This window comes from Hyperolius riggenbachi, chromosome 7 (assembly GCF_040937935.1).
Source record: "Hyperolius riggenbachi isolate aHypRig1 chromosome 7, aHypRig1.pri, whole genome shotgun sequence".
Lineage (NCBI taxonomy): Eukaryota > Metazoa > Chordata > Amphibia > Anura > Hyperoliidae > Hyperolius > Hyperolius riggenbachi.
Window position 1 is genome coordinate 31141194 of NC_090652.1, and position 247956 is coordinate 31389149.

At 45.2% G+C, this 247956-nt stretch overlaps 3 protein-coding genes and 1 pseudogene across 5 annotated transcripts; 3 read left to right on the plus strand and 1 right to left on the minus strand.

Moving 5' to 3' along the window:
- Positions 1 to 858: 858 nt before the first annotated feature.
- Positions 859 to 44026, plus strand: LOC137524228 (sulfotransferase 1C1-like). Its single transcript, XM_068243847.1, has 8 exons — positions 859 to 1096; positions 10281 to 10461; positions 12712 to 12840; positions 12921 to 13018; positions 26153 to 26279; positions 30481 to 30575; positions 33615 to 33795; positions 42413 to 44026. Exons 1-8 carry the CDS (start codon positions 1022 to 1024, stop codon positions 42523 to 42525), a joined length of 999 nt encoding a protein of 332 aa, XP_068099948.1. The 5' UTR covers positions 859 to 1021; the 3' UTR covers positions 42526 to 44026.
- A 33971-nt stretch (positions 44027 to 77997) lies between these two features.
- Positions 77998 to 109804, minus strand: LOC137525963 (sulfotransferase 1C4-like; annotated as a pseudogene).
- A 2911-nt stretch (positions 109805 to 112715) lies between these two features.
- LOC137525461 (sulfotransferase 1C1-like) lies at positions 112716 to 184532 on the plus strand. Its single transcript, XM_068246559.1, has 8 exons — positions 112716 to 112801; positions 148471 to 148645; positions 150836 to 150964; positions 151037 to 151134; positions 162021 to 162147; positions 166492 to 166586; positions 175665 to 175845; positions 184133 to 184532. The coding sequence occupies exons 1-8, from the start codon at positions 112760 to 112762 to the stop codon at positions 184243 to 184245; spliced, it is 960 nt and encodes a 319-aa protein (XP_068102660.1). The 5' UTR covers positions 112716 to 112759; the 3' UTR covers positions 184246 to 184532.
- A 1528-nt stretch (positions 184533 to 186060) lies between these two features.
- LOC137524234 (sulfotransferase 1C1-like) lies at positions 186061 to 233659 on the plus strand. Of its 3 annotated transcripts, none has more exons than XM_068243857.1 (8): positions 186061 to 186627; positions 209017 to 209191; positions 210348 to 210476; positions 210549 to 210646; positions 221548 to 221674; positions 222908 to 223002; positions 227086 to 227266; positions 228578 to 228629. In XM_068243857.1, the coding sequence occupies exons 2-8, from the start codon at positions 209026 to 209028 to the stop codon at positions 228607 to 228609; spliced, it is 828 nt and encodes a 275-aa protein (XP_068099958.1). In that variant the 5' UTR covers positions 186061 to 186627; positions 209017 to 209025; the 3' UTR covers positions 228610 to 228629. The 3 variants fall into 3 exon arrangements, with proteins under 3 accessions (XP_068099958.1, XP_068099957.1, XP_068099956.1); XM_068243856.1 differs by lacking the exon at positions 228578 to 228629 and adding an exon at positions 228397 to 228474; XM_068243855.1 differs by lacking the exon at positions 228578 to 228629 and adding an exon at positions 230306 to 233659 and having other exon boundaries at positions 186063 to 186627.
- Positions 233660 to 247956: the final 14297 nt, after the last annotated feature.

Here is a 247956-nt window from a genome sequence, read left to right on the forward strand (position 1 = left end):
CGGCTACTGATTGGGATGAAGTTCAATCCTTGGTTACAGGTCCTCTTTAAAGTGGATCTGAGATAAACTTTTACTCATTGCATAATTGTGTTCCTTTCATATAGTTTATAGGGCATTCCTCAAGCCAAATACTTTTTTTGTTTTGTTTTAATACTCTAATTCCCAATTAACTAAACAAACCACGCCCACAGCTCCTTTTGTGCCTTGGCACTGTAGCAAGAGCTTATGGGAGCTCAGTCTGGGCAGGAGGAGGAGGTTACTAGCCAGAAATTTCAGAGGCAGAGGGGAGGAGTGAGGAGGAGAGGGGACTGAACTTATGACAGGCTGAGGGCGGGAGATGCTTTCAGCTTGCCTGTGTGTAATGTGACAAACAAAACATGGCTGCTGTCATTGTATCAAAGGAATAAATAATAATCATAAGCTGTTGAAGCTGTTTGCAGCTAGATTTGCTGTGTAAACTATCTAAACTTTAGATAAGATATATAGGCAAGTTACTTGTTATAGTTAGTTTTTCATCTCGGATCCACTTTAAGTATTTTACTCTCAGGAAAAGTGACTTTGGCTAAGCCCCTACAAGGGCCGTCTTATCTCTTGCCTGAACACCTTATCCAGGCTGCAGGCAGCACACAGTTGTTGCTCTGGGTTCTCAGAATTGGATATTAGGCCAGTTCAGATAAACTGCCACAGGAGGAGCAAAACAAGAAGAGTATAATTTCTTCCCAAACATGGTGATTGTGGGATAAGCAGTCTATGGGAAGAGGAAACGTTTATTAGTTTAAGTAATCCTGCCCTGGAATGTGTGGTAAAATATTATCCGCCCATTCTCCAATGACACATGAGAAGGGATAGGGCAAAGTGTGCGGCACGTTCCATTGTTAGCAGTGGAAGTAGTTGTAGCTGTCCTCATATTCACTCCACATGGAGGAACCACCCTCTGTGACGTAGCTGATATTTATGTTTAATTTGGACTCTTGTCAGCAGTCAGGAGGACACAGCAGGCTGAGGGGAGGCTGCACACACCATGCAGGAGTCAGACACCAGCGAAGCCAGAGCCGCTGCCTGGAGTGACATTGTTCGCACCATGGACCATCCAGATGTGAGTACACACAGCAGGGCGTGGGGTGCAGGGCAGGGTGGGGCAACAAGGTGCACTCCTGGACCGACTGCAGCAATACAACTGGATATAGCTGTTCCAGTGTGCAGTTATTGCACCATTGTAAGGGACTGTGCAGGGCCAGATCTAGACTTTCTGCTGCCTGAGGCAAACTTGTGAGGATGCCCCCCCCCCCCTCGTTTTGGAATGATCGCACAGCACCTGACAATTTACTCTGCTTCATTTAAAGAGAAACTCCGACCAAGAATTTAACTTTATCCCAATCAGTAGCTGATACTCCCTTTTACATGATAAATCTATTCTTTTACACAAACAGACCATCAGGGGGCGCTGTATGACTGATATTGTGGTAAAACCCCTCCCACAAGAAACTCTGAGGACCGTGGTACTCCTGGCAGTTTCCTGTCTGTGAACCTTATTGCATTGTGGGAAATAGCTGTTTCCAGCTGTTTACAACTGCCAAAAAAGCATGCAACAGCTACATCACCTGCCATCAACAGTAAAAATGTCACCATGTAATAAATGTCAGAATGTAAATCAGGGATTTAAAAGATTTTACAATGGGCAAACACTGACTAAATCATTTATACATAATTATTGTAAAAATTAAGCACTTTTTTTTATTACATTATTTTCACTGGAGTTCCTCTTTAATGTTCTCACATGACATGCTGCAGCTCAACACAACGCACAATAGCCTGGCTGGCTGTGAGTCTGTGACAAACACACTGCTCACCCTCAGCCACTCTATTCCTCTTCAGTCAGGTCAGCAGTGCCGCCTCCTCCCCTCTGCTGTGCAAGTCATATGAAACACGGCTGCTCTCCTGCTTCTCCTCTCCTCCTCACTCACTGTCAGACTCCTCACACAGCACAACAAGCTGCTTTTCCGCAATGATGACATCTTAACTGCACTTCTCCTACTCTGACTGCATGCTGTTAGTGTAAACACAGGACAAACATACCGCCCCTGTAATCTCTGCGCCTGATGCAAATGTTTCACCTTGCTTCATGAGAGAATCAAAACAGCAAAAGGATTAAGAAGAAACGGGACCCTAGCCAAGATGGCTGTTTTTGCCCAACGCTGATGGTCACTTGGCTTTTTAGTAAGTTTAATGGGGACTAGCACCCACCAGGCCCCTAGGTGCTAGGTAGCTGCCTAGGTTTGTCTTGTGCATAATCCGGCTGTGGGTATGTGTGTTTGCTGCAACAATCTCCCACCTGTAGGAATCCCGTAAACCTCACCAGTTTATAGAATGACTAGTAAAAAAGGCCCACCAGTTAAAAACGGGCGCTAGGTAAAAGCTGCTACCCCCCGCAATGCGCGCACATACGCGTCCCACTTGCTCGTTCCCCACCACTGCCTGAAGTATATGCACACAGGGAGCTGCTTGCTTGGCAGTTGGAAAAAGCTGTTATTTCCCACAATGCAATGAGAACCTCTGTGAACCACACACAGTAAACTGTCAGATCTGGCCCTGTGTCCTAACTGCCCTGGCTGCGCACATGCTCAGTACAAAAAAGCCAGGGACACACAACCATTCAGCTGATGACGCAGGGACACTTGCATTTCACTGTATAGGATGTCTTGTGTTATTCTATTAATGACATGTGTTAAAACTTTGTTGATAAGACTGCTTAAAGAACTACTGTCGCAAAAAATTGTAAAATTTAAAATACACGTAAATGCATACAAATAAGACGTACACTTCTTCCAGAGTAAAATGAGCCATAAATTACTTTTATCCTATGTTGCTGTCACTTACAGTAGTTAGTAGAAATCTGACCGAACTGACAGGTTTTGGACTAGCCCATCTCCTCATGAGGGATATTTTAGCATTTTATTTTTTACGAAAGCAATCCCTGGAAGGGATCTTTACAAAGATGCTGGCTGCCTCCCCTGCCTGTTTGCACACTATTTTGGACAGAAGGAATTATATGAGCTGCAACTGTACAGGCAGAACAGGGATTCAAAGTCATAAAGGTGTAGTGATGGAAAAGGGATTAAGTGCTGGGCAGGTAACTGTGCAGAGAAGTGCTTACATGCTGGGCAGGAAGGAAGGGTAGGTGCACACGCAGTGAAGGAATTATAGGCAATCCCTGCGTGTACAAGCAAAGGAGGGGTTAAGTGCTGGGCAGGTGTACAGGAAGAGAATGGCTTGCATGCGGAGTAGATACTGTATAAAGGAAGAAGGCATTATTACATGGTTGGTCAGTGTAAATGATGAGACTGGTGTACAGGCAGGGAGGGGTAACATGCTGGTAAGGTGTGCAGGTAGAGAAGGGTTTAAATGCTGGACAGATGTACACGCCGACAAGTGACTGCATGCTGGGTAGGTGTGCTGACAAGGACATACCTGCTGAGTAGGTGCGCCCAGCATGTCATTCTGGCTCCTATACCTGGCTACCTATACTGAGGGCACCCATACCTAGCTACCAATGCCTGGCTACCTATACTAGGGACACTTATACCAGGCTACCTATACTGGGACCACCTATACCAGGCTACCTATACTGGGACCACCTATATCTGGCTACCTATACCAGGCTACCTAAACTGGGGGCACCTATACCTGGCTACCTATACTGTGGGCACCTATACCAGGCTAGCTATATTGAGGACACATATATATATATACAATACAATACAATACAATAACATTTCTATAGCGCTTTTCTCCCATAGGACTCAAAGCGCTTAGGCTCTCTCAGATTCAGTAATTAGTAGGATGAAGTATTCACACAACAAAAGTTATATTTCTGCAAATGCCAGACTGAACAGGTGGGTTTTCAGTCTGGATTTAAACACGTCCAGGGATGGGGCTGTCCTGATCTGTTGAGGTAAGGAGTTCCAAAACGTAGGGGCAGCATGACAGAAGGCTCTGGGACCAAAAGTTTCTAAGTGGACTCTGGGTATGACTAGATTATTAGAACCTGTGGATCTAAGAATGCGGGGATTGCTACGCAGCTGTAACATATCTTTCATGTATCCAGGGCCTAGATTATTCAGGGATTTAAATGTCAGTAGGCCGATCTTGAATAGGACCCTCCATTCTATAGGTAGCCAGTGAAGGGAATGCAGGACTGGCGTTATGTGGCAGTGACGGGGTTGGTTGGTTAGCAGTCTGGCAGCAGTATTCTGTATCAGCTGTAGGCGGTACAAGGCCTTTTTTGGAAGGCCAGTGTAGAGAGCATTGCAGTAGTCCAGTCGGGATGTGATGAAGGCGTGGACTAAGGTTGGCAGATCTTCTGGGGGTATGAGGGGAAACAGTAAATTCGGGCGCCTGAGGCTAGTGGACAAATCGGGCGCCGCCATTCACTCCTATAATAAATATCGTTTAATGGGCGCCCGATAGGAAAAAAGGGCGCCGGAGAAAACTAACGTTTTAAAAGCGGCGCCCGGAGAATTAATGTTTTATTACTGTTTCTCATGATTACACATTATTTAATGATTTATACATTTTCAAATATTATTTTTTTACATTATTTTTAAACGAAAAAACCAACAGGGGGGTCTTAGGTTTAGGCACCAACAGGGGGGTCTTAGGTTTAGGCACCAACAGGGGGTTTTAGGTTTAGGCACCAACAGGGGGGTCTTAGGTTTAGGCACCAACAGGGGGGTCTTAGGTTTAGGCACCAACAGGGGGTTTTAGGTTTAGGCACCAACAGGGGGGTCTTAGGTTTAGGCACCAACAGGGGGGTCTTAGGTTTAGGCACTAACAGGGGGGTCTTAGGTTTAGGCACCAACAGGGGGGTCTTAGGTTTAGGCACTAACAGGGGGGTCTAGGGGTTAGGGGTAGGTACAGGGAGGGTTACTTAGTAAATTTTTTTTTAAACGTTATTATACGTTTCACTATTTAAACGAAAGATTAACGTTTTTACAATTGCCGATTTAATACACATTATTTAATGATTTATAACTTTAAAAAACATTAATTTTAAACGAAATACAGTACAATACAATTTTAAACGTTATCCATGCTTATCGTTAAAAACCCGGCGCCCTTTTTTCCCAGCGCCCCTTTTTAACGTACGCGGTATGAGGTGCTTGATTTTTGCAATGTTCTTCAGGTGAAAATAGGATGATTTCACCACAGCAGAGATTTGAGTTCTGAAGTTTAAATCCCCATCAATTAGAACTCCCAGGCTACGCACATGATCAGAGCTGCGTAGATCCGTGCCTCCTATTCCCAGTGGTGAAGACTGCAAGTTAAGTTGTTTTGTTATCATGCTCTGCCCTCCAATCAGAAGGACTTCAGTTTTGTCTGCATTTAGTTTCAGCCAGTTGTCATTCATCCATTGCTGTAGTTCACGTAAGCAGGCGTTTATAGTTAGAGTTGGGTCTGTCACACCAGGCTTGAAGGAAAGATATAGTTGGGTGTCGTCTGCATAGTAGTGGTATGTCAGGCCATGTTTTTGGATTAGTTTTCCCAACGGTAGCATGTAAATCGTGAAAAGCTAACTATGCTGGGGGCACCTATACCTGGCTACCTATACTGGGACCACCTATATCTGGCTACCTATACCAGGCTACCTAAACTGGGGGCACCGATACCTGGCTACCTATACTGTGGGTACCTATACCAGGCTAGCTATATTGAGGACACATATATATATATACCTGGCTACCTATACAGGGGGCACCTATACCTGGCTACCTATACTGGGGCACCTATACCAGGCTAGCTAAATTGAGGGCACCTATACCTGGCTAATTATACTGGGGCACCTATACCTGGCTACCTATACTGGGGACACCTATACCTGGCTACCTATACTGGGGGCAGCTATATCAGGCTACCTATAATGGGAGCTCCTATACCAGGCTACCTATACTGGGACCACCTATACCTGGCTACCTATACTGGGACCACCTATATTGAGAGCACCTATACCTGGCTACCTATTCTTGGTGCACACATTACCTGGCTACCTATACCGGGGGCAACTATACCAGGCTACCTATACCGGGGGCACCTATACCAAGCTACCTATACTGGGGGTGCCTATACTTGGCTCCCTATACTGGGGGCAAATATACCTGATACCTATACTGGGGGCACCTACATGAGGCTACCTATACTGGGGCACCTATACTACACTACCTATATTGAGGGCACCAATACCTGGCTACCTATACTAGGGGCAGCTATACCTGGCTACCTATACTGGAGGCACCTATACCAGGCTATCTATATTGAGGGCACCTATACTAGACTACCTATACTGGGGCACCTATACCAGGCTACCCATACTGGGGGCACCTATACCTGGCTACCTATGCTGTAAGTATATTTTTGTTTTAATATCCTGCCTTTCCAATTTCTGTTTTGTTTTTCTTTGGGGTTTTCGCAGGGGGCCCAGTGATTTCTAGTTACACCCCTGGATTACATGCTGGGCAGGTGTGCAGACAGAGAGAGGATTACATGAAATTTGATCCTCTAGTTCTCTAGAGTTGGAGGCCTGTCTAGGTAGAGTGTTTGAGGAACCTTTAAAATGTTGCCGCTGATAAACTTTTGAATCATTTTTGATAATTTTTCTTGTAAGGTATAAAGGACAAATGTTATTTTTATTTGGTGCTTTGTGAAAGTACAGTTTTACAGTGCAAGTGCTGAGTCTGAGGACTTTGCTATAGAATGCATTACTAAACCCGACAGCAGCTTTATCCAAAATAATCCGTGTGAGGGAGATGAACACTGAAGCACTGGACCAGCACTAACCAGTACAATATTCTGCTGGTCTTATTGCTCTGTCAGCCAGCAGTCTGAGAACAATCCTCGCCCCTCCCTGCTCCTATGTACACACACCAGCAGCCAGTACTCTGTGTCCTGTACAGCATCCAGATATTCACTGCAGCTGTGCAAGCAGCACAATTTCACAAGCAACTGGAGAGCACAGGGTGAGACTTGCAGTTCCACCACAGCTAGTGAGAACGTGTAAGGAGGTCACCTCCATAGATGTGTGCATGGTCACATCCATCTCCGGCAATACAGATGGCATCCAGACCACACACATCTCTCCCAACTTTTTGAGATGAGAAAGAGGGACACTTAAGCCACACCCATGTCACACCCCTGACCACGCCCCTATCATAACCCTGGTCACGCATACCATAAAGATTTCATAAGAAAAATATGTTGTTTTATAATTCAAACCACACATGGTCGGAAGAGCCCATTTCCGTTTCCGGGACAATTCCGCATACCGTCGTACCGAAATTCCGCATACCGGCACATTCCGGCGGTATTCCGCGGTATTCCGCATGTATTTTCCGTAATTTTAATCCGGACTTCAGTAATTTTCGAATGATTGTGCCTATGTTGTCTATTGTCAATAACGTTTTTGTATATTACAGAAACGTGATTGAAAAGTGTACTTTCGTAAATGTCAGCCTTTTTTTACAGAAATGCTGTATTTTTATATGCGCACTGTTTGGGGGGGGTGGAATTTTGCGTCCATGAGCTTGTTGTCATGATTGGTCAACTCATTCTGCATCTCCTGATTGGTCGATTCATTCCGATTCCGATTTTGTCGGAATTCCGCATTATTCCGCATTCCGGTTTGACGTTTCTGGATTCCGTGGAACAATGCGGAAACCCTAATTCCGGCGGAATATCGGAATTTTAGCTTCCATGGAATTCGGAAGCTCATGCCTAGTCCTTTCTATCCTGGTTCATTTTCCTTCATATTAACATTTTACAATTAGTAATATATCAATTTAAAGGATGGGAATAAAGTTTAGTGTCAATCAAAACACATTTTTTTTAGTAGAGAAATATATATATTTACATAGAAAGAGGGACAAAGTCCTGAAAGAGGGACAAATGATGAGGAAAGAGGGACAGAGGAACAGGACTCCCAAAGAGGGACTGTCCCTCCAAAAGTGGACTCTACCTGCATTACCACGCGTAGCGTGCGGCGCTGTATTTAGCAGGCGTTGGTGTCATTGAGCTCGCACTGCTTTAGCAGCGCAGTTTAATGAATATACCCCAATAGACTAATTGTTCGAGTTTCACCTGTATCTGAGAGCCCCAGAACTGATTTCTAACAACAAAAGCAGCATGCACACACCTGGACCATTGTCCTCAGCTCCGCCATTCAGAACTTCATCAGGGAGTGGCTTCAGCCCTGAGCAGGACAATGACCTATCATGGTAACTGCAGGATGTGGCTTTTGGTTTCACTGCAACTTTCTGGGGTAAGAAAGGACTTTTTTTATAAGTGAATTCAGTATTTCAAACAAATGGATTGAGTAATGTTTTCAGCAGCTATAATAACAGCCTATTGTGTTCTTTAGATTCTGTAGTTATTCTTTGCACACAAACACTGCTTCGCACGACAGCCGGGGGGCCCAGGTATCTCTCACTGGCTGGGGCCCCCAAACCACCATGCGATACCTAGAGGGACGTGCGGGTGGGCCCTGGACCTCTCACCTCCAGGGAACTCACCCCCACTGCCTCTAAACTGAATGCTAACTGCAACAAACACAATTACTAACTTCCAGCTAGAGCAATCTTCTGCCTTTATCTGGTCAGCAGACGCCAGTAATCAATTACGTCCAACCGAAGCCTCCCACCTGAATGCTAATTTATGCAATTCCTGCTAGATTTGGTACAGCAGGCAAAGGGTGTATGACCGTACACCTGATTGGCTGACTGGCGTCTGCTGACCAGATAAAGGCAGGAATTTGCTCTAGCTGGGAGTTAGCATTTGTGTTTGTTGCAATTATTCTTTGTACACTGAGCCTATAAGCGTAATTCTGCTTATGTTGCCAAGAAAAAAAAAACCATCCACACCAAAACGGTTATATTCCTTACATATTCTGTTATACAGAAATGCCTGCTGTGCTCTGGAGCTGATATGCCATGCACTAGCAGGAACTGGTGAGTTGGAGTAATTCATGTAAATAAAGGATTGGGGCATTCCTTAAAGCGGAACTGAAATATCTTTAAAAAAAAAAGATTTTCACTTACCTGAGGCTTCTGCCAGCCCCCTGCAGCCGACCTGTGCCCCCGCAGTTTCAAAACAATCCTCCGTTCCCTCGACACGGATCACTTTTCTTCACGCAGTGGAAGTCGACTTCTAAGTCGACGTCCACTGCGCCCTGGCCATGCGTATCCTCATACGCATTCCTGTGGCCTGGAGCGTCCTGCGCAGGCACAGTTAGAGGAAATCTCTACTGTGCCTACGCAGTACACTCTCGGTGATGGGAACGTGCGCGAGGACACACGCAGCCACTACCGTGCAGGTCCCGCGAAACTGAAAAGAAGAAGTGAAAGTGACCCTTGGCGGGGGAACAGAGGATCGTTTTGAAATGGCACGTGCACAGGTCGGCTGCAGGGGGCTGGCAGAAGCCCCAGGTAAGTGAAAATCTCTTTATTTTTTTAAATAGAACTCACTGAAGCAGAGACGATTACCTATGACTGACAGGAGCACAAGCCAATAGAAACAGCCCCTGTCTCCTGAAAGTCCCGATGATGCATTTCTGATAGGACCTGCAGGCTTCTCCGGTGGGTATAACTTTCCCACCTCCCAGGCAGCGAGCAGAGAGATCATGGAACAAAAGAGGCTTCCTCTGCCTCCCTTTGGCAGTTTAACCTCTTAGGTTCCTGTTTTAAGATGCAGAGGAGCTAGTAGGGAAGTCACCTAAGCATGGCACGTGTAATGTCTCTTGGAGTTCATCTAAGCTGTGGCAATTACATAAAATGTTAAGAAAGTCTAATGGACGGATTCAAAGTGAGCACAGGCAGTATAACAAACAGTATAACACAGTGATGGCTAACCTCGGCACTCCAGCTGTGGTGGAACTACTACCATGAGGCATTACAATACTCTGACAGCTCTAAGCATAACTCTGGAAGGCCAAGGCATGATGGGATTTGATTTTTTTCACAGCTGGAGTGCCAAGGTTAGCCATCACTGGTATAACAAAACATGTACATCTAAAGGGATATTGGGATACCTCTTGCTATTGTAATGCTGTCTCTGCACACACTCTTCTGCTTTTATCGACAATGGGCTTCGGTAAATTGACGAACTTCTACCGCACCTGTGAAAATATTGATGAATTAGCACATTCAAGTCTAAAATACCGAATGCGGTATTTTCCTTGTTTACCGGACAGCCTTGATGAATTGACGCCTATCTCTAATCTGATTTCTTCTATACAGATTACCAAGGATGATTATGGCACCATCCTCAACCAATTACCAAAAGAAATATTCTACAGATTCCCGCTACAGCCGGTACACGGAGTACCGCTGATGAAGCCTATTGCACATTTTTGGGAAAAGGTGGAAAATTTCCAGGCGAAACCGGACGATCTCCTGATAGCAACGTATCCCAAGGCAGGTAAATCAGGAGTGGCCTGTTCAGATGCCTGTTACGCACTGTCAAATATGATTGACCAATCACTGATCAATTTTACCACCTCCATGTAGCATTACCTACACAATCTGTCCATAGTATTTAAAATCTGTTTGGATGCGTGTATGCAACCTTAAAGGAGACACGGGGTGAAAAAAACTGAGGAGATGAACAATTTAGATGCCCCACAATTTTATTTTATTTTTAAATCTACTTTTAAAGTTTTTACCATTTAATTGCCTCTGCTCAATGGTACATACATTGAAGTATGCCAGAGCTAAAATCTATTAACTAATGATCCTTTTTTTTATCTCTTTCCTGCTCTCATAAGCTATTTTCTGCCAGGAAAGTGTTTTATGACTGTAATTTTTTATCAGTGAGGGCTACACTATAGTCCAACCCAGTTCCGACCTGGACAGAAACTGTCACTTGCATACCTGATTTTTAACTCTTTCAGGCAGAGAAAGAAAAAAAAAGGAACATCGCCTAGTTATTTGTGTGCTTGGCACTGTACATACACATGTCTATCTCATCATGTCACATGTCACCTCATGTATCCTTTAAAGAGACTCTGAAGTCTTCCTAAAATAATGTTTTTACCATGTTTCCCCTTTTATTAGACATCCCCGAAAATAAGGCCTAGGTTATATTTCAAGCATGCTTGAAAAATAAGACCTACCCCGAAAATAAGACCTAGCTGGGACGCTATGTGTATGGGGAGGTGTGTGGTCTCTTACCGTACCTCCCTTGTGGCTGCATCCCCCTCTGTTCCTAGCAATTTCTCTGGTGGTGGTGGCATATTATTCAAGCTGTGAGGGAACCCTTTGACCCTCTCGCTGACGCTACATGCAGTACGCTAGGTTGGCTGTGCGCTGGCGCTCCTCTCTTGTAATAATCAGTGTGCACCTGGGACGCATCAGCCGGGCGCACATGATTATGATAGGAAGGGAGCGCTAGCGTAGAGCTGGCAAAGCGTACTGCGTGCAGCGTGAGCGTCAAAGGGCGCCCTCACAGCTTGAATACTATGCCGCCACCACCGGAGAAATGACTTGGAACGAAAGGGGACGCACCTACAAGGGAATTGCAGTAATAGCCTCCCCATACACATAGCGTCTAGCCCCAAAATAAGCCCTAGCACATATTTCTCCCCATAAAAGAATATAAGACAGTCTCTTATATTTGGGGAAAGACAGTATTTTAATAACCTCTTTAGCATGATTGCAGCACCTAAATGCCGCATCGCTGCGGCTGAAAACTCAATCACCCCAAACTCCCTGGGGCTAATTGCGGGGAGCGCTTCCTAGTAAGGGCAGAGCTTTGGGCTGTAGCTCTGCCTCTACTCCATGATGAGGTGGCGCTCAGCGCAGATTGACGTGCATGGAGGCAGAGCTACAGCCCAAAGCTCTGCCTCCCCCAGGCAGCAAAATCCAAGACCAGGAAAGTCGTGGATGTTTGACCTGGGAGATAGGGGCAATTAATTGAGTTTTCAGCAGCGGGGATGCAATCATGCTAAAGAGGTATTTTAAAATAAAAACATGATTTTAGGGATGCTTCAGAGTCTCTTTAAGCCAGAGCCCAAACCCTGTCCTCAAGGCACACCAACAGTACATGTTTTGTAAGAAGTCTGCAAATCTGAAGTTGCTATTTGATGGCTTTTTAATGGAGTCTATCTTTTAATGTTGATCATAAGTAATTGTGTGTTTTTGGGGGCTTTATATGTTTTTTGTACAATTTTTTGTCTATAATTAAAAGTATTCTTGCATGCACCCAGGAGTCAGTTCATCTCTATACTATTTTGCTGTTTTGCAGTAAACCACAAAAATGCACAGGTGGGGTAATTAGTGTCTCAGTAGAGCTGATTAACTACCTCTGTGGATTTCCACAAAACATGCACTGATGGGCCTTGAGGACAGGTTTGGGGAACACTGCTTTAAGCCAATCTTCCAGAAAGAATAGGGGAAAAAGTACGAAGACAGAGGGGTGGCCAGCTAAGCTGAGATTTCCACCAAGGTTATGGGGGTAACGAAGAACCCCCAAGTATGGCCAGCTCTCATATTTTTATTCAGGTACCCTTTTTTTAATTGCCCCGTGCTGATTAAACATGGTAGCTGAACACCGTACATTCCCCGACCATCTATCAGCTGTGCTTTACTTTGAAAATAAAATGATTTGAAAGGTTTTTTTTAAAAAAACATTTCCTTATGAATGCCTCTGAATTCTCTGAGGTCCTTCTAGGTACCACGTGGATGCAGGAGATTGTGGATTGCATAATGAACGACGGCGACATAGAGAAGACCAAACGGGCCCCAACGCATGTCCGGTTTCCATTCCTAGAAATCACTTCCCCTCCCCCCGTCCCGTCCGGTAAGCACGTGCTGCCTAATGCTTGGGTTGGTCTGTTGAACCATTCTTCGTGTTGATGATGCAGATGCTCTTTCCTCCAGGTGTTGACATCCTGAACGTCACTCCATCTCCCCGGCTTGTGAAGACTCATCTACCGTATCAATTGGTGCCGAAGTCCTTCTGGGAGCAGAAGTGTAAGGTAGGGGGAGAAAGGTCCAAAAGAAAAGCATGATTAATAAAGTCACAGGTCAATCCCAGTTTAAGGGAATCTAAATTGAGAAGGATATGGATGTTTCCTTTTAAAACAATACCAGTTGCCTGGCTGTCCTGCTGCTCCTGTGTCTCTAATACTCTTAGCTAGAGATGAGCGTAATGACTTAATTACGATTTCGCGAAATTTCGCGTAATTAGTGTAATTACGATTATGGCCGTAAGTACATAATCGTAATGAAGAAGGATTTCGTAAAATTCCGCGTAAGCGTAATTTTCGCGTAATTTTCGCATTACAGTGGGTATCGCGAAAATACGTTTGCCTTGCATGCAACCGTTTGTAAGCGTAGTTACATAACGTAATTTCGCGATAGTTCATATTACTGTAAGCGTTAATTTTCGCGTCGTTTTCGCGTTACGGAATGCTATTTCGCATATAAAATTAGTCATGTAGTGATTTCGCATCAAAATTCGCCATGCAGACGAAAATGCCTTTGGCGAAAATTCGCGAGCAACCCTGCTTACAAGTAATTACGAAATTCGCGAAATTACGAAGAAATGCGAAATTACGTTATGGTTTAACGCAAAATTACGTTATGGTTTAACGCGAAATTACGTTATGAACGAAACGCGAAATTACGCGTTGAAAATTACGCTTACGGTATTTTCAATTACGATTTTAATGGCAATTACGCTACCATAATTTCGCACCGTAATAGCAAATTTCGCATGCGTAATTATAGTAACGCAAAATTTCGAAAATTTCGGCTCAACACTACTTTTAGCCACAGCGCCTGAACAAGCATGCAGATCAGGTGCTCTGACTGAAGTCAGACTGGATTAGCTGCATGGTTGTTTCAGGTGTGCGATTCAGACACTACTGCAGCCAAGGAAATCAGCAGGACTGCCAGGCAACTGGTATTGTTTAACAGGAAACATCCATATCCCCCTCCGTTAAGGTTCCCTTTAAGGGGTATCTTAGAATGGGCCTGAACTCTTGCACAGGACAGAAGGAAAACACAGAGAAATGCACCCTGTATGTATTTAGAGAGTTTAGCCTGTCTAATTCCCCCTCATCTGTGACTATCAGAAGTTGTAATTTGTTCTATCCCCTGTGTCACTTGACAGATAAGACAGATAAGCACATTTGAAAGCACAAGATGTTAACCCTATGTCTGCTCCCATGAAAGCAGGAAGAAGACACACTGCAGATTTATTGCTGGATATGTATCGGCTGTAACAAAGAAATGTGTTTATTTAAAGGTTATCATGCTGTTGCTTATCTTTTAGAGCAGAGAGGATTTTCAGTTCTGCTTTAAGTGACATGTAATATAAGAATCAATTAATTAGCCAATTAAGCTAATACCATATATACCCACGTATAATCTTTCCTGCCTATAGGCCCCCCACAACTTTTGCCACTCATAAAACGTCATAATGTGTGACCTGCTTATTAGTAGGGTTGGGCGAACACCTAGATGTTCGGGTGTTCGCGCCGAACTCCGAACATAATGGAAATCAAGGGGGACCCGAACTTTCGTGCTTTGTAAAGGTTCCTTATATGCTACATACCCCAAATTAGCAGGGTATGTGCACCTTGGGAGTGGGTACAAGAGGAAAAAAAATATTTGAAAAAGAGCTTATAGTTTTTGAGAAAATTGATTGTGAAGTTTCAAAGGAAAAACTGTCTTTTAAATGTGGAAAATGTCATGTTTCTTTGCACAGGTAATATGCTTTTTTTCGCCATGCAGTCATAAATGTAATACAGAGAAGAGGTTCCAGGAAAAGGGACCGGTAACGCTAACCCAGCACCAGCAGCAGCACACGTGATGGAACAGGAGGAGGCGCAGGAGGAGAAGGCCACGCTTTGAGACACAACAACCCAGGCCTTGCATGAGGACAAGAAGTGTGCGGATAGCATGCTTTGTACCGCCATGCAGTCATAAATGTAATAAAGATAAGTGGTTCAATAAACAGGGACCACGCGGCAACGCTAACCCAGCAGCAGCAGACGTGATGGAACAGGAGGAGGCGCAGGAGGAGAAGGCCACGCTTTTTGAGACACAACAACCCAGGCCTTGCATGAGGACAAGAAGCGTGCGGATAGCATGCTTTGTACCGCCATGCAGTCATAAATGTAATAAAGATAAGTGGTTCAATAAACAGGGACCACGCGGCAACGCTAACCCAGCAGCAGCAGACGTGATGGAACAGGAGGAGGCGCAGGAGGAGAAGGCCACGCTTTGTGAGACACAACAACCCAGGCCTTGCATGAGGACAAGAAGCGTGCGGATAGCATGCTTTGTACCGCCAGGCAGTCATAAATGTAATAAAGATAAGAGGTTCAATAAACAGGGACCGGTAACGATAACCCAGCACCAGCAGCAGCACACGTGATGGAACAGGAGGAGGCGCAGGAGGAGAAGGCCACGCTTTGAGACACAACAACCCAGGCCTTGCATGAGGACAAGAAGTGTGCGGATAGCATGCTTTGTACCGCCATGCAGTCATAAATGTAATAAAGATAAGTGGTTCAATAAACAGGGACCACGCGGCAACGCTAACCCAGCAGCAGCAGACGTGATGGAACAGGAGGAGGCGCAGGAGGAGAAGGCCACGCTTTGTGAGACACAACAACCCAGGCCTTGCATGAGGACAAGAAGCGTGCGGATAGCATGCTTTGTACCGCCATGCAGTCATAAATGTAATAAAGATAAGTGGTTCAATAAACAGGGACCACGCGGCAACGCTAACCCAGCAGCAGCAGACGTGATGGAACAGGAGGAGGCGCAGGAGGAGAAGGCCACGCTTTGTGAGACACAACAACCCAGGCCTTGCATGAGGACAAGAAGCGTGCGGATAGCATGCTTTGTACCGCCATGCAGTCATAAATGTAATAAAGATAAGTGGTTCAATAAACAGGGACCACGCGGCAACGCTAACCCAGCAGCAGCAGACGTGATGGAACAGGAGGAGGCGCAGGAGGAGAAGGCCACGCTTTGTGAGACACAACAACCCAGGCCTTGCATGAGGACAAGAAGCGTGCGGATAGCATGCTTTGTACCGCCATGCAGTCATAAATGTAATAAAGATAAGTGGTTCAATAAACAGGGACCACGCGGCAACGCTAACCCAGCAGCAGCAGACGTGATGGAACAGGAGGAGGCGCAGGAGGAGAAGGCCACGCTTTGTGAGACACAACAACCCAGGCCTTGCATGAGGACAAGAAGCGTGCGGATAGCATGCTTTGTACCGCCAGGCAGTCATAAATGTAATAAAGATAAGAGGTTCAATAAACAGGGACCGGTAACGCTAACCCAGCACCAGCAGCAGCACACGTGATGGAACAGGAGGAGGCGCAGGAGGAGAAGGCCACGCTTTGAGACACAACAACCCAGGCCTTGCATGAGGACAAGAAGTGTGCGGATAGCATGCTTTGTACCGCCATGCAGTCATAAATGTAATAAAGATAAGTGGTTCAATAAACAGGGACCACGCGGCAACGCTAACCCAGCAGCAGCAGACGTGATGGAACAGGAGGAGGCGCAGGAGGAGAAGGCCACGCTTTGTGAGACACAACAACCCAGGCCTTGCATGAGGACAAGAAGCGTGCGGATAGCATGCTTTGTACCGCCATGCAGTCATAAATGTAATAAAGATAAGTGGTTCAATAAACAGGGACCACGCGGCAACGCTAACCCAGCAGCAGCAGACGTGATGGAACAGGAGGAGGCGCAGGAGGAGAAGGCCACGCTTTGTGAGACACAACAACCCAGGCCTTGCATGAGGACAAGAAGCGTGCGGATAGCATGCTTTGTACCGCCATGCAGTCATAAATGTAATAAAGATAAGAGGTTCAATAAACAGGGACCACGCGGCAACGCTAACCCAGCAGCAGCAGACGTGATGGAACAGGAGGAGGCGCAGGAGGAGAAGGCCACGCTTTGTGAGACACAACAACCCAGGCCTTGCATGAGGACAAAAAGCGTGCGGATAGCATGCTTTGTACCGCCATGCAGTCATAAATGTAATAAAGATAAGTGGTTCAATAAACAGGGACCACGCGGCAACGCTAACCCAGCAGCAGCAGACGTGATGGAACAGGAGGAGGCGCAGGAGGAGAAGGCCATGCTTTTTGAGACACAACAACCCAGGCCTTGCATGAGGACAAAAAGCGTGTGGATATAGCAGCAATGCTTTTTGCCGCCATGCAGTCATAAATGTAATACAGATGAGAGGTTCAATAAACAGGGACCGGAAACGCTACACCATCCCAGATGTTCATTGGTCATGTTACTTGGTTGGGGTCCTGGAGTGTTGCGTAGTCATTTCCAATCCAGGATTGATTCATTTTAATTTGAGTCAGACGGTCTGCATTTTCTGTGGAGAGGCGGATACGCCGATCTGTGACGATGCCTCCGGCAGCACTGAAACAGCGTTCCGACATAACGCTGGCTGCCGGGCAAGCCAGCACCTCTATTGCGTACATTGCCAGTTCGTGCCAGGTGTCTAGCTTCGATACCCAATAGTTGAAGGGTGCAGATGGATTGTTCGACACAGCTACGTCATCTGACATGTAGTCCTTGACCATCTTCTCCAGGCGATCAGTGTTGGAGGTGGATCTGCACGCTTGCGGTTCAGTGGGCTGCTGCTGCATGGGTGTCAGAAAATTTTCCCACTCCAAGGACACTGCCGATACCATTCCCTTTTGGGCACTAGCTGCGGCTTGCGTTGTTTGCTGCCCTCCTGGTCGTCCTGGGTTTGCGGAAGTCAGTCTGTCGGCGTACAACTGGCTAGAGGAGGGGGAGGATGTCAATCTCCTCTCTAAAGTCTCCACAAGGGCCTGCTGGTATTCTTCCATTTTAACCTGTCTGACTCTTTCTTCTTTCTTGGCTGCTGTCATAAGCCTATACGCTATGCTACTATTGATAATGCTTTTAATAACTTTGTAATGCATCCTAACACTATATGCACTTAATGCACTGCACTTTTCCCTTGAGAAAGCTTCCAATTAGGAAGTGAAACATGTTGGGTTTTTCATGTATGGTGGGGTTTTTTTTGTAAACAGTTATTATCTGGTTGACAGTGGGAGGAGTATTTGACTCTTTATATTATTACCTACTGTGTCAACCTTCTATGTAGATACTAATATGACAGTAATCCTAGTTTTTTAATGTAATAATAAATGTTAAGTTTTATCCTTTTGTGAGGGAACTATTGTTATATGATGACTCTTTCTTCAAGCAGTTTTGGAACATTGTGTTTGTACCGGGGATCCAGAAGGGTATAAACCCAGTAATTGGTGTTGTCCAGAATGCGCACAATGCGTGGGTCACGTTCAATGCAGTCTAGCATGAATTGAGCCATGTGTGCCAGAGTCTTACCAGAATCCTCATCATCCTCTTGTGAGCGTTGTGATAGTTGTTGTGATGCATCATAGTCGTCACCTTCCTCCTGGTCTGCTTCTGCTGACCATTCGCGCTGAATTGTGGAAGTCCAACGTGCACCGCTCTGGCCCTCGTCAGTGGTGGCATGAAATTCCTGCTCCAACTCCAGCTGTTCCTCCTCCTCTTCTTCGTCATAGCTGCTGGGGCCAGCGTTTCCTGAGGCGGATGGCCTGATGTTGGTACCATCACGCTGATCGTTTTCTCCTTCAGATTCCCCCAGTTGCATCATGACAGCTGTTTCCTTGATTTTCAACATTGACCTCTTCAGTAAACACAGCAGTGGTATGGTAATGCTGACTGAAGAGTTGTCACTGCTCACAAGCAACGTGGATTGCTCAAAATTTTGGAGGACTTGGCAGAGGTCCAACATGTTGGCCCAATCGGATCCACAGAAGCTTGGCAGCTGTCCGGATGTGCCTTGGTACTGCGCCGCCATGTACTGGACCACTGCACTCTTCTGCTCACAAAAGCGGGCTAGCATGTGCAGCGTAGAATTCCAGCGCGTAGGGACATCACACAGCAAGCGATGGTGGGGGAGATTGAAGCGCTCCTGCATCTTGGCGAGTGCCCCCGAAGCAGTACTGGAATTTCTACAATGTTTGGCCACTCGACGCACCTTCAACAGAAGATCGGCCACGCCTGGGTATGTCCTCAGGAACCGCTGAACTACTAGGTTCATCACGTGCGCCAGGCAAGGGATGTGTGTCAGCTTAGCCAACCTTAAAGCGCGAATGAGATTACTCCCATTATCACACACAACCATGCCCGGTTTCAGGTCCAGCGGTGCCAGCCACAAATCCGTCTGTTCCTTTATTCCCTTCCAAATTTCCTCCCCTGTGTGCTGCTTATCCCCAAGGCAGATCAGCTTCAGCAACGCTTGCTGACGCATGCCAACAGCTGTGCTGCACTGCTTCCACGATCCTACTGCTGCTGGGTTAGCGTTTCCGGATGAGGTACAGCTTTGAGATGCGTTGGAGGAGAAGGAGTCAGAGAGGTAGGTGCTGCTGTTGTTATCCAGTGGGAGGGACGGCGGTGCAGCTGTTTGCGGCGTGGGCAACACCCGCGCCGTAGCAGGTGAGGAATCGCTGCCAGGCTCCACAAGGTTCACCCAGTGCGCGGTAAGGGAGATGTATCGACCCCGGCCGAACGCACTCGTCCAGGTGTCAGTGGTGAGGTGAACCTTGCAGGCAACGGCATTCTTCAAGCTTCGGGTTATTTTGCTGACCACGTGCTCATGCAACTCAGGCACTGCAGAGCGCACAAAGTGGTAGCGGCTGGGAACCACGTAACGTGGGATGGCCACTGACCTCATGCCCTTGAAGCTGTTTGTCTCCACCACTCGATATGGCAGCATTTCGCAGGCCAGAAGCTTGGCTATGCTGGCTGTTACTGCCACGGCCCGGGGGTCATTTGCTGGCAATTTCCTCTTGCGCTCAAACATCTCCGACACAGACAACTGAACCGTAGCGCTGCACACGGAAGGGCTGTTGGTTGTTGTGTTTGATGAACACTGGGAGACCTCAAGAGCACTACTCCGGAAAGTGACAGTGTCAGCGTCGTCTGATGTTTGTGAATGTTGTGAACCACGCAATGGCTGGGCTACTGCTGCTGCTGAGGCGGGTCTGGTGGTGAGTCTGGTGAACCCACGGGAGGCAGTGTTGCTGGTACCCTGTCCTGCCGCGTTTGCCCACAGAGTGGGATGTTTGGATAGCATGTGGCGGCTCATGCTGGTGGTGGACAGGTTGTTAATACTTTTCCCCCTGCTCAGGCGGGTCTTGCACACCTTGCAAATCGCCATGGTAACATCCTCAGTGCAGTCTTCAAAGAAAGCCCAGACTTTGGAGCACCTGCCTCCTTGCTGGCGATTTCTGTTTGCTCCTCTTTTGCCTCTCACTTGAACTTCCACGCTTGTGGTGCCTGAAATTGCGCGCCGCCTACCTTGTGGCACAAGGCGAACTCGTGCAGCAGTGGGTTCTTCAACAGACTTATCTGTGCTGCTGCTACGACGGCGATGTTCTCGTTCACAAACAAAATCTGGGTCTCTGTCCACATTGTCCATACCCTCCTCTTCCATCTCCTCAAACTCGTCATATGTCATTGTGGGGGGCCGCCGCCGTGGAGTAGAGCTCCCCAGAACAACCTCTGCGCAGCTCACTCCAACGTCGTCTTCCAGATCTTGTCGGCCGACCTCCTGCAATTGCAACCCCTCCTGCCCAACTTGCTCTGGGATTTGGGTTTCCGAGTCCTCCTCGGACTCGCCTTGTATTTCAGTGCGCGGTGCATTTCCCACAGTTAATGATTGTGAGTCCAGGCACAACATTTCTGGCTGTTCCTCCATTGACCTTTGAAAGGTGGAAGTTTGTTGGGCTGGGAATAGCTCCTGCGAATACTCCATTGTGTCCTGAGGTAATTCATCGGACTGGTTATCTGGCAGTTGTGTGCGTGGTGTCGCTGCCGGTTGTGTCAGCTTTGTGCCCACTGGCTCCTTGTAACTGGCTGAGGACTCGGACCTCGTGCGTGATGTGCTGGTGCTGCTTAACCCACTGCTGGACGCTTGAGAGGTCATCCAAGTAATTATCTGGTCCTGTTCTTTTGGATTTGTGAGGGTTGTTGTCCTGGACAACATGGGCGTTATTGAGTGGGTTTTCTTGGGTGCTCCCCTGTGGCCTGTACGTGAACCGTCAGGGGAAACACCTCTTCCCTTGCCCCTCCCTCTTTCACCGGATTTCTTCCTCATTTCACTTATCCTTACAGTACACGCTGACTGGCAGCAGTACAGTGGCAGTACAGAAATGCTATACAGTGGTGAGTGAGCGGTGTACCACTATTGCCAGCAGCGACACAGAGCACAATGATATACAGTGGCGGGTGAGCGGTGTACTACTGTTCCCAGCAGACACAGAGTGGCAGTACACACAATGCTATATAGTCTGGCTGAGCGGTGTACACAGAGTGGCAGTACACACAATGTGTACACCGCTCAGCCACACTATATAGCATTGTGTGTACTGCCACTCTGTGTACACCGCTCAGCCACACTATATAGCATTGTGTGTACTGCCACTCTGTGTACACCGCTCAGCCACACTATATAGCATTGTGTGTACTGCCACTCTGTGTACACCGCTCAGCCACACTATATAGCAGAGTGGCAGTACACACAATGCTATATAGTGTGGCTGAGCGGTGTACACAGAGTGGCAGTACACACAATGCTATATAGTGTGGCTGAGCGGTGTACACAGAGTGGCAGTACACACAATGCTATATAGTCTGGCTGAGCCGTGTACACAGAGTGGCAGTACACACAATGCTATATAGTCTGGCTGAGCCGTGTACACAGAGTGGCAGTACACACAATGCTATATAGTCTGCCTGAGCCGTGTACACAGAGTGGCAGTACACACAATGCTATATAGTCTGGCTGAGCGGTGTACACAGAGTGGCAGTACACACAATGCTATATAGTCTGGCTGAGCGGTGTACACAGAGTGGCAGTACACACAATGCTATATAGTCTGGCTGAGAGGTGTACACAGAGTGGCAGTACACACAATGCTATATAGTCTGGCTGAGCGGTGTACACAGAGTGGCAGTACACACAATGCTATATAGTCTGGCTGAGCGGTGTACACAGAGTGGCAGTACACACAATGCTATATAGTCTGGCTGAGCCGTGTACACAGAGTGGCAGTAAACAATGCTATATAGTCTGGCTGAGCGGTGTACACAGAGTGGCAGTAAACAATGCTATATAGTCTGGCTGAGCGGTGTACACAGAGTGGCAGTACACACAATGCTATATAGTCTGGCTGAGCGAGGTACACAGTGGCAGTACACACAATGCTATATAGTCTGGCTGAGCGGTGTACACAGAGTGGCAGTACACACAATGCTATATAGTCTGGCTGAGCGGTGTACACAGAGTGGCAGTACACACAATGCTATATAGTCTGGCTGAGCGGTGTACACAGAGTGGCAGTACACACAATGCTATATAGTCTGGCTGAGCAGTGTACACAGAGTGGCAGTACACACAATGCTATATAGTCTGGCTGAGCGGTGTACACATAGTGGCAGTACACACAATGCTATATAGTCTGGCTGAGTGGTGTACACAGAGTGGCAGTACACACAATGCTATATAGTCTGGCTGAGCCGTGTACACAGAGTGGCAGTACACACAATGCTATATAGTGTGGCTGAGCGGTGTACACAGAGTGGCAGTACACACAATGCTATATAGTCTGGCTGAGCGGTGTACACAGAGTGGCAGTACACACAATGCTATATAGTCTGGCTGAGCGGTGTACACAGAGTGGCAGTACACACAATGCTATATAGTCTGGCTGAGCGGTGTACACAGAGTGGCAGTACACACAATGCTATATAGTCTGGCTGAGCGGTGTACACAGAGTGGCAGTACACACAATGCTATATAGTCTGGCTGAGCGGTGTACACAGAGTGGCAGTACACACAATGCTATATAGTCTGGCTGAGCGGTGTACACAGAGTGGCAGTACACACAATGCTATATAGTCTGGCTGAGCGGTGTACACAGAGTGGCAGTACACACAATGCTATATAGTCTGGCTGAGTGAGGTACACAGTGGCAGTACACACAATGCTATATAGTCTGGCTGAGCGGTGTACACAGAGTGGCAGTACACACAATGCTATATAGTCTGGCTGAGCAGTGTACACAGAGTGGCAGTACACACAATGCTATATAGTCTGGCTGAGCGGTGTACACAGAGTGGCAGTACACACAATGCTATATAGTTTGGCTGAGCGGTGTACACAGAGTGGCAGTACACACAATGCTATATAGTCTGGCTGAGCGGTGTACACAGAGTGGCAGTACACACAATGCTATATAGGCTGGCTGAGCCGTGTACACAGAGTGGCAGTACACACAATGCTATATAGTGTGGCTGAGCGGTGTACACAGAGTGGCAGTAAACAATGCTATATAGTCTGGCTGAGCGGTGTACACAGAGTGGCAGTACACACAATGTTATATAGTCTGGCTGAGCGGTGTACACAGAGTGGCAGTACACACAATGCTATATAGTCTGGCTGAGCGGTGTACACAGAGTGGCAGTACACACAATGCTATATAGTCTGGCTGAGCGGTGTACACAGAGTGGCAGTACACACAATGCTATATAGTCTGGCTGAGCGGTGTAAACAGAGTGGCAGTACACACAATGCTATATAGTCTGGCTGAGCGGTGTACACAGAGTGGCAGTACACACAATGCTATATAGTCTGGCTGAGCGGTGTACACAGAGTGGCAGTACACACAATGCTATATAGTCTGGCTGAGCGGTGTACACAGAGTGGCAGTACACACAATGCTATATAGTCTGGCTGAGCGGTGTACACAGAGTGGCAGTAAACTATGCTATATAGTGTGGCTGAGCGAGGTACACAGAGTGGCAGTAAACAGAATGCTATATAGTCTGGCTGAGCGAGCGGTGTACTACTGTTCCCAGCAGCGACACACAATGACTGGGGGGGACCCTGGCTAGCGTGGCTGGAGAGAGAACTACCCTGCCTGCCTACCCAAAGCTAAACCCACAGAGAAATGGCGGAGATATGACGTGGTTCGGGTATTTATTTACCCGAACCACGTGACCGTTCGGCCAATCAGAGCGCGTTCGGGTCCGAACCACGTGACCCGTTCGGCCAATCACAGCGCTAGCCGAACGTTCGGGGAACGTTCGGCCATGCGCTCTTAGTTCGGCCATGCGGCCGAACGGTTTGGCCGAACACCATCAGGTGTTCGGCCGAACTCGAACATCACCCGAACAGGGTGATGTTCTGCAGAACCCGAACAGTGGCGAACACTGTTCGCCCAACACTACTTATTAGTGTTCGTCTTATAAGCAGGTTGCACACTATTAGGTTTTTCGAGGGGCAAAAATTTTTTTTTGGGGGGGGGGGTTATTGGCCTATAGTCGGGACAGCTTATACGTGAGTCTCTCCCTAGCCTCCCCATGTATGTGATGCAGAGCGCGCATTGGAAGCATGCTTGTATCTGTAGTTACCTCTCCTCGTTCCAGGCAGCCAGGCTTTACTGTCATCGTTCTGAGCAGCCGTCTTCCCATCCTTCCAGCTTTGGCCACTAGAGGTCCAGATCTTCACTGTTTTCTCGTTCTCACCACTGACCTCTAGCGGTAAACACAGAGCTGCACAGGAGACGGGAAGATGGCTGCCAAGAACAAAGACAGGTAACTATATATACATGCATTCTTCCAATGCTTGCACTGTATATGGGGTCCAGCACACCGACTCGCAAATAAGCCCATCCCATCCCAACACACACACTTTTGGGACACTTTTTGGTCCCAAAAATTCAACTTATATGCAAAAGTACTTAGTAATTGTTTGGGATGAGCAGAAACTACGCCAGTGCGAATTTACGCATCGTAGTTCGCATCTATGCACCGTAGTTCATAGGCGAAGTTTCAAAACTACGCTTATGAATTTACGCGTAGCGAAGAACCACTACGCGTAGCTTACGCTGACTGCGCGTAGTTAACATGTTTATTGCGTTGTGAACTACGATTGCGTTACTCGCGTCTATTTTTCCACCTACGATAGTATGCTTACAAATTTACACATTGGAAAGGGGATTGTACGTATAGAAGAGTTCCTGAAAATTTTACGCACAAGGGCATAAGCATCTACATACACTACGCTTCGCACTACGCGTAATTGCGTATTTTAACACGTAGTCTACAAAATGCATACGAAGCGAATATTTGATTTCGAAGCCGTAGTTTGGCGAAGCGTAATTGCGTAAAACTATGCGTAGTTCCAGGGTAGCGAAGTTGGTTGACTACGACCATCCCTGTTTTAGATTTTTCTTTCTTTGCTGTTTGTATCAACACCTCCTGATTCCTAAAATCGCACTGGATCAGGGGGCAGTACCAAGCAGGTAAAGTATAGTCTATGTTCCCCTGCCTGCGGTCTAGTGCTCTCCCACCACACACCACTATTCCCTACCCAGTGGCAGTGCCCACAGCTGGCCATATTTAGAGGTGATATGGGGAATCCTGGGGGGGGGGGGCTACAGGCTCTGGGACCCTGGGAAAATTGCCCCCTTTGCCCGGATTGTAGTGCCGGCCCTGTAGAGCAGATTACAGAAATTAAGCGGGGGAGGGAGGATTTCAGGGGCGTAGCAATAGGGGTTGCAGAGGTAGCGACCGCATCGGGGCCCTTGGGCCCCCAAAGGACCCTCCCTCAACTACAGTATTAGCTCTCTATTGGTCCTGTGCTCATAATAATGACTTCTATAGAAACTTTGAATAGTGGTAATCATTAAGAAACTGTTTCCCATCCCCTTCTTGCACCTCTGACACTGTAGTTGCCATTGGCAGGTTTTGGTGCGCCGTATCAATTGTTATGTATAGAGTGCTTTGGGGGGCCCCATTGTCAAACTTGCACCGGGGCCCACAGCTCCTTAGCTACGCCACTGGAGGATTTGGTAAAGTGGCATGCTGTCGCCGGTCCCAAACTCAAACAAACGGTGCTCCACAGATGCAAACTTAAATTGTGGTCTACAGTGTTACTGGGTGTAGCTTGTGCAGGTTGCGCAGAAGACTTCCAGAAATGACAACGTTTTAATAAATACCTTTGTGCTGATTGTTTATTGTGCTGCTTACAGGCCATTTATGTTGCTCGGAACGCCAAGGACAATGCAGTGTCCTATTATTACTTCGACCTGATGAATAAGACACAGCCGGACCCTGGAACCTGGGATCAGTATGTGGAGAAGTTCCTAAAGGGAGATGGTAGGCAGTGGCATAACTACAATTATGGGGGCCCACAGAAAAACTTTGATAGAGGCCCTCGAATGTTCACTCCCCTTCTCTTTCCTCCCTCTGGTGACCTTCATGGCCTGAGGGCCCATCTCACAAGGGTCATGTGTGGTCATCATGATCTTCACACCCATAATATGTGTAGCCCCAAAAACACCTGATCTGGAGGATGGACCCCTGTATCAGAGGGAGTGAAGGTTCGTAGTAGGAGGCCCCCCAGCTCCCCTATAGTTACTACACCCCTGATGGCATGTATTGCATTGTAGACCAAAAAATAGGCAAAATGCTGAGAGGTCTGACTGAAGAGGTCCTTCACCCTCAACCCATTGGTTACATTGCACAAGAACCATAAGGGCATGGTAATGGGTGGTGATGATCGCAATCTGCTAATTACGATTACGTGAAACTTCACGTACATGTTTACAATTACGGCCATACCTAATTAGGTTATGGACGTTCAACTGATTTTGTGTAGTCTATTCATAATTTTGCGTAATTTCACATAATTTTGTGCCGACTTTAGTGGTTAATAGCAAAGCCCCCATACATGCTATCCAGGGCTGTAGAGTTAGAGTTGGAGTCGGTGTCGAGGAGTTGGAGCTATTTTGGGTACCTGGAGTTGGAGTCGGTGGTTTCATAAACTGAGGAGTCAGAGTTGGATGATTTTTGTACCAAATCCATAGCTCTGGTAAGTATTAAACTAAGGAGTTGGAGCCGAGGAGTCTGAGCTATTTTGGGTACCTGGAATCGGAGTTGGAGTTGGATGATTTTTGTACCGACTCCACAGCCCTGGTGCTATCATTACCAAAATTGCTAGATATGTTAAAGGGACACTTAAGTCATCCCAAAAAAAATGAGTTTTACTCACCTGGGGCTTCCAATAGCCCCCTGCAGCTGTCCGGTGCCCACGCAGTCTCCCTCCAGGTCCTCCTCTCCCCGCCGGCAGCCACTTCCGGTTTCGGCGCCAGGAGCTGACAGGCTGGGAACGCGAGTGTTTGTTTGCGCTCCCGGCCACAATAGCGCCCTCTATGCTGCTATATAGTATATGTTATATGCTATAGCAGCATAGAGGGCGCTATTGTGGCCAGGAACGCGAATAATCACTCGCGTTCCCAGCCTGTCGGCTCCTGTCACCGAAACTGGAAGTGGCTGTCGGCGGGGACAGGAGGATCGGAGGGAGACTGCGTGGGCACCGGACAGCTGCAGGGGGCTATTGGAAGCCCCTGGTGAGTAAAACTCGTTTTTTTGGGATAACTTAACCACTTGAGGACCCACCCTTTACCCCCCCTTAAGGACCAGCGTTGAATTATGTGATCTGTGCTGGGTGGGCTCTACAGCCCCCAGCACAGATCAAACACCAGGCAGAGAGATCAGATCACCCCCCTTTTTTCCCCACTAGGGGGATGATGTGCTGGGAGGGTCCGATCTCTCCTGCCTGCGTGTGGCTGGCGGGGGGGGGGAACCTCAAAGCCCCCTTCCGCGGCGAAATTCCGCTTCCCCCTCTCCTACCTGGCCCCCTGGTGATCGGGGCTGCACAGGACGCTATCCGTCCTGTGCAGCCTGTGACAGGACGTCCCCTGTCACATGGCGGCGATCCCCGGCCGCTGATTGGCTGGGGATCGCCGATCTGCCTTACGGCGCTGCTGCGCAGCAGCGCCGGACAATGTAAACAAAGCGGATTATTTCCGCTTGTGTTTACATTTAGCCTGCGAGCCGCGATCAGCGGCCCGCAGGCTATTCACGGAGCCCCCCGCCGTGAATTGACAGGAAGCAGCCGCTCGCGCTCGCGCTGCAGCTGCCACTTTGCCGATGCGCGGTATGAGTGCGCGGTCGGCAAGTGGTTAAAGGGACACTGTAGGGGGGGGTCAGGGGAAAATGAGTTGAACTTACCCGGGGCTTCTAACGGTCCCCCACAGACATCCTGTGTTGGCGCAGCCACTCACCGATGCTCCGGCCCCGCCTCCGGTTCACTTCTGGAATTTCAGACTTTAAAGTCTGAAAACCACTGCGCCTGCATTGCCATGTGCTCAATCCCGTTGATGTCACCAGGAGCGTACTGCTCAGACACAGACCATACTGTGCCTGCGTAGGTACGCTCTTGGTGACATCAGCAGGATCGAGGACACGGCAACGCAGGCGCAGTGGTTTTCAGACTTTGAAGTCTGAAATTCCAGAAGTGAACCAGAGGTGGGGCCGGAGCATCGGTGAGTAGCTGCACGGGCACAGGATGTCTGCGGGGGACTATTAGAAGCCCCGGGTAAGTTCAACTCATTTTCCCCCGAACCCCCTACAGTGTCCCTTTAAGTGTCCCTTTAAGGGGAATAGAGGGAGCAAGGAGAAAAAAATATGTTTCAAAGAGACTTTTTAAAAATGCAAAGGAAAAATGTTTTTAAACTCAGAAAAACGACAGTTTAAACCCATTTTTCCTTTGCATTTTATACAATCGAGTTTCTTCAAAACTATAAGTTCTCTTTGAAACATATTTTTTTTTTTTACCTTGCTCCGACTATTCCCCTTAACATACCTAGCAATTTTGGTGATAATAGCACGTATGAGGGCTTTCCTGATAACCGCTAAATTCAGCACAAAATGATGTGAAAATTACGTGAAATCTGGAAATTACGGTTCCTGATTATGTTTTCGGTTGCGCCATCATTTTTAGACAGTGTTTAGATTATCTTCCTAAATGTTTCTTTTACCAAAATAAAAACTTAAAATTTGAACATCACTGTGCTAGATCCCAATTGATCAAGTTCTCATTGTATAGGTTTCTGTACGGCTGGGGTCACAGTGGGCGTGGCGTTCCTAGTAAAAGCAGGAATGCAGCGGCACACGCCATTAGACCAAATCGCTTCGGCTGCGCTGTGAACGTTGCACAGGTGGTGCATTGCAGTGCGATGGTCCAAGTTCTAATGCGGCCATTATGACGCAATGTACCACTGTGAATGTAGCCTAAGGGAGGGTTTATACTTATAATTTTAGAGTTATGTATTTTTTGCACAATCTTTCATGTGCAAATTTTAAATGTGTTTGTGAGTAAAAAAAAAACATGAAAAAAAAAAAGCAAACCTGTGATCCAAAATTTAAACGCCATAAAGTGTTGCACACTCAGATTCACACACAATCCGAAATAATATGCGATGCCACGGAAATGCATTTTTGCAAATTCTCACTTCTTTCAAGAAAAGCTTGGTGTAATTTGCCTTCTTAAAACAGAAGGAAATTTGCAATAATTCAGCTATAAGGCCTGGTGCACACCAGAGGAGTTTTTCTGAGCGTTTTGAGGTTTTAAATCTGCTGCTAATGTTATCCTATGTGTCTGTGCACACTGGAGCAATGAGGTTTTGTAAAAAACCCCATAGCATTACATTGGGAAGAGCTTTTAGAGGTTTCAAAAGCTCTTCCCAATGTAATGCTATGAGGTTTTTTACAAAACCTCATTGCTCCAGTGTGCACAGACACATAGGATAACATTAGCAGCAGATTTAAAAACTCAAAACGCTCAGAAAAACTCCTCTGGTGTGCACCAGGCCTAAGTGAACATTTGTGGTTACCCACAATGCTCTACTGAATATGCAAATTATCCCTTTTCGCCCTTGTTAAGCCAAGCAAGCATCCAGAACCGCTGGTGGATAGCAAGCTTTAAATTTTACACAGCCATATCAAACCCACATGTGACAGCCTGTTTCGTACTTTTGGTCCTCATCAGTACCTGGCAAGGATTGATATGGCTGTATGAGATACGGCTTGGACCAGTACAACCGAATAACCAAGCAGCTCAGGGTGACCGAAACCACTCGGAATGTATAGGGGGATAAAAGGGACCAAAAAGCCCTCCTACTAGAAAAAGCAAAGCTTGGTGTAAGTGATTGGACATGGTAAGGTTTTGTTCACATAACAAAGTGCACTTGCAGAGACAACCGGTAACGGTGAGAGACTTCTGACTGTACTATACAACAGACTTAACACATGAGAAAGCGTTTGGCAAGGAAAAACAGCTGTAGTGTGCGCCCCCCCTTTCCCTCTGCATCCCATCTCTTCCCTTTAAGCCTCACCAAGAATGTTTCCGTGTACACATGTCGATAATGGGACCAATAAGTATATGCGGAAGCCCTGACTCTTCATCTTCTGGCTCCAGACTTCTGATCGTCTCTGTTATTCCCTTTCGTGGCAGTGGCCTGGGGAAGTTGGTTTGATCATGTGATCGGCTGGTGGAACGCCAAAGACAAGCATCAAATCCTCTACATATTCTACGAAGACATGAAAGAGGTGAGGAACCGATCTGACAAGTGGAAGGGAAACTAAAGGGATTTCTTTTTTTTTAATTTTCTTTGTTTCACATTTCCCATTTGAAGCCAGCAGATGGAAGTATGGAGCACCTAAAGTGACTGATAACGCTGGCCTCATAGTTTGTAGTTGCTGTGAGATCACACTGACTGACAATGCAGCGTGATGACTATCTCTATAATCCCAGCATTCATTGCTTTCCCATGAAGTGTCTCTCCCAGGGCTACTTTGACCTATCACCGAGACACCCACCATATTTTCCATCACTATTAAAGGGGCACTACAGCGAAAAACTGTAGAATTTTAAATATGTGCAAACATATACAAATAAGAAGTACATTTTTTCCAGAGTAAAATGAGCCATAAATTACTTGTTGCTGTCACTTACAGTAGGTTGTAGAAATCTGACAGAAGTGACAGTTTTTGGACTAGTCCATCTCTTTATAGCGGATTCTCAGGGATATATTTATTTTCAAAAGCACTTAGTGAATGGCAGTTGCTCTGTCCAACTGCCAAAATAATGTACAGCGAGCAGGGAAGCTGGTCAGTATCATTGTTTAAATCCTTTTTAGGGAATATCTTTATAAAGAATAAAAGCCTTGCTGAGAATCCCCTATGAAGAGATGGTCTAGTTCAAAACCTGTCACTTCTGTCAGATTTCTACCGCCTACTGTAAGTGACAGCATTATAGGAGAAAAGTAATTTATGGCTCATTTTACTTTGGAAGAAACGTACTTGTTATCTGTATATGTTTGCACATATTTTAAATTTTACAGTTTTGCCCTTTTAATGATAACAAATGTTTTTTTTTCTAAATCCTATGTGACAATACAACATTAAACCTACTTTTTTAGCTTTTAAAAAGAAAATAAAACTCTTGACTTCTAAAAAAGATATTTTCAGGAGTAGGAGGATGGATACAATCTTTATCTCATCAGTTTATTTTCACCTCAGGTTACCTTTTGGCTACGTTTCCATTTGTGTGTTTTTTTTCCACAAAGTCCCATAATGAATATTTGCATTAGTATGAAAACCAATGTATCACGCTGGTGCGTGGTGAGATAGCGTACAGGTTATTTACAAACAATAGTACAGTAGTGTAGTCAAGATCAGGCTAAAGTTATTCACTAGTCAGAGATATCAACGTACAGAGTAGCTAGGCTAAATTGTAGTCAATAATCGAGCAGAGTCATACACATAGGTCACATGTCAGTCGTATTGTAAGGATTAGGCAATAACGAAGTCAGGGACAGGCCGAGTCGGTAACGAATATCAGATGGCAGCGGTACAGCAGGACTAGACAGTAGCGAGGTCAAGAGGCAGGCAAAAGTCGGCACACAGATAATATACAATGAGATGTTACAATAATAATATTACTAGAATATATACAAAAGTAATAAAGACTGACTAACTGGAGTACATATAAATTGTGCGTTTACACAATATATCAATGTAGCTCAGAGTAGCTAGATAGACCTAGAACCAGTGAAATGATTAGTATCAAGGCCAGAGAGTGACTGCAAGCTCTGGCCTTAAATACAGACCACAATTTGCCAGAAACCACTCCCATAGTGATGTCACTTCAGTGACATCACTGCTGACCTCAGCTAGATCCTCCTCCTAAGCCTATAAGGCTTATCGTTAGTTGCGCGCGTTTGGTCGCACTGCGCACGCCGGAACTCATCGCCATTTGACCGGACAATGCCATAGACACTGTGGAACCTGCCGCTGGAAGGTAAGAATGTTACACAATGATTGTGAATGGGTTAGTTTCCATTTTACATGAATTTTCGGATGCAAGAAAAAAACAGCTTGCTGAATCTTTTTCGCATTCTGTATGTGATTTTTCCCATCTAATGCAAAAAATTATATACAATGGCCCATATGCAATTCAGCTTTTTTTTCTGCTAGGCGATATTTTCAGACTTGTCAATAAAATACCTTTTACATCACCAGCAGACAAGAAAATACTTAAAATAGTTTTGACAGTACTTTTTAATTGCAAAGTGCTGAAATGTATTATAAATAGAAGATTATTTTATCTTCTATTTAGAATAACTTTCAGCACTTTGCAATTAAAAAGTACCAAAAACAGTAGGTGGAAAAGTTCTGTCAACGAAAACATCTCCTGGGTGAGAACTCCGGAGAAAAATGTAACTGCATATGGGCCAGTGTGTTTGTTGCACACGTTTCTTCCCGGAATGAGGAACTTGTTATCGTGCCACTAGTTAGAACATGTAAAAAAACAAAAAATGTGCATAAAACGCATTCAAAATACCATGTTTTTTTTACAATTTGCAAGTTATTTTCCCAATGCAAAAACACAACGCAACAATGGAAACTTAGCCTTAAGCACTTAAGTGCCAGCGGTCTCTGACCCCCTAAGGACCAGAGACCGCTGGTACCAGAAACGGCGGAACACTGACGAATAGCTGTACATACCCACTGCAACCGCCGTCCACGCCACAACCCTCAGTCAATCACTCTGCTGTCTCTATGATGGCAGAGTTCCTGTGAGCTGGTCAAGAGCTGCTTTCATTGGCTCCTGACGATGTTTATCAGTGTAAGCCAATGGGAGTTGCTTACATTGATAGACAGGGACAGGAGCCAATTGAAAACGGCTTCTGACCCACTCACAGGGCTCTGCCAGTATAGAGACGGCAGAGCGAGTGAACTGCGGTGGGGAGACATCGGTGAGATTGCCGGGAGTGACGAAAGCAGCGAGAGCACGCGGCGTCAGTGAATTGAAATCTACGCCCTGGCAGCCAGATCAGTATCAAAATGGCGTAGATTTCAATTAGCCTCGTCCTTAAATAGAGCATAGTAGAGAATCCGAGGCATCAAATTACCTAAAAAAAAACAAATACTTACCTAAGAAGAAAAAAGATTCTGCAATGCAAACTTGGAATCTGCGAAATTTGGGATTCATGTGGGATTCAATGCAAAACTTTGGAATTTTGGCAGGTTTGGAATTCGGCAATTCTATTTGTGCTCTAAGCTTTTTCTTTGTAACTTTGACAGGACCCAAAGCAGGAGATCAGGAAGGTGATGAAGTTTCTGGAGAAGGATCTATCAGAAGAAGTGGTAGAGAAGATCTACCAACATACCTCCTTCAAAGCCATGAAAGAGAACCCCATGGCCAACTATTCCACCTTCCCCACTGCCATATTTGACCAAGCCACCTCCCCCTTCATGAGAAAAGGTGGGGATCATTTCTGCTCTGACCAAAAACACTAAACCCTTATCTACAAAAGTAACCATAACTACCACTAAATTATAATGTATTTGATCATTATCATCACTTAATAGTCTTGAAATGACACTATCCCAAACAAAAAGTAGCTCAAAAAAGCACCAACCCAGTATGTATGAAAAAATATCAAAAAAGCATTATTGAACAATTACAGAACTAAATTAAAAGCAATTAAAACACCCACCAATAGGTGGAACCTGGGGGAAAAAGCATGTACAATCTGGCCAGTATCAATAATAAATCAATGACATTTAACGTATACAGTATAGTAAAAAAACATCCATAAGCACATACGGTCCCGTAGAACTAATTAACAGAGATGAACAGAGACCATAGATTTAGTATTGATACTGCCCAGATTGTACGTGCTTTTTCCCCCCAGGTGCCACGTATTGGTGCATGTTTTAATTGTTCTTAATTTTGTTCTGCAATTGTTCAATAAAGCTTTTTTGATATTTTTTCATACATGCTGGGTTGGTGCCTTTTTGAGCTACTTTGTGTGTGTGATAGTGTATCTATTATTAGAACTTAGCACATTCCAGTTTATATATTATATTGTAAAGAAAACTTTGGATAAGGTGTTGGTTTGTTTTTGTAGTACAATTGAAATGACACTTTCATTTTACAAACTCCAACTAAACCTTTGGATGATCTGGTAGATTTTAGGGCTGGATTTGTAAAGCACATAGAGGTAGTGATGTGAATGAATTTCGCTTAATCATAATTTCACCTAGTACTTTGCAATTATGATGCAAAATTATGTGTAAGAGTTTGCGGAAAAGCCGCCGCGCGGACTGACGGCGAGGCGGCTGGTTACGCGTCCAGCCCGGCGGTTTGCACGCAGCAGCGTGCATCTGAGGTGGTTGGGTCTGTTAGTGCACACAGATTGAGGAATACACACGTGCGCGCTGAGAGGCAGAACCTTTATGGCAAACGAGGAGGGATCAGCTGACCAGGTTGGTCAGCTGATCTCAGAGCGAGTAGCTATTGGTTGATCAGTGAGGGGTGGCGCTGGTGAGCGCCGCTCTATATATAGTTACTACTGATCAGTCTCAAGTTGTCTGCCGTTGCGAACACTTACATGAAAGCACTCAGACCATAGTCAGATCCCACAGTGTGTTTGAACCAGGAGGACCTGGGAATTCACACTGAGCCAGATTACTATTGTGTTACCATTGTGTTATACTTCAGACTAGTTCCAGGGTGTTGAGACCACGGACCTCACACCCAAGACTAGACATTGTTGATATATGTTATGACCTATTGCATCCCTGCCTATTCTTCTGCTTTCTGATTTGGTACCTTCACATATCTGATTACCTGTTGCCAACCCTGCCTGTCCCTGGATACCGAATCAGCCTTTTGCCTCTGTACCTTATCTGCCCATGTGTTGCCGACCCAGCCTGCCCGACCTTGCGAGCTATCCCTCTCCATTGAGAGATTAGTCTCCAGTCCTGCTTGTGACGCCCACCTTCTGGGTGTTACTCAGCCACAAGGCCTTACAGCTATTCAGCCTGGGGCTCCACCCCTTTGGAAGTCTCAGGCTGTTGGAAGGGCTTCACACTTTCCAGAGGGAGATATTTCCCATACGGCCAAGGACCACCTACTCCCCGGGTGGTCCCACTCAAAGTCATTACTGTTGCACCAAACACTCACACTACAGAGGTGTCCAGAGGTTAGTTATACTTGTATTATTGGTGATTCTGCAGATCAGCAATAATCGGGTATATATCTGTATTCTTGGTGATACTGCAGATCACCAATAATCAGATTCTCTCTGTGTGCTGACACCGATCGTTACAGAACGGCAGACCAACAAAACAAAATGGACGCACTGAACAGCCATCTCGAGGCACTCACCACCTCGGTGGAAAATTACATCCGAGTGCTGGACTGTCACCAGACCCAGATCAACGCTTTGTCTGGGTCAGTACAAGTCCTGCAGACGGCAGTGAATACAGTGCGATCTCCTCCAGGTACAGACTTACGTATGCCTGTGCCCGAAAGGTTTTCTGGTCACAGATGTGACTTTCAGAATTTTAGAAATCGAGAGTTGTCATACTTTGAGTTAAGGCCTAATTCATCAGGAACCGTGGCACAGAGAATTACTTTTATCAAAACTCTGTTGTCAGGGGATTCCCAGACCTGGGCATATAGTCTCCAGACAGGGCATGAGGCTCTAACTTCAGTAGAGGAAGCAATGGCTATAATTTATGATGATCTGGACATTGCCTCTACCGCTGAGCGGAAGCTCAAGACTTTGCGGCAAGGCAAGGATCCAGTTGAAATTTACGCAGCTGAGTTCAGGAAGTGGGCAGTTTCAGCTAGATGGGGGTCATTTGCACTTCTGGACTGTTTCTTGTCAGGATTGTCAGACGCGGTCTCTGATCTAATGTTGGGACATCCTGAGCCGAAGTCTATTGATGAGGCCATTTCATTAGCTGTCAGGGTTGATCGTCGTCTACGTTATCAGAGGCAGACTTGGGGTAGGAACAATGTGAGATATGTTTCCTACGCCTCTCCTCCACCTGCTTCACCTCCGCCGGAGCCAATGCAGATTGGTCGGTCAAAATTGTCCAAGGTGGAGCAGAATTGCAGAAAAACAGAGCAGCTCTGTTGTACTGTGCAGAGGAGGGTCACAGAGTGCAGAATTGTCCCAAGAAGTCGGGAAACGCTGCCGCCTAGGTGTAGTTGGAGGTAATACCCTAGGCGCGCAGTCTTTACCTCCTAACGACAAACGATTGCTCCTCCCTTGTTCTATATCATGGGAGGATCAAACAGTTGCTACTGAAGCTTTCCTAGACTCAGCAGCCAACTTTATGGATTACGAATTTGCGAAGAAATTGGGGATTCCTGTTTTCCCTTTTAAACAACAGATTCTGGTCACTGCAGTAGACGACTCTCCTCTGCAGAGTAAATACCCTCTGTCTCAGACCCCAGAGTTAAGGGTCACGGTGGGGGTATTACATAGAGAGAGTTTACAATTTCTGATTTTGAGGATGACAACTTCCACGATCATTCTTGGCATGCCATGGTTACAACTTCACTCTCCTCAGATCAATTGGGCTTCAGGTCAGCTAACGAGCTGGTCTACCCATTGCCATCATCATTGTTTAGCGAAGGTAACTTTGGGTAACACCAAGATTCAGGTGGAAGGTTTGCCAAGCCAGTACTTAGAATTTGCTGACGTGTTTTGTCCCAAATCAGCGGATAAACTTCCTCCCCACCGTCCCTTTGATTGTCCTATTGATCTCAGGTCTGGTTGTATGCCCCATAGAGGTCATCTCTATAATTTATCTGCAGGAATACATCAGATAAAATTTGGCTAAAGGTTTTATTCGTCCCTCTCGGTCACCAGCAGGGGCAGGATTCTTTTTCGTGAAAAAGAAGGATGGAAGCCTCCATCCCTGCATTGATTATTGGGGCTTAAATAAGATTACAGTAAAAAATCGCTATCCTTTGCCTTTAATAGACGATTTGTTTACTCAGGTCACCAATGCAAACATTTTCTCGAAACTGGATTTGAGGGGTGCATACAACCTTGTGCGTATCAGGGACGGTGATGAATGGAAGACGGCCTTCAACACACCCGACGGGCATTACGAGTACCTGGTGATGCCCTTCGGGTTGTGTAACGCCCCGGCCGTCTTCCAGGAGCTGATTAACGAAGTGTTCATGGAGGTGTTGGGCAGGTTCGTCTTGGTGTATCTAGACGATATACTGATTTTTTCATCAAACCTCTAAGAACACAGGAAACATGTTAAATTTGTGTTACGGAAATTGAGACAGAATCTGCTGTATGCCAAATTGGAGAAATGCATTTTCGAAGTGACCTCTGTCGCCTTTTTGGGGTACATTATCTCGACCTCTGGCCTCTCTATGGACCCTGGAAAGGTTTCTGCGGTCTTGGAATGGCCTCAGCCTGTGGGACTGAAGGCACTCCAAAGATTTCTGGGGTTCGCCAACTACTACAGGAGGTTCATAAAGGGGTACTCTACGGTGATCTCGCCCCTCACTAGTCTCACCAAGAAAGGGGCAGATACTCACCACTGGTCTGTAGAAGCCCATGCTGCGTTTTCCACTCTAAAGAAACCGTTCTGTTCTGCTCCCATATTGAGACATGTAGATGTCACTTTTCCCTTTATCGTGGAGGTTGATGCCTCAGAGGTAAGGGTGGGGGCTGTATTGCGTTCTGGTTTACAGGGAAAACTCCACCCATGTGCCTATTTTTCCCGCAGGTTTTCACCCGCAGAGAAAAACTACGATATCGGTAACCAGGAGCTTCTGGCCATCAAGTTGGCCTTTGAGGAATGGCGACATTGGCTGGAGGGCGCAGAACACACCATCACAGTTTACACGGACCACAAAAATTTAGAGTACATAGAGGGCGCTAAGAGACTTAGCCCCTGACAGGCCCGGTGGTCATTGTTCTTTTCGAGATTCAGATTTGTAATTACGTATACCCCTGGCAGTAAGAACATCAAAGCTGATGCCTTATCCAGGTGTTTTGAGCCCGAGACAGCACAGCCCTCAGCCCCTAAAACCATTCTACCACAGAATGTGGTCTTGTCGGCCACTGAGACCTGGAAAGACTGGATTGTCACTCTGAGTCCATTCCAACAGGATGTTCCAGAGGGGAAGCCTGAGGGAGTTCTATTTGTGCCATTGCCTTTTCGTCTACAACTATTGCAGCTGTTTCATTCCCACAAGAATGCTGGGCATCCTGGGGCCACCAGAACTCAGGACCTGCTTGCTAGATGTGCTTGGTGGCCATCATTGGCAACACACTGTAAGGAGTTTGTAAGGAAATGTGCAGTATGTGCTAGGAGCAACCCCTCCCATCAGGCACCTGCTGGAATGTTGCAACCGTTACCAGTTCCAAGTGAACCTTGGACCCATTTGTCCATGGATTTTGTGGGAGAACTCCCCAGGTCTGAGGGCATGACGGTCATTTGGGTGGTAGTTGATAGATTCAGTAAGATGGCTCATTTTGTCCCCCTGAAAGGACTCCCCTCTGCCCAGGAATTGGCTGATCTCTTCATCCAGCACATTTTCCGTCTGCATGGCATTCCGGAAAATGTAGTGTCAGATCGGGGAGTCCAATTCGTATCTAAGTTTTGGAGGACATTCTGCCATCAGTTAGACATGGATCTTTCTTTTTCATCAGGCTACCACCCACAGACCAATGGCCAGACCAGTCAATCAGTCCCTGGAACAGTTTCTTAGATGTTATGTTGCAGATGCACAAACCGACTGGGTAAAGTTCTTGCCGTTTGCAGAATTTGCGCACAACAATCTGAAAAGTTCCTCCTCAGAATTTTCCCCATTTCAGGTGGTGTCAGGAAGGTCACCCAAGTTTGCCCCATTGCCAGTGGCTTCCACTCCGTTTCCAGCCCTGGAGGATTGGCAGAGGGCCTTGAAACAGACTTGGGGAATGGTTAAGAGAAATTTGAGGAAAGCTTTTCAGAACCAGAGGAAACAGGCTGACAAGAGACGTTCCATAGAATGGGAATTCTCTCCAGGGGATTTGGTCTGGGTGTCCACACGACATTTGGCTCTGAAACAACTGTCACCCAAACTAGGCCCGAGATTCATAGGTCCTTTTCCAGTGACCAGAAGAATTAATAAGGTCACTTATGCTATTGATCTCCCTACCAGCATGCGTGGGGTAAGATCATTCCATGTGTCTTTGCTCAAGCCGGCAGTGCACGTGGATTCCGCTCCCCCCCACCCTGTGTTGATTGATGACCAACCTGAATATGAGATAGAAAAGATTCTAGACTCTCGGCTAGTGCAGAATTCCGTGCAGTATTTGGTTCACTGTAAGGGATATGGCATAGAGGAGAGAACTTGGGTGCCAGACTGTTGCATGCACACAGAAGAATTAAAGGAGTTCCATGACTCACATCCTGAAAAGCCTGGTGGGAAGTGTCCGAAGTCCACTCATCAGGGGGGGATACTGTAAGAGTTTGCGGAAAAGCTGCCACGCGGACTGAGGGCGAGGCGGCTGGTTCCGCGTCCAGCCCGGCGGTTTGCACGCAGCAGCGTGCGTCTGAGGTGGTTGGGTCTGTTAGTGCACACAGATTGAATATGCGTGACGCGTACCCTCGTATGCGTCATCACGTAGAGGACGTGAGGTCAGAGAAAGGGCGGAAGTACCACAAGGGTACTACCGCTGAACTGCCCGCTGCCCGGCCTCAACGCGTCCTACTCGGACTCCTCCTCCTCACTCACACCACTGCCAGCCAGCCACTGCAGCAGCCACCACCGGTACTATTTAACTGTACGCAAACTTTTTTATGGGGAAGCGGGCAGAGGGGGGAGCGCTAGCGGAGGGGGTGGGGGGAATTTCCGCCCCCCCCGCAATCGGGGCATGCTCCCCCCTTATGCCTGCGACCCCATAGGGGGGCCGTATTCGGCCGAACAGGGGCCCTGTTCGGCCGGGCATTGAGCAGTTCGGGCGAACCCGAACTAAAAGGCCGAACACCATCAGGTGTTCGGCCGAACTCGAACATCACACGAACAGGGTGATGTTCTGCAGAACCCGAACAGTGGCGAACACTGTTCGCCCAACACTAATGCTCAGTGACTAGCCACATGGCTAATTAATATTCACTGCACTGTGGTGACTGGTGGTGGGACTCGTAGAGTTGTCCGGATCATGAACGAATCGTTCATTTGATCCGGATCTTTTTTGTGAGTCAAATCATCCGGATCATCACAATGAAAGATTCGGTTCACAGTGGATGTCTGTCTGGAAGAAACAGGAACATACAGAATGTACAGTGCAGGGAAAGTCCTGTCCTGCTAGTCATTTCACCCAGTCTGCTTCCCTAGTAAAATGATTCGGTTCAAAGATCTGATTCGAATGATCCGAATCCTTAAAAAGATCTGGACTTCCTATCACTAACCTGGAGCGGCTGCTTTGAGAGATGCATAACGCAGCTCAATCTGACGTCCAACTTCAACACCACCACGCGTTGCGTTAGGGGCACGTTATGCGACCTTAACGTCCCCTAAAACGCAATGTCTTGGTGGGAAAGAGGCCTAAAGGGAACTATACATTTTCTTCAGAAGACTGCAGTTAATTTACTATAGCTCTGTGTAGTACAGGGATTACTGGCAATCATCATTTATAAACTTACTTATTTTGCTTTTGGCAGAGCATTAGAGTTTCCTGCCAGTCACTGGATTAGTGCAGGTGTTGAAAACGGGTAATAACGTCTCCTACACTGTGCAGATGGTTACTTCTACAGCATGGTTGGTCTGTACTCAAAACAGAATGTTATCACCATGGATGCAAAGAAATATCATTTCAGCTTGTTCTAGCTTATGGAAATTCTTACAGGGCTTCAAATGAAAATGAAAATGATTATTTTAAATTACATAAAGACTAGGGAAGGTCAATGAGATGCAAATATTTCTGACATTTGTTTATGCAAATTTGTGCAGCTTGAAATATGGACCAGTTGGATCCTGCTGAGATATAATTCAATTGGTCCATTTTGAAGCTGAATACATTTACATACATTTGCATAAACTCTGAATTATTTGCATCTTAATGCTGACATCCTTAAAGGTGGCCAAACATGATACAATAAAAATGTGATTTTTTAAAAAAAATAATGATCACTTGTACAGAAAAATGAAAAGTTTTTTTTTTTTTTCAAGCAAGAAAGATAATTTTCATTTTTTTTTTCAAAATCAGGAGTAGTGGAAAATTCTGATTATTTTTTTCAGAAAACTGAATGGTGTAGGATAGCTGTCAATTTCCCCAAGCAATTTCTTAAAAGCTTTCGATCATTTTTTTTTTCATAATTAGGGAAAAAGATTAACCCATGTATGATAGCCCAGCGCAGTGTAGTATGTTGGTGCTTCATAAATATAATAAATGATAATAATATAAATAATAATATAAAAAATAATAATTATACATTGGTCAGATGTTTCAAAAGTTGACATTTCTGAAATTGAAAAAAATATATATAGAAAAAAAAGAAAAATTGATTCTTATGGTTGGCCGCATATAATACATTATTTTATTTTTTTTGCATTTTTGAACAATTGGAGAATAACAATACATTTTTTCAGATTGATTGTAACTTTTGAAAAATCTTTAAATCATCACACACAACTTTTCCCCAGTTATTAAAAATGATCAAAAACTACAAAAAACATTTTTGGGGTCTGTAAATCAAAAAAAATTATAGTACAATTTATCCTACACCATTCAATTTCTAGATAAAATGATCATAATATTTCACCATGGCTAATCGAGATATATTTGCAAAAAAAACGGAAAATCAATCCCATTTCTTGATAAAAAATAAATAAAAACTTTACATTTTTGATACAACCGATTGTCTTTATAGAAATTAATGGAAATTTTAACTTTTTTATATTGTGTGTGGCCATTTTTAGGACAATTTTGCAAAGAAATTAAAATTTAACAGAGAGGGGCCTGCCTACAATTTTGAAGTCAATAGTGTTAGTGTTCCATTCTATAGATCATGTACAGTAATTTACTTGTTGGATAACCACAGTGTCTTTCCGTATGTTAATGCAGGAGAAGTTGCTGATTGGATGAATCATTTTACGGACTCCCAGAATAAGTTATTTGATGCGGAATATGAAAAGAGAATGAGTGAAACAGACCTGGCATTCCGCTGTAACATCTGAAGGGAATATATTGGACTCAGGGCTGGGAACGAATTATTGAACCGGAATGTAGACTTACGCACAACTTTGGAAAAAATAGACATTTTAAATTGTAGCTCCACTTTTGTGGACATTGTTTTTGTTTTGTTTTTTAATCTTCAAGACAAGAATATATATTGCAAAGCTTCCATCGCACATTTCTATACCTTGCCTACATTTTCATTCTCTGTGTTCCACATTGTACACTTGAAGTAAATTGGGTGTGGTTGCACATGGGCTGTGAGCTGACATTTAACACAATACCATCCATGCAGCTATGAGAACCTACATGAACGAACCACTCACTGCCTAGGCCAATAAAACTGCAGAAATCAAGATGTGGACTGCACACGACTGCACACGACCTCAAACAGTGGACTGTCGCCTGCGATTAAATGATCATGCATTAAAAAATCATCAAATCAACTAGTCATAAAATCAAAGGTGATTTAAAAATAGTCTGAATATTAATGCTGTATGCAAATTTATTTTAATGAAGTTGGAGTTACACTTTAAAGGGGAACTGAAGAGAGAGGTATATGGAGGCTGCCATGTTTATGTCCTTTTAACCTTCCTGGCGGTAAGCCCGAGCTGAGCTCGGGCTATGCCGCGCAGGAAGATATCTCAGCCCCTGGTGGGGCGATTTGCGCACTTCAAACTGCTGTACGCGCAGCTAGCACTTTGCTAGCCGCGCGTACAGCTCGATCGCCGCCGCTCTGCGGCGATCGCCCGCACGCAGCGGCGCAAGAGGGCCCCCCCCCGCCAGAGCCCTGTGCTGCCCGGACCAATGAGTTCCGGGCAGCGCTATGGGCTGGATCGGAGACGTCTGACGTCAGGACGTCGGCTGACGTCCATGACGTCATTCCGATCGTCGCCATGGCGACAGGAGAAGCCAAACAGGGGAGCGCGTTATATACGCGTTCCCCTGTTTGCTTTTGATGCCGGCGACGATCGCACTAGAGGGACACATGCGCCCTCTAGTGGTGTTTCATGTAGCTACCACTCTGGTAGCTTTACATGAAACAAAAAAAAAAAAATTTAAAAAAAAAGGATTTTTGCCTAAGTGGCAAAAAAAATTAACTGCCAGGAGGGTTAAGCAATACCAGTTGCCTGGCAGCCCTGCTGATCCTCTGCCTCTAATACTATTAGCCATAGCCCCTGAACAAGCATGCAGCAGATCTGGTGTTTCAGACTTTAAAGTCAGATCTGGCAAGACTAGCTGCATGCTTGTTTCTGGTGTTATTCAGATACTACTGCAGAGAAATAGACCAGCAGGGTTGCCAGGCAACTGGTATTGATTAAAAGGAATTAAATATGGTAGCCTCCGTATACCTCTTACTTCAGTTCCCCTTTAAAGACAAACGAAGAGCCAAAAGTCATCCCAGTGAAGACATGGGAAATCCTGCTTATATACAGAAAATGTACAGCTTCAAACACATCATCTTCCCTGAAATAAAGCTGGATGCTCTCCAGATATCATGAATTTTTTCTCTGCTCTGCTCTTATTAAAATGTGCTTCAGTTTTTAAAACCTATGTTTTTTATCTTGACACAATATGGAAAGGAATAGAATCTCTGCAGGCAAGGCTGTTTACAGGCATAGGCAAAGCAGGCAGAGTCCTAGCATAACACTCGAAGGAGGGGACACCACAGATCCATTCTTAGAACACCGTGCTTCATGGAATTTGTATACACAACTGCTAGTTCCTTTGAGGTACCATAGTGGCATGTGGTAGACTGTAGTAAATTATTCCACTTTGACATTAACGTTTCTTAAAGATATATATTGGTATATAATCCCGCCCTCCCAGTGATGTCCTAGCCTAGGCTGTTTAGCAATGCAGAATTCTCCTGAAACAGGGAAAATCGGTGCAGGTGAGCCAAGATTAGCAGCAAAGCAGGGATACTAGAGAGTTCGGAGGCTTCACGCCCGCTATGTAATGCCACAATTTGCATATCGGCATACCTTGCACCTGCGCTTTTACCGGGCACGTCTGGGTGTCCAAATTTACATTCTTTTTCACAAATTGTGGCTTTGCAGCAGTGCCTCCGGTTGTCCAAATTTACATTCTTTGCAGCAAACTGCGACTTTGCAGGGGGATAGGTTAAGGTTAGGAGGGGGGGGGGGGGTCAGGTGCTAGGTGTCTTGGGGGGGGTGTAGGGGTTAAATGTTATGCACCACCTGGGGATAAGTTAAGGGTTATGCATCGGTAGAGGGAGGTCTTAGGGTTAGACATTGGTAGACGGAGGCCTTAGGGTTAGGCATCGGTAGAGGGAGGTCTTAGGGTTAGGCATCAGTAGAGGGAGGTCATAGGTTTAGCCATCAGTAGAGGGTCGTCTTAGGGTTAGGCATCAGTAGAGGGAGGTCTTAGGGTTCGGCATCGGTAGAGGGAGGTCTTAGGGTTAGGCATCAGTAGAGGGAGGTCATAGGTTTAGCCATCGGTAGAGGGTCGTCTTAGGGTTAGGCATCAGTAGAGGGAGGTCTTAGGGTTAGGCATCAGTAGAGGGTGGTCATAGGTTTAGCCATCGGTAGAGGGTCGTCTTAGGGTTAGCCATCAGTAGAGGGAGGTCTTAGGGTTAGGCATCGGTAGAGGGAGGTCTTAGGGTTAGGCATCAGTAGAGGGAGGTCTTAGGGTTCGGCATCGGTAGAGGGAGGTCTTAGGGTTAGGCATCAGTAGAGGGAGGTCATAGGTTTAGCCATCGGTAGAGGGTCGTCTTAGGGTTAGGCATCGGTAGAGGGAGGTCTTAGGGTTAGGCATCAGTAGAAGGAGGTCTTAGGGTTAGGCATCAGTAGAGGGAGGTCTTACGGTTAGGCACTGGTAGAGGGAGGCCTTAAGGTTAGACATTGGTAGAGGGAGGCCTTAGGGTTAGACATCGGTAGAGGGAGCTCTTAGGGTTTGCATTTTTACTAATCTGGTACTGGGGATCACTGCGGAAGGGTGCACACACTGTTGGCAGAGGGGTGTGAGGAGCTGTGCACACACTTGCACATTAAGGAAGTATTGATTACGATATAATGTCTGTACTGGATTACCCTATGGTTTATCCCGCTTTTATTTGAGGAAAATATGAGAGGAAGCCTGGATGGTGGGAGCTGAGAGAGATCAAACTAAGCCTATTATGCTGATCTGTGGATAAATCAGCCATTGTATCTGGTGAGCGTGTATTCTATTTGATCATTAAGCACGTTATGCACTGTACACACGAAGGGCAGCACAAGGTGTTGGTGAATGGAACGTACCCTTAAGGAGAAACAGGATTATGCTATGTTGTGTTCCATCTGTCTCTTTTGAGTCATATATAGGAAGAAGTACAGACTAACCAGCAAGCTCATGGTGACCCAGAACTCATTGGAGTGTGTAAGAGACTACAATGGTCCTAAAAGCCCCATTATTAAAATGCTGAGAAAAACAAAAGTTTGCTTTCTTAAAACAGAAAGAAGGAAACAAAGCAAGCGCTCACCAATATGGGCCGCATCTGAATGACTCACCACCTCATATGCACCGCTTAAATAGCTCAAATACACACTCAGCAATCAGACAGATGCAAAACATATGCAAAACTAAACTAAATACTTACCATGCAAAACAGGATAGCAAATGGGTGCTGCTAGCCTGGTAGTTACAGAACTGTGGATACAAAATATAGGTAAAAGGCTGCGCATCCCTGACCCAATACTGTACAATTGAATGGTTAATCGCTGTGGCGCACACCGCCCCCCCCCCTGGACTAAAATGTACGCCCGCATCCAAACAATGCAATACTGGTCTATGGAGAAGTTTTAGCTTCCATCATAGTTTTGCATGCAAAAATATAGATATACTGGACATCTGCACCAACGTTGAGGTAAATCTCCAGAGCAGATGTCCTAACACTAAACTGACCTAAGTTAAAAGCAAATGTCTTTACCCTGGCAGCTGCTATGCTAAAATGTGTAACTTACATTCAATACAGACAGCAGGAAACAAAGCAAGCGCTCACCAATATGGGCCGCATCTGAATGACTCACCACCTCATATGCACCGCTTAAATAGCTCAAATACACACTCAGCAATCAGACAGATGCAAAACATATGCAAAACTAAACTAAATACTTACCATGCAAAACAGGATAGCAAATGGGTGCTGCTAGCCTGGTAGTTACAGAACTGTGGATACAAAATATAGGTAAAAGGCTGCGCATCCCTGACCCAATACTGTACAATTGAATGGTTAATCGCTGTGGCGCACACCGCCCCCCCTGGACTAAAATGTACGCCCGCATCCAAACAATGCAATACTGGTCTATGGAGAAGTTTTAGCTTCCATCATAGTTTTGCATGCAAAAATATAGATATACTGGACATCTGCACCAACGTTGAGGTAAATCTCCAGAGCAGATGTCCTAACACTAAACTGACCTAAGTTAAAAGCAAATGTCTTTACCCTGGCAGCTGCTATGCTAAAATGTGTAACTTACATTCAATACAGACAGCAGGAAACAAAGCAAGCGCTCACCAATATGGGCCGCATCTGAATGACTCACCACCTCATATGCACCGCTTAAATAGCTCAAATACACACTCAGCAATCAGACAGATGCAAAACATATGCAAAACTAAACTAAATACTTACCATGCAAAACAGGATAGCAAATGGGTGCTGCTAGCCTGGTAGTTACAGAACTGTGGATACAAAATATAGGTAAAAGGCTGCGCATCCCTGACCCAATACTGTACAATTGAATGGTTAATCGCTGTGGCGCACACCGCCCCCCCTGGACTAAAATGTACGCCCGCATCCAAACAATGCAATACTGGTCTATGGAGAAGTTTTAGCTTCCATCATAGTTTTGCATGCAAAAATATAGATATACTGGACATCTGCACCAACGTTGAGGTAAATCTCCAGAGCAGATGTCCTAACACTAAACTGACCTAAGTTAAAAGCAAATGTCTTTACCCTGGCAGCTGCTATGCTAAAATGTGTAACTTACATTCAATACAGACAGCAGGAAACAAAGCAAGCGCTCACCAATATGGGCCGCATCTGAATGACTCACCACCTCATATGCACCGCTTAAATAGCTCAAATACACACTCAGCAATCAGACAGATGCAAAACATATGCAAAACTAAACTAAATACTTACCATGCAAAACAGGATAGCAAATGGGTGCTGCTAGCCTGGTAGTTACAGAACTGTGGATACAAAATATAGGTAAAAGGCTGCGCATCCCTGACCCAATACTGTACAATTGAATGGTTAATCGCTGTGGCGCACACCGCCCCCCCTGGACTAAAATGTACGCCCGCATCCAAACAATGCAATACTGGTCTATGGAGAAGTTTTAGCTTCCATCATAGTTTTGCATGCAAAAATATAGATATACTGGACATCTGCACCAACGTTGAGGTAAATCTCCAGAGCCAGATTTCTGGCAAGGCCACATAGGCCATGGCCTAGGGCACCATAAATTTAGGGGCGGCTCAGTGAGGGGCAGTAAAGCTGTTTGAGGCTCCCTGCACACTGCAAATCCGTTTTCCGATTCCGATTCCGATTCCGTTTCCGATTCCGATTCCGATTCCGTTTCCGATTTTCCTTGAATACATTCAACAGAAAAACGGATCAAAAAACGCAGCATGCAGTTAAGATTAAAAATCTGAATCGGAATCGGATGTAAAAACAGATTAAAAATCTGAATCTGAATCTGATTTGCTTGCAGTGTGCAAGAGGCCTTATGCAGCCATCCCTTTATACAAGGACAGCTTTAACCTTTGAACTCTCTGTCCTGTACTTGTGTCATCCCTGCAAGTCCTGTAAGCGCTATCCTGCAGGTACACATCAGCATAACTCACATAGAGACACAATGGGTCCATCATTAATGAGATGGCAAACATAACATAAAAGTTCTTAAGGAAAACATAACTAATAATCTATACGCGTATTACTAAAATAGTTATTGTCTGTAACGTCCAATGATAGAAAGTAAGTAGATTTCTCATTGGGGCACACAGAGACAACAACCATACAGATGGTATACTGTAGTTGGCCTTGGGCGGTAAAAAGTACAAATCCGGCCCTGTCCAGAGCAGATGTCCTAACACTAAACTGACCTAAGTTAAAAGCAAATGTCTTTACCCTGGCAGCTGCTATGCTAAAATGTGTAACTTACATTCAATACAGACAGCAGGAAACAAAGCAAGCGCTCACCAATATGGGCCGCATCTGAATGACTCACCACCTCATATGCACCGCTTAAATAGCTCAAATACACACTCAGCAATCAGACAGATGCAAAACATATGCAAAACTAAACTAAATACTTACCATGCAAAACAGGATAGCAAATGGGTGCTGCTAGCCTGGTAGTTACAGAACTGTGGATACAAAATATAGGTAAAAGGCTGCGCATCCCTGACCCAATACTGTACAATTGAATGGTTAATCGCTGTGGCGCACACCGCCCCCCCTGGACTAAAATGTACGCCCGCATCCAAACAATGCAATACTGGTCTATGGAGAAGTTTTAGCTTCCATCATAGTTTTGCATGCAAAAATATAGATATACTGGACATCTGCACCAACGTTGAGGTAAATCTCCAGAGCAGATGTCCTAACACTAAACTGACCTAAGTTAAAAGCAAATGTCTTTACCCTGGCAGCTGCTATGCTAAAATGTGTAACTTACATTCAATACAGACAGCAGGAAACAAAGCAAGCGCTCACCAATATGGGCCGCATCTGAATGACTCACCACCCCATATGCACCGCTTAAATAGCTCAAATACACACTCAGCAATCAGACAGATGCAAAACATATGCAAAACTAAACTAAATACTTACCATGCAAAACAGGATAGCAAATGGGTGCTGCTAGCCTGGTAGTTACAGAACTGTGGATACAAAATATAGGTAAAAGGCTGCGCATCCCTGACCCAATACTGTACAATTGAATGGTTAATCGCTGTGGCGCACACCGCCCCCCCTGGACTAAAATGTACGCCCGCATCCAAACAATGCAATACTGGTCTATGGAGAAGTTTTAGCTTCCATCATAGTTTTGCATGCAAAAATATAGATATACTGGACATCTGCACCAACGTTGAGGTAAATCTCCAGAGCAGATGTCCTAACACTAAACTGACCTAAGTTAAAAGCAAATGTCTTTACCCTGGCAGCTGCTATGCTAAAATGTGTAACTTACATTCAATACAGACAGCAGGAAACAAAGCAAGCGCTCACCAATATGGGCCGCATCTGAATGACTCACCACCTCATATGCACCGCTTAAATAGCTCAAATACACACTCAGCAATCAGACAGATGCAAAACATATGCAAAACTAAACTAAATACTTACCATGCAAAACAGGATAGCAAATGGGTGCTGCTAGCCTGGTAGTTACAGAACTGTGGATACAAAATATAGGTAAAGGCTGCGCATCCCTGACCCAATACTGTACAATTGAATGGTTAATCGCTGTGGCGCACACCGCCCCCCCTGGACTAAAATGTACGCCCGCATCCAAACAATGCAATACTGGTCTATGGAGAAGTTTTAGCTTCCATCATAGTTTTGCATGCAAAAATATAGATATACTGGACATCTGCACCAACGTTGAGGTAAATCTCCAGAGCAGATGTCCTAACACTAAACTGACCTAAGTTAAAAGCAAATGTCTTTACCCTGGCAGCTGCTATGCTAAAATGTGTAACTTACATTAAATACAGACAGCAGGAAACAAAGCAAGCGCTCACCAATATGGGCCGCATCTGAATGACTCACCACCTCATATGCACCGCTTAAATAGCTCAAATACACACTCAGCAATCAGATAGATGCAAAACATATGCAAAACTAAACTAAATACTTACCATGCAAAACAGGATAGCAAATGGGTGCTGCTAGCCTGGTAGTTACAGAACTGTGGATACAAAATATAGGTAAAAGGCTGCGCATCCCTGACCCAATACTGTACAATTGAATGGTTAATCGCTGTGGCGCACACCGCCCCCCCTGGACTAAAATGTACGCCCGCATCCAAACAATGCAATACTGGTCTATGGAGAAGTTTTAGCTTCCATCATAGTTTTGCATGCAAAAATATAGATATACTGGACATCTGCACCAACGTTGAGGTAAATCTCCAGAGCAGATGTCCTAACACTAAACTGACCTAAGTTAAAAGCAAATGTCTTTACCCTGGCAGCTGCTATGCTAAAATGTGTAACTTACATTCAATACAGACAGCAGGAAACAAAGCAAGCGCTCACCAATATGGGCCGCATCTGAATGACTCACCACCTCATATGCACCGCTTAAATAGCTCAAATACACACTCAGCAATCAGACAGATGCAAAACATATGCAAAACTAAACTAAATACTTACCATGCAAAACAGGATAGCAAATGGGTGCTGCTAGCCTGGTAGTTACAGAACTGTGGATACAAAATATAGGTAAAAGGCTGCGCATCCCTGACCCAATACTGTACAATTGAATGGTTAATCGCTGTGGCGCACACCGCCCCCCCTGGACTAAAATGTACGCCCGCATCCAAACAATGCAATACTGGTCTATGGAGAAGTTTTAGCTTCCATCATAGTTTTGCATGCAAAAATATAGATATACTGGACATCTGCACCAACGTTGAGGTAAATCTCCAGAGCAGATGTCCTAACACTAAACTGACCTAAGTTAAAAGCAAATGTCTTTTTGCTTTAGTTTTGCATATGTTTTGCATCTGTCTGATTGCTGAGTGTGTATTTGAGCTATTTAAGCGGTGCATATGAGGTGGTGAGTCATTCAGATGCGGCCCATATTGGTGAGCGCTTGCTTTGTTTCCTGCTGTCTGTATTGAATGTAAGTTACACATTTTAGCATAGCAGCTGCCAGGGTAAAGACATTTGCTTTTAACTTAGGTCAGTTTAGTGTTAGGACATCTGCTCTGGAGATTTACCTCAACGTTGGTGCAGATGTCCAGTATATCTATATTTTTGCATGCAAAACTATGATGGAAGCTAAAACTTCTCCATAGACCAGTATTGCATTGTTTGGATGCGGGCGTACATTTTAGTCCAGGGGGGGGGGGCGGTGTGCGCCACATCGATTAACCATTCAATTGTACAGTATTGGGTCAGGGATGCGCAGCCTTTTACCTATATTTTGTATCCACAGTTCTGTAACTACCAGGCTAGCAGCACCCATTTGCTATCCTGTTTTGCATGGTAAGTATTTAGTTTAGTTTTGCATATGTTTTGCATCTGTCTGATTGCTGAGTGTGTATTTGAGCTATTTAAGCGGTGCATATGAGGTGGTGAGTCATTCAGATGCGGCCCATATTGGTGAGCGCTTGCTTTGTTTCCTGCTGTCTGTATTGAATGTAAGTTACACATTTTAGCATAGCAGCTGCCAGGGTAAAGACATTTGCTTTTAACTTAGGTCAGTTTAGTGTTAGGACATCTGCTCTGGAGATTTACCTCAACGTTGGTGCAGATGTCCAGTATATCTATATTTTTGCATGCAAAACTATGATGGAAGCTAAAACTTCTCCATAGACCAGTATTGCATTGTTTGGATGCGGGCGTACATTTTAGTCCAGGGGGGGCGGTGTGCGCCACAGCGATTAACCATTCAATTGTACAGTATTGGGTCAGGGATGCGCAGCCTTTTACCTATATTTTGTATCCACAGTTCTGTAACTACCAGGCTAGCAGCACCCATTTGCTATCCTGTTTTGCATGGTAAGTATTTAGTTTAGTTTTGCATATGTTTTGCATCTGTCTGATTGCTGAGTGTGTATTTGAGCTATTTAAGCGGTGCATATGAGGTGGTGAGTCATTCAGATGCGGCCCATATTGGTGAGCGCTTGCTTTGTTTCCTGCTGTCTGTATTGAATGTAAGTTACACATTTTAGCATAGCAGCTGCCAGGGTAAAGACATTTGCTTTTAACTTAGGTCAGTTTAGTGTTAGGACATCTGCTCTGGAGATTTACCTCAACGTTGGTGCAGATGTCCAGTATATCTATATTTTTGCATGCAAAACTATGATGGAAGCTAAAACTTCTCCATAGACCAGTATTGCATTGTTTGGATGCGGGCGTACATTTTAGTCCAGGGGGGGCGGTGTGCGCCACAGCGATTAACCATTCAATTGTACAGTATTGGGTCAGGGATGCGCAGCCTTTTACCTATATTTTGTATCCACAGTTCTGTAACTACCAGGCTAGCAGCACCCATTTGCTATCCTGTTTTGCATGGTAAGTATTTAGTTTAGTTTTGCATATGTTTTGCATCTGTCTGATTGCTGAGTGTGTATTTGAGCTATTTAAGCGGTGCATATGAGGTGGTGAGTCATTCAGATGCGGCCCATATTGGTGAGCGCTTGCTTTGTTTCCTGCTGTCTGTATTGAATGTAAGTTACACATTTTAGCATAGCAGCTGCCAGGGTAAAGACATTTGCTTTTAACTTAGGTCAGTTTAGTGTTAGGACATCTGCTCTGGAGATTTACCTCAACGTTGGTGCAGATGTCCAGTATATCTATATTTTTGCATGCAAAACTATGATGGAAGCTAAAACTTCTCCATAGACCAGTATTGCATTGTTTGGATGCGGGCGTACATTTTAGTCCAGGGGGGGCGGTGTGCGCCACAGCGATTAACCATTCAATTGTACAGTATTGGGTCAGGGATGCGCAGCCTTTTACCTATATTTTGTATCCACAGTTCTGTAACTACCAGGCTAGCAGCACCCATTTGCTATCCTGTTTTGCATGGTAAGTATTTAGTTTAGTTTTGCATATGTTTTGCATCTGTCTGATTGCTGAGTGTGTATTTGAGCTATTTAAGCGGTGCATATGAGGTGGTGAGTCATTCAGATGCGGCCCATATTGGTGAGCGCTTGCTTTGTTTCCTGCTGTCTGTATTGAATGTAAGTTACACATTTTAGCATAGCAGCTGCCAGGGTAAAGACATTTGCTTTTAACTTAGGTCAGTTTAGTGTTAGGACATCTGCTCTGGAGATTTACCTCAACGTTGGTGCAGATGTCCAGTATATCTATATTTTTGCATGCAAAACTATGATGGAAGCTAAAACTTCTCCATAGACCAGTATTGCATTGTTTGGATGCGGGCGTACATTTTAGTCCAGGGGGGGCGGTGTGCGCCACAGCGATTAACCATTCAATTGTACAGTATTGGGTCAGGGATGCGCAGCCTTTTACCTATATTTTGTATCCACAGTTCTGTAACTACCAGGCTAGCAGCACCCATTTGCTATCCTGTTTTGCATGGTAAGTATTTAGTTTAGTTTTGCATATGTTTTGCATCTGTCTGATTGCTGAGTGTGTATTTGAGCTATTTAAGCGGTGCATATGAGGTGGTGAGTCATTCAGATGCGGCCCATATTGGTGAGCGCTTGCTTTGTTTCCTGCTGTCTGTATTGAATGTAAGTTACACATTTTAGCATAGCAGCTGCCAGGGTAAAGACATTTGCTTTTAACTTAGGTCAGTTTAGTGTTAGGACATCTGCTCTGGAGATTTACCTCAACGTTGGTGCAGATGTCCAGTATATCTATATTTTTGCATGCAAAACTATGATGGAAGCTAAAACTTCTCCATAGACCAGTATTGCATTGTTTGGATGCGGGCGTACATTTTAGTCCAGGGGGGGGGGGCGGTGTGCGCCACATCGATTAACCATTCAATTGTACAGTATTGGGTCAGGGATGCGCAGCCTTTTACCTATATTTTGTATCCACAGTTCTGTAACTACCAGGCTAGCAGCACCCATTTGCTATCCTGTTTTGCATGGTAAGTATTTAGTTTAGTTTTGCATATGTTTTGCATCTGTCTGATTGCTGAGTGTGTATTTGAGCTATTTAAGCGGTGCATATGAGGTGGTGAGTCATTCAGATGCGGCCCATATTGGTGAGCGCTTGCTTTGTTTCCTGCTGTCTGTATTGAATGTAAGTTACACATTTTAGCATAGCAGCTGCCAGGGTAAAGACATTTGCTTTTAACTTAGGTCAGTTTAGTGTTAGGACATCTGCTCTGGAGATTTACCTCAACGTTGGTGCAGATGTCCAGTATATCTATATTTTTGCATGCAAAACTATGATGGAAGCTAAAACTTCTCCATAGACCAGTATTGCATTGTTTGGATGCGGGCGTACATTTTAGTCCAGGGGGGGCGGTGTGCGCCACAGCGATTAACCATTCAATTGTACAGTATTGGGTCAGGGATGCGCAGCCTTTTACCTATATTTTGTTAAAACAGAAAGAATTTGCGATAATTCAGGATGGAGTGAGCTTGAGATGTCTCCCAGAGCTGAATATATGCAAATTAACTATTGTTACCCTTAGAAGCTAAACACACCTCCAGAACCGCTGGATTGCAATAATGTGTCAGCTTGTTCATTTGTACAGAGCCATAATGTAATGATCTGCGGGCGATTTCCAGTCAGCGCACACCATGTGTGCTGAAGCACATGGAAATCGCCACAATCAAAGAAGCAAAGTACCCAGTATAGATGTGTAGAGGAAAATTCCAACATGCAGATGGAGCTGTGGAGTACAGAGGAATAAGTCCTCTGTACAGCCACAGATGCCAGATTGAAATTGCACGATTGAGCAACACTGAGCAATATAAAGTAACAACTCAGAAGAAAGCAAAAACAGGGACAGACAATATGAATGTCTACCAATCTAGTCGCCACCCCGCGACGGTAGACGTATCACATCATAGCAGGCCAGAGTGAGAAAGCTAATCGCAAGAAAGACGATTGCTATCAGCAACACAAGGCTGAGCAAAGACAGAACATGAATTGAGTAAGGAAGACATGGCAAATAACTACAATCTGAACGCCAAGAAAAATAACAAACAAACTAGCTACACGCGGTCACCACACGATATGCACAACAGCGACAAGCGCGTTCAACAGTACGGCCACCGCACATTAAGTGCAACAGTGACAAAACGTACCAACCCTGACTAACAGATGAACACAGAAAACAAAGACAAACAGACAACGCGAACGCTTGCTAATCAGTTACCTCACACCAGACAACAGCAAGCGTTCGTTCCAGACAAAACAGACTGAAGGAGTAACCAGTAGCAACCGCAGCTAAGGTTATACTCCAAGAGTCAGACAAGGGAGATCCACCGCCTCTACCGCTAGGGCGAATGCGATCTAGGAGCGAGACCAAACGATTCACTGTCAGCCACCGCAGGGAATCGCAACGACAGGACAAGACAGAACAGGAATAAACAGTACAAATAATACAGAACCTGACTGCACTATAGGGAGTGCAGGGTGCACTCCCCAAGAATTAACTACACTAGAATATTCGCAACAAGATACAAAAGAGGCTGAGACTCCAAGGTAAGTTTCCCTAATCAGGAACTATGTCGAGCGAGGAATTCTGGGAGGAAGTGACATTTATACTAGAAACCTTCAAAGGAAGCAGACAAGCAGATTTGCAAGATAAGTGGATGCAAATCAGTCAGCCTTGCAAACTGGCTGAGGAAACAAAGCAGTCCAGGGAATCAAGGCCAGCAGAGCGGATTCTGACACAGACTGTTTCGGATTGTTTGATCCTCATCAGTGCATGGCATGGATTCATTTGGCTCTATGGAGCAGGGCTTGTAACACCGAGAGGTACAGACTAACCAGCAAGCTCATGGTGACCCAGAACTCATTGGAGTGTGTAAGGGACTACAATGGTCCTAAAAGCCCCCTTATTAAAATGCTGAGAAAAACAAAAGTTTTCTTTCTTATAACAGAAATAATTTGCGATAATTCAGGTTGGAGTGGGCTTGAGATGTCTCCCAGTGCATCACTGCTGAATATATGCAAATTATATAGGAAGAAGGCAGACTGCCGGAGTGAGATTCATCTGAAAAACCAGTCTTGCCACAAACATTGGTGAGAGTACATTATATTATTTGTGACTGGATTCAATTGTTGAAGAATCAGTGGGACTGTTGATTCTAGGCATCAATTGGGACTGTTGAGGAGTGAGCGCTGTACGGACTATTGTACATGTGATTGAAAACGGAGGTGATACCCCCCATTCTGAATAGTGATCCATCCAAAAGTAAGAGAGGAAAATATTGAGAGTATAAGAAGGAGCGCTCATACCATTGTAGTAAATCAGTAGAGGTAGGTCTTAGGGTTAGGCATCGATAGAGGGAGGTCTTAGGGTTAGGCATTGATAGAAGGAGGTCTTAGGGTTAGGCATCGGTAGAGGGAGGTCATAGGGTTAGCCATCGGTAGAGGGTCATCTTAGGGTTCGGCACCGGTAGAGGGATGTCTTAGGGTTAGACATCAGTAGAGAGAAGAATTAGGATTAGGCATGAGTAGAGGGAGGTCTTAGGGTTAGGCACTGGTAGAGGGAGATATTAGGGTTAGGCATCGGTAAAGGGACGTCTTAGGGTTAGAAATCGGTAGAGGGAGGTCTTAGGGTTAGGCATCGGTAGAGGGAGGTCTTAGGGTTAGTCATCGGTAGAGGGGAGGTATTAGGGTTAGGCATCGGTAGAGGGAGGTCTTAGGGTTAGGCATCGGTAGAGGGATGTATTAGGGTTAGGCATCGATAGAGGGAGGTCTTAGGGTTAGGCATTAGTAGAGGGAAGTCATAGGGTTAGGCATCGGTAGAGGGAGGTCTTAGGGTTAGGCATTGATAGAGGGAGGTCATAGGGTTAGCCATCGGTAGAGGGTCATCTTATGGTTCGGCACCAGTAGAGGGATGTCTTACGGTTAGGCATCGGTAGAGAGAGGTCTTAGGTTTCGGCATCGGTAGAGGGAGGTCTTAGGGTTAGAAATCAGTAGAGGGAAGAATTAGGGTTAGGCATGAGTAGAGTGAGGTCTTAGGGTTAGGCACTGGTAGAGGGAGGTATTAGGGTTAGGCATCGATAGAGGGAGGTATTAGGGTTAGGAATCGGTAAAGGGACGTCTTATGGTTAGAAATCGGTAGAGGGAGGTCTTAGGGTTAGGCATCGGTAGAGGGGGGTTTTAGGGTTAGGCATGGTATTATGATTAGGCATCGCATCGGTAGAGGGAGGTATTAGTGTTAGGCATTGGTAGAGGGAGGTATTGGGGTTAGGCATCGGTAGAGGGAGGTCATAGGGTTAGGCATCGGTAGAGGGAGGCCTTAGGGTTAGGCATCGGTAGAGGGAGGTCTTAGGGTTAGCCATCGGTAGAGGGAGGTCTTAGGGTTAGGCATTGGTAGTAGTGTTGGGCGAACATCTAGATGTTCGGGTTCGGGCCGAACAGGCCGAACATGGCCGCGATGTTCGGGTGTTCGACCCGAACTCCGAACATAATGGAAGTCAATGGGGACCCGAACTTTTGTGCTTTGTAAAGCCTCCTTATATGCTACATACCCCAAATTTACAGGGTATGTGCACCTTGGGAGTGGGTACAAGAGGAAAAAAAAATTTAGCAAAAAGAGCTTATAGTTTTTGAGAAAATCGATTTTAAAGTTTCAAAGGGAAAACTGTCTTTTAAATGCGGGAAATGTCTGTTTTCTTTGCACAGGTAACATGCTTTTTGTCGGCATGCAGTCATAAATGTAATACATATAAGAGGTTCCAGGAAAAGGGACCGGTAATGCTAACCCAGCAGCAGCACACGTGATGGAACAGGAGGAGGGTGGCGCAGGAGGAGAAGGCCACGCTTTGAGACACAACAACCCAGGCCTTGCATGAGGACAAGAAGCGTGCGGATAGCATGCTTTGTACCACCATGCAGTCATAAATGTAATAAAGATAAGTGGTTCAATAAACAGGGACCACGCGGCAACGCTAACCCAGCAGCAGCACACGTGATGGAACAGGAGGAGGCGCAGGAGGAGAAGGCCACGCTTTGTGAGACACAACAACCCAGGCCTTGCATGAGGACAAAAAGCGTGCGGATAGCATGCTTTGTACCGCCATGTAGTCATAAATGTAATAAAGATAAGAGGTTCAATAAACAGGGACCACGCGGCAACGCTAACCCAGCAGCAGCAGCAGCAGCAGCACACGTGATGGAACAGGAGGAGGCGCAGGAGGAGAAGGCCACGCTTTGTGAGACACAACAACCCAGGCCTTGCATGAGGACAAAAAGCGTGCGGATATAGCAGCAATGCTTTTTGCCGCCATGCAGTCATAAATGTAATACAGATGAGAGGTTCAATAAACAGGGACCGGAAACGCTAAACCATCCCAGATGTTCATCGGTCATGTTACTTGGTTGGGGTCCAGGAGTGTTGCGTAGTCGTTTCCAATCCAGGATTGATTCATTTTAATTTGAGTCAGACGGTCTGCATTTTCTGTGGAGAGGCGGATACGCCGATCTGTGATGATGCCTCCGGCAGCACTGAAACAGCGTTCCGACATAACGCTGGCTGCCGGGCAAGCCAGCACCTCTATTGCGTACATTGCCAGTTCGTGCCAGGTGTCTAGCTTCATGCCCGGTTTCAGGTCCAGCGGTGCCAGCCACAAATCCGTCTGTTCCTTTATTCCCCTCCAAATTTCCTCCCCTGTGTGCTGCTTATCCCCAAGGCAGATCAGCTTCAGCAACGCTTGCTGACGCATGCCAACAGCTGTGCTGCACTGCTTCCACGATCCTACTGCTGCTGGTGCTGGGTTAGCATTTCCGGATGAGGTACAGCTTTGAGATGCGTTGGAGGAGAAGGAGTCAGAGAGGTAGGTGCTGCTGTTGTTATCCAGCTGTTTGCGGCGTGGGCAACACCCGCGCCGTAGCAGGTGAGGAATCGCTGCCAGGCTCCACAAGGTTCACCCAGTGCGCGGTAAGGGAGATGTATCGACCCTGGCCGAACGCACTCGTCCAGGTGTCAGTGGTGAGGTGAACCTTGCAGGCAACGGCATTCTTCAAGCTTCGGGTTATTTAGCTGACCACGTGCTCATGCAACTCAGGCACTGCAGAGCGCGCAAAGTGGTAGCGGCTGGGAACCACGTAACGTGGGATGGCCACTGACATCATGCCCTTGAAGCTGTTTGTCTCCACCACTCGATATGGCAGCATTTCGCAGGCCAGAAGCTTGGCTATGCTGGCTGGCTGTTACTGCCACGGCCCGGGGGTCATTTGCTGGCAATTTCCTCTTGTGCTCAAACATCTCAGAAACAGACAACTCAACCGTAGCGCTGCACACCGAAGGGCTGTTGGTTGTTGTGTTTGATGAACACTGGGAGACCTCAAGAGCACTAGTCCGGAAAGTGACAGTGTCAGCATCGTCTGATGTTTGTGAATGTTGTGAACCACGCAATGGCTGGGCTACTGCTGCTGCTGAGGCGGGTCTGGTGGTGAGTCTGGTGAACCCAAGGGAGGCAGTGTTGCTGGTGGTACCCTGTCCTGCCGCGTTTGCCCACAGAGTGGGATGTTTGGATAGAATGTGGCGGCTCATGCTGGTGGTGGAGAGGTTGTTAATACTTTTCCCCCTGCTCAGGCGGGTCTTGCACACCTTGCAAATCGCCATGGTAACATCCTCAGTGCAGTCTTCAAAGAAAGCCCAGACTTTAACTGGCTGAGGACTCGGACCTCGTGCGTGATGTGCTGGTGCTGCTTAACCCACTGCTGGACGCTTGAGAGGTCATCCAAGTAATTATCTGGTCCTGTTCTTTTGGATCTGTGAGGGTTGTTGTCCTGGACAACATGGGCAGTATTGAGTGGGTTTTCTTGGGTGCTCCCCTGTGGCCTGTACGTGAACCGTCAGGGGAAACACCTCTTCCCTTGCCCCTCCCTCTTTCACCGGATTTCTTCCTCATTTCACTTATCCTTAAAGTACACGCTGACTGGCAGCAGTACAGTGGCAGTACAGAAATGCTATACAGTGGTGGGTGAGCGGTGTACCACTATTGTCAGCAGTGACACAGAGCACAATGCTATACAGTGGCGGGTGAGCGGTGTACTACTGTTCCCAGCAGACACAGAGTGGAAGTAAACACAATGCTATATAGTGTGGCTGAGCCGTGTACACAGAGTGGCATTAAACACAATGCTATATAGTCTGCTATATAGTCACCCCGAACAGGGTGATGTTCTGCAGAACCCGAACAGTGGCAAACACTGTTCGCCCAACACTACTGGGAGGGAACGCAGATTTTAGTACCTAAACACACGATACAACATGTTTTCCGGGGTCGGACTCTGAGGCACATACAGATGGTCCCGATCATCATCCTCATCATACAACTCTTCTCCTGAGTCTGACCCACCCACCACCTCTGCCACCCCAACATCCCCAGACACAGACCCCTCATCGTCCTCAACATTAACTTGGGATGCTGGCCTGAGCCAGACCTCCTCCTCCACATCAGGCCCCATCATCTCCTCAATGGCAGCCCTCATTAATCGCTCTGGCGACGGACTGATGGACACAACGTTCTCCTCCGGGGAGGGCTGCTGCTGACCACTGGCTGCTGGGGTGGATGTTATAGCTTGCGTGGGGCGTTGGCTGTTGCTGTTGTTGGGAGTGCTGCTCACAGCGGAGGTCTCTGGGGAACTCATGTTGAGCTCATATAGTGGTTGACGGTGAGTGGAGTATTACTGATCCCAGCAATATACACACTGACTGGCAGAGTACGCAATGCTATATAGTGTGGCTGAGCGAGGTACACAGAGTGGCAGTAAACAGAATGCTATATAGTGTGGCTGAGCGAGCGGTGTACCACTATTCCCAGCAGACACAGAACAGTGAACAGAATGCTATATAGTGTGGCTGAGCGAGCGGTGTACCACTATTCCCAGCAGACACAGAACAGTGAACAGAATGCTATATAGTGTGGATGAGCGAGCGGTGTACCACTATTCCCAGCAGACACAGAACAGTAAACAGAATGCTATATAGTGTGGCTGAGCGAGCGGTGTACCACTATTCCCAGCAGACACAGAACAGTGAACAGAATGCTATATAGTGTGGCTGAGCGAGCGGTGTACCACTATTCCCAGCAGACACAGAACAGTGAACAGAATGCTATATAGTGTGGCTGAGCGAGCGGTGTACTACTGTTCCCAGCAGACACAGAACAGTACACAGAATGCTATATAGTGTGGCTGAACGAGCGGTGTACTACTGTTCCCAGCAGACACAGAACAGTACACAGAATGCTATATAGTGTGGCTGAACGAGCGGTGTACCACTATTCCAAGCAGACACAGAACAGTGAACAGAATGCTATATAGTGTGGCTGAGCGAGCGGTGTACCACTATTCCCAGCAGACACAGAGTGGCAGTAAACAGAATGCTATATAGTGTGGCTGAGCGAGGTACACAGAGTGGCAGTAAACAGAATGCTATATAGTGTGGCTGTGCAAGCGGTGTACTACTATTCCCAGCAGACACAGAGTGGCAGTAAACAGAATGCTATATAGTGTGGCTGAGCGAGGTACACAGAGTGGCAGTAAACAGAATGCTGAGCGAGCGGTGTACTACTATTCCCAGCAGCGACACACAATGACTGGGGGGGACCCTGGCTAGCGTGGCTGGAGCGCGAACTACCCTGCCTGCCTACCCAAAGCTAAACCCACAGACAAATGGCGGAGATATGACGTGGTTCGGGTATTTATTTACCCGAACCACGTGACAGTTCGGCCAATCAGAGCGCGTTCGGGTCCGAACCACGTGACCCGTTCGGCCAATCACAGCGCTAGCCGAACGTTCGGGGAACGTTCGGCCATGCGCTCTTAGTTCGGCCATATGGCCGAACGGTTTGGCCGAGCACCGTCAGGTGTTCGGCCGAACTCGAACATCACCCGAACAGGGTGATGTTCTGCAGAACCCGAACAGTGGCGAACACTGTTCGCCCAACACTAATTGGTAGAGAGAGGTCTTAAGGTTAGACACTGATAGAGGGAGGAATTAGGGTTAGACATCGGTAAAGGGACGTCTTAGGGTTAGAAATCGGTAAAGGGACGTCTTAGGGTTAGAAATCGGTAGAGGGAGGTCTTAGGGTTAGGCATCGGTAGAGGGAGGTCTTAGGGTTAGGCATCGGTAGAGGGAGGTCTTAGGGTTAGGCATCGGTAGAGGGAGGTCTCAGGGTTAGGCATCGGTAGAGGGAGGTATTAGGGTTAGGCCGATCCTCCAACGACCTTCGCCTCACCACCCCACGCATTTCACACTCCCATGCCCGCCTGCAGGATTTCTCAAGAGCTGCCCCCACCCTCTGGAACGCCCTTCCACCACCCTTCAGACTTGCTCCCTCTTTCAACTCATTCAAGCAAGCCCTCAAAACCCACCTCTTTATGATGGCCTACCCACCTCCTACCACACAGTAACTCTCTACTGAATATTTAACAGCCCCACCTAGTGTTCCCACCCCACCCTTTATATTGTAAGCCTCTGGCAGGGTCCTCCACTCCCTAGTGTAATCTACAGGATCGTGTGCTCCTGTCCTATGACAGCCTGTACTTGTATTACTGGGCCTACCTAACCAGCCCATATTGCATGATCATGTATTTTGTACAATTTGCATGTATAACTTTGCCATATGTTGTATAAGCTTGTTATGACTGTCATCCTTGTATTATTGTATATATTTATTGTCCAGCGCTGTGTAATATATTGGCGCTTTATAAATACAATAAATAATAATAATAATAGGCATAGGGAGGTATTAGGGTTAGGCATCGGTAGAGGGAGGTATTAGGGTTAGGCATCGGTAGAGGGCGGTATTAGGGTTAGGCATTGGTAGAGGGGAGGTATTAGGGTTCGGCATCGGTAGATGGAGGTATTAGGGTTAGGCATCAGTAGAGGGAGGTCTTACGGTTAGGCATCAGTAGAGGGAGGTCTTACGGTTAGGCACTGGTAGAGAGAGGCCTTAAGATTAGGCATTGGTAGAGGGAGGCCTTAGGGTTAGACATCGGTAGAGGGAGGTCTTAGGGTTTGCATTTTTACTAATCTGGTACTGGGGATGACTGCGGAAGGGTGCACACACTGTTGGCAGAGGGGTGTGTGGAGCTGTGCACACACTTGCACATTAAGGAAGTGGTGATTAGGATATAATGTCTGTAATGGATTACCCTATGGTTTATCCCGCTTTTATGTGAGGAAAATATGAGAGGAAGCCTGGATGGTGGGAGCTGAGAGAGATCAAACTAAGCCTATTATGCTGATCTGTGGATAAATCAGCCATTGTATCTGGTGAGCGTGTATTCTATTTGATCATTAAGCACGTTATGCACTGTACACACGAAGGGCAGCACAAGGTGTTGGTGAATGGAACGTACCCTTAAGGAGAAACAGGATTATGCTATGTTGTGTTCCATCTGTCTCTTTTGAGTCTTATATAGGAAGAAGGCAGACTGCCGGAGTGAGATTCATCTGAAAAACCTGTTTTGCTGATCTGTGATTAAATTAGCCACAAACGTTGGTGAAAGTACATTATATTATTTGTGACTGGATTCAGTTGTTGAAGAAGCTGTGGGACTGTTGATTCTAGGCATAATTTGGGACTGTTGAGGAGTGAGCACTGTACGGACTATTGTACATGAGATTGTAAACGGAGGTGATACTCCCCATTCTGTATAGCGATCCATCCAACAGTAAGAGAGGAACATATTGAGAGTATAAGAAGGAGCGCTCATACCATTCTATTACATCGGTAGAGGGAGTCTTAGGGTTAGGCATCGATGGAGGGATGACTTAGGGCTAGTGTAAAGATTGGTGTAGCAACACAGATGTCTGATTATGTGTGATCTGCAGAATCACCAATAATACAAGTATAGCTATAACCAATGAGGTATGTAGTGCTTGGTGCAACAGTAACTGAATAGTTTAACTAGACCTCACCAGAGGAGCTGGTGGGTACTATAAACACAGTAACTGATTAGATAAGTGAACCTCACCAGAGGAGCTGGTGGATCCTAAAGAACACAGTAACTGATAATTAGATATAATCTCACCAGAGGAGCTGGTGGGTAATATTAGAACACAATAACTGATAGTTTGACTTCACCTCACCAGAGGAGCTGGTGGGTACTATCAAGACACAATAACTGATAGTTTGGCTTCACCTCACCAGAGGAGCTGGTGGGTACTATCAGGACACAATAACTGATAGTTGGGCTTCACCTTGCCAGAGGAGCTGGTCGGTACTATCAGGACACAATAACTGATAGTTTGGCTTCACCTCACCAGAGGAGCTGGTGAGTACTATCAGTAGAGCACCTCACCAGTGACAAGGGCTCACTGGTGAGTAGAGAGGCCAGACAGGCTAGATCAGTAATGAGTGAGCAGGCACAGTACAGAATCATGGACACTAGATCCGTAAGGACAGTCCCTGTTAAAAAATGAGACAACAGTGTATGTTGTACTATTAAAATAAGACTACTTAGTCAAGGCAGAATGCCCGTTTGGACAGTTCTTAGTGTGGAGATATACGTATCTGTAGTAATAGATATTGTGGAGGTCCTTGCTTATCCCCCACTCAAACAGTTTTTCTGAGTGGTGTAGCTATTCCACTGAAAATAGTTCTCACACACCATACAATAGATGACAGCTGTGTTGACAGTGCTTAGTGAGCGCGTATATGCGCTATACCTGCATAGTATAAGTACGACACCAGCTGTTCACTATTAATAGCTGAGGTAGGAAATTGCTAAATAGAGGTGCTTATATACATAGTGATTGCATATGAAGTTTCTGACATGTTTCACCAAACGGCTTTATCAAAGAAGTGCTATACATAGTTACAAATGCAAAGAAATACACCCCACCACCAATATATCCCCCAGCAGCAAAGCCCCAGTCAGAGCTGTAGCACCCTGTCCGGTGCAGGTTTAAGTACTGTGAGGGTCAACGTTCCGCCCATAGGGGCGGGTCTCAAACATATATGCAGTATGCTATTTGCGTGGCATACCTGTATTCCATATAGTTACACTGGCTCCCAGGGTAAGCCCTGTGTCGAGCGCTTCGGCGTGTGGTGATAGGCTGGGCAGTGGCGAGCGTACACTTCCTCTAAGGGGTGTGACGTCATTTCCAGCCCTGCATCACGGCCGTTGCCAAGGACGCTCTCGTGCCTCACACTTCCGCCCCTTGATTACGCACGCAGGATGCGCTCACCATGGCAACCATAGACGCATCCCAGCCGCCAATCCGCCGGCTAACAGGGATGCGAACGCGCCCATAGAGAAAGTGCGCGTCCGCCACTGCTTGTCCAGAGCGTCAGCTGCTGTCATGGCAACCATGCAGAGACGTAGTGCTGAGGCATGCGCTCACATATATATAAAGGGGGGGGAGCTCGGTTTGGAAATTGGGTTGCCTGTTCATATATACCTGTGTATATCTGTATATAAGGATATAGGATGACCCAGAGAGTCGCACCTACATGTTTGTAAGAGGTGAAATAACACACGCTGTAATGCGTGTGTCGGTCTGATGAGGGATTTAATACTTAATCCCAAATGGTCAGTGGATTTTAATGGTCACCCTAGTATTAACCCTGTATCATACAATCCCAGTTGGTCATATAGGGATGGTCAGTGTGCACTAGCAGTATGCATCCTCATGCAGTATATACTGCTATTGTGCAGTGTTTTCCAAACAGCAATATGGGTGGGGGGGTGGTGATCTGAGGACGGTGTACACATATATACAAAATACATACACAAATCGTGTGTCATTAATTAGGGCCAATATACACAGTAATGAAAACTGTGCCCCCTTCAGGTGTACATATGTCATATAAGGACATGACCCCATATATATTTATGAGGTATACCAGAGTATGTGTACAGGTATATACATGTGTAACAAAGAATTTATTCCTTAGTCCCCAATATTAAGTAAATAACCATACCCAGACTAGTAACATCAATATCGCTGTGCCATAAACACCTAGTTGGTCAAATTCGAATAGTTAATGATACAATAGACCATATCTAACCTTATATGGTGCATATATTAATCGGTTAGGTGGTACACATATAGAGTCCCCAATCAAAAATCAGAAATGGGGGGAGACAGACACAATTGCTGGGTGATGAGGACATTGCTGGTGGTCTACAGGCAATACACACATACCTGCAGACAGATACTGTCAACATCATAATTGGTATGCGGGGCTTATAAAAAGCATGCTAAGTTAAAATCCTCATTTAATCCATTGGGTGCTATTGAGTCTAGACGATATATCCACTGTGACTCAATTTGTGTTAGTTTCCTATCCAGGTTACCTCCTCTCATACTTTTCTTCCAATGTTGGACCCCCCAGAAACGGATTTCAAATCTCGATTGGGGGTGTACCAAGTTCATGTGCCTCGCTATAGCCGTATCATTTTTATGTTTAATATCACCAATGTGCTCAAGCACTCTCTCTTTGAGTGCCCTCGTAGTCTTGCCCACATATAATAGATCGCATTTACAACTGGCAGCATATACTACCGCCTTCGTGTCACATGTTATAAATGATCTAATCTCAAATGATCTTCCGTTGTTAGGAGCCGTGAAGTTCTTTGTAGTCGGCATATATTTGCAGGCCTTACATTTCCCGCAGTGAAATGAGCCATTAGGCTTCGTGGGTAGCCAGGTGGTAGTGCGTACTGGTGTTCTAGAAAACGTACTGTGGACTAGGATGTCTCTTAGGTTGGATGCTCTTCTATATGTAACGGAGGGGTGTATTGGTAGAATCCTGGAGAGGTCCTTGTCTTTGGTGAGTATCGGCCAGTAATGTTTGACTATTTCAAAGACACTGTGAGAGTGTTCCGTAAATGTGCCCACCAGTCGAGGTGGTACCCGTTGTGCCACATTGGTACTGATTTCTCTAGTTGACACTTTGGCGGTGTTCTCCAATGTTTGTTGTCTGGGTGTGCCCTTGGCACGTCTGTATGCCTTTTCAATCACACTATCGGGAAATCCTCTCTGTCTGAATCTGTTGGTCAGTACCTCACACTCATGTTCAAATGATTCCTCACTCGAACAATTTCTCCGAGCCCGGAGAAATTGACCTATCGGAATGCTTGTCCTTAATGACCTGGGGTGGGAACTGTCCCATTTGAGCAAGGAATTCACAGCAGTAGGTTTACGAAAAATACGTGTTTCAATTTTGCCTTCATTGTCTTTACTTATAGTGAGGTCCAAGAAATTGATGTGTGTATTACTCATCTCATAGGTGAATCTCATACCCACTTGATTGTTATTCAATATGGACACAAAATCAATAAACAATTCACGGGGTCCCTCCCATAATATAACGATGTCATCTATAAATCTCCCCCAGTAGGCTATATGTGCTGTGTAGAACTCCAAATCTTCGCCAAAGACGATAGTATCCTCCCACCAGCCCAGGAATAGATTGGCGTAAGAAGGGGCGCAAGCCGTCCCCATAGCACTGCCCCTGAGCTGATGGTATGTATGGCCCCCAAACCAAAAGACATTATGTGTGAGTATAAAGGAGAGCAGACTAATGATGGTGAGATTGTGTTCTTTCATATGATTGCCTCTTGTTGACAGAAAATATTGTACGGCTTTAATGCCCAGGTCATGCTGGATGTTGCTATATAGAGCTTCTACATCAATACTAGCAAGTAGTGTATCTGGTTTGACCACTAGATCCTGCAATTTAATCAGGATATCTTTAGTGTCTTTCAAATAAGAGGGAAGTGTCTCAACAAATGGTCGAAGAAATTTGTCTACATATTGGCTACTCATATCTGTAAGGCTGTCTCTCCCTGACACGATCGGTCTCCCCGGTGGTGCAGTACAGAATCAACAGGCAAGAGAATAGTCAGATAACAGGCTGGGTTCAGTAGCTAAGACAGATGGGCAGAAGTACAGGAGCGATAAGCAAGAGCAGAGTCAAAGGGTAGCAAGAGTCTTTCACAGAATATCAAATAGCAATATACAATAATCCTAGTCTTGTGTGAAATCCCTGGTTTCCTCCCGGATCAAAGCACACTGGATACTATCTAAGGTCTGAGTGCTGGCACATAAGTATTCACAACAGCAGACGAGTTGCGAGTGAACAGAGAAGGCTTATGAAGCAGAGGAGACCCCATGACCACGCCCACAACAATCAGCCAATCCGGAGTGCCGTGAGTCTCCCCTGACGTCAGCTGACCAGCTGGTCAGCTGACGCGCCTCCTCCCTGCATAAAGGTCCTGTCTCCGCGCGCGTCTGCGCCACACGGAAACTCTATGTGCAAACGACAGACCCGTCCTCGGCGTACTAGACGCCAGAGGCACGGACGAAGTCCCTGAGCAGGCAGGCAAGGCGGCTGCGTAAACACCCTGCGTGTCCGCAGCCGCCATTACTGCGGATGTTACAGCTAGGCATTAGTAGAGGGAAGTCAAAGGGTTTGGCATTGGTAGAGGGAGATCTTAGGGTTAGACATCGATAGAGGGAGGTCTTAGGGTTAGGCATTAGTAGAGGGAAGTCATAGAGTTAGGCATCGGTAGAGGAAGGTCTTAGGGTTAGGCACCAGTAGAGGGAGGTCTTAGGGTTAGGCATCGGTAGAGGAAGGTGTTAGGGTTAGGCACCGGTAGAGGGAGGTCTTAGGGTTAGGCATTGGTAGAGGAAGGTCTTAGGGTTAGGCATCGGTAGAGGGAGGTCTTAGGGTTAGACATCAGTAGAGGGAAGAATTAAGGTTAGGCATGAGTAGACGGAGCTCTTAGGGTTAGGCACTGGTAGAGGGAGGTATTAGGGTTAGGCATCGGTAGAGAGAGGTCTTTAGGTTAGACATCGATATAGGGAGGTATTAGGGTTAGGCATCGGTAAAGGGACGTCTTAGGGTTAGAAATCGGTAGAGGGAGGTCTTAGCGTTAGACATCGGTAGAGGGAGGTCATAGGGTTAGGCAGGATATTAGGGTTAGGCATTGGTAGAGGGAGGTCTTAGGGTTAGGGATCGGTAGAGGGAGGTATTAGGGTTAGGCATAGAGATGAGCGTAATGACCTAATTACGATTTTGCGAAATTTCGCGTAATTAGTGTAATTACGATTATGGCCGTAAGTACATAATCGTAATGAAGAAGGATTTCGCAAAATTTCGCGTAAGCGTAATTTTCGCATTACAGTCGTATCATGCCGTAATTTCGCATTAAACCCTACCGTAATTTCGCGTTAAACCGTAACGCTCCGTATAATATAAAAAAGCCGCCGACTTTAAGGGTTAATAGCAAAGCCCCCTTAAATGCTAAGAGCCTCAAATTTGGAGAATATATTAAGGAGATCAGGAGGAATAAGAGGAAATTTTTTTTTTTCAAAAAAACCTTATAGTTTTTGAGAAAATCGATGTTAAAGTTTCAAAGGAAAAATGTAAACATTTAAAAACCCGCCGACTTTAACGGTTAATAGCAAAGCCTGCTTAAAGTTTAGGAACACCAAATTCCCAGGGTATATTAAGGGGATCAGTGGGAATAAGAGGAAAAAATTTTTTTTCAAAAAGACCTTATAGTTTTTGAGAAAATCGATTTTTAAGTTTCAAGGGCGAAAATGTCTTTTAAATGCGGAAAATGTCAGTTTTTTTTGCACAGGTAACAATAGTGTATTATTTTCATAGATTCCCCCAAGTGGGAAGAGTTTTATTTACTTCGTTCTGAGTGTGGGAAATATAAAAAAAAACGACGTGGGGTCCCCCCTCCCAGACCTCTTTAACCCCTTGTCCCCCATGCAGGCTGGGATAGCCAGAATACGGAGCACCGGCCGCGTGGGGCTCCGCACCCTGACTATACCAGCCCGCATGGTCCATGGATTGGGGGGTCTCGGAAGGGGAGGGGCAGCCAAGCTTTCCCCTCCCCCTCCGAGCCCTTGTCCAATCCAAGGACAAGGGGCTCTTCTCCACCTCCGATGGGCGGTGGAGGCCGCGATTTCCTGGGGGGGAGGTTCATGGTGGAATCTGGGAGTCCCCTTTAAAAAGGGGTCCCCCAGATGCCCACCCCCCCTCCCAGGAGAAATGAGTATAGAGGTACTTGTACCCCATACCCATTTCCTTTAAGAGTTAAAGTAAATAAACACACAGACACTTAGAAAAAGTATTTTAATTGAACAAAAAACATAACCACGAAAAAAGTCCTTTAATATTCTTAATTAACCATTAATACTTACCTGTCCCTTTAAATAAATGATCCCTCGCAATATCCTCGGAAATGTTCTATCAGTTACAATGTAACAAAGTTATTACAATGTAACAACTTTGTTACATTGTAACTACGCCGCACCCGACGCCACTCGCCGCTCAGCCGCCGCATACGCGTCCGTGCAGGACGCTAAGTCCCCGCAGCTCCCGCTGTCCACTCCGCCCACATCTGTCACCCACATGTCACCCACATGTGGGTGACATGTGGGTGACATGTGGGAGAGGCGGGGAGGGCAGCAGAGCCGGCGGGGACTTAGCGTCCTGCACGGACCCGACAGAGCTCTGAGCTATATAGCTCAGAGCTCTGAGAAGCATCTTTGTATTTGGGCTCCAAGGAGCCCCATTGGTCCTTAGCAGACCAATGGGGTTCCTTCAAATCAGAAGGAACCCCATTGGTCTGCTAAGGACCAATGGGGCTCCTTGGAGCCCAAATACAAAGATGCTTTCGAGAGCTCTGAGCTATAGCTCAGAGCTCTGTCGGGTCCTGCAGCGCAGACGCGGCGGCGGCGGCGGCGGCGGTGAGTGACGTCGGGTGCGGCGTAGTTACAATGTAACAAAGTTGTTATATTGTAATAACTTTGTTACATTGTAACTGATAGAACATTTCCGAGGATATTGCGTGGGATCATTTATTTAAAGGGACAGGTAAGTATTAATGGTTAATTAAGAATATTAAAGGACTTTTTTCGTGGTTATGTTTTTTGTTCAATTAAAATACTTTTTCTATGTGTTTGTGTGTTTATTTACTTTTAACTCTTAAAGGAAATGGGTAAGGGGTACTACAAGTACCTCTATACTCATTTCTCCTGGGAGGGGGGTGGGCATCTGGGGGACCCCTTTTTAAAGGGGACTCCCAGATTCCACCATGAACCCCCCACCCAGGAAATCGCGGCCTCCACCTCCACCGCCCATCGGAGGTGGAGAAGAGCCCCTTGTCCTTGGATTGGACAAGGGCTCGGAGGGGGAGGGGAAAGCTTGGCTGCCCCTCCCCTTCCGAGACCCCCCAATCCATGGACCATGCGGGCTGGTATAGTCAGGGTGCGGAGCCCCACGCGGCCGGTGCTCCGCATTCTGGCTATCCCAGCCTGCATGGGGGACAAGGGGTTAAAGAGGTCTGGGAGGGGGGACCCCACGTCGTTTTTTTTTTATATTTCCCACACTCAGAACGAAGTAAGTAAAACTCTTCCCACTTGGGGGAATCTATGAAAATAATACACTATTGTTACCTGTGCAAAAAAAACTGACATTTTCCGCAATTAAAAGACATTTTTGCCCTTGAAACTTAAAAATCGATTTTCTCAAAAACTATAAGGTGTTTTTGAAAAAAAATTTTTCCTCTTATTCCCACTGATCCCCTTAATATACCCTAGGAATTTGGTGTTCCTAAACTTTAAGCAGGCTTTGCTATTAACCGTTAAAGTCGGCGGGTTTTTAAATGTATACATTTTTACTTTGAAACTTTAACATCGATTTTCTCAAAAACTATAAGGTCTTTTTGAAAAAAAAGTTTTTCCTCTTATTCCTCCTGATCTCCTTAATATATTCTCCAAATTTGAGGCTCTTAGCATTTAAGGGGGCTTTGCTATTAACCCTTAAAGTCGGCGGCTTTTTTATATTATACGGAGCGTTACGGTTTAACGCGAAATTACGGTAGCGTTTAATGCGAAATTACGGCATGAACGAAACGCGAAATTTCGCATTGAAAATTACGCTTACGGTATTTTCAATTACGATTTTAATGGCAATTTCGCTACGCTAATTTCGCATCGTAATCGCAAATTTCGCATGCGTAATTATAGTAATGCGAAATTACGAAAATTTCAGCTCAACCCTAGTTAGGCATAGGCAGAGGGAGGTCTTAGGGTTCGGCATCGGTAGAGGGAGGTTTTAGGGTTAGGCATCGGTAGAGGGAGGTATTACGGTTAGGCATCGGTAGAGGGAGGTATTAGGGTTAGGCATCGGTAGAGGGAGGTATTAGGGTTAGGCATAGGTAGAGGGAGGTATTAGGGTTAGGCATCGGTAGAGGGAGGTCTTAGGCATCGGTAGAGGGAGGTCTTAGGGTTAGGCATCGGTAGAGGGAGGTCTTAGGGTTAGGCATCGGTAGAGGGAGGTCTTAGGGTTAGGCATCGGTAGAGGGAAGTCATAGGGTTAGGCAGGATATTAGGGTTAGGCATCGGTAGAGGGAGGTATTAGGGTTAGGCATCGGTAGAGGGAGGTACTGGGGTTAGGCATAGGTAGAGGGAGGTATTAGGGTTAGGCATCAGTAGAGGGAGGTCTTAGGGTTAGGCATCGGTAGAGGGAGGTCTTAGGGTTAGGCATTGGTAGAGGGACGTATTAGGGTTAGGCATAGGAAGAGGGAGGTCTTAGGGTTCAGTATCGGTAGAGGGAGGTTTTAGGGTTAGGCATCGGTAGAGGGAGGTATTAGGGTTAGGCATCGGTAGAGGGAGCTATTAGGGTTAGGCATTGGTAGAGGGAGGTCTTAGGCATCGGTAGAGGGAGGTCTTAGGGTTAGGCATAGGTAGAGGGAGGTACTAGGGTTAGGCATAGGTAGAGGGAGGTCTTAGGGTTAGGCATCGGTAGAGGGAGGTATTAGGGTTAGGCATCGGTAGAGGGAGGTATTAGGGTTAGGCAAAGGTAGCGGGAGGTCTTAGGGTTAGGCATAGTTAGCGGGAGTCTTAGGGTTAGGCATCGGTAGAGGGAGGGTTCTGTGTGAGAGTCAGGTTAGGTTAAGACAGTAAAATATTGGTAAAGTTACCAATATTGCACTATTGGAATTAGGTAGTAGAATGTCGGTAACTAATTTTATCAATATTCTACTAGCCGCAATCCCCTGCGCCCTTTTTTCATGTATGCAAATTCTCCTCCCAGAGCATTCTGGGAGACCAAGTGTTCCTACTGACATCTGCTGGTTTCAGAACACTCAGTAAACAAACATTCCACAGTGCTGCACCTGCCACCACTTGTGAAAAATGTCAGAATGTAAATCAGGGTGAGGAAAGATTTTACAGTGGGAAACACTAACTAGATAATTCTAAAATAATATTATAAAAGTAAGCAATTTTATTCATTATGCTATTTTCAGTAAAGCTCCTCTTTAAAGAGAACCCGAGGTGGGTTTGAAGAATATTATCTGCATACAGAGGCTGGATCTGCCTATACAGCCCAGCCTCTGTTGCTATCCCAAACCCCCCTAAGGTCCCCCTGCACTCTGCAATCCCTCATAAATCACAGCCACGCTGCTGACAAACAGCTTGTCAGAGCTGGCTGTGTTTATCTCTATAGTGTCAGTCTGCTGCTCTCCCCGCCTCCTGCAGAACTCCAGTCCCCGCCTGCATCCCTTCCCTCCCTGCTGATTGGAGGGAAGGGACGGGGGCAGGGACCGGAGCTATGCAGGAGGCGGGGGAGCAGCTGAGACTGACACTACAGATGTAAACACAGCCTCACAGCGCGGCTGTGATTTATGAGGGATTGCAGAGTGCAGGGGGACCTTAGTGGGGTTTGGGATAGCAACAGAGGCTGGGCTGTATAGGCAGATCCAGCCTCTGTATGCAGATAACATTCTTTAAACACCTCGGGTTCTCTTTAAGCACTTTGTATCCTAACTACAGTATATTCATGTCGTTATAAGTGGCTCTTAACAGCCACACGGCATGAATATAAGTAACTCCCCTTCAATGAGCACAGTGCGCATGCTATCACATGCCAGGGTTTATTAACCTCCCTCCCCCTTACCACACTGATCAATGATCCTCTCCCGGGGGTCCGATCCCCCCACCTGATCCCTGGTAAGTAACCACTTATGTGCAATTTTTACGATCTAACTGTCTAATTTATCTATTCGAAAAAAAAACCTGTACCTGTACCATTTATGGGCATCATTAGGGGACTTTATACTTTTGAGAGTGTAATAATTACATAGGAGATAATTAAACAAATTACTGTATGGCTGGCAATAGAATCTATTTCGAAAACATAAGGCTCTTTATGTTCTACCTGTTGTTGAGAAAAATACAAAGTCTATCTACCACTTATGAGCTGTATTTTGTAGGTGCAAATTTATCAGAACTATGAAAAGTGGAGTAAACTGAGTGCAAACAGATGGAAGACTGGAGCAGGTGCCCAGATCAAGGATTCGGATTGGTTGTTTCAAGGAACTGTTCCAGTTTTGCATCTGTTTTGGACTAAATTTGCTCCAGCTGTCCTCTCATCTTGATAACTATTCTCCAGAGACTATGCTATTAACTTTTTTTCCTTGGTTTTCGCCTGGGTGATATTTTGAAACTTGTCTATAAAAAGACTTTTGAAACACCAGCAATCAAGAAGATACTCAGAATAGATTTGGTAGTGCTTTTCACTTTTTGGTACTTTTTCAATTGCAAAGTGTTGAAAAGATTATTTTAAAGATTAGATGAATTTTTTTCTCCTAAAACTTAGGAGAAAAAGTGAACTGCATATGGGCCCAGCTGGTCCTCTTAGCATTAGAGTGTAACAAATGAAGGGTTTCTGAGAGGAACATAAAGAGACCACTGTATGAACAGCTGCATTCTGGTGAAGACTGTAGGGTTAGAAAAATTTATACAAATAAAAAAACAACATTAAATTAATAAACCAATTCTACGATTTGTAAAAACTGGAAGGACATGCTGGATCAGCCATGTGAAGAGAGAATATCTGATGGCAGAACAACAAAAGGTCCATATAGAAAGGATAGAAAGCCTATAAGTAGATGGACCAATGAAGTGTTACAGGGGTGTGGCTTAAAGTGTCCCCCTTTTTCTTATCTCAAAATGTTGGGAGGTATGTAAAATGCTGTTGGAAAGGAAAAAAGTCCATATCATGGACAGGCTCACACATGTGTAATATGGATGCGCCCATCTTCGGAAGCATTTGGGGATGCAAGGGCTTCTTGAAGCCTTCAGAGGAGTCCCAAAGACACAGCCGGGCACGTAAATACAATGGGGGACATCAGGTAGAACAAAGAGACGGAAAGAGACCTGGGAAGGATCTATGGCAGAGGTGTAAAACTCAAACACAAAGTGGGCCGAAATGAGCTCTGGGACCAAGTCACGGGCCAACCTCAATGTCTAGTCTAGTGGCTACCTCTAGCCTTTATAAAGTTCCCTGGTGTCTAATAGCCCCCCTCCATCCCCTAGACAGTTCCCTGGTGATTAGTGCCCCCCTCCTTTCCCTATACGGTTCCCTGGTGTCTAGTGGCCCTCCTCCCACATCTACACAGTTCCCTGACGTTTAGTGGTTCTCCCTCCCTCCCTTATACAGTTCACTGGTGTCTAGTGGCCCCTCCCTCTCCTATACAGTTCCCTGGTGTCTAGTGGCCCCTCCCTCTCCTATACAGTTCCCTGGTGTCTAGTGGCCCCTCCCTCTCCTATACAGTTCCCTGGTGTCTAGTGGCCCCTCCCTCTCCTATACAGTTCCCTGGTGTCTAGTGGTCCCTTCCCTCTCCTATACAGTTTCCTGGTACCTAGTGCTTTACCTCTCCCCATATGGCTTCCCTGGTGATCTACGGCTTACCCTCCAATATAGCTCCTGTGGTTGTCCTACGTGGGCCAAACATAATGTAAAGTGGGGAAACCTCCTGAGGGCCAAAACCAATGGCTCTGAGGGCCAGATTTACCCCACAGGCCGGAGTATGACATGTATGCTCCATGGTATCTAGAGTTTCCTCACTTCAGGTTCACTTTAGATGGCAAAGTTTAATAACACTAGCATTGGTCAGAAAAGACCACAGTGAGACTTCTAAAAGGTTGGCAGAACATCATGCATGCAGTAATAATTTATGTCAGTCAAAATTAAATACTGTATAATGTGAAAGAAAATAAAAGCCAGCTAAAGGCAAAAACTCAAAACAGAAAGCAGGGCTAGTGCTGTGCGTTCAGCACTGCCTAGCATGTGTGTTTTTCATCTTTGCCTTTGGTTAGTCTTTGCAGGGAATCTGAAGTGAGAGGAATACGTAGACTGCCATCTTCCTTTTCTAACAATGCCAGTAGACAGATTTCTGTGCTGATCCTCTCCCTCCAATACTTTAAAGTGAATGTTTACCGGTTTTAAAAACAAAAAGTCAGATACTCACCTAAGAAGAGGGAAGGCTTGGTCCTAATGAGCTTTCCCTCTCCTCTCCCGGTGCCCGGTCCCGCGCAGGATCCCCCGTGGCAGTATTCGACCAGTTCGGTCAAATACTGCCACTTCCGCATGCCGAAGGGAGCTTTCGGAAGGCTTCGGGAGCACTCGGGCTCCCGATGACGCGGCCGCTCCATACTACGCATGCGCGAGCGCCCTCTATGACGCGCTCACGCGTACGTAGAATGGAGCGGCCTGTCTTCGGAAGCCCGAGTGCTCCCGAAGACCTCCGAAGTCCCTGCGGCGGCGGACGCGAACGGGGGAGCCAGCGCAGCACCGAGGGCACCGGGAGAGGAGAGGGAAGGCTCATTAGGACAGAGCCTTCCCTCTCCTTAGGTGAGTATCTGACTTTTTGTTTTTAAAACCGGTACCCACTACCCATTGGCTTTAAAGAGAATCTGTAATGAAAAAAAAAAACCCTCCCGGGGATACTTACCTCGGAAGCTGGAAGCCTCTGGATCCTAACAAGACTCCCCCGTCCTCTGGTGTCCCAGAAATCCAGCGCTGCAGCCCCCCGCAATCCTGCACAGGCACATGAGCGGCTCTCAATTCGAGTTAAGGCGGAAATAGCCAAACCAGATCGGATCCGCTCTACTGCGCAGGCACGAGTCCTTTGCATCTGCGCATTAGAGCGGATATGATCGGGTTCGGCTATTTCTGGCTTACCCGAACGAAGAGCCGTTAGTGCACCTACGCAGGATTGTGGAGAGGTGAATAAATCAGCGCGTGTCAAGCTTGTCGGGTGAGGTTTTGGGGGAGCCCGCACTGGATTCCCTGCAGCTGCAGGGGAGGGGGAAGCCTCATTGACCTTGAGGCTTCCCCCTCCTGAGTTAAGTATCCCCCAGAGGGCTTTTTTTTAAGAACAGGTTCTCTTTAAGTCACTGGTCCAGAATAAGCATGCAGATCACATGTATGATCACCAGATCACTCTGGTCTCACTCCACTCTCTGCATGCTTGTTGCAGTCTGTGTGTGAGAACAACTAAAGCCAAAAGCTCAGCATGACAGCCAGGCAACTGGCAGTGTTTATATGGTAATGCAGATTGCAGCCTCCATATTCCTTACTTCAGGTTCTCACTAAGATTACTACCTTGTTCCTGACCTGATCCAGTAGTTATAATACACTGTCCCGGCCGTGCACCTCCATGATTGTGCTCCCAAAGCTGGGAGCATTCTGCACATGCGCAGTTACAAGTCTTTACAAACTGCGCATGCGCAGAAGACTCCCAGCCATGGGGACGTGTTCGAGGAATGACAAGGTAAGTGTTCACTATTTCCTTTCAAGGACCTCCTCAGACATCTCCTTATCCAAGAACTCTGCAACTTTTCTGATCTCTCTCTTTGGGTCCTACCAATGCAAACTTCAGCTCAAACTGGAGAAACATCTCATGAAAATGGAATAAAGTTAATTTTTAAATAAAAATACAGAGAAACCTAAGACCTACATCCTGTTCAGACAGTGGCCCATATGCAATTATTTTTTCCACCAGATAATTTTCATATTATTTTTTAAACTGACTTTTAAGTTTTTGAAAAAGTACCCAAAACTTGGTCAAAAAGTACTATCAAATTTATTTTGAGTATTGTCTTGCTTGCTGGGGATTTAAAAGGCATTTTATGACAAGGTGTGACAATGGCTTCAATTCACTAAGATCATGCTGGAGATAATAAGGCAAGAGAAAACCTACCTCCACACAGTAAGAGAGTTATCTTATCTCTTCATTCCTTACGCTACCTCTTCTGTAGTTAATTTACCTCCTCTGTAGTTAATTTACCTCCTCTGTAGTTAAGTTACCTCCTCTGTAGTTAATTTACCTCCTCTGTAGTTAAGTTACCTCCTCTGTAGTTAAGTTACCTCCTCTGTAGTTAAGTTACCTCCTCTGCAATAATTTGCACACGCAGTTAATGAACAGCCTGTCTTTAACTCAAGTTATTTTAAGGATTAAAGAGTTAACTTAAAGACAGAAGAGTTAACTTTAGGTTTGCCTGAGGTAAATTGTTTCCTGAATACGACATGCCTTATCACCATGGTAACAACTCTAGAAGGGTTATTAAAGACAGGAGATAAGCTTAGTGAATTGAGGCCATTCACCTATTAGAAAACTCAGGAGAAAAAGTGAATTGAATATGGACCTGTGAGTCTGATTTACTAGAGGTAGCCATATACTGGTCCATGTGGCCAACAGATAGATCCTTCTCCAATCATTATATGACATGAGAGGGATCTATCTGATCAGCATGAAATTGTCTATACGCACTGCCTGTTGAGTTTTCTAGTTTAACACCCCCACCCCAGGGCAGTGGAGCTACTCACACCTGTCCACGGGCGGGTGTCTTCTCTCCATCATCAGGGCCTCTTCATTCCCAGGGAGCTATGTGTCCCATAACTAAATACAAGAGGCCAAATACTACAGGCACCATGGCATACCTTACCTAACCACTAGAGGCCTCTAGTGTTCGGTCCTTAGAATTTCTGGCATAACACAGGCGTCTCAAGAAAGAAGAAACAGGGAAAAGCCCCGGTGGTGGACAGAAGACACAGTAAAAAGTGGCGGCAGACGGTAGCTCCAAACACAGCCGATGATCCCACAACAATTTACTTCCTCCGTGATCAACCAAATCTATTAATTTTGGTCGTAAATGAATTGGGCATCGATTTCTAGCAGATTTGAGCAAATGATCCAATTGGCTGGCTATCCGTGAAATTAATTACTTGATTCATGTATGGCCACCTTAAATTTGGAAAACAATGGGGAAACACTGGAGATGGTAACTAAACCAAAAGTTTGTAACTAGTCATTGTCAATGAGGCGCAAAAAATTACCAGCTGATGCAAACTGTATATTCATTGTAAGGCAATGTCTGCGGCTTAGAGTTGTGTAACACTGCCGTGTGCAGGCTGCAGACTACTGTGCGATGTGCAGTTAGCGCGACCCATGGTACATGGAGAAAGTGAGAATTGCTATGGTAACATGCATTTCCATAGAAACGCTCGCATTAGCCAGGTATCGCGGGTTTACTTGCCTTTCACCAACTTTTCATCAAGCATCTCTTTGCCCCTAGAAGTTTATATGGTATGGCTATCTTTGTTACACCCAATGTGAAATTTTGCTATGGTTCAGCTTTAGGGACTATGAGTATGCCTCTCACCAGGATCAGATCTTCGTAGAACACATAGAGAACATTGTGTTTGTCCCTTGCTTTCCACCAGCCGAGAATGTGGTCAAACCAGCTTCCCCAAGCCACTAAAAGAATAGAGATGCCTGAAATTGTCTGTAACAGAGGCTTTCAACAGTGTTTCTACTACTGTATAGCCCAATCCTCCAGTAGACGGACCTCTTTTAAAATACACCTCTTACAAGAGAAATATGGAGGCTGCCATTGCCTAACCCTAACCTCCCCCAAAATTAACCCCTTCCTGATGCCTAACCCTAACCTTACCCCAACATAAACCCCTCCCTGATACCTAACCCTAACCTTACCCCAACATAAACGTCTAATTGAAGACTGAACCCTACCCCCCATCCCTAATGTAAATTCCTTTCTCATGCCTATTTATTATTATTATTATTATAATTATTTATTGTATTTATAAAGCGCCAACATATTACGCAGCGCTGGACATTAATTTAGGTTACAGACAATATTTAGGGGTGACAAACAGCAATATGACAATACAGGAATACAAGAAAACCAGATCACACAGCACACTATGAGTATGAGGTAATGCTTAGTCAGTCACTGGATGGGAGCATGGAGATTAGGCAAGTTAGGTTCACTCAAATGCATAGCATGGGTGCACAGTAATGGAGGTGTGTGATCAGGTAGGACACAAAAAGGAGGAGGACCCTGGACAAAGGCTTACAATCTAGACATTTAGACAATCTAGACATGCCTAACATAAGTCTCCTCCCCAACATAAACTGCTTCCTGATCCCTAACTCTAAACACCCCAAATATTAAACTCTTCCTGATACCTATCCACCCCAAACATTACACCCATTCTGATACTTACCCATAGTCACTCCAAACATTAAACCCTTCCTGATACCTAATCCTAACCAACCCATACATTAAACCCTTCCTGATACCTAACCCTAACCATCCCACACATTAAACCCTTACTGATACCTAACCCTAATCACCCCAAACATGAAACCCTTACTGATACCTAACCCTTACCACCCCAAACATGAAACCCTTACTGATACCTAACCCTTACCACCCCAAACATGAAACCCTTACTGATACCTAACCCTTACCACCCCAAACATGAAACCCTTACTGATACCTAACCCTAACCACCCCAAACATGAAACCCTTACTGATAGCTAACCCTAATCACCCCAAACAGGGTTGCAGTTGTGGGGAAGGCCCTGTGGGTTTTGTGGAAATGCCTGTGTGGTGTGGGGTTTAAGAGGGCACAATGGTTTGAATGAAATCTGAGTTTCATCCTACCTTTATACATGTTTTTACATGTTTTACTGCACACATGTTCACTTCAGATAGCCCTGTTAAGATTTAAATAAGGAATGCCTTTAAATTTAGCCTGTCCTCTGTATCGGATATTCCCTCTTACTCACCCTCACCAGCCAGGAAGTTGCAGAAGTGTTGGTCCCAGGACTCTGACCTTGGCGGTCCCTTGACCATCTGGATGAAATAGAAGTACGACACCATGCAGTCCTTGGCATTCCCAGGCAATGTATATTGTCTGTCGGGAGAAGAACATTACCGCTTACAGCAAACCAGTGATAAATATTAGCCCCTTTCCTTGAAGTTACAAAAGTATGAAGAAACAGGAGCCTAAATAAACACGAGAATCAAAAGAACATGAACATTTTACATGCAGATAATGACCCAGGTGTGATTCAGGGCTTGGACTCTATTAACATTAACATAACCATAAGTGGTAATGATATTGAAGAGTTTTCTCCTCGGGGGTGGGATCTGATATGAAAACATTGTTTAGGACGTGATTAAAACATCTTCTTTTCTCAGTCTTATTCCCTTTTTAAGTTTCTCATCTTGGCTTTCTTCTCAAAGGAGGATGGAAGCATTAATTGTACTGGCATATGTGTTTTCAGTATACTAGGAGATGGCATAGTGTTGGCAGTCTCACTCTCCACCCCTAAAAGAGAACAGTAGGTACAACATTTTCAGATCTTTAAAAAACTGAAATTGTATCAATTGATGACATTTATGAAATCCCCGCAAAAACAGAGTGTCTAAAGAAGCATTTTAAAACCCTTTGATACATTCCTGGAACAAACAGGGACATTTGTGGTTTTCTACCCTTTGTGCTCCTGCAAAATACATGCAAATCTGGTTTCTATGCAGGTATTGGCCAAATGATAGTCATACTTGTGTGTTGTTTCACTAACACTTTTCTGAAACAATGTTTCTGGGGCATACAATAAAAAAATGAGAGATGTTTGGCCATAATGCATGGTTCCAAAAAACAAACTCAGCATATTAGCAGTAGCACAAACAATTCATACCAGCAATTAAACTGGGTGGTGGACAGGTGATTGTTTGGGCTTGCTTTGCAGCTGCAGGACCCAAGCACCTTGCAGTCATTGAGTTGACCATGACTTCCTCTGCACCCCAGAGTGTTCCAAAGTCAAATGTGAGGCCATCTATGTGTTGATGAAAGCTTGGCCAAAACTGAGTCTAGGAACAGGACAATGATCCCAAACACATCAGCAAATCAACAACAAAATGGCATGAACTGGTCATCCAAAAAGAGTTTTGCTTAGTCCAGAGCTGGGATAAGGTCCTCCAGCACCCAAGGCTGAGACACCAAAGTGCGCCCCTCCATCCCTCCCATCCCAACCATCACTACAGATTGCTATTAGACTGAGAGGCCCCCCAGGGTCTCCAAAACCTTAATCTCTAGTTATCTGGCTTGCAGTCACTGCCATGCATTGCCTTTTCTTTTTTACAATACAATAATAATACAATACAATAACATTTCTAAAGTGCTTTTCTCCCATAGGACTCAAACACAAGGGGCTCGATTCACAAAGCGGTGCTAACCCAGTTAGAGACTTTAGGCATGATAACCATTGCACCACGCTGGTGAAAAGCCAGTTTAGGTGTGATAAGTTTAGGCATGATAAGTTTAGGTGTGATAAGTTTAGGCATGATAAGTTTAGGTGTGATAAGTTTAGGCATGATAAGTTTAGATAAGTTTAGATCGCTTGCAAAGTCCCGCACGCAAAGCAGCGCCATTAAACTTTATACGAAGTGCACCAGACTTTGCTAGCGTAAAACTTTTGATCAGCTGTGAACTGCGGTGCTAATGCAGTTGGCGCTTAAACTTATCATGCCTAAACTTATCACACCTAAACTTATCATGCCTAAACTTATCACACCTAAACTTATCACACCTAAACTTATCATGCCTAAACTGAGTTTAGGCATGATAAAGGGCTTTTCACCAGCGTGCTAACTGTTAGCACCGCTTTGTGAATCAGGCCCAATAAGGGAATGACAGCTGAGTGAGTTGTGCCCCCCCCCCCTCCTACAATGTGCCCTGAGGCTGGAGCCTCTCTAGCCTCTGCCTCGGCCCAACCCTGGTTTAGTCAATACAAATGCGACTAGTCGACTACTGTTCGGACACTACTGTAACTGCACAGCAGTGATCAGGGAATTTTATTTAAAGTGTACCCGAAATAAGGCTCAGGAAAAAAAAATCAAATACTTACCTAAGTAGTGGGAAGCCTCTGGATCCTAATGAGGCTTCCCTCGGCATACTCTGGTCCCCCAACGCTGAGTGCAGACCCTATAAAGATTATCAACTAGGGAATTTTGGTAACTTGATTGGAACCGAGCTGCTCTTCAAGAACATGCGTGTCTGTACTACACATGAGCAAGTAAGGCCATGCCTGTGCAGTAAGCTGGAGCTGTGTGTGAACCGTGCTTGTGTCAGCATGGGTAAACGGCCCTAATCAGCAGGAGGGTCCCGGCGAGGGGTGGAAGATGCCCGATGGAAGCCTCAGTAGGATTGTGAGATCATCCATCCAACAAGAAAACTGCTGCCTCATTCAGTACCAGGGGAGCCACATGTCCTTGTTGTCCAGAAGATGCGAAAAGAAATCTCATTAGGATCCAGACGCTTCCCTCTCCTTAGGTCAGTATTTGTTTCTGAAATGTTACTTGGCCATGCAGTCAGGTGAGCAGTTCCCGTTGCATGTGGGTACTCATTGTTATAATTTAAGTAGGCCTCAGGGCTTGGTAGTTAGATGTAACGTAGTATAGACAGAAGACGACCTGATTACCCTTCAACAGGAAGGTAATCAAGAAGCTGTAACGCAATGGACTTACTACAGAAGAATCTGCTTTGCTAAGATGTAACGATCTGTATATCTGTTTACTGAATAAAGACTTTGGAACTTGGAAGACGCCTAAAGAAGTTCTATCTCCTATGCTGTTTTTCTGTGATGAGAGTCGTGTTTGCAGCTCTTACTAATGAGCTTCTGGTGCCGGAATAAAGGTGTGTTGCCAAAAGAAATATACTGTATAGTTTCTTCCACTCATAAATCTTTTTCACAGTGAAAAACTCTTTTTTAATATACATTGCAATTTTCTGTCAAGACTCTGGTGGTGACATCTCCGGCCTTCAGGGAGATCTTGATGTTTAGAAAGCTCATCACTAGAGACCACAAGAAAGCACCTGCAATAAAGAGGAAAAAGGGGGCTTTTCTAAGTGAAAAATCCCTCCCTGAGCTCCGTGTCTCCCAGCTTCCGGTGTGTAACCACGCCCCCTTGCAGAAAAGGGCCATGGCACTTTTCTGCAAGGGGTTGGGGCTATGCACTGGAAGCTGGGAGACACGGGGCTTAGGGAGTCATTTGGAAGGAAAAAACCCAGCAACATCTAATACTGCCAAGTTTTATCACTGTGGAATGTTTTATTATTATTACTATTTTTTCATATTTATATTGTGCCAACATCTTCTGCAGCTCTTTACAGAGTTTATATTGTCTTGTCACTAACTGTCCCTTAGAGGAGCTCACAATCTATTCCCTACTATAGGCATATGTCCATCATAGGCTAGGGCCAACTAATTCATCTGTATGCTTTTGGGATGTGGGAGGAAACTGGAGTGCCCAGAGGAAACCCACACACATGGAGAGAACATACAAACTCCATGCAGATAGTCTCCCAGAATGCTTTTGGAGAAGAATTCCGCATAGCTAAACAGCCTAGGCTAAATATAAATGGGAGGGTGGGGTTACATACCAATATACAGTACACCTAAAGGATTATTACATACCAATATACACTCACCTAAAGGATTATTAGGAACACTATACTTTTGACCCCCTTTCGCCTTCAGGACTGCCTTATTTCTACGTGGCATTGATTCAACAAGGTGCTGAAAGCATTCTTTAGAAATGTTGGCCCATATTGATAGGATAGATTCTTGCAGTTGATGGAGATTTGTGGGATGCACATCCAGGGCACGAAGCTCCCGTTCCATCACATCCCAAAGATGCTCTATTGGGTTGAGATCTGGTGACTGTGGGGCCATTTTAGTACAGTGAACTCATTGTCATGTTCAAGAAACCAATTAGAAATGATTTGAGCTTTGTGACATGGTGCATTATCCTGCTGGAAGTAGCCTTTAGAGCAGGGTTTCTCAACACGTGGTACGCGAACCCCAGGGGGTACGCGAGACCACTGCCGGGGGTACGCACAGTGAAGTTACCCGAGAGCAAATAGTGTGTTCCGCACCACTTTTACCAGCAAGGGGTGCAAAAATCACATAGCTGAAAAACTACATCTACTAGGATCAATGTATACTTCACTCCTGCTCAGTGCTGCTATTTATAGCACCCCCGCAGCTTCTTGCCCATGCCTACTGCTAAGCTAAGCTGATAATAGATAACGGCAGTGTTCTCAGAGGAGAGAGGAACTACTGCAGCACCCCTCTCCATGAGCGAAGTGAACACATCCAGAACTCCTCCCCCAAGAATGTGAGGAGGAGAAGAAGAGGAGAGATGCACACATCACCACGTGCTGCAAGCAACACGGGAGACAGACAGAGGAGGGTGGGTGTGTGTGTGTGTCTATGGGGGTGGTTTTGTGTGTAAATCTATGGGTGTGTGTGTGTGTGTGTGTGTGTGTGTGTGTGTGTGTGTGTGTGTGTGTGTGTGTGTGTGTGTGTGTGTGTGTGTGAATCTATGGGGGTGGTTGTGTGTGAGTGTAAATTGGTAAATTGCCTGTGTGTGATGTGTATCTTTTTAACATACACTTATAGATCTTCTGCCAGCCTCAGCCAGCACCATCACCTCTAACTCACCACCTATCACCCACTGCACTGCACAGCATCCTTACCTGTCTCTCCCACCCTTCACCCTCTGCCAGCCTCAGCCAGCAGCATCCTCACCTCTCTCCCACCCTTCACCCTCTGCCAGCCTCCGCCAGCAGCACCCTCCACTATCTCTCCTACCTTTAACCCTCTGCCAGCCTCAGCCAGCATTCTCACCTGTCCCTCACCACCCATCACCCTCTGCCAGCAGCATCCTTACCTGTCTCTCCCACCCTTCACCCTCTGCCAGCCTCAGCCAGCAGCATCCTCACCTGTCTCTCCCACCCTTCACCCTCTGCCAGCCTCAGCTAGCAGCACCCTCACCTGTCTCTCCCACCTTTCACCCTCTGCCAGCCTCAGCCAGCATTCTCACCTGTCCCTCACCACCCATCGCCCTCAGCCAACAGCGCCCTCACATGTCTCTCACCACCCATCACCCACTGCCAGCCTCAGCCAGCAGCACCCTCACCTGTCTCTCCAACCTTTCACCCTCTGCCAGCCTCAGCCAGCAGTCTCACCTGTCCCTCACCACCCATCACCCTCTTCCAGCAGCATCCTTACCTGTCTCTCCCACCCTTCACCCTCTGCCAGCCTCAGCCAGCAGCATCCTCACCTGTCTCTCCCACCCTTCACCCTCTGCCAACAGCATCCTCACCTGTCTCTACCACCTTTCACCCTCTGCCAGCCTCAGCCAGCATTCTCACCAGTCCCTCACCACCCATCACCCTCTGCCAGCAGCATCCTCACCTGTCTCTCCCAACCTTCACCCACTGCCAGCCTCAGCCAGCAGCACCCTCACCTGTCTCTCCAACCTTTCACCCTCAGCCAGCATTCTCACCTGTCCCTCACCACCCATCACCCTCTGCCAGCCTCAGCCAGCAGCATCCTCACCTGTCTCTCCCACCCTTTAACCTCTGCCAGCCTCAGCCAGCAGCATCCTCACCTGTCTCTCCCACCCTTCACCCTCTGCCAGCCTCAGCCAGCAGCATCCTCCTTTCGACCTCTGCCAGTCTCAGCCAACACAGTCACCTGTCCCTCACCACCCTTTAGCCTCTGCAAGCACCCTCACCAGTTTCTCCCCGCACAGCACCCTCATCTGCCTCTCTCCATCCAGCACCCTCATTCTCCCAAGCGTCTCGGTGCGCGAGTGTGCGCACACACTCAGCAGGGGTACTTTGCAGAGATGGAGTAGTAGTAAGGGGTACTTGGCTTAAAAAAGTTGAGAAACACTGCTTTAGAGGATGGGTACATGGTGGTCATGAAGGGATGGATATGGTCAGAAACAATGCTCAGGTAGCCCGTGGCATATAAACGATCCCCAATTGGCATTAAGAAGCCTAAAGCATGCCAAGAAAACATCCCCCACACCATTACACCACCACCACCAGCCTGCACAGTGGTAACAAGGCATTAAGGATCCATGTTCTCATTCTGTTTACGCCAAATTCTGACTCTAGTGAGACTCATCAGACCAGTAAACCTTTTTCCAGTCTTCACCTGTCCAATTTTGGTGAGCTCGTGCAAATTGTAGCCTCTTTTTCCTATTTGTAGTGGAGATGAGTGGTACCCTGTGGGGTCTTCTGCTGTTGTAGCTCATCCGCCTCAAGGTTGTGCATGTTGTGGCTTTACAAATGCTTTGCTGCATACCTCAGTTGTAATGAGCGGTTATTTCAGTCACCGTTGCTCTTCTATCAGCTTGGAACAGTTGGTCTATTCTCCTCTGACCTCTGTAACGATAGGTGTCAGCAACCAGAGAGAGAATCTGATCCTTGGCGATCTGCAGTATCCCCAAGAATACAGATATACCTGATTATTGGGGATCTGCAGAATCGCCAATAATCAAATATGTCTAACCTCTAGACACCTGAGTGTGTAAGTGTTTTGGTGCAACAGTAACCTTTGGACTACCGGGGTAGCAGGTGGTCCAATAAGTAGAGAAGACTCTACTGCAGTCAAGGACACCTGGAGAGGGAGTCCCTGACTGATAAGGAGCAGTGTCCCCTCTGAAGAGCAGGGGACCCCTGCGGAAAGGCTGGACACCCTGCGGGGGGTGACAGACAGAAGGTCAGACAGGCCGGGTCGGCAACAGAGTATCAGATATGCAAAGTACCAAATCAGAGATCAGAAGAATAGTCAGGAAAGCTACAGGTCATAACAGATATCAGAACAAGGCCTAGTCTGAGGTGTGAGGGCTGTGATCTCAACACCCTGGAACTATGCTAGAGAATAACACAGATGATATACAGTATTCCTAGTCTGGGGTGTGAGGGCCGTGATCTCAACACCCTGGAACTATGCTAGAGAATAACACAGATGATATACAGTATTCCTAGTCTGGGGTGTGAGGGCCGTAATCTCAACACCCTGGAACTATGCTAGAGAATAACACAGATGATATACAGTAACTGGCTAAGTGTGGATTCCCAGGTCCTCCTGGTTCCACCACACTGAAGGATCTGACTAAGGTCTGAGTGCTAACACATAAGCATTCGCAACGCCAGACAACCAGCAACTGAACAGCAGGAGATATATATAGTAAAGCGCTCCACAGCGCCGCCCAGCTCCCATCAACCAATCACTGACTGAGCAGGTATCAGCTGACCGCCCCGATCAGCTGATCTTCCTCCTATTGGTTTAAAGAGCCTGTCTTGCAGCGCGCGCGCGCGCGTAGCTCTCCATCTGTGTGCAGTACTAGGTCCAGACAGCCCAGACACATGTTGCTGCGGGGAAACCGCCGCACTGGACGCAGAATCCGCCGCCTTACCTTCAGAACACGCGGCGGCCCCCACGCCACTCCTCCCATGTGCACCACCAGTTCCAGACAACCCGCCGCATCAGACGCGGAATCAGCCGCCTTACTGTCAGAACATGCGGCGGCTTTTCTGCTATTCCTCACAACCTCTAGCATCCACAAGGCATTGTCGCCCACAGGACTGCCGCATACTGGATGTTTTCCCTTTTCACTCCATTCTTTGTAAACCCTAGAAATGGTTTTGCGTGAAAATCCCAGTACCTGAGCAGATTGTGAAATACTCAGACCGGCCCGTCTGGCACCAACATGCCACGCTCAAAATTGCTTAAATCACCTTTCTTTCCCATTCTGACATTCAGTTTGGAGTTCAGGAGATTGTCTTGAGCAAGACCACACCCCTAAATGCATTGAAGCAACTGCCATGGGATTGGTCGATTAGATAATTGCATTAATGAGAAATTGAACCGGTGCTCGTAATAATCCTTTAATTGAGCGTAGATATAGAAAGTGTTTGATCCTGACAGTGGCATAGCTGAGGAGCTTGGGGCCCCAGTGTGAGTATTACATGGGGCCCCAAGCACTCTATTGATATGAAGCCCCAAAACCTACCAAATACAGTTTCAGTGTCAGAGAGGTGTAATCTGAGTAAGGAAACAGTTAGATAAGGATTACTACTATCCAATGCACATATACAGGTGTTCATTTCCAGTATAACACTAATGAAAAGCCAATAAGTTGAATGAAGATGGGTCCCTCTGGTCCAGGGGCCCCGGGGCAGTTGCTAACTCTGCATCCCCTATTGCTAAGCCAATAATAATGAATGATGAATAATTTACTACATTCAACTATTTTTCACTACAGTGTCCCTTTAAAAAAATAATTGTATGCTAGCTATATATACACAAAAATTAGAGACACCCTTTAATAACGAGTTGTTCTACCTTTAGCTCTAATCACAGCCGATATTCTTGGCATGGACTCAACAAGATGCTGATACCATTGCTTAGGAATATAATGGCAGCTCTAAGTTGGGTCAGATTCAATGGTGCTTTGAAGTTTTGAAGTGATCTTTTGACTTCATCCCACAAATGCTCAATACGATTATCAAGGGATTGAACTGGCCATGGAAACAGGTTTAACTCTGACTGATGTTCCTCAGACCAATTTGATACTGATCGAGCATCGTGGCAAGGGCCCACAACAGGCGTCTTTTCCAGTTTTTCTGTGATATCTGTGATATCAAAGGCACTCTTGCTGGTCTTCTGCTGCTAAAGCCCATCCTTTGCAAAGACGGTCTTGTTGTGTGTTGGGCTATGCTTTAAGATGCACCTGCATTGAATTCAGCTGTAATTTGTTGTGTTGTTGCCCTTCTGTTGCTGCGGACTATGTGTGCTGCTCGCCTTTCACCTCTCTCACTCACCAACAGAATAGTCCCAATCACTTGATTTTTTTTTATCCACTGTCACTCTCTAAACACCCGAGATACTGTTGGGCGAGAAAATCCTAAAAGGTTTCAGAGATGCTAGCATCAGCTCTTCTTGCACCGACAATCATCCCTCATTCAAAGTCACTTAAAGAGGAACTCCAGTGAAAATAACGTAATGAGCAGAAGTGCTTAATTTTTTACAATAATGTATAAATGATTTAGTCAGTGTTTGCCCATTGTAAAATCTTTCCTCTCTCTGATTTACATTCTGACATTTATCACACGGCAACATTTTTACTGCTGGCAGGTGATGTCAGTGGAAGTAGCTGCTGCTTGCTTTTTTGGCAGTTGGAAACAGCTGTTATTTCCCACAATGCAACAAGGCTCCCTGTAATGATCGCTGCTGCAGCAGGTGTTGCTGGAAGTAGTAGTGCTGCAGCTCAGGCAGTTCTGATCTCTTTCCATGCAAGCTGCATAGCTTTGTCTGCCTTTCCCTGCTGTCAGCTTGTGACTGATTATCATTCACCTGTGTGGGAATCTGCATGTCTGCTCCCATTGGATGACCTCAGTATAAAGATCTGCTTCCTGCAGGACTCCTCGGGTTTTCATAGCTTCAGTTTAAGCCTGTCTTGCTGTCGCTTCGGCCCCCGATCGTGTTTCTTGTTCTAAAGATACTTTGCTGGTCTTTGCATCATATATTGGTTCATTGCCAATATATATGCATACCAGCACGTTTATTATTTTCCTTGTATTCGTGTTACGTTGATACATCAGTGTCGCTGATATATACGTACACGAACTGTTTATATCCTGTGTTCAGCTAGTCAGTTTTCCAGCACGTTTTGGTAGTTTGCGCGTACCGTGATCACCCGTGCTGAGGTAGTTACCCTGCTCCTGGTTCTGTTTGTGGATTGCGTTCATCTCTGCGAAGAGATAACGAATCCTTCTGAATCCTGTTCTGTTTGTGGATTGCGTTCATCTCTGCGAAGAGATATCGAATCCTTCTGAATCCTGTTCTGTTACCATTTGTGGATTGCGTTCATCTCTGCGAAGAGATAGCGAATACTTCTGAGTCCTGTTCCCTGTATTAGTCCTGTCCTAGTCAGAGTTCCTGCTTATGTCATATATCGGTTCATTGCCGATATATACATATGTTAGTTAGACGTTACAAATAGTTTCATTGATAGCTGTAATTGTAATACGCTAGGAAAACATACTTATTGTATATTTGTCTGTGTTACGTTCATCTATCTTGATCCTGCTATTTCCTGACTATCCTGTCCTGTCTTTGTGAGGCACGCCATCGCCGCAACGCATTGGCTGCCTCATTCCAGTCTGTGTTATTGTGGACGCTTGCTGTCACTAAGTAGTGGCTAGTTAAGCAAGCGTTCATTCTGTTTACCTGTCCTGATCTCCTCAGTTCTGGTTTATGCGCTCAGCGCTACTTTGCGCTGAGACGTTATAACGAAAGCATTGTTTGTGGCTGTCAGATCTGCACCAGCTCTGTGCGCCACAATCTCCTATTGGAGTCAGTCCTCCCCTCCACCATACTAGGGATAGCCTGTTTCCTTGTGCTAGTGTGTGTACCTCCTCCACGTCAGCTCATGCGTTGCATGCTGACTGTGGAGAATACACCACCAAGCCTTACACTCCCACAGTGTGATGCCAGTTCCATGGTCCTGACATCACACTGTAGGAGGGGTTTCACCACAATATCAGCCATACAGAGCCCACTGATGATCCGTTTGAGAAAAGGTAAAGATTTCTCATGGGAAAGGGGGTATCAGCTACTGATTTGGATGAAGTTCAATCCTTGGTTACGGTTTCTCTTTAAATCTTTCGTCTCACCCATTTTGACATCAACTTCCATGACAACGACATCATCCAAAGCTGAGTGTTCCTCATATAAGCAACTCTGCATGGTTACGTCACTCTGCATCACTAATGGACTGGTTTACTTTCAAAAAAAAATTTGGCCACTCAGTGTATTATGGGGAAAGCAACAGTTATGGACACCACAAGGTGGGCAGGAACACCAGACACGCCAAGGTGGTTAACAATACCTGAGCTGAGAAATATAGAGGGAGTAATCCCAAGCTGAGTGTGGTGATGGCACGAATAACGAAGACAGAGTAGGTTTATTACTTACCTGATGGGATCTGTAAGGGTTTAGCGTTCCCCTCTAGGAAGGGCACTTTAACAAAGCAAGGAGCTCTCGTGCTCTTCTCCACATCCCCCTGCAGCATGATAGCATGATGAGGTCCACAATCTCCTGCATCCACGTGGTACCTGGGAAGAGATGCATAACAGCAAACCTGAGTACAGCTGGGACTAGGACAGTGCATAGATCTCCAGCAGGAGGAGGGCTGCTAACACTTTTACAATACAAAAGTCACATCAGCATTCCTCCCAACTTTTTGAGATGAGAAAGAGGGACACTTAAGCCATGCCCCTGCCACACCTCTTACCACACCCCCGGAACTCTCCTAATCACGCACACCATAACGATTTAATAAGAAAAATATGTTCTTTTATAATTGAAACCACACTGGTCCTTTCTATCCTGGTTAATTTTCCTTCATAATAACATTTTAAAATTAGTAAAATTAGTAATATATCAATTTAAAGAATGGGAATAAAGTTTAGAGTCAAACACATTTTTAGAGAAATGTATATATTTAAATAGAAAGAGGGACAAAGTCCTGAAAGAGGGACAAATGAGGAGGAAAGAGGGACAGAGGGACAGGGCTCCAAAAGAGGGACTGTCCCTCCGAAAGAGGGACAGTTGGGAGCTATGCATCAGCAATAGAAATGAAACATCTGTCTCCAGACAGGACTGCAGCCTCTTGCCACTTAAGTCATATAGCAGTGGTAGAAGTATACAAGTGTTCTCCAATCCAAACCAGAAAAACTCATTCACATCCAACCAGGGCCCGTTCTAGATTGTTTGGTGTCTGAGGCATGTGCCCCCCCCCCCCTCTGATTTGGAATGATCGCACAACATGCGTCAATTTGCACGTTATAGCTGCGCTGCAACAACAAAAAAACACCCTCAGTACAGTACAGTAGGTAGGTAGACAGGTATAGGTGTCCCCTGTATAGGAAGCCAGGTATATGTGCCCCCAGTCTGGTATAGGTGCCCCCAGTATAGGTAGCCAGTATAAGTTCCCCCAGTACAGATAGCCTGGTATAGTTGCCTTCAGTATAGATAGCCAAGCATAGTTGCCCTCAGTATAGGTAGCCATGTATAGTTGCGCCCAGTATAGGTTAGCCAGGTAGGTTCCCCCAGTATAGGTAGCCAGCCTGTCCCCCCTCCCCCTCGCAGCCTCTAGATTACCTTCTCGAGTTGGCGGCCCCCTCCTCCATCACAGTCCCCGGTACCCCTCGCTAGACCTCAGATCAGTGGTGACCCAGCCGCAAGCAACAAAGGGATAGTTACTTTATAGTCTTTTAGATAACTATAAATTATTTTTGTTCTTTTTATTTAACAATTATGATTTAAAGTGAATCTGAAGGGAAAAAAGTGCTCCTATGGAGTATTTATCTCTGGAGGGGGAGACGAAAAACGCCACACACGTCACTCCAACCCGTAAACTTGCTATGCTAAGTACAGCAAGCCCAGGAGCATCTTTAAAATCCCCTACAGTAAAGACGTAGTGGGTAGTGGGTGTCAGGACACCTTCTGAAAAAAGGACACAGGGAACAAAAACGGGGAGCCCATTGGTGCAGTACATCAATACAATCGGGTAATTGTAGGAAGTGAAAATCTACTCACAAAGGTGGGTTGCAGAGGGGCAACCGACCGCAGGAAGCAGGTGGAGACAATAAACCCGACTCCACTCGGGGAGGTCACTGAGGACCTGGATGCAGTGGCACTCCTTGGGTAAAAGAAAGGGGACAGGTGTCCACCGTGTACACCACGCGTGGTCTGTCTCCACCCCTCAAACGGGACACGTATGGGGGTACAAGATGCACAAGACAATTGTAAAGAGGCGCCCTAATCGTAGATAAAAGCATCTAAAAACAGTTTAAATTGACAAAAACATGAGGTAGCTTACCTCAATGACGACAAATCTTTGTTTTGGAGTTACTAATAAATGTTAAATGGGTTTGAATAAAAGAGAGGACCATTTAAAATATATTAAAAAAAGATGATTCAATATACTTTCTCTAATTGTTCGTTTAGACCTTCGGGCGTTAGTGTTTTAAGAATTTGTATCCAGAACATTTCTTTATTCCTAAGGACCTCAAAAGCATTGTGCGGTGGGATGGATTCAATAAACGTGAATTTGAGTGTTTGTGGATTGCAGTTGTGGGTGGAGCCGAAATGACGGGAAATGCTGTGAAGTGGATAGTTTTTCAATATATTGCGCTTATGTTGTCCTATTCTGTTTCGGACAAGTTGAGTGGTTCGCCCCACATATTGCAGATTGCATGAACAAGAGATCAAATAAATGACATTTCTGGTTGAACAAGTAATGTATTGTTTGATAATATACTGAATTTGGGTGGTATTGGATGAAAAGGAATCAGTGGTGTTTATGAAGCGACAGGCAGTACATCTGGATTTCCCACAGGGAAATGACCCAGGGTTTGAGATGGGGGTGGTTTCAGTGGGATTAGGGATAGGTAGGCGTAGTTTACTAGGGGCCAAGAGACTTTTGAGGTTGGGGGCCCTTCTGAATGTGAGTAAGGGAGTTTCAGGTATGGTAGGTTTGAGGTGAGGATCCTGTGTCAGAATCTCCCATCTGTTTTGTATTATGGATCTGATCTGTTTGTGGTGTTTACTGAATCCAGTGATAAATCTGGGGAAAGGACTGGGGGTCGAGGACGAAACAGTATTGTTGGTATTGGTGATGGTGGCCTTCCATTTGGCGTCTTTGATCAGTTTTTTTGGGTAGCCACGTTCTGCAAACTTTTTGGTAAGGATATCTGATTGGGATTGGTAATCGGAGAAATCGGTGCAATTGCGGAAGATTCTGCGGTATTGACTATAGGGAGTATTGGTTGTCCAGGGTCGGTGATGATGGCTATTGAAATGAATGTAATTGTTAGAGTCAACTTTTTTGAAATGTGTCTTGGTTTTGATGTGATGGGTGTTAGTAAATAAAACTAGATCGAGAAAATCGATGGTGGTGGGATGATGTTGGTGGGTGAACGTCAGACCGGCCGGGTTATCGTTCAGGAAGGTGAGGAAGGTAGGAATGAGGGAATGGTCGCCCTTCCAAATGAAGATCAAGTCATCGATGTATCTTTTATATAGAACAATGTTTTTGCTAAATGTATGTGTCTGGGAGAATTTGAGATGTTCCAGGAGGCCCATGGAAAGATTGGCATATGAGGGTGCAAATGAGCTGCCCATAGCGGTACCGGAAATTTGATGGTAATGATTGTCAGCAAATGAAAACACATTGTGTTGTAAAATAAATTCTGCACATTGAGTAATGAATGATTGTTGGGTGGCTGGCATGTCGGGATGGGTGGAAAGGAAATATGTTAATGATCTGAGGCCAAAGGTGTGTGGAATATTGGTGTATAAGGAAGACACATCACATGTCAGCCAGCTGTATTCTGTATTCCAAGGAATAGTGTTTAATATCTGAATAAGATGTTCCGAATCTTTAAGATATGATGGTAGATTTTGTACAAGGGGTTGTAAATGATAGTCTACAAATTTAGATAAGTTGCTGGTGATGGATTCTATCCCTGCAATGATGGGTCTACCAGGTGGATTGGTGAGTGATTTATGAATTTTGGGGAGATAATAAAAGAACGGTGTTTTGGGATGGTGATTGATGATAAAGTTCCTTTCATTCTTGGTAATGATACCGTTACTTACTTTAAAAACGATACTCCTTTAAAAACAAAACCTTTCTCTGTTTCTCCCTGTTTTAAATTCATTTTTTTACTGTCTTATCATTTTACTAAGAGTGACTCATACTCTGCCTTTATATTATGGATATGTGCACTGTCACTTTATACATGCTATTTGCACACGTTCTCAGTCTATTTTGTATGCATATCTTGCTGTTAAATGCATATTGCACATTTTATTGCTGTAGACTTGTGGTGCACCTTTGGGTGCCTGGTATTTGCGTTCCTCTGGCAATCCCCTTTTTTTTCCTTTTGTTTCCCTTCCCCAGCACCCTCCAAATAATCGTTTGCCTGAAGAAGCGGGACTGTTACCCGTGAAACGCGTTGCACTTTTGGAGTTACTAATAAATGTTACTTTAGACTGTAAGTAACCTGTCCATTGTCCGGCCATTTTTTTCAGAAGGGAGGTGAGTCCACCCACTTCCCCCTTTTTAACAATTTTAACTAATTTTATTCTGCTTGGCGCCTCTGTTATCATATTTCAATATCATCTAGTCCACCCTTGGTGGAGGGGTGTATCCCCCTTTTTCTCCTATCTACAGAGAGCGACTTTTTAACCTGAGCGGGGTCAGGTTACAATTCTCCCCGCCGGCCTTTCCAGTGGTTGCCTTTGTGGCGACCCACCCTTGTGAGTATAATCATCTCATTTATTCACAACAGACCTCTCCATATTAACATACTGCACCATATTGGGCTCTCGGTTTCTCCCCCATTTTCTAGCTTTAGTTGCCTCATCGTCGCTGACGGAGTGTTCTACCGATTGCAGCCCACAACATGGACTTCATTGACAAACGAGCCGCCCATAGGGAATGTCTGCTGGCCCAGTTTAAGTCTACTCCCATACCACCACCTGAGATCAACACAGATTCTCCAGACCAAGCTCCAGCTCCAGACATTGATCTTAAACCCCTATTCATTCAGTTGGAGAATGCGCTTAAAGACGAATTCTTCAACATCGCCGACATAGCTATGCAAGAGACTTACATCCTAGAAAAAATCTCTCCAGATGGCATCAGAATTAAAACACTTACAGCTTTTCCTAAAGATACCGTTTTTTCGGATGACTGGTATACATATCTAGAAAGCTGTACGGGGGGAATGATGGAGAGAATCATTAGAAAACGTCAGTCCATCATTGTAGAGTTACAACCGTTAATCACAGCCTGTAGAGAACAATTATCCCTACACCTCAAAAACAAACAGTACCAACCACTCATGTCCAATCTGATCTCACGTTTAAAAAAATTCGAAACTGACACCATAGATGGTAAACTCAAGAAATTAAACAGAGACAGATTGGCCTATGCTGAACACAGGGAGAGGGAACGGAGGACCAGGTTCCCCCCCACCAATCCCAGACCAGCACTCCCCAACCCTACACCACCACCCCCACTCATGAGTCTCACGGTTCCACGCCCGTCACAGTATCCACCATACCCACCACCTATACTGGTTCCCCCCCCCGGGCTTCAAACCACCAGTCACTACCCAAGAGACTCCCATTAACAATTCCAACACTCCACTGGTTCCAACGGCACCCAAATTCTGTTTCGGACAAAATGTTACCAAATCTGTCCCCAATAAACACACCCATAAACATCCCCCTCAGGGTCCCAAAACTAAACCCACTACCAAAACCGTTATTGAAAAACCTCATCCTCCCTCAGATGTTCCCCACCCCAATCAGACTACTAATAACATCATGTCAACCTCTGGGAACAACCTCCACTCTACACCTTCCGCCATAAAAAATACCAGATTCACACCCAATTTCAGTCCAGCCTGCAACTTTTTTAATGGCTCCCCTCCAAAAACCCTGGCTATATCTATCACCAACACTTCTAAAATAGCCTCAACACATACAGTCAACACCACCCCTGTAGCTAATCCCACTGAGGAGGTTGATCTCAGACTCTCACAAATCAGTGTTTATGACACACATTCTTCTCCACCATCATCCACTATGCCCAAATCTCAGAGTCCTAAGATCATTCCAGGTACAAAAACTACTTTGATCAACAACTATTTCCCGTCTGCCACCAAAATATTCACCGAACCCCTCCCCAATGAAGACCACCCCAACAGTGCTATGTCATCATCTTTTTTAGACCTTCCCTCCAGCATCACCCAGAACACCTTACTAATACCACTACGGAGCCCCACCGCCTCTCGAGTAATCTTCCAACCGAAATTCAAATTAAAGAGACCCCTACCAGAATCAGAAAAAGAGGACACCGAGGGAAAAGAAAAAAGAAATCGATCAGAGCTACCAACCCCCCGACAACCAATCCCACTGAACAAACTCGCTGCATCTTCAATCTCTCCAGCCACATCCTAACCACTAAAGAAACCCAACTATTAGAAAAGGGTCTCTCATTCTGTCCCACCAACTCCTCACAAATGACTAGATTATTTGTCGAGCTCAATTCATATGTACGCAAACTAACCCTTAAAAGACATTTCGCAATAAAAAAACACGAAACTTCCCTAAGAGAAACAAACAATACACTCATCATCACAGCCGACGACCAATTACCCATTTGTACAATCAATGCAGAAGAAATTCAAACTGAGAAATACATCAATACACATCTCAAGGGCCGCTCTCGTTTTTACCCCACTTCCTCAAAGGGCAATTTTATTGACACTTTCTACACACTAGTGCTTAATGATCTCCAAAAATTGGACTTTGACGCACCATCTCCTTCATCCAATCTCACTCCATCAGAAAAGAAAGCTCTCTACACCCTCAAAAATAATCCAGACATAATCATCAAACCCGCTGATAAGGGCGGCGGTATAGTTTTACTCAATAAAAATGACTATCTACTAGAGGCCCATAGACTACTCGACAATCCACTACACTATAGACAATTGGACTCCGACCCCACCCCAAACTATAACGCTAATTTAAAACTCTTCATTAACCAAGCATTTTTAAACGGTATCATTACCAAGAATGAAAGGAACTTTATCATCAATCACCATCCCAAAACACCGTTCTTTTATTATCTCCCCAAAATTCATAAATCACTCACCAATCCACCTGGTAGACCCATCATTGCAGGGATAGAATCCATCACCAGCAACTTATCTAAATTTGTAGACTATCATTTACAACCCCTTGTACAAAATCTACCATCATATCTTAAAGATTCGGAACATCTTATTCAGATATTAAACACTATTCCTTGGAATACAGAATACAGCTGGCTGACATGTGATGTGTCTTCCTTATACACCAATATTCCACACACCTTTGGCCTCAGATCATTAACATATTTCCTTTCCACCCATCCCGACATGCCAGCCACCCAACAATCATTCATTACTCAATGTGCAGAATTTATTTTACAACACAATGTGTTTTCATTTGCTGACAATCATTACCATCAAATTTCCGGTACCGCTATGGGCAGCTCATTTGCACCCTCATATGCCAATCTTTCCATGGGCCTCCTGGAACATCTCAAATTCTCCCAGACACATACATTTAGCAAAAACATTGTTCTATATAAAAGATACATCGATGACTTGATCTTCATTTGGAAGGGCGACCATTCCCTCATTCCTACCTTCCTCACCTTCCTGAACGATAACCCGGCCGGTCTGACGTTCACCCACCAACATCATCCCACCACCATCGATTTTCTCGATCTAGTTTTATTTACTAACACCCATCACATCAAAACCAAGACACATTTCAAAAAAGTTGACTCTAACAATTACATTCATTTCAATAGCCATCATCACCGACCCTGGACAACCAATACTCCCTATAGTCAATACCGCAGAATCTTCCGCAATTGCACCGATTTCTCCGATTACCAATCCCAATCAGATATCCTTACCAAAAAGTTTGCAGAACGTGGCTACCCAAAAAAACTGATCAAAGACGCCAAATGGAAGGCCACCATCACCAATACCAACAATACTGTTTCGTCCTCGACCCCCAGTCCTTTCCCCAGATTTATCACTGGATTCAGTAAACACCACAAACAGATCAGATCCATAATACAAAACAGATGGGAGATTCTGACACAGGATCCTCACCTCAAACCTACCATACCTGAAACTCCCTTACTCACATTCAGAAGGGCCCCCAACCTCAAAAGTCTCCTGGCCCCTAGTAAACTATGCCTACCTATCCCTAATCCCACTGAAACCACCCCCATCTCAAACCCTGGGTCATTTCCCTGTGGGAAATCCAGATGTACTGCCTGTCGCTTCATAAACACCACTGATTCCTTTTCATCCAATACCACCCAAATTCAGTATATTATCAAACAATACATTACTTGTTCAACCAGAAATGTCATTTATTTGATCTCTTGTTCATGCAATCTGCAATATGTGGGGCGAACCACTCAACTTGTCCGAAACAGAATAGGACAACATAAGCGCAATATATTGAAAAACTATCCACTTCACAGCATTTCCCGTCATTTCGGCTCCACCCACAACTGCAATCCACAAACACTCAAATTCACGCTTATTGAATCCATCCCACCGCACAATGCTTTTGAGGTCCTTAGGAATAAAGAAATGTTCTGGATACAAATTCTTAAAACACTAACGCCCGAAGGTCTAAACGAACAATTAGAGAAAGTATATTGAATCATCTTTTTTTAATATATTTTAAATGGTCCTCTCTTTTATTCAAACCCATTATATTTGTCTTACACTTGTTTTGCTTTGATCATTTACTTATTTTATCATTTTTAATGTATTTTCGTCAAGTTTTATGCTTCATACAAATTTTTGCAACTATGCATAGTTTTGTATCCATACTCCTATTATTACAGCAGTTTTCTGTTTTTCACCCTGTACCATTAACCCTAGCTGGATTGAACCTCTCCAGTATATTTTGGATCCAACATTCGGCATAGTGTGGCATGAACAAATTTTTTTATGCATTTTCTTTACATGTACTTTTTATGTATTCCAAGTGCAACTTTTATTTAACCTTTCTACATTTCCTTTCTCCAGCCTCCGACCCTATAACAAACACCACATCTATTGGTTTTACTTAAGATTTAGGCCACCTCCAATCCTATGCGCTTTTCACAATCCACTACCAACCCATACAAGTTACACTATGGGAGTAAGCATGTTGTTACTTATGCATATCCCAGTCCCTTTGCCTATATCCCTCTCTTTCTCCCCCCCCCCCCTTCCCTTCCCATCCAGCATCATACACATAGGTTTGCATCCTATTCCCACATTGATCACAGTACTGCACCGCCCTACTACCATATGTCATCAGCATGCGACCTCTGTCGCTCCCACTTCCCATCCCCCATTCTGGGTGATTCCAGTCACTTATAAATTTAAGACAGAGCACCCCACACCTCACAGAGGCGCTCTACCTGGTTCATGACCTGATTTTGGTAAGTTGAGCATTTGCTCACCTTTAAACACTGCTGTTTCTTAGTATGCCTTTTTGTTTTATCATAATATACTGCTGCACTCACTCCTTCAAAAATGAAACCTTTCTCTGCTTCTCATAACTCTAGTAAGTTGAACATTTGCTCATCTTGAAACACTGCTTTTTTTTTTTTTTTTTTTTTTTTTTTTTTTATGCCTTTTTTGCCTTATCATAATATACTGCTGCACTCACTCCTTTAAAAACAAAACCTTTCTCTGTTTCTCCCTGTTTTAAATTCATTTTTTTACTGTCTTATCATTTTACTAAGAGTGACTCATACTCTGCCTTTATATTATGGATATGTGCACTGTCACTTTATACATGCTATTTGCACACGTTCTCAGTCTATTTTGTATGCATATCTTGCTGTTAAATGCATATTGCACATTTTATTGCTGTAGACTTGTGGTGCACCTTTGGGTGCCTGGTATTTGCGTTCCTCTGGCAATCCCCTTTTTTTTTCCTTTTGTTTCCCTTCCCCAGCACCCTCCAAATAATCGTTTGCCTGAAGAAGCGGGACTGTTACCCGTGAAACGCGTTGCACTTTTGGAGTTACTAATAAATGTTACTTTAGACTGTAAGTAACCTGTCCATTGTCCGGCCATTTTTTTCAGAAGGGAGGTGAGTCCACCCACTTCCCCCTTTTTAACAATTTTAACTAATTTTATTCTGCTTGGCGCCTCTGTTATCATATTTCAATAGGAAATACAATGAGCTCACCTGATCAAAAAGTAAACACACGCCATGCGGATTGACATCCGGGATCCTCCGCAACCAACCACCCCCACGGCGACTACCATCCGCGTCACGGGTCACATGATATCTAATTGGCAAATGGCACAAGCACATCCTGTATCCAATAGGATCGTGCTACGCCGCCTCCTAGAACAACCAGGCGCGTCACAGGCTACACTGGGCGATCCGCCCCAACCATCACGTGACTGCCCCGGCCGTAAACATTGTAACCATAGCAACCTCTACGCTGATCGCGGTATGGTGTCATCCGAGTGGGAGAGAAGGCTACCAAGGACCACGGGTGCCCCCCGCACGGCATATAAAGACAAATCCCTGGACAATTTAACATACCAGCCTCCACCTGTCTCCTCATCGCTGACCAGCAACCTGAAAATACAAATACACACAAGATTAAAAATAACCCATACCCACAAGTGAATGATACAGTACAATCCTAAATGCACCCTGACAGTTCATATTCCTTGTTCATCCCACCTCTGCCGAAAGTATTTAATTTTCTAATCCACATTGCCTCTTTCTTTAGCAACAATTTATGACGATCACCTCTTTTGATACTAAATGAAACCTGATCAATTACCTGCACCCTGAGTTGTGAAACAGCATGCCTATGTTCCTTAAAGTGACAAGCCACTGCATGCTCTGAACTCTCTACTCTAATGGCCGATTTGTGTGATGAAATGCGATCTCGTAATGGTTGAGTAGTTTTGCCCACGTACCCAAGGCCACAGGGGCACTTGAGTAGATAGACAACAAAGACTGAATCGCAACTAAAATAGCCCCTAATATGAAACTTTTTGCCACTAGTGGGATGAGTGAAAGTATCACCCTTCATTACACTGCTACACATGTGGCAGTGTAGACAGGGAAATGTACCATTCCTAGGCACCGTCACCCTCTCAACTGCACCCGTGTGTACCACCTTGTCCCTAATCCTCGGCGGCCGTCGAAAATTTGGTGTTTCAAGGACGTACGATGGCTTTGCTATTAACCGATAAAGTTGGTGGATTTTTACTGTAATGTAAAATGCAGAAAATCTGCATCTGCCTATTTTCTGCATTTTACATTACAGTAAAGTATAAGCCCATTTTAGCAGTTAATAGCAAAGCTCCCCTAAGTCCTAGAAACATCAAATTTTCAGGGTTTATTAAACAGAATCTTCTGAACAAGATGCAAAAAAAGTTTTCAAAAAGACCTTATCATTTTTGAGAAAATCGATGTTAAAGTCGGGCGGAATTTCCGCGATTTCCGGCGGAAATTCCGCATTGGAATGCGGAAATTGGTAGCAGAAAGCGGAATCGGTAATTGGCAATGGCGGAATGAGGATTTACCGCGGAATCGGAAATTGGCATTTCCGACCATCCCTAGTACAGCAAAGGAGGACATTAGCTTCAGTATAAATACTATTAGGGAATAATTTGTGCACATATTATTTATACTGAAGCTAACGTCCTCCTTTGCTGTACCTGTTTTGAATGCATGTTGTGTATTTTAGTCCACAATTGTGGAGCTCTGCACATCTATTGCAGGTAGTCAATTCGGGTGCAGCCTATGTTTGGAAGCGCTGCCAATGTCTCCTGCTGTACAAAACTCATGTAAGTATACTTATTGCTAGCTCAGCTGCATCCATGTGCATCAATTTGCATTCAAATTATAGATTAGCTCTAGTACATGATTTGCATCTGATTTGCATTCAAGGCATGTATTTAGCCCCTGTGGGGCTCTACATGACTCTGTTGGTCTACAATTCAGTTGCAGCCTATGAGCGCTGTCATTTGTTTGATGTCTGTTGGAGGGTTGATATTAGCATGACCTGCAGTACTTGAGTAGCATGACTGTTGCTATGGTAGCACACGTTACTCTACCACTAGTAATGCACTTTACCTTAGCAATGGTCACCCTAGTACCGTGGGTCAAGCTCAGGACTGGTTCTCTCATGAAGCAAGGTGAAACATTTGCATCAGGTGCAGAGATTACAGGGGCGGCATGTTTGTACTATGTTTACACTAACAGCATGCAGTCAGAGTAGGAGAAGAAGCGAGAGGAGAGCGAAGGGAAGAGGTCATCATTGGGGAAAAGCAGCTTGTTATGCTGTGTGAGGAGTTTGTCAGTGAGTGAGGAGGGGGAGGCAGGAGAGCAGTAGTGTTTCATTAGATTTGCACAGCAGAAGGGAGGAGGCGGCACTGCTGTCCTGACTGGGGAGGAATGGAGTGTCTGAAGGTGAGCAGTTTGTTTGTCACAGACTCACAGCCGGCCAGCAGGGCCGGTTTAAGCAACAATGGGGCCCCAGGGCAAAATAAACCTGGGGAACCCCTCCAACAGATACCCCGGAACAAAAATCGGCATTAAGAGACCTTTTTGGCAGCTGGTACAGTCAGGGTGAGAAGCCCCAATTGGTCGGAGCTCCACATTCTGGCTATCCCAGCCTGCATGGGGGACAAGGGGTTAAAAAGTTTCAGGAGGGGGGACTCCACATAATTTTTTTTTTTTAAATTCCCGCATAAAAAAATAATTGGGAAAATAGGAAAAAATGCCAGGGATCTTCATGCAGCCACATTGCGGCTGTATAGCGATCCCTGGCCAAAGCGCTGCGGCTGCGTATGGACCCCCTGGAAACCCCGTCAGGAAATGTATTGCTCTTTCTTTTGATACATGTAAAATTACACTACCGTTAGGTTTGCTACTAAAAGTGACATTTACCGCATTTAAAAGTATACTTTTTTCCTTTGAAACTTTAAAATCGATTTTCTCAAAAACTATAAGTTCTTTTTGAAAAATAGTTTTTTCCTCTTATTCCTAATGATCTCCTTAACATATCCTGCAAATTTAGGGGTTCTAGCATTTAAGGTGGATTTGCTATTACCCATTAAAGTCGGCAGGTTTTTAAATGTGTATTTTTTTTTTCCTTTGAAACTTTAAAATCAGTTTTCTCAAAAACTATAAGGTCGATTTGAAAATTTTTTTTCCCTCTTGTAGCTAATTGGTGCCCCTACAAGCTCTTGGGCCCTGGGGCAATTGCCCCCTTTGCCTCTATGGTAGCGCCGGCCCTGCCGGCCAGGGTGCTATTGTGTTGAGCTGCATGTCATGTGACAACATTAAATGAAGCAGAGTAAATTGTCAGGTGCTGTGCGATTATTTCAAATTCGTGGGGGCGCATCCTCACAAGTTTGCCTCATGTAGTAAAAAGTCTATAACAGGCCCTGGTCATGCTAATAGCGTAACTTGAGGTACTTCCTGCCGGAGTTGAGAGTAATATTTCTGGGTGTTGTCAAAGCTTTGAAAGTCAGCCCCAATGTCTGCTAACTACAGCAGAAAAGAAAGACGACTGTGCTAGCTACAATGTGCCCATCAAAAATTGAAATTTCATTTGATTCGTTTCATCGTTTTCTCATTTGAAGGACTTACGAGGCCAAAACCTGTAATAAAGTAAAGTACCTGCATGTTCTTTAAATGCACGGAGGACGCCATCCGCGCCCTCCGTGCAGTTCCGCCGTTTCGCCTTAGTGACATCGCCCCCCTGTGCGCTCGCGACCCCACAGGCCGGGTCGGGCTCTCCAGCCACTCCTAATATGACAGCCGGAGCCGCCGCGATGCGCAGTCCGCATTGCCGCGAGTGCGGCTGCGCAGCTCTAGGTCCAAACCCTCTGAACCACGCACTATCGCGTGTATCGGGTGGTTGGCCCTAGAGCTGCACAGCCGCACTTGCGGACTGCGCAGCCGCGGCCGGCTCCGGCGGCCATATTAGGAGTGGCTGGAGAGCCCGACCCAGCCTGTGGGGTTGCGAGCGCACGGGGGGGGGGGCGATGTCACTAAGGGGACCCGGCGGAACTGCAGATGGCGTCCTCCGTGCATTTAAAGAACATGCAGGTACTTTACTTTTTTACAGGTTTTGGCCTCGTAAGTCCTTTAAAAAGTCGAGTGTTTATTTTTAGCAATATGCAAAATAAACAAGAGGAGTGGCGAGAGTGTAAGGAATGAACTGGCTAGAAATATATTTTCAGAAAGCAGAAGAACTGCAGTGACCTCTCTGTGATATGAGGAGCTGTTTGTGGGTAATATGGGCAGGCTTGGCTATGCTGGAGATCAATATGTACAAAGTTCCCTGCTGAGTCATCATTACGTTCCTTTCACAGCCATAAACTCTGACGGCCTGGAATATACAAGATTCTGTTCTCATCAGATCGAATTGCACCTCATCCCTCCAAGTAAACGCAATCCTATCATTATAGTATTAACCCCTGTCACATTATCAGATACCTGGGGCTGGGACTGGCCAATCCCAGCATTGTTGGTAAAGATATTACCAGTCATGGAATTCCTTCTAAATGAATTTCAGGAAACTGAAGCTCAGTGTAAGGTTGAGCTCCTCAAAGACTTGTGGTCCATAAATGCATTGTTGGTGGCCCTACAGATAGTATTCTCTGACCAGCTGAAACGATTGATATTTGCTATATCAGCTGATCATATCCTGCAAGTAAAACTGAATGTACATGTAGGAGGACTGTCATCTCGATCCCTTGGGCAACAGTTCAAGACAAGATCTGTACAGACTCTGCTGCTATGGGGAAGGAGGGGGGAGGGGGAAGGCCCTGACAGAGGACAATGGTCTAGAGTGAGACAGGCCCTTGGCCTGTGCTCGGATGATACAATCCGCCAAGCTCATCTTACTTCAATGTCAATGTCAATGTCTGTCAAACTCTTCATTGGCTATCGATTAACCAGAGGATCCAGTTCAGACTCTTTAACCCTGACCTACAAAGCTCTCCAGAATCTCTCTCTCTCCTGTGTACATCTCCTCACTAATTTCTAGATACCAATCCAACCGCAATCTTAGATCTTCACATGACCTTATATTGTCCTTCTCTAGAATCACCTCCTCACATTCACGTTACAAGATTTTACATGTGCTTCAATCCTCCTCTGGAATGCCCTTCTACAACACATCAATCACTCTCCAACCTTTGATATTTTTAAACACTCCCCCAAAACTCACTTTTTCCAACAAGCATACGCTCTGCCGTAGACCATTCCCCTTTTGTCCTAAGGCCAAGTTGCACTCCTACTAGATATCCTAAAACACACAGCCTCTAGGTATGATTCTTGTATACTACGCCTCCTCTTGTTTCCCCTCATTCTTTTAGCTTGTAAGCTCACAAGGGCAGGGCTCTCTCACCCTTTTGTGTCTTGGGATTTGTTATACATTTTATTCATCATGTTACTTTTTTTACTGTAACTACCTGTTGGTATTTTGTACCAATTCTGTATTTTGTACCAATTTAGTATGTTGGTGTATACTGCTGTCTGTATTATTATGTACCCCATGTTTGTTCCTTACTTTGTACAGCGCCACGGAATATGTTGGCCCTACATAAATCAATAATAATAATGTTATGTTACTTGGAGAACATGCTGCCTAATTGTGTTATTTGGGGGGACATTTCTACATATTTTCTCTTTAATGGTATGCCCCATTGTAGAATTAGCACTTTACCGCAATGTCTCGGCAGTGTCACCGTGGTGGGTGTTGCTGTTGCCATTACCTTTTCAAGCAGTGGCCCTCAAACTAAGGCCCGGGGTCCGAATGTGGCCCCTTGAGGCTTTTTAACCGCCCCCCCCCCCCCCCCACACACACACACACAAAATGTATTACTTATAGATGCGGTCAGCTACATCTTTAAAGAGGAACTGTCGCGAAAATCTTAACATTTAAAACACATACAAAAAAGAAGTCCATTTCTCCCAGAGTAAAATGAGCCATAAATTACTTTTCTCTTATGTTGCTGTGACTTATAGTAGGTAGTAGAAATCTGACATTACCGACAGATTCTCATAGAGGGGTTCTCAGGGTTTTCTTTATTTTTAAAAGCACTTAGGGAATGGCAGTTGCTCCGTCCAACGGCCAAAATAGTGTGCAGCGAGCAGAGAAGCTGGCCAGCATCATTGTATTAATCATTTTCAGGTAATGTCTTTATAAAGAATAAAGGCCATGCTGAGAATCCCCCATGAAGAGATTTACTAGCCAAAACCACCCATCTACATGGTAGCCAGAAAGCAGTAATTCACTGGTTTCCAATCAAATTCCACATTAAGTGACACTGCTGTCCAATTGGACTGCAGGTTGTCACCAGAGTATGCTTCATGGTCTGGCACGCAAAGACTCCGACATCTTATGTATACTCCGGCCCCCCAACAGTCTGAAGTATGCTGACCCGGCCTCGACCTAAAACCTTTGCAGACCTCTGGTTTAAAGCTACTGTGACACTTGCTCAAAAGAAGTAGAGAAAATCAGACTTTTAGTGGAGAATGACTGTGCTGCCTAATTGTGTTATTTCTGGGGCTATTTCTACATATTTCCTGTCTGAGGACATGCAAGTTCTGGAGGTAAAGGAAGCAATTTGTTGGTGGCCCTTTGGCCAAAATTATGCTGGGAGGGCCCCTTTGTAGCGTTAGCGCTGCACCTCATGGCTCCGTAGTGACACCACTGTGGGTGACACTTACCCAAAAGAAATCTAAAGAAACCAAGCTTTCAGAGAATAAATTAACCAATACTGGCCAACTAGAGGACCATTGCTATGGATACTTCAAAGCACATTGTAACTAAACCAAAGACACAACAGACTGAAGAGCCCACCTTATCTTTAGAATCATCCAATTTATTGCCTTTTGGCAAAAACAACTGTATATCATTGAATATGAGTTGACTTCAATATTTGCCCCTCTTCAGCTGGAATTGTTTTATTGACTCAAGTATAAGTCTACCCAGCAAAGTTAATGGCTGCACTTGGGGACCAGGAGGGGCTAATGACTGCACTGCATGCAGTATTGCAGCCATTAACCCCTTCTGTCAACTCCTCCAGGTCCCCGAGTGCAGCAATTATTCACCCCCACCTCTTGCATCATAGTATTTCCCCCCTGCCCTTTTTCTTTGATATTTGTTGTGGCCAGGACTTTCAGACCTGCGTTTTCCTGGCATTTCCTTGATCAAGAAATGTACCTATGGGAAAATTTCTGCAAATGGGATGTCACAAATAGTACACACATTACTCAGTGTGCTCAGTGCTGCCTGTGACTCGTGTATAAGTGAACCTTATACTTTAACCTTATACTTTTATTTAGTGAGTCTGACCTACATTTCTAGATTTATAGTTGAGTATATATGGTACACACTTAGAGGTGGATTCACTAAAGTGTGATAACTGCTATCACAGCAGTTATCACACTAGCTGCCACGCGCAAAGCTTTGCACGCAAACAGCGTTACTTTGAGTGATAAGCTAAGGTTTGCGCGCGATCACTGGAGCATCCATAGACATTCCCACAATACATATACACTCACACACTTACCAGACTTGGGAAAGGGAGCAATGACAATATCATCTTCCCGTGCTTGGAAGTTGTAGAACTCCTCCCAGGTATCACAGGCGGAATGTGGCAGCAGCACCCCCTCAACGTGACCCAGATTTACTGGCATGTTCTTCAGTTTTTCTACATTTTCTCTAAACCATTCAGGGTTTAATCCAAACTGATTCATTCTAGAAATTGCAGGAGAAAAGAACACTTATACAGTGGCTTGCAAAAGTATTCAGCCCCCTTGAAGTTTTCCACATTTTGTCACATTACTGCCACAAACATGAATCAGTTTTATTGGAATTCCCCGTGACAGACCAACACAAAGTGGTGTACATGTGAGAAGTGGAATGAAAATCATACATGATTCCAACATTTTTTACAAATAAATAACTGCAAAGTGGGGTGTGCGTAATTATTCAGCCCCCTGAGTCAATACTTTGTAGAACCACCTTTTGCTGCAATTACAGCTGCCAGTCTTTTAGGGTATGTCTCTACCAGCTTTGCACATCTAGAGACTGAAATCCTTGCCCATTCTTCCTTGTAAAACAGCTCCAGCTCAGTCAGATTAGATGGACAGCGTTTGTGAACAGCAGTTTTCAGATCTTGCTACAGATTCTTGATTGGATTTAGATCTGGACTTTGACTAGGCCATTCTAACACATGGATATGTTTTGTTTTAAACCATTTCATGGTTGCCCTGGTTTTATGTTTAGAGTCGTTGTCCTGCTGGAAGGTGAACCTCCACCCCAGTCTCAAGTCTTTTGCAGTCTCCAAGAGGTTTTCTTCCAAGATTGCCCTGTATTTGACTCCATCCATCTTCCCATCAACTCTGAACAGCTTCCCTGTCCGTGCTGAAGAGATGCACCCCCCGAGCATGATGCTGCCACCACCATATTTGACAGTGGGGATGGTGTGTTCAGAGTGATGTGCAGTGTTAGTTTTCCGCCACACATAGCGTTTTGCATTTTAGCCAAAAAGTTCCATTTTGGTCTCATCTGACCAGAGCACCTTCTTCCACATGTTTGCTGTGTCCCCCACATGGCTTGTGGCAAACTGCAAACGGGAATTCTTATGCTTTTCTGTTAACAATGGCTTTCTTCTTGCCACTCTTCCATAAAGGCCAATTTTGTGCAGTGCAGGACTAATAGTTGTCCTATGGACAGATTCCCCACCTGAGCTGTAGATCTCTGTAGTTCATCCAGAGTCACCATGGGCCTCTTGACTGCATTTCTGATCAGCGCTCTCCTTGTACGGCCTGTGAGTTTAGGTGGACGGCCTTGTCTTGGTAGGTTTACAGTTGTGCCATACTCCTTCCATTTCTGAATGATCGCTTGAACAGTGCTCCGTGGGATGTTCATGGCTTTAGAAATATTTTTGTAGCCTGAGTGTGCTTTAAATTTCTCAATAACTTTATCCCTGACCTGTCTGGTGTGTTCTTTGGACTTCATGGTGTTGTTGCTCCCAATATTCTCTTAGACAACCTCTGAGGCCGTCACAGAGCAGCTGTATTTGTACTGACATTAGATTACACACAGGTGCACTCTATTTAGTCATTAGCACTCATCAGGCAATGTCTATGGGCAACTGACTGCACTCAGACCAAAGGGGGCCGAATAATTATGCACACCCCACTTTGCAGTTATTTATTTGTAAAAAATGTTTGGAATCATGTATGATTTTCGTTCCACTTCTCATGTGTACAGCACTTTGTGTTGGTCTTTCATGTGGAATTCCAATAAAACTGATTCATGTTTGTGGCAGTAATGTGACAAAATGTGGAAAACTTCAAGGGGGCTGAATACTTTTGCAAGCCACTATATAGTCAATGAAAAAGTCTGCTTCACTGTCACTATTAACCTGTGTGTTTTGCAGTAATGCCCAGCATGCATTGCGTTGGGATGCTGCACACCGTTGCACTGTAAACCTCGCATACAAGGCCGGATTTATACTTTTAGCGCCCCTAGGCCAACTTTCTTGTTGATCCCCTTCCATGAACAGCAGCCCCTCTCCTTCATGTACAACTCTTTTGGGCAGCACCACCCCTCTTCCATGTGTAGTTCCCCATTTGCCACCTCCTTCATATGCAGCAACCATTCTTCACTGTCCAGCCGCTCCTTGGGCTGCGTCCATCCAAGGCCCGAGTCATTGTGGCCCTCTGAGAAATCCGGCCTTGGTCACATAGCAATGCAACATTCCCAGTTACAGTGCGTCAATTGCATCGCACCGCAACTCTCCACTGTGAACGGTGCCTCACTCTCCCCTCCCCTTCTCTAAACTGTCATCTCGCACACGTACTCCCACAGCTTTTGAATGAACAGCTTTACATCAGAACAGAGACAGACGTCGAGCCATGGGAGGTGCGGTAAGCATATGCACGCCTCCCCACACACACACAGGGCGTCAATTACTGAAGTGATCTAAGACTAAAGGTATCCTTTAAAGCAGTATTGTCACCATAAAAATCAAATTTCAACAGCAACTGGTCTGAGTGTATTAAGTGATAAAGATGCTAATCCTGCATTCAAAACTTGCAAAACTTTTTCTGCTGTTATGGTTTGGAGTTATCACATACTTTAGGAGCACTGGCCCTAGTGCCAAACAGTGCCAAAGAGTTGAATGCTGGGAGTTCTTGTTATCTATAATATATTCCTCCTCTTCCATTTATTTCCCTGCCTAGCTGCTTATCAGAAACACCCTCTGATTACTTGTGTTTACAAGCAAGGCTGAGGTGACTCAGTGATTGGATGTGTAAACAAAAAAAAGACAGTGCAGTTGTTAGTATACACCCCAGTGGGAGTTTCTGAAGACTCTGGGAGGAGGGCAGCTAATGAATACACAATGAGCAAGAGAAGGGAGGGGGGGAAACAAGAGTCAGGGAGGATATGATGTCAGCATTAGCTTGGCAAGATGGCCACTGCGTAGAATAGGATTTTCTGCTTTTCCTTTAAAAAAAAATCACAGAAATCATTACATGGATAGCACAATACATCTGTTATGCAAGTAGAAGTAGTATTTATCTACTTATATGTGTGTTTTTTATTTCTAGGTTAGCATGGATGTCGCTTGTTCTTTAAAGAGGGCAGCTGTATGATGAGAAAATGTTCAACTCCACTCAATCGCAACACAATAATTTAAAATGAAGCAATCTGTAGCTGCTAGAGGAGCCTTTATCCACAAGGTAAACAGTACAAGTCAAATACTCCTCAGAGCTCCTTAGAGTAGCAATCTGCAGCTGCGCTCCTGTAGCCGGGAGCGTTCTGCGCAGGCGTAGAAGCTGGCGACCACGCCCGGTTGACCGGCTGCTACGGAGGGGATCCCGGAACAATAGCTGAGAGCAGAGCTACGGCGAGGGATATATGGGCTGTCAGGGGCTTGAGGAAGCCCCAGGTAAGTAGATCTGTTTTTTTTTAAATGCTTGGTGTTACCTTTAATAGGTTGGCAGGTATGTATTATGCACTAAGCACTTTATTGTGATTTGTGGTAAATGTAGCGTGATCTTTGTATTTATGATGCAATGGTTTTTCCTACCTATATTTAGTTATGGTTATTGTTATGATTGCATTGGTATTACATGCCATATTGGTTAGTTTTGATGCCATAATTTGATTAATGTTAGGGCCAGTTCACATTGTCACTAAAGGAAAACGGATCCGTGAAAATCGATCTGTTTCCACTACCGATTCGTTGGGCCTGTTCAGAATGACTTTCAGGTCGATCCGTTACTGAGTCTCCTCTTGTCGTCACCTCCCGGCTATCTCTGCGCACACTGGGGGAGACCATGCACTATTTCCAGACTTGGCTGCCTGCCGCTAGTCTCCACCCACAGCCGAGGGGAAAGGTTGAGCTTGCTGTGCAGGGCATGGCAGTGTCTTTCTAAATGCTGTATGGCCAGGTGAGGTCAGGTGCTGGGCGGCCACTCGGTGAGCACAGCGGGAATTAAGGGAGCTGAGCCATAGTGAAGGCTCCTCCTTGGATTTGTGGCAGCTACAATTGTCAGTTAGGGCTCTCCTCGAGAGAGATTAACTGACTGGCAGGGATGGCAGCTGATTGGTCGGCACTGGCCGGATTCAGTGCCGGCGAATCAGCTGCTATTTGAGGGCTATAAAAAGGAGGTTTTGGCCGGTAGCTTAGCAGTCGGTCCGGTGCAGCGATTAGCAAGCTTGAGCTTGTAGTACAGAGCTGTATTACTGCTTGCTCCGCTGCTATGGACTTGTCTCAGCAGATGGCTTCAAGAGCCAAAGAGCCTGGCGGAGAAGAATTGCTGGCTCGCTGTTGGCAGATGGCGGAGGAAGAATTTTGATACCGTACAAAGGAGGAAGAGGATCGTTTCCCTGCGACAGAGAGTGGCGGCGGAGAGCTTCAGGATTCCCCGGTGGTGTCGACGGAGGAGCGTCCGGCAAAAAGGATGAGGAAGATGCGGCGAATCTACTCACCGGAGATACGTGTGGAGAGGTCTGGGTCCAAAGGCGGTATCGCAGCAAGAGCTAGGAGAAGCGGATATTCTGTGGCGGTTCCTTGTGGAGCGGCAGAGGCGAAGAGGAAGAAGGTGGCTAAGAAGAAGAGGAGGGAGGACCCTGGCTTGGCTTGCTTCAATCGGTGGTCGGGGGTGGAGCCAGCTGAGAGTGATGCAGGCTTAGCAGCCAATCGGGCTGGATGTTACCATGGAGCCGTTGAGGTCCAGTACGGCTCCCCATGTGGTTCAAGCTCCCTTGGCAGCGACGTTCAGAGATGGAGGATCGTCGGGTGAGCAGATGGAGGTTTATAGCCCGGAGGGTGGGTGTTCACATGCCAGTGTCAGCAGGTCTGTGTCATCACTGCGTTCTGAGACACTTGTGACAGCTGATCAGCATGTGGCACCTGGTACTTCTGTGGCTGGCAGCAGCACCATCATTTCGGATGGCGGATCTGGACGCAATGTCGGGAAAGAATCTGTACAGTCAGCTGGTGAGTTTAAACAGCTGGCTCCGTTATTTTCTGCTATTTTATCTGCTTTTCAACAGCATGGTTTGGCCGTAAAAGAGCCATTATTGTCTAATAAAAGTGTGCAGGGTGTTTGGGAAGGGGCTAATGTTCATTTATTGAATAAGCAGTTTCTACCTAATAGCCCCCCATCAGTTCCCCAGCTTAGTTCATACGGTGTATCGGTTTCAATACCTATCAACAAGCCTGGGGTTTCTGAAAATTTGTACAAAGAACATTTATCATGTGATTTATCTCCTTTAGGCAGGGGCGTAGCAATAGGGGGTGCAGAGGTAGCAACCGCATCGGGGCCCTTGGGCCAGAGGGGCCCCGAAGGGTCCACCCTCTATCACAGTATTAGCTCTCTATTGGTCCTGTGCTGGTAATAATCACTTCTATAGATGCTTTGAATAGTAGTAATCCTTAACACACTGTTCCCCATACCCTTCTTGCACCTCTGACACTGGGGTTGTCCTTGGCAGGTTTTGGTGCACCGTATCAATTGTTATGTATAGAGTGCTTGGGGGGCCCCATGTAAAACTTGCACCGGGGCCCACAGCTCTTTAGCTACGCCACTGCCTTTAGGATTCCATCTTTCAATGTCTATAAAAGCAAAAATTTGGAAAGGGGAATTTTTGGATCTGTTATCTTTGTTACCTAGGGTGAAAGAATTTTTCAAAAAGAATGAGAGGAAGATTGTAGCGATCGGTGTAACACAGAGAGGATCTGATTACCGGTGATCTGCAGTATCACTGGGAATACAGATATATACCCGATTATTGATGATCTGCAGTATCACCGATAATCAGATATACAAGCTAACCTCTGGACACCAGAGTGGAGTGAGAGTGTTAGGTGCAGCTGTAATATTAGAGGACTAGGCCTCAGAGCAGTAAGGAGTACTGCACAAACTCCTTCCAAGACCTGAAATCTCCGCGAGGGAGGAGTCAGGCTGAACGTAGGAAGGACAAACCGAGAGTGACACTCAAGGGGGAGTGTCACTATCAGGACTGGGGAACCGCCTCTAACAGTAAGGTCGGTTCTCGAGGTCGGACAAGCCAGGTCGTAACCACACAAACAGATACAGTACAGATTCAGAAGGCGGATGCGGGATCTAATAGACAAGCAGGGTTCGGCAACAGGGTATCAGAAATATCGAGGTACAAAGTCAGGAGGCAGATGCGGAGTCTCAGGGCGAGCCGAGGTTCGGCAACAGAGTATCAGAAATATCGAGGTACAGGATCAGAGTTCAGAAGAAAGGTCAGACAAGCCAGAAGGTCATAACAGATAATCACAATCAAACTAGTACTTTAGACTATCAACAGAATCTAGCTAAGTGTAGGATTACAGCTCCAGCTGGTCCCGGCACACTTTAGGATCTGACTCTGGTCTGAGTGCTACCACGTAGTGATCACAACGGCAGACAACTTGAGACTGAACAGCCAGCAGTATATATACAAACCCATTCACCAGCCCCTCCCTAAGTGCTGGACCAATGAAATGAAGCAGGATTGTCAGCTGACCGGCCTGGTCAGCTGACCCTTTTCTGACTGCCATATAAGTTCTGCCTCCCTGCGCACACGCGCGTCATTCTGAATCTTGGTGGACTATCAGTTCCAGCCACACCAGTACTGTCCTGCAATGTGCCTGCCGACCTGGGCGCGGGGTTGGCCGCACCGCCCTCAGCACCGGCGGCGGCCTCCCCGCGCTGGGTCAGATTGCTTGCAACAGTTCCATGCACGGCAACCGCCGCGTCAGACGCGGCGTTTTTTTCGCGTTCAGCCATGCCATGCGCGAAAAGCGCCGCCTCCCGCTGACTTATAGCGGCGGCTCTTCCACGTTTCTTTACAAAGATCCAAGGTCTTTTAATAATTGGCTGCAATCTTTTTGTATTTATTCCAGTGTTATGGGTGAAAGGTATCCAGAACGGTGTCCAGCTATGTTTCAGTATCTGGACACGATTTTGGAAGCTTATAAATCTTTTGGAGGTTTAGCCTGGCATTTTTATGATGAGGCATTCAGGCAGAAAATGACGGTGTACCCGGGAATGAAGTGGGGTTCTAAGGATATTAGTTTATGGCTAAATCTAATGCTTCCTCAAAGAGCTGGATTTGTTAACCAGAATTCTACCGTTCCAAATCCAGTAGGTTATAAAAAAGGAGTATGTTTCTCCTTCAATGATAGTCAATGTAAATGGCCTGGCACGTGTAAATATAGACACAAATGTGGGTATTGTTCTGGGGCCCATCCAATTTCTCGCTGTTTTAAGAAAGCAAATGTACCTAACCAACCGAATGCAAAAGAGCTTTTTCTTAAAAGCAACAACGCCAGTGAAACTACAAAACATGCTTCCTTGGTTACAGGTTTACCCCGACAGAGCGAAAGCACGCTTATTAATTGAAGGATTTAGTGAAGGTTTTTATCTTCCTGAATTCAAAAGTGTAGGTTGTTCAGTGGTTAAAAATTTGCATTCGGTTGATTTACATACTAGGGTGGTAAAGGGAAAAATTCATAAGGAAATTGATGAAGGTAGAGTGGAAGGTCCTTTTGATTCACCGCCTTTTCCTGATTTCCGTTTATCTCCTTTAGGAATAGTTCCGAAAAAAGAATTGAATAGTTTTAGATTAATACATTATTTATCTTTTCCGAAAGGTAATTCATTGAATGATGATATTGCGGAAGATTTATCGTCCGTTTCTTATGCTTCGTTCGATGATGCATTGGAAATTCTTAGGCCACTAGGGAGACATTCGTTATTGTAAAAAACGGATGTTAAATCGGCATTTAGATTGCTACCGATTCATCCTTTAGCTTTTCCATCTTTAGGTTTTCATTTTCAAGGGAAATACTATTTTGACAAATGTTTACCAATGAGCTGCTCACTTTCATGCAATTATTTTGAAAGTTATTCTACATTTTTAGAATGGGTAGTTAAGTGCGTTACCGGGAAGGTTACCCTTTTACATTATTTAGACGATTTTTTATTTTTAAGTTCGGATGATTCACCAATTTGTTTTCAGCTATTGGTAACTTTTTGCTCAATGTGTTTTGGTATTCCTCTTGCAAATGAAAAGACTGTTTTGCCTTGTACAAGATTGGAATTTTTAGGAATTTCAATTGATACGGATGAAATGGCGTTCTTTTTGCAGGATGAAAAAATGTAAAAGTTAAAAAATTTTATTTTTGTTTTTTAGACGACAGAAAGTTTTATTAAAAGAGATGCAATCTTTATTGGGAAGTTTAAATTTTGCAACTCGCATTATGCCAATGGGCAGAATTTTTTCTAGACGTTTGTCAGATTCGATGAAAGGTTTGAAGTCGCCTTTCTCACACATTAGAGTTACCAAGGATTTACGTGAGGACCTTTTAGTATGGGCAAATTTTTTAAATATTTACACCGGTCGTTCAATTTGGCAGGATTGTTTTGTTTCCAATGATGAGCTATCTTTTTATACAGATGCGGCGGGTAGTTTGGGTTGTGGTGCAATTTTCAAGGGGCATTGGTTTTCAACGAGTTGGCCTATTAAATGGTATCAGAAAAAGGTGGTTGGTAATATAGTTTTGCTTGAATTATTTCCGGTGGTAGTGGCCTTGTACTTATGGGGGCATTATTTTGAGGGTAAAAGAATTGTGGTGTCATCAGATAATAAAGTTGTGTTTATCATGAAAGTCGCCATTAGTCGTTAAATTGTTAAGTTTTTTATTCATTAAAATTTAATATATGGCTCAAAGCGAAATATGTGCCAGGTAAGAAAGATGTAGTGGCTGATGCCTTGTCCCGATTACAGATGGACAAGTTCAGGAAGTTGGCACCGGAAGCCGACAGGATGGGAGAGGAAGTTCCAAGTTTTTTATGGGATCTGATTTGGAGTTAATGAGCAATATTATTCAGCATTCAATATCGGAAGCAACATGGAAATCATACTCTCTTTCTTGGAAAATTTGGTCGGATTTTGCAAACAAAATGGGTAGTTGTGAGTTAGATCTATCAGAAGGTTTAGTACAGAAATTCATAATGTCGTTTGTAAGAAAGGGCTATTCACATTCTCAAATCGTAAAAATGTTAGCCGGGCGTGTCTTTCTTTTTAAAATGTAATAATAGACCTTCCTGCATAAGTTTTTTTCTCAGTAAAGCAAATGTTGAAAGGTTATAGGCGTCGTACTTCAAATCCTGACAATAGCTCTCTGGTTTCACTTGATATTTTGAAGCAGCTTTGGGAAATAGTAGAACGGGTTTGTTCATTTATTTTCGAAGTTCAGCTTTTCTTCGCTGCACGATATCGCTTATGTTTTCTGCGGCTTTTCGTATTTCGGAGCAAAGTCAAAAAAGGATAGCGGCGGTTTAAAGTTTGAGAATGTAACTTTATTAGAGGACAAATTGAAGATCTTTTTAGGAAGTTCAAAAACTGACCAAATGGGAAAAGGGTCTTGGATTGAGCTAAATTCTTGGTTGGGTAGTGTGTTATGCCCTATTGTTAATTGTAAGAGCTATTTATTACTCTGAGGTGTGAGCCTTGGTAATTTTTTGCAACACAAGGATGGAAGTTCTTTGACAGTGTTTCAATTTAATGCAGTTTTGCGAGTGTGTTTAAAAATAGCAAATTTACAGGACGAGAGAATCACTTCTCATTCTTTTAGAATAGGAGCTGCTTCTGAAGCAGCTAGATTAGGTTGTAATATTGGAGTTATTAAGAAAATTCGTAGATGAAGTTCTAATTCATATAAACTATATATACGTACGTAAATGATGTTGTTTTTAATTTTAGGTACTAAGAAGATTATTTGGATAGTAGGACATTCTGCATCTATTGGGCTTACATCAGGGCATGCAGAAGAATTTATTAATCCAATCTGAATATGGACGTTAGCGAGTATAAGGTCTATTGGTGTGAAAACAGAGGAATGGTTTGGGATCAGTTGCATGACACTTTGTATAAATTGTTTAATGTCTTCCCTATGCCTGATATTCTTCTAGTTCATTTGGGAGGGAATGATATAGGAGCAGTTAAGTCGTTGGATTTATTTTTTAAGATAAGGGATTCGTTGTTAGCTTTCAAATCATTTTCTCCTCGTACTACAATTATATTTTCGGAAGTAGTTCCTAGATTAATAAATTATCCTTTGGAGAGGGTTAAAAGGCGTTTAAATCATCGTTTGGAGAAATTTATGCCCAAGATTGGGGGATTCTCATTTAGACATGTAGACTTAGAAGGAGGTGGTCAAGGACTGTATAGGCAGGATTTGATTCATCTATCCGATGTAGGTTTGGACATCTTTAATTTAGGACTCCAGAGTTGTATTGAGAAGGCCGTTGGTGGGGTGCCTGGCTTATTGCCTAGCTAGTAGTGTATTTTTTGGTTATTTAATTATAGTGAATTTTGTCTGGGAAAATTGTCAGGCAATTTTGTTATATGTTAAATTTTATTACCTAATTTATGTGTGATGTTATTGAGCTTGTTTAGCTCTAAATTTTTATACTCAGCTGTTTATAGTTTAAAACCAATAATAAACGCCACGGCCAATTGTGTCAAATTCTGGAGTTCTGTGTGGATGTCTTTCTTTTTTTACAAGGTTTAGTATTAGCAAGTTTTAGTGTTTTTAACCCATTCGCGTTCCGTCGTTTTCACTTGAGAAATGTTCACCTCCCATTCATTAGCCTATAACTTCATCACTACTTATCACAATGAACTGATCTATATCTTGTTTTTTCCGCCACCAATTAGGCTTTCTTTGGGGGGTACATTTTGCTAAGAGCCACTTTACTGTAAATGCATTTTAACAGGAAGAATAAGAAAAAAACGGAAAAAATTGATTATTTCTCAGTTTTTAGCCATTATAGTTTTAAAATAATACATGCCTCCATAATTAAAACTCACGTATTGTATTTGCCCATATGTCCCGGTTATTACACCGCTAAAATTATGTCTCTATCACAATGTATGGCGACAATATTTTATTTGGAAACAAAGGTGCATTTTTTCCGTTTTGCATCTATCACTATTTACAAGTTTAAAATAAAAAAAATATAGAAATATTTCATCTTTACATTGATATTTAAAAAGTTTAGACCCTTAGGTAAATATTTACATGTTTTTTTTTTATTGTAATGTTTTTTTTTTATAGTAAACATTTTATTTGGGTAGTTTTGGGAGGGTGGGAGGTAAACAATAGGTTTATAATGTAAATGTGTGTTAATTTTCATTTTTTTTTACTTTTAGTTGTAGTATTACTTTTTGGCCACAAGGTGGCGGCCATGCGTTTGTTTACATTACGTCACTCTAAGCATAACACACGCTTAGAGCGACGCATGGGGTACGTTACAGCCAGAAAAGGCGCAGCTTCCGAGAGAAGCTGTCGCTTTTTCAGCGGGGGAGAGCAATCAGTGATCGGGCACCATAGCCCGATTCACTGATTGCCTGGCTAATGAACCGCAGGCCGGGAGCACGCGTGCACGCGCGCGATCGGCATGGTTCCTGGACGTAGTTTCTACGTCCAGGAACCAAAATAGGTTAAGAAAAAGAATGCTGCCTACAATCCCAGTGATAGGTGCCGGGTTTTGCAAGTGACAGTACTGCAAGCAGAGTGATCTGCTGGCTGTATGTCAGCCAAAAAAAAATAAAAAATTTTGCTGTCAGAGCAAGAGAGCACATTGCTCTCATTTGTTGTTTTTCATACCAGATGTATATATAATGCTTTAACTTCCTTCTATTGCACTAGCAACCTTTACACTAAGCACTTTTTTCCCTGACGACGACTCCAATTAGGGAGTCGAAACATGTTGGATTGGTGGTGGGTATTGTCTTATATGTAGTTAGTTAATAGCAGATTAGTCAGAGTGTAGGGTTTGAGCATTACTATAAAATCCTGTTTATAGGTACATGTGCTCTTGAAAGTATCGTGAACCCTACTCTGTTATGTGTGTATAATTATAAACAAGAAAAACAAAAAGAATGATAGTGATTTTATATAAAGACTAATAAAAGTTATATTTTAATATACTTCTGAAAGGATCAATTATGTGTATTGTATGTCAGCCTGCCTGTGGTGGTGGCAGCAGACTTCCGATTTTAAAGGCAGTGTGTTGTTAAAGTTGGCTTGATTTATCCTCCCATGGATATCTGCTGTTTCACTTCAATCGCTGAAAGGTTGACTCCCAGATATTTAAAATGTTTTACCGATTCTAGATTATCGTCACCTATTATGTTCTGTGGTGGCCTTCTCTTTCTTTAAATTTTCAATGAACTCAAGCCAACAGAGCATACTCTGCCCTATCACACATCTTTCACTCACGGGATATCCAAAGGAACAACAAAAAACGGGAGTACAAGATCATAATCAGGCCTATACTTACCTATGGATGTGAACCATGGATACCCATGGATACCTTACCCAAAACCTAGCAAGCAAAATAGAAGCTTCTGAAAGGAAGATATTACGCAAAGTATATGCCCCACCCACGAGAATGGTGTATGAAGAATTAAATACAACCATGAACTATATAAAGATCTCCCAATATCAGACTTTATTATGATTCAATGGGCTGAGATGAGCAGGACATGTGGTTACAATGGATGAACATAGGATCCCAAAAAGAATCTTTACAAGGAGCATGGATGGACGAAGACCAACTGGAAGACCTAGAGCAGGACATGTGGTTACAATGAATGGCCATAGGATCCCAAAAAGAATCTTTACAAGGAGCATGGATGGACGAAGACCAACTGGAATACCTAGAAAGAGATGGGCAGATGAAGTTGACAAAGATGCCACATAACTTCTTAACCTGCTGGGCGGTATGGAGCTCAGCTCGTCCATTACCGCCGGAGGCTGCCGCTCAGGCCCTGCTGGGCCGATTCTCATCAAATAAAAAGGAGCACACGCAGCCGTCACTTTGCCAGCCGCGTGTGCTACCTGATCGCCGCCGCAGCTCGGCGATGCGCCGCGTGCAGCTGCGAAAGAGGGTCCCCCCAGCCGCCCGAGCCCAGCGCAGCCGGACCAAACAGGTCCGGCCAGCGCTAAGGGCTGGATCGGAGGCGGCTGACGTCAGGACGTTGGCTGACGACCATGACGTCACTCCGCTCGTCGCCATGGCAATGAGGAAAGCAAAACAAGAAGGGCCGCTAGTCATGTTCCTTCTTGTTACTTCTGATCACCGGAGGCGATCAGAAGTACGCATTAGGAGCGCCCTCTAGTGGGCTTTCATGCAGCCAACTTTCAGTTGACTGCATGCAATAGTTTTTTTTTTAATAAAAAAAAAATGTCTAGTCACCAGCCTGGCGATCTTAATAGAACGCCAGGCTGGTTAAGATACGCAACTGGAAACAGGCAGCGATAGACAGAGATGGATGGGGCAGAAAACTGAAGGAGGCCAAGGCTCAAATTGGGCTGTAGCGCCATCGGAGGAGGAAGGTGTTGTTAAAGGACTTACGAGGTGACCGTTGTAAAAAAAAAAAGTTCAGTACCTGCCTTTATTCTGTATGCACAGAGGACGCCATCCGCGCCCTCCGTTCACTTCCGCCGGGACCTTCGCTCTTTCCTTAACCCCTGGTCGGCTCCCCCCCCCCCCCCCCCCCCCGCCGGGGTCGGGCTCTAATGCCACAGGTAAAATGGCCACTGGAGCTTGCCACTGCTGTGCAGTCCGCATAGACGTGAGTGCGGCTGTGCAGCTCTAGGGCCTCACCCCCGATCCAAGCACAGGAGACAGCCTGTAACACCACTAGCAAGGACGCGGCAGGAGGAGCCATAGAGCTGTGCAGGTGTAATCGTGTATATGCAGACTGTGCAGCCACAGCAAGCTCCAGTGGCCATTTTACCTGTGGCATGAGAGCCCCACACGGGCAGTGGGATCGGGAGCCGACCAGGATCTGGGAAAGAGCGGGGGACAGGGCGGATGTGAACGGATAGCGCGGATGGCGTCCTTCATGCATACAGAATAAAGACAGGTACTGAACTTTTTTTGCAACGGTCACCTCAGAAGTCCTGTAAAGTTCCATTTCTCATTGCCTCCCATTCAGCCCTTCAGCGTCTGTTTCCAGTCCGCTGGGCTCCTTGGTCTGGAAAAATCGCCACAACACCAAGCTTGTGGTATATTCAGTGGAGAGTGCGTAACGGAGCAGTTTGAATAGGCCAATGTGAACGAAGATGGTTTTGATACTCCCTTTGTAGTTATACCATTTAATGAAGTTTGTTATTGATTGCACCATGGGTTGTTGATCTTGACTGAGCCTTATAAGTCTGACTATTGATTGGGGAGTTCCGTTTCTTTCTTTCTTTTTAATTAAATGTTCTGAAATGGGTCGATGACCCATTCCCCCACTGCTTGATACTTCCACAGGTGTACCAATTGGGATAATGACAGAAAACACGATGCTTCAGCCCTACAGACCTTCATCAGCCTTGACGAAGAGCTTGATGACGGAAACGTTGTGCTTGCTGTCACTGTGATATGAATGAAAAGCAAGTCAGCAATTCAAAAAGATGGCGAGCCAGTTATTTCTTTGGCAGAAGGATGAGAATATACTTTAGTGGGGAAAATATATATTTACTGGTTTATTAATCCTCAGGTGTATGTGTGTTAATATTATGTGTCCATGACCCAGTGACACATAAGAAGCAGGGTGTGCTTTGTGTGTCCCATAGCCAACAGTGAAAGCTCTGAATGTCCTCGGCTTAACTTTCAATGGTAATTCAGCCCTCTGTGACGTCTCAGATAATCAAGTATTTTTCTGGAATCAACTGTATTTCAATTCAGAAGAGGTAAGTACCAGCTGGAGAGAGGCTGCAGACACCATGCAAGAGCCAAATGTAAGTACATATCATGCAGACATGAGCAAACTCCATGCAGGAGACAGGTGTGGTTACAGATCATGCAGGAGCTACTTATGGGCGCATAGCTGCAGGAAACAGGTGTGGTTACAGACCATGCAGGAGTTACACATGGGTACATAGTATGCAGAAGACAGGTGTGGTTACAGATCATGCAGGAGATACATATGGGTAAAGATCATGCAGGAGCTACATACGGGTACATAGCATGCAGGAGACAGCTGAGGTTACAGATCATGCAGGATATACATATGGGTAAATAGTATGCAGGACACAGGTGTGGTTACAGATCATGCAGGAGCTACATATGGGTACATAGCATGCAGGAGACAGGTGTGGTTACAAATCATGCAGGAGCTACATATGGGTACATAGCATGCAGGAGACAGGTGTGGTTACAGATCATGCAGGAGCTACTTATGGGCGCATAGCTGCAGGAAACAGGTGTGGTTACAGACCATGCAGGAGTTACACATGGGTACATAGTATGCAGAAGACAGGTGTGGTTACAGATCATGCAGGAGATACATATGGGTAAAGATCATGCAGGAGCTACATACGGGTACATAGCATGCAGGAGACAGCTGAGGTTACAGATCATGCAGGATATACATATGGGTAAATAGTATGCAGGAAACAGGTGTGGTTACAGATCATGCAGGAGCTACATATGAGTACATAGCATGCAGGAGACAGGTGTGGTTAAAGAGCATGCAAGAGATACATATGGGTACAAAGCATGCAGGAGACAGGTGTGGTTACAGAGCATGCAGGAGATACATATGGGTACAGAGCATGCAGGAGACAGGTGTGGTTACAGAGCATGCAGGAGAAAGGTGTGGTTACAAGCATGCAAGAGATACATATGGGTACATAGCATGCAGGAGACAGGTGTGGTTACAGATCATGCAGGATCTGCATATGGGTACATAGCATGCAGGAGACAGGTGTGGTTACAGATCATGCAGGAGCTACATATGGGTACATAGCATGCAAGAGATACATATGGGTACAAAGCATGCAGGAGACAGGTGTGGTTACAGAGCATGCAAGAAATACATATGGGTACATAGTATGCAGGAGACAGGTGTGGTTACAGATCGTGCAGGAGCTACATATGGGTACATAGCATGCAGGAGACAGGTGTGGTTACAGATCGTGCAGGAGCTACATATGGGCACATAGCATGCAGGAGACAGGTGTGGTTACAGATCATGCAGGAGCTACATATGGGTACATAGTATGCAGGAGATAGGTGTGGTAACAGATCATGCAGGAGCTACATATGAGTACATAGCATGCAGGAGACAGGTGTGGTTACAGATCATGCAGGAGACAGGTGTGGTTACAGGTCATGCAGGAGATACATCTGGGTACTGAGCATGCAGGAGCTACATAAGGGTACATAGCATGCAGGAGACAGGTGTGGTTACAGATCATGCAGGAGCTACATATGGGTACATAGCATGCAGGAGACAGGTGTGGTTACAGAGCATGCAGAAGATACATATGGGTACATAGCATGCAGGAGACAGGTGTGGTTACAGATCATGCAGGAGTTACACATGGGTATATAGTATGCAGTAGACAGGTGTGGTTACAGATCATGCAGCAGCTACATATGAGTACATAGTATGCAGGAGACAGGTGTGGTTACAGATCGTGCAGGAGCTACATAAGTGTACATAGCATGCAGGAGACAGGTGTGGTTACAGATTATGCAGGAGCTACATATGGGTACATAGCATGCAGGAGACAGGTGTGGTTACAGATCATGCAGGAGCAACATATGAGTACATAGCATGCAGAAGACAGGTGTGGTTACAGATCATGCGGGAGCTACATATGGGTACATAGCATGCAGGAGACAGGTGTGGTTACAGATCATGCAGGAGCTACATATGGGTACATAGCATGCAGGAGACAGGTGTGGTTACAGATCATGCAGGAGATAGATTTGGGTACATAGCATGCAGGAGACAGTTGTGGTTACAGATCATGCAGGAGATAGATTTGGGTACATAGCATGCAGGAGACAGGTGTGGTTACAAATTGTGCTGGAGCTACATATGGGTACATAGCATGCAGGAAACAGGTGTGGTTACAGATCATGCAGGAGTTACACATGGGTACATAGTATGCAGTAGACAGGTGTGGTTACAGATCATGCAGGAGATACATATCTGTACAAATCATGCAGGAGCTGCATACGGGTACATAGCATGCAGGAGACAGCTGAGATTACAGATTATGCAGGATATACATATGGGCACATAGTATGCAGGAGACAGGTGTGGTTACAGATCATGCAGGAGCTACATATGAGTACATAGCATGCAGGAGACAGGTGTGGTTACAGAGCATGCAAGAGATACATATAGGGTACATAGCATGCAGTAGACAGGTGTGGTTACAGATCATGCAGGAGCTACATATGGGTACACAGCATGCAAGAGACAGGTGTGGTTACAGAGCATGCAGGAGCTACATATGGGTACATAGCATGCAGGAGACAGGTGTGGTTACAGATCATGCAGGAGCTACATATGGGTACAGAGCATGCAGGAGATACATATGGGTACAGAGCATGTAGGAGACAGGTGTGGTTACAAAGCATGTAGGAGATACATATGGGTACATAGCATGCAGGAGACAGGTGTGGTTACAGATCATGCAGGAGCTACATATGGGTACATACCATGCAGGAGACAGGTGTGGTTACAGATCGTGCAGGAGCTACATATGGGTACATAGCATGCAGGAGATAGGTGTGGTTACAGATCATGCAGGAGCTACATATGTGTACATAGTATGCAGGAGATAGGTGTGGTTACAGATCATGCAGGAGCTACATATGAGTACATAGTATGCAGGAGACAGGTGTGGTTAAAGATCATGCAGGAGCTACATATGGGTACATGGCATGCAGGAGACAGGTGTGGTTACAGATCATGCAGGAGATACATATGGGTACTGAGCATGCAGGAGCTACATATGGGTACATAGCATGCAGGAGACAGGTGTGGATACAGAGCATGCAGGAGATACGTATGGGTACATAGTATGCAGGATACAGGTGTGGTTACAGATCATGCAGGAGCTACATATGGGTACATAGCATGCAGGAGATACATATGGGTACATAGCATGCAGGAGACAGGTGTGGTTACAGAGCATGCAGGAGCTACATATGGGTACATAGCATGCAAGAGCTACATAAGTGTACATAGCATGCAGGAGACAGGTGTGGTTACAGGCCATGCAGGAGATACATATGGGTACTGAGCATGCAGGAGCTACATATGGGTACATAGCATGCAGGAGACAGGTGTGGTTACAGAGCATGCAGGAGATACATATGGGTACATAGCATGCAGGAGACAGTTGTGGTTACAGAGCATGCAGGAGATACATATGGGTACATAGTATGCAGAAGACAGGTGTGGTTACAGATAGTGCAGGAGCTACATAAGTGTACATAGCATGCAGGAGACAGGTGTGGTTACAGATAATGCAGGAGCTACATATGGGTACATAGCATGCAGGAGACAGGTGTGGTTACAGATCATGCAGGAGCTACATATGAGTACATAGTATGGAGGAGACAGGTGTGGTTACAGATCATGCAGGAGCTACATATGAGTACATAGTATGCAGGAGACAGGTGTGGTTACAGATAGTGCAGGCAGGGCCGGGCCGAGGCAGAGGCTGGAGAGGCTCCAGCCTCAGGGCGCAGTGTAGGAGGGGGCGCACAATTCATTCAGTTGTCATTCCCAATTGTGTTTGAAGCAGAAAGAAATAGGAAAAGGGGATACATAGCAGTGACTGCAAGTCAGATAACTAGAGATTAAGGTATTGGGGAGGTTGTGGGCCCTGTGGCGCCTCTTAGTGTAATAGCAATCAGTGTGTGACGGCTGGGGCGGAGGGATGGAGGGGCGCAATTTGGTGTCTCAGCCTTGGGTGCTGGAGGACCTTGTCCCAGCTCTGAGTGCAGGAGCTACATAAGTGTACATAGCATGCAGGAGACAGGTGTGGTTACAAATCGTGCAGGAGCTACATAAGGGTACATAGCATGCAGGAGACAGGTGTGGTTACAGAGCATGCAAGAGATACATATGGGTACATAGCATGCAGGAGACAGGTGTGGTTACAGATCATGCAGGAGTTACACATGGGTACATAGCATGCAGGAGACAGGTGTGGTTACAAATCGTGCAGGAGCTACATAAGGGTACATAGCATGAGGAGACAGGTGTGGTTACAGAGCATGCAAGAGATACATATGGGTACATAACATGCAGGAGACAGGCATGGTTACAGATCATGCAGGAGTTACACATGGGTACATAGCATGCAGGAGACAGGTGTAGTTACAAATCGTGCAGGAGCTACATGAGGGTACATAGCATGCAGGAGACAGGTGTGGTTACAGATCATGCAGGAGCTACATATGGGTACATAGCATGCAGGAGACAGGTGTGGTTACAGAACACACAGGAGGTAGATATGGGTACATAGCATGCAGGAGACAGGTGTGGTTACAGATAATGCAGGAGATAGATATGGGTACATAGCATACAGGAGACAGGTGTGGTTACAGATCATGCAGGAGCTACATATGGGTACATAGTATGCAGGAGACATGCAGGAGATACAAATGGGTATTTAGCATGCAGGAGACAGGTGTGGCTACAGATTATGCAGGAGCTACATATGGGTACATAGTATGCAGGAGACAGGTGTGGTTACAGATCATGCAGGAGCTACATATGGGTACATAGTATGCGGAGATACATATGGGTACATAGCATGCAGGAGACAGGTGTGGTTACAGATCATGCAGGAGATACATATGGGTACATAGTATGCAGGAGACAGGTGTGGTTACAGATCATGCAGGAGCTACATATGGGTACATAGTATGCAGGAGACAGGTGTGGTTACAGATCATGCAGAAGCTACATATGGGTACATAGCATGCAGGAGACAGATGTGTTTACAGAGCATGCAGGAGATACATATGGGTACAAAGCATGCAGGAGACAGGTGTGGTTACAGATCATGCAGGAACTACATATGGGTACATAGCATGCAGGAGACAGGTGTGGTTACAAGTCATGCAGGAGCTACATATGGGTACATAGCATGCAGGAGACATGTGTGGTTACAGATCATGCAGGAGCTACATATGGGTACATAGCATTTAGGAGACAGGTGTGGTTACAGAGCATGCAGGAGATACATATGGGTACATAGCATGCAGGAGACAGATGTGCAGATGTGGTTACAGATCATGCAGGAGCTAGATATGGGTATATAGCATGCAGGAGACAGGTGTGGTTACAGATCATGCAGGAGCTACATATGGGTACATAGCATGCAGAAAACAGGTGTGGTTACAGATCATGCAGGAGCTACATGTGGGTACACAGAATGCAGGAGATAGGTGTGGTTACAGATCATGCAGGAGCTACATATGGGTACATAGCATGCAGGAGACAGGTGTGGTTACAGAGCATGCAGGAGCTACATATGGGTACATAGCATGCAGGAGATACATATGGGTACATAGCATGCAGGAGACAGGTGTGGTTACAGATCATGCAGGAACTACATACGGGTACATAGCATGCAGGAGACAGGTGTGGTTACAGATCATGCAGGAGACAGATGAGGTTACAGAGCATGCAGGAACTACATATGGGTACATAGCATGCAGGAGACAGGTGTGGTTACAGATCATGCAGGAGCTACATATGGGTACATAGCATTTAGGAGACAGGTGTGGTTACAGAGCATGCAGGAGATACATATTTGTACATAGCATGCAGGAGACAGATCATACATAGTATGCAGGAGACAGATCATGCAGGAGATACATATGGGTACATAGCATGCAGGAGTCAGGTGTGGTTACAGATCGTGCAGGAGCTACATATGGGTACATAGTATGCAGGAGATAGGTGTGGTTACAGATCATGCAGGAGATACATATGGGTACATAGCATGCCGGAGACAGGTGTGGTTACAGATCATGCAGGAGCTACATATGGGTACATAGCATGCAGGACACAGGTGTGGTTACAGATCATGCAGGAGATAGATTTGGGTACATAGCATGCAGGAGACAGGTGTGGTTACAGATCATGCAGGAGCTGCATATGGGTACATAGCATGCAGGAGACAGGTGTGGTTACAGATCATGCAGGAGGTACATATGGGTACATAGCATGCAGGATACAGGTGTGGTAAAGATCATGCAGGAGCTACATATGGGTACATAGCATGCAGGAAACAGGTGTGGTTACAGATCATGCAGGAGCTACATGTGGGTACAGAGCATGCAGGAGACAGGTGTGGTTACAGATCATGCAGGAGCTACATATGGGTACATAGCATGCAGGAGATACATATGGGTACATAACATGCAGGACACAGGTGTGGTTACAGAGCATGCAGGAGCTACATATGGGTACATAGCATGCAGGAGATACATATGGGTACATAGCATGCAGGAGACAGGTGTGGTTACAGATCATGCAGGAACTACATATGGGTACATAGCATGCAGGAGACAGGTGTGGTTACAGATCATGCAGGAGACAGGTGTGGTTACAGATCATGCAGGAGCTACATATGGGTACATAGCATGCAGGAGACAGGTGTGGTTACAGAGCATGCAGGAGCTACATATGGGTACATAGCATTTAGGAGACAGGTGTGGTTACAGATCATGCAGGAGCTACATATGGATACATAGCATGCAGGAGACAGATCATACATAGTATGCAGGAGACAGATCATGCAGGAGATAGATATGGGTACATAGCAGGCAGGAGACAGGTGTGGTTACAGATCATGCAGGAGCTATATATGGGTACATAGCATGCAGGAGACAGGTATGGTTACAGATCATGCAGGAGCTACATATGGGTACATAGCATGCAGGACACAGGTGTGGTTACAGATCATGCAGGAGCTACATATGGGTACATAGCATGCAGGAGACAGGTGTGGTTACAGATCATGTAGGAGATAGATTTGTGTACATAGCATGCATGTGACAGGTGTGGTTACAGATCATGCAGGAGCTACATATGAGTACATAGTATGCAGGAGATAGGTGTGGTTACAGATCATGCAGGAGTTACATATGAGTACATAGCATGCAGGAGACAGGTGTGGTTACAGATCATGCAGGAGATAGATTTGGATACATAGCATGCAGGAGACAGGTGTGGTTACAGATCATGCAGGAGCTACATATGGGTACATAGTATGCAGGAGACAGGTGTGGTTACAGATCATGCAGGAGACAGGTGTGGTTACAGGTCATGCAGGAGATACATATGGGTACAGAGCATGCAGGCGATGCATACAGTATTGGTACACAGCATGCAGGAGACAGGTGTGGTTACAGATCATGCAGGAGCTACATATGGGTACTTAACATGCAGGAGACAGGTGTGGTTACAGATCATGCAGGAGATACAAATGGGTACATAGCATGCAGGAGACAGGTGTGGTTACAGATCATGCAGGAGATAGATTTGGGTACATAGTATGCAGGAGACAGGTGTGGTTACAGAGGATGCAGGAGATACATATGGGTACAGAGCATGCAGGAGACAGGTGTGGTTACAGAGCGTGCAAGAGATACATATGGATACATAGCATGCAGGAGACAGGTGTGGGTACAGATGATGCAGGAGCTACATATGGGTACATAGTATGCAGGAGACAGGTGTGGTTACAGAGCATGCAGGAGATACATATGGGTACATAGCATGCAGGAGACAGGTGTGGTTACAGATCATGCAGGAGCTACATATGGGTACATAGCATGCAGGAGACAGGTGTGGTTACAGATCATGCAGGAGCTACATATGGGTACATAGCATGCAGGAGACAGGTGTGGTTACAGAGCATGCAGGAGCTACATATGGGTACATAGCATGCAGGAGACAGGTGTGGTTACAGATCATGCAGGAGATAGATATGGGTACATAGCATGAAGTAGATAGGTGTGGTTACAGAGCATGCAGGAGATACATATGGGTACATAGCATGCAGGAGACAGGTGTGGTTACAGATCATGCAGGAGCTACATATGGGTACATAGCATGCAGGAGACAGGTGTGGTTACAGATCATGCAGGAGCTACATATGGGTACATAGCATGCAGGAGACAGGTGTGGTTACAGAGCATGCAGGAGCTACATATGGGTACATAGCATGCAGGAGACAGGTGTGGTTACAGATCATGCAGGAGATAGATATGGGTACATAGCATGCAGGAGACAAGTGTGGTTACAGAGCATGCAGGAGCTACATATGGGTACATAGCGTGCAGGAGACAGGTGTGGTTACAGAGCATGCAAGAGATACATATGAGTACATAGCATGCAGGAGACAGGTGTGATTACAGAGCATGCAGGAGCTACATATGGGTACATTGCATGCAGGAGACAGGTGTGGTTACAGAGCATGCAAGAGATACATATGAGTACATAGCATGCAGGAGACAGGTGTGGTTACAGGTCATGCAGGAGCTACATATGGGTACATAGCATGCAGGAGATACATATGGGTACAGAGCATGCAGGAGACAGGTGTGGTTACAGGTCATGCAGGAGCTACATATGGGTACATAGCATGCAGGAGATACATATGGGTACATAGCATGCAGGAGACAGGTGTGGTTACAGATCATGCAGGAGATACATATAGGTACATAGCATGCAGGAGACAGGTGTGGTTACAGATCATGCAGGAGCTACATATGGGTACAGATCATGCAGGAGATACATATGGGTACAGATCATGCAGGAGATACATATGGGTACAGATCATGCAGGAGATACATATGGGTACATAGCATGCAGGAGACAGGTGTGGTTACAGAAGACAGATATTAGATATTTTCTCTAATGTGTCCACTGATATATATAGTAAAACACATGAGGGTGCTTCATCTCTGGTTCACTTTAAGCACATTGAAAGATAAAAAAAAGAAAGAAAACTATTGTTTCTTCTTTATGCCCAAATATAGAGTAGGCTGAAGGTAAAGTATTTACACTAACCAGTATCTACAGTATACTACTTACTTACTGTACCAGGATTTACACTTGGAGCTTCCTCCAGCCCCCTTCAGGCCGTTCAGTCCCTCGGCATGTCCCCCGGGCGCTCCAGTGCCCCGCTGAATGGCCCGGTACATTGGCTCAGTCATTTTTCATTGCACATGTGCAGCCCGGCCACGCCCACTCCCCATCACGCTCCCATAGCCAGGAGCATTCTGTGCCTGCATGAGCGTGACAAAGAGTGGCTGAGCCCATTACTGGGTGATCCAGCGGGGGAGTGGAGCAGCCCGGGGAGACAGCAAGGGACCGAATGGCCTAAAGCCTGGTGCACACATAACAGAAATGCTAGCGTTGCATAAAATGCTGCGTTTTATGCAGCAATGTTAGTCAATGGGACGCAGAAAAAATACAGAGACCTGCGGTTTAAAGTATGCGTCTTCAGAACGCTGGTTTTGTTGCATATTATGCATGAACGCAGGTAAAACGCACATAATGAAAGTCAATGGAAACGCAATGGTATGCATTTTTCTATGCGTTTTTTGTGATGTATTTCCGCTTCCTGTTGTCTTCCTAGTAATTTGCATAAAATGCAAAAGAAAAACGCATACAAAACACATATGCATTTTTTATTTGCTAACCGCAATTGCATTAAAACACACGCAAAATGCTTGAAAAACGCATCTGCAGTAAAAAAAAATACAAATTCAAACGCACCAAAAACGCAGCAAAAATGCCATGACATAAAACACAGCTTTTTATGTTATGTGTGCACCCAACCTAAAGGGGGCTGGAGGAAGCATAAATCCTGGGACAGTGATTGTTTCAGGTTCCCTTTAAGCGAGGCTTCCATGTTTATTTCCTTTTCAGCAATACCAGTTGCTTGGCAGTCCTGCTGATCTATTTGGCTGCAGTACTGTCTGAATCACACACCTGACACAAGCATGCAGCTAATCCAGTCAGATATCAGTCAGAGCACCTGATCTGCCGCATGCTTGTTCAGGGTCTGTGGCTAAAAGTATTATAGGCAAAGTATCACCAGGACTACCAGGGAATGTGCACTGTTTAAAGGGAAATAAATATGGCAGCCTCCAAATATCATGCTCACTTTAGGTTGCCTTTAAAGGGAACCTAAACTGAGAGGGACATGGATGTTTCCTTTTAAACAATACCAGTTACAAGAGTCTTGCTGATCTCTTTGGCTGCAGTAGTGGCTGAATCACACATCTGAAACAAGCATGCAGCTAATCCAGCCTGACTTCAGTCTCCTGTTCTGCCTGCTTGTTGAGGGGCTGTGGCTAAAAGTAAGGGTGGACATACATGGTACAATTTTTCATTTTTTTCCGATTAGATAATTTAGTTTAATTATTCCGTTAGATCGAATATAAAGATTTTTCCAGCATGTCCGATCTGATTTTTCTCAAAAAAAACGGGATAATCGTTCGAATTTCTTGATCAAAAAAAAAAAATATTTTCAACTTTCATTCGATTCGATCATTTAGATCGAATAAACGGGATAATCAATTTTTTTTATTGTACCATGTATGGCCACCTTAGAGACACAGGACCAGCAGGAGAGTCAGGCAACTGGCTTCTCTCTTCAATGCAGCGCCACTGCCGGCTTCCTGCAGTGTTGCCCAGGGACGCTAACACCACAGACGGCCCAGTCTGTCCTCTCTCTGATGACAGCGGGCTGCAGCGTGACATGGAGGGTGCCGCTGTCGGGTCCTATCGGCAATGCAGCGCCATCGCCAGCTTCCTGCAGTGTTGCCCAGCGACGCTAACACCACAGACGGCCCAGTCTGTCCTCTCTTTGATGACAGCGGGCTGCAGTGTGACATGGAGGGTGCCGCTGTCGGGTCCTATCGGCAATGCAGCGCTAGCCTTGCGCTACAACAGGAAATGGAGCCGGGACTGTCACTTCAGGAAGCTGGGTGGGCGGACGCTCTGAGGGGAATACACTGCACCCTACGGCGCTGCTCAACTCCAGCCTCTGCTCACATCCCACAGAGCAAGGAAGACTGGGACACTCTCGGGCGACTAGTGACTCGCCCCTTACAAATGCCTCGCCTATAGGCACGTGCCTAGAGTGCCTAATGGTAAATCCGGCCCTGCATGTCGAGTTTTACGCTAATTTTATGCAGCTTGGAATTGGACCAATCTAATGCAGTAGCTGATTATCTAAAGAGTCCAAATCCAAGCTAGGTAAGTTTGCATAAATTTAATATCACATTTCCATGCAATTAACATTTTTATTATTGATTGATTGATCTCCATAAATACATTACATTTCATATGAATTAAAAAGAAACTGTAACCAAGAAATGAACTTCATCCCAATCAGTAGCTGATACCCCCTTTTACATGAGAAATCTATTCCTTTTCACAAACAGACCTTCAGGGGGCGCTGTATGACTGATATTGTGGTGAAACCCCTCCCACAGGGTGATGTCAGGACCATGGTACTGACATCACACTGTGGGAGCCTTGTTGCATTGTGGGAAATAACAGCTGTTTCTAACTGCCAAAAAAGCAAGCAGCATCTCCTGTCACTGACATCACCTGCCAGCAGTAAAAATGTCACCATGTGATAAATGTCAGAATGTAAATCAGGGAGAGGAAAGATTTTACAATAAGCAAACACTGACTAAATCATTTATACATAATTATTGTAAAAATTAAGCACTTTTTGAATACATGATTTAACTGATTTTAAAAGTTTCTACTCAAAAAAATTGTTTTCTATTATTGTGAATATACAGCTCCTGCAGCACCTCACAGAGTACATAGTCCTGTCACTGACTGTCCTCAGACAACTCACTGACTAATCCTACCATAGTCATAGTGTAATGTCCTACCATAATACTATTATGTATTTATATAGCATTGGCATCTTCTGCAGCACTGTACAGAGTACATAGTCATGTCAATGACTGTCCTCAGAAGAGCTCACACTCTAATCCTACCATAGTCATAGTCTAATGTCCTACCATATTATTATTATGTATTTATATAGCACTGACATCTTCTGCAGCACTTTACAGAGTACATAGACGTCACTGACTGTCCTCAGAGGAGTTCACAATCTAATCCTACCATAGTCATAGTGTAATGTCCTACCATATTATTATTATTATTATTATGTATTTATATAACAGTGGCATCTTCTGCAGCACTTTACAGAATGCATAGTCATGTCACTGACTGTCCTCAGAGGAGCTCACAATCTAATCCTACCATAGGAGGAGGACGTGTGTTAGGAGAGCTCCTGGACTTCCAGGGGAGGTCTTTGATCTGCAGAGCCGAGTCCAGCCTTGGAGTGCTTTTCTTGGGCACAGTTTTCACCTGAAGTCCCTGCTCCGGGCCTTGCCGGGCAGGAGCTTGGCCTAGGCTAACTGGCCGCTCCAGCCATGGAGCGGCCAGCTCATTCCCCCCCTACTGCTTCACCAACTCACCTGGGGGATGAGGAAGGCTCCTCGGGAGAGGACATCGTGAACAATGTCGTGGCCTGGGTCAAGGCTGTGAAAGCCTGTGAGGAGGCCTTAGGAGAGCTGAGATATAGCTTTGGGAGAGCAAGATTCCGTTACGGCATCAAATGGAAACCTGACCTGCTATGGCAGGACAAGGAGATGGTGGACCTAAGGAGAGAGATTATAAAACAGAAATTGAAGTTAGCAGAACTCGAGAGGGTTGGCGGTCCCTTTGCCGAGCAACTAAAATACAGAAAAAGGTTCAAGCAAATGCTTATGCCTGAACAGGATGTGGACGACAGCGACACAGAAGATGACTGTGTAATCATTGAGGATGAGTGCACCCCCCCGGAGAGGCCACCGTGGATGAAGGAGGAGGTGTCCCAGTCCCCCATCCCACCCGGGCAGAGGGTGCACGCTGAAGACCCCATGGAGGGAAAGAGTGGAAGTGAGGTACAGGGGATGCTGGTACCGGGCCCTGTGGCGAGCATCCAGGTGAGTGCTGATGGTGCTGGTGCCGCTGCCCCTGCTACTGGGGGTCCTGGTGGCGTGGGTGCTGCTGGGGTCCCCGGTGAGGCAGTGGGTGGCGGTGCTGGTGCTGTCTCCGCTGTGGCTGGCATGCTCCCCTCTGACTTACCTGGAGGTGGTGGTGTGGCCGCAGCTGCAGTGGCCTCCCTGGGCGTTCGCACGGTCTCTGCTTCTGGTGGACCCTTGGACCTGGCATCAGAGTCACCTATGGTGGCTGGTGTGGGGTCTGGGGTGAAGCTGGGAGCGGGGCTGTGCGCCCAGGATCAATGGGAAAGCTCCCTGCCTCAGAAGACGTCCCAGCAAGATGGCGCTGGCCTGCCGCGAGGTGCCCTGTCCACGCCAGGCCAGCTTCCGGTGAGCGGGGCGGAAGTGACGCTAGCGGCGCCCATTCCGCCTGAATGCGGAAACGCCATTGGTGGCAATGCGGGAGAAGGCGGAAACTCAGTCTCCATTGATGTAGCGGTAATTCCGCGTCAATGCGGAGGTTCTGAAGCGGTCAATGCGACCAAAGACCCGCAGGAAGGCGGAACTGCTAGCAATTCTGATGGTGGTGAAGGCGGAAACCTTTCTATTAAAACTGATGGCGGAATTCCTATAGAAGAGAGTGGAGGAGAAAACGGAATGCAGTATGGTGATGCAGGGGATGCATCCCCACTCTTGCTGGAGGCTGAGGATGCGGAAAATCAGTTACCACAGGGCAAGATGGCCGCTGAAGGCGGGGAATATGCAGATGAGGAGGATGGTGGAATCGGGGTCCAGAGAAGGCAACCTGGAGCTACACAAATCGCCGTGGCAACCACTGCTGCAATGTTGCAAGAAGATTTGGAAGGAAATGGGGCAGCTTTCCTGGGACTCGTGGATTCGTCTCTTAGCGAAGAACAAAGTAAGGAAATATTGTGTTTGGCCATGCAACCAAGCCTGGACATGGACTTATCTGTTGAAGAGTTCATAGATGGGAATGTTTCCCAAGGTAATGGGTCTGAGCAGTCTGAGCCTGCTAATCATATGGATGTCGTTGAAAGTGACGGTGACCAGCCAGCTCAGGAGTTCCTTCCATCTTCTGCTGAGGAAGGAAATACAAGTTCTCCTGAGGACCACAGTGGAGTAGAGGACGCTGAACACCTGAAGGGTGAGACTAAACGTGTATTTTCTGATAAATTGCCGAAAAAAAGAATTAAGAAAAAAGGGAAAAATAGAGAGAGCAAATTAAGAAAATTAAGTATTGATGTTGGTAAAAGACGGGGAAAGTGTGGAAAATTGTCTGTGGTGGAGGAGACGGACGTATCCTCTCAGGGTACTCAAGGTGGGGAGGGTGTCCAGGGTGAAGAGGGTCCCCCTGCCTTTGTACAGGAGTGTGAGGGAGGAGAGATCCTGATGGTACAAAAAGGGGGTGGAGGTGCCCCTGGGGGGGAGGGTAGAGGGTATAGAGACCTTGACCCTCTCTTTAAGAGAAACCTTCTCTCAGACTTCATAACTGAGGATAGAGAGGGGAGTAAAAAAGGGGGGAGGAAGAAGAAGAAAAAAGATAAACACCCAGAACCACCCCCATTGATAATTGACGATATCGTCACAGAATTTAAGACAATTGATCTTACATACAGGCTAGAAAAGACCAAATTAGTGGTTATAGATGAACACTCTGGTGAGGCTGTAGTGTTGGCAGTGGAGCCGGGGGGATATTATGGAGGCCTGCACCTGGTAGGCTCGGGTGACCCCGAATGTGGCCTCCAGCTCGAGTTTCGAGCAGACGGCAAGAAATTTACAGTACGTAATGAAACCATTACGAGATTTTCCTTTTCAGGAGAGACGGAGTGGATGGAGACCATATTCGGGCTCGGGCCGAATGCCCCCAGGTGTGGGCCTCCCCCTCCCCCCGCCTCCACTGCAGTCAGCCCCGACCAGACAGATGCTGTAATCTCTGCAGCTGGAATAGGTGCTGCCAGGGAAGGTGTGGGTACGAACACTAACACTGATGGTGGTGTTGTGGTGGGTACCAGTGGGAGCGCTGTGGAGGAGCCGAGGTTGCCAGAGTTAGAAAGTGTGATGAGAGTCGGTTTTCCCGAACTCGGTCCTGCCCGGAATCCCGGGGCCCTTGCTCCTCTGGCAGCCTCGGCCCAAAGTACTTCAGCGGCTCGTCCGGTAACTTACTCAAGAGTGGTTAAAGGCGCTGCTCCGGGTAGGAGGGTTGTAGCTCCCCTGGAGACAGGATTGGAAGACGGCACCCCAGGTCGGAGGAATGTCATTCGGCTCAAATGGGATCATGCCCACACTCCCGTTCCGAATAGAAAGCAATTTACTAAATACCTCCTTGACATGGGAATAAGGCCGGCGGACCTCTTTGCGATCCTGGCTCCAGGGGACCCTCCGCCGTATTATGATGTGTCCTTTCTCTCCCAGCACGGTATGGAGGCCTTTCTCGAGGAACGTTTAAGGCATTCGGTAAACGATGAATGGCACGGCTTTAAAGTCATTCCCTTGTCCAGGCAGACGCTGGAGAGAAAGGCACACATTGTAGTGCAAAACGAGAGTATCCCGGTGCGGGACCTGGTGACTTGGGTCCAACATTACTCGGACATAATGTCCCCGCCGCACAGGGTCCTGGACGAGCTCGGGATCTGGTGGGGGGAGTATGAGGTGGCGATCCGACTCCGGACAAAGGAGGGGGTCGTCACCCATATTCCCCGTTCCGCCCTCATAGGGCGGGACAAAGTTATCACCTATTACCCGGGCCAACCCAGGACCTGAAATAGGTGCGGCAAGAGGGGACACTTGGCCAGTGGCTGCCCAGATCCGAGGTGCAGTCGCTGCCAGGAGTTCGGGCACTCCGCGTCTTCCTGCAAAAGAATCAAGTGCAATTTTTGCTTCGAATTTGGCCATCCCTATACGGAGTGCCCGATCTCCTGGGCGACGATGCCCTCGGATCTGAGGGTCGCCCTGCTGACAACTATGGTAGAGGACCAGGATGTCTCTGTGGCTGACCCTAATGTGTGTGTTGAGTCTGTTCCAGCTCCTAACGTGTCAACGTCCAGCGTGAACCCGTCCTCTGTAGTACCCTCCTCTGGTTCTCTTCCAGTCAGCATGGCCTCTGATAGGCAGCCTGGGCCTGAGTCACTGGCTCCCGCTCGGGGTGCTGCTCGGGGCGGAGGTGGCCCTCCTCCCAAGGAGCAGCGACTCAAACCTGTTAGGAGTAGGGGTGGAGGTGGCCTTCGGCCCCTTACTGCCGCTCCTATAGGTCCACCTCTAGCCCCCAAGCCTCTTCCTAGGAAGACAAAGGCTTCCCCTGCCACCACTCCCCCTGCAGGTGGTCCTAACCTGCCCCCTCCTGTTCCTGTCTCCCCAGCCCCTGCAGTGTCCCTTCCCCCTCCCATCCTTTCTGCCCCGGAGATGTCCCTTCCACCTCCCACCTTCCCAGTCCCTGCAGTTTCCCCTTCCCTTCCCAGCCCTGTAGTTTCTAGTGCCCCCCCTGCACCTCCTGTCATTGTCCCGCCCCTTCCTTCTGCTTGCCCCACCGCGCCAGCTAGCGGTAGTGGGTTTGTTTTGTCTGGTTCCGTCCCTTCTGGCTATGCCTTCTCGGCCCCTTGCCCCACGGATGCAGCCCTTGCCCCTTGGAAGAGGGAGCATCTCTCGCAGGAGGACAATCCTACTTAGAGGAACGTTTCAAAACAAAGAAGAGGAGAGGTGTTAAGCCTTTGAGTAGGGGTCTTCCTGAGGACCCGAGGGTAGCAAGCAGGATGGCTGCCCACCAAAGGAGGCAGAAGGAGAAAGAGATAAATCTGACTAACAGATTTGAGGTTCTGGCCACATCTCCCCTTGTCTCTGAAGAGGAGGAGATGGTGGCAGAAAGTTCTGCTTCCATTGGGGAGGCATTGTGATTAGTGTTTTTGTCTGTTTACTTTTTGTAATGTTGTCTTTTGTTTTATCTTTTTGTCTTTGTCTGAAGAAAGATAAAGGGAAACCTTGAATCACCCTAATGGCGGTTCCCCCACCACTTATACTGGCTACGATCAACGTTGCCAGTATCAAAACGACCAAGGCTCGAAAATTGGCTTTTTCAATTTTGGCTACCCATGAGGCGGATGTTTTTTTTTCCTGCAGGAGACCAGACTCACCTCTGCAGCTGACCTTTGGTTGGCTGAAAGGGACTGGGTGTCCGGTCCGAGTTTTTGGTCCCTTGCGGGAGAGTCTGGTAGTGGTGTGGCGGTCCTTTTTAGGGCCGACATGGCAACTTGCCGGCGGGTTATTGAGGTGGAGATGGGTAGGTGTCTGGTCCTAGACGTCTGTGTGAGGGGGCAGGATCTCAGGCTTATTAACATCTATGCCAACCCCAGGTTTAAAGGGGAGAGAAAACGCCTTCTTACACGGATCAGGCCATACCTTTTTTCAGCCTATCCAGTGATCCTGGGCGGTGATTTTAACACCATCACTAGGGCCATGGACAGGGCAAGTGCCCAGGTCCGGATAGGTGTAGATAGCAGGTTTCTAGTTAGATTAGTTAATGAGTCCGACCTGGTAGATGTGCACGTTCGTCACTCCCCAGGTCTCACGGGTTTCACTTTTCAGAGAGGTAATAGTAGGTCCAGGATAGATAGATTTTTTGTTTCAGAGAGCCTCATCACTTCAACTCCTAAGTTGTTGGCGGTGGAGTTCTCGGATCACCTTATTCTGTCGGTAGGCTTAAATGCTTCGGATGCTCCTCCCAGAGGTCGGGGTATCTGGAGAATGAATTCGTCCCTGCTGCTGGAAGATAAGGTGAGACAATCCTTTGAGGAGTTTTTTCAAGCACAGGTCTCCATTCTGGACTGCTTTGACAATAGGTCTGAGTGGTGGGAGGAGGTCAAAAAACGTGTCGTTAGATTTTTCAAGGGTCTAGCTACCCGTAGAGGTGTTGATAGAAACTTGGCTTACCAGACTCTAAGGGAGAGATTGACTGTCCTTGTCTCTGAGGGCGGGGACCCGGGGGAGATCTCTGAGGTCAAACTTCGCCTTAAGCAGCAGCAATACGACCGGCTGGCTTCTTTGGCTCTGGAAAGGGATCATGGTAAGTACCACTCGCCTGACCCTTACCAGAGTTTCAAACAAAGCTCAGCGCTTAAGACGGTCATCGGTCTCAGGGATGGCTCGGGGTCTCTGGCAAAGTCCAGGTCGGAGATCCTAGCCATCGCTAGAGAGTTTTACGCTGATCTGCTTGGGGAGAAGCCACTTGACCAGACAAGGATGGAAGATTTCTTGGATTCCACGCCAGGTCTGGGAGATGTGGACATTTCTGCCATAGACTTGACAACGGAAATTACTGCGGACGAAGTAGTGAGAGCCATTGGTGGCCTTGCGCCTAAAAAGACCCCGGGTCCGGATGGACTGACGGCCGAGTTCTACAAGGCCTTCGTGTCCGTTCTGGCCCCTCAATTGGCTGGAGCTTTTAATGATTGCCTTGCTGAGGGTCAGTTACCACCCTCCATGAGGCAATCTGCGGTAATCCTGTTGTCAAAAGGTCGTGATCCTGAGATGATTGAGAATTGGCGTCCCATCAGCCTTCTCAATGTCGACAGGAAGATCTTGGCGAAAATTTTGTTCTGGCGGTTGTCCCAGGTGACAGATGTGCTTTCCTGCCATCAGCACTGCTCTGTTGTGGGAAGGAGCACGCTCTCAGCACTGTTAGCTGTCCGGGAGGTCCTGGAGCGGTGCAGGGCTGAGGGTTGGGGAAAGTACCTACTGACGTTGGATCAGTCCAAGGCTTTTGATCGGGTCAATCACAAGTACCTGTGGCGGCTACTTACTGTATACGGTTTGCAGGGGAGGTTTGTAGATTGGCTGCGAACTTTATACGAAGAGGCTGAGAGTTTTATGCTGATCAATGGATGGATAGGCCAGCCTTTTGAGGTGAGCTCGGGGGTCCGCCAGGGTTGTCCGCTGAGTTCTCTACTGTACGTGTTCGCCATCGACCCCTTTGTGAGAAGGCTAGATGGCGGCATGCTTGGTGGGGTTCCGGTGGGCATCTCTGGGAGCCCATCTCTGAAGGTGGTGGCATATGCCGACGATGTTACCGTGGTGGTCTCGGATGCAGAAGAGGCGTTGGTGGTTGCTGAAGAGATCACCCGGTACTCGTTGGCATCTGGTTCCAAGATCAATCCAGATAAGTGCGAAACTCTCTGGATGGGCAAAGATGGAGAGTCCTTTAGACTTCCCGGATCCTTTCCCGTGCCTCAAGACGAAATCAAAATTCTCGGCATCAAATTTGGCCCAGGCGATTATGGCCTGCGAAATTGGGTTAGCAAACTATCAGATGTCGACAGGAAAGTGGTCCGCTGGAAAGGTTGGAGTTTGACCTATAGAGAAAGGATTGACCTGATCAAGACTTACCTGATACCAATATTGTTGTATGTCAGTTACGTCACGATTTTGCCAGCATCCCTGTATACCAGGGTCAATGGCTTGTTTTTCCAGATGTTATGGGGAAACAAGCTAAACCATGTGCGTAGAAATATTACCTATAAAACTAGGCGGGAGGGTGGCCTAGGCATGGTCAACCCGATTGTTTTCTTCTCCTTAATTTTTATTAAGCACAATATTGGTAGTATGTTAATGGAGAACCCGCCTGGTTGGGTAGGGATCTTTCAGACTTGGTGTGAGCCTTACCTTGGGGAATGGAAGAGCGGTGGCCCAGTGAAGAATCTGAGGAGACGTCATGGCTACCTCCCGGCCTATGTCTTGCCGTGTTTGAAGAAACTGTTGCAGTGGGGATTGACAGTGGAGGACATCAAATCGGTCGACAGGAAAGCCCTGTCGGCATGGGTGGTGGACTCCTACTTTCCTGACTCACTGGCCTTGAGGGATTGCCCAGGCACAATTTTGGAGGAGGGATTGCGTTTGTTGAACTCGCCGCGGATTCCGAACAAATTGTGGGACATCGCCTGGCTTACCTTCCAGGGCAAGCTTTACGTTAGAGGGCTCATGAAGTGTCGGGATGTGGAGGAACGTGGTTGTCCTCGGCAGGGGTGTGCTGTTGAGGAGACCATGGACCACTTCTTGATGTCATGTCCCTTTAATGTAGAAGTGTATAATCAGGTGGGGAGGGTTCTGAATATCCCATTTCTGGCGCATCTTGGTTATGCCGAGTGGGCCTATGGAGCGTTTAATCAGCGCCAGGGGTATAATTTGTGCACTTTGTACATAGTTAGTCTAGTGGTTAGGAGACACTTATGGTTGGCACGGTGTGATCTAGCTATTAGAAAGAAAGACTTGCCCGTCCAGGTGGTGGTGAACACTATTCTTGGTGAGGTGGGGACCATTCGGTACTTGGAGAGGAAGAAGCTGGGGAGAGGAGCTTGGATTCTGGCTTGGCAGAATATCAAGCCTCCTTGACTTGGTGGAAGTCTCTCCTGGGTGCAGCTTACTATTTCTCTTCTTTTCACCCTAGATTTGATTTTTTTTCTTGATTTTTGAAGTATTGGCCGCAGGCACACAGAGAACATCCCTTTGTGCTTCTCTTTTATGTGTTGGTGAAGTGTCGTCCTGTCTTTGGGTATTATTTTTAGTTTTGTCTTGTCTTGTGTTATGTCCTCAGTCTTATGTTATTGGTACTTTCGGGCGTAAAAGTCCCGTGGTATGTGTGAGGTGTGCATGGTGTTATGTTGGTGCTGTCTATCACTTTTTGGGAGTGGGTTATGTTATGTATTTTTTTTTTTTTTTTTTTTCCTGTCAGTGTGAATGATGTGTTGTAGGTGCTGTCTTGTCTTTACCGGTGGTGGTTCATGTTATATGTATTTTAGTTTTTCTTTTTGTCTGGTTGTCTCGTTTTGGTATAAATGGTGGTGAATGGTGTCTCCCCAAACACGGTGCATTGCGGTTTCTTGATACAATAGATTGATTTTGTTGTTTATGGCGCGGTACGGGCGTTATTTTCTTTTCCCTTTTTGTATATATGCATATATGGGATAAAGCCTATGTTTGATTTTTGTGTGTTATTGCATTGTATGCATTGAAGATACCTTTCAGCCTTATGATGGCATACTTTTTAACTTTATTTATTATTTATGTATGCTATTATTCTGATTTTCTTTAATAAAAAAATCCACAATCTAATCCTACCATAGTCATAGTGTAATGTCCTACCATATTATTATTATTATTATTATGTATTTATATAACAGTGGCATCTTCTGCAGCACTTTACAGAATGCATAGTCATGTCACTGACTGTCCTCAGAGGAGCTCACAATCTAATCCTACCATAGTCATAGTCTAATGTCCTGCCATATTATTATTATTGTGTATTTATATAGCACTGACATCTTCTGCAGCACTTTACAGAGTACATAGTCATGTCACTGACTGTCCTCAGAGGAGCTCACACTCTAATCCCTACCATAGTCATAGCGTAATGTCCTACCATATTATTGTTATGTATTTATATAGTAGTGACCTCTTCTGCAGCACTGTACAGAGTACATAATCATGTCACTGACTGTCCTCAGAGGAGCTCACAATCTAATCCTACCATAGTCATAGTCCAATGTCCTACCATATTATCATTATGTATTTATATAGCATTGGCATCTTCTGCAGCACTTTACAGAGTAAGACAAGACGAGACAAATAACATTTATATTGCGCTTTTCTCCTTGCGGACTCAAAGCGCCAGAGCAGAGCAGCAGCCACTAGGGCGCGCTCTATTGGCAGTAGCAGTGTAAGGGAGACTTGCCAAAGGTCTCCTACTGAATTAGTGCTGGCTTACTGAACAGGCAGAGCCGAGATTCGAACCCTGGTCTCCTGTGTCAGAGACAGAGCCCTTAACCATTACACCATCAGCCACTGACTGTCCTCAGGAGCACATGATGTAATGCTACCATAGTCATAGTCTGATGTCCTTTTAACATTTACCAATATTTTACTATGGCCATTACCACTGTAAATATTTCTTAATTATATTTTGCGCCCAATTCATGACGGTATTTATAGTTTAGACTTATTTCAGCTTCACCCAGTGCCCATTTTACCTTGCGCCTGTATATCATGCACGTGTTCATACTGCTCAAAAGAAAAAAAAATGTTTTAGCATGGAACATGTATAACATATAAATATCCAATATATATGATCTTTAACCACTTTACCCCCGCGCGTACGCATTTCTCCGTCCCTTTTTCCATCCTTTAACCCCCAGGGACGGAGAAATACGTAAGTTCTGCGCTCCCGCCGCTGCCCGCGCTCCCGCTCGTAAACACGCCGCCCGCCGCTAGTAAACACGCCCCCGCCTGCTCGCCCGGAGATCAGTGAACGGGAAAATCCATTCCCGTTCGTTGATCTAAGCCCCGCAATGATCCGCTGCCGCTCGGCTGAGCAGCGCGACAATTGTGGGAAAAAAAAAGTTCTCAGCCTCTTTCTACTTCCTGCGAGCGTCCTTCCGGACGCTTGCAGGTCGCATAAACAAAATGTTACTGTGGCCATCTTGTGGCCAAATAGTAAGACTACATCCAAAGCATTTTTCACATAGAAATAAATTAGTTTAACACACAAAATTAACCCTTTACCTCCCACACTCCCCAATTTTTTTTTCTTGTAATTTAAAAAAAAAAAAAATTACAATTAAAAAAAAAATACATAAATAGTTACCTTAGGGACTGAACTTTTTAAATATTTATGTCAAGAGGGTATAACACTGTTACTTTATAAACTATGGGCTTGTAATTAGGGATGGACGCAAAACTGAAAAAAATGCACCTTTATTTCCAATTAAAATATTGGCGCCAAACATTGTGATAGGGACATAATTTAAATGGTTTTATAACCGGGACAAAAGGGCAAATACATTTCATGGGTTTTAAATACAGTAGCATGCATTATTTAAAAACTATAAAGGCCAAAAACTGAAAAACAATAATTTTTTCCCACGTTTTTTCCTATTTTCCCATTAAAACACATTTAGAATAAAATAATTCTTGGCATAATGTCCCACCTAAAGAAAGCCTAATTGGTGGCGAAAAAAACAAGATATAGTTCATTTCATTGCGAAAAGTAATGCTAAAGTTATAGACGAATAAATGGAAGGAGCGCTGAAAGGTGAAAATTGCTCTGGTGGTCAGGGGGTAAAACCCCTCAGTTGGGAAGTGGTTAAAGCAGCAGGGACAACCATACTATCCCAGGAAATAACACACATATAAGTACATATAAGTAGATGTTATGTACCCACATACTTGTTCTACTTACATAACAAATGTATTGTACTGTTTTCACGTTTTGATTTCAGTGAATTTTATAAAGTACATAAAGAGAAAACAGTTTCAGGCATTTTACATTTCGACTGCTTCTGACTGAAGCCAATCCTGATGTTATTTCCTCCCTTACTCTTTTTTTCTCCTAAAACTGCACTGTCATATGTAGCTTGCGTTGTAATCACATGTGAGCACAGCATAGGTTGTATTTCAGCACCTTCACACTGTACTTCCCTCAGCCAATCAGCGAGGAGTAGACATGTGGGAGGGGAGAAAACAAGCTTCCCTCTCGTCGGCAATGTACCAAACAGAGCCAGGCTGACTGAGTTAAAGGACAACTGTAGGGAGAGGTATAAGGAGGCTGCCATATTTCTTCCTCCTTAAGCAATACTAGTTTCCTGGCAGCCCTGCTAATGTCTTTGGATGCAATAGTGTCTGAATAACACCAGAAACAAGCATGCAGCTAATCTCGTCAGTTCTGACATTAATGTCGGAAACACCTGATATGCTGCATGCCTGTTCAGGCTCTATGGCTAAAAGTATTAGAGACAGAGGATCGGCAGGACAGCCAGGCAACTGGTATTGCACAAAAGGAAAAAAAACATGGCAGCCTCCTTACAGTTGTCCTTTAAGATTCATCATAGCAGAAACATTTATGATTATATTGGAATGCGTGCAATGCAGGGTCAGGTTGCAGGCTGCATAATAAACACAGAGCAACGACTAAATGGAATTTGATTTTATGGCTGACAATCCCGATTTAACTGGTGTTCCACCTGCAGATTGCACAGATGGATGATACCACCAGTCATGCACCAGAAGCTGTATTCCAGAGATTCACCCTGCTCTCAGTTCAAGGGGTGCCCCTTTTCAGGCCTATCGCTGAAGCATGGGAACCGGTGGTGGATTTCAAGGCCAAGCCAGACGATATTGTCATAGCAACGTATCCCAAGGCAGGTAAGTCAGGCTGCAGGCAACAGCGATATTGGGTTTATGTTTTCTATCTAAGGGTGCCCATACATTAATTGATATTGTAGCCCTATCCACCTTTCAATTGGCCACCCAATCGATCTTTCATTCAATTTCTGGCCAAAATTGGTTGAACAGAAATTGCAGAAAAGTCTTTGTTGCAAGAGCTCAATTGGGTGCCCGGCGCTGACAGGGGTGTCGCTAGCCCCAAAGATCAGTGGCACGTGTCCCGGATCTATTCTGGGGTGCCCCAGATGTCCCCCAGGCTGTCAGCTGTTGTCCCTCAATGGCGGGCATGCTGGGAGCTGTGGTGCATCAATTGGGGGTATGCTAGGTGCTGTGGTGCCTCTAAGTAGGCATACTGGGTGCTGTAGTGCTATGCTGGGCACTGTGATGCCTTTATGGGGGCATGCTGGGAGCTGTGGTTCTTCTATGGGGGCATGCTGGGAGCTGTGGTTCTTCTATGGGGCATGCTGGGAGTTGTGGTGCCTCAATGAGAGGCCAATGGGAGCATCGGAGAGGGTCCACTAGGGGAATGCTATGGGGAGGGGGGGCTGTCAGACAACCTAGCAGCAGGCCGGCCCGCCAAGCAGAAAGCCAGACCAGCCAGCACAGAAGCCAGGTAACTCTGCCTAGTTATGTTAAAGTAACACTACCTATTTATGTGACATGCTGCAATTTTGTTTTTGTATTAATGGAGAGGGGGGCTTCATCCAATATTTCCTGGGCAGGCCAACTTAGACAGCTGTTAAGTTCATGTAAATTTGGCTCCACCCATGACAACACCCACATTCTGGTGTGTGGCCACACCCACTTTCCATCTGGAGTGCCCAAAAGTGCCCGGATCTCTTAAGATCTTAGCAACGCCCGACGAATCCTTGATGCAGGTCTACCCAAGTGCATTAGTGTCCCCCCTGTACCCACGAAGCAGGTAACTCAGGCACACGGCACTCAGCGCCAAGTGCCGAAGCTGGGCTCCGACAAAGCTGCAATGCCATGATCCGCGCCCCACGCAAGAGTAATTCGGGGCTCCGGCGATCACCAGACCCCGAATTAACGCCACAGGGGAGTTTATTCATTGGGCTCACCCTGCACCCAACTCACCGGCGACACATAACACGTATGCCTGTGTCCATGCGCAGTGTAATGTCTCTCCTCTCTGCCGGTGTGACCTCTGGCCTCGTCTGGGTGTGTGACGTCACTACACATTCTGAGTCACGTGGTGCCTGCACTATCTGTGACACCAAACACTGCAGGAGGCCACGAGTCGCACAAATGGAGAGGTGAGAGTTCCCACCAGAGGCGTGGCTAGCCCCAAAGTTCAGTGGCACGTGCCCCGGATCTATTCTGGGGTGCCATCTCTTAGGATCCTGGCAACACCCCTGCTTTCCACACTGAGCATGGGGGCGGGGGGCATTTACACTTGAGAGACAGCCCTTCAGGCAGCAGCAGGGCGATTTCTAATAACAATTTCACGCTGAAATCAATTGGAAATCAGTGTGCAGTGTGTGGACAGGCAATAGAGTCTTCTATGATCAAAGTCGATCAGAGTGGGACCTATCAAATGCATCCTCTCTGCCCAGGGAAGTTCACTTACAAAGGATAATCCAGCCAAGGCCATACCCTCCCTGTTGTCCTGCTCCTCCCAAGTCGCGTCCGACCTCTGGCCCGCTAGCTCGTCGCTGGTCAACTTTTTGAAAAGATAGGCAAAAATGGCGGAAGTTTTACTATTCACCTGTTAAATCCCCTTTACTTTTATTTCATACTGTGATATTTTTTTGGACTCAGGAAAAACATGGACATGCCTGGTGTCTGCTGTCTATCTTTGTAATAATTCAGATTTTTAAACTTGTTTTTCAAATTTTCTGGCCTGTTATGGGTGAGAAGAACATGATGGCCACACTTGTTTTATCACCCTCGTGAGATGGGCCCCAAGGCTATGAAGGACACCAAGGGGAGGCAAGGGAAGGGGTGTGAACATTGGGGGGCGGAGGGGTGTGCTCCCATCAAAGTTTTGTTGGGGGGACCCATGAATTGTAGTTACGCCACCGTATGGCCTGCTGTACAGTAAGAGACTAGTGAATTGTTTGTAAATACTCAACGCTTAGAACTATTTTTACAGCTACACATCACACGTTGATTTTTTCTCTTATAAGTTTTCTTCTGAGATCCTTCTAGGCACCACGTGGACACAAGAGATTGTGGACTGTATACTGAATGGCGGGGATGTTGAGAAGACTAAACGCGCCCCGACCCACATCCGCTCTCCCTTCCTAGAGATCTGTGAGGTTCCCCCCATGCCGTCCGGTAAGGATGGGTCGACTTTACCCATTTATGGAATCTTTGTCTCCATGTTGATGAAATGATTCTTTCCTTCAGGTGTTGACCTCTTGGAGAACACTCCGTCTCCCCGGCTAGTGAAGACCCACCTGCCCTATCAGCTGATGCCAAAGTCTTTCTGGGAGCAGAAGTGTAAGGTAAGCGAGAGGGAACAAAATATGCCCTAGAGTTGCCAGTTACCCAGGAGAGGCGGAATGTGTGGACATGATACTGAATGCAAAGGTACCGAGAAAAGCCTACAAAGTGCATGAAGCAACTTTGAAGCAAGTATATAAAAAAAGTTCTATACTTACCCATGTAGAGGGAAGGCTATAGATCCCATGGAGACTTCTCTGTCCTTGCTATGTCTACTCCTTCCACCAATGTGCCCTAAAATTCTCACCTTTGGGACTCCTTGAGAGGCTTCAAAAGTACTCATGTCCCCGAGGACTTCCAAAGATGGGCACATCTGCAGTGGCGCAGCTACAGATGCAGAATTCGGACCCGTCACCCCTACATTAACATGCTCCCTCTCTCACCAGTATAGAGCCAGATGAGCTCCCCCCTGCCTCCCTAGTATGGTAGTTAGATGTGCCCCACTCCCTCACATCCCCTCCCCAGTATGGTAGCCAGGTATAGTTGCATCCATTTTAGATCGCCAGATAGCCAGGTATAGTTGCCTCCATTATATATCACCAGATAGCCAAGTATAGCTGCCCCATTACAGATAGTCAGATATAGGTGCCTGCAGTATAGCTAGCCAGGTATATGTGCCCCCAGTATAGCCAGCCAGATATAGGTGCCACCAGTATTGCTAGCCAGGTATAGGTGTCCCCAGAATAGGTGGCCAGGTTAGTATGCAGTAATCCCCATCTGGCCGGCCAAGCAGGAAGTGACTCTCACGGTAACATAGGTATTCACTCGCGTCGGGGATGCGGCAAAAATGTCATGGCACACGGCTTCTGTATAAAAGGCCCCATAGACTAACATTGCCCTAGCGGTAGGCTGCGGTAAAATGCAAAGTGTGATAGGGCCATAAAGGGATTCTGCTGTACCAGTAAGTTGTTCATATAACACAAGGGGCCAAATGCACTGCTACCTCGCTCTCGTGTAATCCGCCGCACCCCCGCTCTCTGCCGGTCTCTGCTGCTACAACCTCCGGCACCGGACACTCTCCCGAAGTCTGTGTATCTATGGATTGAAAATACTAAAAGAGGAACTTCAGCCTAAACAAACATACTGTCATTAAGTTTCATTAGTTATGTTAATTAAAATAGATCGATAATATAATCTCTAACCCACCCTGTTTTAAAAGAACAGGCAAATGTTTGTGATTTCAGAATCAGAATCAGAATCAATTTATTTCGCCAAGTAAGTTTGCACCTACAAGGAATTTGTCTTGGCAGTTGCTTAACAAACAAACAAAAACAATACAAGGACAGACAGTATGTATATTACAAGTCAAGGACAATATGTGAGTATAGTGGCAGTAAGCAATGTGAGAATTGTTCATGTTTAGTTCTGTGCTGATTACTTTCAGTCCTAGCAGCTCTAACGTGGTTCAGCATTAAGTATAGCTACTGCTTGAGGAAAAAAAAACTGTTCCTGTGTCTAGAGGTTTTGGTAGCGATTGACCGGAATCTTACTCCTGAAGGCATGCGCTGGAAGATGGAGTGAGCTGGGTGAGAGGGGTCAGAGGCAATTTTGGTTGCTCTCTTTCTGCACCTGCTAGCGTAAAGATCCTGCAGGGAAGGTAAGCTACAGTCAATTATCCTTTCCGCTGATCGGATGATGCGCTGCAGCCTCACCTTTTCTAATGCTGAGCAGGAGCTGAACCATACAGTCATAGATGATGTTATGGTGGATTCGATGATTGCAGTGTAGAACTGCACCATTAGATTTTGAGGTAGGCCAAACTTTTTCAGCTGCCGTAGATAGTACATCCTCTGTTGCGCTTTCTTGACAATAGTGGCAGTGTTGTTGTCCCATTTTAGGTTGTTTGAGATCACAGACCCAAGAAACTTGAATGACTCTACTTGGGTTATTGTGGATCCATTTATGGTTAAGGGGAGGTGGTGGAGGGGGGGAGGGGGAAATCTCCTAAAGTCTATTATCATCTCCATGGTTTTGAGAGCATTTAGTACTAAGTTGTTGCTGCTGCACCAGAAGAAAAGCTGTCCCACCACATGCCTGTATGCAGACTCGTCCCCGTTTTGTATGAGACCAACTACTGTTGTGTCATCTGCAAACTTCAGAACCTTAACAGATGGATCTGTGGAGATGCAGTCATTGGTATAAATTGAGTAGAGCAGTGGGGAAAGCACACAGCCCTGGGGTGCACCAGTACTGACTGTCAGAGAGAGGGCCGCCATCTTTTTGGTTGAAAGGAGGTGACAGAGAGCATGAGACACAGTTCCAACTGTCCTGTGTCCTGATCACCCCTCCCAGCTGCGCGCGCTAGGCTTCAAATCTCAAATTCAAAATTAAAAAAACAAATGCGCGCCAAAACAGCAGAACCAGAACATCAGGGAAAAAATGCCCGGGCAGATTTCTTTTGATGGGGTGGAACTTAGCTTATGTGCAGCTAAAAATGAGGCTTGGGTAAGAAAAACAAAGTTCTGATGCTGTGAAGCTTTTTCAGTGCTGCTGAGTAGATTTTTAGTCTGGAGGTTCCCTTTAAGGAAAAAGCCGCTCAATATTGTTATAAAATACCCATTAGGCTAAATTGAATGCACACATTTGTGCCCGCCCACAATAACTGTGATTGAATACAAAAGAAAGGGAAAAATGGGGAGGTGGGGCAGCAAAAAAGTGCTTATTAAAAAAACAAAAAATCCAGGCTCCTCACCTTGAGCTAGGACATTTAAACACTTATAGATTTAATTGGGAGGTGCTGAAAGGGGTGTGGCAAGCAAAACAGCAAAACATCAAAATGAACTTCCGCACACTCATGCAAATCCTCATTCAAATCCACTTACAATAATCATGCAGCAATCAATGCTGTCCCTACAGCTAAGTTAAAAGCTGGGATCTTCGTTACAAGAATAAAGTCTTTTGCGGAGTCACATACACCGCGTAGAGATAGCCAGTGCCGTATGTGTCTTAACTCTGGCCCTGCACACATTCAGTGCGTCAAAACCTATCTAGGGAATAGGAGAAAATATCCTTAATGTCCTCTCTGGGACAGATAGTGCATCTAACTAATTCTGCAAGGGAGTTTCTAGTACCTACATATGTACCATGCAAACACACCAGCAAGCTGTGTCACTAATAGGGGAAGAGGGAGAGCACTAGATAAAATCCTAGCCACAAAGGATGAAATACAATTACTGCGCAGGCGCAAGTCTCCAGCACCTGCGCAGTAGAGCGGATCAGACTGAGATCGGGTATTTCCGTATACTTCTGAGCCGAAAGCCGCCACAGCGCACCTGCTGGAGCCTGGAAAGTTAAATATTGAACAAGCTGTCAGATCTGTTGGGCGACTGTTCGGAGGGCTGCAGCGAGACCCCCGTGGTACCCTGAGGCTTCCCCCTCCAGAGGTGATTACCCCCCAGGGGAACTTTTTGATGTTACAGTTTCTCTTTAAGGATATGTGCTCCTATTCCCTAGATAGGTTTTGGTGCGCTGAATGTGTGCATGTTTGTGCTATGCATGTTACAGGTAGAGATGGCCCGAACGGTTCGCCGGCGAACGGTTCCAGGCGAGCTTTTGTGGAAGTTCGATTCGCCCCATAATGCTCCATTAGTCTCAACTTTGTCCCTCTACATCACAGTCAGCAGGCACATTGTAGCCAATCAGGCTACACTCAGCCCTGGAGCCACTCCCCCCCTTATATTAGGCAGGCTCCGCCGGCCATTACACTCACTCGTGTGCCTGCAATAGTCAGAGTAGGGCGAGCTGCTGCAGATTGTTTCTTCTAGGGAAAGATTAGTTAGGCTCTTGGCTTGTTAGCTTGCTCCTGGCTGAATCTTATTGCTATAATAGCATCCCACAACAGCTCTTTTGAGAGCTAATCCTGTTCCTATGATCTATTTTTTATGATCTATTTTTTTTTCTTCTGTGTGTCCAACTGACACTTGTGTTGCATAGACAGCCTTGATAATTCATACTGTGTGTGTGCCACTGCCAGCGGCCCAGCACATTCAGTGACTACCTGTGTGTGTGACAGGTGCACATTTAATACCCAGTACTGCATATACCTAGTACCTGTTGTGTTTCGTTAACCCACCTCATCACTGCATATACCTACCTTTGTGTTGAATGAACCCACTTCACTGCATATACCTACCTTTGTGTTCAGTGAACCCACCTCACTGCATCTACCTACCTTTGTGTTCTGTGAACCCACCTCACTGCATCTACCTACCTTTGTGTTGAGTGAACCCACCTCACTGCATATACCTACCTTTGTGTTGAGTGAACCCACCTCACTGAATCTACCTACCTTTGTGTTCAGTGAACCCACCTCACTGCATATACCTACCTTTGTGTTCAGTGAACCCACCTCACTGCATCTACCTACCTTTGTGTTCAGTGAATCCACCTCACTGCATCTACCTAGCTGTTGTGTTCAGTGAACCCACCTCACTGCATCTACCTAGCTGTTGTGTTGAGTGAACCCACCTCACTGCATATACCTACCTTTGTGTTCAGTGAACCCACCTCACTGCATCTACCTAGCTGTTGTGTTGAGTGAACCCACCTCACTGCATCTACCTAGCTGTTGTGTTGAGTGAACCCACCTCACTGCATCTACCTACCTTTGTGTTCAGTGAACCCACCTCACTGCATGTACGTACCTTTGTGTTCAGTGCACCCACCTCACTGCATATACCTACCTTTGTGTTGAGTGAACCCACCTCACTGCATATACCTACCTTTGTGTTCAGGGAACCCACCTCACTGCATCTACCTAGCTGTTGTGTTGAGTGAACCCACCTCACTGCATCTACCTACCTTTGTGTTCAGTGAACCCACCTCACTGCATCTACCTACCTTTGTGTTCAGTGAACCCACATCACTGAATATACCTACCTTTGTGTTCAGTGAACCCACCTCACTGCATCTACCTAGCTGTTGTGTTGAGTGAACCCACCTCACTGCATCTACCTACCTTTGTGTTCAGTGAACCCACCTCACTGCATCTACCTAGCTGTTGTGTTGAGTGAACCCACCTCACTGCATCTACCTACCTTTGTGTTCAGTGAACCCACCTCACTGCATCTACCTACCTTTGTGTTCAGTGAACCCACCTCACTGCATCTACCTACCTTTGTCTTCAGTGAACCCACCTCACTGCATATACCTACCTTTGTGTTCAGTGAACCCACCTCACTGCATCTACCTAGCTGTTGTGTTAAGTGAACCCACCTCACTGCATCTACCTATCTTTGTGTTCAGTGAACCCACCTCACTGCATCTACCTACCTTTGTGTTCAGTGAACCCACCTCACTGCATATACCTACCTTTGTGTTCAGTGAACCCACCTCACTGCATATACCTACCTTTGTGTTCAGTGAACCCACCACCCTGCATCTATCTAGCTGTTGTGTTCAGTGAACCCACCTCACTGCATCTACCTAGCTGTTGTGTTGAATGAACCCACCTCACTGCATATACCTACCTTTGTGTTGAGTGAACCCACCTCACTGCATCTACCTACCTTTGTGTTCAGTGTACCCACCTCACTGCATATACCTACCTTTGTGTTGAGTGAATACACCTCACTGCATCTACCTAGCTGTTGTGTTGAGTGAACCCACCTCACTGCATATATCTACCTTTTGTGTTGAGTGAACCCACCTCACTGCATCTATCTAGCTGTTGTGTTGAGTGAACCCACCTAACTGCATATGCCTACCTTTTGTGTTCAGTGAACCCACCTCACTGCATATACCTACCTTTGTGTTCAGTGAACCCACCTCACTGCATATACCTACCTTTGTGTTCAGTGAACCCACCTCACTGCATATACCTAGCATCCCCCCGAGATGGACAAAATGGACAAACCAGGTAGAGGAAGAGGTAGAGGCAGACCCAGAGGGAGGCCACCTGTCACCGGCAGGTCTGTGCAAGGTCGTGCTGATGTGATTTCGTGCGGGCCTGGCCCAAAGTACAGTGCTCAGTAGAAGGCACATGCCATCACTTTCCAAGATTGTCAGGACGTGCTTGACTATTTAACACAAAACACCTCATCTCCCGCAGCCAACAGCGCTACTACAAGCACCACATCCACTGCATTTGACACTTCGCAGGAGTTATTTGGTGGGGAAATCACTGATTCACAGCCAACACTGCTACAACAAGGTGAAGGCGCTAAGCAAGTTACGTCACCTCATACGTCTGAGTTTAGTGGCAATAGTATGGAGGGGGATGATGAAGTACCTGGTGTTGGTGCAGTTTTGGAGGTGTCTGAGGTAAGCGAAGCTGGGCAGGAGGATTATGATGATGATTATACGGATGCCACTTATGTTCCCAATAGAGGAGATGACCAGGGGGACAGTTCAGAGGGAGAGTCAGAGAGGAGTAGGAGGAGACGAGTCCATGAAAGAAGCAGAGGGAGCTCGTCCTCAGAAACAGCTGGGGGCAGTGTCCAGCACCATGTATCACTAGCTATGGACAGCCAGCCAACATGCCCTTCAACGTCAGCTGCTGATGCCACCATAGTGCCATCACCCCATGGGGGGCTCAGCTGTTTGGAAATGTTTTAACGTGTGTGCCTCAGATCGGAGCAAAGCCATCTGTGGTCTCTGCTTCCAAAAATTGAGCCGTGGAAAGGCCAACCCTCACGTAGGGACAAGTGCCTTATGAAGGCACCTGGAGAAAAGGCACAAACAGCAATGGCAAGAACACCTGAGGAAAAGCAGCACCCAAAAGACAAGCCACCCTCCGCCTCCTCTTCCTCCTTCAGGTGCATCGTCTTCATCCGCTTTCTCCCTTGCACCTTCACAGCTACCCTCCTCCACACCGCCTCTGCCCTTGAGCGGTTCCTGCTCCTCTGCCCACAGCAGCCAGGTGTCTGTGAAGGAAGTATTTGAGTGGAAGAAGCCAATTTCTGCCAGTCACCCTCTTGCCCGGCATCTGACAGCTGGCGTGGCGGAACTATTAGCTCGCCAGCTTTACCATACAAGCTGGTGGAGTCTGAGGCTTTCCGTAAATTTGTGGCCATTGGTACACCGCAGTGGAAGATACCAGGCCGCAATTATTTTTCAAAAAAGGCCATACCCAAACTGTACCGTGCAGTTGAGAGGCAAGTGGTGTCATCTCTGGCGAAGAGCGTTGGGTCAAGGGTCCACCTGACCACGGATGCCTGGTCTGCCAAGCACGGGCAGGGCCGCTACATTACATACACAGCCCATTGGGTCAACCTGGTGAGCGATGGCAAGCAGGGAGTACGTGGCTGCGCGGCGGATCAACTTGTGACACCTCCACGGCTTGCAGGCAGGCCTCCTGCCACCTCCTCTCGTTCTCCTCCTGCTACATCCTCTTCACTGTCATCCTCCTCCTCCTCCTTGGCTGAGTGGCAGTTCAACTCTAGTGGTGCTGCCATCTCCTCCTCTCCAGATACACAGCCCCATCTCCCCAGAGCCCACACTGCATGCCAGGTACGACGGTGTCACGTCATTTTAAACATGTCTTGCCTCAAAGCGGAGAGTCACACTGGACCAGCTCACCTGGCTGCTCTTAACAAAGAGGTGGAGCAATTGCTGACTCCGCACCAGCTGGAGATCGGCAACGTGGTGTGTGACAATGGCAGCAATCTCCTTTCCGCTTTGAATTTGGAAAAGCTGACACATGTACCCTGCATGGCACATGTGCTGAATCTGGTCGTTCAAAAATTTGTGTCAAAGTACCTAAGCTTAGAGGACGTCCTGAAGCAGGACAGGAAGTTGTGTGGGCATTTCAGGCGGTCTTACATGGCCATGGCACGCTTTGCGGGCATTCAGCGCAGAAACAACTTGCCGGTGAGACGTTTGGTATGCGATAGCCCGACTCGCTGGAATTCCACCCTGTTCATGTTCTCTCGCCTGCTAGACTAGGAGAAAGCCGTCACCCAGTACCTGTACAATTACAGTAGAAGGACACAATATGGGGATGTTGTGGCCCAACAACTGGACACTGATGCGAAATGCATGCAGGATCATGTGGCCATTCAAGGAGGTGACCAACGTGGTGAGTCGTGCTGAAGGAACCTTCAGCGACTTGATCCCCTACGCTTACTTCCTGGAGCATGCCGTGCGTAGAGTGGTGGATAAAGCTGTAGTGGAGCGTGAAGAAGAACAGTTACGGCAGGAGGAGTCGTGGGAGCAATTTTCATCCGAACCAGATGTTTCCTCAACACCTGCGGCAGCACAGAGGGAGGAGGAGGAGGAAGAAGAGGAGTCGTGTGGGGAAGAAGAGGAGTCAGACTCGGATGATGAGGAAGGTGTTTCTGTGGAGGAGGAAGAGGCGGCGGCAGAAGAACAACCGCAGCAGCCATCACAGGGGGCTTGTGCTGCTCCACGTTCCCATGGTACTGTTCGTGGCTGGGGAGGAAGAGGACTTACGTGACGTCACTCAGGAAGAGCAAGAGGAGATGGATAGTACGTCTGGATCCAACTTTGTGCAGATGACCTCTTTCATGTTGTCCAGCCGGTTGAGGGACCCCCGTATCAAAAAACTCAAGGGGAATGAGCTGTACTGGGTGGCCACGCTACTAGACCCTTGGTACAGGCACAAAGTGGCGGACCTGTTACCAACTCAACAGAAGGCGGAAAGGATGTAGCACTTGCAGAACAAGCTGGCAATGATGCTTTACAATGCGTTTAAGGGTGATGTGACAGCACAACACAGTAAAGGTACCACTGGCAGTAATCCTCCTCCTCCCATGTCCACGCAGGCAAGGACAGGACGCTCCAGCGATCTCATGATGATGTCGGACATGCAGACATTCTTTAGTCCTACGCCTCACCGTAGCCCTTCCGGATCCACCCTTCACCAATGCCTGGACCGGCAGGTAGCCGACTACCTGGCCTTAAATGTGGATGTAGACACTGCGAGCAGCGACGATGAACCCTTGGACTACTGGGTGCACAGGCTTGACCTGTGGCCAGAGCTGTCTCAATTTGCCATACAACTTCTCTCTTGCCCTGCCGCAAGCATCCTGTCAGAAAGGAACTTCAGTGCAGCTGGAGGCACTGTCACTGAGAAGAGAAGTCGCATAAGTCACAAAAGTGTTCAGTACCTTACCTTTATCAAAATGAATGAGGCATGGATCCCAGAGGGCTACTGCCCGCCCGAAGACTAAGTCAGTCCCCACACACAGCATCTCTGCCTGCAGGCTGCTTGCCTTTTCTGCCACCACCAACAGGGTCCAGGACTTAAGGGGGGGGGGGGATTATACATACCTGGGGATTCCTCCCACCCCCTACAGGCTTATCGCTTCCTCGCTGTCCTCCTTGTTCTTCTGCAATTGGCCTTGGCAACTGTGAATTAGGCCTGCAATTTATCATTCAATGTGATTTCTGCCCTTAAAACGCTGCTTTGCGCCAAATCCAGATTTTTCCCCGGGACTTTTGGTGTGTATGCCACTCCGCCATGCCCCCCTCCAGGTGTTAGACCCCTTGAAACATCTTTTCCATCACTTTTCTGGCCAGCATGAGTGTTTCCAGTTTTGAAAGTTCGCCTACCCATTGAAGTCTATTGTGGTTTGCGAAACTTCGCACAAACCGAACCTCCGAAAATCGGAGGTTCGCGACATCTCTAGTTACAGGGCCAGAGTTAGGACACATACGCCACTGGGCTACCTCTACGCGGTGTATGTGACTACGTAAGAGACTTTATTCTTGTAACGAAGATCTCAGCTTTTAAATTAGCTGTAGGGACAGCATTGATTGCTGCATGATTATTGTAAGTGGATTCGCATGAGGATTTGCATGAGTAAGCGGACGTTCATTTTGATGTTTTGTAAAAAAGTGCTTATGACACATAGATTATAAATGTAGAAAAATACTGTACATTTTAATGAAATATCCCCCCCAAAAAAGAAAAACATGTTTTAACCTCTTCACCACTAAGGGACCAGAGCAATTTTCACATTTCAGCTCTTCTCCTATTTATTTGCCAATAACTATTACTACTTATCACAACAAAATGATCAAAACCTTGTTTTTTTCACCCCCAATTAGGCTTTTCGTTGGGTGGTACATTTTGCTAGAAATTATTTTATTCTTTTTGCATTTTAATGGTATAATACACAAAAAATCATTATTTCTAAATTTTGAGCCATTATAGTTTTAAAATAAAACATGCTATCCTAATAAAAACCACACATTTTATTTGCCCATGTTTCCTGGTTATTACACCATATAAATTATGTCCCTATCACAATGTATGATGTATGGCCGCAATATATTATTTGGCAATATAGGTGTAATTTTTCTGTTTTTTTTACTTGTGTCTGGTCCATAATGACAAGCCTTTATGTAGTAGAACAGTAGTATACACTCATAAAATACATATTTAAAAAAAAAACCCTAAGGCAACTATTTATGTATTTTTTAAAATATTTATTTTTGCGCTGGAGCCGGGAAGGTAAATATTTACATCCTCGTCATTCGGGGAGCTCTATCGCTGCCACCGTGGGAAGGAGGAGGATGGGGGGAGCCTCGATATGATCCAGAGGCTTAGCCCTTCTGAGGTGAGAACCCCCAAGGTCATTTTTTTATCAATACAGATCCTCTTTAATAAGTACTTTGGAGCACTTATTAAAACTTTTTTGATGATTATATCTTACTGACTCTTCAATGGGGAGGAAAGTGTTACTTCCCCTTATTTTTATCTTTTTTAATATACTTATTGTATGTTTTATCCTTTTGGTGCCTCTGTTTTTACGGAGTGGGAAGCCTCTTTAGGATTCAGAGGCTTCCCTCTTTTTAGGTAATTGAAACATTCTGATAAAGTCTGGGATACAATTTTGATTTAGAAATAATTTCAGAGCAGAAAAGTCTTCAGAATGATGTCTAGCTGACCTAAAAACTTGATAGAACCTTCTGATGCTTACAGATCATTTACGTTGCCCGGAATGCCAAGGACAGCCTGGTGTCCTACTATTTCTTCGAGCTGATGAATAGGGCCCAGCCGGAACCCGGAACCTGGGAGCAGTATTTGGAGAAGTTCATGAAGGGTGAATGTGAGTTCTGTTAAATTGTTTTACCATCCATGCAAAGCATGCTTCTCTTTGCCTAGTGTTGTTACACCTAGTGCACAAAAGGTGGATCAGCACATCACCAGGCCGCCTCCGAATGGCCTCCTATCAGAGGTGTGCTGAGCCTCCCTAGAAACTGCAAACGCACCTTGAACCCAAACAGAAGCTCTGCAGATACAGGTCCTTCTAAAAAAAATAGCATATTGTGATAAAGTTCATTATTTTCTGTAATGTACTGATAAACATTAGACTTTCATATATTTTAGATTCATTACACACAACATTGATGATTTTGGCATACAGCTCATGAAAACCCAAAATTCCTATCTCAAACAATTAGCATATCCTGAAAAGGTTCTCTAAACGAGCTATTAACCTAATCACCTGAATCAACTAATTAACTCTAAACACCTGCAAAAGATTCCTGAGGCCTTTAAAAACTCCCAGCCTGGTTCATTACTCAAAACCGCAATCATAGGTAAGACTGCCGACCTGACTGCTGTTCAGAAGACCATCATTGACACCCTCAAGCAAGAGGGTAAGACACAGAAAGAAATTTCTAAATGAATAGGCTGTTCCCAGAGTGCTGTATTAAGGCCCCTCAGTGCAAAGTATGTGGGAAGGAAAAAGTGTGGCAGAAATGCTGCACAACGAGAAGAGGTGACCGGACCCTGAGGAAGATTGTGGAGAAAGACCGATTCCAGACCTTGGGGAAACTGCAGAAGCAGTGGACTGAGTCTGGAGTAGAAACATCCAGAGCCACCGTGTACAGGCGTGTGCAGGAAATGGGCTACAGGTGCCGCATTCCCCAGGTCAAGCCACTTTTGAAACCAGAAACAGCGGCAGAAGCGCCTGACCTGGGCTACAGAGAAGCAGCACTGGACTGTTGCTCAGTGGTCCAAAGTACTTTTTTCGGATGAAAGCAACTTTTGCATGTCATTCGGAAATCAAGGTACCAGAGTCTGGAGGAAGACTGGGGAGAGGGAAATGCTAAAATGCCTGAAGTCCAGTGTCAAGTACCCACAGTCAGTGATGGTTTGGGGTGCCATGTCAGCTGCAGGTGTTGGTCCACTGTGTTTTATCAAGGGCAGGGTCAATGCAGCTAGCTATCAGGAGATTTTGAAGCACTTCATGCTTCCATCTGCTGAAAAGCTTTATGGAGATGAAGAGTTCATTTTTCAGCAAGACCTGGCACCTGCTCACAGTGCCAAAACTAAATGGTTAACTGACCATGGTATTACTGTGCTCAATTGGCCTGCCAACTCTCCTGATCTGAACCCCATAGAGAATCTGTGGGATATTGTGAAGAGAGAGTTGAGAGACGCAAGACCCAACACTCTAGATCAGCGTTTTTCAACCGCTGTTCCGCGGCACACTAGTGTGCCGCGGGATGTTGCCTGGTGTGCCGTACAGGTCTGGCCTCTCGCTCCTCCCCTCCCCGTGGCCGCCGCTCCTGTCACCTTCTCAAAAAATTAGCATATTGTGATAAAGTTCATTATTTTCTGTAATGTACTGATAAACATTAGACTTTCATATATTTTAGAGGAAATATGCTTATTTCTTGAGAAAGGAAATTTGGGTTTTCATAAGCTGTATGCCAAAATCATCAATATTAAAACAATAAAAGGCTTGAACTACTTCAGTTGTGTGTAATGAATCTAAAATATATGAAAGTCTAATGTTTATCAGTACATTACAGAAAATAATGAACTTTATAACAATATGCTATTTTTTTTAGAAGGACCTGTACACCAAAAGCAAGGCTGTTAAGTGGGAGCAGCTGAAAAACCAACATCCTCCAGTAGTAGACAGGTTATGTGTATGCTCGGTGTGTATTTTATCCCACAAGTGGGGCTTGCACTCTTTTGCAGGTAGGCACTTATCTGTTTTTAAGTAGTGCTGTTCATTTCTTTGCCATGTACTAATTTAATTCATTTTTGGTCAGCTGCTCCCACTTAGCAGCCTTGCTTTTGGTGTATATGCAGAGCTTCTGTTTGGGTTCAAGGTGTGTTTGCAGTTTCTGGGGGAGCTCAGCGCACCTCTGATTGGAGGCCATTCGGAGGCGGCCTGGTGATGCGCTGATCCACCTTTTGCGCAATTTTCAATTTTCGATTTTATTTGATTAGCCGCACCCAGGCTATGCATATACATAGGTTAGGATTTAGTTAGTGTTAGGTCCCCTCCCATCGAGGATGACTTATCCGCAGTGGGAGGGACGAGTACTTAACAAGTTGCATGCAAGCTGTTACAGGAGGCCAACATCCTCCAGTGGTAGACAGGTCATGTGTATGCTAGGTGTGTATTTTATCCCACAAGTGGGGCTTGCACTCTCTTGCAGGTAGGCATTTATCTGTTTTTAAATAGCGCTGTTCATTTCCTTGCCTTGTTACACCTAGTGTTAGTTAGCAACTAATTAAGCTAACATTAAAGGATACATCCGGGGATAAAAATAAAAAAAAATCCACTTACCTGGGGCTTCCTCCAGCCCCTGGTAGCTGTCCTGTGCCCTCGCCGCAGCTCTACTCCCTGCCGGTGGCCCGGAGTCCCTTCCGGTACCAGAAGCCTGCTTGCATTCCATCGTGTGTCTCACGTAGTCGCGCTGATGTCATCCATACTGTACTGCGCAGGCACAGTAGCTCTGCACATTACAGTCCGATTGACATCAGTGCGACTAAGTGAGCCGCACGCTGGAGCACATGAGAAGTCGACCTGGATGCCAACCTGGCGAGGTCCGCTTTTCCACCTGAGGGGATCGGGAGACACCAGAGCTGCGGCGAGGGCACAGGACAGCTGCCAGGGGCTGGAGGAAGCCCCGGGTAAGTGGATTTTTTATTTTTATCCTCCTAGGACCTTCCCTTTAATCAACTAAGTTTATTAACTACGTTAATTAAAATTAATGAATTAAAACATGTTAAATTAAATTTCAGTTGTAATTGAAAATGTATTAATTAACATTTATTAACATTAAGTAAGTTAACTAAGAGTTAGTGTTAGTTAGGACTAGTGTTGGCTTACCCCTAGTACAGTAATGCCAAATACACAACAGTGAACTTGGAGTTAAGAGGTCCTGTCTGATGTTACTCCCATTTTACGTAGAGGCTGCAGGTGCCATCATGTAATAGGAGGAAGAGAGGAGCAACGTTAGTCCCTCCCCCTTCTTCCTGTCATTAGCCTCCCTCACTTTAGAGATCCCAGGTAGGGATTCTCAATAAGATGCAAATAATTTTGAGTTGATGCAGGATTATGCAAATTTTGTATGCAAATTTGTGCAGCATGAAAATGGAGCAATTGAATTTTACCTCAGCAGGATTTGTTTGGTTCATTTTCAAGTTGCATACATTTGCATACAAAATGTTCATAATGCAGCATCAAATCAAAATGATTTGCATCTCATTGACTATCACAGGTTTGTTCATAGTGAAGCGCCCTCTAGCAACACAATGGCTATTTTTTCCCAGTGGTCTTTGCAGTGGCCAGAAGAAGCATATCCGCACAATTATTACTAAAAAAAGGTGGGGAGATTTATACATACATTGATTACACAGACATATATTTAGTATTTTTATTTTATAAAGATGTTTTTGAAGGCCCCATTTATATATTTTTTTTACTACTTAGTATCCTTTAAGACTCAAGGAACAATCAGGTATTGATATTAAAGGAACACTATCAAACCAAGTGTTCTAAAATGACAATGTACAAATAATGTATAAGTAGCCGTGTAAACATTTTCCTACTTTTCATGTTAAATATCGGAGGCAAAAGCTTTAATTCATTGTGTGTGGGAATTAGCACTATTGGAACAAATCATTTGCAAAAGAAGTGTCTGCTTCAATGCACAGCCAGTGTTGTTTTTTGCATATCAGACTACAGAGTGTTTTTCTCTGAAAGCAAAAAAAAGTATGAAAAGCTGTGGTGTCACAGACAATTACAAATGTTTATAAAAAGTAACTCTGCTCTCTTCAGACATTTCAGTCAGAGATACAGGACACAGGACTTTCTCTCACACACACAGGGTTAACAGAGGCACTGTGAGGGAATTCCCTCTCCCCTCATGGCTCATTCTGCCATCAGATTAGAGCAGACTGCCGTCAGTTTAGAGTGAAAGAATCGTGTTACAGTAAACAAAAGAGATAAGCAAGTGAAATGTATAAATCATTATTTACCAGCACTTCAGGAACTCTCTCAATCCCAGGTTAAAAAAACATGTTAATCAATAGTATTCCTTTAAATGCAGGTTTTTTTTTCAAACAATACAAATAAATGAAATTTCTCTTTGGAGTGATAATGATTCTGGTTACTACTGACTCCTGTTCCTGCCTTTTATAGTGGCCTGGGGAAGCTGGTTTGATCATGTGATTGGTTGGTGGAATGCTAAAGACAAACATAAAATCCTGTACTTATTTTTTGAGGACATGAAGGAGGTAAGATAATAAAGAACATCTGCGCCAGGTGTAAATAAAAATTATGAAATTATGCAACCCATCTAGAAAAACTCAGAATGGTCCTCTTCAGTGTTCCACGTGCCCCCCCCCCCCCCCCCAACATTGACACCCTTTTCCCCTATGGTGGCACCATGCCCCTGAGCTTGCCCTTTATCAGAAAACAAGCATGGCCACCATAAGTCCCTCCAGGTACATTATTATTACTAAATTAGTGTGAACATAACAGCATCTGCTATGAAAGGTGTTGGGGTCAAATTCAATAGTTGAGGAAAGGTGAGTAAGTAGTGGATGAAGAGTGAGTAAGAAGTGGAGGAAGGGTGCATAAGTAGTTGGAGCTGTCCTGCATCTCATTTCCCCATAGTTATGCCTTTGTCCGCCTTGTGTCAGCAGTCAGTTGTTGAGCTCATTAATGATAATGATTAATTGGCCACAATTCACTAAGCTTATCTCCTGTCTTTAATAATGTTTCTGATCTGTTTTTACCTCAGGCAAACCTTAAATAAGGATTCTGTCCTTAAAGTTATGCATAGATTCCTAAAGTTAATGACTAAATCCTTAAGTTAACAACTTAATCCTAAACTTAAAGACAGGATGTTAATTCACAGAGAGGAATGCAAGTGATTTAACAACTGTAAAGAGTGTAAGGAATTATCACCTGGCCAGAGCTGTCGAAAGAAATGCAAACTGCAGGATTCTGAGCGGTCTGCTTCATTTTTGTAGTACAGTGTTCTCCCCGGGCTCTTTTAAAACATTGCCCATTGCTTGCTGTCTTTTAAAAAGTAGCTGGGTGGGGCACGACGGGGGGAATTAAAGGACAGCTGTAGTTAGAGGTATATGGAGGCTGCCAAATGTATTTCCTTTTAAGCAATACCAGTTGCTTGCCTGTCCTGCTGATCCTCTGCCGCTAATACTTTTAGAACCTGAACAAGCATGCAGTAGCTCAGGTGTGTCTAACATAATTGTCAGATCTGACAAGATTAGCTGCATGCTTGCTTCTGGTGTAACTCCGACACTCCTGCAGCCAAATAGATCAGCAGGGCAGCCAGGCAACTGGTATTGTTTAAATAGAAAGAAATATGGCAGCCTCCATATTCTTCTCACTTCGGTTGTCCTTTAAGGACTCTGCCTACAGCATAGGGGGAGAATGAGGAGATGAGCTGATGACAGCCGGGTGCTCAACAAAATTAGCCTGGTGGAGCACCCGGCTAATTTTGGTGAGCGCCCTGCTGTCATCAGTTCACCTCCTCATTCTCCCCCTATGCTGTAGGCAGCGTCCTTCTTTCCCCCATCACGCCCCACCCAGCTACTTTTTCATGCCACTCGGCTAGAAAAAAGTTCTGGAGAGTTCTGGAGAGAACACTGTAGTATTCTATACAGAAGGGGACTGTGTACATAGATAGAGAAATACGCAGCAGGCACACAGGGAGGGAGGACAATAGAGACATCAAGCCTATGCATACACACAGACATACACACACACACACACACACACACACACAGGCAGAGCCTTCTCTCTCTCTCTCTCTCTCTCTCACTCGTCTTCCCTGGCTGCCATTCACAAGCTGAAAGCTGGCTGTAATCATGTGGGGCAGAGCTACATCCTACCTTCGTGTGCTCCTCCCCTCCCTATCTACTGCATGTAAGAATAACTACAGAGAGGCAATAACTTTACAACTGGAGTAATAAGATAACACTCTCACTGTGAAAACTGATCACTACATGTTAACCCAATGGGTGACAAGCCTCGTACTTGTACCGTACATATAGAAGGTTTTCAGATGTATACAAATCAGAATCTAAGGACAGTACAAATGTCTATCTTGTTGCCTTTCTATAGTGGGTGGAGGGTGATAGAGTTTCCAGTGTTCCGAAACATTGTGACATGTTACATAGGGCTTTCTATCTATCTGTCTTGTATGCAGTAGAATCCCTTTATAGTAAACTCCATGGGACCTGGAAAAATGGGTGCATATTATTTCAGCACCGCTAAGTTCGGCGCGGCAAGAGACAAATGACGGCTCTCACTGCTGCTACTAAACTCAGAGGCGGCATTAAATACTATTCCCCCTCCAAGTTGTCTAAACTCAGAGGGAGATGTAATTCATGGTCTGACAGCCACCATGTAATGGATAGCAGAGATACTGCCGCAACAGCAAGCGGCATGGCGGCTATCTCTGCGTCTCAGCCGGCGGTTTCCGCCGCGCAGTTACACGCTGGTGCTTTGCCGGGTCCTTCTATTGCTCATAGACTAAGGGCTATGCGCGCGCGCCAGCCGACAGGACCTTTATGCAACTAGAAGGGGAGTCAGCTGATCAGGCGATCAGCTGACTCCAGCTATGCTCCGAATTGGTTGAATGACTGGGGCGGCGCTGTGGAGCGCTTGCAGTATATATAGGACAGGTCATTCAGTTGTTCCGCGTCTGCTGTTGCAAATGCTACGTGTTAGCACTCAGACCTAGTCAGATCTCAAAGTGTGCTAGAACCAGCAGGAGCTGAGGATTGAATTGTATTATCTGTTATGACCTTCTGCTAGCTTGACTACTCTTCTGTTTACTGATCCTGTACCTTTGCCTATCTGATATAATTGCCGACTCTGCCTGAAACGCTACTCTGATCTAGCTTTCTGTCTCTGTACCGTATCTGTCCGCTCGTTGCCAAACCTGCTTGTCTGACTCTCCTGTCCTCGCCAGTGAGCCTAGTCACTGGTGAGGGATCCTCTGCTAGCATCACCTGCTTCACAGGTGAATACTGGCTGCAGTACTATCTGAATCACCTGCCCCTCAGGTGGTCAGTAGCTGCAGTACAGTCTGAATTATCTGCTCCTCAGGAGATTACTAACTGCAGTACAGTCTGAATCACCTGCTCCTCAGGTGGTCAGTAGCTGCAGTACAGTCTGAATCACCTGCTCTTCAGGTGAATAGTCACTACAGTACTATCCTTTCTACCTGCCCCTCAGGTGATAGTGGCTACACTACAGTCTGAGTCACCCGTCCCTCGGGTGACCAGTACGGTTGTTAATTATAGTTCTACCCGCGCCTCGGGTGAACTATCTCATAATTGTCTGTATATCCAGCTTGCTGGAGTTTGTATTCCTGTGTTATACAGAGATATTCCTATCTCTGGGAAAGCGGGTATCTGTTGCACCAAACACCTACCCTTACATTGGTTGTCGTGTTTCTGGCTATACCAGTATTATTGGTGATTCTGCAGATCACACATAATCAGGTATAGCATCTGTATTATTGGTGATACTGCAGATCACCAATAATCAGAGAAATCTGTTCTCGCTGACACCAATCGTTACCGAACAGCAGACCAAACATTATGGATGCACTGCGTAGTCATGTTGAAGTCCTGACCACCGCGGTAAACAACCTTTCCGGGGTGATCATTAACCATCAAACCCAGATTACACAACTGTCTGGGGCTGTTCAGGTACTTCAAATGACTATTGATACAGTTTTCTGGGCATAGATCTGACTTTCAGAATTTCAGGAATCTTGTGTTGTCTTATTTTGAGTTGAGGCCCAATCTGTCAGGATCTGAGAACCAGAGGGTAACATTTATAAAGACCCTACTGTCAGGAGATTCACAAACATGGGCATATAGTCTGCAGGCTGAGCATAAGGCCTTATCTTCAGTTCAGGAGTTTTTTAAGGCCATGTCCATTATATACGATGATCCGGATATTGCTATCACTGCTGAAAGGAAACTAAAGACTCTCAGGCAGGGCCGTAATCCGGTGGAGGTTTATGCCGCAGAGTTTAGGAGGTGGGCTGTATCAGCTAGATGGGGAACGTATGCATTGTTAGACTGTTTCCTGTCAGGATTGTCTGATGCAGTTTCTGATTTGATGTTAGGGCATCCTGAACCTAAATCCCTAGACGAAGCAATTTCGTTGGCGGTACGGGTTGATCACCGCCTTCATTATCAAAGACAGGCTCGTGGGATAAACGCTGTTTCCTACGCCTCCTCTCCACCCTCGTCACCTCAAGACGAACCGATGCAGTTCGGTCACTCTAGGTTTACGCAAGTGGAAAAGAATCGCAGAAGGTCAGAAAGACTCTGTCTATACTGTTCCGAGGAGGGTCATATTGTCCAGAATTGTCCTAAGAAATAGGGAAACACTGCCGCCTAGGTGTAGTCAGAGGTAATACCCTAGGCGAGCCGTTTTTACCTCTAAACAATAACCGTTTGCTCCCCCCTTGCTCCATTACCTGGGAGGGTCGGGCCATGGCCACTGAGGCATTAGTGGACTCGGGCTCTGCAGCTAATTTTATAGACTATGACTTTGTGAAAAAATTGGGTATTCCTTTACTCCCGGTGCATCGTCAGATTCTGGTCACAGCGGTAGATGATTCTCCATTACAGTGTGGACAGACTCTTTCCCAGACTCCCTTGTTGTTATCTACTATAGGGGTGCTACATAAGGAGAAACTACAGTTCTTTGTTCTGCAAATGGCAACCTCTACCATTATCCTCGGTATGCCCTGGTTGCAACTACACTCCCCTCAGATTGACTGGGCATCCGGTCAGCTACAGAGCTGGTCAACCCATTGTCATCATCATTGTTTGGAGAGAGTTGCTGTTTGTGCCACGAAGGTTCAGGTGAAAGGGGTGCCAGTGCAGTACGCAGAGTTTTCTGACGTGTTTTGTCCCAAATCAGCAGACAAACTCCCACCCCATCAAAGTTTCGATTGTCCCATTGAGTTAAGATCAGGTTGTATGCCTCCTAGGGGTCATCTCTATAATTTGTCTGGGCCCGAGAAGCTGGCTATGCAGGAATACATTAAGGAAAATTTGGCCAAGGGCTTCATCCGTCCTTCCAGATCCCCAGCGGGAGCTGGGTTCTTTTTTGTGCAGAAGAAGGACGGTGGGCTCAGACCTTGTATTGACTATCGGGGGTTGAATAAGATCACAGTGAAAAATCGCTATCCACTGCCTTTGATAGATGATCTGTTTGCTCAGGTGACTAATGCCAGTATTTTCTGTAAACTGGACCTTCGAGGGGCATACAACCTGGTACGCATTAGGGACGGTGACAAATGGAAGACGGCGTTCAACATGCCTGACGGGCACTACGAGTATCTGGTCATGCCCTTCGGGTTGTGTAATGCGCCTGCCGTCTTCCAAGAATTGATTAATGAAGTTTTTAGGGAGGTTCTGGGAAGATTCATTCTTGTGTATTTGGACGATATACTGATCTTTTCTCCCAACCTAACGGAAATCGTAAACATGTGAAGTTTGTGTTACGTAAATTAAGGCAGAACTCGTTGTACGCCAAGTTGGAGAAGTGCCTCTTTGAGGTCACTCAAGTTCCTTTTCTGGGATATATTATTTCCACTTCAGGACTTTCCATGGATCCTAAAAAGGTTTCTGCTGTGTTGGAGTGGCCGCAACCTGTAGGTTTGAAGGCACTCCAGAGATTTCTTGGCTTCGCCAATTACTACAGGAAGTTCATCAAAGGGTTTTCCTCTGTAGTGTCGCCCCTAACCAACCTTACCAAAAAAAGGGCTGACACTTACCATTGGTCAGCAGAGGCACAGTCTGCCTTTGCGACGCTTGAAAAGCTATTTTGTTCTGCTCCCATTCTGAGACACGTGGATGTCACTTTCCCCTTCATCGTTGAGGTAGATGCATCAGAGATTGGGGTTGGGGCTGTACTGTCTCAGCGCTCTGGCTTACAAGGAAAACTTCATCCCTGTGCCTTCTTTTCTCGTAGGTTCTCTCCAGCTAAGAGGAACTACGATATTGGCAATCGGGAGCTTCTGGCCATTAAGTTAGCCTTTGAAGAGTGGCGTCATTGGCTTGAAGGGGCAGAACATACAATTACAGTTTATACTGATCAGAAAAAATTGGAGTACATTGAAGGGGCCAAAAGACTCAGTCCCCGACAGGCCCGCTGGTCCCTGTTCTTTTCAAGGTTCAGATTCGTGATAACGTACACCCCAGGAAGTAAGGATGTCAAAGCAGATGCATTGTCTAGGTGCTTTGAGCCTGAGACAGTTCTGCCTGCAACCTCTGAGACCATCTTACCTCAGAAACTGGTGGTAGCAGCCACGAAAACCTGGGAGGATTAGGCAGTTACTTTAGGGCCTTACCAATAGGATATCCCAGAAGGGAAGCCCGAGGGGGTTCTCTTTGTACCACTTCCCTTTCACTTACAACTCTTGCAACTATTCCATACCCATAAGAATGCAGGGCATCCCGGAGCTGCCCGAACTCAAGACCTTTTGGCTAGATGTGTATGGTGGCCATCTTTGGCACTTAAGTGCAAGGAGTTTGTAAGGGAATGCTCTGTGTGTGCCAGAAGTAAGCCATCTCGTCAGGCACCGGTGGGTACACTTCAGTCTCTACCAGTGCCAAATGAACCCTGGACTCATTTGTCTATGGATTTTGTGGGAGAACTCCCCAGCTCTGAAGGCAAGATGGTCATCTGGGTGGTAGTTGATAGGTTCAGTAAAATGGCTCATTTCGTGCCTCTGAAGGGACTCCCCTTGGCCCAGGAATTGGCTGATCTCTTCATCCAGCACATTTTCCGGCTGCATGGCATTCCGGAAAATGTAGTGTCAGATAGGGGAGTCCAGTTTGTGTCAAAATTCTGGAGAACCTTTTGCCATCAGCTCAATATGAACCTTTCATTTTCATCAGGCTACCACCCACAGACCAATGGACAGACCGAAAGGTTTAACCAGTCTTTGGAACAATTTCTTAGATGTTATGTGGCAGATGCGCAATCAGATTGGGTAAAGTTCCTGCCATTTGCGGAGTTTGCGCATAATAATCTGAAGAGTTCTTATTCAGGTTTTTCTCCATTTCAGGTGGTCTCGGGGAGATCTCCTAAGTTTTTTCCTTTGCCAGTGGCATCTTCTCCTTTTCCGGCCCTAGAAGATTGGCAAAGGGCTTTGAGGGAGATTTGGGTCTTAGTGAAGAGAAATCTGGGGAAAGCCTTCCAGACTCAGAAAAAACAGGTGGATAAGAGACGGTCTGAAGATTGGAAGTTTTCCCCAGGAGATAAAGTGTGGGTGTCTACTCGACATCTAGCGTTGAAGCAACCATCACCTAAGTTAGGACCTAGATTCATGGGCCCATACCCTGTGTCCAAAAAGATTAATGATGTGACATATGTGATTGATCTCCCAGCCAGCATGAGAGGTGTGAGATCATTCCATGTTTCCTTACTCAAGCCTGCTGTGCATGTGGATTCCTCACCCCCCCCCCCCCCCCCCCCCCCCCGTGAGGATTCAGACCAACCTGAGTATGAGATCGAGAAGATATTGGATTCTCGATTGGTGCAGAATTCTGTACAGTACCTGGTCCATTGGAGGGGGTATGGCCTAGAGGAGAGAACTTGGGTGCCGGATTGTCGCATGCATGCGGAGGAGTTAAAGAAAGAGTTTCATGAGTTACACCCGGAGAAACTGGGTAGGAAGTGTCCGGGGTCCACTCCTCAGGGGGAGGGGGGTACTGTAATGGATAGCGGAGATACGGCCGCAACAGCAAGCGGCATGGCGGCTATCTCCACGTCGCAGCCGGCGGTTTCCGTTGCGCAGTTACACGCTGGTGCTTTGCCTGGTCCTTCTATTGCTCATAGACTAAGGGCTACGTGCATGCGCACCAGGCGACAGGACCTTTATGCAACTAGAAGGGGAGTCAGCTGATCAGGCGATCAGCTGACTCTAGCTATGCTCCGGATTGGTTGAGTGACTGGGGCGGCACTGTGGAGCGCTCGCAGTATATATAGGACAGGTCATTCAGTTGTTCCGCGTCTGCTGTTGCATATGCTACGTGTTAGCACTCAGACCTAGTCAGATCCCAAAGTGTGCTAGAACCAGCTGGAGCTGGGGATCCACACTTAGCCAGATTCTGTTGATAGCTTAAAGTACTAATTGATTTGTATTATCTCTCATGAACTTCTGCTAGCTTGACTACTTTTCTGTTTACTGATCCTGTACCTTTGCCTATCTGATATAATTGCCGACTCTGCCTGAAACACTACTCTGATCTAGCTTTCTGTCTCTGTACCGTATCTGTCCGCTCGTTGCCAAACCTGCTTGTCTGACTCTCCTGTCCTCACCAGTGAGCCTAGTCACTGGTGAGGGATCCTCTGCTAGCATCACCTGCTTCACAGGTGAATACTGACTGCAGTACTATCTGAATCACCTGCCCCTCAGGTGGTCAGTAGCTGCAGTACAGTCTGAATCATCTGCTCCTCAGGAGATTACTAACTGCAGTACAGTCTGAATCACCTGCTCCTCAGGCGGTCAGTAGTTGCAGTACAGTCTAAATCACCTGCTCCTCAGGTGAATAGTCACTACAGTACTATCTTTTATACCTGCCCCTCAGGTGATAATGGCTACACTACAGTCTGAGTCACCCGCACCTCGGGTGACCAGTACGGTTGTTAATTATAGTTCTACCCTCGCCTCGGGTGAACTATCTCATTATTGTCTGTATCTCCAGCTTGCTGGAGTTTGTATTCCTGTGTTATATAGAGATATTCCTATCTCCCAGCTCCTCTGGGAAAGCGGGTATCTCTATCATTACTGTTGCACCAAACACCTACCCTTACATTGGTTGTCCTGTTTCTGCCAGTATTATACCAGTAATATTGGTGATTCTGCAGATCACACATAATCAGGTATAGCATCTGTATTATTGGTGATACTGCAGATCACCAATAATCAGAGAAATCTGTTCTCGCTGACACCAATCGTTACACACCAGAGCCCCAAATTTCCGGTACGCGCCCCGTGCAGCATAGCATTGCTACTATGAGGCGCCCAGTTTCGTTGCTCGGCTCTCAGAGCCATGCGCCAAAATCAGCTGATCCGTGGAAAAATAGTTTACTATATCAGACATTTACTATATCAGAATTGGTCATACATTGTAGATATATACAGATGCATTTGCTGGGACCTGAGGGCTGAGTTTACTATATCCAGAGGTTTACTATATCAGCGTTTACTATAACGAGATTCTACCGTAGTCTACTTATCAATCAGTCTCTTATTTATGTATTGTCTCTAAGCTTGTTTTTAAAACTTCGACAAACAGGATCCCAAACGGGAGATCAGAAAAGTGATGAAGTTTTTGGGGAAGGAGCTGTCGGAAGAAGTGCTGGAAAAGATCTGTCAACACACCACATTTGAAGCCATGAAAGATAATTCAATGGCCAATTACTCCAGTGTTCCAGATGGCTTGTTTGACCACAGTATCTCTTCATTCATGAGAAAAGGTGAGGGAGGGTGATTGACTAAGAGGTCTTTAAGTCTAGTGACACCTCTGTGCAGTACCTGGCCCTGAAATGTTGGCCTCAATGCCTGGGGACGGCAGTCCTCATACACGTGTCTACTAGAGTTTAATTTGTATGTTTAGTCTGGGAGTTTTTGAGACATGATGAACAATATTGTACTAAGTCATCATATCAGTTGTAACCAGGGCTGTGGAATCAGTACAAAATTATGAAACCACTGACTCTGAAAAAACAAAAAATTGTTCCGACTCCACAGCCCTAGCAGGGCTATGGAGTAGATACACAATCATCTGACTCCAACGCCTCAGTTTATGAAACCACTGACTCCAGGCATCCAAAAATTGCCTCGACTCCGATGCTACAGCCCAGGTTGTAACATACTGTTTTGTTTCTCATTTTTATGAAGACGTTTCACACAAGTAGTAAAACACTGGGGAGTAACTGTAGGATTAAGTGTAGGCTATTTCTAAAGAGACAAGTGGTGAAGTGTATGTACCATATACAAATCAGGCAATATGTCAGACAATGGGTTTCATGGGAATTTACAGCTTCATCAGGTCAACAGTAACCACAAAAAGTCAATTTCCGCCAGAGAGAGCCATGAGCTTTAGGTGCTTCCTGAGGTGCTCGAGTCTGATTTTCTCTCTGGCCAAAAGGGACGCTTTGAGGTTACTATTAACCAGATGGAGTGGGAAATGTCTGTGAAACATTTTGTCTGACCCTACTTTGTACACTAAGACCAAAATCAAATTATATTGTCTTTTTTGGCTACTGCGAAAACCACGGGAAAGTTATGTGAACTAATCCTTTTTAAACAGTTTTTAATACACACTTTGTGGGTACCTCCATCTAGCTATAGTAGCTTATCAGAATGATGACCGACATGTGAGGACAAAACAGTTTGTAGAGTGTTTACTAGATCAGAATCAATGTTATTCCCAGGATAACTGAGTCAGTCCAAAACATTGATTCTACAATAACGGAGGTGCAAGAAATATGTGGTTCTTTTATCAGGTGTACACCTTGGCGGAATTAACTTCCAATATTATAATTACGTGTGGCAGAGTGCAGTTGCCTCCTCCTAATTCCAATCCAGGACTGGAGAGGCAGCAAATTCCTTCTGATCTCTTGGGCAAAGTTCCTACAACGGTTGTTGCCAAAGTGTGAAGTTCCTCTTTTAACCTGGCAACTTTGAAGTGAGGGAGTCAGGGAGAAGCTCTTTCATCTGAATGGATTTATGGTTTGTTGGCACCCTTCTTCTACTTCTTTAATGAAACATTAATCGATTATCACAATTTTGTGATTGGTCCCCACTTTTAATTAAAAAATAAATAAATAACTATTTGTACACAGTATTACTGTAGAAGAGGTTTGGCATAAACCAAAACAGGATTCCTCTATAAGAACCTTCTACCAACTGTAAAACACGGTGGAGGAAGTTATTCAGTTTGAGATTGAGATTTGCGTTTGAGATTGCTTTGCTGCATTGGAGGCTGGACAATTTACCATCACAGAATCCACCATGAAGTCTTTAATGAGGCCCCTATCGGGTAAGGAGTCAACAACTGCTTCAGTTATTTGCTGAGTAAACAGTTAAACTCTTCTCTGGTCTGAGGTCTCCACAACTGTTGATCAATTTAAAAAAAAACACAGTGTCTGGTGCTAAACGGGCGCACGTGTTACTGAGCCGCTGGGACTACCTGCTGCTGCAAAACTACCCGGTAGCGTTAAATACTATTCCCCCTCCAAGTTGTCACAACTCAGAGGGAAATGTAATTCGGGGTCCAGCAACCCCCGGAGCCCCAAATTACACTTACATGCCCCACGAAGCATTACATTGCTGCTATGGCGCTAATCCGAAACCCCCTGTTTCGCTAAATGGAGGCTTTGACATCATCACTGAAGGTAGTGCCTCTTCTCGCAGGGTTGAAAAATGAAAACAACATGGCATGTTGTGGTGCTGAAGCCGAGAGCAGTATGCAGGGCCGGGCCGAGGCAGGACAGGCTACAGCCTCTGAGCGCAGCCACCAGAGGGCGCAATCCTCTGCACTATCCTCACCTGACACATTGCTGTGTGATCTTCCCCGTCCTCTGCAGCATCCCTCACCACTTCTTTCCGGCTGCTTTTGCAATCGCTCTGAGTCCTAGTCAGAGCACCAGCCTGTCCTCTGCATTAAACAGCCGCGCTGTCATCAAAGAGATGACAGGCACGGCTGAGGCATTGTATTGCTAGGCAACAGCAGGAGGCCGACATCTGCTCCAACGGAAGTGGCTTCCTGCAGCGTTGCCTTTGAAGAAGAGTGAACTGTGAACTAATATTTTCTGCGAGCAGTGGCTGGACTGGACGGGAAGGGTATGATACATTTTATTATAATGCATTGTAGTAGATTATAATAACTTCACAAATCCTATCTTACATTCCTGGAAAAACCTGCCTATCTTGCCTTAGTCATTGCTGATCTACTTCCTGATATCTTTTCAGTAGGACTGATCAATTTCCCGGACCCTGTTCTTTCAGACTAATGTAATTCCTAGTATCTTTTCTAAGAGACTAGTGTACTTTCTGGTGTCTTTTCTGAGAGACTAAGCCACTTCCTGTTTTATTTTCTGTACGGCTGATCAATTTCCTGATATCTGCTCGGTAAGACTGATCTACTTCCTAATATCTTCTCTTAAGGACTGATCTACTTCTTGGTATTTTCTCTGAAGGACTGATCTATTTTCTGATATCTTCTCTATAAGACTGATCTACTTCCTTTTATCTGCTCTTTAGGACTGATCTACTTCCTGATGTCTGCTCTATAATCTTTGATCTACTTCCTTGTATCTTCTATGACAGTCTGATCTACTTCCTAGTATCTTCTTTGAAGGACAGATCTACTTCCTGTTATCTTCTCTGTAAGACTAATCAATTTCCTGTTATCTCTCTGAGGGGCTGATTTACTTCCTGGTATTTTCTTTGAAGGACTGATCTACTTCTTGTTCGCTGCTCTGTAAGACCAGGGGCGTCTGCCCATAATGCCACGTGAATGACTTGCATCAGGTGGCGTCATGTGTCAGGCGTCATCCTGCTTGCTCCCCTCCCTGGCCGCTGCTCATTTACCATCTAAATGGCGGCTGCCTCCTCCAGGACAATTCCGGTTCCCCTCGTTACTACAAGACCTCAGTTCAGCAGCAAACTGCAGCACCGTAGTGAAGGGAGGAGAGCGGCGCATATACATAAAGTACTTACTTCCTGTACATGCACCATTACCAGAGGAACCAATCTCTTACCTTCACTGCGGCGCTGTGGGTCGCTGTTGATCTGAGGTCTTGTAGTAGCAAGGGAGAATGGGACTGTCATGGAGGAGGCGGCGGTCACTGTCATAAGCAGTGGCTGGGGAGGGAGGAGGACAGGCTGGCTACCTCCTGGGGGCACCAACCTGGCTAACCTTTACTGTGGGCAATAATACTTGCTACCTATACTCGGGCAACTATACTGGCTAACCTATACTGTGGGCAACTATACTTGCCACTTATACTCGGGGCCACTATAATTGGCTGACCTATACTTGAAGCAACTATACCTGGCTTCCTATACTGGGGGCAACTATGCCTGGCTACCTATACTGGGGCACCTATACCTGGCTTCCTTTACAGGGGGAAGCTCAGCAAAGTGAAAGGGAGATCGGGTCTCCACCTGGATTTGTGCAATTATAGCAGAATATTTATTGTACCATAACAGCTAGAAACACAACGTTTCGGCCGGAGGCCTTTATCAAGTGTTACCAAATACATTCAGTGCTCACATATATAAGACTCACATAATAGAAAAACACGCCCCAAATAGGGCGGGCACAAACTTAATGCAAAAAGGTTGAGAGAGAGTGGTCAATTTAAAGAGACGGTACATGAATTATTGCAAAAAGTTGCTACAAAAAACATCTCAAATTAAAGTCCTCATTAAGTCTATTCAGAGTTAGTGTACTTAGCTTGTCAATCCATCTGCTATCACGCCTCAATAGAGCAGTCTGTTCGTCCACACCAATACTGGTTAACACCTTCTCCAATACGCAGCATCGTAAGTCACACACTCTGTGGTTGCATTCAAAGAAGTGCTTACCTACAGGGGAATCAATTTTTTTATTAGGGTCGTTTTAATATTTTCCATACAGCCTGATGTCACTACGGTGCTCATTGATTCTAACAAGTACAGGTCTCGTAGTCTGTCCTACGTATCCCATGCCGCATGGACATTTTAACCACTTCGCATCCAGACCTTGTATCCCACTTATTGACCAGAGCAGTTTTGACACTTTAGCTATGTCCTTATTTAATCAGAAATAACTTTATCCATACTTATGACACAGAAATTAAATATATAATGTTTTTTTGTTTTTTTCAAGACAAACCAGGCTTTCATTGTATGCCATCTTTTCCCTCCAACAATTTTGTTTTCTATGAATTTTAATGGGAAAACAAAGAAAAAAATAGAAAAAAACATTTTTTCTCAGTTTTACCAATTCCAGTTTAAAAATAAAAAGTGCTACTGTAGATAAAAAAACACAAATTTTGTTTGGCTATTCTTACCACTTATCACAAAACTTAGATTATGTTCCGGTCACAATTTATGGTGAAGATATTTGATTCTGAAATAATGCTACAGAGTGTGTTTTTCACTATGAACTGAGAAAATAAAAGTATTTTTAATAGTAAAAATCAATCTCATTAGCTCAGGAAACATATATTCCCGTTCACCAATTAGTGCTGCAGCAGATAGTGCCAGAAATGTGCACAGGAGCAAGCCCAATCTTGCACAGCACTGCTTCTGGACAGGTCAGTAGATCTACTGACCTGTGGCTTAGATGAACTCACAGAGGACGTATATCTACTGATCTGTGGATGAAGTGGTTAATTCATAAATAACATTAGGCATCACACAGGCATTCACTTTAATTTTAGGAAATAGACAGAGGGTACCGCTTCACTGTACTGGGTGGGACAGTTCAGGAACTCGAGCAGCCAAGCCCAGTAAACAGACGTAGAAAAGGAAGGTCCGCACCAATGTCTCCACATCCAATAACTTTATTCAGGACGTATCCAGTTACAGGTGATAGCACTTGACTGACATGTTTCGGACTTCAGGTCCTTAATCATAGTCATTTCATGGCTCAGTGAGTGCAGGTTAAAAAGAGAGAGGGTAGTAGGAGGCGGGGCATGGCCCAACCCATCCTAGGGAGGGAGCAAATCACCTGTCACATCCCACCAAAAACTACCGACTCACTAGAAATATAAAAATATAAAACCAGACACTTACACATTTAAAATACAAGAAGCCAGCAAACAAAAAGATCAAAAGATTTTTACAGCTTAATGAATGAGGAGTAACACACCAGTCATTGATAGAAAACGACATGCACTAATGGGATCAAACAGATGGTTTGCTGTGAGTGTTGAGCACATTAATTACAATATGGAATAGTGTCCAGATTAATTGGAATATACCTCCCCTTAACCCGTGACCAAAGCCAAATCCCACCTGGCATTTAAACCCTTGGGTGACCTGGTACCGAGGCGGAAAATCCAGAGTGCCTCCCTCTTACGAATCAGGGCTTGAAGATCGCCTCCCCGTTTGGGCAAAAAAAAACCTCTTAATTCCATGGAAAGAGAAACCCGACATGTCACCACCATGTACTTGCCGGTAATGTTTGGCAACATTGGAGATATTCTGAGTGGACCAGCCTGCTCCCAAAAAGTGTTCAGATACTCTGGCTCTAAGTGGTCTGGTAGTGCAGCCTACATATTGAAGAGAGCATATCACCAAGTAAATAACATTTTTAGAACCACAGTTGATAAAGTGCTTGATAGTGGATTTGTAGCCATTGTGCACTGACTCCACAAATTGGGTCCTAGTATGTAGTGCACAATAGTTACAAGTTGGAATTGCACATTTATATGAGCCTCTAGTGGACAGCCAAGTAGAAGACTCCCCACGTGAACTAAAGAGGCTAGGGGACAGCATGCTACCCAGTGTCGGGGCCCGCCTGCTGGAGAAGCTGACGCCATTGCGAAGAAAGGGCCGCAAATCCTCATAACCCTCCAAAATGGGAAGATATTTGGTGATGATACGCTTCACCTCCTGATACTCGGAGCTAAACGTGGTTACAAAAGCGGACCTCTCTCCGAAATCGTGACCAGAAATATTGGCCCGTATTAACTGACTCCTGGGAATGGAAACTGCCCTCTGTTTGCCCTTTTCTATAGTCCATCTAGGGTAGCCTCTCTCCAACAAGCGTCCCTCAACAACCCCAAACTCCCGTCCAGTGGCCGCATGATCCGAGCAATTCCGGCGCGCCCATATGAATTCACCCACGGGAATCGCCCGGATCGTATGCGCAGGGTGACAGCTGGCTGCCTGTAATGTGGAATTGCCCGCACAGGGCTTCCGATACGTCCTAGTGCGAACAGCCCGTGAGGTGAAATCACCTTCCAGGCTCAAATCCAAATAATCAATGGAGCTGGGTTGCCACATATGAGTGAATTTTAAGTTACACTCATTACTGTTAAGACAACCCATGAATGGTCGCACCTGATCCCAATCACCCCTCCAGACAACCAAAATGTCGTCTATAAATTTCCCGTACCACGCAATCTGTTCCAGATGGCGCCCGCCACCCCCAAAGATGTAGAACTCCTCCCACCATCCAATGTAGAGATTGGCCAAAGAGGGGGAAAACTTGGCCCCCATGGAGGCCCCACACCTCTGGAGGTAGAAGGCGCCATCAAACATAAAATAATTGCGGGTCAGGAGATACTCGGTAGCGGCAGAAATAAAAATGCATAGATCAGAAGGGTAATCGGAGTATCTAGCCAGATGAAACTGTAGGGCAGTCAAAGCTAAATGATGGGGAATACAGGAGTATAGGGCCTTAACATCTATGGTGAGCCAACTATAATTCTCCTCCCACACAAAGCTCTCCATGCTAGCCAGCAGGTGCTTGGAGTCCCTAAGATATCCCGGCAACCTCCTGACTAGGGGCTGTAGCATGGAGTCCACCCACTCGCTGAGGCGCTCCCCCAGAGAGCCAATGCCCGCAACAATGGGCCTGCCCTCCGGGGGAGTCCCCAGCTTATGAATCTTACGAAGGTGGTGAAAAACTGGGACTGTAGGACAGTCCACTCCCAAGTAATCCGCAAGTTTGTGGTCCAGCACCCCCAAGCTCCTGCCATAGCTAAGAAGATCAAAAAGTTGCTTCTGATACTCCTGAGTCGGATTCCCAGGAAGCTTGAGATATGTCAGGGAGTCCTCGACCTGTCTCAAGGCCTCCGCCCTATAATCTGAACTATTGAGAATGAAGTGGTTAATTCATAAATAACATTAGGCATCACACAGGAAAAGTTCCCATTCACTTTAATTTTAGTTCCTTTCATTGGGTGTCTGATGTAATCACCTTTTATAATGCTAGAATAGTTCTGACAACTGTGACACGGGAATGTTCCCAATTTTTTAGGTATAAAAAGGAGCAGAGGGTTCCTTTACAGGGGGAACCTATGCCTGGCTACCTACCTACCCATACTGACGGTGTTTTCTTTTGGGGGGGGTCGTTACACTACAGCTATAACGTGCGGTTCAATTTGTCCGGTGCTGTGCGACCATTCCAAATCAGGGAGGGGGCTGCATCCTCACAAGTTTGCCTCAGGCAGCATAAAGTGAAGAACCGGCCCTGTGTAAGACTGATCTACTTCCTGATATCTTCTCTATAGGACTGATCTACTTCCCGATATCTTTTCTGTAGGACTGATCTACTTCCTGATATCTTCTCTATAGGACTGATCTACTTCCTGATATCTTCTCTATAGGACTGATCTACTTCCTGATATCTTCTCTATAGGACTGATCTACTTCCTGATATCTTCTCTATAGGACTGATCTACTTCCTGATATCTTCTCTATAGGACTGATCTACTTCCTGATATCTTCTCTATAGGACTGATCTACTTCCCGATATCTTTTCTGTAGGACTGATCTACTTCCTGATACCTTCTCTATAGGACTGATCTACTTCCTGATATCTTCTCTATAGGACTGATCTACTTCCCGATATCTTTTCTGTAGGAATGGTCTACCTGACCTTATCTACTGATATCCTTTCTGCAAGATGGATACATTTCCTGATATGTTCTCAGTAAGACTAATAATATACTGACTAATCAGGACTAATCTTTCTTCTCTATAAGAATTGAAATTTCTCTGAAATGTAATGATATTGCCTTTCCATTTTTAATGAAGGGGCTGTTGGGGACTGGATGAATTATTTCACAGTATCTCAGAACAAAATGTTTGATGAAGAATACGACAAGAAAATGATTGCAACCGACCTGAAATTCCGCTGCAGCATCTGAAGATAAAGCGTTGGACTCAAAACCTGAAAACATTCCTGGAAATGCAGTGCGTGAAAAAGTGGAACACAAAGCCTTATTTTAAAGAGTAAAGATTTTTACAGACCAAAATTGCAAATGACCTCCTTGTTGCAAAATGCAAAAGCCAATTTACTGTACTAATACTCCTTGACCTTTCCTCTGCCTGTGGATCACTCTTTGCTTCTCCACTCTCGTGACACTCTCGTCACTGGGTGTCAAGGGCCTAGCACATTCTTGGAATAACTCCTACCTGTCTGGAAGCTCTTTCACTGTCTCCTGTTCCAGCACTAACTCTTCTCCACACCCGCCATCTGTTGGTGAACCATAAAGGCCCATACACACGTCGGATTTCCACGAACGACGGGTCGTTTGAACGTCCCGTCGTTCCATCGTTTGCCCGCTAAATCGGGCGTGTGTACAGGCTGTCGTTCGCTTGATAAGAGTGAGTTTGAGCGATCCGCCCGGTGGATCGCTCAAACTCACTCTTATCAAGCGAACGACAGTCTGTACACATGCCCAATTTAGCGGACGAACGACGGAACGACGGGACGTTCAAACGACCCGTTGTTCACGGAAATCCGACGTGTGTATGGGCCTTAAGGCTCTGTTTTAAGACCTCTTCTCCCTCTATACTCATGAACTAGGACAATCGATATGCTCTTTTGGTTTCCAGTATCACTTCCCCGCTGATGACACTCAGATATATGTCTCAGCTCCTGACGGGCGTAGCTAGAAATCATGGGCCCCATAGCAAAATTTTGATTGGCCTCCCCACGGTAAAAAAAAGGTATAGGTAGCTAGATAGAGGTGCCCCCAGTATAGGTTAGCAAGGTATAAGTGCCCCCAGTATAGGTTAGCTAGGCATAGGTGCTCCCAGTATAGGTTAGCTAGGCATATGTGCCGCCAGTATAGGTTAGCTAGGCATAGGTGCTCCCAGTATAGATTAATAAGGCATAAGTGCCCCCAGTATACTGTATAGGTTAGCTAGGCAAAGGTGCTCCCAGTATAGGTTAGCAAGGCATAGGTGCCCCCAGTATAGGTTAGCTAGGCATAGGTGCCCCCAGTATAGGTTAGCTAGGCATAGGTGCCCCCAGTATAGGTTAGCTAGGCATAGGTGCCCCCAGTATAGGTTAGCTAGGCATAGGTACCCCCAGTATAGGTTGGCTAGGCATAGGTGCCCCCAGTATAGGTTAGCTAGGCATAGGTGCCCCAGTATAGGTTAGCTAGGCATAGGTGCCCCCAGTATAGGTTAGCAAGGTATAAGTGCCCCCAGTATAGGTTAGCTAGGCATAGGTGCCCCCAGTATAGGTTAGCTAGGCATAGGTGCCCCAGTATAGGTTAGCTAGGCATAGGTGCCCCCAGTATAGGTTAGCAAGGTATAAGTGCCCCCAGTATAGGAGCCCCCTATTTAGGCGATGGAGGGGGGAGCCGCAGACACATTGGGACTCAGCCGCGAGGAAAGGGGCCAACTTCTCCCTCCCTTGCTCTCCCCGGGCCCCCCCTCCATGCTCCTCCCTCCTCGGTAGGCCGAGTTAGCGCAGCAGAAGACTATAAGAACCGCTCACCTCCCTCCCCACTATAGAGCACCGATCACTTGCTAGTTGCCGCTGGTCTCCTGTCCACGTATCTGCTTATTTTCACTTTACTTCCTGCTAATCAGGAAGTAGAGCGTAGGAGGGAGACGTTGGGCCCCCCTCCCAGCGGCTGAGTCCCAATGTGGCCGTGGCTCCCCCCTCCATCACTGCTCCCCCCACCTGCCTGTGTAAACGGGGCTGAGCCCTGCCCTCCTCCAAGCTGTTGCTATGGCTATTCTTACGCCGCTGGCTCCTGACTTCTCTATGCTAGTATAGAGTCCCTGAATGACTATCTGCTGTTTCTGCATTCATGTCATCCCGTTGCTGCTCTGGGTTCTCAGAATTGGATGTTAGGCCTCTTCAGATAAACTGCCTCAGGAGGAGCAAAACAAGAAGAGTATTTTTCTCTTTTTTCAAACCTAGTGATCATGTGATAAGCAGTCTATGGGAAGAGGAAACGTTTATTAGTTTAAGTAATCCTGCCCTGGAATGTGTGGTAAAATATTATCCGCCCATTCTCCAATGACACATGAGAAGGGATAGGGCAAAGTGTGCGGCACGTTCCATTGTTAGCAGTGGAAGTAGTTGTAGCTGTCCTCATATTCACTCCACATGGAGGAACCACCCTCTGTGACGTAGTTGATATTTATGTTTAATTTGGACTCTAGTCAGCAGAGTCAGGAGGACACAGCAGGCTGAGGGAAGGCAGCACACATCAGGCAGGAATCAGACACCAGAGCCCAGAGCCTCTGCCTGGAGAGACACTGCTCGCACCACGGACCATCCAGATGTGAGTACACACAGGGCTTGTGGGAAAGGGGGGTGCAGAGCGGGGGGGCGCCAAGGTGGACTCCTGGACTGACTGCAGGAATACAACTGGATACAGCTGTGCTGGTGTGCCGTTATTGCATAACTGTAACGCTATGTGCAGAAAAGGATTAAGAAGAAATGGGGTCCTAGGCGAGATAGCAGTTTTTGCCCACCATTGATGGTCACCTGGCTTTTTTAGTAAGATTTTTTTAGCACCCACCAGGCCCCTAGACTCTCTCCAAGCCCTAGGCCAGGCATGGGCAAACTCGGCCCTCCAGCTGTTACTGAACTACAAGTCCCACAATGCATTTGCCTTTATGAGTCATGACTGTGGCTGTCAGACTACTGCAATGCATTGTGGGACTTGTAGTTCCTTAACAGCTGGAGGGCCAAGTTTGCCCATGCCTGCCCTAGGCAATGCCTAGGATTGCCTTGTGGATGATCCGACTCTGGGTATGTGTGGTTGCTGGAACAATCTCCCACCTGTAGGAATCCCGTAAACATCACCAATTTATAGAATGATGTCTCGTGTTACTCTATTAATGACGTGTGTTAAAACTTTGTTGATAAGACTACTTAACCCTCTAGCCGCCAAATACAGTAAAACTTTAACCACTTGCTGTCCCTAATGCTAGGCATACATGGTACGTTTCGTACCGTGTAATCGAGCCGCTGATGGCTCGATTGATAATTTCCGACTTGTCCGATGATCCTCCGGATCGATTCCGCGCTCGATACCGGTGGGCAGGACAAAAGAAAAAACGAACCGAAGATAAGGAAGTGCCCGTGGGGACAAGCGGGAATCGATCCTGGCACCCGCGGGGACGAGCGGGGACGTGCCGGAATCGAGACAGCAGCTCGATTACACGGGTAAAAACGTACCGTGTATGCCTGGCATAAGACATAAAAATAAGTCTCTGCACTCTCCTTCCCACAAAATCTTAGATAACACTGTTTATTTATCTCTAACCTGATAACATCACTACAGAGTTGTAAAGGAATGACTGCAAACCCCTCTCCTCCTCCCAGGGAATTCAATGGCAGAGTTAATTAGTAAACAAGTGTAAAATACACATTCCAGGAGCAGACAGTAGCAGATTGTATACATTACTTAATTGTTACATTTAATACATTATCAAAACAAATGAACTGTTTAAATAAACAGGAGGGATGACAAATAATATGTGTGGGTTTAATGTACAATAGAACTGTTTGCATTAAAGCTATAATGTATGAAAGTGGATACATTCTGTATTTTTTTCACTTTTTCCTTATTTTCCCTTTAAAATTCATAGAAAATAAGGTAATTACTAATAACAAATATCAGCCACAAAAAGCCTCAGCTGAGCTGAACTGTAAAAAATGACCAGGGTAGGGAAGTGGTTAAATGGCTGCAGGGCAGAATTTTTCCTGCCGCTGGGAAGTGTGCCTCCCCCAGCCTGGCAGGGTAAGCAGAGCGGGTGGCTGGGAGCTTTTATAATTTACCTGTCCAGACGGCTGGATCAGCTTCTTTTTACACCACCACGGCAGCGATGTAATCCCGACATGTCTTCTCTGTTCCGATCACATGATATGATGTGATCAGGTTCCAGGAGACTCTGTCAGCGTTACAGCGCCATCCTGTGGTGGAAGAGGGGTGATGGAAGGGTCTCTTCCCATCTCTTCCATCACCCCTCTTCTACCACCGTGTTGCGCTGTAATGCTGATATCATGTGATCGGATGGGATCGGGACCCAGAAGACATTTCAGAAGTTCAGAGCCGCTGGTGAAGGAAGAGAAGAATGGTAACTAACTGCTCCCTACCACCTGGTTAATTTGGCAGGGAGGCCGGCTGAAATCTATGTATGGATCCTTTCCAGGGAGTGCTTTTCTAAAGAATACAAGAGATACTGAGAATCCCCATCAAGGAGATGGACTTGTCCAAAACCTGTCAGATCTGTCAGATTTTAACTACCTACTGTAAGTGAGAGCAACATAGGAAAAAAGTAATGTATAATGCATCTCTGGGACAAATGTACTTCATATGTGTATCTATTTTAAATATTCTAATTTTTCACAATAGTGGTCCTTCAATAGGAGGAGGAGTTTAAAAGTAGGATAGCGGCGCAAGTAAGGGAAAAGCTGAATTTTATGCAAGCCGGAAAGAGATTAAATGCTGAGCAGGTGTGGCTATGGAAAAGGGGAGAAGGGACAACGTGCTAGACTAGGGAGTTGTAGAGAAGAGACTATATTCTGGGCAGATGTGAAAGTGGAGAAGGGATGAAGTGCTGGTCAGGTACAGAGAAGGCATAAAGCTGTGGTTGGGCACACCTCTGTGTAAGGTTGGGTGCTTGATATTGTGACCTAGGCAGTGTCACCAGCAAAGTCTTTCTCTAATATATCAGCACTAGAGATGTAGCGAACGGTTCCCAAACCGTTCGCCGGCAAACATCTCTGAATACATGGGGCTTTTACTACTTCCGGGTCGCTCTGACTCTCATGAACGTCATGAACGACGTCACACACATGCGCAGAGAGTGCCCGGCAACAGGAGCGCGATCTAGGACGTGCTTCGCCGGGCAGCGCAGGCGTACTACTCCGGGTCAGAGCGACCCGGAAGTAGTAAAAGCCCCAGAGATGTTCGCCGAGCGAACAGTTCGCAACATCTCTAATCAGCACACCAAGTTAGTTGGAATCAGGGCCGGCCTTAGGTTTCACAGCGCCCTGAGCGAAAACTGATTTTGGTGCCCCCCCTTCACACGTGTACACACAGGTCCATGTGCAACTCACCTTCTCTCCTGAGTTATCTCCTAGGACAGTGGTTCCCACTTCCCAACCTTTTTGAAGTCGTACATCACACCAAATGCTCAGATCTCCATGACACATCACATATATATAATAGAAAAATACTAATAACCACAATATGGATGGAAAGAGTGCATTATTCTGAATATACTTAAAAATTAAGGCTAGAAACTTTCAGGAATATTCATAAAATCAGTGGGACAGTCAACCCCCCCCCCCCAATTTGGAATGATAACACAGCACCAACAATTTTTAACCACGTGTTATAGCCGCAGAGTGTCCCCCCTCCCCCCCCCCAAAAAAAAGATGCCCTCAGACTCAGTATAGGTAGGTAGCCGGGTATAGGTGCCCCCAGTATAGGATCTCATGTGTTGGTGCCCTAAATATAAGTAGCCAGATATAGGTGTAGGTCTCCCCCCATAGGTAGCCAGGCATCAGTGCCTCCAGTATAGGCAGCCAGGTATTGGTGCCATCAGTATAGGTAGCCAGGAGTAGGTGTCCTCCCTCCATTAGATAGCCAGCTCTAGGTGCCCCCTTGGAAGCCAGCGCCCTGAGCGACCGCTCAGGTTGCTCAGGTCAAAGGCCGGCTATGGTTGGAATCACGCTCTTTATTGAACCATCTGTATCCACAAATAGTTAGCCTGATATATTGGAGAAAGAGAAGGGACCACATACTGGGTAGGTGTGCAGACAGAGAGAGGATTACATGCTGAGCAGGTGTGCAGACAGATAAAGGATTACATGCTGAGCAGGTGTGCAGACAGATAAAGGATTACATGCTGAGCAGGTGTGCAGACAGATAAAGGATTACATGCTGAGCAGGTGTGCAGACAGATAAAGGATTACATGCTGGGCAGGTGTGCAGACAGAGAGAGGATTACATGCTGAGCAGGTGTGCAGACAGATAAAGGATTACATGCTGAGCAGGTGTGCAGACAGATAAAGGATTACATGCTGAGCAGGTGTGCAGACAGATAAAGGATTACATGCTGAGCAGGTGTGCAGACAGAGAGAGGATTACATGCTGAGCAGGTGTGCAGACAGATAAAGGATTACATGCTGAGCAGGTGTGCAGACAGAGAAAGGATTACATGCTGGGCAGGTGTGCAGACAGAGAGAGAATTACATGCTGAGCAGTGTGCAGACAGATAAAGGATTACATGCTGAGCAGGTGTGCAGACAGATAAAGGATTACATGCTGAGCAGGTGTGCAGACAGAGAAAGGATTACATGCTGGGCAGGTGTGCAGACAGAGAGAGAATTACATGCTGGGCAGGTGTGCAGACAGAGAGAGAATTACATGCTGAGCAGGTGTGCAGACAGAGAGAGAATTACATGCTGGGCAGGTGTGCAGACAGAGAAAGGATTACATGCTGGGCAGTTGTGCAGACAGAGAGAGAATTACATGCTGGGCAGGTGTGCAGACAGAGAAAGGATTACATGCTGGGCAGGTGTGCAGACAGATAAAGGATTACATGCTGGGCAGGTGTGCAGACAGAGAGAGAATTACATGCTGGGCAGGTGTTCAGACAGAGAAAGGATTACATGCTGGGCAGTTGTGCAGACAGAGAGAGAATTACATGCTGGGCAGGTGTGCAGACAGAGAAAGGATTACATGCTGGGCAGGTGTGCAGACAGAGAAAGGATTACATGCTGGGCAGGTGCACAGACAGAGAGAGAATTACATGCTGGGCAGGTGTGCAGACAGAGAAAGGGTCACATGCTGGGCAGGTGCACAGACAGAGAGAGGATTACATGCTGGGCAGGTGTGCAGGCAGAGAAAGGATTACACGCTGGGCAGGTGCCCAGACAGAAGAAGGATTACATGCTGGGCAGGTGTGCAGACAGAGAGAGAATTACATGCTGGACAGGTGTGAAGACAGAGGAAGGATTACATGCTGGGCAGGTGTGCAGACAGAAGAAGGTTTACATGCTGGGCAGGTGTGCAGACAGAGAATGTATTACATGCTGGGTAGGTGCGCAGACAGAAAGAGAATTACATGCTGGGCAGGTGTGCAGACAGAAGAAGGATTACATGCTGGGCTGGTGTGCAGACAGAAGAAGGATTACATGCTGGGAGGGTGTGCAGACAGAGAAAGGATTACATGCTGGGCAGGTGTGCAAACAGAGAAAGGATCACATGCTGGGCAGGTGTGCAGACAGAGAGAATTACATGCTGGGCAGGTGCACAGAAAGAGAGAGGATTACATGCTGGGCAGGTGTGCAGACATAAGAAGAATTACATGCTGGGCAGGTGCGCAGAAAGAGAGAGGATTACATGCTGGGCAGGTGTGCAGACAGAGAAAGGATTACATGCTAAGCAGGTGCGCAAACAGAAGACGGATTACATGCTGGGCAGGTGTGCAGACAGAAAAAGGATTACATGCTGGGCAGGTGCACAGACAGAGAGAGAATTACTTGCTTGGCAGGTGTGCAGACAGAAGAAGGATTACATGCTGGGCAGGTGCACAGACAGAGAGAGAATTACTTGCTTGGCAGGTGTGCAGACAGAGAAAGGATTACATGCTGGGCAGGTGCACAGACAGAGAGAGAATTACATGCTGGGCAGGTGTGCAGACAGAGAAAGGGTCACATGCTGGGCAGGTGCACAGACAGAGAGAGGATTACATGCTGGGCAGGTGTGCAGGCAGAGAAAGGATTACACGCTGGGCAGGTGCCCAGACAGAAGAAGGATTACATGCTGGGCAGGTGTGCAGACAGAGAGAGAATTACATGCTGGACAGGTGTGAAGACAGAGGAAGGATTACATGCTGGGCAGGTGCACAGACAGAGAGAGAATTACATGCTGGGCAGGTGTGCAGACAGAGAAAGGGTCACATGCTGGGCAGGTGCACAGACAGAGAGAGGATTACATGCTGGGCAGGTGTGCAGGCAGAGAAAGGATTACACGCTGGGCAGGTGCCCAGACAGAAGAAGGATTACATGCTGGGCAGGTGTGCAGACAGAGAGAGAATTACATGCTGGACAGGTGTGAAGACAGAGGAAGGATTACATGCTGGGCAGGTGTGCAGACAGAAGAAGGTTTACATGCTGGGCAGGTGTGCAGACAGAGAAAGTATTACATGCTGGGTAGGTGCGCAGACAGAAAGAGAATTACATGCTGGGCAGGTGTGCAGACAGAAGAAGGATTACATGCTGGGCTGGTGTGCAGACAGAAGAAGGATTACATGCTGGGAGGGTGTGCAGACAGAGAAAGGATTACATGCTGGGCAGGTGTGCAAACAGAGAAAGGATCACATGCTGGGCAGGTGTGCAGACAGAGAGAATTACATGCTGGGCAGGTGCACAGAAAGAGAGAGGATTACATGCTGGGCAGGTGTGCAGACATAAGAAGAATTACATGCTGGGCAGGTGCGCAGAAAGAGAGAGGATTACATGCTGGGCAGGTGTGCAGACAGAGAAAGGATTACATGCTAAGCAGGTGCGCAAACAGAAGACGGATTACATGCTGGGCAGGTGTGCAGACAGAAAAAGGATTACATGCTGGGCAGGTGCACAGACAGAGAGAGAATTACTTGCTTGGCAGGTGTGCAGACAGAAGAAGGATTACATGCTGGGCAGGTGCACAGACAGAGAGAGAATTACTTGCTTGGCAGGTGTGCAGACAGAAGAAGGATTACATGCTGGGCAGGTGCACAGAAAGAGAGAGAATTACATGCTGAGCAGGTGTGCAGACAGAAAAAGGATTATATGCTGGGCAGGTGCGCAGACAGAGAAAGAATTACACGCTGAGCAGGTGTGCAGACAGAGAGAATTACATGCTGGGCATTGGGCAGGTGTGCAGACAGAAAAAGGATTACATGCTGGGCAGGTGTGCAGCCAGAGAAAGGATTACACGCTGAGCAGGTGTGCAGACAGAGAAAGGATTACATGCTGGGCAGGTGCGCAGACAGAGAAAGAATTACATGCTGGGCAGGTGTGCAGACAGAAAAAGGATTACACGCTGAGCAGGTGTGCAGACACAGAAAGGATTACATGCTGGGCAGGTGTGCAGACAGAGAAAGGGTCACATGCTGGGCAGGTGCACAGACAGAGAGAGGATTACATGCTGGGCAGGTGTGCAGGCAGAGAAAGGATTACACGCTGGGCAGGTGCCCAGACAGAAGAAGGATTACATGCTGGGCAGGTGTGCAGACAGAGAGAGAATTACATGCTGGACAGGTGTGAAGACAGAAGAAGGATTACATGCTGGGCAGGTGTGCAGACAGAAGAAGGTTTACATGCTGGGCAGGTGTGCAGACAGAGAAAGTATTACATGCTGGGTAGGTGCGCAGACAGAAAGAGAATTACATGCTGGGCAGGTGTGCAGACAGAAGAAGGATTACATGCTGGGCTGGTGTGCAGACAGAAGAAGGATTACATGCTGGGAGGGTGTGCAGACAGAGAAAGGATTACATGCTGGGCAGGTGTGCAAACAGAGAAAGGATCACATGCTGGGCAGGTGTGCAGACATAAGAAGAATTACATGCTGGGCAGGTGCGCATAAAGAGAGAGGATTACATGCTGGGCAGGTGTGCAGACAGAGAAAGGATTACATGCTAAGCAGGTGCGCAAACAGAAGACGGATTACATGCTGGGCAGGTATGCAGACAGAAAAAGGATTACATGCTGGGCAGGTGCACAGACAGAGAGAGAATTACTTGCTTGGCAGGTGTGCAGACAGAAGAAGGATTACATGCTGGGCAGGTGCACAGACAGAGAGAGAATTACTTGCTTGGCAGGTGTGCAGACAGAAGAAGGATTACATGCTGGGCAGGTGCACAGAAAGAGAGAGAATTACATGCTGGGCAGGTGTGCAGACAGAAAAAGGATTATATGCTGGGCAGGTGCGCAGACAGAGAAAGAATTACACGCTGAGCAGGTGTGCAGACAGAGAGAATTACATGCTGGGCATTGGGCAGGTGTGCAGACAGAAAAAGGATTACATGCTGGGCAGGTGTGCAGCCAGAGAAAGGATTACACGCTGAGCAGGTGTGCAGACAGAGAAAGGATTACATGCTGGGCAGGTGCGCAGACAGAGAAAGAATTACATGCTGGGCAGGTGTGCAGACAGAAAAAGGATTACACGCTGAGCAGGTGTGCAGACACAGAAAGGATTACATGCTGGGCAGGTGCAAAGAGAAAGGATTACATGCAAGGCAGGTGTGCAGGCAGAAGGATTACATACTGGGCAGGTGTGCAGACAGAGGAAGGATTACATACTGGGCAGGTGTGCAGACAGAGAAAGGATTACATGCAAAGCAGGTGTGCAGGCAGAAAAAGGATTACATGCTGGGCAGGTGTGCAGGAAGAGAAAGGATTGCATGCTGAGCAGGTGTGCAGACAGAGAGAGGATTACATGCTGAGCAGGTGTGCAGACAGAGAAAGGATTACATGCAAGGCAGGTGTGCAGACAGAGAAAGGATTACATGCAAGGCAGGTGTGCAGACAGAGAAAGGATTACATGCTGAGCAGGTGTGCAGACAGAAAAAGGATTACATGCTGGGCAGGTGTGCAGGCAGGGAGAGGATTACATGCTGGGCAGGTGTGCAGACAGAGAAAGGATTACATGCTGGGCAGGTGTGCAGACAGAGAAAGGATTACATGCTGGACAGATGTGCAGGCAAAGAAAGGACAACACGCTGGGCAGGGGGTGCAGACAGAGAGAGGATTACATGCTAGGCAGGTGCCCAGACAGAGAAAGGATTACACCTACACCTGGCTACCTATTCTTAAGGGCACCTATACCAGGCTACGTATACTGGGGGGCACCTATACCAGACTACCTATACTGGGGGTGGGGGCACCTTTGCCTGTCTACCTATACTGGGAGCACCTATACCAGACTACCTATACTGGGAGCACCTAAACATGTTTACCTATACTGGGGGCACCTATACCTCGATATCAATACTGGGGGCACCTTAACCTGACTACCTATACCGTGACCTAGGTACAGGTGCCCCAAATATAGGTAGCCAGGTACAGGTGCCCCTAGTATAGTTCTTTTTTTTTAAATATTCTGACCTTCAAATTATTATTATTATTATTTTTTTTTTTGGTGGAGGTCATCCAAAGTTTTTCAGAAGGGCCCAGGGATTTCTAGTTATGCCCCAGGATTACATGCTGAGCAGGTGCGCAGACAGAGAGAGGATTACATGAAATTCGATCCTCTAGTAAACTCCATCCAATCCCAGTCACTCAGTGACCAACTGTGTGAAGTTTGAGAACCCTGCCAATAACAGAGTAAGAATGGCTGCAGTATTTTTCCATGTAAAACATTTTTAGCTGTTATTTGCTCCGCCTACTTTTTCTGACATACAGTCACTCAATGACCAAGTTTATGAGCTTAAGGCCTCTTTCACAATAGGACGTTGCGTTTTGATGCAACGTTAAGGTCGCAATGCAAATTGCAACGCAACGCCCCAAAAAAGTCACAACGCAACTTAATGCCTTGTTATCACCGCATACAGTAGAGCCTACGGGCAATGAAAAGTATGCTTCCAAGTCATTACTGAGCATGTGCAAACAGTCTAACGCAGCTAATAACGTGTATAACGCACAGCATGCAGCACTTTCTAATAACACTACACATTACACACAAACGCAACGTGTGCACTGTGAATGTCGCACAGACTTCGTATTGCTGTGCGTTAGTCTGCGTTGAAACCTGATCTAATGTGCGACTTAACTTTCGCACTGTGAAAGAGGCCTTAGGGTCCTTGGTATCAATCCTTTGTGTATTCCCATAGAAATTAAACAAATCTAATTGGTTGTGTGTGGCTCCACCCCTTTTTCAAAATTTAAACCCCAGTCACTTAGTGACCAACTGTATTAGGTTTGATGCCTCTGCTATTAACCGTGTAAAAATGGCAGCAATTTAAATATTCCCCTTGAAAATCAATAGATGAATTTTGATTGGCTGTTATAGGCTCCACCCACTGCCATGAATATTATTCTTAGTCACCCAGTGACTAACTGTGCAAAGTTTGAGAACCCTGCCATTAACAGTGTAATAATGGCTGCAGTTTATAATTTCCCAGTGAAATTTGTTTTTGGGTCCGCTCACTTTTTGTAACCTGGACACACAGTCACTCATTGACCAAGTGTGTGAGCTTTCCGGTTCCTGGCATCAAAAATGTGTGAATGGAAGCAGTTTATCCATGAAAGAAATCTGATTGGCTGTTTGTGGCTTTGCCCACTTTAGTGAATTTTGACCCCAGTCACCCAATGACCGACTGTAGCAAGTTTGAAGCCCCTGCCATTAACAGTGTAAGAATGGCAGCACTTTAAATATTCCCCTTGAAAATTAATAGGTGAATTTTGATTAGCTGTTGTAGGCTTCACCCACTTTCCTGAATATTAATCCCAGTTACCCAGTGACAAAGGCTTCAATTCATCAAAGGGTGTTCGATAACAAAATCCCAGTCCTTAAAATACCGCATTCGGTATTTTACACTTCACTGTGCTGATTCATCAATATTTTCCCATGTGTGGTAGAGGTTCGTTAAGTTACCGAAGTACTACGGCCAGGGGCGCTTCTAGCCATCTTGGCACTCCAGGCGAGAAAACCTGTGGTGCCCCCCCCCCCATGGTGCCCTGACACGCTCCCCCATCCTCCCCCTTGTGGTTCCTCCCTATGAAAATAATCGTGATGCGGCTGCGTTTCACTGGAAAATAATCGTAATTCAGCTGCCACCCTGCTCTGCATGCCACAGACCCCGCGGGCTGAGTCCTAGGTTTGAACATTGGTTAGGGCAAAACCTGCATGGAGTTACTATCTTCCCCAGGAATTCATTTAGGCACTTCATATTCCCCAACATCCCTAAAACACACAACTGGTTTCTCCCAAAACAATTCTATATTGAAAATATTAGACTTTAACTATGGTGGGATTAGATTGTGAGCTCCTCTGAGGACAGTCAGTAACATGACTATGTACTCTGTAATGTGCTGCAGAAGATGTCAGTGCTATATAAATACATAATAATAATATGGTAGGACATTAGACTATGCCTATGGTAGGATTAGAGTGTGAGCTCCTCTGAGGACAGTCAGTGACATGACTGTACTCTGTAATGTGCTGCAGAGGATGTCAGTGCTATATAAATACATAATAATAATATGGTAGAACATTAGGCTATGACTATGGTGGGATCAGATTGTGAGCTCCTCTGAGGACAGTCAGTAACATGACTATGTACTCTGTAATGTGCTGCAGAAGATGTCAGTGCTATATAAATACATAATAATAATATGGTAGGACATTAGACTGTGACTATGGTAGGATTAGAGTGTGAGCTCCTCTGAGGACAGTCAGTGACATGGCTATGTACTCTGTAATGTGCTGCAGAAGATGTCAGTGCTATATAAATACATAATATTAATATGGTAGGACATTACACTATGACTATGGTAGGATTAGAGTGTGAGATCCTCTGAGGACAGTCAGTGACATGACTAGGTACTCTGTAATGTGCTGCAGGAGATGTCAGTGCTATATAAATACATAATAATAATATGGTAGGACATTACACTATGACTATGGTGCGATTAGATTGTGAGCTCCTCTGAGGACAGTCAGTAACATGACTATGTACTCTGTAATGTGCTGCAGGAGATGTCAGTGCTATATAAATACATAATATTAATATGGTAGGACATTACACTATGACTATGGTAGGATTAGAGTGTGAGCTCCTCTGAGGACAGTCAGTGACATGACTATGTACTCTGTAATGTGCTGCAGGAGATGTCAGTGCTATATAAATACATAATAATAATATGGTAGGACATTACACTATGACTATGGTGCGATTAGATTGTGAGCTCCTCTGAGGACAGTCAGTAACATGACTATGTACTCTATAATGTGCTGCAGAAGATGTCAGTGCTATATAAATACATAATAATAATAATAATATGGTAGGACATTAGACTATGCCTATGGTAGGATTACAGTATGAGCTCCTCTGAGGACAGTCAGTGACATGACTATGTACTCTGTAATGTGCTGCAGAAGATGTCAGTGCTATATAAATACATAATAATAATATGGTAGGGCATTAGATTATGACTATGGGGGGGGGGCGTGGCTGGCTGCAGAGCTTAATGGCTGCCTGAGACCAGAGCTCTGTGCCTAGAGACCCAGGAAAGCGACTAAAAAGCATTCTAAGGTGCCCCATTTTCACACTGAAAGATGGCTGAATACCTGGAGAGTGACTGGCAATACAGGAGAACCAAATCTGGAAGGAATTACAGCTCCCCAGCGCTGAGAAAGCTGTCCTCCTTCTACACAGAGGAAAAGCAAGATGGCCACCGCTACAGCAGCAGGGAGGCCATGGAGAGATCAGCCCTGAGAACACCACCTCCTCTGGAACAAAGAAACAGGTTTGCTCCCCTCCATACCCCACATCCAAGAGGGCATGAAGCGCTGTATGAGGAGGACAGCGAAGAAGAGGATTTCCAGCGGCAGAGGAAGGTCAAGAAAAGCCGGGAGAGGAGCCCTCTGAAGCCTGGACCCACAGTAAGACATCAGGCCGATCAGGAGAACCAGGAGACGCAGGTACCGCTGGACGAACGTTTCCCGCTGAACGAAGGTTTCCCGCTGAACGAACGTTCGCACGAAAGTTCGCACGAACGTTCTGTTAACGAACGGAAAGAACGTTCCCTTACCCTAAGCGTACATTCCCCCTCTCCAGGCGTACAAATGGTCGCATCAACCAGACAAATGGATCCACAGCATCTAGGAGTACAAAATGATGCATTAACAAGGGGAATACCTCAAACTTTACATAATCTGAAGGGAATACAATCCTATAAGCGCACACTGGTACCAGACCCTCTGGAATCCTTCCCGGCCACAGATCAACCGGTCTCACAACAGTTCTTTAAGGACTTTATGTTATCATTCCGATCGGTGATACAAGATGACATTGGTGAAGTTCGGAGTGATCTACATCAACTGGCAGGTCATGTTTCACAAATTGCAGGAGAGACTGACTCCAGGATTTCCAAACTAGAAAGATGCATTGAAGAGATGACCCTGGCCCATAACCATCTGGTTGATGCACATAAGAACTTGCAACAACAAAACCATTGGATGAAAGAAAAGATATCCGATAATGAGGACAGAAATCGTCGCAACAACATTAAAATCAGGGGAGTACCCGAAACAGTGGGCAGTGACGACCTCAAAGACTTTGTCAAGGACATCCTCAAAACCACTGTGCCGGAATTAAAGGAAAGTGAACTTACAATAGATAGGGCTCACCGTCTCCCAAAGCCTACTCATGTGGCAAAACATCTGCCACGTGATGTAATTACACGCATTCACTTCTACCATGCCAAAGAAAAACTCCTCTCATCAACCAGAGGAGGGAGAAAACTACCTAATCCATACCAGGACCTTGTCTTATACCAAGACCTATCTCAAGCGACTCTTCAAGCCAGGAGGAAGTTTGCAGAAATCACCACGACCCTACGCCATAGGAAAATCCCCTACTCGTGGGGATTCCCTCCAAAGCTATTGATAACTGACAACGGAGTTACATATGCTGCAAAGAACCCCAAAGAGGCATACAACCTACTAGCAAGATGGGATATACCTATCTTCATACCGAAAGATCCAAAAAAAGACAGACCAATATACCAGGTCACCCTGTCAAAGCAGCTATCATCCCCGAGACAGCTGCCCAGGAATGACACTCAACAATCAATGGACACTACACCATTACCATCCCAAGCAGAAAAAGAGAAAGATGCAGGGGACACCTCTGAAACCTGAGAAGATGGGTATCTGCCACAGACTTTTTACCCCACCTGGAAACCTTTCTCAATAGGACACACCATCTTCTTGTCCCTATAAGAGAACGGTTTACTCTTGTTCCACATTGTGGACTTCACCAGTTAAGTCCTTATTTAAGATTCAGACTATTCAGTCTGATCTAATTGGACTCTAGTTACCACTGTTTATCATATTTTCCTTCCCTTCTTTTTCTGAAGAGAAGGACTCCCCCCTTTTTAGTAGATAACGGAAGGTAAAACCGGATGCCTTTTTGTTTTCTACTCAAACATCTACTTCTACATGTTATGTGTTTTATATTTCAATATTTCATATTGTTGTCTCATTTAGACCACTTAAACAAGGTACAGATTGTTCTTTTAGGGATCTTAACAGATGCTCCAGGACTGATCGACATGGGTAAGTACAATTGCATTACTATAGAAAATAAATGCCACAAATATGCAAGATAGTTTCAATTAATGTGAGAGGGCTGAACTCCCACAGAAAAAGGTTCCTCATGCAAAAACTTATCAAAGAACACAAAGCTGATATTGTCTGTCTCCAGGAGACACATCTAAATAAAAAAGGTGCAGAGGAGTTAAAAATTCATGGCTATACACAACTATATCATGCTGTTCTAAAAACAGATAAGAAAAAAGCTGGAGTGTGTTTAGCAATAAAAGACACATTGGGATTGGTGGTAGGTGAGTCATTTGCAAGTGATGATGGCAGAATGGTCATGGTTAAAGGTACCATTAATACTAGAGAATTTACATTTGTAAATCTCTACGCCCCTAATGATCAACAAATCAAATTTATAAACAAAAAATTAAGAAAAATAGACACTTTCACCAAAGGTTCCTTATTTATCACTGGAGATTTCAACGCGGTAGTAGATCCTATGATGGACTGTACCTCTAATACCAGAAAAACATATTCAATTCTGCAACCAACCTTACTCAATTTTGAATTATACGATACATGGAGATGTATGAATCCTAAGCAGAAAGAATTTACTTATTTCTCATCAGTTCATAAATCCTTTACCCGTATAGACCTCTGCCTAACAGACAGATTCACCATACCATTAATCACAGATGTGAAGATAGATCCTAGAATTTGGTCGGACCATGCACCTTTGATTGTATCCTTTAAACTTCAAGACTCCCCCACACTACCACATATTTGGAGAATGAATAAATTCACCTTAAATTCTGAGCATAGCTCTGATATTATTAAGAAAGAAATGAACACCTATTTTGACATTAATGACACACAAGATGTATCCAGAGCAACAATATGGAATGCCCACAAGGCCTTCATCAGGGGAATCTTTATAAAACAAGGATCCATTCAGAAGAAAAAATTGAGGGAACATACTGATTCACTATTAAAACAAATCAAATCCCTAGAAAAAGAAATCTACGTTAATAAAAAAACAGAGTTAATCCCAGAACTAGAAACTATAAGACAGGAAATAGCCGATACCATGTACTACAACTATGATAAATGGCGAACAATTCTTAAAGAGAATTGGTATCATGAAAGTAATAAAGCCGGTAAAATAATGGCCCGTAGAATAAAAGGTAAAAGAATTTACCAACGAATAGTAAAAATTAGACATCCCCAAACAAAAACAGTTGTCCATCATCCACAAGAAATAGCTGACGCTATGGCCAATTATTATGAAACTTTATATAACCTAGGGAAAGATACCAACACCCATATACCATCTCCCCAAGAAATTGATAATTACTTAGACAAAATACAACTACCATCATTGTCTGACTTCGAACAGAAATATCTATCAGTACCCTTCCATGAGCAAGAAATCACCTCAGCTATAAGCTCCTTGAAACTAGATAAAGCCCCTGGACCAGATGGTTTCCTTAATGACTATTTCAAAAAATACATTAGCATTTTAATAAAACCCCTTAAAAATTTCTTTAATGAAGCAGTATCACAAGGTCAATTTCCTAAAGAATCATTAATGGCGCACATATCTACCATCCCTAAGGAGGACAAAGATCCTTCGGACCCAAGTAATTACAGGCCGATATCATTATTGAATACGGATATAAAGATATTCTCTAAAGTCATTGCCAACAGACTAGCTCCTCTTATCCCTAATCTTATTCACCCCGATCAAGTGGGATTTACAAAAGGCAGGTCCACTGATGACGGTACTCGGAAGGCAATTGCTCTGATACATAAGGTAGGACTCTGTCGAGCGCCTACCCTTCTAATTTCATTGGATGCGGAAAAGGCGTTCGACAGAGTCAACTGGTTATACCTGAATAAGGTACTTACAAAATTTGGAATACCTGAATTCCTCCATAAGGCCATATTATCTTTATACACTCACCCCTCAGCTAAAGTAACTACGTCAGGTACTCTATCCCACTCTTTTGATATACACAATGGTACTCGCCAGGGCTGCCCCCTCTCACCTATAATATTTAATTTAACCTTAGAGCCCCTAGCCCAAAGTTTAAGAAACAATTCTCAAATCTATGGAATCAAGCACAACCAAACAGAGACTAAATTAGGCTTATACGCCGACGATATAATTATGTTCCTTCAGAAACCTTTAATATCATTGCCCAATGCAAATGCAGAACTAGCTCTTTTTTCACAAATCTCATACTATAAGATTAACCAAAAGAAAACGGTAATACTTCCATGCAATGTCCCTCAGGAAACTAAAGACCAACTCAAGACAATGTGTGATTATACATGGAATGATAAAACTATTAAATACTTAGGTATCCAACTGACCCCTTTATTAAACCAATTATATAAAGAAAACTATACACCCTGGCTGAAAAAGTTTAAAGAAAAATTAGAATCTCTTGCTAAGATAGAATATTCATGGCTAGGTAAGGCCTCAGCATTTAAGATGATGATCTTACCTCAGCTCTTATATTTGTTTAGGAATGTTCCTATCAAAGTTCCTCAACATTTTCTTAATTCACTACAGAAATTACTTAATAAATTTATCCTACATGATAGGAAGTCTAGATTCTCCCATAAAATTTTAACTTCACATATTTCTAACCTAGGTTTGGGAGTACCCCATATTGGAATGTACTACAGAGCAGTTGTTCTAGATCAGACTAGACCAATTTGGAATAAGGAAAACATTAAACAATGGATGAATATAGAAGAAGATCAACTTTTTAGAGGATCTTATGAGCTATTTCTAAAATCTAGATTGGTCTGGAAACTTACATCACATATTAAAAACCCACTGATAGCTAACTCCATAAACCTTTGGAAAGAGGTAGTAAAATTATGCAAGAAAGACCCCTTATCTATAGATCTAAAAACACCTCTAAAGACCTTATGTACAGTTATCAAGAATATAAACTTGGAAAAGTGGATCTTGTCAGGCATAGAATACATAGAAGATATATTAGAAAACTCGATAATCAGATCCTTTAACTCACTAAAATTAATATATAATATCCCGGAATCAGAAGAAAATTTATATAACAAAATTAAAAACTTTCTAGACAAGCACCCATATACTCCAATTACCTTAACCCCTCAAATAAAGAAACTTATTCAGCCAGAAGGTGCTGTACTAAAAGGTACATCAACAATCTATAAAACTCTAGTAACTTTGAAAGATCCAATGCCTCAATGGCAGATTATTAAATGGCAGGACTATCTTAAGAGGGACATTGATATGGAAGACTTGGAGATGACACTTAAATCTGTTAAGAAGTCATCACACTGTACCAATCACCATGAGAATTTGCTTAAAGTAATCTGGCAATGGTACTTAACACCGGATAAAATTGCCAAGTTTGACACCAAAACCTCCCCCCTATGCTGGAGAAAATGCGGACTGGTGGGTACCATCGACCACATCCTTTGGAATTGCCCTAAATTGGGAAAACTTAGAGATGACATTGGAAAATTCCTGAAGAAACTCCCTATGTCAATCCAGACAATCCCTGCTGAAATGGCCTTACTGCATTTGGGAACCAGAGACTTGCCTCCTCAGGAAAGATTAATATATGACCATATCTTTATCACAACCAGAAATCATATAGCTATTTCCTGGAAAACAGGCACGATTCCCACAATTGAACAAATTCTTAAGACAGTAGAATCAAACCTGTTAGCAGAAAAATCGTGGGCAATCAAATGTGGAAGTGTGAAATCTTTCCTGAAAAAAGCAAGTCTCTGGCCTACGGTATACAAAAGATCTAGACTCGTGGTATTTTAGAATTCTCTTATTCTGAAAGATCTTAATGATTTGGTATGCCTTGTTCCTTCTTTCAGCTTTCAGCTCTCTCACAGATAGACAGATAGTAAGATAGAGAAGAATATATGTGTGGCCTATGTAAGATCAGTCCTGGACGTCCTATACCTATTTTTATAACCTATATTAACTAAACTAACAGCTGTATCGACAAACGAGAGATAACAATGAGACATGACATGTGATGTAATAGAATAGATCTGTTTTGTTTTGTTTTGTTTAGACTAGTTTTGTTTAGTTTTGTTTTATAAACAATATTATAAGACACAAACATCTTATACAGAATACAGAATATTGTAGAAACTAGCTCCACTATATAAAGATTTGGATCTACACATATCCCAGCAAAATATCAACAAATAATAAATGTCACATGCTTATGTCATGTAACATATATAATTCATATGATGTTATTTCTCTATTTAATCTTATACACCTAAAACATTGTGCTATTCTATGCAAAGGAGTTCTCCCCTGGAGTCTCTGTAGGGTGGTGAAAGTCCCCCATTCTCCAGGGTTCGAGATATCCTGAGTTGTAAGAATCTCTTAAGCTGCACAGTTTATAATTCCTCATCCCTTTATTTCAATACAAGAGATAGAAAACATCTAACACAAACCTTATAGACCTAAATAGAATATCTATATGATATACAAATCTATAATATACATTAAACAACCCTAATTAATATCTAGATCCTACACATAGATAGATAGGACTTTATAATATTCATTAACCTTAATAATTACACAGTTCACTAACGCCAAGACAATGCCTTGGCTTATATTGACAAAATTCAATCACTGTGTTTAGAACTACACCTAGTCATAATACGTTGAGAATAATTACTTGATATAATACATTATAGGTAATGTTGTACTGAATTATTGATTCTGCTTTATATTATTTTGTAATACACTGTTATGACATTTATATAGATATGTTATGTAAGGAAATTTCAAAACATTTTAAACTTTTTCTGAAATGTTTGTCAATTATCTTTGCAAAAATCATAATAAAAACTATTGTTTAAGATTATGACTATGGTAGGATTAGAGTGTGAGCTCCTCTGAGGACAGTCAGTGACATGACTATGTACTCTGTAATGTGCTGCCGAGGATGTCAGTGCTATATAAATACATAATAATAATATGGTAGGACATTAGGCTATGACTATGGTAAAATTAGATTGTGAGTTCCTCTGAGGACAGTCAGTGACATGACTATGTACTCTGTAAAGTGCTGCAGGAGATGTCAGTGCTATAACAAAACTTAATTATCACTTGTATATGAACAATTATCCATTATTGTACCTTTGTAAGAACCTTATAAACCATTGGGAGATCTACAATTACCAGCATTTCTTTGTGAAGATGAACTATAATTCCATACATGACACATACATAATCACAGTAGGACATGCTGGTACCTGTAGTTCCCCAGTGTGCACTGCAGTCTATGATTTGGTCAAAGAATAGGCAGCCTGATCAGCATCTTATACAGCAAGTCACTCTATTCACATCCTGACTTCTGATGACCTGGTCTCCTGCTGTGCTTCCCCCTCCCTGAGCTGCAGCCAGAATTTAACCTTTTGTGTGCTCAATCAGTGACTAAAGCTTTTCATTTAGCTAGCAGTCCTGCTATTCACACGGTACCTTATCAGTCTGGAAGCCATCACATTCAGGTGATCGGGTCTGGTGAGGATATAAAAATGTCCCTAGTGCTGCAAAGTCAGTGCCCAGTAACGTAACTGTCTGGGGATTGATTTTCGCTAGCTGGAGCTCTGCACTCCTGGCATGTCTTTCATGCCTTATTATTACCTCCTCCAACAGACATGCTCTTCTGCTGTGTTTACGTTTCCTCTTTGGCACAGGGAGGGGCGGGAGCCTCCAGCAGTCACACAGACACACTCTAGATCTGGAGACAACACCAACATTAGGGAATGCCATACAAAGTGTTGTAGACAAAAGTTTGTAGATTCCTTATTTGAGGCTGAGCAGTAGAGGCTTTCATTAGAACTTTTTATCTCCGTTCCCTGAGTTTTCAGCCTCTAAGGACAGGAAAAATAAACCTTTTTTCCCTCAAAGCCAAGCCGCCCTGCAATAAATCTGGCGCTCTAGGCAATTAGCTGGTCAGCTGGTCTCTAGGAGCGCCTCTGACTACGGCTTCAGTTCATCAAAGGCTGTTAGATAACAGCAGAGTGGTGCAGAGCAGCTTGGAATGTCCCTGTGTTGTTACAAGCTGATTACAATAGAAGGCATCCAGACATCCCTTTACATGTAAACGTGTTATATTTACTGTTACTTATACTGCCTCTGCTGCTCTGAATCTGTCCATCAGTCTTTCTTAACATTTTACTTATTTGCCACAACGTAGATAAACTTCCTGGAGACATTACAAATGCCATGCTTGGTGATTTCACCACTTGCATCTTTGCATATTCAAACAGGGACTCAAAGGGTTAAAAGACCGAAGGACATCTGGGGATATCTTTTGTCCCGTTCTCTCTGCTCACTGCCTGGTGGGTCTGAAAGCTTGTGTGAAGAAGCCTGTGACCTATCAGCACCTATCAGCGGCACTTGCAGGAGAACAGGGGCTGTTTCTATTGGCTGCCTGCTCCTGTTAATCATGAAAACATTCACACAGAAGGCTTTCGAAGCCTGTAAGGACAGGGGAGAGCTGGAGATCAACACCGAATGTGCTAGCGAATGTGGTAACCTTGATGAATTAACATTTACTGACATTTGCTGACATGTGTTGAGCACAAGTCGGTAATTTATCTCATTGCTCTGTCATTTCAGCTTCTCATTCGGTAACAGCTTTGATGAATTAACATTTTCTTAAGTCCTCCGTTAACTCAGCTGTTTTCAGCATTACCGAATGCGGTAATGCTTGATGAATTGAAGCCAAAGTGTGGCAAGTTTGAAAACATTGCGATTAACAGTGTAAGAATGGCTGCAGTTTACATTTTCCCATCGAAAATGAATGGCTGAAATATGATTAGCTGTTTTATGCTCCGCCCACTTTTCCTGGATTTGTAACCTCGGTCACCAAGTGACCAACTGTGCCATGTGTGGGGACTCTGGCTTGATTACTGTGGGAATGGCAGTCTTCTGGCAATCTGATTGGATGTTTGTAGCTCCGCCCAGGTGTGCAGGTGGGACATGAGACCCCCAGAACATATCATCCCAGGTAGTAAGGGGTCTGTATACCAAGTTTCGTTGAAATTGGTTAAGACGTTTTTGCGTGATCGCGGCGCATACATACATCCATCCGATTTTATACAGTGGTTTGCAAAAGTATTCGGCCCCCTTGAAGTTTTCCGCATTTTGTCATATTACTGCTACAAACACGAATCAATTTTACTGCAATTCCATGTGAAAGAGAGTACATAATCATGTCACTGACTGTCCTCAGGAGCACATGATGTAATGCTACCATAGTCATAGTCTGATGCCCTTTTTACATTTACCAATATTTTACTATGGTCATTACCACGATAAATATTTCTTAATTATATTTTGTGCCCGATTTATGGCAGTATTTATCGTTTAGACTTATTTTAGCTTCACCCAGTGCCCAGTTTACCTTGTGCCTGTATATCATGCACATGTTCATACTCCTCAAAAAAATAAAATAATTGTTTTAGCATGGAATATGAATAACATTTAAATATCCAGTGTACTGTATATGATCTTTAAAGAGAAACTCCGACCAAGAATTTAACTTTATCCCAATCAGTAGCCGATACCTCCTTTTACATGAGAAACATAATGATTTTCACAAACAGACCATCAGGGGGCGCTGTATGACTGATTTTGTGCTGAAACCCCTCCCACAAGAAGCTCTGGTACCGTATGGTACTCTGGGCAAACTGCCACAATGTAACAATGTTCACAGACAGGAAATGGCTGTTTACAGCTGTCTGTAAAGCCAGAACAGCTAGAAACAGGTACATAACCTGCCCACAGAAAAATGTCACCATGTAATACATGTCAGAATGTGAATCTGGGAGAGGAAAGATTTTACAATGAGCAAACATTGCCTAAATCATTTATACATAATTATGGTAAAAATAAAGCACTTTTTTATTACATTATTTTCACTGGAGTTCCTCTTTAAAGCAGTAGGAAAAGCCATACTATTCCAGGAAATAACACACATATAAGTATTTCCTCCGTTACTATTTTTTTCTCCTAGAAACTTCACTGTCATATCTAGCTTGCTTTGTAATCACATGTGAGCACAGCATAGATCAGATTTCAGCACCTTACACTGAACTGCCTTCAGCCAATCAGAAGCATAAATGTGGGAGGGGAGAAAACAAGCTTCCCTCTCATCAGTAATGTACCAAATAGAGCCAGGCTGACTAAGATAAGATTCATCACAGCAGAAACTTGTATGATTATATTGGAATGCGTGCAATGCAGGGTCAGGTTGCAGGCTGCATAATAAACGCAGAGCAGTGGGTAAATGGAATTTGATTTTATGGCTGACAATCCTGCTTTAACTGGTGTTCCTCCTGCAGATTGCACAGATGGATGTTACCACCAGTCATACACCAGAAGCTGTATTCCAGAGATTCACCCTGCTCTCAGTTCAAGGGGTGCCCCTTCTGAGGCCTATCGCTGAAGCATGGGAACCGGTGGTGGATTTCAAGGCCAAGCCAGACGATATTGTCATAGCAACGTATCCCAAGGCAGGTAAGTCAGGCTGCAGGCAACAGCGATATTGGGTTTATGTTTTCTATCTAAGGGTGCTCATACATTAATTGATATTGTAGCCCTATCCACCTTTCAATTGGCTAATTTTGGTTGAATGGATCGAATGGAAATTGCGGAAAGTTGGGTGCCTGGCGCTAACAGCGTTCGACAAGGGTGTGGCTAGCCCCAAAGATCAGTGGCACGTGCCCCGGATCTATTCTGGGGTTCCCCGGATGTCCCCCAGGCTGTCAGCCTTTGTCCCTTAATGGCAGGCATGCTGGTAACTGTGGTGCATCAATTGGGGCTATGCTGGGTGCTGTGGTGCCTCTATGTAGGTATACTGGGTGCTGTAGTGCTATGCTGGGCACTGTGATGCCTTCATGGGGGCATGCTGGTAGCTGTGGTTCTTCTATGGGGGCATGCTGGGAGCTGTGGTTCTTCTATGGGGCATGCTGGGAGTTGTGGTGCCTCTATGAGAGGCCCATGGGAGCATCGGAGAGGGTCCGCTAGAAGGTCAGGGAATGCTATGGGGATGGGGCTGCCAGACAACCCGCTAAGCAGAAAGCCAGACCAGTCAGCACAGATTGCCTAGAAAAATCACTTCAAAAAGCGCTGAGCGTTTGCGACTACACTAGCGCTTTTTGGTGTGCTCTGGCTCTAAGATGCACACCAATATTTTTTTTTGCCAAAATATCTCTCAATATGTTGATGGATGTGGCATGTTGTGCTATAGATTTGAATCTGCTGGGGAGTACGGTCGTAAGGGGGCCCAGAGCTGTGGGGGCCCAAACTACTAACCTTCCCTTCCTCTGATACAGGGAGCTATACATCAGATCAGATGCTATTGTGGCTACACTTGTGATGGGTGAGAAGATCATGATAGCCACACTTGTTTTATGACCCTCATGGGCCCCAAGGCTGTGAAGGTCGTCAAGGGAAGGGGTGTGAAGGTTGGGGGGGGGGTTGTGGTCCCATCAAAGTTTTGTTGGGGGGACCCATGAATTGCAGTTACGCCACCGTATGGCCTGCTGTACAGTAAGAGGCTAGGGAATTGTTTGTAAATACTCAACGCTTAGAACTATTTATAGAGCTACACATCAGAGGCTGCTTTTTTTTTCTCTTATAATCTCTAAGTTTTCTTCTGAGATCCTTCTAGGCACCACGTGGACACAAGAGATTGTGGACTGTATAATGAACGGTGGGGATGTTGAGAAGACTAAACGTGCTCCGACCCACATCCGCTCTCCCTTCCTAGAGATCTGTGATCTTCCCCCTATGCCGTCCGGTAAGGATGGATCACCTTTACCCGTTTATTAAACCTTTGTCTCCATGTTGATGAAATGATTCTTTCTTTCAGGTGTTGACCTCTTGGAGAACACTCCGTCTCCCCGGCTAGTGAAGACCCACCTGCCCTATCAGCTGATGCCAAAGTCTTTCTGGGAGCAGAAGTGTAAGGTAAGCGAGAGGGAACCAAATCTGCCCTAGAGTTGCCAGTTACCCAGGAGAGGCGGAATGTGTGGACATGATACAGAATGCCAAAGGTACCGAGAAATGCCTACAAAGTGCATGAAGCAACCCTGAAGCAAGTATTAAAAAAAAAGTTCTATATTTACCCATGTAGAGGGAAGGCTATGGATCCCATGGAGACTTCTCTGTCCTTGCTATGTCTCCTCCTTCCACCAATGTGCCGCAAAATTCTCACCTTCGGGACTCCTCCAGAGGCTTCAAAAGTACTCATGTCCGCGTTCAAAGATGGGCACATCCGCAGTGGCGCAGCTACAGACCTCGGGGAGCTGATGCAGAAGGCGGACCCGCACCCCCCTTAACTAAATAATGTGCAAATGGCAGCGATTACACTGACAGGGAGAGCGGCTCATTGCACATCCATGGCAGCAGAAGCAGGGCAGCGGCGATTGTATGGTGGGGGAGAGCGGCTCATTACACAGCCGTGTATGCGAAGAGAGAGCTGTCTCCACAGAATGCCTGCAGGGCGGAGAGTGCAGGGGCTTTTTGAAGTGACTGCACTGGAGGAACAGGTTACAGCGCGAGTTGTCACAGGCTTGGCAGTTACGGAGAGCCAGGCAGGAGATGGGGAAAGGACTATACCATCTGTTACTTAGTTTACCTGTCAAGGCCTCCCCTATGCTGACTTTCTGTAACGATCCGCTCAGCTGCCTGCGCAGGCAGGCAGCCTTTTTATCATTATTCAGGTCTGCATGCTGCAGGACTCTGGAAAGTAGACCTTCTGTCAGTTTTGCAGCTTGTGCTTGCTGAGGAATTTGCATACGTTGTCATGCAAATTGCCTGGCCACATTCATTGGAGGCGTGTACTATAAGTAGTATGTGTGTCCCACAATGCTTCGCTGCTCATAGAGGTTTGTTCCTGCTGGACTCACCTGGAGTGTCAGCCACTGCTATCCTAGTATAGTTAATTCTTGGGGAGTGCTCCTTGCATTCCTAGTTAGTGCAGTCAGTTTGTGTATAATTTGTACTGCCTATTCTGTCCTGTCTTGTCTGTCGCGATTGCGCTGTCACCAGCGGCGGTTGATAGCGAATCGCTCTGTCTTGTTTGGATCGCACTAGCCTCTAGCGGTAGCGGCTGTGGATCCTTCTGATCTAGTTCCTGGAGTGTAAGCTGGAGCACCTGCTGCTGTGTGTGCGCGGTCGCGGGGTGGCGACTAGATTGGCGCACACACATACAACCTGTCCCTTTGCTCGTTCTCATTCGCAATCGCTTCTCTTGCGATTGCGTTCTGCGCTTCGTGCAATTCCTGTTTGGCATTTGTGGAGGTGCGGGGGATTCGTTCCTCTGCGCTCCCCAGCGCCCTCTGCCGACAGGAATTTCCCTCTACTGGTGCTTGCACCAAAAGCTGGGTTCTAGCATCTTGACACGCTTGTGGAGGACCTCCGCAGTGTCATCGCACATCTTTGTGTGCTGAACACGGAGATATCCCACAATCGTTACATTATGAGCAGCCCAACCCAAAACCCCAGTGTAGAGGGAATTTCTGATTTGTACGATTTTGCTGAGTATGGTTCCTGTGTCTTTAAAGGGACTCCGAGCTCAGCGAAAAAAGTAAAGTTGTACTCACCAGGGTCTTTCTCCAGCCCAGTGCTGGTCGGGAGGTCCCACGCCGGCGTCCTGGCTCCTCTCCTTCACCCCGCTCCGGTATGGCTGACAGGCCGCAGCCCGGGCGACACTCGGTGGAGTGTCGGGCTGCAGCTTCCGCGTATGACGCGGATTACGTCACACGCCGGCCGCCTCGCGTCATCACGGCGGCCGGCGTGAAAGTACTGCGCATGCGCGATTAAAGCGCGCATGCGCAGTACTTTCACGCCGGCCGCCGTGATGACGCGAGGCGGCCGGCGTGTGACGTAATCCGCGTCATACGCGGAAGCTGCAGCCCGACACTCCACCGAGTGTCGCCCGGGCTGCGGCCTGTCAGCCATACCGGAGCGGGGTGAAGGAGAGGAGCCAGGACGCCGGCGTGGGACCTCCCGACCAGCACTGGGCTGGAGAAAGACCCTGGTGAGTACAACTTTACTTTTTTTGCTGAGCTCGGAGTCCCTTTAAGAGTTTCAAAATATTAAATTCAGAGACGAAAGAGGATTTTCTCTCTGAATGCGTAAAATTTTGTCTGAATCCTACTTTTCAAATTACTGATCCGTCCACGTCTGCTCTCCAATTAGCTTATGTGCTTTTGAAAGATGGTCTGTTTGTATGGGCTCATGAAATCTTGCAAGACAATTCTTGGAATGATAATCTATATCAGTTTCTTACATTTACATTCTCCTACTGGTTTGAGTTGCCTTGCTTGCCACCTGCCCTGTATGAGTGTGTAGTTGCTAATGAGTCAGCTGCTCTACCTACTTCATGCAAAACCATTCAGTTTGAAAATGAATGCAGTAACTATTCCCCTGTGTCTAAACAGCAGCCACCTAAAGCAGCAAGGACTAAAAGCAGGAAAAAAAGGAAGACTTCTCAGCTGAAAAATCCGTTGCCCATAGCAACTACAAATAAAAAAATTGTTTCTGTAAAGTCTAAAATTTCTCAGTCTCAGGTTTCATTACCCCAAGAAAGGGCATTTGTGGATCCTTTGATAGGCAGAATTATTTTCTATAATAAAGGAGTGAGAAAGTCTTTGCATGTTCCTGACCCCAACCCTTATGAGGGTTTCTTGGAAACCGAGTTGTTTGAACCCCCATTTGCTCCATGGGATATTGGAGCATTGATTGAGGAGTTCGAGATTGATTGGAAGGCGTTTTGCGATTTTTACATCGCAAAAAGCGCAGAGATTCTTTATGCTTGTCTTGATTCGGTGTACGCTTTGATTGACTCTGATGAGTGTGACGAATGTTTTGTGAATCCGGTGACTTATGTGTGGCAGACGATTTTGGATGAATTGCACACACACCAATCAATTGACTTCAATAAAGAGACATCGTTATCGGATGATTGTTCCTGCTTTTCTGGGGTAAAGCATGTGAGTCTAGATATTGTGCGACCTGACATGAATGGGTGCACTACTGTGGTTGATTCCTGTGCGAATCTTGAAAGATTCTCTCCTGATTGCGTGAAGTTTGAATCTATGCGATGTAATGCCTGTTTCTCAGATGTTCCTGCAGATTGTGATCAACATGAATGTGCCAGTTTTCTCAAAGATATGTGGGATCCCTTGTCATCTAAGAACAGATCTTTAAGATCTTCCATCTATGATCCTGCTATGGGAAAAATTCCTAAACTATGCAGCATCAAAAGTGAAATTAATATGCCTAATAAAGTTTATTCTGTTGATGTCGCTATTTCTTCTGCAGATGAGTCTCTGTCTCACCCTGTTCACACCTGTAAGGGCCCGTTGCCTGGGGACAATTGCTCCAGTGTTTCGACCCTAGATGCCTTGCAGTCTGCTCCGCAGATCGCGGAGATTTGCGCTATGGAAGCGTCAGTTTCACAACCTAAAGCGATCTTGGATTCGCAGGTTTTGCGTTCTGGCTCATCGGATTTGACATTGTTAGCCGAATCTAAGAGTGAGACAGCGCTTCGGTTTTGCGAATCTGACTCTGAAACATCTCTGCTGGGTCCAGAGAAAGTTTCTCTGAGCCTGCCCTGTACCATGAATAACAATATGATGTCCAATCACACTGACATTTGTGAGTCCCTTTCTTGTTCTGAGGAAAGTGCTGATTCTGCACCCTGTACTCTGGATGAGTTAAGATGGCCTTGTTTAGAGTCTCCTGCAGTGTCCCTAGAGGCTCGTCTAGGTATTGCCACTATACTCGCCTGTTTTTCTGCAGTTTTGGAGTTACAAGCTAGTTTGACTGCCACACAGAATTCTGGGTACAGTGAGAATGAAGTTAGGGAGTCAGTGTGTGTTCCAGTAAATATACCTGTACATTCCCATCATGATGATGAGATCCAGTCTCAGGTTATGGTGGAACCATTCCTGGGACATCTGCCCTGTCCACAAAATAAAGTTCCAGTTTTGCCCTGTAACATGGATAGTTCAGAATCCTTCCGAGAAAACTTGAAAAAAGATGTTCCTGAGGTCTTGTTTGATGTTCTGGAGGTCTCCGAGTTCCTCCCAAAGGGTGCAGAACTTGTAGGAGATGTCTCCTGCCCCCCAAGTCCTTCTGAGGTGTTACCCTCTTCCGTAGGCATTGCTGCCTTGCTGGCTACCTTTTCAGCTCTGATGGAGCTTCACTCATATGTAGTCAATGATGATATTATTGTCACAGAAATTTCTGAATTTGTATCCGAGTCTTCTTGTGAAAGTCCAGTGCCTGTGACCTCCACTCATGATGATTCTCTGTCCGGTACTGGTTTTGGTCTTGTCGTGCCGGACTCTGAGGCTGGCAGTTCCCCGACATGTACTGAGGTTTCTCCTGTGCTGGTGTACCCCAGTGTGCTCTGTGACCCAGAAAGCCCAAGTGTGCCTCGGTTACCAGCGTACTCAGATGCTTCCTCGGTGGAGACATGCTCTGATTTAGCCTGCCTGCTTGCATGCCCAGAAGTGGTCCCTGAAAGTCTTGATCTTGATGGGTGTCCTCGTAATTCTGAATCTGGAATTGTCATTGGTTCCATGGGGGTTCTTGGTAATTCTCCATGTGAGCCTGGTGATTGTTCTGCCCTCTTGGGATCTCTGTGGAGCTTCAAAAGGTTCTGGGAGATTCCGGGAGAGATTTTGCTTGGTCCCCTGGATAAGATCAATGGTGGCTTTTGTGTTGTAAGGGACACTTCGAACAGGTATTGTGGCAGGTTTGGTATTTTCGGACGCTCCTTGGAAGGTGGTGGGTATTGTCTGGAGGGTGTCGATGGCTTTTTCTCTGGTATCCACAGTCCTGATGGGTGTTACGCTAAGACTGGTAGTACTGATGGGCATGTTTCGGTGGCTTCTGTTTCCGATGAGGTCGGTTTCGGGTGGACTGACTCTGGAATTGGACCTTGTCGGGCTGCCCCGACCTTCATGAGTCTTCAGTTAGAGTTTTTTGGTAACGCCAGTTTTGAAAGACGTCTGGAATTCGTCCCTAGAGGGGGGGTACTGTAACGATCCGCTCAGCTGCCTGCGCAGGCAGGCAGCCTTTTGATCATTATTCAGGTCTGCATGCTGCAGGACTCTGGAAAGTAGACCTTCTGTCAGTTTTGCAGCTTGTGCTTGCTGAGGAATTTGCATACGTTGTCATGCAAATTGCCTGGCCACATTCATTGGAGGCGTGTACTATAAGTAGTATGTGTGTCCCACAATGCTTCGCTGCTCATAGAGGTTTGTTCCTGCTGGACTCACCTGGAGTGTCAGCCACTGCTATCTTAGTATAGTTAATTCTTGGGGAGTGCTCCTTGCATTCCTAGTTAGTGCAGTCAGTTTGTGTATAATTTGTACTGCCTATTCTGTCCTGTCTTGTCTGTCGCGATTGCGCTGTCACCAGCGGCGGTTGATAGCGAATCGCTCTGTCTTGTTTGGATCGCACTAGCCTCTAGCGGTAGCGGCTGTGGATTCTTCTGATCTAGTTCCTGGAGTGTAAGCTGGAGCAGCGGTTGCTACCAGCTACCTCATCTGATCTGTCTTGTTTAGATCGCACTAGCCGCTAGCGTTAGCGGCTGTGGATCTTTCTGATCTGTGTTCCTGCTTGGATCACACTTGCTCTGGCGGAAGAGCGGTGGATCCTTTCTGCCTAGTTCCTGTTTCTCGTTTGTCTGTCTTGTCTGATACGGGCGCTTGCTGTAGGCTCGATGAGGTAACCGTTAAGCAAGCGTTCACGTTCTTTGTTTCGTGTTTGTCTGTTGATGGTTAGTTAGGCGTGCTTGTCTCTATTGTGCTTATCACGTGGAGACCGCGCATAACCGTGTGCACTGTTGCGAATGAGTGCGGTGTTCGCGGTTAGCTAGCGTTTTATATTTTCTGTATCTTCTCATTGTATGATTTACTGTGCCTTTGCTATCCTCGTATTCTGTTCTGATCTGCCTTGTGTCACTTCTGGCAATCGCCGTTCTTAGCGGTTGCGTTTCTGTTTCGCACCTGCTGCTGTGTGTGCGCGGTCGCGGGGTGGCGACTAGATTGGCGCACACACATACAACCTGTCCCTTTGCTCGTTCTCATTCGCAATCGCTTCTCTTGCGATTGCGTTCTGCGCTTCGTGCAATTCCTGTTTGGCATTTGTGGAGGTGCAGGGGATTCGTTCCTCTGCGCTCCCCAGCGCCCTCTGCCGACAGGAATTTCCCTCTACTGGTGCTTGCACCAAAAGCTGGGTTCTAGCATCTTGACACGCTTGTGGAGGACCTCCGCAGTGTCAGCGCACATCTTTGTGCGCTGAACACGGAGATATCCCACAATCGTTACACTTTCTAGTTGAAGAAGTCCATCAGCTTTTAGTGCAGAGGCTAACGCTACAGGCCATAGTGATATGTCAATATGTAAAGGTACTTGCTAAAAAATGAAAATAATTACACTCTGAAGCTTCTGTATTATTGATGTAACTAATATGTGGATACTTAAAAAAACTAAACGTTTCACGGTAGTGGTCCTTTAAGCAAAAAGCCGCTCAATATTGTTATAAAATACCCATTAGGCTAAATTGAATGCACAAATTTGTGCCCGCCCACAATAACCGTGATTGAAAACAAAGGAAAGGGAAAAATGGGGAGGTGGGGGCAGCAAAAAAAGTGCTTATGACACATACATTATACATGTAGAAAAATACATTTGAATGAAACATTAAAAAAAAAAACCAAAAAAAAACAAAAAAAACATATTTTAACCACTAAGGCTACTTTCCCAGCAGGACGTTGCGTTTTAGGGGACGTTATGGTCGCATAACGTGCCCCTAACGCAACGCCTGGTGGTGTTGGATGTGGACGTCAGAGCGAGCCGCGTTGTGCAGCTCACTCTGGGGTCCGTGATGCCATGATGCGCACTCTTGGACGCATGCGGCATCACGTGGTCCCGCCAGCCACAGAGCGGCCGCTCCAGGAAGTAAATACTGCACACGTCACAAAGTGCAGTGAATATTAATTAGCCATGTGCCTGGCCGCTCTCCCCTCCTCCCCAAAATTACTGAGCATGTGCAAACAGTCTAACACGGCTTAGCCGCGTGTAAAGTACTGCATGCGTTCTCTTGACGTGCAGCGTTACAATGTAACGCAACGTGGGCACTGTGAACAGCCCATTGATTTTTCATTACTGTGCGGTGGGGTGCGTTACAGGCTGCTCTAATGTGCGCCTGTAACGTCCCACTGTGAAAGCAGCCTAAGGGGTTTAGCTAAATAGCTTTATAACTACTTATCACAACAAAATTAACTATACCTTTTCTTTTCACCACGAATTAGGCTTTTGTTGGGTGGTACATTTTGCAAGGAATTATTTTATTCTAAATGCATTTTAATGGATATAATACACAAAAAAATGGGAAAAATTCTTATTTCCCAGTTTTCAGCCACTTTAGTTTTAAAATAATACATGCTACCATAATTAAAACCCACATATTGTATTTGTCAATTTGTCCTGGTTATTACACCATTTAAATTATGTCCCTATCACAATGTATGGCCACAATCTATTATTTGGTAATACAGGTGTAATTTTCCGGTCCAGAATTACAAGACCTTATGTAGTAAAATAACAGTAGTATACCTTTCTAAAATAAATATTACCTAAGGCAACTATTTATGTACAGTATTTTTTTAAAACTTTTTTTTTCCACAAGATTTTTTTTTGGGGGGGGAGGGGGGGAGCTTTGAAAGTGGAAGGGATTCATTTTACTAATGTTTAATTATAAGTGTGTGTGTGTGTGTGTGTGTGTGTGTGTGTGTGCGCGTGCGTGCGTGCGTGCGTGCTTGTGTGTGTGTAATTTTACTTTGTCACCACTAGATGTCACTACAGACACTATCCTAGTTTACCAGGAAGTGTTGATTTTTTAATTTTTATTTTTTTTTGACAATTTAATAGTCTATTACTACTTTCTGTATTATGAATGGACATACAGTAGCCCTTGATCAAGGTCACTTCCATTCATTCCAGACAATGCGATTGGTTAGGGGAACCCTCACCAATTACGGGTCTCCGTGTCCCAACGGGTACAAGAGGGAGGCGTGCACGGCGGCGGGAGTAAGCGATGCATTAAAACGTCCTGCAGCCGTTAAGAGGTTTCAGCAGGACGTTTTAGTGCAGTGGCTTGCCGCTAAGTGGTTAAAATTACATCCAGTAAGAACAACCACTTACATAAACAAATACGTATACATCGTCTGGTAATTGCAACCAAAAGAACAGTCTCAATAAGGAGTATTAAGGCACCGACCGAACAGATGGAAAGGACCTCCAGCCTATACACAAATGTCCATGCGAAGCAAGAGTTAATAAGCAAGCTTATGTTAGCATACGCACACAGCAACATCCATGCAGAGTCCAACCGCAGAGCAGCAAGTCATACGGTCTAAACGGCTCGCATGCTCGTTGGGCCACAGAGCAACAAGTCTAAATGGCCAGACACTCAGTAGCTTGTAAGAAGATGGCTTGCATATGCAATATACTTGTGTTCCAATGGAGTCCAGATAATGCTGGTGTAGATCTCCTGAAGGACGCTGAGACTACTGGTTGCTTGATCCATTCCCAGGGTGCAGAAAGATTTATTGTTACCAGGGCTACAGATGGTGTCAAAGGCTGGGAAAAACATGGCTATGTATCTGTCATACACCCCTGGCACCAAACTGTCCACTGGTAATCTTCCTCAGGGAGGAGTCTCATTGTTCCACTAAACTGGCCACTGGTAACCCTCCTCAGGGAGGATTCTCATTGTTCCCCTTTATGGACCAGTGTGGAGCCCCAGCTATGGCTTTGAAGACACTTTTTGTAGGGCTCCCTGAATAGGGTTCTCACTGTTTAGTGAAAATCAGTTAGTGAATCCCTTACAAGGGAGGATTCCCATTGGTTACTATCCCAGGCCCCCTAATGGCCGGACCGCTCAATGCCTTCCAATGTATTTCAACCCACAGACTGTCCAGCCTCTTAGACGCAATAGATGAGCTGAAACCACTGGAATTTTGGCAGCAGACAGGCTAGAAAGGGGCTTGAGAACTACAGTAACACAAACTGTACACTATTTAAGTGTACAAAGCTGTAGAAGGACAGAGGACCTACTGATTCTAAGACCTGCTGATTCTAAGACCTGCGAATAAAAACGGTTAAAACACACTCTATTTTATCTATCTGACTATACGGACAGTAGTAGCAGCTCTTCAGAAAGCTAGGATTCATTCTGTGTGGCTGAATAGTAGGTGTAGCTGAGAAATAAATGACTTTAGAGTCTTTTATTAATAAATGCAATATAAATAATTAACATATACAGAAAATCATTAAAATCAACAATTAAGGAGAAAAATAACCCAGTGTAAAATAAAAAAGGAGAGAAAATAAATGAATACTTAAGTCAGGGGAAATATGTCCCTTTGGAGAAATATGAGCACATGGAAAGTCTTTGTTCCGGGTCGAAGTATATCCAAGATGGCCGCTGGCTCGGTCCCCAGGCCAGCACCAGACTTTCGTGATGATGGTAATTTGGAGGACTGCCCCTCCCGTATGCATCCTAGTTTTATTGAAGCTATTTTTGGGTGGGACAAAGCCTGCCCCCTCCGGTTTACAAACCAATCACAGTCAATTTCCTTAGAGAGAGATTTTTAGGTTTAAACTGTGGAACACTTTAAGTCAAAAACGATAAATGCCATATTTGTGCTGATGACAGATTCATAATCCTCGGAATATGACAATTTCTATGACATCAAACTTGGCTACCATAGGAGGTCCAGTTCCTGAGAAGTTTAATAACTTGGTTGTGGTGTACCCCTGACCCTCAATACTGGTATCAAAATGTTCAGCAAGACACCACAAACCAAATGGTACAACTCCCATAACTATCCTAGGTACGCTATTCTGTAAATAAGCAAAAATCATATACCGGTACTACATTTATTTTTTCAATGCTGATGGAATGGCTCCAGCATGTCTGGACCCCTGCTAAGTGGAAGGCTTGCTTATGCAGGTATCACCAACTGGTATCCTTTCAAATAGCATGTACACACTTAAAGGGAACCTGAACTGAACTAAAATGATTTAAAATAAATACATGATGTAGCTGCAAATGAATATTACATGCTTACCTCGCACCAGTTCCTCTCAGAAGCTCACCATTCACTTCTTACAGTGATCCCTTCCAGTTCTGACAATATTTTGTCAGAACTGAAATATACCAGTTGCTGCCAGTTATATATCAGCAGCTGTTAGTTACAAATGAATGTGCAAGGTAATGTCCATGTTTCCCTATGGCTCAAGTGGGCGATATTACAGTTTAACAGTGTGCTGACCAGGAAGCTGTTATGGGGTAATGGTCATTTTCAAAATGGAGGACAGAGAATTCCATCGATCACAGTGGACAAACAGGACGCAGGAGAGGAGAAAGAGATTGAGGAGTAGACTACATGGGAGGTACGTATGACCTGTGTATGTTTCTTTTGACTTCTTATTTTCAGTTCAGGTTCTCTTTAAGGCGCATACACATGCCATACTTTAGCAAATGACGGGTCCGTCAGACCCGTTATTAAGGTTTCGTTATCCACCAGCGCCATTTCGTTATCCAGCCGGGCCCTTTTTTCCTGGCGCCCTTTTTCATGCACGCATTTTATCCTTTCAGTGCCTTTCTACGGCGTGGGAAGCCTCTTTAGGATTCAGAGGCTTCCTTCTTCTCAGGTAATTAAAACATTTTGATAAAATCTGGGATACAATTTTGATTCATTAATAATTTCAGAACATAAAAGTCTTCAGAATGATGTCTTGCTGACCTAAAAACTTGATAGAACCTTCTGATGCTTACAGACCATTTACGTTGCCCGGAATGCCAAGGACAACCTGGTGTCCTACTATTTCTTTGACCTGATGAATAGGGCCCAGCCGGAACCCGGAACCTGGGAACAGTATTTGGAGAAGTTCTTGAAGGGTGAATGTAAGTTCTGTTCAATTGTTTTATCATCCATGCAAAGCATGCTTCTCTTTGCCTAGTGTTGTTAAACCTACTGTTAGTTAGCACTAACTAAGTTAACATTAATTAGCAAAGTTAATTAAGTAAGTTAATTAAAATTAATGAATTAAAAATTAAAAAATGTTAAAATTTAAATTTTGATTGACAATTAATTATTAATTAACATTTATTAACTTTAAATAAGTTAACTAAGAGTTAGTGTTAGTTAGGACTAGTGTTTGCTTACCCTTAGTACAGTAATGCCAAGTACACTATACAGCAGTGAACTTGGAGTTAAGAGGTCATGTCTGATGTTAGTCCCATTTTATGGAGAGGTTGCAGGTGCCATCATGTAATAGGAGGGAGGAGCAACATTAGTCCCTCCCCCTTCTTCCTGTCATCAGCCACCCTCACTTTAGAGATCCCAGGTAGGGATTATCAATAAAATGCAAATAATTTTTAGTTGATGCAGGATTATGCAAATTTTGTATGCTTGAAAATGGACCAATTTAATTTTACCTCAGCAGGATTTGATTGGTTTATTTTCAAGTTGCATAAATTTGCATACAAATGATCCCTGGAATCTCGATAGGGTGGTTTTAGACCCCCATTTTCCAGCCCCCCATTTTCCAGGTAGGCCCTTGTTTCTACTCTCCTCTCATGCTCTTCCCACCATTCATATATGTTTTATTTAGGCCTATTGTTTTGGGCCAAGTTTATTTATATGCTGTTCTTTAAACTTTTAAACTGTCTGTTCAGTGTTTAATTTTTGGTTTAATAAAGTATTCTTAATAACAAAAAAAGAAAAAAAAATTTGCATACAAAATTTTCATAATGCAGCATCAAAATTATTTGCATCTCATTGACCATCCCTAATCACTGGCTTGTTCATAGTGACACGCCCTCTTCTCCATGGCAACACAATGGCTATTCTTTCCCAGTGGTCTTTGCAGTGGCCAGAAGAAGCATATCCGCCCAATTATTACTATGACATTAAAAATGTGGGGAGATTACACATACATTGATTACACAAACAGATATTTTTGAAGGCCCGGTTTATATATTGTCTTTTCTACTTAGAATCCAGGAACAATTAGATATTGATATTAAATGCAGCTTTTTTTTTTTCAAACAATACAAATAAATGAAAATTCTCTTTGCCTAGAGAGGGCGATAATGTTTCTGTTTACTTCCGACTCCTGTTCCTGCCTTTTATAGTGGCCTGGGGAAGCTGGTTTGATCATGTGATTGGTTGGTGGAATGCTAAAGACAAACATGAAATCCTGTACTTACTTTTCGAGGACATAAAGGAGGTAAGATAATAAAGAAAATCTGTGCCAGGTGTCAATAAAAATTATGAAATTATGCAACCTATCTAGAAAAACCCTGAATGGTCCTCTTCAGTGTTCCATGTGGCCCACTCAACATTTACACTCTTTTCCCCTATGGTGACACCATGGCCCAGAGCTGGACCTTTATCAGAAAACAAGCATGGCCACCAGAAGTCCCTCCAGGTATATTATTATTACTATATTAATGTGAACACAACAACATCTGCTATGAAAGGTGTTGTGGTCAAAAGTTGAGGAAAGGTGAGTAAGTAGTGGATGAAGGGTGAGTAAAAAGTGGAGGAAGGGTGCATAAGTAGTTGGAGCTGCCCTGAAGCTCCTCTCCCCATAGTTATGCCTCTGTCGATGACAGGAAATTTGGGCGCATGAGGCAGGTGGACAAAAAGGCCGCCGCCATTGACTCCCATATTAAATATCGTTTGACGTCGCCGAACAGGAAAAAAGGGCGCCTGTGATAATTTGCATTATTATTATTATTATTTATTGAATTTATAAAGCGCCAACATATTACGCAGCGCTGAACATTAATTTAGGTTACAGACAATATTTAGGGGTGACATACAGGAATACAAGAAAACCAGATCACACAGCACAGTATGAGTACCAGGTAATGCTTAGTCAGTCACTGGATGGAGCATGGAGATTAGGCAAGTTCGGTTCACTCAGATGCATAGCATGGGTTCACAGTAATGAAGGTGCAAGATCAGGTAGGACACAAAAGGAGGAGGACCCTGCCCAAAGGCTTACAATCTAGAGGGAGAGGTAAGGACACGAATGGTAGGGGACCAGAGTTCAGCTGTAGGTTTAGAGCACTTGTGAAGGGTAGTAGGCCAGAGTGAAAAGGTGAGTTTTGAGGGCTTTCTTGAATATGTTGAAGGAGGGGGCTGCCCTAATGGGTGGAGGTAGGGAGTTCCATAGTGTTGGAGCAGCTCTTGAGAAGTCCTGGAGGCGTGCATGGAACTGAGTGATGCGGGGGGCGGTTAGGCAAAGTTCACTGGAAGAGCGGAGTGAGCGGCTAGGTGTGTACCTCTGAGTAAGATCGGAAATGTAGGTTGGACAGGTTTTGTGGACAGATTTGTAGGTCAGACACAGTATCTCTGGACTGGATAGGAAGCCAGTGGAGGGATTCAAGGAGGGGATCCGCCGTGGTGGAGCGATGGGAGCAGTGGATAATTCTGGCTGCCGCATTCATGATGGACTGCAGCGGGGCTATTCGGGTCATAGGGAGAACAGACAGAAGGGCATTGCAGTAGTCTAGGCGGGAAATTATGAGGGCATGGATGAGGAGTTTGGTGCTAACTTCATCCATGTTTGCACAGAAAATAATACTCATTTATTGTTTTTAGCTAAATCAAAATTCAATTTTAAAAATAACTTTTCATAAGTCATTATTTTCAATATATAAAGCCTCCCACAAATAAATCGTAATATACTTTTTTTTTTAATTAACATTCTGTAAAACATTATTATCCACCAAATAAACTGCGCAACAACAAAATCATAATCTATTGTTTTTCACACTTAATACTTATAAAAAACTATTATCCATCTGATAAACCGAGCAATAGCTAAATCTGACGAAAAATGGTTACAAACATACTAAACATATTTATTGTATTTAACTAAAACGTTATTTAAAATGTTATCACTTACTCTTTGTAAAACATTATTATCCACATAATAAAGCGATTAGTAAGTACATTGTAATATATTTTTTACAGTCACTATTTGTAAAACATTATTATTCACACAATAAAGCGATCACTAAGGGGGATTTAGGGTTAGGCACCACCGGGGGGGGGGGGATTTAGGGTTAGGCACCACCAGGGTGGGTCTTAGGGTTAGGCACCACCAGGGGAGATTTAGGATTAGGCACCACCAGGGGGGTGGTTAGGGTTAGGCATCACCAGGGAGGTCTTAGGGTTAGGCACCACCAGGGGGGTCTTAGGGTTAGGGATAGGTAGAGGGAGGGTTCTGTTTAGTTGTAGTAAAATGTTAGTAATATTTACTAATGTTTTATTAGAGTTATTACGAACGTACTTATATTTTTAATGATTTGATTTTTTGAAATATGTGAATTTTTAATCTTTACTAAATGAATTTTTAAAGGTTTAACAATTTTATACTAAAAATTGTTACAAAATATCGTTTAGAAACTTTATAGTAGTATAAAACGTAAAGATTCGTTTTTGGATGCTGATCTGGTTAAATCATTAAAAAAAAAATTAACAACCAGTACTTAAGCATCGTTTATGTAAAATCAGTTTTAAATCATTATAATTATCATTGTGAATATACAAACGTTATTGTAAGTTTCTGTCTATAATTACAGAGAATAGCGTTTTACCAATACTACATTTCATGTACATTATCTAATGACTTGAATTTGTAAAACATTATTGTAAACAAAATATTAAAATATAATTTTTTTATAAACAATATTTCAGATTAATGTTTACACCAGGCACCCTTTTTTTCCCCGACGCCCTTTTTGCATGTACCTCTGTCTGCCTTGTGTCAGCAGTGAGTTGTTGAGCTCATTAATGATAATGATTAATTGGCCACAATTCACTAAGCTTATCTCCTGTCTTTAATAATGATTCTGAGCTGTTTTTACCTCAGGCAAACCTTAAAATAAGGATTCTGTCTTTAAGTTATGCATAGATTCCTAAAGTTAATGACTAAATCCTTAAATTAACAACTGAATAGTGCAAATACTGCAAGTGATAACAACTGTAAAGAGTGTAATGCTGGGAATATACAACTCGATTCTGAGCCATTTAGATGGCTCAATAGATAATTTCCGACAAGTCCGATCTCGCGCCCGATCGTTTCCGCGCTCGATTCTGCATGGAGGACAATGGAAAAAGAAAAGAAAAATGAATGGAAGATAAGAGAATCGCCTGCAAAATTGAGCGCAGAAAACGATCGGGCGCGAAATCGAGCGGCAAAATCGACCTGTGTATTCCCAGCATTAGGAATTATCACCTGGCCAGAGCTGTCGTTAAGTGGAGTGTTCCTAGAGAAAGCAATGTAAACTGCAGGATTCTGAGCGGTCTGCTTCATTTTTGTAGTACAGTGTTCTCCCCAGACTCTTTTAGCCGGGTGCTCTTATTTTGGTGAGCACCTGGCTGTCATCAGCTCACCTCCTTATTCCCCCTATGCTGAAGGCAGTACTTCATTCCCACCATCGCGCCCCACCCAGCTACTTTTTCATGCCACCCGGCTGCAAAAAAATTGTGGAGAGAACACTGTAGTACTTTATTCAGAAGGGGACTGTGTACATAGAGAAATACGCAGCAGGTACACAGGGAGGGAGGACAATAGAGACATCAAGCCTATGCATACACACAGACATACACACACACACACACACACACACACACACAGGCAGAGCCTTCTCTCTCTCTCTCTCTCTCTCTCTCTCTCTCTCTCTTCTTTCCTGGCTGCCATTCACAAGCTGAAGGCTGGCTGTAATCATGCGGGGCAGAGCTACATCCTGCCTTTCTGTGCTCCTACCCTCCTTATCTACTGCATGTAAGAATAACTACAGAGAGTTAACAACTTTATGAATGGAGTAATAAGATAACACTCTCACTATGAAAACATATCACTACATGTTAACCCAACGGGTGACAAGCCTCGTACTTGTACCGTACATATAGATACGTTTTCAGATGTATACAAATCAGAATCTAAGGACAGTACAAATGTCTATCTTGTTGCCTTTCTATAGTGGGCGGAGGGTGATACAGTTTCCAGTGTTCCGAAACATTGTGACATGTTACATAGGGCTTTCTATCTATCCGTCTTGTATACAGTAGAATCCCTTTATAGTAAACTCCAAGGGACCTGGAAAAATAGTTTACTATATCAGAATTGGTCATACACTGTAGATTCATAGAGACGCATTTGCTGGGTTTACTATATCCAAAGGTTTACTGAATCAGAGTTTACTATAACGAGATTCTACCGTAGTCTACTTATCAATCAGTCTCTTATTTATGTATTGTCTCTAAGCTTGTTTTTAAAAACTTTGACAAACAGGACCCCAAACGGGAGATCAGAAAAGTGATGAAGTTTTTGGGGAAGGAGCTGTCGGAAGAAGTGCTGGAAAAGATCTGTCAACACACCACATTCAAATCCATGAAAGATAATTCAATGGCTAACTACTCCAGTGTTCCAGATGGCTTGTATGACAACAGTATCTCTTCATTCATGAGAAAAGGTGAGAGAGGGTGATTGACTAAGAGGTCATTTAGTCTGGTGACACCTCTGTGCAGTACCTGACCCTGAAATGTTGGCGGCAGTCCTCATACATGTGTCTACTAGTCTGGGGGTTTTGAAACATGATAAACAATATTCATCATATCAGTTGTAACCAGGGCTGTGGAATCAGTACAAAAATAATTAGACTCCTCACTTTATTAAACCACTGACTCCGACTCCAGGTACCAAAAAATTGTTCTGACTCCACAGCCCTAGCAGGGCTTTTGTCTCGACTCCGATGCTACAGCCCTGGTTGTAACATACCATTTTGTTTCTCATTTTTATGAAGACTTTTCACACAAGTAGTAAAGCACTGGGGAATAACTGTAGGAATAACTGAAGGCTATTTCTAAAGAGACAAGTGATGCAGTGTATGTACCATATACAAATCAGGCAATATGTCAGACAATGGGTTTCAGGGGCATTTCCAGCTTCATCAGGTCAATAGTAACCACAAAAAGCAGTGCTGCTCAGCAAGATTTCGGATATCCGAGTTACCCAGATAATAGAGAGAGAGAGAGAGAGAGAGAGAGAGAGAGAGAGAGAGAGAGAGAGATTCGGATATCCGATTCTACTTGGATACCCAAAAGTTCGGATTCGGATATACGATTCGGATCCAGATATCTGGGTATCCGAAACCGAATCTATTCAGATTTTTAAAAGGGGTATCCAAACACCACTGACAAAAAGTCAATATCGGCCAGAGACAGCCAAAAGCTTCAGGTGCATGATACATTTTATTATAATGCATTGTAGTACATTATAATAACTACACAAATCCTATGTTACATTCCTGGGAAAAACCTTCCTATCTTGTTTAAGTCATGCTGACCTATTTCCTGATATCTTTTCAGTAGGACTGATCAATTTCCCTGACTAATGTACTTCCTGGTATCTTTTCTGAGGGACTGATCTACTTCCTGGTTTCTTTTCTGCACGGCTGATCAATTACCTGATATCTGCTCTGTAAGACTGGACTACTTCCTAATATCTTCTCTTAGGGACGACTGGTATATTCTCTGAAGGACTGATCCACTTTCTGATATCTTCTCTATAAGACTGATCTACTTCCTTTTATCTGCTCTTTAGGACTGATCTACTACCTGATGTCTGCTCTGTAAGACTGATCTACATCTTGACATATTCTTTGATCTACTTCCTGGTATCTTCTATGACGGCCTGATCTACTTCCTGGTATATTCTCTGAAGGACTGATCCACTTCCTGATATCTTCTCTATAAGACTGATCTTCCTTTTATCTGCTCTTTAGGACTGATCTACTACCTGATGTCTGCTCTATAAGACTGATCTACATCCTGACATATACTTTGATCTACTTCCTGGTATCTTCTATGACGGCCTGATCTACTTCCTGGTATCTTCTCTGAAGGACTGATCTACTTCCTGTTATCTTCTCTGAAGGACTGATCTACTTCCTGTTATCTTCTTTGTAAGACTAATCAATTTTCTGTTATATCCTCTGAGGGGTTGATTTCCTTCCTGGTATCTTCTTTGAAGGACTGATCTACTTCTTGTTTGCTGCTCTGTAAGACCAGGGGCGGTCTGACCATGACGCCGCCTTGCATCAGGTGGCGTCATGCATCAAGCGGCATCCTGCCTGCTCCCCTCTCTGGCCGCTGCTCATTTACCTTCGAAATGGCGGCCGCCTTCTCCTGGACAGTTCTGGTCCCCCTCGTTACTACAAGACCTCAGCTCAGTGGTGAACTGCAGCACTGCAGTGAAGGGAGGAGAGCGGCCCCCGTAGCAGCGCATATACAGGAAGTACTGACTTTCCATGGGAGCCACTCTCCTCCCTTCACTGTGGCGCTGTGGGTCACTGCTGATCCGAGGTCTTGTAGTAGCAAGGGAGGATGGGACTATCATGGAGAAGGCGGCCGCCGCTCAGAAGGTTACTGAGCAGTGGCTGATGAGGGAGGGGGACACACACTGCCTACCTCCTAGGGGCACCTACCTGGCTAACCTGCGGGCAACAATACTGGCTACCTATACTTGGGGAAACTATACTGAATAGGCGAACCTATACTGTGGGCAACTATTCTAGCTACATATACTGGGGGCAACTATACCTGGCTAACCTATACTGGGGGCAACTATACTTGGCTGAGATATACTGGAGGCAACTATACCATGCTACCTATACTCAGGGAAACTATGCCTGGCTACCAATATTGGGGGCAACTATGCCTGGCTACCTATAATGGGGGCCCGTATACCTGGCTAACCAATACTGAGGCAACTATACCTGGCTAACCTATACTGGGGGCACCTATGTCTGGCTACCTATACTGGGAGCAATTGTTCCTGGCTACCTATACTGGGGGCAACTATACTTGGCTGAGATATACTGGAGGCAACTATACCTGGCTACCTATACTGGGGGAAACTATGCCTGGCTACCAATATTGGGGACAACTATGCCTGGCTACCTATAATGGGGGCACGTATACCTGGCTAACCAATACTGAGGCAACTATACCTGGCTAACCTATACTGGGTGCACCTATGTCTGGCTACCTATACTGGGAGCAATTGTTCCTGGCTACCTATACTGGGGGCCACTATACCTGTCTATCAAATACTGGGGGCACCTATACCTGGCTTCTGATACAGGGGGCACCTATACCTGGCTACCTATGTACCTATACTGAGGGTGTTTTTTGGGGGGTGGGGGTCGTATAGTGCAAATTGTTGGGTGCTGTGCCGTCATTCTACATCAAAAAGTTTGCCTCAGCCAGCAAAAGTCTAGAACCAGCCCTGTGTAAGGCAGATCTACTTCCTGATATCTTCTCTATAGGACTGATCTACTTCCCGATATCTTTTCTGTAGCAACGGTCTACTTGACCTTATCTACTGATATCCTTTCTGTAAGATGGATCTATTTCCTGATACCTTCTCAGTAGGGCTAATCTACATCTTCTCTATAAGAATTAAAATTTATCTGAAATGTAATGATATTGCCTTTCCATTTTTAATGAAGGGGAAGTTGGGGACTGGATGAATTATTTCACAGTATCTCAGAACAAAATGTTTGATGAAGAATACGAAAAGAAAATGATTGCAACCGACCTGAAATTCCGCTGCAGCATCTGAAGATAAAGCGTTGGACTCAAAGCCTGAAAACATTCCTGGAAATGGAGTGCGCGAACAAGTAGAACACAAAGCCTCATTCTAAAGAGTAAAGATTTTTACAGACCAAAGTTGTAAATGACCTCCTTGTTGCAAAATGCAAAAGCCAATTTACTGTACAAATACTCCTTGACCTTTCCTCTGCCTGTGGATCACTCTCTGCTTCTCCACTCTCGTGACACTCTCCTCACTGGGTGTCAAGGACCTAGCACATTCTTGGAATAACTCCTACCTGTCTGGAAGCTCTGTCTCCTATTCCAGCACTAACTCTTCTCCACGCCCACCATCTGTTGGTGAACCATGAGGCTCTGTTCTAAGACCTCTTCACTTCTCCCTCTATACTCATGGATTGGGACAACTGATATGCTCTTTTGGTTTCCAGTATCACCTCTATGCTCTAGGCTCCTGACAGGGGCGTAGCTAGAAATCATGAGCCCCATAGCAAAATTTTGATTGGCCTCCCCAGCGAAAAAAAAGGTATAGGTAGCTATATATAGGTGCCCCCAGTATAGGTTAGCAAAGTATAAGTGCCACCAGTATAGGTTAGCTAGGCATAGGTGCTCCCAGTATAGGTTAGCTAGGCATAGGTGCCCCCAGTATAGGTTAGCTAGGCATAGGTGCCCCCAGTATAGGTTAGCTACGCATAGGTGCCCCCAGTATAGGTTAGCAAGGTATAAGTGCCCCCAGTATAGGTTAACAAAGTATAAGTGCCACCAGAATAGGTTAGCAAGGTATAAGTTCCCCCAGTATAGGTGCCCCACATTTAGGTGATGGAGGGGGGAGCCGCAGCCACATTGGGACTCACCCACGAGGAGGGGGGCACGACTTATCTCTCCCTTTCTCTCCCCAGGCCCCCCTCCATGCTCCTCCCTCCTCGATAGGCACAGTTAGCGCAGCGGAAGACTATAAGGACAGCTCACCTCCCTCTACCAAAAACCAGACTGGCACCTCTCCGGTCCCTATTGATCTCTGCTGCTCGTCTCATCCACCTCTCCTCCAGATCCTCTGATGCTGCCCTTCTCTGGCAATCCCTCTATTGTCTACCAATCACCCAAAGGATCTATTTCAAATTCCTAACACTATCATACAAAGCTCTGCATAGGCTAACCCCTCCATACATTTCCCTATTAATCTCCAGATATCATCCATCCCGGAACCTTCACTCTTCCCAAGAGACCCTCTTGTTGCCCAGCTTGGTCACCTCCTCTCACTCTCACATCCAGGACTTCTCAGGAGTGTCACCTCTCCTTTGAAACACTCTACCACAGGCATCGGTCATGCTCCAAGCCTGCTACTTTACAAACGTACCCCCAAGACACACCTTTTCAGACAAGCTTATAATTTGCTATAGCTAGAATTTGAAGCTCACTGTCTCATCTGCTAACCCCTTGGTCTGTCAGAATTCTAGCAGTTTGTTTATGCAGGAAAAGCTGCCAAATGTATATGTTTTAAGTTTGAATGTGCTATGCAAAAATTTCAGTGTAAATTCTGAACTTAGGGTAATTCTTTAAAATATTGCTCTGAGACTTTCTAGTATAAGGAAGGTTATAATTTCAAACTGTGAACTTTTTATAAGATTGTTTTAATTACAGATGCTAGATCATTTTGTTTATATTACACATTTAGACTTTTCTCGCTGAATGCCAAGAAATGCTAGCTGCTGTATTATATCACAGATTATTTATAAATAATAGTTCCTTATAGGGAAAGAAATAATTATTGTTAAACCCTATCATTACATAATATAATTTATATGGAAATACATTTAAATACTGTAGTCTCTAAGCAAGTAAAAAAGTTTGAAACACATTTTTTTATCATCTTTATAGAATTAATACTTTTATTTTTTCTTTATAAAAATAAATTATTTAGATAACTGATCAGTAAACATGTTATTTGATTATTCTATTACAATAGTTAGAGTGTTTAAATAACCATTACATTACTGTAGACTGTAAGTTAAAGGTCTTTGCTTTGCTGGGTCAAAATGTCCGGCTCCATTTCAGGAAAAGGACAGACACATTCAAAACTAATTAGTAGAGAGACATAATATCAGAATTGTGTCATAAAAAGACAGATAGAATGAAATTTGATTAATATTTAAAAGTCCTTATGTCTGGGGCAATTAAATTAATCAGCAGGTCAATATGGCTGGTGATGTCCATTTTCAACCAACTAAGTCCCACTGACCAGATAAGCAAATGTCAACATGTGTAAATATCCAAACTACGTAAATCCCCACAGATAAGTGGAATAAGGAATTTACAGAACAGGAAATATTATGGCTTAGGTATTGAAAACATGATAAAGATTGACACACATAGATTTCACCCAATCAGAGATTGGGAAAATTCCAAATTAGGCAGCCATATTGGATTGTTTATATATAAATTGGTGGTTTAAGAGCTATTCAGACACATCCCACCGAATCTCTCCTGAAAGACACCTATTCAGTTACAAGCCAGAACCTATCTTCCCTTACATGAAGCAAAATTATGCTACCCAGACACTCAGACTGCACAGTTCGCTGTATGGTACATGTAGTCCAGATCATTTTGGCCACTGAATTGGGCAGTGGCATTATAGTTAGCAAACCCTAGTTAGCTACATGTTGACTGCAGTGATGCTGGTACATGTTGCCATAGCGCTGCTGGCATCCATTATCTGTTTATTTGTATTCCTTCTGTTTTGCAGACCCAACTGTACTATGCACTACCTCTACATTATTGAGATATTGTTCATCGCACTATAAAACCGTAATGCTGAACTGTTTTGTATTGAAAAACTTAATAAAAACTTTTTGTGAAAAAAAAAAAAAAAAAAGAATTGAGCAGAACCTATCTTCCCACATGTGGTTCTAGATGCTGAAAAGATGACAGAGAAGGGGTAATATGCTTAATATTTTGGTTATTTAATGTATTAATTTTTCAGCATTATGTTCTGTTAGGTTGCTAGCAATTACTACAAGTTTTTACACAGCTACCAATGCAGATGAGACTACTTTTGATCCTATTCTACATAACACAACTTGTATAATTCTTTTTAGAATGTACTTAGAAGATTCATGATTGCTAGGCTATAAAGGACTGATGAGATGGAATACTATTAGAAGGAAACGCTACTGGAACTTTTCATATTTTGTATATATTCTGTATGATAAGCAAATACCATTTTTTTAAATAAAATCAATGAGTGCTCTGATTAATTTCAAGGTATACCGTCAATCTATAATTACTGTTGTAGAGGGTTCAGACCCCATTATGCCGGATTTTTATGATAGCAACGCTTTAAAGGCCTGATCCTTTATTGAGTTAGCAATCATGAAAAAGGCAAGAACCGCACAGGTATTTGACATGTCTACTCCCCCAATGTATCCACCCCACTACCCTCTATAGTGTAAGCTCACAAGGGCAAGGACCTCCCTCTTTCGTTTCCTGTTTCTGTGCAATTTATCAAATGAACATCTATAAGTATTGGTGATGTCATTCACACTACACATCGATTGTATGTATCCATACTTGTGTCACTGGTTGTCCTGATTGAACAGTATGTTTAACTGCTTATGTATCTACGCTCCCCCATGTTATATGTTTTGCACGTTGTACAGCGCTAGGTTGGTTGGTGCCGCCCTATAAATAAAAATAATAATGACATAGAAAGAGCTACAAATTAACAAAATCATAGGTCACGCGATGATACGCACAGAAAGCGCATAGCTTGGAGTTACACTGGGCTGACTTACTGAATATGGAGAACTAAACAATATACATGATACTCCAACCCCGTACTGAGTTTCTTAAAAAGTACATGCTATTAGATAGCAGATGTTTTTTAACCCTAATCTGGGTCATATGAAGAAGTCACAGGGTTACTGAAAGTTTGGCAAATGAGCAGATCTGTGACTTCAGCACCTGTACATTTTTGTGACGGTTCATAAAGTGATGTATTAGCACATAAACTGAAGATGTCATCATGCACAGGGGTGTCAGTACTTACATGTAGTCTAAGCCTGGCTCCCCTCCTCCTTGGCATTGCTCCATTTCTATGGTGTAGATGTAGAACTTTATCTACACCTGATTGTCATAGCAGTTTTGGAGACCTTGACCCGTATTTTGGACCTTTTACCTTCCATGGCAGTCAACACCTTGCATTACTATAGCTGTAGCCATGGAATAATCAACTAAGGTCTAAAGGTGGACCATATCACATACTCCTATGTATTGTTTTAACCTATACATATGGTCAGGGCCACCTTCAGAAATTTCTGGGCCCCATACTGGGCAGACCAACTGGGTAAAAATAGCGAATCGAGAAAGGGGACCGGGAGGACAGCGAGAGACCAAGAAGCCTATGAGATCCCTCTCACAACTTGCAGCTCTAGTCAAGTGTCTGATAAGTGCCTTCATGTGCTTCATGGTAGGACCCCCCCTGGCATGGCCCCAGAATCCCCTGGGCCCCATACACCAGTCCTCCCACTCATGATCTTTCTGAGGCCCAGTTTAAAACAGAGCATGCATCTATAACGATCCTGGCTTGAATTTATGATAGTTTATTTACTAGATTTATTCAGGCCTCGGAGGAAGCAACTTTTATTTTGCTGCGAAACGCTCGTCAGGCATTACTGCAAGTTGAGTTTTCAGACACATAAGAAACACTTTGTCCTATCTTGTTTATGGACAACCGTTGTGGGGTTTTTATCAAAATCGCTATGAATTTCACACGTGCGGTAATAGATTGGTAAATTATCAAACATCTTCATGACAATTCACAATCTATTTCCCCTTATGCAATATTTCCTTTTATATTGTAAAAGAATCATGCTGTATTTCATTTGGTATTTGCTGGATTAGTGCACTGCATGGAAAATGGAAGCCAGATCTATTACAGAGGGGCGGTCCTAACAATAATCATTTGAATCACGTGATTCAGGCAGTAAAATCTAGGGGGCGAGGTTTGGACAAGCAGTTTGGACAACCTGGTGCCTGCCTCCTCTCTGCTCTCCCACCTGACTTCCTGGCATTCACACTACCCTCCGTCCTCATTCAACCGGTGGCACCAGCCACAACCAATCAGGTGGGAGTGCTGGCACCAGACCAGCCAATCACAGCCGCCCGCTGCTCCTTTTGCTAACTGATGCTGATGGTCTCGCGGGTGGGACCAAGGCACTGTCATTGGGCCAATCACTGCACTCGATCAATCGCAGTCTTCAGATCAGCTCTACTGTCCCCACCGGCTGCCAATATCTCCTGTTATTCCAGGTGTGACTGCAGAAATCAAAAGAGTGACATCCGGGCAATTGGTGAGAAAAAAATGCTATATGTCAACCTCTAAAAACAATAATATTGAGGAGCGCTGGAGATAAAAATTGTGAACACTTTATTTCGTTTTATACTGTAATACAGATTGATTAAAGATATTATAAAATCTCCTCTCTTATGTTGTCATCTATGCATATGCTTTGCACCAACATGCACACACTACATACACACTCTGCAGCGCGTTCCGGTGTTCCCTATAAAAAATTAATGAGAAAAGTGTGCACCAATAAAAAAAACAGTCTATTAAAAAAAAAAAAGTTTGTCTTTCAGCAAAAATTCCCTTTTTTTTATAAAAGTTGCACAATTCCATAGATAAATACTGTACTTTGTATCCCTTTAAGACCATCAAGTCCTTGCTTCTATAACACTTTGATTAAAGTCGTTATATATACCAGTATCTCCATCTTAAACACTCATTCAATGCTTTGCACCAACATGCACACACTACATACACACTCTGCAGTGCGTTCCGGTGTCCCCTAAAAAAAAATGAATGAAAAAAGTGTGCACCAATAAAAAAAACAGTCTATTAAAAAAAAAAAAAGTTTGTCTTTCAGCAAAAATCAATTTTTTCATAAAAGTTGCACAATTCCATAGATAAATACTGTTCTTTGTATCCCTTTAAGACCATAAAGTCCTTGATTCTGTAATACTTTGATTAAAGTTGTTATATATACCAGTATCTCCACCTTAAACACTCATTCAATGGTTCATGCAAAAAAGTGCAATTCCAATGGCCCCGCTGGGGTTAACTTACATATTTGAGTCCCCAGGGAGAAAAGCGCTATATAAATATTATTGTTATTGTTATTTCTTTCTATCTGGCATCCAACTGACATCTGTAAGAGCTGTTGATCAGAGTCCCGGCCGGTGGCTCCTCTCGCAATGACGGCACTGGAGACAGCCGCAGCTCCCGAGACAGCACCAGCGTGAACGGGAGAGCGAGCAGACTCCATCATTGTAAGCGGAACCACTGGCCGGGACTCTGCTCAACAGCTCTTACAGATGACAGATGAAAGCCAGATAGAAAGTAATTTGTAAGTTAACCCCAGCGGGGCCATTGGAATTGCACTTCTTTGCATGAACCATTGAATGAGTGTTTAAGGTGGAGATACTGGTATATATAACAACTTTAATCAAAGTATTATAGAAGCAAGGACTTTGATTCATTCATTTTTTTTATAGGGGACACCGGAACGCTCTGCAGAGTGTGTATGTAGTGTGTGCATGTTGGTGCAAAGCATATGCATAGATGACAACATAAGAGAGGAGATTTTACAATATCTTTAATCAATCTGTATTACAGTATAAATACAATTAAGTGTTCACAATTTTTATCTCTGGTGCTCCTCAATATTATTGTTTTTAGTACTCAGCTTTGGGTGGGTAGGAAGTAGTCCCACCTATAGAGGTAGCAGCAGGACAATTAGCAGCAGCGCCTATTAGCTCCCCTCACTATCTTTGTATGTCATCCTATCTTTATAACCATTACTAGTAAGAATTTTAAAATGTTCACTTTCTATGCACAGAAAAAAGGTAACGCTATACATGTGAGTGCTGCAGCCAGTGCTTTGTCAGGAGTTACGGTACCCTCTCATGCAGTACTCTTGATCTGCCACAAGATGCCGCCACATGATCAACAGTTGTGAGCAGTCTTCTTACACATCATTATGTACATAATTCTTTTAGATTTTTATGCATTTATAAACATATTCCGTGTTGTTGTACAGAGTAAGAAATAAACATGGGGTACATAATACAGACAAAGGTATACGCCAAATATAGACACGGGTGCATAATACAGAATTGGTAGACAAAGTCATCATAGTGACAAATGTCACATGATGGACAAAAAGTAGATCAGCAGGACAGCCAAGCAACTGGTATTGCTTATAAGGAAATAAATATATCTCTTGCTTCAGGTTCACTAGTAAAAAAAGGCAGTTGCTCTAAAACCAAGCAGCACCCAGCTGATATATGGCTGCAGAAAAGGATTCTCAGCCAATTAAGAGTCACGTATAGTGTAATTACATCTGCAGCACAAACACACTTTTTAGGAAATGAAGAGAGAGAAATGTGTACACCATTTCATGACTAGCAGCACTAGGAAAGAATTGTGTTTTTATCGTTAGACTAGCGGTAGGTCTTCCCTGAGAGGACCCGTCACCTCCGTGGGGAAGTCTAGTAGGGAATAATTTGTGCACATATTATTTATGCTGAAGCTAACATCCTCCTTTGCTGTACCTGTTTTGAATGCATGTTGTGTATTTTAGTCCACATTGCGGAGCTCTGCACATCTATTGCAGGTAGTCAATTCGGGTGCAGCCTGTATGGAAGCGCTGCCAATGTCTCCTGCTGTACAAAACTCATGTAAGTATACTTATGGCTAGCGGCATCCATGTGCATCAATTTGTATTAAAATTATAGATTAGAACTAGTACATGATTTGCATCTGATTTGTATTTAAGGCATGTATTTAGCCCTGTGGGGCTCTGCATGCCTCTGTTGGTCTACAATTCATTTGCAGTCTATGAGCGCTGTCATTTGTTTGATGTCTATTATAGGAAATGAAAACTGAATGCAACAGAGACATCAGTCCCACTCATTGCAGCACATGTTAGTAGGGACGTCATGTGCAGGCTGTCTCGATCCCCGCTCTAACCTCTCCAGTGTTACCCAATATTTTGGGAACAAGTGTTACATCAGAGCTGGTTTACCTGCAGACAAGGGTAAGGGGGAGAGTCATACAAGTACCTAGTTGAACCTGCTCTTATCGAAGAGGAAGTTGACAGGCAGGAGTAATAGATGTCTATGTTAATTTTCAGTAATCAGGCGCCCAGGTGGTATAACTTGGCTCTGGATGCAGCTAGTAGAAGACCGGCTGCTACTCAGTATTTATTGGTTGTAGACAATTGGCTACAACTATCAGTCATTTGGGCGCTGGATTCTCAGTTCGTTTTAGGCATTTTTGGGGGGATTAACCTCCTTAGCGATATGATTCTTTTCAGAGTTCAATTCTAAAAGTCGTACAATATTCTCTCTGGAAAAATCATATTGATAAGTATAGGCAGACAGATAGCTCCCCCTTTAGGCAGCCCTGTACACGTAGAAAGAGTGTGTCCCCCCCCCTCCATTATGGATTATTTATTTATTTATTTGTTGTATTTATAAAGCGCCAACATATTACGCAGCGCTGGATGGATAAAAAGAAAGTGCCCAACCCCCCTCCCCAGGTACAGATACCCAGAGAGGTTCACAATAGGTAGTCAGAGAATCTGTACTGTGAAAATCTTACATAAATAAACATACCAGCCTGTTTGTTGTCATCTCCTAGCCCCCTCTGTGACATTTTCGCTGCTCCCTGCTGCTTTCTTGGTGATCACTGTTTTATTCATTGTTTTTGTAAACAATGAAAATGACCGCCAAACAGGAAATACATCATCAGAGCAGGTGCCTGTTTGCAGAGGCTCCTCTCAGACGTGATTTGATTGCTGGAATGTTACACCACTTGTTGCCTTAGCTGCTTGTCTGAGTTCTGAACTGATCTTTCTGCACTCACAGCTGTTCACAAGGTCACAGCTCCTGAGCCTGCAGATGCTGGCTGTGAGCAGAGACCTTGCCTCTGACTAATACACACAGCACACACACAGAGCCTGCAGGGGGCATGGAGGAGGTGTGTATAACTTCTCCCTATCAAAGCAGAGCAGTGCATTCCTCTCTGCCTCGACAAGGCTTGACAAAGAAAAGAGGATTAGATTTATTACAGAGACAGTGCAACTAGAAAAGGCTTCAGCAAGCCAGACCACATTAGAAAAGGTGTAGGAACTTATAAGATAGGAAATAAGGCTGAACATTTTGTTACAGAGTCTCTTTAAGGTTGCCATAAAGTGATCCCCCATTATATGTAGCCAGAGTGCCTCCACTACAGAGTGTGCTCCCCCCCCAGTATAGCTAGCCAGTGGGTGCCCCACCCGTTCACTCTATGTCCCCCGGAGTGGCCCCCCAATTCCCTATGCAGAGCCACAGTGGAGCAACCATTGCTCACCGCCCCGATATCCTGCCACGTCCTGCTATTCTTCCTTTTGTCCTCCAGGTGATGCTCTATCTGTATGCTGAGATCGCCCTCTATGGTCATGTAACAGAGGGTGATCTCGGCATAGAGATGGGGAGCCTCAGAGGACATGGAACAAGATGAGCTGCCACACTGGATGACGGCGAGATGAGTGATCTGCGCTCTGCTCTGCATCTGGCCCTCCCGGCGATATCCAGGAGTGTAGCTCAGGGTTGCCGCTAATTCCTGAGCTATACTTGGGAATACTGACAAGGAGGTTCAGGTTAGCTTTGTGAATTATGCCTAAAGAATGCAGTGAGACCAGTGTTTGTGATCAGGCCAAATCGGATCAAAATCCAAGGCTGGATTTAAACTTTTTCCAGCTCCTAGGCCAACATTCTTGCAGTTTCCCTTCCATGTGCATCACCCCCCTTCTATTCCTTGTGCAGCGCTCTCTTCCATGTCTAATGCTGGGTACACAGCATAAGTTTTTCCTCTCGATAGATGGATTCGATAGATAATTTTCAACATGTCCGATATTCCTTCCAACCATTTTTTGGCTCGATTTCTCATAGAAGTGAATGGAAAAATAGAAGAAAAACGAGCGGAAGACAAGAGAATTGAGCGGAGAAAATGGCCGGGTGGAAAATCGAGCGGAAAAACATAATGGGCTCGATTCACAAAGCGGTGATAACTCAGTTATCACGCCTAAAAGACTTTAGGCGTGATAAGCCGTGCAATGCTGAGTTATCGCCGATTTGTGCTCTTTATCGCGCGCAAAGTTTTACGCGCGCAATCGCGTAATTCCGCACGCAGCGCCCATAGGGTTTAATAGGCGCATCGCGCGCACTGCACCGTGCGCAAAGTCTTGCGCGCGGGAATTTCGCGCGAGTTTCATTTTATCACGCCTAAACTGAGTTTAGGCGTGATAAGGGGCTTTTCACAGGCATGCAAACACTTTGCACCGCTTTGTGAATCAGGCCCATTGTGTGTACCCAGCATAACATTCATGTACAGCAGCCCTTTCAGTTCTACAGTATACAGGTCCCTGAGGCAGCAGCTCACTATTTCCATGTGTTGCTCCTAATTTGCAACATCCTTTTTGCAGCCTCTTCTTCCATATGCAGCGATCCCTCTTCCATGTCCAGCCGCCCCTTGACCAGCTGCCGCCCTAGGCCTGGGCCTTGGGAGCCTTTCCAGAAATCTGGCCGTGTCAAGATCAGATTGCATTGCTAGAGGAAACATGTACACACAATTGATACATAGAGCTGACGTCATTCTGCTTTGCAATATGCAGCGAAGCGCGCACAGTGGGAAACAGCGCTCATTATATACAGCTAATTTACTCTTTTCAATTTTTTGAGTTAGCCAATAAATATAATCTTAAAGAGAGCCCGAGGTGGGCTCAAAAAATGAAGCGGATCAGGTAGCTGCCAGAACCGCTGCTCCCCGCGGGCCGCCAATGGCCCACTTTCACTTTCGTGACCTCTGGGTCACAACGATGCACTGAGAGACTACGTGTCTCTCACAGCATGCAGGGAGGTGGGGGAGCAGCAGGGGGCACGGCCAGTGGGAGAGAGATGCTCAATGGCAGCTCAGGAAACCCTGTAGGAACGCCCCTGGTGGGCGTCTTGAACAGGGAATTCCTCTCCCCTGTGTTTACTTCCAAGTTAGCGATCTTGTCGCTAAACTCGGGGGTTATAGCATGGCAGTGGGGGGGCAGAGAGCGGCGGTTGGGGGAGACAGAGGCATGTCATTAGGCAGAGAGCATGCCTTTGTGTCCCATCTGCCAACCCCCCCCCCCCCCCCCCCCCCCCCTGAAGATCCACCTCGTGTTCTCTTTAAGTCAAAGTCTTCTGCTTAAAAGAAATATAGAAAAGCATTTCACAACCTCTATTTGCCTTTACTTTCCAATATTGTGGAAAACAAGGCTTATTATCTGCTCCTGGGTATAGCGACCTTGATATTCTTGCACTCACTGCATTTCTGAAGCACTGTGTATAGGTGTCAGATAGGATCATACAGGGCAATGGTTTGCATTGTGGATTTCCAAACACAGAATGTTCTGTTCTTCCATGTTCAAAGTCCTCCCTGACTGTGCTGAACTCAGAGCGCGACTGGAGGGATGAGAACAGCTATTCAAACACAGATCATAGGGTGGTGCAATGCTGTGCTCTCTGTCACATCTCAGAACGTTACAATATCACAAGAAAAAATGACCAGCACTAGTCGTTTCTTGAAAAAACAGTGTTTATTCACCAAAAATGTGAACAAAACATCGCCATGACATCCAGAAACTTTCAGAATGTAACTATAGCTCAGTAGTAGTAATAGCTCTTTGCTGCATACAGATGGATGGAGGTCTCCTCAGACATAGGTTACGCTTTCATTGCAGCCCAATCTGCTCACACTGAACTTTAGGAGGCACCGGAGCTGCGGCGAGGGCACAGGACGGCTGCCAGGGGCTGGAGGAAGCCCCGGGAAAGTGGATTTTTTGTTGTTGTTAACTTTCCTTTCTAAGCTGCTTTTCAGTATTTTATACACCTGGGGCCTCTGACACAGTTTATATTTATACCTCTGTTGGGAGGTTATAGTTTTTTAGTGGTTACTCTAAAGAACCTCTAAGAAATGCAACCAACCAGTTACTGTGCAGCAGACCTGGAAAACTGAGCAAGAATGGTCCTCCTTCCGCAGGCCCTGACTATGGTTGAGGGTCCTTATCTTCGGCTCCCATCGCTGCACACTCCAGTTCCCGCCACACCGGGCCATTAACCACTTCCCTACTAAGGGTTTTTTCCCCTTCTGTATCAGAGCAATTTTCTCCTGTCAGGGCTCCTCCCATTTATTCGCCAATAATTTTATCACTACTTAAAGAGACTCTGAAGTCTCCCTAAAATGAGGTTTTTGTTTTAAAAACCGCATTACCATTATTGTCCGACCTAAAACGCCGCATTCCTGCGGCTGAAAACCCCCTTGATCACCCCAAACTCATGGGGGTACAGGGCAAATTCCACGACTTTCTTGGTCGTGGATTTTGCTGCCGCCCATATGCGCGTCAGTCAGCGCATATCTCCGCCTCTCCCCAGCGCCTCTCAGTGAAAGAACAAAAATCCACGAGGGAACTGCACACCTACCCAGGAGGTGCTGGATCAGTAAATTGTCAAATAGTAGAATCCAGATGATCCGCACACTTCATATGAACCAAGTTCAAATTTTATTCAAAACATTGTGACACAAGCCATTCCATAAACCAACGATTCGTTTCGGGGCCACGCAGGGTCGCCTTTGTCAAGGCAGTAAACCATTCTGTGTTTTACTGCCTTGACAAAGGGGACCCTGCGTGGCCCCGAAACGAATCGTTGGTTTATGGAATGGCTTGTGTCACGATGTTTTGAATAAAATTTGAACTTGTCTCAGTGAAAGAAGACTGAGAGGGGCGGGGAAGAGGCGGCAATTGGCGCTGATTGACGCGCATAGAGGCAGAGCTGCGCTGCCTCTATGCGAAAGTTGCCTGCCCTGTACCCCCGTGAGTTTGGGGTGATCGAGGGGGTTTTCAGCCGCGGTTCTGCTGTGTTTTAGGTCGGACTATAATGTTAATGAGGGTTTTAAACTAAAAATCTCATTATAGGGAGACTTCAGAGTCTCTTTAACACATCTAAATGATCTACTGTATATCTTGTTTTTTTCCCCCACCAATTGGGCTTTCTTTGGGTGGTACATTTTGCTAAGAATTATTTTCGTTCAATGCATTTTAATGGGAATAATAAAAAAAAATTGAAAAAAAACATTATTTCTCAATTTTCGGCCATTATAGTTTTCAAATAAAACGTCCTACTGTGGGTAAAAGCCACACATTTTAATTGCCCATTTATACCGTTTATTGCAATGTTTAAAATATTTCCCTAGTACAATGTAATATTTTATTAAGAAATAAAGATGCATTTTTTTTAGTTTTGCCTCTGTTACTAATTACAAGCCCATATAGGCAAAAATAACAGCACTATACTCTCTTGGCATATATATTAAAAAAAGTTCAGTCCCTAAGGTAACTATTTATGTATTTTTTATTGTCTTTTTTTTTTAAGGCTAATGTTTAATTTAGGTAACTACGGGAGAGTGAGGGAGGTAAACGGTTCATTTTAATGGTATAGGTGGTTTTATTAAATAAAATGTATGCAGGTGTAATTTTACTGTTTGGCCACAAGATGTTTTCACACATTTTCTTCCTAATAGTAAGCAAACAGGAAGTAATGTGTGTAAGTGTAACTTAGTTTGTTACAATGACCACAGGCATCTCATTGATGCTGGCGATCACTGACACGGGGACTTAGATCAATGAATGGGAACTCTGTTCACATTCATTGATCTCCTCTTTAATGATTGGCGATGCCGTCGGATTCAATAGACAAACATCTATGTCCTTGAAGTCCTGCGGATGTAGATAAATCATTTCAAAGTACACAAGTGGTTAAAGCACTAATTTCTATCCTATGTTAGGATACATAGGCAACTGTCACTTGGAGTATTTACCCCATGGAATGGTCCTTTTTGAAATTGTCTTGATAAAGTTGGACTTTTCTGATCCTCTTTTGAGAGGGATCTGCGTATGTCTCCAGATACTCAAGGAAATCTGTACCTATACTACATGCCTCTGAAGACGAGACCTCTAAAGATGGCCACTAACGCTACAATTTGCTGAACGACCGTTTACAAAGGATTCTTTGTATGAGCGTTTTGAAATGATCGTTTGGTACCACTAATGGACAACAATCTCCTAACCAATCCGATCAGATCAATAAAATCGACTAACGACTACATCTCCACAGATCCATCTGTAAAGTTTCTGAAGTTTGCAGATGACACAACAGTAGTTGGTCTCATAATGGGGATGAGTCTGCATACAGGCATGTAGTGGAACAGCTTTCCTCCTGGTGCAGCAGCAACAACTTGGAACTAGCGATTAACGCGTACTGCGCATGCAAAAACGCCCCCTCCCCTTGAAGCAGCGGTATTTCCTTGTCGGTGGTTGGGGAAGGGAAACAAGGTTTCCCCGAACCAATCACAGTGCCTGTAATGAATAGACCCTGATCACGGACCGCGTCCATTCATGAGAAAGAAGTGCATAAAAGTAAATAAAAAAAATAAATAAAAGCAAACACTTCCTGATAAACCAGGGAGTGTTTGTAGTGCCATCTAGAGGCAAAAAGTTAAAATAAACACACCACAGATTTTTTAATTAAAAAAACTAAGATAATTAATCCCTTCCAAATCCCCTCCCCCCTCCACAGTTACTAAGCAAAGAGATTGGAAAAAGAATCAGTAAAAAAAAAAATCCATAAATAGTTGCCTTAGGGACTTTTTTTAAATATATGTATGTCATGAGGGTATATTACTGTTATTTTAGTATGTAAGGACTTACAATTGATGGGACACACAAAAAAAAAAAAGAGAGAGAAAAAATACGCCTTTATTTTCACATAATACTGTATATTGACACCATACATGGTACTAGGAACATAATTTAAATGTGATAGCTGGGACTAATAGGCAAATAAAATGGGTGGGTTTTATTTATAGTAGCATTGCTATAGGGGATGGAATTCAAGAATGTGTATTTTTTCTTTTCATTTTTTTGTATTTGCCTAAAAATGCATCGAAAATAAAGTAATTACTAAAAACAAATATTGCCCACGAAAAGCTTAATTTGTGATGGAAAAAAAAAAGATATAGATCATTTATACGTGTGATGAGTAGTGATAACGTTATTGGCGAATGAATGGGAGGAGCGCTGACGGGAAAATTGCTTCCGTCCTGAAGGTGAAAACACCTGCAGGCTGAAGTGGTTAAAGTGAACCTAAACTGAAAGCAAGAAAAAGAGTTTCACTTACCTGGGGCTTCTATCAGCCCCTTGTAGCCTCCCTGTACCCGCAAAATCACTCAAAGATCCTCCAGTCCACCTCCGCGGCTAAGTTTCGTTCTTCACCGACAGGCTCTGGCCGCGCGCGTCCATCACGCTCCTGTCACTGGCAGGGTCCTACACAGACGCAGTAGATTTTCTCCTACTGCACAGGATGCTCCAGGAGACGGGAGCGTGATCGAGGACGTGCACGGCCAGGGCCAGTCAGTGAAGAACGAAACTTAGCCGCGGCAGGGGACCGGAGGATCTTTGAGTGATTTCGTGGGCACAGGGAGGCTGCAAGAACCTGATAAAAGTCCCAGGTAAGTGAAACTACTTTTCTTGCTCTCAGTTGTGGTTCACTTTAAGACCTTGGAGATGTTAATAGACCAGTCAGTGAGCAGCACACACATCTGTACACTCAGCAGGAATGAGCAGTGATCAGCATAGGCAAACGCAGGGGGGATTACAGCTGCCCAGAATCCCCCCTTAGACCAGGGCTGGTGCAGTGTCTGGGGACAGGCACAAGTTAAGACACCAGAATATCTGCAGGCATCCTGCAGCTCACAGCACTGCCACCTTTCATTCCCTGCAGCAGTTGACTTTGGATGGAGCAGCAGCATGTGTACAGAGCATGGAGCAGCAGCGTGTGTACAGAGCATGGAGCAGCAGCGTGTGTACAGAGCATGGAGCAGCAGCGTGTGTGCAGAGCATGGAGCAGCAGAGTGTGTGCAGAGCATGAAGCAGCAGCGTGTGTACAGAGCATGGAGTAGCAGCGTGTGTGCAGAGCATGGAGCAGCAGAGTGTGTGCAGAGCATGGAGCAGCAGCATGTGAGCAGACCATGGAGCAGCAGCGTGTGTGCAGACCATGGAGCAGCAGCGTGTGTACAGAGCATGGAGCAGCAGCGTGTGTGCAGAGCATGGAGCAGCAGCGTGTACAGAGCATGGAGCAGCAGCGTGTGTACAGAGCATGGAGCAGCAGCGTGTGTACAGAGCATGAAGCAGCAGCGTGTGTACAGAGCATGGAGCAGCAGCGTGTGTGCAGAGCATGGAGCAGCAGAGTGTGTGCAGAGCATGGAGCAGCAGCGTGTGAGCAGACCATGGAGCAGCAGTGTGTGTGCAGACCTTGGAGCCGCAGTGTGTGTGCAGAGCATAGAGCAGCAGCGTGTACAGCGCATGGAACAGCAGCATGTGTGCAGAGCATGGAGCAGCAATGTGTGTACAGAGCATGGAACAGCAGCATTTGTGCAGAGCATGGAACAGCAGCATGTGTGCAGAGCATGGAGCAGCAGCGGTTGTGCAGAGCATGTAGCAGCAGCGTGTGTACAGAGCATGGAACAGCAGCGTGTGTGCAGAGCATGGAACAGCAGCGTGTGTGCAGAGCATGGAGCAGCAATGTGCGTACAGAACACAGAGCAGCAGCGTGTGTACAGAGCACGGAGCAGCAGCGTGTGTGCAGAGCATGGAGCAGCAGCGTGTGTGCAGAGCATGGAGCAGCAGCGTGTGTGCAGAGCATGGAGCAGCAGCGTGTGTACAGAGCACGGAGCAGCAGCGTGTGTACAGAGCACGGAGCAGCAGCGTGTGTACAGAGCACGGAGCAGCAGTGTGTGTACAGAGCATGGAGCAGCAGTGTGTGTACAAAGAATGGAGTAGCAGTGTGTGTACAGAGCATGGAGCAGCAGCGTGTGTACAGAGCACAGAGCAGCAGCATGTGTACAGAACATGGAGCAGCAGTGTGTGTACAAAGAATGGAGCAGCAGTGTGTGTACAGAGCACGGAGCAGCAGCATGTGTACAGAACACAGAGTAGCAGCGTGTGTACAGAACACGGAGTAGCAGCGTGTGTGCAGAGCATGGAGCAGCAGCGTGTGTGCAGAGCATGGAGCAGCAGCGTGTGTGCAGAGCATGGAGCAGCAGCGTGTGTACAGAGCACGGAGCAGCAGCGTGTGTACAGAGCACGGAGCAGCAGTGTGTGTACAGAGCATGGAGCAGCAGTGTGTGTACAAAGAATGGAGTAGCAGTGTGTGTACAGAGCATGGAGGAGCAGCGTGTGTACAGAGCACGGAGCAGCAGCATGTGTACAGAACAAGGAGCAGCAGTGTGTGTACAAAGAATGGAGCAGCAGTGTGTGTACAGAGCACGGAGCAGCAGCATGTGTACAGAACACGGAGTAGCAGCGTGTGTACAGAGCATGGAGCAGCTCTGGGGAACTAACAGAGCCAGGTATGAGCACAAGCC

Coding starts and splice junctions, on each gene's coding strand:
- LOC137525461 (XM_068246559.1), top strand. CDS start 112,760: ATGAAGCAATCTGTAGCTGCTAGAGGAGCCTTTATCCACAAG. Junction 166,587..175,664: donor TTTTTGAGGACATGAAGGAG/GTAAGATAATAA, acceptor TTCGACAAACAG/GATCCCAAACGGGAGATCAG. Junction 175,846..184,132: donor CTCTTCATTCATGAGAAAAG/GTGAGGGAGGGT, acceptor TTTTTAATGAAG/GGGCTGTTGGGGACTGGATG.
- LOC137524234 (XM_068243855.1), top strand. CDS start 209,026: ATGGATGTTACCACCAGTCATACACCAGAAGCTGTATTCCAGAGATTC. Junction 210,647..221,547: donor TCTGGGAGCAGAAGTGTAAG/GTAAGCGAGAGG, acceptor TGATGCTTACAG/ACCATTTACGTTGCCCGGAA. Junction 221,675..222,907: donor GAAGTTCTTGAAGGGTGAAT/GTAAGTTCTGTT, acceptor TGCCTTTTATAG/TGGCCTGGGGAAGCTGGTTT.
- LOC137524228 (XM_068243847.1), top strand. CDS start 1,022: ATGCAGGAGTCAGACACCAGCGAAGCCAGAGCCGCTGCCTGGAGTGAC. Junction 13,019..26,152: donor TCTGGGAGCAGAAGTGTAAG/GTAGGGGGAGAA, acceptor TGCTGCTTACAG/GCCATTTATGTTGCTCGGAA. Junction 30,576..33,614: donor TCTACGAAGACATGAAAGAG/GTGAGGAACCGA, acceptor TAACTTTGACAG/GACCCAAAGCAGGAGATCAG.